At 41.6% G+C, this 285,875-nt stretch overlaps 1 protein-coding gene across 1 annotated transcript; it reads left to right on the top strand.

The window, feature by feature from the left end:
• Window positions 1–89,138: 89,138 nt before the first annotated feature.
• On the top strand, window positions 89,139–282,423 carry DNAJC1 (DnaJ heat shock protein family (Hsp40) member C1). The gene is made up of 12 exons (XM_074943406.1): window positions 89,139–89,307; window positions 174,547–174,648; window positions 175,478–175,524; window positions 182,766–182,931; window positions 183,930–184,027; window positions 185,201–185,294; window positions 196,127–196,217; window positions 199,602–199,768; window positions 259,388–259,507; window positions 276,992–277,040; window positions 280,040–280,512; window positions 282,252–282,423. The coding sequence occupies exons 1-12, from the start codon at window positions 89,149–89,151 to the stop codon at window positions 282,318–282,320; spliced, it is 1,635 nt and encodes a 544-aa protein (XP_074799507.1). The 5' UTR covers window positions 89,139–89,148; the 3' UTR covers window positions 282,321–282,423.
• Window positions 282,424–285,875: the final 3,452 nt, after the last annotated feature.

The raw sequence follows: 285,875 nt of genomic DNA, 5'->3' as shown, positions 1-285,875 counted from the left end.
GTGATCGAAACTCTTTGTGGCTCCTACTATCTCTATGGTAACTATCGGGGGGGTCTCCATAGTGGTGTTAAATCCAGCGCACTGGCCCACATACTGTTGTTCTCGCTAACGTTACATACTGACCACATGGGCCCGATTGCTCATTTAAAAACCGCCTTTTAAAAATAAAATATTGACATCGATTTACTTCAAAGAATTTAACCCTTCGGAAAGCTAAAACCATCAGCCTGGGTGCAAATAGTTTTTTGGGTTCTAAAGTGTCGGAAAGATGTCGTTGTCTTCAGAGCTGCTTTTCTGGGCAGCCCTTTTTTATCACTGTATTTATTATTATTGTTGATCTGCTGACTGTTGCCGTCACACTAGGGATACAGCTAGACTAGAAAAATTAGTATCCACATTGCAGCAGCAGCTGGTAACAGTGAAACTGATGTTCTAAGCCACTAATGCAGACTGGTTTCAGAGCAGGTTTTTGTTACATACGTTCAGACATCTTAAATGATATGTACGCTTGCTCTTACACCATTGCTACCAGTGGGCAGCTTTACCTTTCCTGACAGTTGCTGCAATACATGTCCTAAATTTTAGACAAAGCCTATGTTACTATACATCCACTTACTGCCATCAGGTTCGGAGCTGTGCAAAGATGGAGCAATTGCAGAATCTGGCTGCAGCACAGAGCTGAGGGAAGCATCCAAATCATTGTGATATAGCCATAAGGGACTTAAAGAGCCACTTTTGGGCCAAGTGTGCATTCCTCGTGCACGCAAAGCTCCCAATGAAGCCATGAAAACTTGGGAGACACACAGAATCCAAGACCATGTCCATTACACTGAATAGATTTTTTAAAAAGGGAATAAAAGTAACCAGCTTTCGAAAATTTAAAGAAGCTAGATTAGCAGTAGAAAAAGAACTGGATCCAAAGATTTTGAGAATATTATTATTTGCATAATATTTGTAAATAGTAAGGCACGGTTCCTGTTCAGGAATGTAGGTCCAAATACTGATCCATATGAAGTTCATGAGATTCTTTATAAACAGCTGTGTTTTTGTGCCCAAAACAAATGCCTTGGGGCTATTTATTTCTACAGAAAATAACGACATTAGTAGCACCTGTTCAATATTTATGAATATGAATAATTAAAATCTGTTGGGAATTTTGGCAAAAATTACCTGAAATTTTAACGTAAAAGCTATTGGGTTTTCCCTCATGCCTCTGTAGATTTTCTGGGATTTTTAAAAAAATGTTACTCAGCCTTACTTATACTTTAATATCAAATATCATCAAAAGACACACTATTTATTAGGTAGTTAAACTTTCCTGGCTTTGCCGCTACTGGAAAAAAATATTAGAAAGCCCGCAAGACCCCGCATTGCTCTGTAAGGTCTTGCAAACCACATCACTGTTGTTCAGAACTTTGTTGCTGACATTGGAAACACTACTTTTACCCTAATCTTTAAGGACAGTAATAAACATCTGAATTCTTCAAATAACAAAGAAATTATTCGGTTTTCCAACTAGCTGTATGTACATGCTATACTCACAGATGTATTAATGGAAATGTCCATTGAAATGAACTGATCATTCATTTGACTGTGAATGTTACATCTAGCTACATTTGGATAAGTCAGGTACATTAATCAAATGTTTCCTTGTTTTTGCTGATACAGACTAACACGGCTACCACTATGAAATCTGTGACTACAGTCAGCAATGAAATGGTTAACACTGTGGGCATTTAAGTGGTCATAATTAACAGTCCATTAAGATGAATGGAGAAAGTTCTCACTTAGCACTGCTATTGTTTCAGTCTGTCTGTTTACAGACCCCGCACAACAACAGTGTGTGGCTTGACGTTGTCCTGGTTTTTGCAACCAGCGGAAATAGAAAACTCATTTAAACAAGCTTGGATTCTAGAAAATGCAGCAAAATCTGGAAGAAATCCATCAGTTTTGAACATTTCTTGCTCCTGGGGATTTCTGTTTTCCCAGTTTACAGGGATATGAGAAGTAGCAAATCCACATTTTTTTAATGCATCCGATGAAGTGAGCTGTAGCTCACGAAAGCTTATGCTCAAATAAATTTGTTAGTCTCTAAGGTGCCACAAGTACTCCTTTTCCTTTTTTTAAATAACACTCATTATCCTTCAAATATTAGATACAAATCCATCTAAAATAAAGACCTAACTATCCTGATCACCTCACACTTCATAATGACTCATCTACACAATAAAATTTGCTTCCAGCAAATAAATAAGGGTGTAGGTGGAAAGCAACTCCACAGACCTGTAAGCAAGCTTCCTTCTTTCTTGATGGAATTGCTTTTTTCCTTATTTGGCTTATATTTTTCTGCAAGTGTATAAATGTTTCATTCTTCCTGTGTTTCATATTTTTGTATAATATGACACGAGTCCCAGTCCTGCCAACTTCAAGTATGCAACGATCATGTGTTGGGCCACAAAACAACACATGATATATTTATACAGTGATATAGTTTGGGTTCTTTTTATTTGTCTTCTGGCTTCTGAATGTTTAGGGTTCACTTGCTTCACAAGCTTGCTTTTCAAGCTTTCTCTGCAACCATGAGAGCTGAAAACTTACTTTTTAAAAAATGGAAGCAGAGATTCTCATGCAATCTTTTAATTCCAGGAGCTGGGGCTTTAAGAAAAACACCAAATATCATGAGACTCACGATAAAATTCTCAGAGTTGGCCAGGCTGCATTCGTGCTGGTGGCTGTTCTCTGAACAGGTCCAGAGTGGTCGAGGCCCCAAGCATGAGGACCTGCATCCCAGTCACCTGCTGCCAAAGCTAGTAGCACAAATCACTGAGCAAGATACTTTTAGGTGTCCCATCTCACCTCAGCAAGGTGTCATTCAGCTCTTTAGTACACAAGACACATTTTATTTTCAGGTTTCAGAGTAGAAGCCATGTTAGTCTGTATTCGCAAAAAGAAAAGGAGGACTTGTGGCACCTTAGAGACTAACCAATTTATTTGAGCATAAGCTTTCGTGCCACAAGTACTCCTTTTATTTTATTTTATTTTATTTTATTTTATTTTCAGTTAAGCCCTTTAACTTATAGGCTCTGATTTTTAACAGGTTTCCATTTTACAGGTTCATTTTTTTCCCTTAGAGATAATTCATTTGCATTTAATTGTGAGTGCAATTCATAGTTCTTGTATATCTAACTACCTGACTCCACTCAGAAATCAGGTAATTAGAAAGCTTGACATCAGCAGCACTTGGATGTGTATCTCTTTATCTACACTGCAGTCAGCATTTTGGTATCTGAGTTCCTGAAAATGTGAATGAAATACAAAATGTGAGTGAAAATAATAGATCTCAGCATGTTTTAATTCATTCATTTGAATATAAATAAATGAAAATATTAGCAAACAATTTTTTGTCTTGGACTCAGGCATGATTGTCAAAAGAACATTTTAAATAATACGTTTATACAATTTACCTTTATCCTTTCTGAAATAAAGGATAGTTAAATATGGATTTGCATACTTTCATGTGTTAGGGTTTTTCCTATAATTTTAACCTTATTTTTTAAATTCCTGATTTTTATAATGATAGGTTTTTTTTTGTTAATTATAATGTTCTTATCAGGACTTTTGCCCTTAAGCTACTGATACAAATTATCTTATTTAATTTCACTTTAGACACATTTTTGTCTGGGTTCAATTTAAAACTTGCCATAGTGCCTTGTGCTTGGCTGAGGCACTCTCTAACCATTTGAAACAACATTAAAAGCACAGTGACATGCCAGAGTGATCCCCTGAAGCCGTTTTAGAGGAATCCCTGTTTATTTCATTTTGATGGCAAGTCAGGTTTCATGAAGAGGGAAGGTAAAAATGGTGTTAATTTCATAGATGACTTTTTAAAATCAAATTAATTTAAATCCTTCCAGTAACTCAGTTCCCAGTTTTGTCTTCCTAATGCAAACATTTAATATCTACAAATCTGAGCCCTTTCAGTTCATAGGCACCACCCTTAACTAAGGGAGAGAGAACTTTATACTAACTGCATCTGATGTAACTGTTACTCAAATTTATAATGCATTTATTTATGTAACTGTTAAAAAAATTGCAACCTCTACTTCTCTCCACAAAGAGAAATTCCCACATGTCCTTTTTTCTTGAGCAGTTTCAGATATCACCCAGCAATAAAAATCTGAAAAGGTCCCAATGATACCTGAGTGGGCTTCAGAAGCTTCATAATGACCCCTCAGTGAAGAACTGGGTTGGCTGAGAAATAATAACCAGAATGTTTTTTGTTGTTGTTCTTTTTTTAAATTGGAAGACAAGACTAGACACAATGTTCTAAAATATACTATTAATTTTATTGTACGGCCTCTGTCTAAAAACACTTAATACTGAACAAAATGCTTACTAATAAGTGGCTCCATTGAAATCACTGTACTAAGCAATTTGATTACTAGTAAGTGGAGCTGGCTGAGAAATTAAAACCATTTTTGTGAAATTTTCAAACTGTTTGCGGATTATTTCAACATGTTCAGTTTCAAAATAGACCCACTTTTTGTGTTTCAAATTTTTCTCCATTTTTAAAATCTCACCTTTTTATTTTCAAAACACAGCTTTTTCTGTGTTGAAATTGACAATTTTTAAACTTTTAAATATCCCACCATATGAGTAAGCTGATCAGTTACAATTGGCAATAGAAAAGGAAACCCAAAAATTGAAAGAGAGAATAGGAAATGAAAACTGATAAACAAGAATGAAAAGGATAAAAACATTGTATTGAAAAGTGGCAAATTTCAAGAAAATTGTAAATGTAAATGGTTTTATGAAAATTTCTGTATTAAAAAAGGACTGGACTTTTTTTTGGGGAGGTGAGAATCTAATTTTAAAAAATCTACTATCTCTTGTAGTAATTGCTTGCAAAATTGGTCCCTGTGGCTGAAATGCTACAAATACTCTGCAACAGTATGTATGCTCTACATGTCATATTAATATGGACCTGAGAGGCCAATTGACCAGTGTGCTTGCACCTGGAGGATGGGCCAGGCCTGATTAGAAATAAAGCCCAGTTAGGAGGTTAGCTGGATTGCCCCTTTCCTCCCACCTTCACCAGTACAAGAAAAATGCTAACTGAGGGCAACTGGAGGAAGAAAACTTAGGGGAGAGGAGGTAGAGTGTTTCTTCTCTCTGGAAGAAGGCCGAGAAGGAGGTAGAAAAGATGAGGTAAGAGGGGAAGCCTGAACCCTGAGTGAGGGGAGGAGTGTGCCAGCCTCTGGGCTTTGATTGAGGCACAGAAACCTCTGGCTAGACAGGACATTCTAGTGCAGTAGAGGTATGCCTGCAATAAGGTGGCTGCCACCTGGGCTGAAGGTTTGGTTTTGTCTAAATTTCTGTTAGACTTTAGTAAAGGAATTTGTTACCTTGGTAGAGGCAGGGCTCTGTTAAGAGGTTTGGCTGGAAGGCCAGGACACTCTTATGGCCGGAGGACAGTGGGGGAAACTGAGGCAAGGGTGCAATACCACAGTGAGCAAGGAGGAGGCATGCTGGGTTGGCAACTTTGATATATACTGACATGCTTAACTTACTCATGTGTGTAGTCCCATTGATTTGAGTGGGACTACTCACCTGTGTAAAGTTAAGCACACTGGAAGTATCAGCAAGATCAGGGCTTATGTTTGTAAAACTGAAGTTGTGGCAGCATTAACAGGAATGTGGATGATACTCCTTATATACTTATTTCAATAAACAAATGTTTATGGGGACACATGGTAAGTGGCCTAGCTGTCTGATTCACAAACTAAAGGAATAAGTAAGGGCCTAATCCTGTTTCTATAGAGATGGCCACTGACTTCAGGGGAAGCATAATCAGATACCAAAGCTATAAATGTTAACGTTAAATGACTTTGTTTTAATAACAACATGTATCTGCTATTTATATAATAACTTCTATCCAGGGAGCTCAGTGGGTCTTGTAACTGTTAATTAATTTAGCTTCAGAGATCTCTTGTCAGGCATTTTGCAGATGGGGAAACTGAGGCCCAGAACTTGCCCAAACCTGGGTCAAGCCATGACTGAAGTGATCCATGATGGTTGTCAACCATGGTCCATGAAACTCTTGCTGGTGGTCTCTGGAAAATTGGCTGGTCATGGTGCTGGGTCTCAGCTGGTCAACATTGGGAGCTTTTGGGTGAGGAGCATTTTTGTCAATCTGGCCAAAGATACTGAAGGGCTTTTGAATATCTAGCCCTGAAAATGTAGAGTTCAGGTGAACTGTTGCAGGACCACAAAATATTTCAATTTCGTTCTTTAGATCTGATAGCTCAAGTGAAACACCAGTCTCTTATGGGAGGCGGGTGTGGGGGGGGAGAGAGAGAACATGTGAGGAAGCTTGCTTGTCACTGCCAGTGCTGTATTTGATCTGAGCATTTCAGTTTCCAGGGCTGTCAGTTTCAGTGATGTACAATCTTTGAGCTTTGGCCTCTTGCCAGGAATCTGAGGGCTGAATGTGATTTGCATACAAATTTAATTTTGTACTAAAAAGAAACGTGCGCAACAATCATGTTTCATGCCTACTTTCATCTCCTATTCCCCATGAATCCCAGGCACAGGAATGGAAGAGCCTTGCTGAGTGACCAATGTTTTTTACTAACTACTCACCTCTGGCTTTAGTGCCACCCTGTAAATGTTTCTTTCCTTTCTCTTTCTGTATTTAACAACCATAAATACTTTTTTTCCCCTCCACAAGACCTGATGAATGCATAGCAACAGATGAAGAGTTATCTGGTGTCAGAGTGTCTTATTCAACTTATTACTTTTTCTGCTTAAAAATAAAAACACTAAATTCCCTTGTTACAGGGGGCTGTGGGGCTTGCAAAGGCCTGCCATGACCACAGCAAGCTTTTAAGTGATGATATCTCAGAAGTGAGGTGAGTTTGAGTGACTTCATTCAATGATTTGACAGAATCAGGGAAAGAAGAGATGTCTACAGATGAGAGTAGAGCAACAGCCAAAGACAAGAGAGCACCACCCTAGAAGGACATTTGAGGAACAGCTCTCTTTCGGGAGATCCAGTTCATTGGACTGGTAGGAATGTTGTGGGTTACGTTGGTGGAAAAGCCTGATATTTTAAATACCCATTAATTACTTTTAATCTTCTAATGTGTGGGTTAAAAGGGTTATTTGGAGACAGACTCCAGTACTTTGCATAGACATTTACAATCAGACAATGAGGATTTCCCCAATTTCCTTGGGCAACTATTCCACAGATTTGTAGGGGCTTGATCCAAAGTTCTGGAAAAGCTACTATTGACTACAGCGGGCCTTGGATCAGGTTTGTAGAATGAAATATTATGGGCTGGGATTATTTTAGGGCTGTCGATTAATCGCAGTTAATTTACGCGATTAACTCAAAAAAATTAATCGCAATTAAAAAAATTTATTGCGGTTAATCACATTGTTAAACAATAGACCCAACTGAAATTTATTAAATATTTTTGTATGTTTTTCTACATTTTCAAATATATTGATTTCAATTTCAACACAGAATACAAAGGATACAGTGCTCACTTTATATTATTTTTATTACAAATATTTGCACTGTAAAAATGATAAAAGAAATAGTATTTTTCAATTAATCTCATACACGTACTGTAGTGAAATCTCTTTATCATGAAAGTGCAACTTAAAAATGTAGGTTTTTTGTCACATAACTGCACTCAAAACCCAAACAATGTAAAACTTTAGATCCTACAAGTCCACTCAGTCCTACTTCTTGTTCAGCCAATCGCTAAGAGAAACAAGTTTGTTTACATTTACGGGAGATAATGCTGCCCACTTCTTAATTATAATGTCACCTGAGAGTGAGAAAAGGCATTCACATGACACTGTTGTAGCCGGCATTGCAAGGTATTTATGTGCCAGATATGCTAAACAAGGGGTTGGCAACCTTTGGCACGTGACCCATCAGGGTAATCTGCTGGCGGGCCATGAGACATTTTCTTTACATTGACCGTCTGCAGGCACGGGCCCCTGCAGCTCCCAGTGGCAGTGATTCATCGTTCCCGACTAATGAGAGCCGTGGGAAGCGGCGGCCAAAACGTCCATGCAGCCTGCGCGGAGGCCTGGGGCCCCACACACACACCCCGCAGGAGGGGGCTGTGTAGGGCCCCAGAATAGTTAGGGACAGCCCTGGGTATCAATGTGAGATTTCTAAAGATAGCTACAGCACTCGACCCAAGGTTTAAGAATCTGAAGTGTCTTCCAAAATTTGAGAGGGACGAGATGTGGAGCATGCTTTCAGAAGTCTTAAAAGAGCAACACTCCGATGCAGAAACTAAAGAACCCAAACCACCAAAAAAGAAAATCAACCTTCTGCTGGTGGCATCTGACTCAGAGGATGAAAATGAACATGTGTTGGTCCACCCTGCTTTGGATTGTTATCGAGCAGAACCTGTCATCAGCATGGACGCATGTCCTCTGGAATGGCAGTTGAAGCATGAAGGGACACATGGATCTTTAGCACATCTGGCATGTAAATATTTTGCGACGCCGGCTACAACAGTGCAATGCGAATGCCTGTTCTTACTTTCAGGTGACATTGTGAACAAGAAGTGGGCAGCATTATCTCCTGTAAATGTAAACCAACTTGTTTGTCTGAGCAATTGACTGAACAAGAAATAGGACTAAGTGGACTTGTAGGCTCAAAAGTTTTACATTGTCTTATTTTTGCATGCAGTTATTTTTTGTACATAATTCTACATTTGTACTTTCAACTTTCATGATAAAGAGATTGCACTACAGTACTTGTATTAGGTGAATTGAAAAATACTATTTCTTTTGTTTTTTACAGTGCAAATATTTGTAATCAAAAATGAATATAAAGTGAGCACTGTACATTTTGTATTCTGTGTTGGAATTGAAATCAATATATTTGAAAATGTAGAAAACATCCAAAAATATTTAAATAAATTGTATTCTATTATTGTTTAATAGTGCAATTAATCATGATTAAATTTTTTAATCACTTGACAGCCCTAGTTTTTTTATGTTTAGTCTATATTTTTCTTTCCTGAACTTTCCCATTGTTTATATTTGCACCCCCTTGTAGCATTCTAGGACTAACAATTCCTCTTCCTCCTTAGGACTCAGTTGTGTCCAGCCATACACAGATATTCAAGGGCAGGGGGAAGTGTATAAACCCTCACCACCACAGTGCCTGTGTAGGGCTCAGCCTCTTGAAGCTAGAGGGTTTTTTATATATAATATGACACAGAGTTTTAGATCTGATTCATATAAGGATTGTGTTGCTGTTTTCTGTATGCTATTGGATACTGTATGTACTATGAACATCAAGGGGCCAAGTATAATTATTGACTTTATGGATTTGGTCCGTCCATTACTTAAAAAGCTTTGAAAGACTGGTGGCTTATTTTAAAAACTTTACATGTATATTTCGTGTTTAAAAATTATTATTGATTTATTTTTAGCTAGCCTTAGGACCGTATGTGACTACATCTGTATGAGCAGCCCAAGGGCAGTACATGGTTCTGAGTGTAGATGTGGGAGGCATCAAATATGTACTCCAGTAGGAAGTGTAAAGGTAATAATGAACCAGAAGGTGTTTCACCAAGTTTCCTCATCTGGGGTGTTTGTTTAAGTAGAATTTCTGTAAAGAATCTGCCCTTGATATAAAGATTGTTTGAAATTGTTTTTCTGGCATGTGAGAGGTGAATTGAAGGGGTTTTGGAGGATGTACTGCCTATGTTCCCCATATATTTGAAGCAAGGAATCTGTCTGTAGGGGCTATGGTCTAAGTGGGATTTCAGTATGTCCTTTGAAGGACTGGAGACTGCTATTTGGAAGCTGAGGACAATGTGGGATTGAGAAAAGTGCATTGTCTGTCTGGGGAAAAGCAGGGAGGTAAGGGGTGGGGATGGAATTGGGAAAGGAACTAAGAATAAGACCAGTTGACATTGTGTTGTGGATTTTCTTTTTTCCTTTCCCTCTTGTGATTTATAAAATACCAGCTTCAAATTGTAAACCCCAAAAGAAACACAGGACTTGCCATGTGAGATTTGACCAATGGTCCTTTTAGCATGGTATCTTCTCTCCAGCAGCAGCTTCAAAGGGAGCTGTAACTGCCCTTCCCCCACCCTCCCCATGGCAATTATACAATGATGTGCTTAAAGGAGAGGCTTTGTACTGTTCTCTACAAGTCATTGGCTTAGGTCCTGAACCATGATACCACATAGGTTTTTATCTGAGCTAGTGTAACTGTGGCCAAAATTTTATTATCCATACATATCAATCCTTTCTTGAGTACTTTCAATCTCCCGTAATATCTTTCAGAGTAACAGCCGTGTTAGTCTGTATTTGCAAAAAGAAAAGGAGTACTTGTGGCACCTTAGAGACTAACCAATTTATTTGAGCATAAGCTTTCCTGAGCTACAGCTGACTTCATCGGATGTAGTAATATCTTGTGGCAGTGAGATCCTAGAATTGAGCACACAATTAGCTCACAACGCAGGGCTGTGCAGTCAGCTACATGCATATAATTTCTAATGATCAGGCTTGTGAGAGCTGGCTGATGCAAAAACATACACAATGGCTGTACAAACTCTGGTGTCCTTTCTTAAAAACCACTAGGAGGCTGCCAGGTACTTTAGTGAATAATGGATATTGCTGAGTATGTTTGTCATCTCATTTCGAGAGGATACTTTTCTCCTCCAGTTTTATCTAGTGACTGACAAGTTCTCGGACACTCAGAGCAAGGGCCTTATGTTTGGATCTGGTACTGGAAATCTTGCTCCGGTATTTATTGCTAGAGGCAGGACTGCATGGATGATGCTTTTGTCTCTAGGCCAACCTGAAACTCCATAAGTGCTGCTTTTCCTGGAGTTAGACAAGTGAAGACCCGAGTGAAACGGGTACCTCCATATCACAAAGGTGGTGTTTATGATGTTGGATTTCTGAAGCTATTATTGGGCCTGCACATTTTGTTGTATGCCAGACGTGAACTTCTTGAAGTTCACTTTGTTATTGGCTCCAGATCTGTGATTTCTTTGAATATTCTACTTTTAGAAAAAGTCCATTTAAAGGGCTATATTGTTCTTAGTGGCTGTGAAAAATATATCCTGGTGCATGACAGAGAGTTACTATGTTGGGTTGCCTATATCTGTCACAGTAGTGAATGAATCACTACCTGCTTTCAAAACCCTATGTTCATATGATGCTTTTGCATTTTATTGGGCCTACGTGGGTGTTTTATAGACTGATAGAGTGCTTGTGAACTCTTTGTTTAGATGAAATGATGGCATGGACCAATAATGCCTGCAAAGGACAGTCCATCATATGGGATTTATTAGGGCTGCTATAGCATCTGTAGCACGACTATGGGACACACCAAATATGTTCTGTGCTTGATTATCCCTATTCTTGTAGTTTAGGTGGATTCTTTCCAGGCTGGCATACTGCATAGGCATCTGCAGCTGTAAGGGAACTGTTCTGTACTTATGGCTGTCTTCAAAAGCACAACAAAGTTTCTGACCACAGCTCACCAGCTTCTTAACAAAACTTCAGTTGCAGACAGAAATGGAGATGAAACCTGCGTATTTCCCTGCTGTTGATAAACTATTTACTAGGGCTGTCGATTAATTGCAGTTAACTCACACAATTAACTCAAAAAATTTCATTGCAATTAAAAAAATTAATCGCAATTAATCATCCAGTTAAACAGTAGAATCCCAATTGAAATTTTAAAAATATTTTTGTATGTTTTTCTACATTTTCAAATATATCGATTTCAATTACAACACAAAATACAAAGTGTACAGTGCTTACTTTATATTATTTTTATTACAGATATTTGCACTGTAAAAATGAAAAACAAAAGAAACAGTATTTTTCAATTCACCTCATACAAGTACTGTAGTGAAATCTCTTTATCATGAAAGCACAACTTACAAATGTAGGTTTTTTTGTCACGTAACTGCACTTAAAACCAAAACAATGTAAAACTTTAGCACCTACAAGTCCACTCAGTCCTACTTCTTGTTCAGCCAATCACTAAGAGAAACAAGTTTGTTTACATTTATGGGAAATAATGCTGCCCACTTCTTAATTATAATGTCATCTGAGAGTGAGAAGAGGCATTCGCATGACACTGTTGTAGCTGGTGTCACAAGATATTTATGTGCCAGATGTGCTAAAGATTCATATGCCTCTTCACGCTTCGGCCATCGCTCCAGAGGACATGCTTTCATGCTGATGAAACTCGTTAAAAAAAAAGTGTTAATTAAATTTGTGACTGTACTCCTTGGGGGAGAATTGTATGTCTTGTGCTCTGTTTTACCTGCATTCTGCCATATATTTTATGTTATAGCAGTCTTGGATGATGACCCAGCACATGTTGTTTGTTTTAAGAATACTTTCACGGCAAATTTGACAAAATGCAAAGAAGATACCAATATGAAATTTCTAAAGACAGCTACAGCACTCGACCCAAGATTTAAGAATCTGAAGTGCCTTCCAAAAGTTGAGAGGGATGAGGTGTGGAGCATGTTTCAGAAGTCTTAAAAGAGCAACACTCTGATGCGGAAACTACATAATCCAAACCACCAAAAAAGAAAATCAATCTTCTGCTGGTGGCATCTGACTCAGATGATGAAAATGAACATGCGTCAGTCTGTACTGCTTTGGATCGTTATCGAGCAGAACCCATCATCAGCATGGACGCATGTCCTCTGGAATGGTGGTTGAAGCATGAAGGGACACATGAATCTTTAGCGCATGTGTCATGTAAAGATCTTGTGACGCTGGCTATAGCAGTGTCATGCGAATGCCTGTTCTCATTTTCAGGTGATGTAAACAAGAAGCAGGCAGCATTATCTTCTGCAAATGTAAACAAACTTGTTTGTCTGAGAGATTGGCTGAACAAGAAGTAGAACTGATTGGACTTGTAGGCTCTAAAGTTTTACATTGTTTTGTTTTTGACTGCAGGTTTTTTTTGTACATAATTCTACATTTGTAAGTTCAACTTTTATGATAAAGAAATTGCACTACAGTACTTGTATTAGGTGAATTGAAAAATACTATTTCTTTTGTTTTTTTATAGTACAAATATTTGTAATAAAAAATAAATATAAACTGAGCACTGTACACTTTGTATTCTGTGTTGGAATTGAAATCAATATATTTGAAAATGTAGAAAACATCCAAAATATTTAAATAAATGGTATTGTTATTGTTTAACAGCACGATTAATTGTGCAATTAATCACGATTAATTTTTTTAATCGCTTGACAGCCCTACTATTTACTGTACCTGTAGTTTAATCAGGCAAATTTTTTAAAAATCCCACTATTCTGTTTCTGGAAGCTCATCATTTCTCTTCTCTGTGAATAGCATAGCATATCTGATTGTGGAAGGGTCAAAGGAGAACTAAATGGCACTTGGTCAATGAGAGGTAACTTCACCCCAACTTTCCCCTCTTCTTGGACACAGGGGAAGGGCTTTAAGAGCAGCTGTTTAAGAGTGACAGGGGAAGGACAGGCCTTTGGGTAAAGTTGGACTCTACACCTAGGAGGCATAAGATAGGACTAAGTTGAATGAACCCCAATGTGGGGATTTAGTAAGTATAAGAAAGTAAAATAACTTTATTTAAACACTAACCCTGGAGGAGAAAGCCTTGCTGACTGTTTTCTTCCAGCTGATCTATTCTGCTGGCTAACAGCAATAACTTGTATTGTAAAATCTGTTTCTGCATTTTTCCTGGAAAGGTGGGGCGGGATGCGGAGGGGAAGGTTTGAGCTTTGTGAAGTAGCTGGCTTATGTAACTTTCAGGCTTGCAGAGTAGAACTGCACGTGAAAGAAAGGCAATTGGAAGAGATGGCAATTGTGAACATAGCACCCGCTATGAGACAACAAGGAGTCCGGTGGCATTTTAAAGACTAACTGATTTATTTGAGCATAAGCTTTCGTGGGTAAAAACCCCACTTCTTTATCCACGAAAGCTTATGCTCAGATAAATCTGTTAGTCTTTAAGGTGCCACCGGACTCCTTGTTGTTTTTGTGGATGCAGACTAACACGGCTACCCCCTGATACTTGTCGCTATGAGTCAGTTAATGATGGGATTATTTGGATCTGTTCCTGAAACTCTAGTTTTGGAACTTTTTGAGCAATTGGCGCCACGCCATTTACTAGCTGTGTGATTGGAATGGTGTCCTGTAATGGCAGTGCTCAATGACTGGCTTTACCTTGAAATGTTGTGACCCAGTTTAAGCCTACTAATAGATTCTGGAGGAAGCTTCGAGCTATGATTTAACCATTCTCTACACCTATGGCGGATGCATGCCCCACTTTGGCAACAGCTAAGTTTTTAAAAGATTAAAAGAAATGGTGTCCATTGGCCAGGTGGTTGCATAGAAGAAATACTAGTGAATGTTTTAAAAACTTATGCTGTGGAAAGCTCCTGTTTTGGAACCTCACAATAAATGGCCTGAGTCTCTAGGGGTATGTCTACACTGTAATTAAACACCTGTGGCTGGCCCGTGTCAGCTGACTCGGGCTTGCAGGGCTCGGGCCTGTTTAATAGGACTGTTTAATTTTGGTGCCCAAGCTTGAACATCTACAATTAAACAGTAGCCCAAGCCCCAGGAGCCTGAGTCAGCTGACACAGACCAGCCACGAGTGTTTAATTGCAGTGTAGACATACCCTAGGGGGCTACATGACTGATGGAAGTTGTATGCTGCTTGTGTGATGAATGCCAATTAAATCACAGGCAAGATGCCCCAGGGAAGTGGCTCTGACTGGTGGCTGCCTGCATACAAGAGTCCAGTGTGACTTCAGTTAATGTGATTTCAATGGATGTGTCTTTTAAATGTTCCCTGCTGCCTTGCTGATCTCTGAGTGAATCCAAACTGTGCAGTTTCCTCACTCATGGATGCTTCCACCAGCAGGCAATCTGAGCCCAGAACTGAATTGCTAGTATCACTGATCTCCCCTCCCCTGCATTTTGTTTAATGAGTACATTAAAAATACATTTTAAACAGTCTCCTAGTTAAGATAAAACTAATAGATTAATTAGATCCGTTTCTGTAGCTGTCCATTATGGCCTGTGTGCAACATATATATACCAAAAGAAAATATAAAGCAGACTCTCTCAACTGCTGCCGTTGCAACAAATTTTAGAACAAGAAGTGAACAGAACCTGTTTTAGTGTGCTGGAATGTTTGGATAGTTCTTAAAAACTTAATTTCTGTTTTCCGGCTGTGACTGGAAATGATGAAATACTTCAAGAAAGGCTCTTGCTGGGAGATTTCCAGCCAGATCTAGGAGCACTGGAGAGCTCATGAAAAAGCACTCTTGTGAGATTTCCAGCCCTGTTCTGCAATATCAGGAGGTTCAGATTGTTTGGATAAGCGTCCGAGATTCTGAACCAAACATGAACTCTCAATTTCCTGGGGTCTGCTCATAACTAATGGAAATACTTGTTCTTTCTCTCTCTTTCTCTCATTCTCTCAATCTGTGTGTCTTTGTGTTTGTTCCATCTAGCAGTAAAATCCTATTTATGATAAGTAATTCTCCAACACATCAGTGGATAGATTCAGGAAAATTCGTATGTTCCAGGACCTGCTCAAACTGAGATTTTACGTTGCGAGTAATACTGAAAGTTCAAAGGTTAAAAATACATCTTGCTTGTTTAATTCTTGTTACGGAAGACTTTTTTATCGTAAAAAGCTTCAGCAGTTACTAAGCCAAATTTTGAAGAATGCCTGAGTAATGGATCTGAGTGAATAATGTATTTAGTGAATTTAGCCATGGAATTAATCAATTTAATTAATGGAGAACCCATAATCAGATCACAAGATTCACAAATTGCTTAAGTATTCAGATTCATTTAATTTTTTAAAAATTGCTGTATGCATTGACTGCAAATATTTGGCATTTGTGTTGTGTGGTTTAGTTGTGGTTGGTCAGAGGAGGAGAAGTTGTAATAAATATAAATGGAAGAACGCACAAGCTCTTCACAAATATTCACAAATTCTTACACGTATGAACTTAGGATCTGGTATCTGCAAACAAATGTTTTGGCGTTACTTGCTCAGGCTCTGCTCAGTGAGACTAACTGAGTTTTGCTTGGTATTTAAATCAATGAGCTTTTCTCTGAAGATTTGATGACTAGTTTTTTCTTGTTCATTTTCACTGGTGATAAATTGATGTCACAATTGGTCTCACTTGTACTGGGAGCTGCAGAAGCAATTTTACCTGTTGTTAGTGCATAACAGGGAATTCAGTTCTCATAGCCTTGATGATTTTCAAGCAGATACTATTTTTGATTGCTGAGATGATCATGTAACCTTTTAAAATTGGCAATTTACAGTGAAACCTTAAGCCTACCTTATTTTGCAAACACTTCTAGTTGCTGAGGGTGAAATTCATTTCACCCGCATAAAACAGAGTAACGGGGCTTTATGTGGGTGAAGTGCAAGGAGATGAAATCTTCTTCCACTTTAGGCCAAGGTGGAGGGCTACAAGACAGGCTCTTCTACCTTATAGGCCTTACATACATTATATGTCCCCATTAACATAGTACTCAAGCACTTCACAATCTTTACATATTTATCCTCACAACCCACCTGTGAGGTAGGCAAATACTATTATCCTTGTTTTATGGATGGAGACCCAAGGCACAGAAAGGTTAAATGAATAGCCCAAGGTCACACAGGAAAACTGGGTCACACAAGGGACTTGAGCCTAGGTCTCCAAAGTAACAGGCTGGCTCGCTAATCACTTAAACCATCCTTATTCTTGGGGGGACCTACTGTTATTTGCCAGGTGTAAAAGTTTCCCTGTTCCCCTCAGCCATCAGTCTCCCTAAACCTCCACCCTCTTTATTGCCTAATGCGGTGCCCGCATATGGATTCCCTTTGTGGCGTGCAAGGGTGCCAAAGTTCCCCTGCGCAGCTGCTCTTCTGGCAACCCCCCAAACTGGAAATTAAGTGGTGTGGGGCTTTGTGGCTGGTGCTCTACACCAGCATGAGCTTCTTCTGCATTTTACAACCAGGGTGAGTGTTTGTCCCAACCTCACAATATGTCTCAAAGCCAATACAAAAATTGCCTCAGTAGCATATCTCAAACAATGGCAAATACCAGATGCTTCAGAGGAAGTTGTTAAAACCTAATAATGGACAATTCTGGAATAACCTTCTCAGGAGGGAAGTTTCTTCTTAAGCCAGTCACCAGCTGCCTGGGCTTATGTCCTGAGCATGAGGGTTTATATCCCTTACTTATTTTTATCCTAGCTATTCAAGTCAATGGGAGGTTTGCCTGAGTAAGGAGTGGAAAACTGTCTTCCTATTTTACCAACACTTTTCTGGCCAGGTCATGTTGTGCTTTCCCTATCAGTCCATAAAACTTCCATTGGCCTAACAAAGTAGAAACGTTTACAGGTCTCATCATGAGTAACTAATATCTTAATGTAGGTGAAAGGAGCAGTTAATTAGCTCTGCTCTTTTCAGCAAGGAACATTAGAATTTAATGAGAATTAATAATTTCATAAGTTATGGAAATATTGCCGCAAGCTAAACATGATCTAATACAGTATTACAAATAGGTATTTAAAATGAATGCAGTGACATTTTCACATTGTTGGATGATCTATAATATTATGTTGTACCTACAGGTACGGTATATACTTAGGTCATATTACATAGTAAATTACTATTTTAAGATATTCTGTTTCCAAGGTCCTCACTGTTTAAGAATAAAAATGCTGATACAAACTTAAGTACAGGTTTGTAAATGTGACTATAACACTGCCATATTCACCTTAAAAAAAAAAAAAAAAGCTTGACAGAACTACAGATCATCTGGAAGCACCATTTAGGGACAACAATGTCTTTACCATGTGCTAAAGTGTCTTCTTGAGTCAGATCTATGGGACTGCTCATGTGAGCAAAGCAAACAGGGTAACTATTCTGATTATAAGATACCTTCTAATGACCATAGAAAATATTTATGGAGTAAATATATCTGGGGCTATTTTAGACTGACCTCAGGCAACATAGCTGGCGTGTACAAATGTTTCATTTAAATTGTGTTTTTGGTCCAGCACTTTCATGTACATGCTTAGCTATTGCTGCTTTGTCTGAGCTATTCAATGTGTACAGGGGCATTGTATATAACTTCTAAAAGAAAAAAGACTAGATCCTGGCCTGGTATAAGTTGGCCTATATCCACTGATTTAAATGCAGCTATACTGATTTTCACCATCTGAGCATCTGGCCCAAGAACTTTACTGGAGGTATTAGAGAGAGCAGTGCGTGGGGGGACAGGAGTGATGGATGGTCTTACTACGATATATTTGGTGATTATTATTTATCTCAAAGACTTTGTTTTTTTTAAATATGGCAAATATTTTTTAATTAAATTGACTGAATCAGATGACTTTTAGTAAAAATGTCCTGCTGGAGAGGAGATCAGTATTAGGGATTGTTTTCTTGAATGTGGTCTGGATTTACCCAATATTAAATGGAAGAAACCAAAAATGTTGGGTTGGATTCTCCACCTCTTTACTCGGTGTAACTCTCTTTACTTCAAAAGAGTTAAAATAGCATAAAACCAGCATAACAGAGTGGAGAAACAGGCTAATTTAGTATCTAATCTTACGCTTGAAAGAATTATAGCCTAGATTATATATGTCAGACTGAGTAAGGGCCTGAGTAGCACTTTCCTGCCACTGGGTCTAGTCTGCAGTACCCTATCATTAGAGCAATGTGTGTGGTGAAATCTGAATTCCTCTTGCTGCTGCAATATCTAGCCAAAGGACAGAGACTAAACTATTATGTTTTTCTCAGTAGACCAATCATTTGCATTTTAAAATGCAAAATGATAAAATGAACTCTTATTTTCTACATCATGCAAGCAAACAATAATAAGAAAAACCCCTCATCCTAAAATTCTAACCCACCACTCATATCACGGATATGCTGGTATGAGAGAGTGAACGACCCAGAAAAATACCTTTCTGGAGTATATATTAGATCATGTTTCCTTTCAAATCCTAAAGATTACTGTTGCCCACCCAGTATGCCAGGTTTTATGATAATACATCCAGAAATTTTCATCAAAGAGTGGGAAGGGAGAAAGAAGAATACACAGAAAATAAAATTCTAAATGAAGATGTTTGTTGTAAATTCAAAATTCTGAAAACTTCAACCAGCTTTATAGCTTGATGAAAAATTGCCAGGAAGAAGGTAGTTTTCTGTTGTTGTTGAAAATCCATTAGGTGATTCCGTTAATTGAAAACTAGGATTTTGGAAAATTTCAACCATCTATAAAATACAACTAAACCAGATTCTGCTGCCGCCATTTTTATTATACAGTTTCACAGTGTAAAAAAGCCAAGATTGGAATTGATGTTTCATTATTTTCCAGCATCTTACCCAATTTGTAAACATTTTGGGAAGTAACTTAAATGGTGTCTGAGTCAATAATTATGGAATTGATTTTCATCACAAATTATTGATTCTCAGCACTTTTTGAAACGGCATTGGCATTACATTACATAAATGCATTTCCTATTGATTGGAATGATGCTGTTAAATTTAACTAGAGTTAATCTTCTACTAGAGTTTTCAAGTTTTTGTCAATTGGCTGGAAAAATTAATTCAGGTCTGAAACCTAGTTCACAAGATATCAACCAAGCAACTAGATTTATTTTCCCCTCAATCAATTTTTTTATTGATTATATCAGCACCAGTAATATGATCCTCACCTTGAAGGCCAAATCTAACCCTACTGCTGCTTCTTCCTGCATAAAATCTCTAAGATCTGACTTCTTCTTACCATCCACAGCTAAATCTCTTGCCACATCTTGCAGTTTAGCTACTGCAACTTCTCTCCTGCCTTGACAAATGTAATCTCGCCCTACTTTTGCCCATGGAAAATGCTGCTGCAAAGATCACCTCCCTGGCTTAAAGCTCTATTACCCCTCTCACTGTATCCCCCACTGGCTCCCTGTTCTCCACTGCAACAAATGAAAACAACTCATCTTTGCCTCAAAGGACCTTAAAAGCATGTCTCTGCCCTATCTGTCATCTTTCACAGGCTGTTTAGATGTCTACCTCTGCCTTGCCAATGATGCCAGCCTTCATTGCCCATTTTTGTTAAGCTTTCAGACAAGCACCTTAACACCCTCTTAGATGCTATCCCCTCTGCATATGTGAGAGGAGCTCCCTACCCATAAACATCTGCAAAGCCACCTCATTGTCCTCCTTCAAATCACTCCTTAAACTCTCCTCTGTCATGATACCTACAAAAATCTTGCTAATGATTGGACGTCCGGTAGGCTGGGGCTGCTGCTTAGGCTATACGGTATTGTCTCATTGTTAACTTGGTCTTCCCAGTTTCTGTATCTATCCATCTTTTGTCTTACAATCTATTAAGCTCTTCATGGCTACACATAGCACAGTGAGACCTTGGTCTTTGACTGGGGCCTCAAGAGCTACCAAAATACAAATAATAATTAAAAACTATCTGTTTCTCACAGGGGTGCTGGAACAAATTGTATAGTGGGGGTGCTGAGAGCCATTGAACCAAACTGTAAATCCTGCATATAATGGAAACCACTTCAAGCCGGAGGTGCAGCAGCACCCCCAGCACCCCTAGTTCCAGCACCTATGGTTTCTCCTGTAGTATCATGGATCTGGACACCACTTTTTTGGGAAGGCTACAGAGTATAGGTAACTGAACATGTACAACCCAGTAACAAGTGTAGTAAAAACTTAATATCAGGTAGCAAGATATATTAGAAAATGGTATTCGTTGTTTTCTCTCCTCCTTCCACTTCTAAACCCTCCCTTTCTCTAATTACAAAATTCAGGGAAAGAAAACTACCAAGATCCCTAGGATGCTGTAAGATATTGTTTTATAAACATAAGTTTATAGCGCACAGTAAGATGTAACAATCTTCTTGTCAGCTCCCAGACAAGCTAGTCATAGTCTGACTCTGCTGTTCTTTTTGCCATGTTTGGCAGGGTCCTAAAAGCCAAATCGTGCCCTGTGCACTGAGCAATCGACAGGGAACTCTATTGAGAGCTAAGAAGCAAGACTCCTCCTGCCCAGGCCACAGAACTACTCTGTAGCCACTCGTGCAGACTCAAGGCTGCAGTGGCCTTTGTGTTTCTCCTCTGGGCAAGTATGGCAAATGGATTCACATAGTCATGGATCAACCTGCCCACAAATTCCTCCTCCAAAGCGGCATGTAGGCAGTGCCGGGTTCACAATGGCACTAGGCCTCCACTGGGAAGAGGCCATTATGGACCCATCTAACCTATCCACACAGACGGATCTGGCGCTTCACCCAGGGCAGTCCAGCGGCCAGGCCTTGCTGTGTGAGCAGCTCTCAGCCAGAAGGTCCCGTTCACCTGTAGGGGGCTCGCCGCCCAGCAGCTGGTCTTTGCCATGCGGGCTGGGTAGGGCTTCTGACGGGGCCAGTGGGCGCAGCCTGGCAGGTTCGCAGGTGTCGTGTCCCGTGGTCTGCCCCACTTCCCAGCGCAGCTTAAGCTCCAAGTAGTCTCTGCTGCCTGCTACCTGCAGGGGGACTCCCACCTCCCCAGGGCCAAGCTGCCTCGGACTGGTGCAGAGGCCAGGCTGGACTCAACCAGTGGGGAGGAGAAGGCAGCGTGGGGGGCTTGGCCAGGCCCCACCAGGCAAGTGGGTCCTGAGGGAGCCTGGTCCGGGCAGGCCTCACTCCCACTCCGAGCTGGCTGACTGCACCGCTCCTGAGGGGCCGGAGCAATCCCCACTCCAGGACAAGCCCTGGCCATGCTGCCAACTCAGCCCGGCAGACATGGTCACCTCCTGGCGGGGCCGATGGGTGCAGCCAGCAGGGTTCATGGGAGTGGGTCTCTGGAGCGTATTGGGGTGGGGTGGCGGGGAGCTGAGCAGTGAAGGAACAGGGGACACCAGGAAGTGAGGAGGTGGGGGAGGTCTGAGTCGGGGGTGCTGGGCGGGGGTTATGTGCAGGACGCTGTGCAGTTGTGGTAGGGGGTGTCTGGGCATAGGGGTCTCTGGGTGGGGGTGCTTTGGCCATAGGGTATCAGGGGGAGGGGTTCTGGGTGGTGGTGGGGGGCCCAGGCCCTCCCCTGAGGAGAAGGGGCACGCTGGCAGCGCAGGGCCAAGTGGGCCAATGTTCATCTGGCAGCTGCCGGTTTGTAAACAATGCCCTTGTACTGGGCTTGGCGGAGCAGGGCCGCCCCCTCTGTACCGTGCCCCCCAGTTAGCCCTTTGCTCCAGGGACCCTCCTCCCCCATGCCATGATGCCCCATTGCCCCTACAGGGACCCACAAATATGTTTGGCATCAGGTCCACCAGGCCTGTGGAGCTTGAGCAGGATGCAGATTCCCTCAGGCGGCTCATTTGTCCCTAAGGAAGAGCTTCAAAGTTTCATAATATTTTGTTGGTTCATTTTATTAGCTGACATGTTTTTATTTCCAAAGAGCATCAGTTTGATCATATTTATAAGCCACAAAGAACACAGAAAGATGTGTTTTCATCCAAAAAATCTATACATCTAGCTTGGTAGAATCTGTTGGGTTTTTTTTTTTAATGATTTTGATGGATAATGATGATTTTAAGCAATTTGTTTTAGATTTTTATCTATTTAAAATTTCAGTTGTGAAATTATGTGGGGTGGGTCAGACAATTGTTTAATGACAGATGTTGGGATTCAAAAATCTAAAGCTTTATAAACCATTAAAACACAAATTGTTGATATCACATGTCACGATATACAAAGTAAATATAACATCAACAAGTCATACCTGTTTTTATTACTTGTTCGCTAGGCCACTTGTAACAAGCCTAATTCAAAAGTCTAAATCACTGAATTTTGACTCTAAATTCTCAAGCACTATCTTTCTTTCTTTGCCTATCTGTACATTTTGATATGATCGATGGAAATATTTTTTCATTGGTTTGTATGTTTGGTGAAATTGATATTTACCAATAAACATCTAATCCTTCCAAGCCAACATATATCCTTCCTCATATTCTGCCTATTGGGCAAGATGCTCACTGAAATGTAGGCTTATTACCTACAAGGTGTATGTTTGGACAGAGTGCATTGATATTACTCATATCCTTCTAAGCAGATCTTTCCATACATTTCTCCAGCTGTTTGTAGCAATAGAGGAAACTCTCCAGTGATGTGATCAGTCTGCATTCTGGTGTAAGCACTTCTGGTCTTTAGAACAAATTTGCTTGTTCCGCTTGGACTGATCTACTTCTGTATAATGTAGCTTCTCCTAAGCATAATCCAGTTAGAAAACAATGATTTTATGTTAAAATAAAAATATATTTTGTATTGCTGGGGCCTCTAGGTTTCAGGATGCAGAGTCCCGTATGCCATTTATAAATGAAAAGACTGTCCCTGCCCCCAAAGAACTGACAAGCTAAGTATAAGGTGAGAGGCAAAAGATGGATAAAACAACCAGAAGCAGGGAGCACAATTTAATTGTGGTGATTATTTCTATATAAGCATGAAGAGCAGAATTTGACCATTACTCAACACCATAATGCAATACAATTGCTTTGAATGGTATTTTGAACAGACGAAATAATAAAGATAATGAGCTTTAAAATGCATGGGAAGTCTGGAGGGGGGAGGCAGGGCAGAGGAGGCTTTATGCTGCCTTTGCACTTTGGTTTGTGGACTACACCAGGGCCAAAACAGTCCTGATGTAAGTTAGGGCAGCCCAGTATTCCCATAGTGCCATGTGCTGTAGATCCCCCTTCCAGTCCAAGCCCCACCTTTGCCTTCTATAACGGAGCTTTTACTGACGGGCAGTATGGAGTTGCTTACAGGGCCCTAGTCTGCATTGAGGGAATTCTCCCTCAACCCATTGCAGTTCCTATGTGCAACCAGAGTGGCATATAGATTCCATTCCCCACTCTGGTTCCTATCTCTTGGTACCTAAATTGCCTCACTTTCCTACCTTGGGAGTGTTTAGTGCCACTGTGCTTAACATCTCTATCCCCATCCTGCTGACAGAACATAAGGGGAGATTCTGGCATAGCACTCCAGAGGCACAATTGCAGGCTGGCTCCCAGTCCCTCCCACAGTGCGCACAGGCAAAACATAGCCCTGCACGTTTCTGGCTGATTGTTACATTGGACCCTTCTGCGCATTAAATTGCTGGAGTTTTCCTTTAAAAATCTGCCTTTAAACTGGGCTATGACTTGATGTGGGGTAAGATTTATGGTGAAAGATTGCCCTTCACTCATGTGTTGGGCCTGTTCTCACAGTAACATAAATAAGGAAGGTATCCGCATATTTGTTGGGTTTTTTTCTTTTGGGTTTAAATCAGGCCCTTGACATTATTTTAATGTTGGTTTAGGGTTTAATTAGAGAACAATCGGCATCAGCATTTGTCCACCCAATCATCATATCATAATCTAAAACCTAGCTACTTAATCTCATAAAATGATGAGCATCTTATTACAGTACTTTATTAAATTTTGATGCCAAAGTTTTATATTGAGCATTTGCAAATGCTTCTTAGTTAATTAACAGTAAAACAAAAACCTTTCCATTAGGTGACAGCTACTATAATTTATATTTTGATTTATTAAAATTGTATTATTGTGTGTGTTGTACCCCAAAAACTACATTGTAAGGACATTATTAAGGCTGCAAAGTCAACTACTTAAAAAGTTGGGAAATATCAGAACTCATTTTGTTTGTGTATCCTTATTTGGTCTTCCTTGTGCACATGTATTATGATATAGTCTTTAATTACATGATCACATCCGATTTTTTTTTTTGTAAAGGACACCTGCCTCCATCAGTGCATAGGATAGAAGAAGCTATTCAGTATTTTGTTTTCTTGTTGTTCAAAGTATGGCTCCAGGCCTTATTGCACACTATTCAAATCCTGCTCTGGAGACAGAATTGATAATTTCCTCAGGGGGTTTTGTCCGGAGCTCATCACTGTAATATGAGTGCTTCACAAACCTTAACTAATATTCACAATATTGTTGTGAGGTGTGGGAGTAGTATCGTCCTCATTTTTATAGATGGGGATCTCAGGCACAGAGATTAAGGTCAAAAGTAACCACTAATTTTGGTTCTCAATTTGAGACACACAGGACCTGATTAGGGAGAGGTGAAAATACAGAGTACTTAGCATTATACGGCACAGTATATGTTCAAAACATGGGTTCCAGAGACCTCAGTTGCAGCTGTGAGTATGTGGTTGTTCTGCAAATCTGACCCAGGGTCTAAAGTTGGGCACCCAGACAATGAAGCACAGAATTAGTGACCACCAATGAAAAGTTTAGTGTAAGTAACTTGACTAGCCTCACATAGGAATTTTGTGGCAGAGGTAACCATAGAATCTAATTCTCCAGGGCAACATGCAACTGCCTTAACCATGAGGCCATGATTTCTGTTTTTGCAATTGCCTGCTTGATTCACTACAGACAGACCTTCAACTTCCTCAACAAATGAGGCTGGGTTCCTACAGACAATACATGGGCATAGTTTGGGGAAACAAGGGCGTCATTGCCTCCCCAAACAGAGGTAAGGCAGTGGGACACACGGGGGCACCTGCCCCCCCTTTCTGCGAGCACCGAGCTGCCCTGCCCAGTGAGGAAAGATGACCACTCTGGCTTGCTGACTCTGCAGCTGGATGCCACCTCCTGGGTCCTACTGCTGGTTGGCTTCCCCTTCTTTGTGTTCTGGGCGCACTGCATGGCCACCATCCTGTTTTCTGTACAATAGTCAGTGGCTGCGGTGGGGCAGGGCAAGGGGGGTTGGGTGGGGCAGGGGAAATGGGGGTGGGGTGGGGGAAGAGGCAGGAGGGATGGAAGGGGGATGGAATAGGGCAGGGGGAAGAGAACGGAATGGTCAAACTCTTTTGACTTGCCTACAGCCAAGTTGCTGGTCCAGTACAAGGGCTGGTCAGGAACGTGGACTTTTGCAGTCTATGATGATTATCCTATCCCCATGCTGTTGGGGGAAGACTTGGACAATCATGTGAAGCTAGCCAAGAGGGTGGGAATGGTCACCCGCAGCCAGGATAAGCAAGCTGTCACACCTAGCTCTATTCTGGAAACTTCTACCAGGACCCGGTCAGAGGTGATGGAACCAGACCCCATGCCAGCGTCAGCAACAGCAGTAGTGGATCCAGTCCCAGAGACTCAAACAGAGCCAGTCCCAGAACCAGAACTGGCAGAACAACAAGCACCAGAACCTGTGCCCGCACTGAATCCAGTGCTTTCAACCCCAACACCAGAGGGCCCCACTGAACCTGCACCAGCAGCAGCAGATTACCCTACACAAGAGGCTCAGCCGGAGCCTGAACCCCAATGTAGTGCACCAGCAGAAAGCGGTTCACAGTCAACGGAAACAGCCCCATCCCCTACATCACTTCCAGAGGGACCAAGCCCAGATCCACAATCCAATGAGGAACTGATGTCTCCAGCCTCAAGGGAACAGTTGCAGACTGAACAGGAAGCAGATGAAAGCCTCCAAAGAGCTTGGACGGTGGCACGGAGCAACCCACCGCCTCTCAGCTCTTCTAATCGATCCAGGTTTGTTGTAGAAAGAGGACTTTTATACAAGGAAACTCTTTCTGGTGGACACTAGGAAGACTGGCATCCTCAGAGACAGTTGGTAGTTCCAACTAAGTACCGGGTAAAGCTCTTGAGCTTAGCCCACGATCATCCTAGTGGCCATGCTGGGGTGAATAGGACCAAAGACCATTTGGGGAGGTCATTCCACTGGGAGGGAATGGGCAAGGATGTTTCGACCTATGTCCAGTCTTCTGAGGTATGCCAAAGAGTGGGAAAACCCCAGGACCAGGTCAAAGCCCCTCTCCAGCCACTCCCCATCATTGAGGTTCCATTTCAGCGAGTAGCTGTGCATATTCTGGGTCCTTTTCCGAAAAAGACACCCAGAGGAAAGCTGTACATACTAACTTTCATGGATTTTGACACCTGTGAAAGTAGAATGAATTATATTGAAATTATAATTCATTAAAGAAATGCTACTTGAAGGGTTTGTTGAAATATAGTTGTCAGGAAGAGAAACATTAAGGAGTGTGAGACAATGGGTCCTCAAACTAATTAACTTAGAGCTCCTACTGAGCTAGGAGATTGGTAAACATTAGTATACAAATAAGATATGTATGTATATTTGTCAGTTTCTGCTTTCCTTTGTCTCTTATGTTAAATTGGCTTTGGCTTAGCTGTATAAATAAGTTATCTTGAGCCTCAGAGAGGGGCTCACATCTGGGTGCATTGGCAAAGCGCTTTGCTAATAAACAGAGTGGTCTGACAAATTATGTGAGTCCTGAATCTGACTTTGACACACCCGATGGCTGGAAGCAGTAGCTCTAAGCAACGCCAGGGCTAAAGGTGTGTGCCAGGCACTAACAGACATTTTTGCCAGGGTAAGTTGGCCCTCCAACATCCTCACAGATGCAGGAGCTAATTTCCTGGCAGGAACTATGGAAAGCCTTTGGGAAGCTCATGGGGTGAATCACTTGGTTGCCACTCCTTACCACCATCAAACAAGTGATGAGAAGTTTAATGGAACTTTGGGGGCCATGATACAAAAATTCATAAATGAACACTCCAGTGATTGGGACCTAGTGTTGCAGCAGTTGCTCTTTGCCTACAGAGCTGTACCCCATCCCAGTTTAGGGTTTTCACCATTTGAACTTGTATATGGCCGTGAGGTTAAGGGGCCATTACAGTTGGTGAAGCAGCAATGGGAGGGGTTTACACCTTCTCCAGGAACTAACATTCTGGACTTTGTAACCAACCTATAAAACACCCTCCGAACCTCTTTAGTGTTTCACCCTATCTGTGATTTGGGGAGCGTGTCATAAATATAAAGGGAAGGGTAACCACCTTTCTGTATACAGAACTATAAAATCCCTCCTGGCCAGAGGCAAAACCCTTTCACCTGTAAAGGGTTAAGAAGCTAGGATAACCTCGCTGGCACCTGACCAAAATGACCAATGAGGAGACAAGTTACTTTCAAAGCTGGAGTGGGAGGGAAATAAAGGGTCTGTCTGTCTGTGTGATGCTTTTGCCGGGACCAGGTAAGGAATGCTGTTCAGAACTTCTGTTAAGTTAGTAAGTAATCTAGCTAGAAATGCATTAGATTTCCTTTTGTTTAAATGGCTGGTAAATAAGCTGTGCTGAATGGAATGTATATTCCTGTTTTTGTGTCTTTTTGTAACTTAGAGAATCCCTCTAGGCAAAGCCTTATGTTTTGAATCTGATTACCCTGTAAGGTATTTACCATTCTGATTTTACAGAGGTGATTCTTTTACTTTTTCTTTAATTAAAATTCTTCTTTTAAGATCCTGATTGCTTTTTCATTGTTCTTAAGATCCAAGGGTTTGGGTCTGTGTTCACCTGTGCAAATTGGTGAGGATTTTTATCAAGCCTTCCCCAGGAAAGGGGGTGTAGGGCTTGGGGGGATATTTTGGGGGGAAGACGTCTCCAAGTGGGCTTTTTCCCTGTTCTTTAACACGCTTGGTGGTGGCAGCATAGGGTTCAAGGACAAGGCAAAGTTTGTACCTTGAGGAAGTTTTTAACCTAAGCTGGTAAGAATAAGCTTAGGGGGTCTTTCATGCAGGTCCCCACATCTGTACCCTAGAGTTCAGAGTCAGGAAGGAACCTTGACACCATCCATCCTGAATTGGGTGGGACAATCCTGAAATGCAGAGTTCAAGTCCCGGTCACGGGCTGAATGATTCCTGGACAGCGTCTGTCCTGGATTCCCTATGGTGCCAAGGCTGCCCAGGCTCAGGGCCGACACCAGCCTCTTCCCCTACCAAGGCTCAGGGCCGACACCAGCCTTTTCCCAGTTTGGGGGGGGGCTGAGTTGCGCCTTAGCCCACACCCGCCATGAGGCCCTGCCCCCTGGCCAGGCTGGAAACTGGAGCTAGGCCATAGTAAGAGCTGCCCAGGCATAGGCTGCAACTTCCCCTCTGCCTGGTGGGTGCTCGATCCCTCCCCCCAGCCCCTGCACCGCCTCTGGCCCTGCCCCTGCACTGCCCTCGCCCCACCCCCTTCCCCAAAGTCCCCAGCCCCTTCCCACCCCCATTCTACCCCTTTCCCCCAAGTCCCCGCCCCTGCCCTGCCTCTTCTCCGCCTCCTCCCCTGGGCGCTCTGCACCCCACTCCTCCCCCTCCCTCCCGGAAAGTCCTAAGTGCTGCCAAACAGCTGTTAGGTGGGTGGGAAGTGCTGGGAGGGAGGGGGAGGAGCAGGGACGTGCCACACTGTCTGGGGAGAAGGTGGCGAGGAGGGGAGAACTTGGCTGCCGGTGGGTGCAGAGCACCCGCTAATTTTTCCCCGTGGGTGCTCCAGCCCCGGAACACCCACGGAGTTGGTGCCTATGTGCCCAGGGATCCAGGGCCACTGTGAGGAGCCTAAGACCCTGCACCTGTCCTGCCAGGGGATTTCACAGATAATTGCTGACAGCAGAGGAATGGTGACACTAAGGAATCTTGGGTTCCATTCCAATTTCTTCCCTCTGCCTAATATGGCAGTATCTCTTTAAGAAATCTAAGAGAGGCAAAGGGGAGAAGAATGAGTTGTGTCTGGGTCACTGTTGCTAGGCATAAACACAATTAGCATGCCACTCCCAGAAGTTTTTGGAATTGGGTGTGGTGGTCTTGGCATGCTCAATAGGTTCCCTGTAGCTGGACTCATAGACTCCACTGAGGGCAAATAGTCAGGGCAGCAGCTTTACAAAAGGGCATGTGACCTATATGGGTGGGCTGGGAGAAGCTTAGCCACAAGACAGGAGCAGGAAACAGGCTCCTAACTCTGAAGCATTTTGTAGTAGGTTTCAGAGTAGCAGCCGTGTTAGTCTGTATCCGCAAAAAGAAAAGGAGTACTTGTGGCACCTTAGAGACTAACAAATTTATTTGAGCATAAGCTTTCGTGAGCTACAGCTCACTTCATCGGATGTTCACAAAAACTTATGCTTAAATAAATTTGTTAGTCTCTAAGGTGCCACAAGTCCTCCTTTTCTTTTTGTAGTAGATTAGTGCTATTGTTTACTTATGAACACAGGGGAGGGTTAGTTATGGAAAGAGGAAAGTAGGAGGGAAACATATTTTTTTTGTTTTAAGTGTATACCTTGAACGTTTGGTTTTAGCCAACCAATCTCTTATTTAAATTCTCTTAACCAGTATGGGTCACCAACTCTTTTCTTATCTAAATGTGGTGATGATGAGGAAGAGTCCTCTATATTGTGCTATTCTCAGATTTGTATTTTTCTTGTAACAGGGTTTTTCATGTATATACTTAATACTGATTGGTAGGTTAATGAGTTGGCTGACTAGCTCACTGAGTGATTCCACAGTCCAGCAGAGATGGTCAGAGAGTCTGCCTGGAGATCTCTGCAAGCAGAGGGGGGAAGATACTGTTGTAGTGCATTGTACTCAATAGACTGCACAGAGTTGATGAACTAAAGATTTTCACTGAGACTCAGGTGAACTCAGCTTGAGCTTTTGGAACTCTGACTTATTTCTCACTATTTCTGTGGGGACTGATCAGTTCTAGATTTAATATGTTTTGTTTATAATCGATGTGCATTACCAAGTATCCTTTGTTATTTAGTAGAAATTAAGATATATATTTTTATTATAAAACTTAATAAAATTGGTAATGAAGTAATTAAGTTAATTCCTTTTGTGCTTTTTGGATTTGATTGTGGGCAGGTTGACCCTGTACAATCATTGCTGAAAATCTTCAATGACTGAATTTTGGGTCTCCCTGTGCTTTTCTGTAGGAGTTGGATTTAAGCACCAGGTGAGTGGTGGTGAAGTAAACTCCAGCCTACCAAAAGGTTAAAAATTGGCACCCAAATAGCGAGGGATTTGAAAATTGCTTGTGATTTTTTTTTTCTGAGGAGTATTGCACCAGTCAATTATAAAATAAGTCAGTGTCACTGAACATAGTTGTTGAATTTGTACATTATGTTAATATTAAGATAATGGAACTTGTACACAATTTGGGTTAGATCCCTATAAGACCATTTTGATCAGGACTTGCCTTTGCTGATAGTAGAGAAGAAGTTAAGAGGGTTGTTAAAACCTTTGGTTATGTGACTGATGTGAGGAAGGTGAAGGGAGTACAAGATATGATTCTTTGTGAATTCGAAGACCCTGTTTCTGTGATACACATAGGGAGAAACTGTATGGTGCAGTAGCTAGAGCAGAGATGGGATGCGACTTCTCTTCATTATGCAGTTTTACCATTTATATCCACTGGTGCTGTGCCCACAGTACCTCAGTGTGGGGATCAGGGACATTCTGTGTAGTCTGATAGAGGACTTGAGACTGAGAAACAGCCTTTAGTTACACTTCTGTGACAGACAGACTAGATGGTTAACAGATGCTATACCTGTTATGGACCAAGATCCAATAGGAATCTCTACTTCTGCTGTGAGTCTCCCTCTCAAGATGCAACATCGTTCATAAGAACACAGTACTGATATCTGTCAATGAAACTGTGACTGATTGGAAATTTAAACTGAAATGTTTTTCAGGTAATTCACTCAGACCCAGTGGAGAAGTTGATTTATCTCACCTGGCAAGCACAAGCCAAAGAGCTGATGGAAGAGAGTGAGACTTCTGACAAAGTTAAAAGAAGGAAGGTGATTGAAAATGTATTACCCCCAGCACTGAAGGTGGCCTTAGGAGCTGGTAGCAAGGCAACCACTGGAGAATGCTTTGAGATTTTAGAGACGGTATATAGAAGTGTCATAAATGCATCTGAGCTTACGGCTCAATTTTCTGAGTTGTACCAAACATACTAGAGAACTACTGGCTGTGTACCTGAATAGATTACACACTAGCCCAAGAAGTTTTGGAGCCTGGTGAGGTGAGGCTTGTGAGGTAAAAGATACAGAATTGGACTCTTATATACAAGATCAATTTTTCTGTGGTCCTTATTAAATACACTCTTTTCAAAAGGATTAATGCTAGTGGCGACAAAGATCTCTTATGCCACACTCCTTTTTGAGGTGAGATCTTTTGAAAGGGAGCACTCTGATCAACAAAAGAGAGAACTTCAATAAGAAATAGAAGAAGGAAGGCCATTGAGTAAGAGTACTTTTCAATTGCTAAGGGTATCTGAAAATACTTGCAGAGCCAGTGACGAAGCCACTGAAATAGGTTGGAAGGAGAAATACCTGCAAATGGAGCAGTGATTGGTGGGACTGCAGATGATCAAGCCAAGTTCTGAAACTTCTGCTCCATATAGTCTGTTCACTGCCCAATCAAGTCCAAAGAATTTTAATAAACAAGCAATATCAAAATGTACCAAAAGAAAGCCTTTGTGTTTTAAACAGCGGGCAAATTTTCAAAATGATTGTGAGAATTCTCCTAACCAACCAATTATATCAGCAGCCAGAAAGAAAAGAAATTAACAACTCTCAGAGCGAAGTTGTTATTAATTGGGTTCAGGAGACAGATGCTACCCAAATGGATGTCAGTGAGGTCATTCAGCCGTTAGTAGGACCTGTTTGTCATGGTTATGTTTACCTAGATGGAGCAAAGAGTACCTGCTGTAATAGATACTGGTTCTCAAGTAACGTGTGTATGTAAAACTTTCTATTATGAGCATTTATCTTATCAAAAGTTAGTCTATTGCCAATATACTTCAGAAAGAATGAACTTGAGGACACATGATTCCTGGGATATATATCCTTGAAGATATGATTCCCAAAAGTAATCTGTGGGACTAACAGACAATATGAGATACTAGTCTTGGTTTGTCCAGACCATCATATGAATCAGCAAGTGTCAGTGCTCATAGGCACAAATGAGCTGAAATATTTTGTGGAAGACTGTAAGAAGAAATGGGGCCCTGATTTCTTAAGTAGGATTTCACTACCAAGTGAGTGGGCTGAAGCTTAGACAATTTTTCTTCAGTCATTGCAGTAAGAAGCTGAAGAAGGGGCTGATGTGATCCTGAGAAGAAGAAATTCAGTGACAACTCCACCTGGCCAGAATTCTGAAATTTGCAGTGAACAAATTGGAGACTGCCATAATGCTAGAAGATCCAGGTGTTGCAGTTGGACCTGGTGGGCTAGCAATTCTGTCTCAATTTGTTAAAGTCACTGGCTCCAGTATGGGAACAGGGGTACAAGTCAAAAACTTATTGAGGAAGGATGACTCACATTCTCATTGTGAAGGGGCAAGCAGTTGAATGGATAAAGCTGGTGCCAACTCAAGTTTCAGAAGTTGTGACTAAGAAAGAGACGGTTATATTGCCGCTTGACTTTGAAGGATTTCTTCAGTGCAGTTAAGAGGAAAAAGACTGCTAAGACTACCAGTAAGGAAGCTTGTAAAGCAAATGCTATTCATAATCTAGACTTTGTAAGAGTTTCAGGAGTGACACATCAGACTGAGCTCACTAATGTCCCTTTTTAAAGGAAGAACTAGAAGGGTTTTGCTCTCAGATTTTGAAAATATGCGTCAGCATGTGTGTGAATTGGTGGCACTTGGAGTGATTGAGGAAATGTAGTCCATATGCATCACATGTGGTGCTGGTGTGTAAGAAGATGAGCCCTTAGAATGATGGTGGATTATAGAAAACTGAACAGTGTTATCTGAAAGGATGCTTATTGGTTACTCAGGATAGAAGAAACCTTTGCCTTGCTGGTAGGATCTAAATGGTTGTCTGTATTGGATCTAAAGAGTGGATACTATCAAGTTCCAGTAGAGTCCAGTGATTGTCTGAAGACAGTCTTCACTACACTGTTTGGTAATTGGCTTTTCAAAATGGTGCTGCAAGGCTTGACTCTAATGCTCCAGCTATCTTCCAGCAAATGATGGAATGTGTTATGGCTGGTATGAATATCACAGAAACTGTAGAATTCTTGGATGATTCAATCATCTTTTCAGCCACCCTAGAAACACATGAGGAGTGTCTCCTAGAAATTTTGAAAAGACTTCAGGAATACAGCTTAAAATTTGCACTTTCAAAGTGAATATTTCACTTCAGCCTTCAGTGAAATACCTGGGTCACAGCACATCTCAAGATGGGCCCCACACTACAAGAAGGATGTGGATAAATTGGAGAGAGTCCAGCGAAGGGCAACAAAAATGATTAGGGGTCTAGAGCACATGACTTATGAGGAGAGGCTGAGGGAGCTGGGATTGTTTAGTCTGCAGAAGAGAAGAATGAGGGGGGATTTGATAGCTGCTTTCAACTACCTGAAAGGGGGTTCCAAAGAGGATGGCTCTAGACTGTTCTCAATGGTAGCAGATGACAGAACGAGGAGTAATGGTCTCAAGTTGCAATGGGGGAGGTTTAGATTGGATATTAGGAAAAACTTTTTCACTAAGAGGGTGGTGAAACACTGGAATGCGTTACCTAGGGAGGTGGTAGAATCTCCTTCCTTAGAGGTTTTTAAGGTCAGGCTTGACAAAGCCCTGGCTGGGATGATTTAACTGGGAATTGGTCCTGCTTCGAGCAGGGGGTTGGACTAGATGACCTTCTGGGGTCCCTTCCAACCCTGATATTCTATGATTCTATGATTCTATGATTTGTCCAGACAGAGGAAACTGATACTATCATCATTTGGCCTGTTCCAACTACCTTCAGAACTTTGTAGATTCTTGGGATTTGCTGATTACTACCTAAGATTTGTAGAGAGATACTCTGTTATTGCAAAACCTTTGAATTCTCTTCTTGCTGGTGGTCCTAAAGAGAGTACATGGAATGGAAAACAACCACTTGAGAGCAGATGGGATGCAGTTTGCCAACAGGCCTTTGAAACCTTGAAACAAAATTTCACTACTGCATCAATCCTTGCTGAAAATCCTCAATGACTGAATTCTGGGTCTGCATGTCCTTTTCTATAGAAGTTGTATTTTAAGCACTAGGAGAAGGGTGCTGAAATAGACTCTAGCCCACCCAAAGATTACATGTGCTCTAGTGGGCATGGACTCTTCTACCCCATCCCCTACTGCCTGTACTAGTTGTAGCTCTTCCCTACTCCTGGCTCCTTGTTCCAGTTCATTCTCCCCACCTAGCAAGTCAGGCTCCACTCCTCAAGCTTCTCTTGCCAGTCTTCTTGTTCAGCAAGTCCTTGACCTCCAGTCCCAGTTCCACCCCTGTGTAGCTCCTCATCCAGTCTGTCTCCCTGGCTTTCCTGCCCAGGTTCACCATCCTCAGTGCCTTCCATTCCTCCCCCAGCAGTCTGAGTCCTCTTCCCCAACCTGCTGGCTCACTGTTACCCTCACCAGCTCCCAGTCCCAGTCTCTCCTTCAACCCTAAATCACAGTTTCTTTTCCCACCCCTGCCAGCCTCCAATCCCAGTCTCCCTTGCTACTCCCCTTAGATTCTCTGCAACTCTGGCTCTTGTCCCCTCAGCATTTTAATTAGGCACCTTTCTCCTCCACTCTGCCTGGATCCAGCAAGGGATCACTGAGAGCACAGGAGAGAGAGTCTCCCTATTTGCACTTCAGGTGCCCAGAGCTGGACCCAACATTGCTTGCAGCAGCCATTGCAGGGAAAGTCCTGCTCAGCCCTGAGCTGAAGCTTGCCCAATGCAGCCAGAATCTTGGGAGGTATTTAGCTGCTAAAATCTTAGTCTCCACTGACTGTGTGCAAATTGCTTTGAATCTCAAGACAGAGAGAGGAGCAGTGGGGTGATGTGTCTATGGTGACCTATGTGGCTAAACAGATGAGATGGCCTGTTGCATTTTGTACCACTTGAAACTTTTTAAAGATGTGTAGCTTTGAGTTTATTTCTGTGTAATGTATGGCTTTTGTGTCAGGTGGAATCTGCTGTTTTTTCTACTGATTTCTAGTTTAGTGCTATGGTTGATGTTTGATGACTTGTCAAGTTGCTTAGAGCCAGGGATGGGAGAATTTGGATTTTTACATATATATATTTTAAGTTCAAAACAAATAATTGAGACAAAGAATAATAATGAGTAGAGATGGGTCCAAACCAAAACTAACACCCCTGAAATTAGGGAAAGATCAGTTTTGGATCTGAATCAAGATCTATAACTGGCCTTAGCATTTTTGGGAAGCATGTGAAACTATTATTTTGCAACCTCCCACTGGCCTTCATGATTTCCCTGGATCCACTACTCTGCACAGGGCTTGCCTGGAGACTTTGGGGAGGGCTAGTGAAATGGCACAAAGGGATACACCCCAATGTAACTAACTCATTTTATATCGTTTTATTTTTCTTATTTTTTCAGTCCATTACTAAGAAGAACCTTAAATGCTTCCCTGTAAACAAATAAGTGGAATTTTTTTATTGCATCTTTGGCATCCCACCTAATAAGATAAGTTGTTTTTATGTCTCTCTTTGGGGCAATATACCATCACTGCCAAAAGCTATCCACAAGCACTACAAACGGGGATGGAAACCATATATAAACATTTAAGTTTAACCTTTTTATTTTACAGCGGTTTATAATAGCAACAATGAACTTGACTCACTGCATTTCCTGTGGGGATAAAGTGACCTGCAGGGGTTAATACCCCGAGGCAAAACCATGGGCCATCATCTCACCCAACCAGTAATTAACCTGAAGAAATGCCTTGAGCTCCCATCATTAGCCCTTAAAAAGAGCCTTTAGAATTCAAAATTAGTTTGGAGTGGGACTTACCACCACCTGAGCTTCATTCATTGTAACTAACTTGTCTTTGCTCTTCAGGCTGGATGCATTTAAGTACTGTAACTGTATGTAACAATTGAATGAATTACTTTGAGATTAAAGGGCTGAACCGGAGAAACTGCATACGACTGGTTTTAAGGTTTTGAGGCATCTTCCAATATTAATCTAACAGTAGTGTGATGCAACTGCTGCAGCAAATGGGGAATCAAACTAGTGCATTATTTGTCATCATATGTAAAATGTTTCCATGTGCAGTGAATGTTCTTAAACTTTTCAGTTGCCTCATATAAAATCGTTGGGTTTTTGTTCATTTAATTTGTTACCAGTAGTGCCCAAAATGGGGTAGGTGTTGTGCAAACGTAAAGGAAGCCATGGTCCCTGCCCTCAAGAGCTCACATATTACCTATGTATTTGTGGAATTTTCCCATACAAAATATAGGTGAGTACAGGGAACACTGCTAATAACATATTCTGGTTTTCTAAAACAAAATTGGGAAGTTTAAGCACAACTGCTGCACATCCCCCAAAACCATTATATTTGCATTCTGCATCAATACCTTTTTAAGATCAATAACTCACAATTTAAGTTCTGAAGGGGAAAAGTTTTAACTTCTATGTGTAAGCTACTTCTATAGCTCATTACAATCTATTCTATGTGTTAGTTTCCCACCAGCAAAAACATGCCTACAATGTACTGATGTGGCTGAGATTTTGTAAACACAAATATCAGGAAATTAAAAAATATGGTTCTTACTGCAACCTTAACTTGGCTCCTTTGTTAACAATATTTTGTAGTAATCTACACTGTAGTATTCTTAATGACTTGGGGCCAAATTCTGACTAATTAGGGGAGAGTAATGTAACTCACCACCTACCTAAACAGGTGTTTTGTGTACATGGAAAAAGCAGCACTTGTCTTTGTTCTCTATGATACCAGTCCTATATACAGCCTCATGTGATCTGTTCCTTCCCTGGAGAGGATTCTGACACAATGTGGGGCACAGTGTGGAAGTGGGAAGCTGTGTGAAAGAGCTCATTGATAGATATCATGGGTGCTTAGAGCAGGTACTGTCTTTTACTACATGCTTCTGCCCATAGGATCCTGGCACAGTAGGATCCCAATTTCTGATTGGGGCCGCTAAGTTAAGTAAGAATAACTTCTCTATGCTTTATTTCCACATCTGTGAACGTCTCTGCCTTAAAGGATATTAACACATTTATTTTCTGTACAATACATTAGACAAACATGCTGTATCACCAAGCATTAGTAGCAGTGGGCCAGTTGGTATAAGTAGACAAAGTTCCATTGTCTTCAGTGGAGCTATACTGGCTTACAATATAATGGATGGCCTCTTGGCCAAGCCATCAGGGATTGAACTGGGGTTCCAGAGCTAAAAGAATGAGTTGTCACAGTTTGAGCCAAGAGTCAAGGTGCTATAGTTGGGGCAGGGGGGCTGTAACAACTCATATCTTCTGTGGATCAGGCACAGAGGGGGACCTCTAACATATTCACCAGTGGGTTAAAAAAGCTGCTGAGGTCATGGCCAAAGCAGTCAAGTTATGATGGTCTGCTCCAGAGGGCTCTGTGGACCCCAGAGATAATATATGGATGATTGACCAAATGGAAATTCACAAGAAGGGCTAATAAGTGTCCTGTATCCTTTCCAAGGCATGTTGTTGAGGGGAGAGTGAAAATCTGACACCTTTTCTGCTGGGCGTAATCACTGGTGGCTTTAAATTTTGGACCAAATCCTGCTCCCATTGAATTCAACAGCAAAACTCCAGTTACTTTCAGTGAGAGCAGAGTTGGAACTCGTACATCTTCCCGCCCACCAGTGTGCAATATTTGAACTGAATCAAGAAAACAAGATAAAGGGAGGTGGAGAGAGAGAGTGGCTAGTGAGGCTGCTTGGAGGGTGTAGGAAGACAAGGGGGTATCAGTCACTGGTATTTCTGTGTGTGGGTGCATGCACAGAGCATCCCATTTGTGTTAGTGCATTTTATAAGTGTGTATACAAAAAATTAAATAAAAATGTACAAACTGTTGGCACACCCCCAACAACAAGGGGTAGGAGATAACATGTAAATGAGCAGGAAACAATTTGGAAATGAATATCAGTTTCTAGATGAATTTTCTTCATATACATCAAAGGTACTTGTAGTGACTGAGGAGTGGGGGACCAGATCCTCAATCACATGATACACAGGAATGGGCATACTGAAATCAGTGGAATTGCTCACAAGTAAGGCAAGCAGGATTTCATCCTAAATCCATAGACTAAGCCATCTGGGTTATCTGAGCTCTCTGAAGTGCTTAAAATGTTCTAACTGCTGAAAATCACCTCACCATTTCCTCCCACAACTTAGTCATTTTGAAAGAGGTCAAATAGTTTTATCCTCACTTACTAAAGAGTCTCTCTAGACTGAGAACAAACATGTACAATCGTAGTTCAAAGAATGATATTTGTGAAAAGTTGTAACCATCTGAAAACAGAGGCTGATAATGCTAGTACCAGTTTTATCCATTATAGGATTATTAGTCTAGCACTATGCTTTTCCCAGTTGATACATATTTATGTTGTATAATACAAAGGAATCAGAAAGCATCTTCTTTTCTTTACTTGTGTTTTAATACCATACGTGTTTTATCATGCACTTTATTTCAATCTGCTGCTGTTTCTAATGGGAAGTAATTCAAGGCTAACATGAAAAAAGCACTCAAATAACACAGGTAATTGTGTTTTTATTGCTGGTAAACAGTAAGAAATGTGCATTTACTGTATCTGTAGTTAAGTTGCTCTGTTGTAAGTGTTCAGAACAATCTGCTCCAGCAAACATTTTACTTTACTGTCACCTGTCTTCTCTCATTGGCCTATCCCCTCACATCATGAGCCTGTTTCCACTGTAATTTAAAACTGAGGCATGGAAACAATTACAATGCAGTTGACCCCCATGCCATTACAACACAGTTCCCATTTCTACTGTAGATGGCATATAACAAGATCTTACCCAATTCAGCCAAAGACTTGGCTGCTGCAACCTTGTTTTCCCCTTTTGGTCTTCTCAAGAACTGCGCCTAGGCAAGGCAAATAAACCGGACTCCAGGAAGGCCTGTTACTAAAACAGAGTAGTTCCACAGAGTAGTGGACGAGAAGCTGGATATGAGTCAACAGTGTGCCCTTATTGCCAAAAAGGCGAACGGCATTTTGGCCTGTATAAGCAGGAGCACTGTCAGCCGATCAAGGGACGTGATCATTCCCCTCTCTTCGACATTGGTGAGGCCTCATCTGGAGTACTGTGTCCAGTTTTGGGCCCCACACTACAAGAAGGATGTGGAAAAATTAGAAAGCGTCCAGCGGCGGGCAACAAAAATGATTAGGGGGCTGGAACACATGATTTATGAGGAGAGGCTGAGGGAACGGGGATTATTTAGTCTGCAGAAGAGAAGAATGAGGGGGGATTTGATAGCTGTTTTCAACTACCTGAAAGGGGGTTCCAAAGAGGATGGATCTAGACTATTCTCAGTGGTAGCAGATGACAGTACAAGGAGTAATGGTCTTAAGTTGTAGTGGGGGAGATTTAGGTTGGATATTAGGAAAAACGTTTTCACTAAGAGGGTGGTGAAGCACTGGGATGCATTACCTAGGGAGGTGGTAGAATCTCCTTCCTTTGAGGTTTTTAAGGTCAGGCTTGACAAAGCCCTGGCTGGGATAATTTAGTTGGGGATTCGTCCTGCTTTGAGCAGGGGGTTGGACTAGATGACCTCCTGAGGTCCCTTCCAACCCTGATATTCTATGATTCTAAATGTCAGAGTAAACCAAAACAAGTCTGTCCCCCGCTCCACAGTTTCTTCAGCCCCTTGCTGAGCTAAATTGTTCTTTCCAAAACAGAGTCCTGCTGTCTGGCATCTCCTCAAATCTCTTCCCTCTTAAGGTTTCCTCTCCTGCTCCTCACGGCAGGTTACGCCAGCCGTACCTTTCCCTCTGGCTGCTATGGAGAGTCTTTTCCTGGCTACTTGCTGACCCTTGGGTCCCTTCTGGATTTCTGGCAGAAGCCTCCCCACAGCTCTCAACTCTTCAGATTCATCTGAGCAGGGGAGCACTGCCATGTCCACTCTGGTCTTCTCTGGAGAGAACTCTTCCTGACCTTCTCTCCAATGCAGCAGCGAACAACTGCCCAGGGCTGGCCTTTGGAATCTGTGAATGGATGCCTACGAGTTCTTTGATTTTTGGTGCGGGTCCCAGGTCCGTTCAAAGCTCCTGGAGTAAGTACTGCTACCAAGGTTTACACTGATGATGACAGGGCCACTACATGCTCATTCCCAGCTAGCTGACTGCAAATGCCCCATTGTGACCTCTTGCCACAAGAGGTGGCAGCTTGAAAGTACAATTGGCTATATAGTCTAGGCCTAAGCATGAGTCTGAGAGCAAAGGTTTCTTATGTTCTACTTTCGTGGTGTAATATTGAATTAGTTAATATTTCTAAAGAACTAAGCTTCACCAGAAGGCTCCCAAAGCCCTTCAGTGGCCGGGGGACTAGTGGCTCCAGAATCATAGCTGATTTGGACAACTGTCCTTGAAAAACGTTTTTTTAATATTTAGTATCTAAGAACCCAGAAAAAGCCACTGGCTTCATGCTAGGCTCTCTACAGACACAAAGGAAGACACTACCCCTCTCTCAGAGTTTACAATCTGAGACAGGTGCAGCAAGCAAATATGAGAAATAGGATAGAAGTGGAGACGGAGGTCAAGACAACAGTAATAAGCACACATGGTTGCATAGACTAACTATGTGAATAACTTTTTTCTGATCTTACCACACTTTCTAATAATAACTAGGACCTTCCCCACTACAGCTCTTGCCCTAGGTGCTGCTGGGGGTGGGTTGGGAAGCAGTGTTTCTTGCCTGTAACTGACCAAGTAGCTCTGTTTCTAACTCAATAGACTTTCTATCTCCACCTCCCTTCTAGTTTTCTTCCTGTTGCTCTGTCCCTCTTTCAGTCTCTGCCTGTTTCTCTCTTAACCTTGTCTCTTTCCTCTGCCTTCCCTTCTTACCTCCTTCCCCCTTTCAGTCTCTCTCTGAGTCTAAACACAAGTTAGTGACTGCTTTTTGATCCTTTGTTTTGAGTCATATTTTGCCATGTAAACTCTTTTTAGCTGATCATCATAACCTTTCCTTCAGCTGTTTGGCACAACTATGCTTAATAGATGGTAGAAGTGCTTAGTTGGGGTAAATTTATGCCCTCCCCGCTAGTGTGGAGGTCCCTAAGGACATTTGAACTTCTACACTGCCATTGCACAGTGGGGAGGGAAGAATGCAGAGAGCTCATGCAGGAAGACACTTTCCCCACTGCATGCAATCAGCAGCAGAGGCATAACCAGTGATTTGTGAAGACCCACTATCTTCAATAGAAGGGGAGCACAGGGTCTATGGCCACTACTGTAGCCCTGAATTTCCAGTAGGGGCCACAGTACTTTACCTGTGAGTCTCTCCTCCACCCCCCCCCCCCGCCCCGACTGAAGAATTCCTGAGCCATGCCTGTTCACAAGGGGTTTGTGCAGGAGTCAAGTAAGAGTGGTGCAGCTAGCATAGTTTCACAGCCATGATCCATCCATTCATCATCAGCCTATGTTGCTCCCATACTGGGGCCTCTCACATGATATCACAGAGCTTTGCTGCTGCTTCACTGACTTGGTTCCAAGTTAATCGGTTCGTTCAGGTTTTGAACACTATTTGATCCTTTTTTTTTTAACAATGAAAGCTCTGTATATTAAAAGAAAAGTCCTACATATGTGTCATATTCTTTTCTTGCTTACAACTTCAGTTTTCATGTTATTTGATTTATACTAGCTGTGGTTGACAAGAAATATCTGTTGTTGCAGTAGATAAGGCATGCAAAATTGTATGTGAAATTTAATCATGGACATGGGGATTTCCTGTCCCCTTTCTTTCAAAATACTGTTGCATAAACTTGATAAAGAGAAGGCTTAGCAAATAGCGAAAGAGAGCCATGAAAGCAGAGCCAGAGATGCCTGTGAATAGGCAGAGAGTCCAGAGATGTCTGGGTATTAATAATAATAATAATTAATTAATTAATAATAAAAATCAGGTTCCCTTAAGAGCAGTGAATGAAAGACCTTAGAATTATTGGAACAGAGACAAAAGAAGGCACCCTAAAGGGAAAAATGGATACAGGATGGAGCCTGATGACAAAACCATGAGGGATTGGTCCCTGAAGAGGACAGAGAGGAAAATGCCCTGGGAGTAGAGAGAGAAGGCTGTAATCTGGGTGGATTCTTCCAACTGACGACAATTCCGATTATAGATTTTAACAAAATAAGTGCATGCATAGGTAGCACCTGCTGAAATTATATTGTAGATGTACTCTGAAAAGTGACTGTAAAATTGGCAGTCTTATTTAACAGATACGTTCTATATTTAGACTCAGATATGCTTATGTTAGTGACAACAAATACGTTTTTTACTACGATTCTGTTGGCACTGCAGACCTAACAGAGCTGTGGGGGTGAGGACTGGATTCCATTCCGACTCTCCCATCCTCAAGGGAAAGATTTAACTAAGGGCTAGTCTACACTAAAAGTGCTACGTCGGCGCAGCTGCACCCCTGTAATGTGTCTGGTGAAGACACTCTATGCTGATGGGAGAGAGCTCTCCTGTCAGCACAATTAATCTACCTCCACAAGAGGTGGTAGCTATGTCGGCAGGAGAGAAACTCTTCCACCAACATTGCATGGTCCACACTGGCACTTAGGTTGGTGTAACTTGTATCACTCAGGAGATGGCTTATTTACACCCCTAAGCAACATAAGTGAAGCCGCAGTAAGTGGTAGTGTAGACCTGGCCTAAGTTACAATTGCAAGGCCAAGTGCTGCACGTAGTTACATCTGTGCAACCCAACTGCCTGGCAGTTGGGTTGAAATAAGTGTAAATAAAGGCGGTATTTGAAGACAATGTCAGTTTCTCTCCATTTGCACAAGGAGATGGAATATACATCTTGATGCGAGTGAGGGCTACCGCATCTTGTGGGAGAGTCTGCCACTGTGGGGAAGGGCAGGGGATATTTTCATTGCCACTTCAGGGACTAGGACTGGAACTATGTTAAGCATTCTCCATGTATTCAGGGTCTGGTAGTGTGTTAAATTATGTGGCTAGTATGTCATCTATGATTCTTTTAGTCCTCAGGGGTGGGAATTGCATGTATATATTTGCACTGTGCCCTGTGGGGTTTTTATTAACAAAGTGTGCCCCTTATTTGGAATGGCAGGTGGTGAGGTTTGTGGGGGGTTCTTAGTTTATATGGGGGTTTCTCCCACAGTCCAACTCCCCAGAAAGCTCTCTGCTGCACAACTGAGCTTTACTCTTGGGATAGACAATTGTGCCAGAGGACTGGAGTTACGGGCTGCAGTCCTTGACCCAACATTTTTGATATTTTCAGGTAGTCCGCACCCAAATCATTGTACTCCTTGAAGATAAGGGCTGAGACTTTTAATTTTGACATGACTTTCCACAGGAACTAAGATGCCTTTGTAGTGAAGGGAGGACAAGGTTTGGCGTACTTGCAGTAACCCATGTTGCTGAGGAGAGTAGCTGCTGTGTTTTGTACTGGTTGCTGGTTCCTGGAGACTGATGATTCCGTGCCCAGGTAGATAGACTACAGCAGTACAATCAGAAGTTCCAGAGGTGAGTATTATAGAAGCCAGGTCACTATCCATCAGGATAGGACCGTCTTCTAGCCAGCCATGGATGGTATCATTGGATGCTGCTCTTTGAGAGCTTAACATCAGTCGGAATCTAAGAGCATTCCTAAATTCCAGTCTTATTTGGTCAATTGTGGGTAAGCATCTTCAGCCAGAGGAGATTGCTCTATAGCTGCAAACCTCTCAGGGGTTTTCCTCTGCCAACCAGCCTGACATCAATCTTACTAGCTGCTTTTCATGTATTAACTGACTTCAGCCAGTCACAGCTATCTTAGTGACAGTGGCATTGTCCTATGTTGTGAAGGATAAAGAGAGGTGTGTGTCCTCAGTTTATTGTTCAGAAAACCATCAAAATATGAGCAGGGTGTAAAATGATGCAGTGTTATCTTCCTGAGTCAGCAGACTATGTGAGAATAGCTTTGAGATGTGTAAACTGTCCCTTTCATTATAGGAGAATGTTAACTCTGAAACCCATATATGACAGCTGAAATGCCAAAATCATTAACTATTTCACTACCGAGCATTTTAGCAGAAACAGCCTCCTAATGTGCGGCTTCTGCAGTCCCAAATTGCCTCTCACTCCTCTGTGCAGTCCTCTACCCTGCCGCCAGAACCTGCAGCTTCATCCCTGACAACTTCTGTGACCCAGTTATAAATTGCCAATACAAAAATCCTGTGGTGTGTTGGAAACTGAAAGTGTGGTTTGGTGAAAGTAAATTGAATGTAATATAAACAAAATACAGAGGCTTATGGTCCAGATTGTATTTATTTCATGGCTGAGTCAGTAGAGGCTCCTGCTCCCCTGATTCAGGGTATGGAGGGCAGTAGCTGACTCAGCAAGAATTCCTCCTCTAGCTTCCCCTGAAGTGGGATGCTCTTCACAACCCCTTTCTGAGCCATGACGATATATATATATATATATATATATATATATATATATATTAGATGAAAAATATAAAATATGGTGCGTGTGTCTCTTTACCTTAATTTAATTGCAGGCACAAAATTGTGTTCACAGCACTGGAAAGTCAGTTGAACCCCAAGCTAATAATCAGGGCCTTAGAGATATAGGCCCAGATTTTTAAAGGTATTGAGTCACTGCTGTGCTCGGTGTTGCAATGCATAATTGATTGAGGAGCCTAAATTCCTTTTGACAGTGAGACTTAGGCTCCTAAATCAGTTAAGCATTGTAATGCTGAATGCAGCAATGCTTAAATATCTTTTAAAAACCTGGATTTATTGTTTAGAATCAGAGAGGATTCCCTCCACTATTAAAAATATGCTTCATGCCTGCACTGCTTTCTCACTTCACACTCTCATCTAATTTTAGCAACAGTACTTTAAGAATATTCTTCAGCTCTGTATGGAGAAAACAGCATTTGAAGAGTTTGCTGAAATAGGTGTTGTTGCATCAAACTGTGAAGGTGAGATACCACTTAGTTTTTTAGAATTGCAAATGGAAGTTCTCTCTCTCGTTCCCTGCTACAAACCACAATAATATTAAAAATATAAAACACACACATTCAAAAAGCCAACAGTCTTATTTTCAACCCATTTTGGCTTAATGCTATCGCCATGGTCTCCATTGTTTGGTGTTGGAGTCACGTAGTCTGCTGATGTACAGATAATGTCCCAGTTCCAAACTAATAGCTTTCTGTTTATAGCATATTTAAAGCACAACCGTTAGACAATGCAAACTTCAGAAAAGCATGAGCTCTGCAACAAAATAAAGCTAATGCCTCATTTTCCCTGTCTCCTTAAAATCCAGTAGCAAAAAGCAAAGGATATATTTCATATTAGTATCAAATTATGAAAGGATCTGTAACAACTTAGTTACAGTCTAAGAATGCTCAGACTTGTAAGGAAAATTAGCCTGGCATCTGCCCCACAATAGTTGAGAAAGAGGACTTGACCCATGATGAAACTATATCCCAAGAGAAGAGCATGTCAGGATTTAGAGTACAAGAAGGAGAAGAGGGAGCAGCACATTAGAGATAGAACAACAGATTAACAAGGCAGGGTTAAAATGTGTAACGATATTGAGACTGACAAAATTGCAGGCAGATCAGACTGACACTTTGTCAGCTGGGCTGTATACAACATACTGGTTCTATTAAACCATTAAAAGAAAAAAATGTCTTGCACACAGAGCTAAAGTTTGTGCTGATTTGCCATACGTACCATGCCACCTTAGTGAACTAAATGGGTATGAAGATAAGAACATAAGACTGGCCAAACTGCGTCAGACCAGTGTTCCATCTAGTCCTGTGTCCTGTCTTCCAACAGTGGCCAGTGCCAATACTTCAGAGGAAATGAACAGAACAGGGCAATTATTGAGTGATCCACCCCTGTTGTCCAGGCCCAGCTTCTGGCAGTCAGAGGTTCAGAGACACCCAGAGCATGAGGTTGCCTCTCTGGCCATCTTGGCTAACAGCCCGAGATGGACATATCCTCCAGGAACTTATCTAATTCTTTTTTGAATCCATTTATACTTTTGACCTTCACAACATTCTCTGGCAATGAGTTACACAGGTTGACTGTGTATTTTGTGAAGAAATTCTTCCTTAGTTTGTTTTAAACTTGCTGCCTACAAATTTCATTGGGTGACTCCTGATTCTTGTGTTACGTGATGGGGTAAATAACATTTCCCTATGCACCTTCTCCACACCATTAATGTTTTTATTATATCCTCTCTTAGTTGTCTCTTTTCTAAAATGAACAGTCCCAGTCTTTTTATCTCATATGGAAGCTGTTCCATACACCTACTCATTTTGTTGCCCTTCTCTGTATTTTCTCCAATTCTAATAAATCTTCTTCAAGGTGGGCAGGCAGAACTGCATGCAGTATTCCAGGTGTGGGCATGCCATGGATTTATATACTGGGATTATATTTTCTGTTTTGTCTATCCATTTCCTAATGGTTCTTAACATTCTGTTAGCTTTTGTGCCTACTGCTTCACATTGAGCAGATGGACTCATCACAGATAGTTCTCAGAAAACAATATGTCTTTCTTGAGTGATAACAACTAATTTTGACCCCATCATTTTGTATTTATTGTTGGGATTATATTTTCCAATGTGCACTATTTCCCATTTATCAGCATTGAATTTCATCTGCCATTTTGTTGCCCAAGCACCCAGTTTTGTGAGATCCTTTTGTACTCTGCAGTCGGTTTTGGACTTCATTATCTTGAGTAATTTTGTATCATCTGCAAACTTTGTCACCTCACTGTTTACCCCTTTTTCCAGATCACTTTTGAATATGTTGAACAAAATAAGTCCCAGGCCAGATCCTTGGGGGACCGACCCCTCTATTTACCTCTTACTACTGTGAAAACTGTCCAGGTATTCCTACCGTTTGTTTTCTGTTCTTTTGCCTAGCTCTTGAGAGGACTTTCCCTCTTATCTGACGACTGATTACTTTGCTTAAGAGCCTGCGGTGAGGAACCTTGTCAAAGGCTTTCTGAAAGTCCAAATATATTATATTCAGTGGATCACCCCCCTCCATGTTTGTTGCTCCCTGCCCCCTCAAAGAATTGTAACAGATTGGTGAGGCATGGTTTCCCATTTCAAAAGCAACATTGACTCATCCCCAGGTACTGTGTTCATCTATGTGTCTGATAATTCTATTCTTTACTATAGTTTCAGCCAGTTTGCCTGCTAATTTCAAGTGTAAGACAGTGTAAGCAAGCATAAAACTTGGCCCAGTTTCTGCATTTTTAAAAAATACATTCTGTATCCAAGTGTAAGCAGGGTATGAACAAGCCCCTCCTCACCCTTGACATCTAGTGATACACTGGGGGAAAAAAGACTTCAGGAACTGACTGTGTTTACGTAAACATGCCTACTCTGCCTAGGTGTGCAGCATGATGGAACTGCTTTGCCACAATGATCAATTTTGGCTAGTTTTGGATTACAAATCACTCTAACATTTGAATACAGAGATAATGAAATGTTGTTATCCTTATTCTATGAGTAAATGGCAGCAGAACTGTTCATAGCCTATCCTGACTGAGGGGGTCACCCTAAACTGAACCTCACTTGCTAAGCAAGGGGTAGGAATGCTAAATCCCTGTGAAGATGTGTGGGTGGGGACATGCGTTCCTACCTGCTGGTGTGGACTCTACCTAATAGGTCCTAGACACCATTTGACCTGCTCCTCTCTAGCATTTAATGATAGAACTGATTAGAGTCAGTTAAGAGTCCTTGTTTCCAGTAGGTGATTCCTAGAGCTGTCCTCAATAAGTCTAAAGGCTAAGCCTCAGACCTTGTGTGGGAACAGTGAAAAGCAATGCTGGCTGTGAGGTTCTCTGCTACTTCCAGCAGAGAGCAGTGGGCAGCAGTAGCAGGGAACAGTAACTGTGAGCCAGTTGCAGAGGCAGCAGCTGAGACATTGCTCGATGCCCGCCAACCAGGGGTGAGAGGTGAACCCCATGAACACACCTCTGAACTCTGGGTCTGCCCTAACCAAGGAAAGTCAACTGGGTGGGGTGCGGTGGAAGGAAAAGAGAGTGGTGTATTAAAGGGACATTCATTTGTTGAACTTTCCCACTGCTGGGTGGGAAACTGAGGCAAAGGACATTTCCCAACACACTGTGAGATTGGGTTTGCTTATGGTCACATGCTTTTGAATGTGGTTGTGGTGTTTTCCCAAATTAATACTTGGTTGCCTTTCCCTTTTAATAAAAGTTCTTTTGTTATACCCAGACACGGTGTTTGTGTGTGGGGAAATATTGTGTCTCAGAGGCGCCCAAGGGTCGTGGTACATCTTCCCAGATTACAGGGTAGGGGCTCGAGCCGGTTCTGTTTTGTATTGTTAACAGGAACTCGTAGCTGCTGAACCCAGCCCTTGTTGCTGCCGCCTCCACCTAGCAGGAGGGTCACTACAACATTCTTGCAGCTGGTCAGATTCTACTGTTAATTACACTGGTATAAATACAAATTCCATTGATTTACATTAGTATAACTGAGAGCAGTATCTGGTCCATTACATTTTCTGTGCTGTTCTTTAGCAGTATATAATTGACAATGAGAAAGGCAAGCGTGTCTCACGGACCTATATTCTGTGAGGCCTGTGCTTTGAGATTCTTGGATGGGAGGTGATACAGAAGTAAGCAAAGGAGTCACCCTGATCCAACCAATACATTTAGCCTCTTTCTGCTCATGTGAACTGATTCCACTTTCCAAAATACATTGGTGACCTTTATCATGAATTTTCATAGCTCTGTGGATTGGATCTGATCAGCTCCCTGCAAGTGTTCTGTGATCAATACTTGCAAGCTGAGTTGTGTGGTCAGGTGTGATCGCACAGGCGAGGGTATTGTTTCTGTTCTCTGGATGGATAGGTGCACAACATTTCAGGCACAAAAAGTCATGCCAGGACCCTTGCTCTCCTCCCTTATTCTCAAGGGCAAAAGCCACCCCTTCAGAAAGAATCAGCTGGGAGAATCTCTGAGGGAGCTTTTGCAAGATGGGATTTTGCCTCTTCGATCTCTTTGTGGTAGTGTAGTTCTGCACTTTCCATAACTGTGGGCTCTGCTTAATAGGTGCAGCCTAGCTCACTGTATGTACAATAAAAAGAAAAGGAGTACTTGTGGCACCTTAGAGACTAACCAATTTATTTGAGCATAAGCTTATGCTCAAATAAATTGGTTAGTCTCTAAGGTGCCACAAGTACTCCTTTTCTTTTTGCGAATACGTTCTCTGTGTATATATGTTCTCTGTGAATATGTTCTCTGTGTATATAAATCTCCCCACTGTATTTTCCTCTGAATGCATCCGATGAAGTGAGCTGTAGCTTACAAAAGCTTATGATCAAATAAATTTGTTAGTCTCTAAGGTGCCACAAGTACTCCTTTTCTTTTTGCGGATACAGACTGACACGGCTGCTACTCTGAAACAAGCTTTTGTGTTTACACAGATCTGTTCTTCAAGTCTGGGAAACTGAGAGTGTTAGTGCTAAATTTTGATTTAGTTGGGGATTGGTCCTGCTTTGAGCAGGGGGTTGGACAAGATGACCTCCTGAGGTCCCTTCCAACCCTGATATTCTATGATTCTAAATACACGGTGGAACAGATTGTTTAGCATAAGTAGTGAACACATATTTCAAGGGACCATTCAGGTGAAGAGGCCCGTTTATACCACTCCAGTCATAGGGAGGAAAGGAAGGAAGGGAGAGTCATACCACAAGAATGACACTTACACATACCTTTCAAAATAATATATATGAGTGTCACATCTAGTGGATATTCATGGGCTATGAATTTGCAGGTAAAGCCCCCTGTATTGCGTGAAATTCCATGTAGTTTGGAAACATAAAGTAACACATCATGGGTTAAACATGGGCCCCTTTCATGGTGGTTCTTTGCATACTCAGGGAGCAGTGAAAGGTTTAAGGGTTCATACTGTGAAGTGAAGAGAAGTAACCCTTACAAAAAAGCAAGGGAAATAACTTCAGTTTGCCCTTCCTGCCCTGAGTTGTGTGTAGAAATCTAGACATTAAATTGGGTAGACAGGTAAAACAGGATTGTAGGCTCAGGAGAGGGACACAGGTCTTCCTCCACTTGGCACCAACTGCCTTATGATTAATTGAAACAACAACTAGGGTTGCCAACTTTCTAATTTCTGAAAACCAGACCCTCCCCCCACCTCACCTCTCCCCTGAGGCCCCTGCTCACTCCTCTTCCCCTCCCCGTCACTCCCTGCTATTCCCCCCTCCCACTTGCTCATTTCTCAATCCTCTCCACCTCCCTTCCCTCTTCTCTCCCACCCACCCCTCCCCCAGCTGGGCTCCCTCTGCTCTGGGGCTGCGACCACCGGGAGCTGCACGGAGCCTGCTGCCAGCCTGCCCACGAGATGAGGGTAGGAGGCAGCCCCAACTGAGGAGGGGCTGGTGCCGGTTGATGACCCAACACCTCCTCCCCCAGCCGCAGTAACCAGACTTTTGGTGTCTAGTCAATACCTCTGACCGGACACTGTCAGGTCCCCTTTCAACAGGACGTCCTGGTTGAAAACTGGACACCTGGCAACCCTATCAACGACCCATACCCATGTATCTTGTTAGCCATGCAGGGCACCAAGAAGACATCGCTCTAATTTGCCATTCTCTGCACTGGCTTTCCATTGTACCCGAAGTTACTCTCCTGATTTTCAAAGCCCTGCACGGAATCGATACTGGCCTCTTGAGAGTGAGTGTGTCTCTGCTACAATGGCAGCTTTATTCCAGGAGCATTGGGATAGGGAGAGAATCATAGAAATGTAGGGCTGGAAGGGACCTCAAGAGGCCATTAAGTCCAGTCCTCTGCACCGAAGGAGGACCAAGTAAAACTAGCCCATCCCTGACAGATATTTGTCCATCTTGTTCTGAAAAACTTCCAGTGATGAGGATTCCACAACCTTCCTGGGAAGCCTCTTCCAGAGTTTAACTACCTTTATAGTTAGAAAGCTTTTTCTAATATCTAACTTAAATCTCCCATGCTTCAGATTAAGCTAATTACTACTTCTCCTGCCTTCAGTAGACATGATGGACAATTGATCTCAGTCCTCTTTATAACAGCCACTAACATAGCTGAAGACTTATTAGGTTTCCCTGTCAGTCTGCTTTTTTCAAGACTAGACATACTCAGCTTTTCTAAACCTTTCATCATTTTTGTTTGTCTTCTCTGGACTCTCCAGTGTATCCACATCTTTCCTAAAGTGTGTTGCCCAGAATAGGACACTGTTATTCATCTCAGGCCTGACTAGTGCTGCGTAAAGTAGGATAATTGCCTCTCGTGTCTCACATACAACACTCCTGTTAATACACCCCAGCATGATATGAGCCTTTTTTTTTTTTGCAAGTACATCACATTGTTGACTCTCATTCAATCTGTAATCCAAAATAGGCCCCAGATCATTTTCAGTGGTATTACCACCTAGTCAGGTTTTCCCCATTTTGTAGTTGTGCATTTGATTTTTCCTTTCTAAATGTAGTACTTTGAACTTGTCTTTCCTGAGTTTCATCTTATTGATTTCAGACCAATTCTTCAGTTTGTCAAGATTGTTTTGAATTCTAATCCTGTCCTCCAAAGTGCTTGCAACCCCTCACAGCTTGGTGTCATCTGGAATTTTTATAAGCATACTCTTCACTCCATTATCCAAATCATTAATGAAAACACTGACTAGTGCTGAATCCAGGCCTGACCCCCTGGACTGCCCCACTTGGTACATCCTCCAGTTTGACAGCAAACCATTGATAACTATTCTTTTCAATACAGTCTTTCAACCACTTGTGTACACTCCTTATAGTAAATTCATCTAGACCACATTACCTATTTTGTCTATGAAAATGTCACATGAGAGGCTGGTGACTGTGTGTGACAGAACCTTCACAGACGCCAAACCTTGGCTGTGGAACCCATGGCTTGATTAAATAAGAATGACCTCTAACCTCAGTGTGGTCAGTGTCAACACTTCACTCCAGCTCTCCCGCAACACCGGACTTTCATCCCTATGGCTATGTAAAAAAACTAACGAAATGAAACCAAGCCTGCCTCTCGCTACCAGGAAAGGAAAAGAGATTCATTTTGTGGGAAGCACTTTGATACTATGGTGGAGGGGGTCAATTTAAGAAACTAGACTGAGAGTTGCTAACATCATATTCATGGGGATATATGGCTTTCAGTGTTGCACTGCTTAAATGCCAATTTGGGCAATTTAACAGGAGGAAAAAACCAGGAGGCAGGAGGGAGGGAATCCAGTGTATGGAAGTTCCCATCTCCTATGTCTGTTTTTGCCAACTCACAGAATAAATGTAAATTCGTATGTCGCACTCTACAGTCATTATGATTATCATAAGAAAAGAAATGTCAGGTCTTTCACACAATCCCTAAATCCCTTCCATAGTTCCTTATGCTACTGCATATGTCTGACATCTGTAAGAAATATTGTTGTAAAGTGTATGAATACACAACACACCTATCAAGCCATGCAGAAAATCTACAGGGCATGCCGTAAGCTCAAGACATCTTAACAGAGCTTTTACGGTTAGAAAGATAGATGGAGATTTAACCCGGGAAGAGGAGAAAAAGGATTTTTGTGTTTAACATTTAATTGTGGGCTTATTTCAAATGTTGTGGGGCGAAGGTAGGGTGCGTGAACAGCAAAGGTTTTCAACAACAGGTTCCCAGTCTCCTAGAACTTTTGAGGCTAACGCTGAGAGGAATTCCTGGGTTCATTCCTCTCCATGCTGTGACACCTTTTAGAACAATAAGAAATCAGAATGGCAGATTTGAACTTGCCAATAATTTTTCTAGTTTACTGTAAGACCAATGAGTAGTCTTCATTTTTCCAATAGGTATAATAAATTTGAGATAGTAATCTGTATTGATTTCTTAATTTAGGCAAATATGTCTATGTAATCTTGACTCAACAAAAACTTCTTCTCCACTCCCTTTTTTCTTATTAATAGGAGGGCTGAAAATAAGAAAATATAAAGTTAGATAAGACTACCATAGAGCTGAATGCCTGAAACATAAGATCCATGAGTAAGATTCACTGCCCCAGACCCAGTATATATTAAGCAACCTAAGGGATGCTCTAATGACAGCTACCTGCCTATGACCCCAAAGGGGCTGTCCGTCAGCAGGAGGGTAACTGGAGCACAGAGGATAAGGAGGGGTGTTAGGAGTCAACTATGTGGGGAGATCTGGCCAGTTTCCATTTCTTTTGCGCAGAAAGGGGATGGAACAAGCCAAATTATTGCCCCCATGATTCCAGTTTCAGGGTCAGTCCTGCAAGGTGCTGAGCATGATCAATTCTGTTTACTTTGATGGGAGTTGAAAGAACTCACCTCCTTGGAAGATCAGGCCCTACAGGACACAAAAAGACTAATGCAGAAGTGGTTGGGATGGCACGTTCACACCAGCCTTGACAACTAGTTTTTTGCCGCCTTGCTTCCTGGAGACATGACACTGCTTACCAGAGTTCTCTCTTATGTGGGGGGGGGAGTGGGAAAGAGGAGTGTCGGGGGCAGGTATACCCCGTCACCCCTTGGTGGGGTTGGGGGGGCGGGTTATAGCCCTATTGCTAAGTCTGAATAACGCCCTTTTCCTCAGGATGGAATGACCTAATGGTCAGAGTCAACAGAACCACCCTTCAGTACAGGACAGTAGGGCCCAGTGGCCAATGTCCATGGACCTGCCCCTAGATTCAAGGCAGTATGGCCTAACAGCCAGAGCCTATAGGACTGTCCTTCAGTGCAGAGTGCTATGGTCCAATGGCCAGAGTCAGTAGGACCTCCCTTTCATGGGGGGGCAGTATGGCCCAGTGGCCACAGTCAGTAGCATGCCCTTAGCCTCAGAGCAATGCTTGATTCACAACCGAATCAAGTCTGGTTCCCCTGGACTACTTCCTACACTGCCTGCCCGCTCTGTAGTCTGCAGATCCTCTGTGTCTCCAGGGTAGTCAGCAGACAAAGCTCCTGACAACTCTTTCTCTTCACAGGTTTCCACGCCAGCCAGGTATTTGCCCAGGTCTTGGTGTGGCTGGCCTCCATGATCTGGATCTCCATGATCCAAAAGCTCCTGTCTAGGAAACTGCAACACATGTCCTCTCTCCTCCACGGTCAGAGCAGACTGAGCAGGGCTGCTCCCTTTTATACTGAGGTTCCAGTTGGAGCATCCACAGCATGGGCGAGGGGGCGTGGCTTCCTCATCCCTTCCTGTCCAGTGAGGGTCAGGTGTATACTGTCATAAGGAGACATAGTAAATATTAGCAAAATGATATCAGGTGCTTGTGATGGGGTTTACAGACCTCTCACAAAGGCTAAGGGAGTGATGGGCTAAAGAGCCCCACTCCTCAGCAGCTGCAGAGCACACTCCAAATGGAGGACCTGCTTAAAAGGGGACGCTGACAGTCAAGCAGGGGAAAAGTGAAGGAGAGACTGTCTGAAGGGAGGATGCCAGTTTGTGGCTTCTGAGACAGAGCAATCTACAGGAGAAGGGTATGGATTGTGGGGAAGAACTGACTGGGAGGCATGGGGCCGACCCTTTCCCTTCCTCTGCTCACTGACAAAGAAGAATAACTGGACACTGAGAAGTGAGCTTGGAAGTACCCATTTGACTACTGAACTGCTGAGACTGATTGGGAACTGTCCACTGGGTGGGGCAGAGTGCTGTGACCGTGCCCCGAACTGAAGGCAAAGCAGGAAGTGGCCCTGGGGAGGCTGGTCTGGAGTATCAGCAAGAGGCTCTGAGACACTTCTTGTCTTTTACTCCTTGGGCCCTGGCTGGGACCTGGTGGAGAGAGCGGGCCAGGTCCCCCTACTGTCTTCCCCTCCACCCCAGAGAACCTGGAGAGCACCGAGGAACGACAGACTGTAATTTGCTAGGCCTGTTGACTGTCCAGCAAGGCCATCCCAGGACATTGGGGACTGTTGAGCTTGGCCTGCCCACAAAGTCTTCAAGAGAAGCCTGCTACAGCTCTCCATATTTTTAAACTACTACACCTTTGTGGCGTTCTGTACGGAACATCCAGAACTGTAAGCCATGGTGTTACCCCTCTGCCTGAGCAAGAATGGGCTTTACTGGAGATTACACTGTGTGTCAGCTCCCTGCCACACCAGCCTGTCAGCGTCACCAGGAAATTCCTTGAGACTCTACCAGTCTTTACGACCCCGTGCAGGTAACTATGAGTGAACTCCAGTCCCTGAGTTCCCCAGAGACGTCTCTCTGTACTGTCCAGTCCCTCTCACTGGACGCTCATGGAAATTAAGTTCACTGCCTCCAAAGAGACCAAGCATACACCAGCCTGTTAGTTTTGCTGAAGACTCACAAGTTACTTCAATACAACAATACTGAATTGTTTATAGTAAAACTAAGAATAATTTTATTAAAAAATAACAGAGATTTAAGTGATACTAGCAAGAGAAAAAGACAGGCATGGTTACAAACAAAACATACTTTTGAGTGCCTAAAACTTAATTCTAGCAAGTTATATTTTTGCCTAAAACAGTTCCTCACTGACAGCAAGTTATCATCAGCTTCTGCCCTTTAAGCCAGGAGGATCCACCATTCACAGGCTGAGGGGGCTGCTCTCCATGCCCCTAAATGATGGATAACTAGACTATCTTTTTGTTGTTTTTTTGTTTCTATTTTCCAAAGTCCAGGCCGGGTGACACTCATATTATGCAAGGCACTGAATTTAGCCGCATGGAGTGGAAATCTATCAACTTCATGAAAAAACTCGTCCAGAAAAAAAAAATGCTCAAATAAATTTGCTAGTCTCTAAGGTGCCACAAGTACTCCTTTTCTTTTTAGGAAGACTTCAGACTCAGACCCCTGGTGAGCTCACTAAGGTGTTTCCTTTATTGATTGTTAGCTTGATTGCTTTGTTTACATTATATGCAAATGTACTTTCAGTATCTTCTGCCTATAATCAAGCCAGCCAGCCAAATGAATGCACATTCCTTTGTCTAGGACAGGCTTGGTTTATGCACTGCCTCCCACACATATGTTAAGAACATATTTCTAGCACGCACAGACCAGCATGATACCAGTTTACATGTGATATCTTACATGATGCCTTTTAGATACAAATTATGACAATAGTGTGTTGGGCGCAGTGAGTGTGTCAGGCCTGATATGAGTTACAGTATGGCAGGCCCTCTGCCAGTTGGCAGTGAGGGGCTTTTAGGTTCACAACCATACTTCATTTTTCAGACATCACTATTGTTAGAGCTACACATGTAATGTCTTGATTTGAGAAAAGTCTGTTGTAACTCTAAGCAATTGGCAAAGGAGACTGTTAATTATAAAGCAGGAAAGTTGTCTGGTTAAATGAAAACTGAAATAATTTTTAAGAGACATTTGAAATAAGAAATATAAACTGGGATATGTCACATCAAAGTAATAATTCAGATATTTATTTATTCTAAAAACATACTAAAAATATCATAATGCTGTTTGAAAAGAATAGGTGGGATAATTCTAGTGTCCTGCCCAATATATTCCCTCTCTCTCAGTAAAATGTGTATTTATATCCAAAGCTGTCTGAGACTTATTGATGAGTACAATGTCATTGCACTCACTACTTTGTAAAGTGCTTTGGGATCAATATAAAACCAATAGAAAATACATCAGAATCAGATGCGAAACAATTATAGCTGTTTTTGTAATCACAGAATCATAGAGATGTAGGGCTAGATGGGACCGTGAGAAGTCATCAAATGCAGCCCCCTGCACTGTGACAGGACCAAGTAAACATAGACCATTCCTGACAGGTGTTTGTCTAACCTGTTCTTAAAAACCTCCAATGACAGGGCTTCCACAACCTCTCTTGGAAAGCCTAAACCCTGTGCACACGGCGAAACACTGCACGCACAAAAATTTGTGTAGAAGCACAACAATTTGCACAGAAGAATTTTTTTGCGCACACGGCCTGTCAAAAATTTGCACAGAAGGAATTTTTTGTGCATATGGCCTGTCAAAAATTAGAGGGAACATTGTTCCAGAGCTTACCTACCCTTATAGTTAGAAAGTTTTTTCTAATATAGAACCTAAAATCTCCTTTGCGTCACTATTTCTTATTATATCTTCAGTGGACACGGAGAACATTTGATCATCTCTTTGTAACAGCCCTTAACATATTTGAAGGCTGTTATCCATGCCCAGGTTTTTTTAACCTTTTCTCATAGGTCAGATTTTCTAGACCTTTTCTCTCTTTTTTCCTGCTGTACTCTGGATTCTCTCCAGTGTGTCCACACTTTTCCTAAAAGGCACAGTACTCCAGCTGAGGGCTTACCAGTGCTGAGTTACCTCCTGTGTCTTAACTCCTGTTAATACACCCCATAATGATATTAGCCTTTTTTGCAACTGCATCCCATTGTTGACTTATTCAGTTTGTGATCCACTGTAACCCCCAGACCCTCCTTAGAAGTACTACTACCTAGCTGGTTATCCCCCACTTTGAAGCTGTTCATCTGATATTTTCTTCCTAAATGAAGTACTCTGCTGTTGTCTTTAAGATCCATTCTCCAATTTGTCAAGGTCGTTTAGAATTCTAATCCTGTCCTCCAAAGTGCTTGCAACCCGTCCCAGCTTGGTATTATCCACAAATTTTATAAGCATATTCCCCACTGCATTATTCAAGTCATTAATGAAAATATTGAATAATACAAGACACAAAACAACTTACAATATGGCTCTATATATTCGAGGGTATTCTGCTGTATTCGTGTTGCCTTGGGCTGTGGAATTGTCAGATCTCATAAGACAATTGATGATAAGGCAGTAAACGTATTTGAAGTGGAGACCTCCAAATAAAACACAGGTGCAGCAGGAAGTGGTGTTGGTGATCCATTAGATGGCAAACTTACCCTTGGCTAGTCCTGGACATATGCTTCGGTAAGGTGTTGAGTGCAGTCTTTTGAAACAGGTGTAAACTGAGGTCTGATCACTGGGGTCATTGTGGATACCACTGGACACTTTTCAAGAGTGTATATGATAACTGCAGTGTCCTGATCAATTTCCATCTTGGGTTACATTCTATTAACCTAAAAATCCCGTGCAGTTTCAGTTGGATGTGGTATTCTTCCCCTACTGGGAGGAGTTGCTATGCACTATTATAGCAGTGGCCATGTCTCACTCCAGACATGACTATATTTGCAATGGTGGATGAAATTTACTTTGCAAACTACTTTGGGATACTTCTGGCTATAAAAATATGCCACTGTATAAGTCATCACTGAATGTTCATATGGCATCTGTGCTGTCATGGTGAGCTAAAATATATATGAAAGTCCTCATCTAACACCGTCCTTGACATGGCAGGGAAGGGACTGCTGATTTAGGGCCTATCCTAAGGGCTGGTAAGGGCTTTCAGTGTCTGTTACTTCAGTAGGAGTTGAATGAGCTCATCATACTGGGCCCTTAGTTTTTTGCACAGAAGCCAAAGTAAAGAAAAAGGAAGATGGGGGTGGGGAGAAGGAAGAAGGGAAGGGAATGGTAGGGAGAAATAAATAGTGCTCTTGCTGTATAGGCACTGATCAAATCAAAATCTTGTTTATGTTTATAGTACACATTGTGCTTCAGAGAGCATCTACAGAATCATGGGTTTTTAAAATAGAGTTCAAATTATTTATCAGTATTTTTGATAGAAACAGAAAGGAGCTGGTGGTGTTATAAAAACTGTGGAACTAGAAAGTAATTAAAATGAGACAGCTGTTTGTTCAGGCTTTTCCAGTTTCCCAGGAACACCGCTCATATTCCAGCATGAGTGCATACTGCTTTTCATTGGCTTGTGGCCACTATTTACGGCATAGCCAGACAGTCCTGTATCAGAGTTTGGCCCTAGTGAGACTAAGTCTTCTTACTTGAATTTAATTTAGAAATGTTGAGTCACAACTGTGATTTTTAAGGCATTTTGATTAAAGGTCAAGACAGAAATTTTGGTGTCACTACTTCATTATTCAATCAGCTCTGGGTTTGAACATTTGATTTTTAGAGAGTTAGGGGTCTACCCACTCCAATATACTGTCCTGACCTTGTGAGGAGAGAGGTGCTTTCAGCTACCTCTGACTTCAATGAAAGTTGAGAGCACTCACAAACTGACAGGAGAAGCTCAGCCATTGTACCATCAGGCCCAGTGTGTTAAACTTATAACTTCCATTAACAGTAAGATGAGAATAGACTTCTACCCATGATCTATGACTATATTATAGTTGTTGGCAGCACATCACATTCAGATAGTTAGTGGGCCTAAGCTCTGATCTGAGTTATCCTGATATAAATCTGGAATAATCCCACTGATATCAATGGAGTTACACCAGTGTAAGAAACATCAGAATAGGCCTAATGTGTGAAGTTCTCGTAAAAAGTCTAAATAGTTCACAAGTCTCATTGGATTAAATTTAAGATCCAGGGACTAGATCCTGGACCCTTGGTCTGGCTTTCTTTACACTGTCCTACAGGCACAGCTCAAGATTCCCTCAAACTGACTATGTCATCGCTACACTTGCCATTTCTTCACCCCTTAATATGGGGGCAAGCTGGGTTTGAAGCAGAGTACACAGCTCATTGTCTGATTCTCCTCTGGTCCCATAGGGACCATTGCAGTTAGAATAACTTAGAGCACCCTGTAGACTTTTAGGTCCTGAGGCTATTCTAAATTATCTCAAACTGTTTTGGCCTTTGGCTGGGGAGCAGAAAGGTGGCTTAAAGTTACCTTTCCCCATTGCTATCCTCAACTGCACCAAACATAAGCTCATTTTGAGGATTTACCCTTAGGTGTGAAAAGACTCTTTCAGAAGTACTGTATATTCAAATTCTTGATTTGAAATTATGATGAACATTTATCTTACAAAGGAAAGCAAATTAAATCTATGAAGATTGATTTTTCACAGAATTTGACCTTGTCTAATAAGTCTTCATAACCAGATTGATAATAGTGAACATGAACTGACTTGGTTTTGCTTATTTATAAAGTAATATGCTAATCTATTATGCTTAGTAGATCAATATCAGGAGGCTTATTTTGTGAAAATTAAATTTCATACTTTTATATAAAACTACAGAAGTTAAGCACAAATAAGGAAAATTTGTCCTCTATTTCACAGTATAATTTTCTATTCTCCACTCCCCCAATATTGGGAAGAGGAGGGGAAATCCACAGTGGGAGAGTAAGATGGTGCCACCTCAACTGCTAGAAGAGGGCTTCATCCTCCCTGATTGAACTAACCTCGTTATCCCTAGCCTGATTCTTGCTTGCATATTTATACCTGCCTCTGGAAATTTCCACTACATGCATCCGACGAAGTGGGTATTCACCCACGAAAGCTTATGCTCCAATACGTCTGTTAGTCTATAAGGTGCCACAGGACTCTTTGCCGCTTTTATAATAATATGGTTATTGGATGGTGTCACTACAGGGCAGAGTTAAGGTTATCTGGGTGTTCATTTCTTACCTTAACATGGCTGGATTTCTTTTAAGCATAATCTTCACTGTGAATTTCCTGTTTGGTTTTGGGATAATTACAACATTCCTATAATGTTTTTTATCCTTATTACTGAAAAGTACTCTCAGACTGAACTTCCTGTTAATGTAGTTTCTTGTCTAGGAATTCATGTAGGGCCTGATCCAGAGCCCACTGAAGTTAAAGGAAGGACTCCCTTTTATTTCAATAAGCTTTTAATCAGGCCCACAATGACAAAAGCATACTAGGACTTATTTACAACTTTAGGCTTAACTCTTTCTTAACAAAGTTGTTTTTGGGAGAGTATGGTATTATGGAATTGTGTGTCCTTCGTATTATTGGTGGTATTCTCTCTCAAATTGTTGGCCTGCATTTTGCTTAAAGTAATTTAGGGTTGCTAATTTCTCTCCACACTGTCTTTCTCTGGATCGTCTTTTATTTGTTCACTCTTTGCTTGTGTGTATAAAATCTCTGAGATAAGGATCATATACTCCACCTAATCCATGGGCATTTTACTGGCTCTTCCAGACCATTTATGAAGATATTGAAATCTCTCAGCCTTGACCTCTTCATGACCCCACTAGATAGGTCTCTGCAATTGTCTCAACAAAATGCAGCCCATTTATAACTGTTAACTGTTTACATTCCATCAGATAGGGTATGATACATCGCACATTAGATAATATATTATATAGCCCAATCGATTCAATAATATTTTTTAATATGGAGCCAAATTGTGTCACTTAGCCATTGGCCTGAGTAAGGGTGGAGACGTTGCGGAACGATGGTGCTGTGGGAAATACATGATGAGGCAGTGTGAATCAAGCTAAGACAGTAATGCAGGTCAGCCAAAACAAGTAATGATAAAACCTTTCTACCACATTATGATACATCATGTTTTGTATTTGTCACATATGGGCCAGAAAAATATTTTACAAATACTTTAGAGAGTTAAAAAAAAAATATTGGGTCTGTAAAGCCAGGTGCTTAGGGACCTGATCCAGCAAAGCAGTTAAGCTCATTGCTTAACCTTAAGCATGAGAGTAATCTCATTAATGTCCCTTGAACTCACATGCTTGAAAACCACAACATGTGCTTAAGTGCTTGTTTAACTGGGGCCACAGTTTGTGAGTTCAACTGCACAGGGCTTGAAGGGAACAATAAACACCTCTAAAAATAACATAACTTTTATGTTCCTACAAATGTCACAATCTGAAGTTTGATATCCAGCATCTCCTTTCCATAGACAGAAATGAGTGCAAGGTCCCACTGGGAAATTGAATCTCCACTTCCCAACAGGATAAAGGTCCTGTTTCTAGCCTGGTTAAGTGGAAGTTATTGAACTTTAAACTGTTGTGTTCCAAGACTGAATAGTGCCCTTCCTGGGCCTCAGGAAGTGTAATTTTGTTGTGGAATTTCCATATTTGAGGAAAAGAAGGTAACATCACTCTGGCAGGTTGGTTAATTAAATGGCAGCTGTCTGAAATGCCTCCAGGGATTGAAATGTTAGCATATATTCTTGGGAGATGAATTAGCAGTAAAAGAGCAGATGACACATTCAAAAGTGAATGAAAAATAAATAAAATACACTGTGAAACCAGGTGATCACATGGCTCCGCAATTTATAGTTTTGCTAATTCTCATGATTTTGTCATGAGTCTCACTGTATTTTGGTGTTTTTCTTAAAGCCCCAGCTCTTGGGTTAACGAGATTGTGAAACTTAACTTACTTTTTTTAATGAAAGTTTCTAGCCCATGTGGTTGCAGAGAAAAATCTTTAAAACATGACTATGTGTACTTTAAAGGCTCAGAAACCAGAAGACAAATAAAAGGAACCCATCATTTATTTTATAGGCCTTTATCAGTGTTAGACTATGAATAAATATTATCTGTTTTCCGCTGCTTTATTCAAAATAAGTAACAATCTACAACACTGTATTAAAGAGGGGACTAAAGTGAAATAAGATCACCTATAATACATACTATTTAATATTACAGAGGATGCTAGCTCCATACACATGTAAACAACTTTACCCATGTAAACTGAAGCACTAGCAATAAAGGTTAATTAGGTGGCAGCAAAAACCTAATCTAGTTTAGCTGCTATTGAAAAGATCCACCAAACTGCATTATGTATCCAGCTAATCAGAGTGGGCTGGAGGTCATCACCAACTGTGTACAAGGAACCCAATAAATGATGAATCAGCAAACGAACTACTTGGGGTTTTTTCTTCATATTTTGGGGTAAGAATCTCAACGCTTTTACCAAAGAATATGTTTGGTCACAAGAATTACCCCAATACTACTTTTGTAAGACTTAGATCTTTTCTCCTCACCTAGTGTGGGCACAGTTCCTGATGACCTTAATGGAAATTATAAATGTATATTACATACACATACAAAAGTTAAAAAATTAAGGTTGCAAAATCAAGCTCTCAAAAGTTAGGAAATGTCAGAATTAAGGTTGCATTGTGCAACCTTCATTCAGCCCTCTTGTGCATATGTATTGTGATTCAGTCTTTAATCACATGACTACATACTATTTTTTCCACGGGACCCTGCACACCTAGTATCAGCTCCCTTGCGCAGCCAGTCCCAGTTCCTCACTCTTCGCTCCTCACCAGCTCTATCTCACCCTCCCCACTCCCAGCCCCCACTGGTTCCTAGTCCCGGGCTCTGTCCCTAGACTCCTTATTCAATCTCAGTCACCCTCAATCTCGGTCACCCCCACTCCCCTCCCTGGCTCCTGGTCCCAGTGTCTTTGCCCAGCCAGTCCCAGTTCTGTCCCTGCACTCCAGCTCTCTGCCAGGTCTGTCTCCCTTCCCCACTGGTTCCCAGTCTCATTTTCTTCTTGCCCCCTTACCAGTTTTAGTCTCATCTCTCTCCTTGTCCCAATAGACTCCTTTCTCTCCTCTCAATACAGCTTTTGTCCCCTCCACATTAAATAGAGAGCTTCTTTCTCCACCCTTTCTGAGTGCCAGCAGGGAGATGTCACTGAGAGCACAGAAAAGACAGCCTCCCTGCTCTCCATTCTGGTGCGCAGCCTAAGGCAGACAAGAGAAGCCATTTGAGGGAAAGTCTAACTTTGTCTGTGCAGACCTGGGCTGGAAAGGACATGCTCAGTCACTCTGTGGGGATGGTGCATGCGCAGTCTGGTCAACGCTAAGAGCTGGGAGAGGTTTGAGGATGCTCAGTGTAGACAGAATCCTAAGCGGTTTAAGATGCTAAAATTGAAGACTTCACTGAGCTTTTGTGCACTGAGATTTTTCAAAGGGTTATGATTTGGCCAAATTTGGATTTTCGCAAGGAGGACAAAAGGCACATCCTGGACACAAAGTCCACCCACCAATTTCAAGTCCCTGTGCCAAAGCATGGAGGAGCTAGAGCTGTTCAAAGAAAAGGTCACAAGAATTTTTTAACATGGGCAAAACAATGTATTTTTTCACTAGCTTTGTTCTTGCAAAAAGCAAAACTGGTTTGATTGAAATAAAAAAAAAACAAAAATCAGTCTGAGCACACACTTGGTATGGAAAATTTCAGCTCAAACAAGTAAAATTTAGTAAAGGTACAAGCTACTGAAAATAGGCTCTTTATAAAGGGAAGTGTCATGCAGCCTTAATAAGCAGCCCTATCAGCCCTGCCTATAATCAAGGAGACAATAGACCCCCCAAATAGTAATAGGGTGACCAGATGTCACGATTTTATAGGGACAGTACCGATTTTTGGGTCTTTTTTTTATATAGGCTCTTATTACCCCCCACCCTGTGTCCCAATTTTTCACACTTGCTGTCTGGTCACCCTAAATGGTAAGGACTGTACTGATGAGTGGTTAAAGACGTATATGAATTTTAGTTGTTATGTAAGATCATATGCCGTTTGGAGACCTCTTCAGTACCTAATATCAACATTGGGTATATCTTCACTGCAGAGTTAACTTGAGTTATCTACCCTTGATTTACTCATCTCAAGTTAGCCTAGTTCAGGTGAGAGTGGCCACACTGCGAAATAAGTTGCTGTGTCCACACTGACACTCTGCTCACTCATGTGTGGCAATGACCCTTCAGGAGATATATCCCATGGTTCTTAATGTCACAGTAAGTTGAGCCTGTACATGAATTCTTTCCCAGTAAGCTGTGAGAGAACTTGTCTGTCCTTTCTGGGCACACAGTGGGGACCTGAGAGAAGGCACTGGAGGACTAGCAGCACTTGAGTTTCCACTAGCCTGCATCCACACTACAGAGTAGTTGTGCTAGCAACTGGTGAGTTTGCTCAGTTAATTTTTTAACCTTTATCCTTTCTCAAACCAGTCAACTCAAATGAAAAGCACCACCACAATCAATGTAAAGGTATTTGTGTGTGAATCAGACTCTGATAAGTGGCAACACTTGAGTTATAGCTCAAGTTAACTTTGTAGGAAAGGCAAGCCCTCTGAGACAGAGGTCCAAATTTATCTGTGGTGAAGGTGAGGCCCAATTTCAATTGAATCAGTAGAGTGGTGCCTGCTTACACAAAGGATGAATTTGGACCAGAGTGAACCTTAATTCTGAATTTCCCTGCTTTTATTAATATTGACCTCATTGCAATCATACAGGGTTATTTTCAGTAGGACCGTTGTGCTTCTTCCAGCAAGATTGTAATATCCCATTAGATTTCATATGCTTTCAATAGAAGTCTTATCATGTTTCCATTCAGACCATAATAGATTATCTACATAATACAGTAATTGTTACGGTGTATTGCATCATGTATATTTATTTATTTATTTATTTAGCGTGTGCATAGTTGTCTAGCCAAGCGATGGCATCTTCAGTGGTGTGATGCAGTTCTTCTAGGCCACCGCTGAACCTAGTCAGCAGGCATTCATCAACAATGTGCGTCATTGTCTGTGTTGCCTTGCAGCTGCACAAAGGGCTGTCATGAAGGCCCCAGTGATACTGGTTGGCTGCACAGAGACCTTGCCTGGTCCAGAGCCTGTTCAACAGGGACTATTGGTGACTGGGCAGGTCAAAACCAGGTGGGCAAATAGTGGGGTCAGCGACGAGGGACTGGTTGGGGATTATAACAGATATCCATTTCTCTTGCTAGTGTGTTTCTGCCCTAACATCCTGGCGTGGCAGATGAGACCATAATGGGCGACATGACGGCAAACGTGCAGATGGTGGTTTATAAAGGTCATTGTGCAGCGGCAGGCTTGAGTTGGCACATACTTTCTCCAGTAACTTGCCAATGGCAACCTCTTGTCTGATATGAGGAGGAGCAATATTGCTCAGAACTGGAAGTCATGGGAGCAGAGTCGGACACAGAGTGCCGGAGATGATGCGCATGGCGGCATGTAACTGCATATCCACCAGTTTGGTGTGTGACAATTGACTCCAAACTGGTGCGCAGTACTCCGCCACTGAATACGAAGTGGCAAGAGCAGACGTCCACAAAGTTGGAGCACAAGCAGCCCATGACAAACCTGCCAGTTTGCTAAGAAGGTTGTGGCATGTCTTAACTTTAGCTGCTGTCTTCTTCAGGTGGGCATGGTAACTCAGAGTGCAGTCTAAGGTCACACCTAGATAGACCGGTTCTACTTCATGCTTCACCTTCACATTCAGATAAACATTCAGTTCTTGGATTACCCTGGTGTGATGAAGATGGAACAAACTGGAGACTGTTTTTATGATGCTTGGCTGGAGGCACCAAGTCTTACAGTAGTCAGCTAACTTTTTATCATGTCCTGGTTTAGGGTGGCATCAAGCTCATGAAAAGTCCGGGCCTGGGTACTGCTACAGATGTTGTCTGTGTAAATGAACTTTTGTGACTCTGTTGTTGGCAGGTCATTGATATAAAGGTTGAACAGGGTTGGAGAAAGCACAGAGCCCTAAGGTAACCCATTGCTCTGTCATCTCCAAGCACTCCTCTTCTCCCCCATATGGACTTTGAACTGCCTCTCATGGAGGAACAGTTCAATGATGCCTGTGACCCAAGGTAGCAGGACCTGTAATATCTTCATGAGCAGGCCAGTGCGCCATACCGTATTGTATGGGAGAATAACATGAGGGGGAAAGGAGTCCAGGAGAGCTGGCTGTATTTTAAAGAATCCTTATTGAGGTTACAGGGATAAACCATCCCGATGTGTAGAAAGAATAGTAAATATGGCAGGCGACCAGCTTGGCTTAACAGTGAAATCCTGGCTGATCTTAAATACAAAAAAGAAGCTTACAAGAAGTGGAAGATTGGACAAATGACCAGGGATGAGTATAAAAATATTGCTTGGGCATGCAGGAGTGAAATCAGGAAGGCCAAATCACACCTGGAGTTGCAGCTCGCAAGAGATGTTAAGAGTAACAAGAAGGGTTTCTTCAGGTATGTTAGCAACAAGAAGAAAGTCAAGGAAAGTGTGGGCCCCTTACTGAATGAGGGAGGCAACCTAGTGTCAGAGGATGTGGAAAAAGCTAATGTACTCAATGCTTTTTTTGCCTCTGTCTTCACGAACAAGGTCAGCTCCCAGACTGCTGCACTGGGCAGCACAGCATGGGGAGGAGGTGACCAGTCCTCTGTGGAGAAAGAAGTTGTTCGGGACTATTTAGAAAAGCTGGACGTGCACAAGTCTATGGGGCCGGATGCGTTGCATCCGAGAGTGCTAAAGGAGTTGGCGGATGTGATTGCAGAGCCATTGGCCATTATCTTTGAAAACTCATGGCGATTGGGGGAAGTCCCGGACGACTGGAAAAAGGCTAATGTAGTGCCCATCTTTAAAAAAGGGAAGAAGAAGGATCCTGGGAACTACAGGCCAGTCAGCCTCACCTCAGTCCCTGGAAAAGTCATGGAGCAGGTCCTCAAGGAATCAATTCTGAAGCACTTAGAGGAGAGGAAAGTGATCAGGAACAGTCAGCATGGATTCACCAAGGGCAAGTCATGCTTGACTAATCTAATTGCTTTCTATGACGAGATAACTGGTTCTGTGGATGAAGGGAAAGCAGTGGATGTGTTGTTCCTTGACTTTAGCAAAGCTTTTGACACTGTCTCCCACAGTATTCTTGCCAGCAAGTTAAAGAAGTATGGGCTGGATGAATGGACTATAAGGTGGATAGAAAGCCAGCTAGATTGTCGGGCCCAACGGGTAGTGATCAATGGCTCCATGTCTAGTTGGCAGCCGGTATCAAGTGGAGTGCCCCAAGGGTCGGTCCTGGGGCCGGTTTTGTTCAATATCTTCATAAATGATCTGGAGGATGGTGTGCATTGCACCCTCAGCAAGTTTGCAGATGACACTAAACTAGGAGGAGAGGTAGATACGCTGGAGGGAAGGGACAGGATACAGAGGGACCTAGACAAATTGGAGGACTGGGCCAAAAGAAATCTGATGAGGTTCAACAAGGACAAGTGCAGAGTCCTGCACTTAGGATGGAAGAATCCAATGCACCGCTACAGACTAGGGACCGAATGGCTCGGCAGCAGTTCTGCAGAAAAGGACCTACGGGTTACAGTGGATGAGAAGCTGGATATGAGTCAACAGTGTGCCCTTGTTGCCAAGAAGGCCAATGGCATTTTGGGATGTATAAGTAGGGGCATTGCCAGCAGATCAAGGGACGTGATCATTCCCCTCTATTCGACACTGGTGAGGCCTCATCTGGAGTACTGTGTCCAGTTTTGGGCCCCACACTACAAGAAGGATGTGGAAAAATTGGAAAACGTCCAGCGGAGGGCAACAAAAATGATTAGGGGACTGGAACACATGACTTATGAGGAGAGGCTGAGGGAACTGGGGATGTTTAGTCTACGGAAGAGAAGAATGAGGGGGGATTTGATAGCTGCTTTCAAATACCTGAAAGGGGGTTCCAAAGAGGATGGCTCTAGACTGTTCTCAGTGGTAGCAGATGACAGAACGAGGAGTAATGGTCTCAAGTTGCAGTCGGGGAGATTTAGGTTGGATATTAGGAAAAACTTTTTCACTAGGAGGGTGGTGAAACACTGGAATGCGTTACCTAGGGAGGTGGTGGAATCTCCTTCCTTAGAAGTTTTTAAGGTCACGCTTGACAAAGCCCTGGCTGGGATGATTTAATTGGGGATCGGTCCTGCTTTGAGCAGGGGGTTGGACTAGATGACCTCCTGAGGTCCCTTCCAACCCTGATATTCTATGATTCTCTGATTCTATGTACGTCACTGCTAGATCGATGAAAACAGTGCCTATTTTCAAGTTTCTTTGGAAACTATTTTCAACAGATGTGGTCAGCGCGAGTACTTGCTCCCATGTGCTAAGGTCTCAGAGAAGGCCGGCTTGGTCAGGGCTCAAAATTCTCTCCACGTCAGGTAATATGCGGTGTAAAACCAAGCACTCCAGTGCCTTGAAGCACACTGACAATAATGATATGGGATGATAGCTTGATACTTGACTTGGGTCCTTTCCAGGGTTTAGGAGGCCAATGACTTTTGTGGTGCGCCATATCTTCAGTAGCCTACCTTCACTGATGACCCTGGTGAAGAATTTCACAAGCCAAAGCAGAGCTGGAGGCCAAGGTTTTTCAGGAATTCTGCAGATATGTTGTCATAGCCCGCAGCTGTTCCACACTTGATGCTACCCGGTGTCTGTTCCAGCTCTGTCACTGTGAATGGGGGCAATGGATCAGCATCCTCGTCACACCACCTGCCAGTACCTGACAGCAGTCAGGGAAGCTATTGATCCAACCAGCGAGCCGAATTCCACGAGCACCAGTTCAACGAATCTCAGCACTGTCATCACCGACAACTCCAATGTAGAGCCCAGTGACTTCTGTGTCGTTGGTCCAGCTCTACACACGTTACAACTCAACGTGGAGAGTTTGTCAGCTGCCAAACATGATTTACTCGGCATTCTTGCTCATCGACAACATCATCTGCTTGCAAAAGACACGCGTGGCAACTGCCGAAGCCAGGCATTACAGTATGTGTAATTAGGGAGTATTTAATCTGCATAATAAAATTCCTGATGAAAAGTTGTTACCACCTATTTCCAAAAGCTGCTTTTCTAAATTAAATGTTTTAGCTAGTCTGCCCTATAGATTTAGGGATGGAAAACAGCATTTTTAGAAAGGCTCCTGTAAAGTTCAGGATTGCCAAAAAGAGGATAGTCCTAAAATCTTTTTTTTTTCATTCTGTAATTCAAATATGAACAAACTGATTTAAAACAATTAGCACACAGATTTGCATATTGTATTCCAATTTTCATCCTGGATCAGATTTTTTACAACCATATTATAAGTAGAGCTGCTGAAATGTGGGGTTTCCAGTTCACAGGAATTTTTGCTTTTTTGAAATTTGGTTTCATTCTCAATCAGAACAAGGCCAAATGATTTCAGAAATTTCCCATGAACCAGAAATCCTGAAAAAATGTTTCAGAAATACCGACACATAGTGTTTCTGAAATGAAATCTGCTCCCCAGTACCCCAACAGCTGCTGAATGAAACTGACATTCTTGTCCTGACAGCCCTGAGAGCCAGCTGGCCCAGAAGTCTGGAAGCCATGGAGTCCACAGCCCGGGCCAATCCAGAGGATGGGGTTGGCCTCGAGGCACAGACCCTGGGAGCCTCGCCAAGGGCTTTTGGGACCCCCACTTCATGGCTGGGAGCCTGGAAGCCCTGGCATGGCTGGCTGGATGCTGGAGATTCAGACTTCTCAGCAACCCCATGACCTGGCAGATTTCCCTTACAAACCTGCCTTTTGATTCACTAAAAGTTCACTGAAGCAAGATGTTGAATTGCAGAACCCAAAATCTTTAGTGGAAACATTTTCTGGTCAAACTTTATTTCATAAACTTTTTTCCAACCAGCTCTGATTAAAAGGCCTTATCTTCCCATTTCTCCTTCCTCCTCCCTTTGGGAGGATGCCAAGCTGGGATACAGACAGCCTGTTCACTGACTCCAGACCCCTTCCATAGGAGTTTCGTGCACTATAGCATGTGAGGGGGTGTTTGGGAATGGACCATGACATGGCTGGTGCCTCTCTGCGACTACCTTACTCTACTGGCCCAATCCTCTCATGCCCTACATAGTGGGAGAAACTCACCTCTTAGCAGATGGCAAAGCCAAAGCCCATATGCCATTGAAGAACCATTTCAGCCCTCAAAGTAAGGTTTAATTGGGAAGTGTAAATAGTTGATAGATTTTTGAACTGGCCCTCTGTACAGGAGTGAATTTCACCTATGGCGCAAGAAGAGAGGGAACAGAATCTATGGGAATTAGTGCAGTCCAGTGGCTCTACTGCCAAATTGGGACCTGGTGGATGGGAGAAATGTTTGTCCTGAAGACCTGGCCCAACTCCCATAATAATAACTCTTCTCGATATTTGTGAAGATTTCTGTGTGGTTGTTCATAATTCTCTATATTTTTACCATAATTGTTTTGATTATTTTTTGTGACTTCCCTTGCCAATGGAACCTTCTTGAGTTCAAGATCAGTCAACAGTGTAGAGAGTTAACTATTAGCGTAAAAAAAAATTATATTCCATCATTGTCATTGCTTACTGAATTTAGGTTAAAATCTGTCTATTAACAGCTTGTTTTTTCAAACAAACAAACAGACTCAAGCTAAAAACCCAGCTACAATTTTCAGTCTCTTACAGTTAGAGCACAATACAGCCATTTTGTGATATTATATTGCACTGAGAGTTGTTCCTCTAATGACTTAGAATGCCAAAATTGTCAGTGTAATCTGGCATATTATTGTACACTAAAGGAAACTACATTACGTAAATTCTATGGTACCTTTTTCATTTTGGTTTAAATTATATTTTCAAATAAAAAAAACTCAGTAAATTAAGAAAAGCTGCATGTAGGCAGCAGAGTGGATGTTTCATGTCATCTGTGAATCAATGTGTGTATTGTTTAATGTGTGATTCATGACAGTTGGAGAATGATGACAAATACAGGTGAAGTATGTGAGTAATAAGGTGAGCAATGTAGGCCCTACAGCAAGTACAATAATACAAAATTTAAACAGTGTCTTGATGAAACTCCCATTTTTTTGTCCATAGAAATTATAAAAATATCAAAGCTAGAATTCATATGTAGGGATTTATTTAATAAGACATTGCACAGATGACTTTAATTCTGCCATTTCCTAACTTTTGCATACTTGTGTTTGTAGCCTTAATCATGTTCTTTTAATTTAATTTTGTGTATAAATATATATATTGTGGTTTATTTGTTGTACTCTGAAGTTTATATATACATTAAATTCACCATTTCCTTGCTGTCCCTGCGAGCTCCATTGGAAAGGAACTGAAATGGAAAGGAACTGAAATGGAAAGAAATCTTGCTCTGAGTGCTTAGAGAGCAGGACTCACAAATCTCTGGCCTCCATAAGCTCACAAGAATAGATGCATGTGTTTGTAGTTTCCAGCCTAGGAGCTAGGATTTTAACAGTTGCTGCCCTTGTTTTGGAGAATTATAATTTAAACTAAAAAATAATTTTTTAGGCTATGTATGAAACACTATGGGACATCTTATATCATCTTATATCATAAAATGTATTATTAGCTCAGGTCTATCAAATGGCCGCAATTTGGATGTCTGAGATTTCAAAAATGGTGAGTGTTATATGAAATACTATATTGAAACACATTGCAAATTCCATCATCATCATCAATCATCATCATCAGGAGATAATACATAATAATAAAAATAGCATCTACATAGCACATTATAGTAGCAAAGATCTAAAGAAATCTTAATTAATTCTCACAAGAGTCCTTTGAGGTACGTTGTTAATCATATTTTCTTCATTTTACATTGGGGAAGTTAAGCCCAAATTTAGACTTGGATGTCTAAAATTTGGCTTTTGAATCCACAATTAGACCTAAATCTCTGGTTTAAATTTCAAAGCTCCACCAAAGCCAATGTGAGTTATGGTTGCTCCACAGCTGTGAAAATCAGGTGAGTTATTTAAGTGCCAATTCAGCAAGTCACTGGCAAATGCAGGAATACAATGTGGGAGTTCTTGTCTCCAGTAGTATACCCAACGCTGCCTTCCATGGAGATACTCTTGAAAACTGTTTTCAAATCCCAAATGAGTAAGTCTCCCAAACTCCCTTTAACTGAGTGAAACTTGGCAGGTCTATGACAGAATCAAAAGGAGGTACATATTGCACAGGGACAGTACTTTGATCAATGAAGGAGTGGAATTTGAAATACTATTACTTCTAAAAACAGTGTAGCTAAGATTTCCACCATTTTGTTTCACTTACTGTACAAAAGAGAAACAAAATGGAGACAGAAGAGAAAACAGCTGGATGTCATTCACTCATTCTCCAGCTGCAAATTCCTCTTTTTCCAAAATATTTTTTATGCTTCCTCTCTTTCCTTTAAACAAACATTTTGGCAACTTGTTAGAAAAAATGAAAACAGGAAGTAGGAAAAAAGTAGTTTGTGAAGAGTTCTTTTACTTGGAAAATATTAGTTTATAGTAATTCAAATACAAACTGTAATAACTCCAAATAAAACATTGTAAAATGTGCCTCCCAGTGCATTTCATGCTGATTAAAAGTCTTCTGGCAAAGGCAACTTAGGCATTTCTGGAGAATTTACACCTGACCAGACTGATTTATTCATTCAGGGCTAATCATTCCTTTAAGGCACAGTCCATAGTGAGTAGGCTTGCCACTTGTCCTAAATTTTATGGGACAATCCCTAATTTCAGAAGACTGTCACACTTTCCTCAGCTCTCACTCTGTCAAAATACTGATACATGTAAAAGGGAGAGTGAGACAGAGATCTACAAAAATGCCCTGTTCCTAGGGAAAGGTGTACATAGCTGGAATCCAGGAGACCAGGATTTCAAGTCTCACCTCTTCCACTGACTGCTGTTAAGAGTTATGAAATGTAAAGAAATATTATCAAGGAGAAAGACTTCTTAACCTGGTTGGCATCTAGGTGATACTGCAATATAAATGTTGAATTTTTTTTCTATTAGGTAAGTGTTGCCTTATCTAGAAAATGGAGAGAGTAACACAAGATCACTTCTGGCAAGGTTGGGAATAAAACCCAAGTCTCTTAACATAGCAGATTCAAGTATAAGTCATGTAGCCTTTCAGAAAGGATCTACCATATCTATGTGCTTGGCTATCCTGTCAGTAACTAGTAGACCATAAAAAGAAAAAGGAAAAGGAGTACTTGTGGCACCTTAGAGACTAACCAGTTTATTTGAGCATGAGCTTTCGTGAGCTACAGCTCACTTCATCGGATGCATAGCATATCGTGGAAACTGCAGTTTCCACGATATGCTATGCATCCGATGAAGTGAGCTGTAGCTCACGAAAGCTCATGCTCAAATAAACTGGTTAGTCTCTAAGGTGCCACAAGTACTCCTTTTCCTTTTTCTTTTTACGAATACAGACTAACACGGCTGTTACTCTGAAACTAGTAGACCATACTCACTGCCCAAAACCAGCAATCCTAATTCCCAAAATTCTACTTCAAACAGCTGGCAAAGATTGTGTCACATCACTGCTAATAGCTGCTTAACATAGAGTACAGCAGCTTATTTCTGCTACTCTATTACAGCTATCCATGCTGTAGATCTAAAGGTTCTAGATATAAACCCTGCTGATGAGGATCTCTATTGGTGAAAATCATATGTGATCATGTAATTACAAATTGTACTATAATGCACATGTTCAAGGAGTTTACATTTTAATTTTAATTCTGGCATTTTCCCAACTCATGAGTGCTTGACTTTGCAACCTTAACATTCATTTAATGTAGGATTTTTGTATTCATATATTTATCAATCTATGGGACCCCCTCTTAAGTCAGCACTTACTGGGAGACTGGATGCCCCACAGCATTGCTATTGGGTTACAGATGTTCCAGGTACAGGTTACCTCTTTGAATCCAGCCAGCATCAGTAGGGACTGAAAAGTGTTCCAATTTTGATGAGTCTCAGTTCTAGCTCCCCCATCACAAACTTACTATCATGTTTTGCACTAATTAGCAGACTCACAGAGGCAAATGCCATGGAGACTGATCTACCCATTATATCCCTTCAGGGAAGACCCCAGATCAGGGCTGAGGGATGCTGGTGGAACAGCAAGAGGAGAAGCTTGCCTTGTTTGCTGTTTTGTAGAAAAAGGATACCATTCACCTGGTTTGTCAAGTCAATGTCTTCACCAGCACGAAATCCACACACCAGTTTTTCAAAACAAAAGTTTATGATTATAAGCAATAATTTATGATTATGCAAATTAGCTTACTAAATAATTTGAATAAAATCTTTGTGCAACAAACTTTCATGCGAAAGTATTCCTGACTCCCCACTTCCCTCCCCAAAAAGGTGGCAACCCTAATAGCAAGGGGCAAAGCTGACCGGAAGACATTTTGCTTTAAGGAGGAATACAGTCATGGAACGATGAGTCCACATTTTTGAAATAGTTATTTATTGATGTAATGTGGGGTGAGATTCATACGCTATAAGCATGTTTAAAATAATATTGAGTGTATAGTTCTAAAGTAGACTATTGAGGGGAGCTGGTCATTCTGGCTGCATTCTAGAAGACCATCAAAGCCTTTCCACCACCTTCCATGGCCCAAATAAAGGCCAGGCAGAATTGCAGTCCTTGCACTCTAGGAAGCACAGAAACTGTGCCCCTCCTATATCCTCAGGGTGCATGGCATGCCAGTCAGGGTGGAGAAAAGTGAAGGGCATATCCTCCTTTACACACTGGCAAGCTTTGCAAGCTGGTCATCAGTTGGCAAATAAACTGCATCCCACAGAGGGTTTATAGTTGTGGGCCTGTATCCTGTGCATGCCTGAGAGCTACTGGAGGCAGAATTCATCCCTTTGTGGATAGTGCAACAATACATCACCACCTATTCAGGGTGTGCCTAAATGGTATAGTGTAGCCCTTTATTGGTGTAGAGATGTAAATATTATAATTTTATTTGGTGCTTTCTCTTTGTATATTTGTTATATGTAGTGGGTCAGCTGTTCAACTGTTTCTTATCACCAGTAGATGATTATCATCTAACCTAGTTTTCATGGGACACTTTTGATTTTGTTAGGACTGACCTAAGCTATTGAAATGTTGTTACAATATAGTGATGTTTGCATCATAACCTCTTGATGGCTGCATTGTGACATGACTCACTAGTATGACATAGAGACACAAACATTGTAAAATAGACATTTCTAACCAGATAACAGTGGTGAAAAGTGTTAATCTTGTGCCCTTTAAGATGGCTCCATAGTTTAGTGGTGAGTCAAAGATTATTTATCAAGGCTTTCCATGAGCTAGTTGATTTCTTACTGAAGTTGCCAGATTAATGAGGTGCCAATATTTGTACCATCTACTTCATGAAATTAACTAAAAACATTTTGTTCATTCAAGTCCTTGGTGAGATAAATATGACAAATACATCTCCATATTACACTTTTCTTGTCTAACATTTGTTTACTGAGCAGGGTATTAATTATAGCTGTGAACTGAATATCTACTTGAGAAGAAGTAAATGAACACATTTAATATTTATGTGATAACACAATACAAAGCGTAGGGGAGAGAGAAGAGAATACATAACAGGGAAAGAGAGCAGGTGGGGGGAGGGGACCATTACAGGGCAGGGACAGAATACAAAACACCCCAGTCTGATTGCAGTGGTACTGAGAAAAACAAACAGTAATAGAACCACAGATATTTGGATTTCAAGCTCAAAAGTAAAATATTGTAAAAACTAAATTATTGTTTAAATAATGAGAAGTGATTATCCATTTATAACAATATAAATATGTTGATTGGTCTAGAAACATATATACCTTCAGGAAAACACCAAAAGACTTATAAAAGAGGTCTGCTTCTTTGGGCTCGATCCTGCAGCTGCTTCATGTTTAGCAACTCATTGTCTTCAATGGCATGCCGGAAAGCAGACATATCAGAATCTCATTTCATATTTCCTCATTTGGCTTTTTAGTTTGTGACATGTTTTGAATAACAGAAATTTATAACAACAAAAGAGAGAATAAAATTCAGTGCTGAGAGCTCTTGAAATATGGCAGTTAAGAGAAAAGGAGTACTTGTGGCACCTTAGAGACTAACAAATTTATTTGAGCATAAGCTTTCGTGAGCTACAGCTCACTTCATCCGATGACTCACGAAAAGCTTATGCTCAAATAAATTTGTTAGTCTCTAAGGTGCCACAAGTACTCCTTTTCTTTTTGCGAATACAGACTAACACGGCTGCTACTCTGAAACATGGCTGTTAAGGTTACTCTGAAAGTTTACTTTTTGAAAAATTATACTATGCAAAGTGGAGTTTGTGAGGAAATTATACCACAGTTTTTGAAAGTGAAAAACTGCTTCACAGAGTAGTTTCTTCTGAAGATATGACAAGCAATCTCTTCCTATATATTTGGCAGACTCTTAAAAATGGTTGTGTACTTGTAAATAAAACTGTATCAAATCATAGGGACACTGGAAGCCACAGATACACAGCTAAGAGCACGAATTTGATCCTTTGTGTTATGATTTAAAAAAAAATAAAATGCACTCCACTAACAGCAAGACATTGCAGTAGGTTTGATTTTGAACTTAAAAATTTTAAATTAACTGCAAGAAGTAAATATATCTGTGCTTTTCATCATGTAAATTCAAGAAAAGTTACACCAGATACTGCTTAGTTTATTTTGGCAGATGTGTATTTGCACATGTGTCTCTAGGTGGCATTTCAATGTGTGCTTCTGGAATATATGAGCGGTGAATAACAACCTATGCCTATTTCCATATACTGGTTTCTCGTTAAGTACTTTTGTCTACTGTGTGTGTTGTTCCGCTTAACCAATCCAGAATTGACTTCCTATTAGTTTCTTAATCAGGCATACATGGACCAGAATAGAAAATGATAGAACCAGTATAGGCTTGGCTGTTCCCTAACTGTGTGCATAACATGCGCACACTCCTGTATTGGGGGAAGTGTGAAGCCAGCCTAAGTCAAAGTGAATTCCTGGAGGGCTTGTGCATCTGCTGGCCAGGAAAGGGAGTGACTATCTCTCCTCCCAGCTTCTCTTCATCCATCATAATAAACCAAAAAAAGGGTATTTACCTCCTTAAATGATTAAAAATTTCTAGACATAAATCACCTTCTTTATCTGCTACCCTGTATCCCAACCAGGATGAAGTCTGCAGGAGGGGAATTCAACTTGGAAATGCCTCATAAGATCTATCACAGCTGGGCTTCCCCCCGAGGTCTTGATGCACCACTCTGATTTAAACTTTTTGATGCTCATTCCAAAAAAAGAAGGTAAGTTTCCAAGCAAAGAACTTTGTTTGGGAAAAGTTAAGTTTAAAGTATGTTTCAGCTAAGACCCGAAAACAATATCACTTTACAAAAACATCAAACCCTTGTTTAGATTTAACCTTGTTAAAAGAAATATTAGAACATGGACAGTGAAGAAGGGATCCACCCAATTGTCTGCAGTGTCATCTCCTCCTTTGTCTCTCACTATCACCCATTTTTTGTAAAATGTGTAGATTCTGGAAAGAAAATATATTGGACTTGGGTTCAAAACATGAAAAGAACAAAGACTGCCGCACTCAGTTGTTTCATTAATCCTCATTATTACTCATCATTTCTAACTCCTTTTGGCAGTAATGGATAAATTTTTCTTCACCCAGGACTCATGTTATAGGGCTCCACGTTGAGTTTTTTGAATAGTCTTTACATGACCATCCTTAAGAAGACCACTGTGTCCAAATACATCATATGTGTGGCTTTACATGTTTGATTAGTCCCATTGTCTTTGTTGCACTACAGATCAGCAGGCTATCAAACTTGTCAATACAAACCTCAAATGTGGAAACTATATGGGGTTTGCAATTCTGATTTTGCAACAAACTGTCCTTTCCTCTTCAGTATACCCCTTGCAAATTTCAAAATAGCAAAAGTTGCTTGCAGCTGTGTATGTGACAACATTCTACCGACTGTATATGAGTAAATCTTATTTGTTCGTCACACCTTTGAATTTACCGTTCAAGTGGGTTCTGAATCCTTTTCACAAGCCAGGTATCCCAAAAAATTGTTACTTTCTGCATTGATTTGGTCTAACAAACTTTCTCTTTACATTTTTGGCGTGTTGCCTTTTTGGCCGGACAACAATTCTGTGCATGGTCACGGTTGCATGTGCTACATCTCTTTATTGGTTACTGTATTTTTGCCGTCATGGGTTATGGTTCCTCTTGTTCTGCCTTCTGCCATTTGTTGGCACTGCCTGATATCTTCCTGTCCTGTGAGTGATCTTCAACAGTCTTAGCAGGTTCAGCCAACACACACAGCTCCCAGTTTAATAAATGGGAGTCTTGTGTACATGTAGCTAAGAACAGAATTTTGCCCTTCAAGAATTTATCTGTTCATAGCAATAAGCAATTTTTATGGTGCTATTTAAAGTAAGTTACTTTTTAAAATTTGTAATCACTCATTCTTACATCTTATTCCCAGCAAAAGCGTCTCTGATGTGAAAGAAAGAAAGAAAGAAAATTGGGAAAAATTGTTCTGGAAAGCAAAAACACTTGAAATATGGTAGGTGATAGGGAATCGGTTAAGTATTGACTCAAAAGGAAGTGTGCCACCAACTGAATCACCGTTGGTACTTCCTGTAGAATACAGATGTTCCTGAGAGCTCTCTTATGCAAGTTCTGACCTACCCTAACCTTGCTTAGTTTGTGATAGGCTGATAGCAGAACCAAAAACAACAAAGGAATTGTGGCTACTACCATACAGTAGCCATCTTGTTCTTCCTCTTTATAGTCCTCCACTTCTCCTTTCCAACCATTGCCTTAAAACTATAGTGGCTTAGATTAGAACCAACAGTAAAGTTTTTCTTTTGAGTCTTTTGGAGATCTGCACACTTTTAATGCTGACTGCAAGTACTGAAAAGCAGAAAAGGACCTTATTAAGATAATGCTTCTATGAAGCTGAGATACCGAACCTTTCTTTCCGCAGAAATGGTTCCGTGCCCCCTGGTGGTAAAATAGTTTTGAAAAATATTATAAAGCATGTGAAGGAAATCTCCATTGAAATTTAAAATTAATGCTAATTGCTTCACCTAGCTACAAAGAAGAGTAAACCACTAAAATGTTTAAGGTGTCAAATACATAAATAATACTTTAATTAACAATCCAACAGGTACCACCAGTCTTTGACAATCTGATAATGTGGAGTAGGACTCAACAAAACACCTTCATCATTTGAAAGCAATAACAATCTGAGATTTTCAAAGTTGTTGCATAAGAAGTTCTGTTATTATTTTGTTTAACTTTTGGTTCACCTCAAATGTGTTTTTAAAATAAATTTTAAGTTACAACAACTTTGAAAGTCTCTGATTTCTAGTAATTTTAAGTGGTGGACTGAGGGAATCATTCATCTTCATGAATGCTGAAACTTTAGATTCTATCTCCTCCAGTGAACAACAATGCTTCACGACAGTGGCAGCCCATATTGAGAAAGACACCAGCACCATTCACTGAACAGAAATACTGAAACAATGACAGATATTTCTAAAAGCTGTCTTGATTGTAGCAACTTGAGTTGCGCCAAGTGTTTCCATATGTGAGCAAAGTACCAGGATATCATTCTTGGAACAAAAATAATAGGATTGACAGGGACAGTTATCCCCTCTGTTTTAGCCAGTAGCTAATCAGTTTAATTCAGAATTCAAGAACAAATTATTTTAAAAATGTCACATTACTCTAACTCAGTATTTCTCAACCTTTTTGATAACCAGGGACTGGCTTGCTGCCTTCCTAAACTATCATGGACTCCTTCAGAGGGGAAAAAAAGAACAGTTTTTCACTGGTATTTCTTGGTGTTTTTTCTATATTGCCAGGCATGTCTTTTTTTGTACTATCTGCATATAAGGCATTTCTTACCGGCTTACCAGCTCCAATTCTGTTTATTTGTTAAGATAAAGTCCAGTTCAACCAGTTATGTGATACAAAAATGTTAACCTGATTTTTAAACATTGTTTCAAATGAAGGGTACCAATAATTTTGTCTAAAACTGTATACCTCATTTTATACATTAGAGATAATTCAATTGATTTAGTTTTAAAAAATAATTTAAAAAGATGGATTCACTCAGCATACTGTTAATGAGATGTTTGCACCTGTCTTGTAGACACAAATCTTTCAATCCGGGCATATATGTCTGACAAGGACACTAGGAGTGTTTTTCCAATGCTCAGCCGATTGTGGTATTTTATTTTCATTGTAGTCATAGCTGAAAATCCAATTTCGCAGAGGTATGTGGAATGGAATGGGAGCAAAGTTTTGACAGTGAGTTCACTAAGTTATAGGTATTCACTTCTGACTTTGATCCAGAAAACAGGTAGAGTCACTTCATGAAACTGTAACTACAGATTCTCATCACTTGGCAGTTCCAGCAACTTGTCCTCCAATGATGGTGAAAGAGAGGTCTTGGTTTCTAGAGAGGAGAATGGATCATGAACCCATTGCTTTCCTTTCCATGGATCAGAGTTTGATGGGAAATAGTCCTCGAACTTTTGGAGAGCTGATTTTAGATGGGATGCAATTATTTCACCTAGGAGAGAGAGATCCATTTACTGTCATCAATATTAAGAACTGCAAAAGATGGGAACATGTCATAACAGTTGCGCCTGATTCTCTCTTTCCAGATTTGGAGCTTTTTTTAAAGGGTGAGATCTTGTCAGCCAATACAAGACACCCGACGTACTTCCCTGCATAAAGAGATTGAGCTGATTGAAGTGATGAAATATATCTGCTAAATATGCAAATTTGGTGAGCCATTGTAAATCCTGAAAGTATGCTGCAAAAAGAGACTTCTTTTGAGACAAAAAGCCTTCAAGTTCATGTCACAGTTCATACACTCAGTTTAATACTTTGCCATGGGATAACCACCACACTTCTACGTGTAAGCGTAAGTGATGGAGTTCAGACCCCATTTCTTCACACATTGTAGCAAAGGTGCAAGAATTGAGTCCATTTGCTTTCACAAATTCACAATTTTAACAACTATAATAAGGACAGCATTAAACTGTGGAAACAATTTCTTGGCTGCCCAGACCTCTTGATGAATAAAGCAGTGTGTTGCCTGAGTAGTCAGTGCAACTTCCATCACTCTCGTCACTAGACATGAATGTCTGCCTGTCATTGCGGCTGCTCCATCAGTGCAAATTCCAATGCAGCAATCCCACTGAAGTCCATGTCCTGTCACATACTCATTTAGGACCCGGAAGATTTCAGCAGCTGTTGTCTTTTGTGGCAGTTCTTCACAGCAGAGTAGATCTTTGTGAAATGCACCTTCGTAGGCATAGCGCACATAAACAATAAGAACCGCTGTATTAGAAATGTCCATTGACTCATTTAACTGAATTGCAAACAGCTTGATGTTCTCACCCTTTCTATCAACTGAGCTTTGATATCTTCTGCAATATCAGTGAGACAGTATCACTTGACAGGGGAATGCAACTCACTTTTTTCGCAGTTGCCTCACACAAGACTTTGTGACAGGCATCTATTACTGAAGGCATTATTAGTTCTTCACCAACTGTAAAGGATGATTTGCATTAAGCTATGCATAAGGACAGCAGATATGATACTTTTAACATACCTTCATTTGATGTTATGGCGGTGTGAAGTAGTTTCTTTTGCCTCTTCATTTAGTTCTGTTGGAAGAATTCCACTGGATTTTCTTTTAAATGTGGATGTTTGGTTTCAAGGTGTTGAACCATTTCTGAAGGTTTTATAGCATCATTTCTCAGAGTCGTGCCGCACGCAACACAGAGAGGTTTCGGGCATTCTACATCCTCACTTGCAACAAACCCGTACTTAATGTCAAACTAATTGTATTTTTGATTGAAGGCCGAACATTTCCTTTTCTTTTCTAACCCTTCTTCACGTTAACAGTCACTCGCATCTCTATTATGTTTTTCTGAACTTTTGTTAGTTCTGAAAAATTGATCCAGAGGTAACTGCTTTGACAATGACACTGTCTGGTTTAGCTAAGTAAAAGTTTTACAGGAACTTAAATTTCTCTCGCAGCTATTTCCTTCCAAAAAAATGTGCGTGAACGTGCTATGCATATCAGCACCATGGCAATCGATGTCAACCCAGTTTGTTTGTTTGTTTATTTGTTTTTAAATGTTCGGAAATAACTGAATACAGTGATGTAACATGCAAGTACAAAAAAGCTCTTTACATTTTAAATATTAATGTGCTGTGTCTTGGAAATCTCAGGCACCAGCAAGGAGGCTGCCACGGGCAGTTGAGAAACACTGCTCTAATTGGTTACTTTCTTCTTGTGCTATTTTGACAATACCCTGATTTAGAGGTGCCACAAATTGAAATTTGTCTGAAAAATAGCATGACAATGCATTGGGCATACCATGCAATGCAACATTACACATTAGTGATGGAAATTGTGGGTAAGCTAAGTATCAAACCTTTAGTGTAGCATGTGGCTAATATTCCCAGGATCATCCCCTGGACTCTATTTGTTTCCTTTTGCCCTTTAGCTCTACAGGTCACCCTGGAAAAAGATAGTGTCTACCAAACGCTACCATTTGCGGTACCATAATAAGACACCACTGAGAGTAGGCTGTGTAGAGCTGTGCTCATCTCTCTACTTTCTTACATGCTTTGATATCAGTATAATCACTAATAATGTTGAAATTTTAAATAACTGGATATTGAGTTGACCTTCATTAGGTATTGAGATGAATCAGGAAGTTCATACCTCTCTGGTCTATTGTTTCAAGCTCATTGCAGACCCAGCAAACATAGCTGCATCAGTTTACATTTGTTTCATGTTTTCAATGTTTTCTCTGTGACCGTAAGGGCTAGATAATTGCTTTTATTTTAAATGAAAGCAGAGATTTAGGAGAATAAGGTGGCAGACTGGTGTGGCCCAATTCAAGCCAAGGAGGAAAAGAACTCAAAGTCTCAAGGAGAAAAAATTCAGGAAATTGAGACAGAAGAATAGAGAGGCAGGGAGAATGAATTATTGTTATGGACGTGCAAACAGCAACTCCACAGTCAAGGTTGAGTTGAGTTTCGAATGTAAAGCAAGGGTTTGCATATATATAGTAAATACAGCCTATCCTTCCCAACATTCATCAATAACTCTGAGTACAAAATGAATTTTATGAGAATTTACAAGTAAATCTGTTAATTAGTTTAGAAATAAAAAATAGGTCTAAGAAATTTAGCCACCAGTATTGGACTTTTTTGGCTTAAGTAATCTCAGTAACAGAATAACACAGTCCCTTCAAATTTTCCATGTTGTTACAACTTACCGGTACTGAAATTTTGTTCATAGGCTACTTTTGAATATATAGATTTTAGGATTAATGGTAATTTTTTCCCATTATCCTTCATAACTAAACACTCTTTCTTCAGCTGAAGGATACCATGGTTTACTGCAGAGAATTCCCCAAAGAACTGTCCTCTTTCAAAATGGCTACCATTTCCTATCATTCTCAGTAGGACTGAAGCCACAGCTGCCCTCGGTTGGTGGCCATTTTGAGAAAGGTATCTTTCTTTCATTGTTTTCAATGGATGTAGGTGTCTCATCTCCTTCTCTCTTTTCTGAATGCAGCTGTGGTTTCAGTCCTAGTGGGAGATGGTTGCAATTTTGAAAGCAAGCAATTCTTCATGACAGAAGATTTTTCTTATGAAAAATCATGGCAAAATGACCATTAATATCTTTCCAATATTTCAATTCTGGCTTACTTGTTAGGAGGGATAAACTTGTGTGCGTGTATGCATGTGTGCATAAGCACAGAATACTGAAGCAGGGTGCAGGAGGGAAGGAGAATGTGGGGTATGCTCATGTGGAGGAATGAAATATTGCCAACCAGAAGCATTCTAAAGTGAGATTGGGTTAAAAATAAACATTGGAGTTCTTTTTATTTGCCTTCTGGTTTTGGAGCCTTTAGGATTCACTTGCTTCACATTTTCAAGATTTTGTAAACAACCCTGAGAGCTAGAAATGTTTGGTATTGTTTTGGGGTTTTTTTAAATGAAAGCTGAGATGGCATGAGAATCTCTTGCTTCCAGCAGCTGGACCTTTATGAAAAACCACCACCAAGTGAGAGACTCATGATAAAATCACAAGTTGACAACTAGGAATGTAGGGGGTTGCAAGAAGAAGGGGGAATGTAGGAGATGCAAGAGGCAGGGGATTTGAAGAACTGGAAGGAAGGGGGAACTGGTGCATTCTCCAACTGTTTTGAACTGCTTTGGCAAAACAAAACATCTGTAAAAATCATTTAACTGGCATGTATGCGCCGATTGTTTTGTGGTACTCCTGAGCTAAAGTACCCACAATGTACAGAGGAACCTGGCCATAAAAGTTAAAATTAAGAAAATGGCTAATTGCTTAATATCTTCAAGTAATTAGAAATATCATATAACATTTTATTTGAGGTTCTTCTTTATTGTTCATAAAAAGAAAAAAGAAAAGGAGTACTTGTGGCACCTTAGAGACTAACCAGTTTATTTGAGTATGAGCTTTCGTGAGCTACAGCTCACTTCATCGGATGCATAGCATATTGTGGAAACTGCAGAAGACATTATATACACACAGAGACCATGAAACAAAACTTCCTCCCACCCCACTGTCCTGCTCGTAACAGCTTATCTAAAGTGATCATCAAGGAGGGCCATTTCCAGCACAAATCCAGGTTTTCTCACCCTCCCCCCCCCCCCCCACAGACACACATACAAACTCACTCTCCTGCTGGTAATAGCCCATCCCTCTTTGAAACCTCTCTTTATAATGCGCATGATAATCAAGGTGGGTCATTTCCAGCACTAATCCAGGTTTTCTCACCCCCCCCCTCCAAAAACCACACACACAAACTCACTCTCCTGCTGGCAATAGCTCATCTTACAATGTGCACAGCAATAATCCAAGTTTAACCAGAACGTCTTGGGGGGGGGGGGTTTGTAGGAAAAAAACAAGGGGAGATAGGCTACCTTGCATAATGACTTAGCCACTCCCAGTCTCTATTCAAGCCCAAATTAATAGTATCCAATTTGCAAATGAATTCCAATTCAGCAGTTTCTCGCTGGAGTCTGGATTTGAAGTTTTTTTGCTTTAAGATAGCGACCCTCATGTCTGTGATTGCGTGACCAGAGAGATTGAAGTGTTCTCCGACTGGTTTATGAATGTTATAATTCTTAACATCTGATTTGTGTCCATTTATTCTTTTACGTAGAGACTGTCCAGTTTGACCAATGTACATGGCAGAGGGGCATTGCTGGCACATGATGGCATATATCACATTGGTGGATGTGCAGGTGAACGAGCCTCTGATAGTGTGGCTGATGTTGTTAGGCCCTGTGATGGTGTTCCCTGAATAGATATGTGGGCACAGTTGGCAACGGGCTTTGTTGCAAGGATAGGTTCCTGGGTTAGTGGTTCTGTTGTGTGGTATGTGGTTGTTGGTGAGTATTCGCTTCAGGTTGGGGGGCTGTCTGTAGGCAAGGACTGGCCTTTCTCCCAAGATTTGTGAGAGTGTTGGGTCATCCTTCAGGATAGGTTGTAGATCCTTAATAATGCGTTGGAGGGGTTTTAGTTGGGGCTGAAGGTGACGGCTAGTGGCGTTCTGTTATTTTCTTTGTTAGGCCTGTCCTGTAGTAGGTGACTTCTGGGAACTCTTCTGGCTCTATCAATCTGTTTCTTCACTTCCGCAGGTGGGTATTGTAGTTGTAAGAATGCTTGATAGAGATTTTGTAGGTGTTTGTCTCTGTCTGAGGGGTTGGAGCAAATGCGGTTGTATCGCAGAGTAACAGACTAACACGACTGTTACTCTGAAACCTTTATTGTTCATGTATGACATATATTATATATGACATGTATGACACATATGTAAACAAAGAAATTCCCAGGTAAAAATTGTTAAAATGGAGTTAAGATTGAGGGTACATATCAGTAATGTAGAGTAAAATGCTTTACACGGATGTTGTAATACCAAAACAAAAACTATACACCCAAGGAATTAATAGCTAAATCCAAACATTTAAAGGTAAAAATACTCCAGAACTTCACTCACACAAACTTAACTCCTAGTTGTAACTTGCTGAAATCTTGTGCATAGGCAACATTAAGAAAAAATTGGGGGGGGAAGCAGGAGGCAGAAGTTAACGGTAATTTTGCCGCATAATTATTCATAACAAGTCTTTCAGAAAAATTTAACTTTGCCCTGTAGTGACACCATGCACTAGTCATATGACTGATATTTTAGTAGTTGTGGTCCCAAATTACATTTACCTGATTTTTTAAAATATGCTTTTAAAATATGTCTTTCTCCTCTATCTTGGTGTCACGGCAGGGCAGAGTTAAGGGTCTTTGGGTGCATTTCCATATGGAGAAAAGCATTCAATTTGACCAGTTCAAAGCTGGGAGCAAAGAAAGAGGTGGGTGTAACCGGGGGTGGGCAAACTTTTTGGCCCAAGGGCCACATCTGGGTATGGAAATTGTATGGCGGGCCACGAATGCTCATGAAATTGGGGGTTGGGAGGCGGGAGGGGATGAGGGCTCCACCTGGGGTGCAGGCTCTGTGGTGGGGCCAGAAATGAGGAGTTCAGGGTGCGGGAGGGGGCTCCAGGCTAGGGCAGGGGGTTGGGGTGTGGGGAAGAGTGAGGGCTCCGGTTTCAGGTGTGGGCTCTGGGATCGGGCTGGGGATGAGGGGTTGGGGGTGCAGGAGGGTGCTCTGGGCTGGGACCGAGGGGTTCAGAGGGCAGGAGTAGAATCAGGGCTGGGACAGGGGGTTGGGGCACGGGAGGGAGTCCGGAGTGCAGGCTCCAGGTGGCGCTTACCTCAGGTAGCTCCTAGAAGCAGCAGCATGTCCCCTTCTCCGGCTCTCAAGCGGAGGTACGGCCAGCTGGGTCTGCACGCTGTCCTGTCCGCAGACACCAACCCCGCGGCTCCCATTGACTGCAGCTCCCGGCCAATGGGAGCTGTGGGGGTGGCACTTGAGGCGGGGGCAGTGTGCGGAGCCCTCTCACTGCTCCTACACGCAGGAGCTGGAGGGAGAACGTGCTGCTGCTTCTGAGAGCCGCACAGAGAAGGGGCAAGCCCTGGACCGCGCTCCCCAGTGGGAACTTGAGGGCTGCATTAAGACATCTGGAGGGCCGGAGGCGGGCCCCAGGCCTGCAGTTTGCCCACCCCTGGTGCAGCCTCAGGAGGGAGGAAGTCTCAGGATGTGAGGGGGCGGAGGGGGGTGATGAGGTATACTAGCTGGGCCTGGCTCAGTTTTAAAAATGAGATCGCCCTCGCTGTGCCAGAAGAGGCAGGGCCCGGCTCCCCGGCTGGCGGTGGGCGAGAGAGCGGGAAGGAGGAGGAGGCAGGAACTGAACCGAGGGCTGTGCTGGAGGAGGCGGAGATGCGCCGCCGCCAGTCGGGCCCCCGCTCACTGAGGCAGCGTCAACCGCCGCTGTCGTGCAGGGCTCGGGGGACCCCGGACTGCTCAGAGGGGTCCTGCTGGGGGACCCCCCGCCCCAGCCAAGCTCCGAGTAGGAGGCAGCCCCCCCCCCCCGCCGGCGGGGGAGGTGGCAACCACCCTGGAGCCCCTTCCCCGCTCTGGAAGCTTAGTCCACCCCAGGCTTCCAGTCACTGTCCCCCGCGGTTGCTGGGAGAGGTGAGGTCACAGCCGCCAGCGGCGGTGATTGGCCGGGCTGCAAGCCACGCCCCTTCCCCGTGGGAGTCGCAGCGGGAGGAGCCGAGCCTGCCTCCTCCTCGCTTCACTCAGTGCGGAGCCGCTGCTGGGGTGTGTGTCGCCTGGGCAGGGGCCACGTCCGCGTCTTGCCGCCGGCTGCCAGGCAGGGGCCATGGGCCGCCCGAGCCCTGCGCCGCGGCTCCGCGCGCTGTGGCTGCTCCTCGCGCTGCTGCCGCCGCTCGCCCGCGCCTGGGACAGCGGCGACCTGGAGCTTTTCGACCTGGTGGAGGAGGTGCCGCAAAACTTCTACGGCTTCCTGGGGCTGCCGCAGGTGAGCGACTGGCCAGGCAGCCGGCTGCCCCCTGCGCCCGTGGGGCTGTCCCTGCCCCCCCCTCCCCCGGGGTCCTCGCCCCCCAGCTGTGCTGTCCCTGCGCGCCCCCCCCTCCCCCGGGGTCCTCGCCCCCCAGCTGTGCTGTCCCTGCGCGCCCCCCCCTCCCCCGGGGTCCTCGCCCCCCAGCTGTGCTGTCCCTGCGCGCCCCCCCCTCCCCCGGGGTCCTCGCCCCCCAGCTGTGCTGTCCCTGCGCGCCCCCCCCCCCCGGGGTCCTCGCCCCCCAGCTGTGCTGTCCCTGCGTGCCCCCCCCCTCCCCAGGGTCCTCGCCCCCCAGCTGTGCTGTGCTGACCCCGCTCGCCCCCCCAGCTGTGCTGTCCCTGCCTTACGTGTATCCTGGCTATGTTCTCTCCCTCCCCCCCCCCCCCACTGTGCTCTTCCTGCCCCATACACAGCCTAGCCATGCTCCCCCACAAGCTCCTTCACACTCTCCTCCCCAGCCTGGCCCTGGCTCTCCTTCCCCTAGCTTCTTCACTCTTTCCACCCAACCCACCACCCCCTATCAACACCTTCATTTCCTCCTTTCACATCCTGGGCATAGCTACTGCACCTCCCAGCTCCTTCACCTCCTCCCTGCACACATGTGCCCCCTGGCCTGGTTCCTGCACCCCCAGCTTTTTCATCCCCCCTCCAGACATGTAGTCCCCGGTCATGGCTCTTGCTCCCCATCCTCCTCACGTACCTTGAGCATATTTCCTGTCCCCCGTCTCCACTGGCTCTTTCCTCCTCTTCCCCAGATACATCCGGGACATAACTCTTCTCTCCCAGCCCCTTCACCCCATCTCTCTCTCAAACACAACCATGGACATGGCTCCTCACCCCCAACCAGCTCCTGCACACCTCTCTCCCCACACATGTGTATGTCCTGGGCATGCTCTCAGGTTCTTACTGACCAGCTTCTTCACGGCCCAACCTCCCATGTACTGGACATGGCTGCAGCCCCCCAGCTCTTTAAGCCTCCTGCCACAAACACCCTGGGTCCCCTGTTCTTTCAGCTCCTCTACACCCACACTGGCTCTCCCGGTTGTTCCCTGTTCCCACATACAGTCAAAGCATGACTCCTTCACCCTTCTGACCTCTGCACTGTGGGTGGCATGGCTACTACTCTCTCCCACTTTTACTCCTTGCCACCCTCTTGCACATCATGGCCATGCTCCTGGTCTCCTTGTTTCCTTCTCTCCATCTCCTCGCTCTGCTCTCCGTGCACACATCCTGGCTATGACTTCTGGTCACTCCAAGCGCCTTCATCACATCCTCCTTGTGCGCACACCCAGAATGTAATTGCTGCTCCCCCTCCTTTTTCTCCATACACCCTGCAAATGGCTTCTGCCTTCCACCCCTTAACCCTATGTCCACTCCTGCGTATCTTTGCATAAAGGCTGGCCACCCAGTGTCTTCACCCTTTGCTTCCCCCCCCCCCCACCTGCATTTTGCAGCTCATGGAGTAGGGCTGCTGGTCTTTCTGTTCCTTAAGGTCTTTTGCATCATATACTAGACCTTCCCCCAGCCATAGCTTCTGGACCCCTTCGCTCTTCACCTCATGCACCTCCATCCTCCTCGCTGTGCACCCTGGGCATTTTTCCTGGTCTCCCCTGAGCGCCTTCATCCCTGTCTCCCAGCCATGGATTCTGATGTCTGCCCAGTGCCTCCACTTCATGTTAATATTGCACTGCAGCTTGGGCATGGCTCTTGATCTCCTACCCCAACCACTTTCACCCCATACTTCCCAGTCACTCTAGGTCTAGCTTCTGGTCTCCCCCCAACTCAGCACCTTCACCTCATGTTCACTCCCTTACCATCTGCATCCCTGGACATTTGCCAAGTCTTCTAAATCTCATGTCTTCTCCTGCCCCCTCCGCCCCGGGGGCCCCTATGTCCTGGTTGTCCCTTCTCCCCTGTTCCCAAATCTTATGCCCCTTACTCCCTGGGTACCACTTTCTGCCCCCTAGCATCAGACCATGTCCCTCCCCCTACCCAATCCAGAAGCTCCATCTGTTTTGTTCTGCGTCACCCTGTGCTACTTCCCACTGGGCACCTTGTCCTTTGTTCCCTATTTCCCTTTCTTTCACCTATTTGCTGTTGGTACAGATCTTCTGGTGATTTCACAGACGTTCTTAGCAGGAGGCATGATCTTCCAGTTAAGGCACTGGCTTAGATGTCCAGAGATCTGCCATGTGATCTTGGGTAAATCATTTTTTCACACAGGCTCTTCTGGTATCTCTCTTATGTGTGTAGGGAGAATAATTCCCAAATGCACCTTACATTTGACACTTTGGTCAGGCAAGTGGAAATACTGTGCAGCCTATATGAGGTGGAGAAGAACTACATGCCATGTGTAGAGATGCTCTTTTGGGAGGGAGGGGTAATGGTGGTATGGGGAGAATAGCAGCTGCAATTGTAACTGGTAGCTTGCTGGACCCTAAGGCTGTCACTCATTTTGTCTCGCTTTCTGGGCTAATTAAACACACAATCCAAGGGTCTAGTACCGGGAAATGAAAGTATTATCCAACACCATACTACATAGCAGATCTACTGTTCAATTTTCACAGTCACTGTTAGGGAGGGAGGTGCTGTCTTTGAGGAATGAATTTTAAGCCAGAGCTTAAAGTTGATCCCTATGGGGATGGGAAACTTTGTTTTCATTTCAATTAAACATTTAAAGTCTTGCAGTTTAGCGTAATATCCTCCCATTCTTACTGTGTCAGCTGAAGACGCAGATCTGCAAGGAGTTCAATGAGATGCAACTTTAACCAGTAAAAATTAAACTAGTTCTCATTACTGTTTCAAGTATTACAGGATGTTAAAATGTCTGCCTAGAGAATCTTGAGTTACTTATGAAAGTACTTATTGCAGTGAAGGTTGCTGTGTAGGCATCTAAAAGTAACTAAAACATACATGTAATGTATTCTTCTCAGCCAATTCATACCCACAGGTAAAGATGACCATAGTGCATCTCAAAACTGGGCAAGCAAACCTTACATTGAGGAGCCTGTGCTGAAACACTGTTAACTGCTGTAGCTAATAACCTCAAAATGTCTATTTCTGCAGCCCACTGACTCCCTCAATTTTTGATGTCTGGGCTGCTCTTTACATTTTGCAGCTCATGGAGTCAGATCAACTGTTCAGAGCTGCTGCTCTGGCCATTTCCCCTCTACTTCCGCTCATGGGCCTCTGAGATTTTAGTGCTTCTGCCTGAGGGGTTTTTTGGGTCAAAATCTGAGGCAGTGGTGAGCAGTGATTTCCCCCTCAGCTTCCTGGGCCAGTTTTTCAACTGGGTGTTTGAATCCTTTGGAGCCTCTGCTGCAGGGCCTCCCTGCTTGTTCCTCTGCACCTTCCAAGTATGGCAGAGCAGCCTAAAACACATTGAATGAAAGCCAAATGGTGCTCGATTTGTGAGATTATCCTACCAGACTGGGCAGACAGTGAGTTGTGCCCAGCCTGCACCCAACCTTCTGTCCCTGACTCTTGTTAAGCCCCAGGGCTATGAGTCAGACAGGCATGTGGGATCCCTGGCCCCCCAGAGCAACTGACTCCAACATGGGGGAAAATGTGCAGAGTAGGAAGGGGGCTCCAGGGATGAAGAGGACCCCAGTCAACTGACTCATAGTAAGTCTCAAGGGGCCTCTAGAGAATAGAAAAGGCCATACTTGTGGGGTCACAAATTCCCCCCCCCCCATCCTAAAATTGGTCCTGAGCATCCTGGGAAAAGAAGCAAGGACTCATAAGCACCCTCCCCTCCTTCCTAGTTTGGCCAGGAAGGCTCTGGAAGCATTTCTCCTTCCCCCTCCTCAAGGAAATGGAACCCAGAAGAGGGGGACTCAAAGACGTCATGCGAGAGGACATCAGGTACTCAGCAAGGCTAGTCACAAAAAAACCTCACCAAAGCCACAACTGAGCTCATACACTCTCTAAATGAACTAAAAAAGCACAAAAAACCCTAGAAAAACAAAGCCGAAAAAGGTGAAAAAAAAGCTTAAAAGGTCTAGGAGATCTGTGTCCTCTGATTCTCCTTCCTTCACAGAGGATGATGAATTGTTTGGCTCTAACTCTGATCAGAACCAGGGAAATACTAAAAATCCCTTCCCCGGAAATTCAAGGCCATTTGCAACAACATTGTATCCGCAATTCAGATTCAGTCTGAACAGAATCCCGAGAGTAAGCCTCTGAGGAAATTTCTGCCCTTGAAATCCTACCCTGAGACTGAGATTCACCTATGCTCCTCCTTTGAGGAAATAATCGGGGATGAATGGGAGAAGCCCGACAAGGGCAAGCACATTAACAGAAATGCTCTACAGCATCCAGGAACCAAAGGTCCCAGTTACTGAAATACTGAAGGTTGATGCTGCTTAGTGTCCTGGCAAAAGGTATGGTTATCCCCCTCAGAAGGGAAGTTCTATCCTAAGGATGCCATAGCTCAGAAAAATGGAGGCCACAGTCTCCCATAGGTGAACCTAGTAACTACTTGCTTTGTGAGGGCATGTTTCTCCTGGCTGGAAGATCTCAGAGCTCTCAAGGATAGAGATCACTCTGACTTCGGCTCTATTTTAAAGAAAGTTTCCCTGGCAACAGTGTAAAATAAGATTCTCAGCCAAAGCCATGGTCTCCAGCTCAGTCACCAGATACCACCTATGGCTCCATGCCCAGAAAGTGGATAGCCACTTGAAGCGGGTGCTGTGCTTCGCCAGATTTACAAGAACGCTGCTTTTTGGAGAGAAGCTAGACAAGGTAATGATGGACAATGCAGCACAATGTAAACATTCTCAAAAGCATGGTGTGGTGTCAGGAGGGAGAGTACAGACTGGCCTTCATCCTCACAGAAATACCCAACCAAGAGACAGCAGGTGCTTGGGAGGAAAGCCTTGAGGGAACCCTATAGTTCCCAAATCTCTTTTTGACAAAAACCGCATAGCTCTCCACACAGAACTGAAGCTGGGGGCAGGATTTTCTATTTTCTGGTTGCATCTAATAGACTAGCTATTGAAAAGGAAGTGCTAATATCAGTGGGCCTTTCCTCCAGAGTCATCAGGACACTTCTTTCTTCTAGAAAAGTATCAAGTTTGAAAGCATACTCCTCTCTCTGGACCAGGTTCTGCAGCTAGTGCCAAATCCTAGAAATCCAGGAATTCCAGTTGTCTTGGATTTTCTCCAAGAAGGGTTTTGACACAGGTTTCTAATCCAGCAGCATTGCCAATCAAGTGTCTGCCCTTAATAGCAAGATGTTCCCAAGCTCCACAGGTTCGCTGGCAGAGAACCCCCAGGTAGCCAGATTCCTTAGGGCAGTCTAGTTAGCAAAGTCAGTAATCAGACTTCTTTCCCAAATGGGACCTGACAAACCATCTCTTTGAATCATTGATGTCAGCATCTGCATTTGTCCATCAAGGCTTGCTTCCTGCTAGACATCGCATCCACCAGGCAAGTGTTGGTGCTGGTGCTGGTGGTCCTTTCTATGCAGGAGACTTACTGCATGAATCACTTATTCCTAAGGTGAATTTTTTCCTCCCATACATCCTGAGAGGTGATTCTCCCTTCATTTTGTACAAGGCCACAGGATTGAGGAAAGATGGCACAACTTGGACGTTCAAGGCTCCTAAAATTCAACCTCAAACATACATTGTCTTTGAGGAGATTGGGTGCCCTATCTTGAATTTTTACACCTACAATGCCAAGGAGTCAGAGCATCCAAGTCCTCTATTGCTAGGTGGATTAGACTATGGATTGTGGAAGTGTATAAGGCATTGGAGGTTCTGGCTCCAGATGGAGTCAGGGCACACTCCACACAATTCCTGGAGAGTTCATGGGCAGAAAGAGCTAATACATCCACAGCAGAAATTTGTAAGATGGTCACCTGGTCAACTGCTACCACCTTGGTCTAGCACTATAGGGTGGATTTCCTGTCCTCGGCAGAGACATCTTTTGGCAGGGAGGTAATGTAGGCGGTGGTCCAGAAATGACTTTGCCTTTTGAGCAAATGTTATAAATGGGAAAGGATGCTGTTTTCCCCCCTCTTTATGACCTTATTCTTTACCCTCCTACATCTGTTAACTGCTTGCTGCTTCTCGGATGTCAAGAATTGTGGGAGACGATAGGCTGCAGAATGGAAAATTTCTTACCAATAACTTCCTTTCTGCCAGCATAGTCTCCCAGAATTCTGCCCACCCTAAATGGCTCAAGAACCAGAAGGTCAGATACTGAGTAGGATCTTTATCATGAGACTTTTTTTCCCCCTGTTGTCCATCGTACATAGTTGGTCAGTTACCTTTTAAGAATTTTACTATTACTGTTATAGAAACTTTTAAGCTTTGAAGTAACTCATTTGGCTGTGAGCGGGAGTAGAGGGGTGCATGTCCAGAGTGGTGGCACCAAATATTCATCCGCCTTCATGAGCTGCAAACAGAGCAAAGAAGCCCAGACTTCAAGAATTGTGGGAGATGCTGCTAGCAGAAAGGAAATTATTGGTAAGAAATTTTCCATTCTTGTGTCAGCTGAGTCCTGTATTGTAAGTTCCATAATCTAAATACAAATTTAAAATATAAGTTAGAAAAGTGAAGCTTTTCAACTAACAGACACTATCCTCAAAGAATCTCACTCTTCGGCATGAGACTTAATATTCCCATAGCTCTTAAAAGATTTTGATCTCAGAGGGCAATGGTATGCGTGAACCAGGCCCCATTCTGGCCACTGCACACCACCTATTGTCAGATATATATGAAAACCTCCAAATCTTCTGGTCAGTTCCTCCTTGAATTTGATTGGTGAAGGAGCGCTTTATTCACTGTGCTTCTACATTGATCCAGGTTTTCTGCCAACTGTGTCCTATAAATCTAGTAGTTTCTACCATCCAGTCAGTTGCCTAAATTGGAATGCTTTTAGCTCAAGAGCTATGACGTGCTTTTGTAATACATTGGTGTCTGTACTGGCACTAACTTTTTTCTTGGTGCGTGGTGCATGCCCTGCATTTGGCACTTGCCTTGAATGCACCAAAGGAGGGTCACAGCAGCATGTGGCAATCTCTGCTTTTGATGCCCAGGAATACTTTTTTCCCTTTTTCCCTTTTTCCCGGTATGCTGGTATCTAAATGCATCATTTTTAACAGATCTTGGGCCATCAAACTCTTTTCCATTTTCTTGGCCCCTGGGGGTCCTTTGTTGTTTGGTGCTTTTTCAAGTGCCTCACCACCTAGTTTCTCTTCTTCCAGGTACATCTTTGAGGGAGGAAGACTGCTACACAGATACAGTTTGAAGTTACCAAGCAGTACTTATGTGAGTCAGACAACCATGTATGTTGACCATAATGTACAGGGGGTGCCAGACTTTCCTGTATGTGTCATCTTCTGCACTGAAGATTCATGGGGAGCATCTCCAAGACCACCTTCAGGCACCCTAGACTAGGGAGACTGCTATAAACCAGGCATGAGGACAGCCCAGAATGCTTTGATGGGTGAACTCTGGGACCTGGAGTTGGCGCAGACAACTGAATGCAGGGACTATGTGCTAGCATTGCCTGTGTATTTAGAGCCCATATCTATTCTCTTCCCCCTCCCCTTTGCTGAGCTCAGCTAAGCAGTTTCCCTATCAAAGTCTCTAGGCATTGGCTCCTCGCTACAGTTGAGGTTCCACACCTGAAGTCAGTGCTGAGCTCCACTGAAGACAGATGCAAAAGGTGTCAGCAGCTTACTCGCTGTGTCCCTGACGCAGCCTCTGACTCATAGTGCTGCATTGAAGCCTCTGGATTTTCTGTTGTAAGTGGAGAGGGAAATAGTAATTCCAGTTACCAGTATATATTCAGTGACCTCATAGGTTCACTTCTGGTCCTCTGCATGACTGTCAGAAGTGCCATAGTATTGGCTTTTAGGCTCTCTTTTTGTCCGGCATTGGTAGAGTACGATCTCAGAGTAAAACCTTTGTCACTGTTTTCTGAAGCTGACACTCCAGGTGACTGCATTGCCTAAATAATTGCAGCTGATTGGGGTGGAGGTCACAGTGGAAAGGGCTGTTTTTTTAACTTGGATGCGTAAGAGCACTCTTATGATGGCAAATACGTCTCCACTACAGAGGAGTACCAAGATGATGACTCAGTGGGGTTACTTTCCTCAATTCTAGCAGTAGCTGTAAAACTGGTTCAGGAATCTGCAAGGACCATAGCTGAGATACCTGAACTAGAAACCTCAACACCCTCCTTCCCCCAACAAATAAAAGTGCTGCGTCCTCACACTTGATTTTGGAGCAGCTGGTGCAGGGGTCTGTCTTGAAATCAGTCAAGGAAAAGCATTAAGGAAGGATATATCTTCTTGAGAGCTTGGCGGTGAAGGAGGACATAGTCAAAAGGCAAGGAGCCTATATGTTTCCACAAGGAAAGGAAGGAAAAGGCTCCTTTCTTGTAGGTCAGAATTCATATTTACTACTGGCTTAATGGGAGCTCAAACCCCTTGCGTGAAGTGTTTGCCTCCAGAATACCAAAAACTGATGGATCCCAAGGGTTCAAGTGTCTAACCAGTTTACAATTACCAGTAATCTAGTAGGGCCTCCATGTTGGAGTCAGACTTTGGGGTCTTTTACTTATGGTCGCATTGGTCCTTTGCACTAATCAGTGAGGCTACAAAATCAGTGCTTTCTGAAATATTTCCAGATGATGCTCTGTCTCTTCAAAGTTGGGAGCTATTTCAGGAAATCCAATCCCTCTTGGCAAAGAGACCCCTGATGTTGGGTCACTGGATGGAAGGAGGAGGTTTTTCCCCCCCAGATATTTCCTGATAGTTAAAACAGAGGGTGACTCTGGACTGTAATGAATCTCTAGGGAAACAGAATTGATGTTTGGTGAATGAAAAGTCAAGGCTGTAACCCAGGGAGCCTTCATGCTCCTCCTAGAAGAAGGGTACTGATTATGTGCTCTGCACCTACAGTGCCTTCCAAATATCAGAAGTATCTCAGAGGAGAACAGTGCTGCCAATTTTGGGTCTTGTTTTGGGGGCTGTCATCCTGTTTTTATGAAGTGCTCGGTGCTCATTGTAGCCCACCTGCACAAATATGTGTTGCCCTACTTGGACAACTGGCTGATTAATTGTTATTTTGGAGGGGTGTCAAAGGATCGATCCACTTCACCTTTGAGTAAACTATTCATTCCCAGCTTGTCCTTTGTGGACAATTGCAGTACATAGGGCAGGAAGTCTTTGAATTGACTGCTAAGACATGATCTAAGATATCGCCCATCTGATAGAAGGGATAAGAATGAGCCAGCAAATGACTGTTCTGATTATTCTATGGATGTTGAGTCCCATGGCCCCAACTACAGTCATAGTACCCTGGTACATATCTACTTGAGATAACTGCAGTGCATGTGCACTGCATCCAGGAAACAAATGACCTCCTGACTCCTTTATTTCGTGGCAGTACATGGAAAAATTATAATTAGGAATGGATTGATCCAGATATGTTCAAGCTGGGGAGGGAAGCTTATACAGAATGATGTCCTTTCCAGAGTTCTTGGACACTCCATGAACAGGTTGTACAAATGTTTCCAAAGTAAGGGTGATCCTGTATGCACTAAGGACCTTCAGAGACCCTGGTATATTCCAAATACTAATCACAGTACAGATAGACAATTGGACTAACATTTTACATAAATAAACAGGGCAGCGTTGGGTTGAACTTCTATCGTTGTAGGGCTTTCCAAAACATGGAGTGGGATCTCTTCCATAAGACATTCCTAGTTGCAGTTGTGTTTCCCTTCCCATCCAGGTATGTGGCACAGCCTGTGTTTATCCATCATACGTTCTTATGTGAGGTCTCTGCATCAGGGAGTTGGCAGACTAGAGTCTCTTATATTGGGTGCCATGGGGAGGGAAAATCTTCAACTTCCTTGAATTTAGAAGCTGTCAGTCTTCTGCTTACTGTACCCAGAAACATCCACATTAGCAAAGGTTGCCTTTTGCAGCCACTGAGAAAGATGGCTCTTGTATGTCTCTCCCTACCAGAGGGACTGATGGAGTCACGGTACAACTCAGATTGGGTTCAGTGATCCTAATAGCCCTTTGCTGGATACGGTTCTCAGTTGCAGGTGGTCATAGTAAGTCTTATGAAGTCACTGATAATTATTCAGAACCCTGGGCACCTTGAACATATCTGAATATGCTTTGAATCAGCCTTGTCTGATTCAAAAGGACATCCTTTGAGCTGCTTGCACTCCAGCAGTGAGAATCTTAGCAGCTGATAATTTTAGAGAAGGGAAAGATACTTAATCTATAGTTCAGACAGGATTCTCTTACCATCTCCTTTGGAAGGGGGGGGTGGGAGGAATATCAACTTTTAAGGTGTCTCAGTGCTCTCAGCTTGTTTACTCTTTCTTTGGCACATATTTGTAGTCATAATCATTTTGAAATGTCTGTCATAACGAAGCTTCACCTCTCGTGCAACTGAGGAAAATTGCTGGGATATTTGGAGGGGAAGAGGGGATGGCATGCAGTGGTTTGGGGGGTGTGTGTCTTCCTCTTGCACTATCCCTTTACTGTTGCCCTCAGGTGTCAAAATTTGTTAATAGAACTCCCTCCGCTCTTAGTCTTGCACTATGAAGGAAAGGCCTAGGACTCAGAAACCTGTTGTAATCTTCAGCGAAGCAGAACTATAGTCATTTATACTTCTCTAATACTTTAACTGAAATGATTATTTAGTTAAAATTGTAACATGCAAATATATCTATCTTGACATATTATTCTGTTAAGTGGAAGGTAAACATCATATTTGAATTGATTTGCTCCTTAAACCACTTGCTCTTGTTAAGAGCACACCTTGCCTCTAAAGCAGGGTAGTCAATAGGTGGACCACCGACCAAATCCGGAACACAAGATGCTTTTGAATGGACCCCAAAGTAACAGCCGTGTTAGTCTGTATTCGCAAAAAGAAAAGGAGGACTTGTGGCACCTTAGAGACTAACCAATTTATTTGAGCATGAGCTTTCGTGAGCTACAGCTCACTTCATCGGATGCATACTGTGGAAATTGCAGAAGACATTATATACACAGAGACCATGAAACAATACCTCCTCCCACCCCACTCTCCTGCTGGTAATAGCTTATCTAAAGTGATCATCAAGTTGGGCCATTTCCAGCACAAATCCAGGTTTTCTCACCCTCCGCCCCCCCACAGACAAACTCACTCTCTTGCTGGTAATAGCCCATCCAAAGTGACCACTCTCTTCACAATGTGTATGATAATCAAGGTGGGCCACTTCCTGCAGAAATCCAGGTTCTCTCACCCCCCTCCAAAAACCACACACACAAACTCACTCTCCTTACACAAAAGGCACAAAACGAGATCAAACTAGCTAGGGACATAAAAGGAAACAAGAAAACATTCTACAAATACATTAGAAGCAAGAGGAAGACCAAGGACAGAGTAGGCCCATTACTCAATGAGGGGGGAAAGATAATAATAGAAAATGTGGAAATAGCAGAGGTGCTTGATGACTTCTTTGTTTGGGTTTTCACCAAGAAGATTGGTGGTGACTGGACGTCTAGCATAGTGGATGCCAATGAAAATGAGGTAGGATCAGAGTCTAAAATAGAGAAAGAACAAGTAAAAAATTACTCAGACAAGTCAGATATCTTCAGATCACCATGGCCTGATGAAATGCATCCTAGAATACTCAAGGAGCTGACTGAGGAGATATGAGCCGTTAACAATTATCTTTGAAAAGTCATGGAAGATGGGAGATGTTCCAGAAGACTGGAAAAGGGTAAATATAGTGCCCATCTATAAAAAGGGAAATAAGGACAACCTGGGAAATTACAGACCAGTCAGCTTAACTTCTGTACCCAGAAAGATAATGGAGCAAATAATTAAGCAATCAATTTGGAAACACCTAGAAGATAATAAGGTGATAAAGTCAGCATGGATTTGTCAAGAACAAATCTTGTCAAACCAACCTGATAGTGTTCTTTGACAGGGTAACAAGCCTTGTGGATGGGGGGGAAGTGGTAGATGTGGTATATCTTGACTTTGGTAAGGCTTTTGATACTGTCTCGCATGACCTTTTCATAAGCAAACTGGGGAAATGCAACCAAAATGGAGCTACTATAAGGTGGATGCATAACTGGTTGGAAAATCATTTCCAGAGAGTAATCATCAGTGGTTCACAGTCATGCTGGAAGGGCATAATGAGTGGGGTCCCAAAGGGTTTGGTTCTGGGTCCGGTTCTGTTCAATATCTTCATCAATTGATTTAGATAATGGCATAGAGAGTACACTGATAAAGTTTGCAGATGATACCAGCCTGGGAGGGGTTGCAAGTGCTTTGGAGGATAGGATTAAAATTCAAAATGATCTGGACAAACTGGAGAAATGGTCTGAAGTAAGTATGATGAAATTCAATATGGAGAAATGCAAAGTACTACACTTAAGAAGAAACAATCAGTCGCACACATACAAAATGGGAAATGACTGCCTAGGAAGGAATACTGCGGAAAGGGATCTGGGGGTCATAGTGGATCACAAGCTAAATATGAGTCAGAAGTGTAATGCTGTTGCAAAAAAAAAAAAAGCAAACATCATTCTGGGATGTATTAGGGTGGTTTAGGTTGGACATTAGGAAAAGCTTCCTAACTGTCAGAGTGGTTAAGCACTGGAATAAATTGCCTAGGGAGGTTGTGGAATCTCCATCATTGGGGATTTTTAAGAGCAGGTTGGACAAACACCTGTCAGGGATGGTCTAGTTAATACTTAGTCCTGCCTTGAGTGCAGGGGACTGGACTAGATGACCTCTTGAGGTTCCTTCCAGTTCTATGATTCTATGAAAATGGCTGTCTTCCCTTTACTGCTTTAATGATTCCATTCCTCCAGTGGCTGGTAGGGGAACCAGGGCCTGCCCTGTACTCTGGGTTCCAGTCCAGGGACCCTATCTCTCGAAACAGTGACCTACTTACTCCCAGACAATGTTGCTCTTCACTTGGATTCCTTCCTACCTTGTAAGCCCCCTGGTTTGCCAGCCCAAGTACCCTCCTGTCAGGGAGTGACTGCAGACTACTACCTGCCTCCTTCTGTTGCTAGCTTCCTGGCTTATATAGGCCCCACCTGTTCCTGCTCAGCTGAGCCTGCTTCCAGTCAATCCTGGCTCCCTGACTCTTCCTCCAGGTGCGGACTGTGTAGTTAATTGGCCTCATTTACGCTCTTGGCCAGTGTGGCATACACCCCTTCACAGAGGGCTTTCCTTAATATCAGTTCTGGCTAGCAGATGTTCTATAAATTTAAAACTCCTCTCCAGTGGTTACTGGAAGGGTCAAGGAGTTTTCTTATCCATGTGGCTGTTTGAATAGTAAAAATTATCTGTACTTTAATTCCAATTTCTGCCTTCTGCTATTCAGAAACCAAGTATTCAAAGGATGAGTGCCAATATCTGATTCTGTCCTTAATACATATGGAATGTCACTAAACATGAACTGATAAATATGTCCAGTCTTTCTGTTGGTACTAGTTGGCTTTTGAGACAAAGGCCTGTTGTGCAAAAACTGTGGAATCAAAATCTTGGAATGGGTTGTGGGATGGCTATATGAATGACCAACTTGGAATTGACCCCTGAGGCTCTGTTACATGTTCTAGTTATTATTCTAGCTGCAGTAAAAATAAATGTTGGTTTAGATACCTACTGCTGTAGGTAAGAGGCAAAATAGAACTAGGAACCTTCACACAGCAATTGCAATAAAATTCCAGACTCTGCCATTATAAGTCTAACTTGGCTAGCTGTGAGGACAGGCCCCACAGCCACAAATGTAGCCTTATACATGTTATGGAGGCATGTAGTCAATGTGCATCATCAGCATATTCACACGGGCATTCTGTAGTGGAAGCGTTCACTTATGAAAGCGTGTCCTAAACAAAGCTTCAGGTCACTGAAATGACTAACCTCCTAGATGGTTTGGAGGAAATTTCATTTCAAATATTTCCTGACCTTTAGGAAGTTGCTGCTTTCTAGGAATTTTGATCTAGTAGACAGAGGGGAGACAAACCTCTTGCTTGAGAGAAGAAACGATTTCGTTGCTGGGTCCCCCATATAGTGGCTGGTCAGCAGTTGGAAGTGAACCCCAGAATGCAAGAAATGCATATCTACTCAAGGGGGAAAAAAAGGAGAGCAGTCATTTCAATTTACGCTATACTAGTAAAGAAATTGTGTGCTTATCAAGTGAACCTGAGGATTGTGCTTTTTACCAATGGAGCCATTTCTTGTATTAGAAACAGGTGAAACAAAAGCATATGGGGCACATGGAAATGGGAGCCTTGGCAGACATACTGCGGAGATGTTACAGTCTTAGAGGTGTGAGCTACCCTGTTCACTTCAGTGTTATTGAAGCAAGTAATAAAGGAGAGGAAATATTATAAAGATCAACACAGTTTAATGACTTCTCATTTTTGAGTAGACGTTTAACAAAACATAGAGGGCTTTAAGGGTTATGTTACTTAGACTTTAAGGCCAGAAGGAATCATCCAATTATCTAGTCTGATCTCTAGTATATCACGGGCTATTAAATTTTACCCAGATACCCCCATATTAAGCCCAAAGATTTTAATAGAGCAAACCATTTCAGCCTTCAGGAAACTAAATGGTGTGCGCCACAGGCAGAGAACAGGAGAGAACCAGATGCCGGCAATGTCTGAGTCCCCGGCAATGGTAGGACATTGATTAGGGGTGAGATGCCTAAATGATCCCAGTAGGTGAACCATGCTCCATTCTACAGAGGAAGGCAACATGCTTCCCCGCCCCCCAAGGTGCCTAACCTGGGGAAAAATTCCTTGCTGACCTTAAATCTGGTAATTCGAGTATGAGTATGGAGCAAGATACACTGGCTGGGCATCTAGAAAGGATTCTCTGTTTCACTTCAGAGCACTGGTCTACCCAGTCTGGTGTCCTCTGGCCACCCTGATTCAGAGGAAGATTAACCCCCTCGTCCCCCTAAATAATACCTGAAGCCAATTCTGTGTTCGGGCGGGGAGGGCGGAATTCTTCCTGACCCCTGCAGGTGACTGGCTGAAACCTTGAAGCATGAGATTTGATTATGGTGACATCTTAATGGAGGTAATACAGGCAATCCTTGTCTCCCCTTAGTCTGTGAAGGAAAGGAGTGAACAGGGGACCCACGGATTCAGGCTTTAAGGTCAGAAGATACTACCACAATCACTCAGCCTGACACACCCCTTCCTTCCATGTGCACGCAGGCTGCAGAATTTCTTCTTGAAGCTGGATTAAAATGTATCCTTTAAGAAGAGATTTGATATCTTTTGAAGACTCCAAGTGATGGTGAGTTCACCTCCTGCACTGTTCCATAAGCTGTTCTAGTGTTTATTTAGCCTCAGTGCCAAGAAACTGCATCGTTTCAAGTCTGAATTTGTCTGTCTTCATTTTCCAACTCTTAGATTTTATGCCTTTGTCAACAAGGTTGAAAAGCCCGCTCCACCCCCCATATCTTTTCCATGTGTAAGTACCAATACACTGTGATGAGTCATCTCAACCTTCTCTTTGATAAACTGAATAAGTTGAGTTCCTGAAGTCTTGTACGGCTTGTTTTCCAGCCCTTGGATCACTTTCGTGGCCTTCCTTTGAACTCTCTCTCCAGTATTTCCACATCCTTCTGGACATGTGGACAACAGAACTGGGTGCAGCATTCTTGTAGTGGTCTTACCAATGCTGTGTACGGAGGTAAAATCACTTAGTTGTTATTTCTACTTGATATTCACTTTTTTTTTAAATACATGCCAGGATCACATTATGCCCTTTTTGCTGTAGCATTGCACTGACAGCTCGCGTTGAGGTAATTATCCATGATGACCCCTAAATCTTTCTCAGTTATTCCTTTCCAAGATATTCCCGTATCCTGTAGGTATCATTTGTGTTCTTGGTTTCCAGGTGTATTACCTTGCATTTGGCTATTTTAAAACCCATTTACTTAAGCGATTCGGGTTACTCTAGCAGTAACCTGTCCTTCTCATTATTTACTACTCCATTAGTCTTTGTCATCTGCAAACTTTACCAGCAAAGATTCCCTATCATTGTCTAGATTGTTCATAAAAATATTAGGTAGTTGGACCAAGAATCAAACCCTTGGGGTCCCCCCTGAAATAGCCCTGCTCAGTGGTGTTTCCCCATTAACAGCTACATTTTGAGATTTGTCAGTGAGCCAGTTTTTAATCCATCTAATGTGTGCCCTCTTAATTCCATATAATGCAATTTTTAAATAAAAAATGTCTTGTGGACATCAATCAAATACCTTGGGGAAACCCAATATCCTCTGTCAACACAGTTGCCTTTATCACGTGCACGGCTGCTGGAGCTTCTTCCCTTAATGGTATCCATAGGGCCAGCTCTGGCATCCCCTGGAGCTCAGTGCTCATGTGCTGGTCTATGGCTGCCGGGCCTGCACCCTCTCAGTTCCTTCTTATTGCTTGTGTTGGTCACTGGAACGCCGTTTTCTGTCTTGCGATTTGAAGTGCTCCTGTTGGTTTCTTACTCGTCAGTTCTTTTGTGTAGTTATTCTTAGTATTTGATAAAGAAGTTAGAATAGTTAGTGGTCCCCTCAGGGACTGTGTCCCAGGCACGGGGCATGGTCCAGGCTTCAACCGTGTGCAGTCTGTCAGAAGCCCATGCTGGTGAGCAATCCTCACATAGGTCTAAAGTGTCAGGAGGAAACAGACGTCAAGGATAACATTTGTAAAGGCTTCAGACAGTGTACTCAAAAAGATAGACATTCGCCTTAAAGCCCTATTGATGGAGGCAGCATTTAGGCCAGCCTCAAAACTATCCTGTTCTGACTCAGTGCTGAGCACTTCAACCTCAGTATGGAGCGCTCCACTGGCATTGGGCTCACCTCGGCACCATTCACCATCACTGGTGCCGAGAAAGCTTCATAGGAAGCAGCACACTGAATGTGGGTGCTCCCCTGCATCGAAGAAGGATGGGAAAGGAGTGGCAGTCAAAGGACCAGTGTTGGGCTGTTTGCCTTCTTTGTGACTGTGGGAAGCAGCTTTTCTGCCTGGGGCTCCGAGCCCATTACGGGAACCACCGCTGACTCCAGGGATTGGTAGGGGTCCCCTATGCCTGATGGTGCCCTCAATGCTGGAAGTGTTTCAGGCACCCAGAGACTTGATGGTCCTACTGGTGCTGCCCACACGGCGGCACCTTCCTTCAACTGTGGAGCCAGTGAAGGCACCCCCCTCCAAAGGGCAGCCCTCTATGGGCCTGCCTCCGTGGTCGCTCGGCTAGTGCCGTTCTCTAGTGTCCCGGCACTGGTCTTAATGCCTAATTTCCAGTCTCTGGCCTCGCGTCATCGATCACCAGCCTCGCAGCGTTGGTCCCTACCTCTTCGGTACTGACCACCCTCCTCTCTGCACCAGTCGCTGATGACTCAGCGGCGGTCACTGTCTCCCTGACACCGGTCTCCAGCACCTCGATTCCCGACTCCATGTCAGTCCACAGTCTTGGCACCAATCCCCACGTATGTAGCATCCATTCCTGGAACTGTGTCACTGATCACTTTCCCCCCTGGCACCACTCCCCATCATAGCTAGCAGAAGGAGGCACTGACAGCTCTGCCGTGGTCCCCAAGGGAGGAGTCGTCCTTGTAGTCAGAGGGGAAGTTTGGTACTCACCCACAGAAGCACCAGTCGTCGTATGTGCCAGTCTTCGGTGCGGGTGTCTGGTGCCCGGGACAATGGCCAGTACATTGGCCATATCGGAACCTATGGGGAGGTTCCCATGATGCTGGGGCCTTACTCCCATCAGTCTTCGGCAACCATATCGGAAAAACAGGCCATGGCACGCCTGCTCCCATACAGAAACCAGACTCTGACTCCGATCCTGGTAATGAAGTCCAGGTTTCCCTGGTAGAAGAAAGGACCCCTGGCCTTCCCCCGGTGCTGCTATCATCATCTTCATCTCCGAACAAGGTGGTCACTGGTCCCTCCGACCCACTCCTGCAAAATGACTTTCAGGCTCATCAGGAGCTCCTCAGAAGGGGGCTGCAAACCTAGGATTAGAGGCAGAGGAGCTCTCTGAGCCCACTGCTAGCCTCTTCAATATACTGGTGGCCTCAGCATCCTCTAAGGTTGCGCTGCCAGCTCAAGAAGAGGATTGAAAGTGGTCAAGATGCTTTGGCAGACTCCATCCCCAACATCGAAGAGGATGGAAAAGAAGTATTATGTTCCATCCAAAAGTTACAAGTACTCACCGACTCCCTGGATTGCTGGTGGTATCCACTGCTAATGACCAGGACAGGCAGGGTCAGGCAAGCACTACTCTTAAGAACAAGGATGCAAGGAAGCTGGACATGTTCAGGAGAAAAATTTATTCTATGGCCAGTCTCCAACTCAGAATCTACAAAAAGCAGGCGATGCTGGGGAGATACAACTATAATATTTAGGACTCTGTAGCGAAATTTAAGGATTCCTTGCCACAGGATTCCAGGCAAGGGTTCCTGCCCATCTTAGAGCAGGTGTTCTCAAACTTTTGTACTGGTGACCCTTCCACATAGCAAGCCCGTGAGTGTGACCCTCCCTTATAAATTACAAACACTTTAAAATATATTTAACACCATTATAGATGCTGAAAGCAAAGCGGAATTTGGGGTGGAGGCTGACAGCTTGCGACCCCCCCCCCCCATGTAATAAACTCATGACCCTCTGAGGGGTCCCCTTCACCCCCAGTTTGACAACCACTGTCTTAGAGGAAGGTAAGACAGGCCAGAGCCTTCTTCCAGACAGCATTGGATGTGGCAGATTCAGTGGCCAGGTCAATGGCCTTGGCGGTGCCCATGCAACGCAGCTCATGGCTGCCATCCTCGGGGCTTCTCCAGGAGGTTGCAGCAGCCTATTCAGGACCTTCCCTTTGAGGGCACAGCTCTATTTTCAGAGCAGACAGATACCAGGCTGCACAACCTGAAAGACTCCAGCGCCACTGGGTGCTCAACACTATAGCAGCTGGCTACACTCTGCAGTTTTCTTGCATCCCTCCCTCCCACCCCCCTTCCTCTTCAGGGACCCTTCTCACAAGCAACTCCTCGTCCAGGAGGTGGAATGCCTCCTATGTCTAGAGGCCATGGAGGAAGTTCCTGAAGATATGAGGGAGAAAGGGTTTTACCCCTAATATTTTCTAATCCTGGATGCCAAAAGGAGCCTCAGACCCATTCTAGACGTGAGTTGCCTCAACAGATATCACAAGAAGTTGAAGTTCCACATGGACTCCCTGGCCTCCATCACCTCTCTGGATCTGGTACGCCACCCTTAACTTATAGGATGCCTATTTCCACTACCAATTCATGGCACTGTCCTTCGGCCTATCTTCTGCTCCAAGGGTCTTCACTAAGTGCGTGGCGGTGGTGGCCACTTACCTGAGATGTTGAGGTACACAGATCTACCCATACCTCGACGACTGGCTTGTCAGAGGCAGATCACAAGCGCAAGTCCAGCACGGCCTTAGGTGGCTTGCACCAAAGTGTCGGGAACTGAGCCTGCTTATAAACTAACAAAAATCAACTGACTCCTGCTCAAAGGATAGAGTTTATAGGAGTGCTACATGACTCTACCCAGGCCAGAGCCTACCTGCTGGAGTCCTGATTCTGAGCTATGTCAGACCTCATCATGCACATCAAAGCCCACCTGCTCACGATTGCCCGGGTATGCCTCAAGCTGCTTGACAACATGACGGTGTATACTTACGTCGTTCAACACGCATGTATATGGCTCAGACTTCTGCAGACATGGCTGGCATTGGTCTACGCTCCCGGCAGGCACAATTTGGACTTGGTGGTCACAGTCCCATTGAACGTCCTGTCATCCCTAACTTGGTGGGCATAACCGCAATCAGTTCTGGAATGGGTTGTCTTTGTAGCCACACTCCCATAGGAGACCTTGGCCTCTGACACTTCAGACTTATGGTGGGGAGCCCACCTCAGCAACAGCAGTACCCAGGCCCTCTGGTCCCAGGAGGATCGCTCCCTCCACATAAATGTCAGGGAGGTCAAGGTGATACGCTTGGCCTGCCAGGCATTTCTCCCCTACCTAAAGGGCAGAGTGGTGCAGATCTTGATGGACAATACAACTGCAATGTTTTACATCAACAAGCAAGGTGAAACCTGCTCGTCGGCCTTGTGTCAAGAGATCCTCCAGCTGTGGGACTGCTGAGTGCAGCATGCCATTCATCGTGAGGCGTCGCACCTCTCGGGCACTTGAAACACACTGGCGGATCTCAGCAGGTCCTTCTCGCCACAAGTGGTCACTCCACCCAGAGGTTGTCAGTATGATCTTCCAGACATGGGGAACTCCTCAGATGGACCTATTTGCGACCAGGCAGAACAGGAAATGTCAGCAGTTTTGCGGGGCTGCGAAAGGCTCTCTGTCCGATGCCTTTCTGCTCCTATGGACAGAAACCTTGTTATACTCCTTCCCACTGATAACCCTGATTCACAAAGTCCTACTTGAAGGTTAAGAGGAACAAAGCGAAGACAATCCTGGTAGCTCCAGCATGGCCACGTCAGCACTGGTTCGGTACGCTCTTGGACCTCTCAATAGCAAACCCATTAGAGCTCCTGCTCCAACCGGACTTGCTCTTGCAGAACCAGGACTGTTTGATCCATCTGAACCTAGCGTCCCTACATGTGACAGCATGGCTAAACCATGGAGGAGCAGGCCTGCTTAGCAGAAGTCCAATGCGTTCTGCCTGGTAGCAGGAAGCCCTTCACTAGGGTGACTTAGCTAGCTAAGTGGAAATGTTTCACCTGTTGGGCTGTGGGATGGGGTCTCCCTCTCTTCTGGTCATCGCTGCAATCCATCTTAGACTGCCTGCTTCATCTCAAGCACCAAGGCCTGGCCCTTTCATCAATCAAGGTCCACTTAGTGGCCCTCTCGGCCTTCCACCCGCCAGTCCAAGGTAGATCAGTCTTCTCTCACAACCTGACGATCAGATTCCTGAAAGGTCTGAGAGACTATACCCACAGGTTCGTGATCCTGTTGCTTCTTGAGACCTAAATCTGGTGCTGTCAAGGCTCACGGGTTCCCCCTTTGAGCAGCTGGCTTCTTGTTCTCTGATGCTCCTCTCATGGAAGGTCTCCTTCTTGGTGGCAATCACTTCAGCCTGCAGGGTATCTGAGATTAGGGCTTTGACGTCTGAACCCCCTTATACGGTGTTCTACAAGGACAAGGTTCAGCTATGCCCCCACCCAGCTTTGTGGCCCAAGGTGGTGTCACAGTTCCATAATCAAGACATTTTCTTACCGGGTTTCTTTCCAAAGCCTCACAAGAGGAATGAGGAGTGCCTGTTACAATCTTTGGTTTGGTCCTCTTGATGTAAAATACTAAGGCCTGCCTAACATTCATTCTGTAAGTTGATGCAGCTCTTCGTTGCAGTGGCAGACAGGTTGAAAGATCTGCCGGTGACCTCTCAGAGAATCTCCTCGTGGATAACAGTCTGGATCAAATTCTGCTATGAACAAGCAGGGGTGTCGCCAATGTTATGACTGCTCATTCTGTCAGAGGCTTTCCCAGTACAGGTACTGATCCAGGACATCTGTAGAGCCTGGTACTCTGTTCATACTGTCACATCCTGCTATGCCATCACCCAGCAGGCCTGGGACAATACCAACTTCAGCAAAGTGGTGTTGCAAGCAGCACTTCTGTGAATTCCAAGCCCACCTCCAGGGATACTGATTGTGAGTCACCTAACATAAAATTGACATGAGCAAGCACTCAAAGAAAAAATGGTTACTTAAATTTCGTAACTGTTCTTTGAGATGTGTTGCTCATGTCCACTCCCTGACCCGCCCTCCTTCCCCTTTGTTGGAGTTGATGGCAAGAAGGAACTGAGAGTGTGCAGGGCTGGTGGTGCCCCATATACCAGCGTGTGCGTGCAAGGCTCCAGGGAATGACAGAGCTGTCCCTAAAGTAGAAATCTCCGGCAGCCGTGCACGTGGGCGCTCACACACCTAACATGGAAAGGACATGAGCAACACATCTCAAAGAACAACAGTTACGAAAGTTAAGTAACCATTTTTTACAAGGCAGAGGGAGAAAAATTAACATCTGAGGATTGCAGCAAGGACGGTTTAGGTTTGACGGAAAAACTTCCTAACTGTCAGGGTGGTTAAACACCGGAATAAATTTCCGAGGGAGGTTATGGAGTCTCCATCATTGGATCTTTTTAAGATCAGGTTAGACAAACACCTGTCAGTGATGGTCTCTAGATGATAGTTCTGCCATGAGTGCAGGGGACTGGACTAGATGACCCCTTGAGGTCCCTTCCAGTCCCACGATTCTATGATTCTGTCTTTGTATCAAAACTAACATACTGGTTCATTGCCCCCTGGAGTGTGCAGACTCCAGATCAATACCATACACTTCAAAGACTTCTGTGCATTTATGCTTCTGCCCTCATCTGATGAGAAGACAAGTTGACAGTGCCTAGGCCGTGAGCATTGATTTTTGGTTGAAACACACTGGGACAATTCAGGGTTGACACTACTTGGTTCAAAGTCTTCCAAATATTCATACCCCTTGTTCTTGTAGTGGAACTGTGCCATGACCACATGGGACTAAAGCTCTGCCTTTTGAAGTGACTGTATCAAAACTACTTGCTTCAGGCTGTAAATTTTTGGCAAGGCTCTGAGATGATGTTGGAAGACGTGATTTTGAGGGATTTAAGAAGTCTAAATCCTCCCATACTGACTCTTGGCACAATGGCTACATCATTACAATTTCAATGTGCTGGTGCTCCTCCATGAGATGACTGTCTGTCCATATACAATAGATAGGGTGTGCATTGTGACCCTATCTATTTGATGATGGGCTGATCCAGACCATAGAACATCCAGCTTTGTAAAGAGATTGGGCTGAAATCAAGTAACAGTTGAGTGCCTGAACTATCAATCTTCAGGCAACCAGGACTGATGGTATTAGTAATGAAGCATTACAGAAAGTGCGCCAGAACCTCTGTTCAAGCTAAGTCCCCTGCGTGCTGTTCAAAATAAGATTTAAGTAGGACTTGAGCTGTTCATAGGCCTTGTGCTTAACCCTCTGCACAAGCACGTGATTCGAACAATATTTGTGCAAAGGTTAAAATGGAAGCAGGAATGGGATATTGAGCACCAAGCTCACTGTTTTGTATTCAGATATCAGTACAATAGAATTATTCTCTTATTTCATCCTCCTCTTTTTTTGTTCTGAATGTAATATTGGGTATTGAAAATTCCAGATTACTCAGAGTAAATAATACAACCCCTCAGTTCCTAGCATTAATGTAAAAATAAAGGTGAATAACATTTTCCACAAATTGAAGCAAAACTGACAATGAACACTTTCAAGTAGCTGGTTCAATATGGATACTGTGTTGGAAGACTGTTCACATAGATTACATAATCTCTTCTGAATATACTAGAAATGGTGAAGTAAAAATACCTAAAAACAAAGACTTTTAAACATGCTGCAATGCTGTGTGTTAATGCCCTCTGTCAATCCTGGTCCAAATGACTGGAGTCTATTACTATCTCACAACCAAAGGACTAACTTCCTTTATCTAAAATAGAGGCCTGTTACTTTTGGTGCTGAAGGTCTTGGGTGTGATCCCTGGTGGTGACCATGGTATCTGGATAGGCCACACAATCTTTTTTGATGTACATTGTTTAATAGGTCTAAAAAAATTTATTACTGAAAATCTGTGGTAGTTCCCAGAGACCCTATTCAGGATCAGAGCTCCATTGTGTTAGATGTTGTACAAACAAATGGAGAAACTGTCCTTGTATAGCACTTTAATTCCAAAGTGCATGTCTGGAGCCCATGTGCAACTGGAATGCTAATGGCTAAGGCACTGATCTTTCAAACTTGTGCAGAAAGGAGTGCGAGGTGGTTGCTTTCTGGCTCAAGCGTGAGTGGAGACTGTGTGGATAGAAATGACGTTTAAATATTGGTAGCGTGCTGAGTGGAAGTTGGTGTCATGCGCCTTGCACAATCGCTTTTTTGAGTGCAAGTTGAAGAAAAGATGTGGCCAGGTAATGGGTGTCAAGATGTGTGTGTTGAAAAGTGATTTTCCTTATGCAAATGAGGTGTCTAGCTACATGCTTCTGTCCTTGATCTTATTCAGGGTACTGAAATAAGGGTAACTTGCTGGCCAGGCAGCAGCGTTTTTATTAATGCATCATTGGCTTTCATGTGGCCTTCAGCTGCTTATCACTTTAGATCTTGTACTTATACACACAACGCTGCACACTCCTTTTTGGAAAGGAACAAGTCCTATGTAAAGCAAATCTCTAAGGCCAGGTCTACACTACAAAATTGTCGACCTAACTTACTTCAGCATAAAGCCACCTCAGTAATTACATTGCTTGGGTGTATCTGCACTTCGCTGCTTGTGTCAGTAGTGCTCGTCCTCACCAGGAGCGCTTGCATCAGTTGTACTATCAATGTGGGGCATTGTGGGATGGCTATTGAAAGCCAGTAATGGTTGACGTAAGCAACTCAGTGTCTACATGACTTGACTTCATCTACCTTAACTTCACCTCCACCAATGGCGCAGAGTCATTAAGTCAGCGTAGTGGGGCAGTTACATTGGTGGGAGTGGATTTAAGCATAGACACTTCCATAGATAAGTCGACATAAGCTGCCTTGCATCGACCTAACTCTGTAGTGTAGACCAGTTTAAAGTTGCGCTAGACACAAAGTCCAATAATTAAACTACTTCACCTGGTGCTCTGATCTCAATCCTCACAAGTATTTTTCAGTTATGTGCCCACCCTATATTTGTCCTAAACCAAATATTTTGTCTACTGTATGCTTTTTGACCAGGATGTAGTAACAGCCTGTATGTTGGCATTGAAAAAATCTTAAGAAAAGCAATTAAATTTGCCTTTTTTTTTGGTCAGTAAATTCAGCTAGTGGCACTGACATTCAATTTTTGCCCCTAAAACGTTCATATTTGATTCTCATTAATTCCATATCAAGCTCTATTTTTTAATGATGGTTTTTCTCACCGCCAGTCCTGCAAGCTCAGCCTATGATCAGAAAACTAACTTCATTGTTGTGTGAAGTCACTAGTTGTAGATTATACATTTGTAACATTTGATAACTAAGAACTTCGCTGTATGAACCAGAATGGAGTCCAGTTCATTTACACATACAACCTCTCCCCTTCCCCACTCCAAGTCTCTTGCCACTCTTTTTAATCAATGGGAAGAAATGATCTTAAATTTTCAGTTCTGGAGAGCTCCTCTGCTTTCAAAGGTGTGTGTGTGTGTGTGTGTGTTTTTGTCTTTTGTTTTTGTCTTTTGTTTTTTTTTAAATAGTTGAAATTTGAGGTCGGGTGTCTGATGTCAGAAATAGTGTATGCATTATGGGGAACTTGTAGAATACACAGTGAACATTCTCAGTGCTTTTGCTCCATATAGATAGTTTACAGCGACTTTAACAAATGTAAACACGCTAATTTTTATAATCAAAAACATTTAGGACTTCAGTGGTGGATTTTATAAGATCTATTAAATTGGGTTTATATAAAAAAAAACCTTGTTGCTTGTAAGAAATTCTTCAAATGAAGAAACTCGTGTGTCTTTTTTCATATTAGCAAGTGCTAGGGCTTGTTGAGGCCTTCATTCTTAAAGGAACAACAGTCATTTGAAATCTGATCAATTTAAGGGTTGAAAGTTCCATATGCACCTCTGATTCTCCCTGCCAATTGGTTTGTTCATAATATTATCCTATTTTTATAAATGTTTTTCCGCTCCCTTCTTGCTGTGAGAGAGACCCACAGAAACAGGAAACTGACTATGCCTAAGAATCCAGTGAAACTAACTAACTAAATGCAATTAAATAACAAAGTAAACACAATTTTAAGAATAGACTATTTTTGTCCAATCATAATATAGTGCTACTCTTCAACCGTATGTGGCAATTTTTTCTTATCAGTGAGACTTAACAGCTAAAAGCGACTCCATCAGTTCAACACTGCCTCCAGAACATTTTTGAAACACTTTGTTTTAGAACACTTCAGCTATCTCCCTCCCCTTCCCCCTCCCCCTTTTCCCTGGGTTATTTTCTTGTCAGGAGACTTACATGAAAACCTGATCTTCATTACTTAAGCAGCAAGAGCAATTGAACCTCTTATTCTCTTGGAAGTAATCTTTGACCTTGTAATTAGTTGCAGGAAAAAACAGCTTCTGAATGAGGAATGGTGATTTACGCTACTGGATTGTGCTAATACTTCCTTTTATTTGTGCTCCCATGATCCCCCTTAATATGCTTCTGCTTGTACCACTGGAACCTTCATGTACATGCCTATACTCAGACCTAAAAACTCCAATACAATCCTGCACCCACTGTTTTATAGATGCCCGGAGGAGCTTCTGTCCCTTGGCCCCTCTGGACAGTCCTCAGCATACCCATATCCCTAATAGGTTCCAGTTGCCCCATGGTTAAAATTCTCAGATCCATCATTTGTTCCCTTTGATGAATGATGAACCTTTTAGGCACCATCTAGGAAGCTGATTCTAGTACCCAAGTAAATTTAATTTTTTTGAAAATTCACATTTGTTTCTATACTTTGTTTATATTTTTTGGAGTTTAGATGTTAGGAAGTACTTGTTATTTCATTTTAGCTTTAAGGTCAATTACTTTTTGTCAAAGACAGGAAAAACATCTAGAGTAGAAGCATTCCTTAGATGAATTGGTGTATAAATGGCTCTGCTGAGAGAATAACAAAGAGTCTGTTGTACTGTTATACACATGAGCCAATAAGGAACAAGGGTAGAAGTAATTCTAAACAACAAAGATTTTGCTATTATGCAAAATAGGTCTGGTATTAAAAACGGTAAGACAAGCAGAAAATTAGGGTAGAATTTTTTTAAATTGAATATTTTTCAGTGTTCCACAAGGAACCAGTAGAACTTCAAAGCAATTTTTGTGGCTGTTGAAGGCTTCCAATTTTGCTATCAATTTGGTGATTGTTCACTTTCTCCTCCCATTCTCTTCGCAGCACCACCTATTCCTTAAAAGTCTGTGACTGCTTCTATTAATAGTTGACTACCAAACGGGGTCCATGCTTTTCTAATGCACTGCGTGACTTTACCTCTTGAGCTTTCAGTTCATAGTTCAAATTCTGAAGCGTTCAGTGCTTTTTTTCCTCCCTCCATAGAAGCTACGGTTTCTGGGTGTGCATTACATAAATGTAATGAATATAGTTTGAATGTATGACGACTTATGCATTTTTTTCTGCCAGGAAAATAGTATGTAACAGGATGTTAGGCCCTGATCCAAAATTAGGCCCTGATCCGGCAAAATGCTTAAGAAGCATGTGCTTAAGTGTTTTACTGGATCAGGGCTTTAGTTACTTTACTTTGATCACTGCCTGAAATCAATGTGTGACGGATATTCTGTCAGTGTTCCAATACCATTTTAATTCAGCTGCACAACTCCAAAATTCCTCATTCTGAACAGTGGCTTTAGAAAACGGTTTACGGTTGAAGAAATATAGGATCCATTGAAAATGAGATGCTTGGTTGCACTCTTTGGTTTTATGGCAGGTTATGACAGTGGTGACTAGTATCTAGTGAAGAAAGGGGAAAGCCAGCAGAGGCTGGGTTTTTTTTCTACATAACTTATAATTCTGAAGCACCCTGTTTCCAAGTAAATAATACAGTGTTAAATGAGTTGAGGCAATATTGATGAGAAAAACAAAGTTTTGAACTGTCCATTGAGCTGACATAGGACAGTTGGGCCCAGTTTGTTGCAGTTATTGGCAGGGAAGGGGAAGACATGTCCCACAGACTAAAAATCAGAACTGGACCCATTTGTACTTGGTTAAATTTCAGTGTCTCAAACTGCGTATTTGTGTGTTGGTTAATAGTTACCACTTAATTTTTTTTTTTGCCATTTGTGTCTATTTTCTAAGAGGGGTTTCAGACAGTCTTCCTGTCTTGGAGAGTGGACACTGGAAAAAATACAATTATTTATACAATATTCCGCATTCTTCAGAATATGAAACTTTATTACTATTGTACAGGACTAGGAATTTAGGAATTACTGTACTGAATCAGACCGTAGCAAGAGCCTGTTTCTCATTCTGTCACCAGATCTCTAAGTTTGAAAGGCTATGCAAGAAAGAAATTGTTTTAAACTTTGGCAAGTGATGTTCCAACAGCAGGATTTTCAGGAGTATACAAAAGCCAAAATGACAGTGGAGAGAGAGGTCGCAGCCACAAAACCCATGGAAGACTTATATGCCTGTTTTGAAATGGAGGATAAGAGGGAAATATATTGACTGGCAAAGACCCACGATAAGAGAACTAAAGACATTGGTGAGATCAAAGTAATTAAGGAATTTTCACTTTCATCTTTAATTAGAACCAGATTAAGGAATGATGGTCAGATTCATTGTTAAACCTTTCAAATACAAAGAATACAAGAGAACCATGCCATATGAGAAAAACAAACCAGGGTCTAGAGGCATCAGTCTTAGAAGAAGTTGCAGAAATATTGAGCAACATGGAAAAATAAGAAAGCTCTTGGTCCCCTTAGCATACCAGCAGAAGTATGGAAGTGTCTGGGACAAGTAGGCATGAATTTATACATACAACTGTTTAATTGCATCATGAGGACTGAGGAGATGCTTGATGTCTGGAGAAAGAGTATTTGAGTATCCATATTTAAGAGAAAAAGAGCATACAATGATGTGGTAACTAATGTGGCATTAAACTAATGAGCCACATAATTAAGAGCGGAGAGAAAATTGTTCATAAGAGATTACAGAGAGATGTAAAGGTCAGTGATGATCAGTTTGGATTTGTGCCAGGCAAATCAACAATGGATATGTTATCTTTGCATTAAGATTGTTTGTGGAAAAGTATAGATAAAAGAGGAAAACCTTGCACCATAGTATCCATCGATCTTGAGAAGGCTTATACCACATTTTGAGAGAAGTCATCAGGTGGTGTATGACTAGGGCCCTACCAATTTCACAGCCATGAAAAGCGTGTCCCAGACCATGAAATCTTCTCTTCCCTGTGAAATCTGACCTCCCTGTGCTGCTGGAGCCTGGGGCTCCTAGCTTCTAGTCTGGCTGGGCTGGGGAAGGATAGGAGTTGTCCTTCCCCTGCACGGCCACTCTTGGCGGGAAGACCAGACCTACCCCGAGAGGCAGTGCAGAAATGAGGGTGATACACCCTCACTTCTGTGCTGGAGCAGCCTGGGAGCTGGGCTCCCAGCTTCCACTCCTTCACCTCCCTGGCCGCAGTTCCTGCTGCATCTTCAGGTGTAGAGCTTGGGGCTTCCTCCCCCGGTGGCTCTGCTGGGGCTGGGGACTTCTGCTCTGGTGGCTGCAGCTGGGGCAGCCCAGGCTTTGGGCTTCTCTCCCTCCCCTCCTCCTTCTCCCTCCCTCTACCCGGTCACTCCATCACCCCTGGGGCTTCTTTTGGGGTTGGGGCACCCAGTTTTCTTGGGGGCCTACCAACTGGCCGGGGAGCCCTGCCTTAATCTGCCCCTGGCCGGGACTAGCAGCTATCCACCCCTGGGAACTTCGTCTAGTCTAGCCCTGAAGGCAGCACAGAAATGAGGATGGCAATCTTGGGACCTCCCCCCCACAACAACTTTGCAACCCCCCACCCCATGATCCCATTTTGGGTCAGGACCCCCATGGTTAGAACACCATGAAATTTCAGATGTAAACATCTGAAGTCCTGAAATTGACCAATTTAAAAAACCCTCTGGCTGTGAAATTGACCAGAATGGACTGTGAATTTGGTAGGGTCCTATGTATGAGAATGAAACAGATAACTATATCAGACTTGTCCAGGACACAGACGAGGGTGCTTTTACCACAGTTCGAAGACCATGGGGAGAAACTGAATAGTTACTAGTAAGAGTCAGAGTACATCAGGGCATGACACCTAGCCCTTTCTTTCATAAAATATTTAGAGCGTGGCACTTTTATGTATGCTTTTTGCAGATGATGTAGTGCTTGTGGGGGAGAGCAAAGAGGAAGTGGAAGAAGATTTAGAGAGATGGAGGTGCATATTTGACAGAAATGGCATGAAAATCAGCAGAAGTACAACAGTATATGTTCTGTAGATTTGATTATACCTTGCAGGACAGTGAGACTGCAAGTCTGGCAGGGGCCAGCCACTTACTAAGGGCACAGAAGTTCATGGACTTAGAGTTGATAGTACAGGGTAATGGTGAACTCAACAACAAGCTTGAACAGGAAAGTCATGGACTAAATGGAGAGATCTGAGAGAGTATTTTTCAATTTAATAGGCATTTGTCTATCTACAAGATAGTAGTCAGGCCTGCACTTGTGTGGCTGTGAATGCCTTGCACTGAAGAAGAGACAGTAGCAGATCTTGCATACAGTGGAAATGAAAATGTTAAGATGGATGTTTAGAGTTACAAGGATGGACCATGTTTGGAACGAATGAATTAAGAGAACTGTGAAGGTGGTACCAATTATAGAAAAGCTGAGGGACTCCAGGCTTAGATCGTTTGGGCAAGTGAAAAGATTAAAAGAATATATAGGAAACAGATGTTACCATCCACTTCTAAGTTTAAGAGAAGGATTGGAAGACCCAAAACTAGATGGATGGATGTCCTATAAAAGGATTATCTGTGGCGTTTCCGAGGAACTGCTTCAAGATAGACTGGAATGGAGAACAAGGACATGAGCTAACCCCATTTAGGCTATGGCTACACTCCAGAGCTTACAGTGGCACAGCTGCACCACTGTAAGCTCTCTAGTGTAGCTGCTCTAAATCGACAGAAGAGAGTTCTCCCATCAACTTAGTCCACCCCCTACAGGCTGTGGTAGCTATGTCGGCAGGAGAAGCTCGCCTGCCAAAATTGCACTGTCGACACTAGTGCTTACGTGGTGTAATTTGTCGCTAAGGGGGTGGCTTATTCACACCCTGAGCAACATAAGTTATACTGACATAAGTGGTAGTGTAGACATAGCCTTAGTTGGGACTATGTCTAGAAGATGATGATCAGACACAGTCTTTGACAGTGCGAGCACCAGATGCTTCAGAGGAAGGGGCAAGAAATCCTGCAGTAGGCAAATAAGGGATAATTACACCCCCCCCCAGCCTCCACATCTGTTAAGACCTCTCCTAATCCCTAATAGAGATTTGTTTTAAAACATGAAGCAGGAGGTTTTATATTCCTTCCAAAGCCCCTTTGAATTAAATATGAACTCTGGATATTCTAGTTTTCCAAATAAATGTCCAGTCCCTCTTTGAATCTTACTAAATTCTTGGCCTCAGTGCAATGTCTAATTGTGAGTTCAACAGTCTCTGTGTAGAGTGAAAAAAGTATTTCTATCAGTTTTCGAATTTCCTACCTTTCAATTTCATTGGATCTCTCCTTGTTCGTGTATTCCAGTACCTCTTTGACACGTCAGTTTTTGACAACATAAGATAATCCAACAGCAGTCAAACAAAATCTTCAGTGAATCATATCTACTGAAAATACTGTCCCAGTAGCATGCCTCTTCATTGAAGATAGCAATCAGGGAGCCTGTTCCCATTAGAACAGCAATGAGAGAGAAAAAGAATTTGATGTGGAGGGATAGGAGCAAATAAATGAGACAATATTTTTCTCTTTATTAAAAAAAACCAAAAACCACCTACTATATATTTTAAAATTGGTTACTGCAGTATGCCCTACTACAGACCCTCATTTCATTTCAATAAGACCATAAGAATTGCAACACTGGAGCATACCAGCCGTCCATTTTGTTAATTATCCTGGCTCTGGTGATGGTGGTGAACACTGGATGCTACAGTATAATAATGCAAAAAACCCTGGAGTGGACAATTATGAAGTAATCTGCCAGTGAGTTAGTGGCTGGCTCATGACCTGAATCATGAGGATTCACATCCTTCTCTAGCACTTGTGTTGTAATGTAACTATTGATGTTTTCATTGTCTTTGTAAGTACCCAGTTATTTTTGACTCCTAGTAAGATCTTTGCCTCAGTGGTATCTTGTGGTAACAAGTTCCACAGGTTAGTTATTGTATAAATGTATTTATTTCTAATGTGCTTTCTCGTCCCCAATTTCTAATCTATGACTGTAGCTAATTTCTAAGTCATAACTTTCTCACCCCATTTCCTTAATCTTTTTAAGGGACTTACTGCTTTTGAAAGACCTTATAAACTGTCAGTTGACTGTCCTATAACACACAATTCTAGTATATTTGTCAGACATGGATGTGGGTGGACATGCCCAGTGGTTGGAGCAGGAGTCAAAGTGGAGTCAGATGCCAGAGGAGAAGTCAGGAATTGGAGTCAAGGATACCTGAAGCAAGGCAAGACAGGAGTAGGGCTGAGGCTAAGGGTGGAACAAGGTGTGGGCAAGACTGGGAACAAGCAGGCACAGGAGCTATCACAGCTGTGGGCAATTGCTGTGGGCAGTTGCTTTGAGCAGCTGCCAAACTGCTGGTCTTAAGAGTTGGCCTGCTGACTGTTCCCAGTGTCTGTAGCCAGTTAGGCAGCCTACTACAGGCCAACTGTGCTCATTAGGTTGCCCACAGACTGGCTGTGTTGCAGGACCTGACTCGACAATCAATATTGGTAAGACATGATTGTCCTTTACAGAAGCTGTGCTGGTTTGTCCTGTCATAGGTGTTGTAGAATTCTATTTTTTAACTATCATTTCCATCAGTTGTTCTGGAACTGATATAGGGTTGACTGTCTCAAATTGCTAAGATATTCCTTAGTACCTTTTAAAAGATAAGTACAATATTTGCTGCCCTCCCATCCATTGGTATTGTGGCTGATCTTAATCTGTGATTGCATATTTTTGCAAGCAGCTTAGGCATTTTATCCAAGACTTCTGAACAAATTTAAGAATTAATATTGTCCAATTCTGGTTACTTATTTTTTATCAATCTCTTCTAATCCTCTTTGACACCTCAATCGCTGACAATACTTCATCTTTATTAATCTGAAAAGAATAGGTTTTGTGTTTAGATATCTTCTCCCCTCCCTCAAAAAACCAAACCCCAAATCCTGGTGAAGACTAGGACAAATCCTTACTTTAAACTTCAGTGTCTGTATCTTCATTAATTACTTCCTTTATGTGCTAATAGTCTGGTGGACCTACTGATTCTCTTACAGACCTCCAACTTCAGATGTATTTAATATCTTATTATCTAATTCTGTTTTAATCCTCCTATTTTTCTACCTGGCATTTCACCAGCCATATCTGTGCTCTTTTCTATTGGTTTAAGTGGGATTGGTTTTCAGTCATTGGGCTGACTATGGAGCTTTTAATCTCTCCAGGAGTCAACTATGGGTTCCCTTTAAACTCTGGTATTTGGATTTTAAGCTTTAACTATGAAAAATTAAAATAGGAATAAACTGTGAGAAAAACACTGTTAAAAGTTTTGCCATGCCAGCTACAGCCACTTTTGAAAAATGAAACTCGGAGCAGGGTTTGCTTTTTGCAAGAGCACTTTACTTGAAATGTGAGAGCTTTTTAATGTTTTTTCAACTTTAAAATATTTGTTGAAAACCCCCTATTGTAGAAACAGATGTCAAGGTTTTAGCATGAATATTTAAAACGCAGTTAGGTCACATCTACTTTGCTAGATGGAATTGCTCTATAGAAAGTGTTTGGGATACAGCTCTAGGATAACAACTTCCCTGGACAGTTGTTTGTAGTACAGATAATCTTTATTTTTGTTTCACACCTCCAATAACTAAACATCCTGGGTCAAATTCTGTCAGTGGCTTGCAGGCTAAAGCCAAGCAGATGTAAGTTGGGGTAGAATTTGGTCCTCTGACCTTAAATTCCAGTGTTTGCAATACAGTTAGAGAATTATTGCTGTCTTTCTATGCAGTTTGCCTCTCATGCCACACTTTTCTCTAGTTATCTGTTAGTTGCATAGGGTGATGTAGTAAGAGGGAGTAAGACTTTAGAACCTGGAACAGTGGAATAACTAGAAGCGAGTCTGAGTCACTCCTAGAATAAAAGGGAACAAATTTAGTAATTTCTTCTTTGAATGCTGGTCCCTATGTGTATTGCACAAGCAGCACGCATCGCGCTTTATGCACCTGCCACTGGAGATTTGCAAGTAGTGTCTGCTGATCTGCGCTTACGCCCTGGCGTTCCTTGTGCTCAGTACTGAGGGGTAAAGGGAGGTGTGGACCAAGAACCTCTCCAGTTCTTTCTTACCACTGCATGGTCTGAGTTGGAATCCTCTGTGTCCAAAGCTGCTTCGTTGTCGTCATATCTGTAAATGCATAATAAATAGCTTTTAGTATTTTTTACTGTTTTTAGTGCTTTTCTAGAAGCTAGTTATAGTTGGTATAAAGTAGTGTTTTCCCCTCCTTGGGGACCTTTCCCCATACGCGCTCCCCGCCCCTTTCAAGAGAGAGACTATGCCCAGAGTCCGGGGATCAAGAACTGTCTCCCCTTCCCCTACTACTTTTCGATCAGTGACAACCAATAACAGTGCCTTTACTGCTTTGGGGAGGTTCACATCTCTGCCAAGGGCAGCATCTGCTACTGCTTCACTCCCTGAACTCAGAGGGACAGGAGCTTCTACTGAGAAAGTACCTTTGTGGAGAAAGTCTGAGATCTCAGTCAGATCCAGGCCAGGAGTGCCCCTAGCCACGAGATACATCGGCCTCAGCTGCACTCCTCCAAACATGAGCTCTGGAGCAGATCTCTTAAGCCCAAGGACTCCTTGTCTCTGGCCTCTCACAAGAGTAAGGGGTACTTTCATGGACACAAGACCAGATCGCCTTTCAGATCTGTTCGCAGATGAAGGGATCATGCCCTGACTCCTTCCAAACTGGGTGAGTCTTTGCACTCACGTCCTAAAGAATTAGGTCTGGCTAAGCCTCCTGACCACAAGGATAAGGTGCAGAGGAGCAAGCATTTGGTACCAGCTAACAAGTTGAAACTGGCATCTGCTGGCACTGACTAGCAGTTCCAGGCAAAAATCTTCTTCCACTATACTGGCCTGGCCCTGTAAGGATCTGCTGACCACTAAGCACGTGGACATACTTTATTCCTCCATACCAACTACCAGGACACCTCACACTCTCAGGTGGACTGACACTTATACCTCCACAGAGGATATCTTTGCTCTAATTTACTCTCAGCCTCGTCTTTGTCGGGCCCAGTTGTTTTAAGGGACATTTTGACGCCAGCGGGGGAACCCATCTTGAGGAGAAGGAGCTGCTTCCCTACTCTGTCCACGAACTGCAGTCTCCATCTACTGGTACTGATGACCACCAGTGGAGACACATCGAACCTTTTCATTGACCAAATCTGATATCCAAGACAAGCCACCATTTCCACATAGAGAGGTTACCTTGGACACAGAGCCTTTAGACTATCTTGGACCTGTTCTCTGCCCAGATGCGATTACCTAAGGGATTGCTGGTATCCAATGCCTTGGGGTCCCCCCTGCAACCAGCCTTTGAATCATCATACAGGCTGGGGCCCGTGGGATCCTTAAACACAGCACCCTGGTTCCGTGTGACCATCTCACTGACCCTCTTCCCCTAGACAACAGCAGCCTGCTCTTCCAGAATACATGGAAGAGGAAGACATCAAGCCAGATCCACTGCTACCAGCAGGTATAGCATCCTCCTCACCTGTTGTTGAGGCTATTGCCCAATCTCCACCATCTCTGCCTGGTGACCACAGGCAATACTAAGAACTTTTGCAGATGGTGGCAACTGAGCTCCAGATCCCGCTTGAGGAGGTTCATGATACGCAACATAAGCTCCTGGACATCCTACAGCCCACTGGACCTGATAGGTGATAGTGTGGCCCTCCCAATAATTTTGAGGCATGGCACGCACATGTATCTTGCACCTCTAGGCTTAAAGTAACTGAGAGACTATATTTGGTACTTGTGAAGGGGTCAGAATTTTTGTTCACCCACCACGCCTCCAATTCCCTAGTAGTACAAACAGCCTCGGAAAGGTACAGGCAGCAAAACTCCGAGACCACCCTTGCAGACAAGGTGCTAAACACAGTGATCTTCTAAGGAGGAAGATATTCTCATCTACCAGCCTCCATTTTAGAATTGCTATTTACTACCAGGCCCTGTTAGCAAAGTACAACTTTACAAACTATTCCAAATTCCTGGAGTTTAAAGACAAACTCTCCCATAAGGACAGAGCCCAGTTCCAAGCCCTCATTGATGATGGTAAACTGGAAGCAAAGACTTCAAGCTACAGTGGATGTGGATGATATAGCATCTAGAACTGTAGCAACCCAATTGTTATGCAGTGTGAATTGCGGCTTCACTCTTTTTGGGACTCCCCAGGGAAGTTCAGAATACCATAGAGGATCTGTCCTTCCAGTCTAACCTGTTTTATAAGAAGATGGATGAGTCTGTGTCGTTAGACTCTGTGGGCATTTATGCCCTGGTCCTGAAGAGGAAACATTCTAAACAGGGATACAAACCAAGGCCTCTCACAATCTTTCTACCACTAGCAGTTATACAAACCGCCACAGAGGTTCCAGAAGGTACAAAGATCGAGGTATCCAACCTCATCCACCTTGATGTTAGCCACTAAACCCCATCCACTAACCAAAGATTAATTTTGATGGGATTCTTGAGAACCAATTCACTGATGCCATCTCCAAGTACTTCCCAATCCTTCGGTTGTTGCCTGGCATACATTGCCCACAACTGAAGGGCTAGAACAGTGGACAGATGGGTTCTAGATGTCATCTACTTCAGCTACACCATCTTTCTTTTCCCACCTCCCCACAAACCCCCTTTCTGGCCCCTCTTGAGGGACCACTCTTATTAGGAGATCCTCTGACAAGAAGTTTATTCTCTCCTTGAATGAGGGGCTATAGAGCAAAGGCCATCTCAGCATCAAGGTGAAGGGTTCTATTCCCAATATTTAATCGTTTCCAAGAAAAAGGGATAATGGAAACCCATTGTCTCCACTTGAGTCAACTAAATATTTTGATTTGCAAATTAAAATTCTGCCTAGCTACGTTAGCATCAATAATTCCCTCTCTGAAAAAGGACATATAGTTCACAGCTCTCAACATGAAAGATGCTTGCTTTCATCTGAACATTCGCATGTCCCTCAGATTTCTCGTATTTCTGGTAGGACAAGAACACTATCAGTTTAGAGTACTTCTGTTTGGGCTGGCAACCATATCCAGGGCCTTCACAAAGGTATTCTTGGTGTGGTGATACATGTAAGACAAAATGGCTACATAGTCTTTCTATACCTGGAAGACTGGCTCCTACCAGGCAGGTCTAGCTGGGAAATTCAGCTGACAATCTTATCCTTGCTCTGCCTTCTATCATCTTTGGGAATCTATGTAAATATGGAGGAATCCATCCTGACATCCATGCAGACCATAGACTTTATAGGAGTGACTCTAGACTCAACCTCAACAATGGCCTATCTCGCTGTGGACAGATTCCAGGCTATGACCAGCCTGATAAAACAAGTCACCCACAGATCTTGAACTACTGTCAAGGTCTGTCTTTCCTGGCTAGGCCACATGGCCTCTTCTACTTGCATAACACCATTTGCTTGGCTTCACTTCATTACCCAGAGGCCTGTTTTTTTTTGGTCTGTTAATTCCCCAGACAGAGACATCATGAATATGAAGATGACAATTCCTGCCAATGTCACAGCTTCCCTTGACTGGTGGATGAACCTGGAGCAAGCGCATTCCAGCGTCCCTTTCCTCCTTCCCACACCCAATGCCACCATAATCATGGAAATCTCTCATAGGGTTGGGGAGCCCAGGCAGGCGACCGCATGACACAAGGTATGTGGACACCGCAGGAGGACAAGGTGCATATCAATATTCTGGAGCTAAAAGTAATCAGACAGGCTTGCAATACATTCCTCCACTTACATGGTCCTGCCATGTCTGGATAATGTCAGACAGCATTATGACCATGTTCTACATAATTAAGGTTAAGATTCTGTCATAGGTATTTTTAGTAAAAGTCAGGCACAATAAATAAAAATTTACAGAAGCCCATGACCTGTCTCTGACCCAGCCCTACTGGTGCTCCAGCCCCAAAGGGGCTGACCCAGTCAGAATCAGCTGGTCCGGCAGGCCCAGGGCTGACTCAATCCTCGCTGCTACTTCTGCCCTAGGGCCGCTGCTCCAGTGGCCCTGGGGCTGACAGCTGTTCCAGCCCTGCCCCAGAAAAAGTCCCGTAGGTCTCTGAAAATCATGAAATCCATGACCTCCATGACAGAATCGTATTCTTATACATGAACAAGGAGGAGCAAAATCACTTCCTGTCTGCAGAGAAGCAGTGCACTTATGAATCTGGTGTATCTGGAACCACATCACACTCTGTGATGTACCTCCCAGGGACTCAAAACTCTCTAGTGGACAATCTCTGCAGACACTTCTCCACAGACCACAAGTGGGAAATTTGCAACTCAGATATATAAATGAAATCTTCACTCAGTGGAGAACACCATCATGGGACCTGTTTGCCTCCCAGATGAACAAGAAGTTGAAGCTGTACTGCTCCATAGCAGCACTAGGTCAAGACTTCGGGTATGCCATTCCACTGCTACCCCAGGTTCTGTGGAAAAATTCACCATGACAAAGTGCAAGTCATTCTCATTGCACTCAGCTGGCCTAGACAGTTTTGGTTTCTGGACATACTGTGAATGTCAGCCTGTCCTCCTATCAGCATCTGACCTTTCGCAGATCTGCTAACTCAGGAGAACAACCTGGTATATGGGTTGGCATCAGACCTAGAGTGTTCATGTTCAGAGACAGTTCGAACTATTCTCAACCATGGCAGAAAAGACTTCACCAGAAAATTCAGTGTAGCTGCATTTCTCTACCCGAACTCAACAAAACCAGTTAACTCCAGAGACAGCAGGTATTCCTTTTATTCTAGACTATCTCCTCACTCTCAAGAAGTTGGGCCTTTCACTTAGCTTGCTCTGGGTTCACCTAGCAGCAATCAGTGCCTTCCACCCTTGAGTAGAGGGCTGTTCTGTTCTTATTCATTTGATCACAGCCAGATTCTTAAAAGGTCTCATTAGGATTTCCCATCAGTAATGAAGCCAATGCCACCATGGAACCTCAATCTCATACTCTTGATATTTACCAGACCACCTTTTTGAAGCATTGGCTACATGCTTGATGTCCCACCTGTCTATGAAGATCACTTTCGTCGTTGCTGTTGTATCAGTGAGGAGGCTGAGTGACCTGGGAGCACTTAAGGCTGATATACACCATGTTCCATAAGGAAAAGACTTTGCTTTGCCTCCATCCAAAATTCATCCCAAAGGTAATATCCAACTTCCACATAAATCTATCAATTCACTTACCGGTATTCTTTCCAAAACCTTATGCTTCTAGTGAGGAGAAGAGGATGCTTCTTTTCCTTGAGATCAGATGAGCTCTAGCATTTTACCTGAAAAGATTGAAGCCAATTAGAAAAATGCCGAGACTATTCGTTGCCTTAGCAGAGCAATCACTGGGACAACCATTATCTTCTAAAAGGTTCTCTAAGTGGATTTCTTGCTATGTAACCCTTTGCTATGAATTAGTGCATCTCCCACCCCCAGTGGGGTGAGGGCCTATTCCACTAGAGTAGTGATTTTTCAACCTTTTTTCATATGCGGGCCAATAAAAAATTTCAAATGGAGGTGTGGACCCCTTTGGAAATCTTAAACGTAGTGTGTGGACCACAGGTTGAAAACCACTGCTCTAGAGCACAGGCAACCTCAATTCCTTTGAGAATTTGCTATATTGGATGTTTGTAGGTTGTCAACCCGGAGTTCCATTCACACCTTGATGCATTATGCTTTCATCCAAGCCTCTTCTGCAGATGTAGCTATCTAGATTGCCTGCATCCTTCCACACCCCTCCTGTCTGAATACTGCTTACCAGTCACCCACATAGGGACCAAGAAGAAATGGAGGTTAGTCACCTGTAACTGGAAGTTCTTCGAGATTTGTGGTGTTTCACTATGTGTATTTCACTACCTGCCCTCCTCCTCCTCTGCTTTGGATCATGTCTGGGTTTCCAGTAGAGAAGGAACTGGAGAGGTACTGAGCACAAGGAATGCTAGGGCACAGGCACAGACTAAAGGACACTACTTGCAAATTCTTTGGTCTCAGGAGCATGGAGTGCATTCGTACCACGTGTGAAATACAGATAGAGACCACGCATCTTGAAGAAACTTCAGTTATAAGAAAATAACCTCCATTTCACTCATTGCTCTGTCAGTCGAGTCACACAGAAGCTTTGACTCAAATGGAGTACAGAAGGCCCTAGGGTCGGACCATTCCTTGGACAGCAATCTTCTGTGCTGAGTACTTCCTAATTTGAACTATGCCTAGGATTTTCCTCTTTGGGTAGGTCTATACTGAATTAAAAACCCACGGTTGGCCCGTGCCAGCTGACTTGGGCTGTGGGGCTGTTTAATTGTGGTATAGACATTTGTGCTTGGGCTGCAGTCTGAGCTCTGGGACACTGAGGTGGAAGGGTCCCAGAGCTCAGACTGCAGCTTGAGCCTGAACATCTGCACCACAATTAAACAGCCTGTTAGCGAAGCCCCTTAGCCTGAGTCAGTTAGCACAGGCCAGCCACGGGTGTCTAATTGCAGTGTAGAGCATTCAGGACCTTCTTCCCCTGTGCTCCAGTTGTATAAAGATGGAAGGAGAGAGAGAGAGAAGTAGATTACAATGAAATGGACCAGAATTGGCACTTCCTAATATTGCAGCTATCTTGTTACTCTCTTTTCTTAGAGTCCTATTAAACATCGAACATTTAATTCTGTTAGTCCCTCTAGAATTTTTAATGATGCAAGAGGTGTAAATTCTAAGTACATACAAAATATTAACCTAACACCCTCAGAGCAAAAACTAGACTTGAAGAGCTATTGTTTGTTTCAAGAACTAAAAGAATTGAGCCATAATTATTTTAAACTTAATGATTGACGGTCCAGTCCTCCTGATGTTGAGGCTACTCCGATATCCAGAGAGCAGAGTTGGTGGGGTCAAGTTATCTACTTTATTACCCAGGAAAGCAGAGGTGCTGTGAATGGTGTTGACGTAAGCTCACTTCTCAGGTGTTCTGAATTAAGTCCTTAGAATTGATCATCCAAGCCATCAATGTACAGGAGTTCTTTTGCTCCCTGTATCTGTAGGGTGAATTCCTACATCTTACACTTTTTTTTTTCAATAGGACAGCTTTCCAAGTACTGCCCCCCGCAGCTCCCATTGGCTGGGAACGGGGAACCGCGGCCAATGGGAGCTTTGGGGGAGGTTCCTGAAGGCGTGGCCAGGGCAACACACAGACCCCTGTGCCTGCCCGGCCGCTTCCCGGAGCGGCGCAGGGGCAGGACAGGCAGGCGGGGAGCCTGCCCTGCCCCCGGTGCACACCGGGCCAGGCCGGAGCTCCTCTAGGTAAACGCGGGGGGGCTGCGGGGAGCACGGCCCACTGGCCGCATGTTTGAGACCCCTGGACTAGAGAAACTATTGCCAGGATAGACTCATTCCTGGAATTCCCGATCAAGGTGAAAATAATTCTTTGAGATTAATATTTCAAAGTCCAGTTGGCATAAGTGGGCAAAATATTTCCAGCTCCAGCTACAAATATGGAACCTGCTGTGCCATTAACTAATGTCTGGGTAGGAGTGCTTGCAGGCTCTGGGATCTATCTGTAAACTGGAAAGTAATACACTGGGCCTGCTTACACATGAGCACTGCAGTCCTTTTTGCTTTTCTAAAGACCAGACTTCTCAAATGTGTAGTGTTATTACCTTTATCAAACTATCCCTTGGATGATAGTGGAACAATCTAAGGGAATGCCTTGTGGGCCACCCACCAATAGAAAATGAACCATGGATTCATTCCAGCCTTGAGGACTGGGGAGCATATAAAGGTGGCATTTAACACATTGTGGCATAGCTTGAAAAATCAAGATGGTGGCTTATATCACATGGTTTTGATTCAGAGTGCGGGGGCAGGGGAAGGTCCTTCAGCCAGCATGAAATGTAGGCTTTCCTACACTTTCAGTGCAGACATAGCAATAATCGATGTCCAGTTAAACAGCGAAACCAGTCTGCTATATAAACATGAGGTGGCAGGATAAGTAAGGCAGTGATCAAAGAGTGATGATATGAGAAGAGAAACAAATGGGAAGCCATCTGCAATTCACACATCCAAAGAATTAAACAAACTGGCAGATTGGTTCAGTAGAAAGCAAATATGCCCAGGAATGTGGGAACTCAACACTAGAGTGTTTGAATTTTGCTTGTGGGGGACTAAATCAACAAACAAGGTGTTCGTGGTATATAGATTAACACCAAGGCGCATGATAGTGTTCCAGAAAACAATCCAGTCCTCAAGAAATATTATCCTATTTGCCTCAGCCTAACCAAGGAGCTACTGAATGTCAGTGGAAACACAGATTCACCTTTTGGAAACAGACACCCTGAAATCAGGGGCTCATCTTTTGCAAAGATCTGTTGTGGTTAGTGCTTGCAAAGTGGCTGTTGAAAAGATATGCCTCAGGAATGGGAGAGCCTTTCAGATGAGGTTGTTTAAGCTGGGATTTCTCACTTTGGTGAGGTATGAAAGGACATTTACTGAGTTACTCCCCCCGTCAGCAGAAGAGCAGAAAAATCCTATCCATGGTCCAGCAGGAGCCAGCGTAGGTGTGGTCTGAGGTCTTTAGGTCATTTTTTGGTTTAGCTAGAAGACTTGAGCTTTTCTGTGTCTAGAATTTTTTGACAAAATCTCTCACTTATGAACTAGCTGTTTGAGAGCCACAATGTGAGTGCTGGTGTAGACAGACCACTGGTGGTCTAAAAGCTATTTAGACCTGGAACTGCACCAGCATAAGCACTGGTGAGGAAACTTGCCAAAATTGCTAGTGTAGATCCAGCTTGAGAGAGTCAGACCTTCTCCTGCAAAAAGTCATTGGCACATCTCTTAATCCCATTGTGATGTGACCATTCCCTCAGTTTTCTCTTCTGGCTATTCCCTAATTTCCCTCTTAGTTGGTAGGGTAGTCTTCTAATTTAGCCAGAGGAAAAAATTTAACTTCATCCCTTGTGTGTTAAACCAAAGTCTAAACAATGGCTTCAGTAAACTGTTCTTCACCTTTTCTGGGCCAAAGCCCTCTCTCCAGAGTTTGAGAAATCTTCTCCCACAGTGCAGGAGGGTAAAGGGGGGGCTTCCTCCCACCCACTGCTGGCAGGGACTGGCGAGACCATAGATTTTTAAAAAGGAAGCAGATGTTTGTCCTAGGCTTCCTGTGAACTCTGCTTCAGTTGCTTATGGTCAGGTCCTTCACCCAGAAGAAAAACTATCCAAACAAATCCCCCAAACAAACTTCTCAGTCTCTCTCTGAACCTTGTCTAGACACCTGTAGTAGCTCCCCAGGTCTGTCCTGCAAAGACCCATTCTGGTTTCTCCAGGTCTCTGTCTAGAGAGTCCCACAACAGGTGTCATCCTCCCAGGCCTTTAGCTTACTGGGGGATGGAGCTTTTGCACCCTTTCCCGTTAAGCACTGCTGGCTAGCCTACAAAATTCCTTTTGTCCCTCCAGCCTATCAGTCTCAGAATCCTTTGGTTCTTGAGCAGGGTTTTGGAAAGCCATAAGCCTACCTTAAAGACCCAGCCTACATTATTACCCCCATATCTTATTTTTCACCAAGCTGGAGGTAATTCCAAGGATGTCACTGCACTTCAGATCAAAAGTTGCCTCCCTTCATTTAAACAAGAAATAGCTTTCCTAACCTTTTTGCCCTAACCCTAGTAACTGCAGAGAAGCTAGACTGCAGTGTTGGAACAATGGAGGGTGCTCTAAATATACTTGAATATAATCTTTTGTATTTAGATCCTTGGATAGTTTGTACAGCCTTTGATGCTATTGATCACTCCATTCTCCTTGGCATCCTATCCTCCCTTGGCTTTTGTGCCACTGTTCTCCTAATTCCGCCTGCTCTATCAGTGTCTATTTTGGCAATTCGTACTGTGCCTTCCCTTTAAGTCCCAAAGGGTAGTGTTCTTTTGGTTCCACTTTCTCCAACTATATCTTACCTATGGGTGACATTAACTCATACAGATTTAATTATCTTTATGCTACTGACTCCCAAAGCTTCTTCTCCACATCTTGCCGGTCTGCCTTTCACCAGTTCTGCATATCTGTTTATTAGACGCTTCATCTGGAGTGGTCTGCATCTGGCTCAAACTAAACATGGGTAAAACTGAGCTCTGTTTTTCTTCCCAAAGTATCTCCGTATCTCTACTTCCTGCTTTCCTGTAACTAGCAGTCACTGACTCACCCTTGTAGTCATCTGACTTTTTTTTTTTTGTTCACATCCACGCTCTCACCAATCTAGCTGCTTCATTTACTGCACATGAAAAATCCAGTCCTTCCCTTTCTGCTTAGTAGCTAGAATACTCATCCACAGCCTGGTCACCTGCCATCTTGATTACTGCAGGAGCAGCCTCTTCTCTGGGTCTCCCTGATTCCCATATCACTTTTTTCTACTGTGTCCAAAATGCAGTTGCTAAAATTATCGTCCTCTCTTGTGAATCAGGCCACATCATTTCCCCCTCTTTGAATCCCTCCATGACTTCCTGTTGCCCTCTATCAAATTTAAATGCCACATCCTTGCTTCCAGGTCTTGCACAGTTCAACTCCAGTGTGCATGCTTCCCCCAACCCAACCGCCCCGCCACAGTTTGCTGTGCCATCCCCGCCACTTCCTTAACTTTCTTTTCTTCTCTTTCATGGAGCCCCTTGTGAATGGAATGACTTCCCAAGCCCAGTATGCCAAGCCCATGCCCCCTTCTTGAAGACTTGGTACTTCTACAACACCCACGTCAGTCAAATTCTTTTTCCACCCCAACACCACTGAAAGAAGAAATTTAAAAAAAAACAAACTTATCTTCATCCTGAGTCTCCCAATATATTTTATTTTTATCTGTGGCTATCTTCTTCTAGACTGTAAGTTCCTCAGGAAAGGGACTCTGATTTGCTCAGTACCAAGCAAGCAAGTTCTGTTATAGTACAGAAAAAAAATGAACATACCAGAAAATGATTTCCAGCTCTTAGGTTGACCTTTCCTGGTTGGAGAAACCTAATCAGAAGTTTGCTTTAGTAATGGCAAAGTAGTACTGGATTCTTTTGAAGCCTGTTTCATTACATCAGTAACTTTCTGCTGAGCAGAGAAAGCGCACACATCTCCATTGGCAATACGTGGGGTAGCCACCTGAACTTTGCTGACGTCTGTCTTGAGTGTTATAGAATTAATGTCAAGGCATTGGCAGATGAGGCATTTGGTAGAAGTGTCCTGAACTAATCCCTTCCTATTGCTTGGCAGGTCCTATGTGTCTGAACTAGCAGAGAAGATTGTTCTTTTTCCAGTATAATTTTTATTGTTCCTTTCCTTGACTTTCACTTTGTTATGCCATGTTGGTCCCAGGATATTAAAGAGACAGGTTGGGTGAAGTAATATCTTTATTGGACCAGCTTCTGTTGGCCAAAGAGACAAGCTTTCAAGCTACACAGAAGGTCTTTTTCGGAAGAGCTCTGTGTAGCTCAAAAGCTAGTCACTTTCACTGACCAATTACCTTACTCACCTTGACTTTAAGTTCCAGAGTTTCATAGTTTTGGGAGCTGGCAAGCCTCATACAGGGAATGGCATCTCCGAAACAGTCCTTGTACTGTCTCCAAATATTGCTAAGGATGAAATAAATCCAAGTATTTGAACTGGCATAGCTACTGGAAAAAAAATTATGAAATAGGAATGTTTCAATTTCCAGTAATGCCATTTCAGTGGTGGATGTATAAAGTTGGCGAATGACGTTTCATTGGACATAAAATGTGAGGTATTTTTTTTAGAGGTGCATTCATTTCTAACTGTGTAGTCTGTATGGATTCAGTGGGACTTCTGTTATTTAAAATACTGAAATTAAATGCAGAGGGGTTTATATCTGAGATGGATAAAAGGATGTATCCAAGGGATGGATAAAGGAAGTAAATAAATAAAGTCTGGCTCAGGCTATAGCAACAGCAGAATATTCTTCAGTTCCTTGTGTGTTTTGTCTGGGTCGAATGCTTTTTCAGTTTGGACTTCATTTGTTCTCCCACAGCCTAGGTTCGATTGCACAGCCTTCATTAATGAAGTGGAGGATGGACTTTTCTTGACATAACCAATTTGTTCAGCAGAATACAGTTGCAGAACACACATGGAGAAACTGGCCCAGTTGCATACTTGCTACTTATGACTAAACAATATGCCTAAGTTGCTTGCTATTTTGCTCTTCCTTGGAGATATTGCCAATAGACAAGGCCAAATTCAATAAGATGTTTTTGGTGGGATAATTATTATTCCATATAGTACTGAATTAACATCCGTCAATATGAGAAACAAAACATGTGCCAGCACAGGTCCTTTTTATCTCCGTATCTTATGTTCAGAGTAACAATGTCTTCTGGGCAGAAAGTGTATTCAGTTTTATGTCCTCAGGAATTTTGCAATTTGAAATAAAAGTGAGAATTTAAGGCCACCACAGAAAACATTACTGCATCTAGGGGTAAAGGTAAGCTATCAGTGTTTTGAAATTGACACTAGGATTTTAAATATGGGAAGAACAGTTAGGATTTACAGTATTTTGTATTTTTTAAAATATTTTCTGAAAAATCCATGCATGCTTACACTGATTATGTGGACATTTAAAATATTTAAACTTCAATTTTGGTCTCTTACCACTTGATGGCAGTGAAGGAGCTAGTGTTGCCAGGAAAGGTTCAGGGCAAGAACCTATTATGAATAACAAAAGGGGAGGTACAATGGAAGTCTTTGACATTTTAATATTCTCATTTCTAGGTGATATTACATATATTATGAATGACAGTAGGGAAAGAAAAACCTCTAGATGGAGCTTCAGCACTTTGTAAGGAGGAGAGAGTTCTATACCTTTCTAAGTGGAATGTTTCTAATTTGTTTTAAATAATTCTATCAAACCAGAACACTTGTATTTATGAATGGAATTTTACCTACTATAATCAATAAAACTGTAAATTCTGCTTATAGTGGATTATAAATATCCTCTCAGATCTCACCATTCTGCATGTCATTTCTACAGATCTGAATCTAATATGTTAATCGTATAGCTGGCAGTTTTAACAGTAATCAAAGCAATATTAGAAATCTGAATGATTAAGTGGATACTTGTTAGAAACTTGTATCCATTTTTGAAGGCAAGGTAAAGAAAAAACAATCTGAAGTTTCAAACTTGATTGCTGTGGTGGTACAAGTCAAGTATGGAAGATGCTGTTAGAATTCTAAACCATTTACCGTCTTGGAAAAAATCTGTTTTAGGCCCATTATGAGGGCTTCGCCACTTCCCATACCCTTACACTCCTCTTGCCAAGGTGCTGTGGAGAAATGAACAACATAATGGCCCTGATCTTATCATTTGCTCCCTGTGAGTGGACCCTCATATGCAGGTGGAGCCCCATTTGAAGTAATTGGGGCTTTATGTAGATGCAATGGTCTGCACACACAGATCGAGTGGTGAATTCAGGACCAGCATTAGCATTTGTCAGTGTTTTGATTCGTGTAGCATACAGTGTCTTTGACCTGCAGGTGATCTGTGAGTTCTAGTACAGTGCATGTCTATATTTCTTCCACATAATTAAGTTGCTTGTTCCATTGTGTCTGTTCTTGTATATTTAGAGGAAGTTAGTGTTTAACTGTAGTTATGTACTGCAAATGCTAAAGACATAGTTATCAAATAACACTTCATTGTGCCTAGGGTTTCCAGTTTAATACAGCAGAGTTAAGATTAATTCAACTGGGGGAACTTTTTTAATGCCACATTGGTTATATTATTCTTATTAAATGTACAAATAAAGACCTATAGGTATACATTAGGAAATTTAGGAAAAATATATATTTTTAATACAAAATATAGTAACTTGTATTACCCACCGAGAGACCAGATATAAATACTCTAAATTACTTGAGGTATTGTTGTGTCAGTATACTGTAGGGCCTGTACTTCACTTATATTTTAAAAAATCCCAGTGTAGACACCAAGTTATTGAAATGTAGCTATTCCTTAACCTTGGTATAATTCAAGGACAACTCAGAGTCCATACACTGTTGAAAAAAAATCTAAATCTAAGGGTTTTTTTAAGGTTGCTCATCAGAAATATACATTCTATCTATTGAATAAAATTGAGAAGTTCAGTAGTTGACTTGAGTTTCTTCTTTTCATCTCTGAAAAATGAGTAAATCAGTGCTATTTCTGGAAATGCACGTGGATTATTTAAAGAAAGAAAAAATAAAATTTTACTTTGCTCCATAGTGGACAGTTCTGGCTATATTAATTTTGGTGCCTCACAGAGCATTTTAATTGATTGTATAGCAACACCTTGAAAAAAGAGCATAATGCAATTTTTCCTAATACTTGCTACATAAATAAGTCACTTTAAATTTAGTACAGAGGATGTTTTGTGTCTGAAAGTAACTAATTTTATTTAAGACACAAATTTGTTGTGACTTGATTCTGCATGCTAAAACAAATCACAATTACTAAATATCAAGGTATATGAAAAATTGAGGTATATTACTTTGCAAAATGTTAGTATTTCTGTTTTATAAATAAAAGTAATTGGCAGGTAATATATTTGAATAAATGTAATGGTACACTAACTTCTGCAGTTGACTATAGAAAAACATACATACACAGTATGAAATGTAAAATGACCACCTGAATGAATCAGGCATTTACATTTGATAAATCTTGAGTTTGGTAAATCATCCTTCTTTAAAAGTATGGGTGGTGGTGTTGGTGGGCGGGGACACGGAGGGAATGTAACACTCTCTCTCTCTCTCACTTCCTGGATGATTATTAGTTTTTACTGAGTAGTTTTTGCGTTAACCAGCTCACTAGTAGCAGTTCTTCAGAATCCATGTGTTCTATTTGCTCCTTATCTGATTAAGTAGTGCAGACTATGATAGAGAGAGGACACTTTCAGAAATGTCTCTAAATTCCTAGAGTTCATCTTTAATGTTAGTCCTGTATACATTTTAAAGTGACTTCTGCTATGCTCTTCTGAGATGTGTAAAGGCAAAGCAAGTATCCAAAAATCATTACTGACCGCACGTTACTATCTCTGCTTATAAATGACTCTTCTTCATGGGCCAAATTCTCTGCAGGTATAAATAAGCATAGTGCCATTCACTTCAGTGAAGCTATGATGACTTAACATCCTCTGAGAATCTGGGACCATGTGTATACAGAAGTAAATGATAAGCATAAAAAATGGTTGATGATAATTGTGCTTGAGTGTGTGAGAAGTATATGGTTTGTTTTATTTTACAAAGGACATTATTGTTAAACTAACAATTTTTCACTATACTGGTCTTTTCACGTTTCTCTTTAAAAATGAAAATAGATTGGCCTCACTTGTGTTCAATTCCACTTCCAGGCTTTTCTCTGTTCCCACAATGCTGAAGTTCTAAACAGTTTCCATCAGTTAAAAATTTAAATTTTAAGTCAGCTACAATTTCTGGGTTTTTTGTTCTAATTATGATGATTACGGTACCAAAATTTTGTTTTGACTTGAAAGTCAAAATCCTTAGTATAAAAGTAATTAACTTTATCATGAAAGGCATTAAGGAGAGGATTGTAGGTTATAATGCCAAAACACTTATATCATGTACGGCTGTGTAAATCCCAGACTGTTCCTGTTTGTATTCATAAAGCTAGCTGAACTGTTGCGAAAGGTTTTCAGTTTTCAGTGTTAAGTGTGAATTCTAGCAACTGTGGTAAAAAATACTTTTTTCCTGAAATATCATTAGATTCAGTATTTGCAGTAAACATAGTCTTAATTTCATATCTTCTTCGGAAATTTTGAAATTTTTAACCTCTGTCTTAAAGAAAAGAATATCTTGTACCATAATTGGAAACGTAAGTGTAGTTGGGCCCTTTTTTACATTACTACCACCAGTATACTTTACTTTTATTTTATTCATTAATTGAAAAAATTCAGTTTGTGTTGCCAACTTCACTGAAATTAGACTTCCTCTGAACAATTTTGTTTTATATTTGACTTAAACAGTTCACTTGCAAATTTAGGAATGTGTAGTAGTTACTTTGTCTTTAAAAAATTGTTTAGTGAGGGTTATGAATAACACCTAGGAAATATTACAATTCATAGGATTAGCCCTTTTGACAAATACAAACAGTCCTATTTCACCATAGAACTAGCACGTTGGAAGTTAAATAGCCAAATGGTCACAGAACAATGCAAACTCAGTGGGCTAGGATTTTTTTCTTATGTTTATATTAATTCAAAATTGGAATTTGAAACAGGAATTTTTCTTTCAAATGACTGACCTTTTGGGGCAGCTTTCTCCCTAAGGAAAGAGCAAAAAACTTCATTCTTAGTTATCTCCATTTCTTTTCTCCTCCCCAAACCCTAATTATTATTTGTATTATTCTGAAGCTTATGTATCCAGTAATATTAAAAACTTATAAAGAAAACATGAATAAAAGCAATAGTCGTTTTTATGTTTTATAATATCCCCTTTAGTTACCTCATTCCAATATATCTCTGCTTCCCACCTTACCACTCTACGTTTGCTTCAGATATTAGTATTGAAATGTGCAAATCAATGATTGTTTTTAATCCATTATCTGGATTAATGACATCCCCAATTTTTTATAGGAATGACTGAAAGAAACTAAAAGAAAAGGAGTACTTGTGGCACCTTAGAGACTAACCAATTTATTTGAGCATAAGCTTTCGTGAGCTACAGCTCACTTCATCGGATGCATCCTTTTCTTTTTGCGAATACAGACTAACACGGCTGTTACTCTGAAACCTGTCATTATGAAAGAAACTAAAGCCACTCTTTTGGTGGTAGGAGGTTATTAGCTGCCTAGTGAGGTATTAGACTAAGGTTTTATTTATCTTGTTAGAAACTCAAAGGCTTTTAACATGTGCCAATATGTAAATTAAATGTATAAACGTACATTTCAGTTAAATCTTTCTAAAATGGAATAATTTTAACATGGAATGTTTGATTTATTGGGAAACTTAACTCTATATAAACATTTGATATGTTCAGACTGCTTTACAAAAGTGACTGTCATGTGACTCAAACAACACAAGTAGAAATATATTTAAATATATATGCATTTCTCTTCAGAACCTTCAGTGCATAGCTTCATAATCTTTAATTTTATAGATCTCTAATCATATACATATAATGTAATTAACATAAAATAGAAAACTCAAAAGGCTGGACAAGATTGGTATCTGTCTTGTAGAACAAAACATAAGAACATAAGAATGGCCATACTGGGTCAGACCAAAGGTCCATCCAGCCCAGTATCCTGTCTACCGACAGCGGCCAATGCCAGGTACCCCAGAGGGAGTGAACCTAATAGGTAGTGATCAAGTGATCTCTCTCCTGCCATCCATCTCCACCCTCTGACAAACAGAGGCTAGGGACACCATTCCTTACTGTGACAAAGTTCCTCTTCTACCGTGGTGGGTCTTGCGCTTATTGGTGGATTTGCTCACCTCAGAGCTTCATGGCAGCCCTCAGTTTGGCCGTTTTTGTGAACCCACAGTCCAGGTCAACTCGTCCTGTGTCTGATCAGGAGTTGGGAGGTTTGGGGGGAACCTGGGCCCACCCTCTATTCTGAGTTCCAGCCCAGGGCCCTGTGGAATGCAGCTGTCTAGAGTGCCTCCTGGAACAGCTGGTGCGACAGCTACAACTCCCTGGGCTACTTCCCCATGGCCTCCTCCCAACACCTTCTTTATCCTCACCATAGGACCTTCCTCCTGGTGTCTGATAATGCTTGTACTCCTCAGTTCTCCAGCAGTACACCGTCTCACTCTCAGCTCCTAGTGCCTCTTGCTCCCAGCTCCTCACATGCACACCACAAACTGAAGTGAGCTCCTTTTTAAACCCAGGTGCCCTGATTAGCCTGCCTTAATTGATTCTAGCAGCTTCTTGATTGGCTGCAGGTGTTCTAATCAGCCTGTCTGCCTTGATTGTTTCCAGAATGTTCGTGATTGTTCTGGAACCTTCCCTGTTACCTTACCCAGGGAAAAGGGACCTACTTAACCTGGGGCTAATATATCTGCCTTCTATCACTCTCCTCTAGCCATCTGGCCCGACCCTGTCACATTACCCATCCTGGCTAATAGCCATTAATGGACTTAACCTCCATGAATTTATCCAGTTCTCTTTTAAACCCTGTTATAGTCCTAGCCTTCACACATTAGTGGTCTAATAAGATTGTTTTGGGATCAGATTCTGCAAATATTTATGCAAGCTAGTCCCATTTGACTTCCATGGAAATACTTAGGTGACCTCTGTAAGCCTTACTCAGTGGTTTTTGTAGGACTAGAACTTTAATGTTATAACATTAGGATTGTAATTACTTTCTGTCTGTGACTAATTCACACAGCAATACTGTCTTTTCTTGTAACTTACTAGTGTCACTTTCTTCACAGGTTAGAAAATACAGGAAAACTCCAGTATAGAATATATGAAATCTATGATTCGGGGTATGGAACGGCTGCTGTATGAGGAGAGATTAATAAGGGACTTTTCAGCTTGGAAAAGAGGAGATTAAGGGGGGATATGATAGAGGTCTATACACTCAGGACTGTGAGGAGAAAGTAAGTAAGGAAGTGTTGTTTATTCCATCTTATAACACACGAACTAGGGGCCACCAAATGAAATTAATAGGCAGCAGGTTTAAAACAAAAGGAAGTATTTTTTTCACACAACACACAGTCAACCTGTGGAACTCCTTGCCAGAGGATGTTGTGAAGGCCAAGACTATAACAGGGTTCAAAAAAGAACTAGATAAGTTCATGGAGGATAGGTCCACCAATGGCTATTAGCCAGGATGGGCAGGGATGGTGTCCCTAGGCTCTGTTTGCCACAAGCTGGGAATGGGCAACAGGGATGGATCACTTGATGATTACCTGTTCTGTTCATTCCCTCTGGGGCACCTGGCATTGGTCACTGTCAGAAGACAAGATGTTGGGCTAGATGGACCTTTGGTCTGACCCAGTATGGCCATTCTTATATTCTATTATATTTAAGGAAAGATGGCTTAGACATTTTCCTCAATCATGATTTTTTTTTTTTAAATAAAGAATGTTTAGGTTTTTCATGCTTGTTCTTATTGGCAGGGTTTCTAGGTCGAGGTTGTTGGGTTTACTTTGACTATTTACTTTTGGACAAACTTGACTCCAGAATTCCTAACTCTGATGGCAAACTTTTACCCCCCCAAAAAAAGTTAGCACATAGACAAGACTATAGATTTCACACTGCTGGAGGTTATTTTTTTATCATTATACTAGAATCTGCAGATCCATCGAAAACACTACAGAAATTACATTAAAAATGTTAGGGTTGCAAAGTTAAGCACTCTACTTAGGAAAAAAACAGAAATGAAGTTGCCCATTTTACCATAATTAGTCCCACTTGTGCATATGTATTATGATCTTTAATTATGCGATCCGTATTATTCATTCAACCTTTAAACATACATAGATATTAAAGGTCTGCTTCTCGGAGTGGGGATTCTACTTTCCCTCTCCTAATCAACTCTGGTTGGGGAGCTGTCATTCTGTCTGTCTTCATTTCCCTCCCTACCCAGGCTCCTGCTCCCCTGCAGCTTCTGATCCCCCACTTGCTCTCTCCTTTTATCACTCTTTCCTCTTAAAGCATCATCCGCCTCACACTTCCATCCCCTATTCCTACACTCCCTTCCGTCTTCTCCTGCATTTTTTAGTCCTCCTCCTGGTTCGAACGTTCCCCTGTCTACAAGAGTTCTTCCCTGTCCATTTTCCTAACTATAGACCAGTGACGTGCAGCCTCTTCATCCTGAGGGCCAAATCTACTATTTTAAAAAAGGTTGGGTGGCCACACTCAGTATTTTGGGGAAGAATATCTGTTCTTCTCCCTTCTTTCTGTAAAGGAGGCAGAAACCTACAGGTGGGCGCTGGGTGGGTGGGCGAGGAAGCACAGCAAGATGAGGGAGGGGAAGAGCCAGGGAGTGTTGTGTGGTCAGGTTATTCTCCGTTGGCAGACTGCAGCCGGCTAGGACAAGAGGAGCCCTGGATCTGGGGAAGAGAATTGGCATACCGTAAATGGTGGCTATTTCTCCTTATTTTTGTTTTGGGGAAACTATTTTATTTACTGATATTTCAGGTCACTTTCAATAAAACATTTAACTAGTGTCATGAGGCATAAGTACATACTTTATTATAAAATTAATATTTAACAGTGTAGTGTATAATGACCACACATTATCTTGACCTTTTTTCAGATTACTGACATATGTCCATAACTTTCGATGTGTACTATTTAATGGATCATATTCACTTTTTAAAAGCCTTTATTAGGAAGCTGACTGTTTTCTGTGTGGGGGAGAGAGTCTCAGAAGATATGAAGTATGGAAAGTTAGAGGAAGATGTAATACAGTGATTGTCCTCTGTGTATGCCCCTGATGACTATTTATTGTTCCTATAAGTACAAGTTTTATCACGTCCATATCAAAGCAGCTCAATGTTTTCAGTGTTTGTTGTATTTTCCTATGCAAGGTGTTTTGTTTTCATCCTTGTTAGTTTCTCTGGCATTGTTCTCACAAAATCTTCCATTTTTGGATATTATACTAATAGTTTTTTCCAGTGTATTACAGTTGGAGCCATTGTCTGGGCCCACAGATTTAGAGTAGCTTTCTTATTTCCATTTTAGATCTTTTAAAGAGGCCAACTCCCAATACATGCCTTTAAATCCTGTTTTGTTTTGTTTTTTTAATTTACTACTTTCAGGATGAATTTCCAAAATATTTTTACCATCCAGCATTCCTATATCACATATGAAAGAGGCCTGGCTATTTTGCATTTTATACGGACATCTGGGGCAATATTATGTATTTTTTTATGTAGAGATGGAGAAACATACATTCATAGATTCCAAGGCCAGAAGGGTCCACCTTGACTATACAGCCTGCCCTTCCTCCACCCAGTGCACATAGATCACATACTTTCTTCCAGAAGTTGGATTAGGGCATACTTTTTAGAAAGATATCTAATCTTGCTTTAGAGATTCGGAGTGATGTTGAGTCTACCACCTCCCCTGCTAAGCTGTTTAAGTACTCTTACTGCTAGAAAATAATATTTTAGACAGATTCAACCTTGAAATAACTTCAGATTCCAGCCATTAGATCTTGTTGTGCCTTTGTCAGCACGGTTGAAAAGCTCGCGCGCATACACACCTGTGTGCACACCCTCCCCTCCCACTATCATGTCTCTTCCATGGTTAAGCATCTATACGCAGTGACCAAGTCACCACTCAGTCTTCTCTGATAAACTGAATAGGTTAAATGCCTTAAGCCTCACATTATAAGACTTGTTTTCATTTTTGTGGCTCTCCTTTGAACTGTCTCCAGTATTTCCACATCCTTCTTGAAGTCTGGACACCGGATCTGGACACAGTATTGTAATAGTGGTCTTACCAGTGCTGTGTACAGAGGCAAGATCACTATCCTACTTCTAATGCTATTTGCACGTTCTTAATATGTTAGAGTGAGTCTGCATTATTAGTCTTATATTGCTTATGCAAACCATAATTTTTTTCCTCTGTAAGTCTATCTGCTATTGCGTGTCTTTTTTTCTTATAATTCTCATGAGATGTGTCCTTTTATTACTGCTTTAAAGGCCTCTCTGTAGTTCTCAGTGATATATCCTGTAACAGATTGTTCTTAATATAGTTGTCAATATGTTCTTCCATTTAATTCACAAAGTCAGTCTTTAGCAATATTACTAAAGCTCCAGCTTCTCTTGTTTCTGAATTAGACTTTGCTTTCATGAAGAGAGGTGTATGGTCAGGTGTATTATTCCAGTTCTAACACTAGGGATTTTATGTAGGGGACATTTCAATATCAGATCTATTCTAGTATATGTACATCCCTTTAGGATGTAGGAACTTTCAACTATCCATCATTTCCTGTTCTATATATGCTAATTCCAGTATTTGAGTGGCTTTTTTATAGAGCTTCTTGACTACTTGTAGTCGATTGCAGATGTGGTTAAGACAACAGTTAAACTCACCTGCCGCTATTACCTGTGAATTCTGGACCATTGCAGTCATTCAAAAGTTATTGAAGGAGAGATCTTCCCCATTTGAGGCATAAATGTTACGTATTGTAATACGTTTACACTCTACACACAGCTGGGCTTCCCCTAGCATGTGGAAAGTGTGGGTTTGACCCACCTAATTTTTTTAAATTTTTTTTTTTAAAGGATTGCCAAGAATATTTGTAGACATTAAGGCCAGAAGGGATCCTCTAGTTTGACCTCTTGCACATTGCAGGCCACAGAACCTTACCCACCCATTCTTGTAATAGGCCCATAACCTTTGGTTTAGTTACTGAAGTCCTCAAATCTTGATTTAAAGACTACCAGTTAAGGAGAATCCACCATTTACTCTAGTTCAAAGCAGCAAGTTACCTGTGCCCTATGCTGCAGAAGAAGGTGAAAACCCCCCAGGATCTACGCCAATCTGACCTGGGGGGGGGGGGGAATTCCTTCCTGATCCCAAATAAAATGATCAGTTAGATCCTGAACATGTGAGCAAGGCCCACCAGCAAGACACCTGGGAAATAATTCTCTGTAGTAATCGAGTCCTCCCCATCTAGTGTCCCATCTCTGGCCATTGGAGATATTGGCTATTAGCAGTCACGGATGGGCCGTGTGCCATTGCTGGCAACTTCATCATACCATCCCCTCCGTAAACTTAGGAAGCTCAGTCTTTAAACCAGTTAGCTTTTTGCTGCCACTACTCCTCTTGGAAGTCTGCTTCATAACTTCACTCCTCTAAGGGCTTTAAACTAGGTTTACCGGGGGAAGGAGACCAAAGCCCTGAGGTAAGTGGGAAAACGGGATACCAGGAGGAAGGACAGGCAGGAACGTCTGTGAGGGGAGGGCTCCTGCCTCATACTGAGACTGAGGGGCGATCAGCAGGTTCTCTCAAGTGCTTATATACGAATGCACAAAGCCTTGGAAACAAGCAGGGAGAACTGGAGGTCCTGGTGATGTCAGGGAATTATGACGTGATTGGAATAACAGAGACTTGGTGGGATAACTCACATGACTGGAGTACTGTCATGGATGGTTATAAACTGTTCAGGAAGGACAGGCAGGGCAGAAAAGGTGGGGGAGTAGCACTGTATGTAAGGGAGCAGTATGACTGCTCAGAGCTCCGGTACGAAACTGCAGAAAAACCTGAGTGTCTCTGGATTAAGTTTAGAAGTGTGAGCAACAAGAGTGATGTAGTGGTGGGAGTCTGCTATAGACCACCGGATCAGGGGGATGAGGTGGATGAGGCTTTCTTCCGACAACTCGCAGAAGCTACTAGATCGCACGCCCTGGTTCTTATGGGTGAGTTTAATTTTCCTGATATTTGCTGGGAGAGCAATACAGCGGTGCATAGACAATCCAGGAAGTTTTTGGAAAGCGTAGGGGACAATTTCCTGGTGCAAGTGCTAGACGAGCCAACTAGGGGGGGAGCTTTTCTTGACCTCCTGCTCACAAACAGGGAAGAATTAGTGGGGGAAGCAAAAGTGGATGGGAATCTGGGAGGCAGTGACCATGAGATGGTCGAGTTCAGGATCCTGACACAGGGAAGAAAGGTAAACAGCAGGATACAGACCCTGGACTTCAGAAAAGCAGACTTCGACTCCCTCAGGGAGCGGATGGGTAGGATCCCCTGGGGGACTAACATGAAGGGGAAAGGAGTCCAGGAGAGCTGGCTGTATTTCAAGGAATCCCTGTTGAGGTTACAGGGACAAACCATCCCGATGAGTCGAAAGAATAGTAAATATGGCAGGCGACCAGCTTGGCTTAATGGTGAAATCCTAGCGGATCTTAAACATAAAAAAGAAGCTTACAAGAAGTGTAAGGTTGGACATATGACCAGGGAAGAGTATAAAGATATTGCTCGGGCATGTAGGAATGAAATCAGGAGGGCCAAATCGCACCTGGAGCTGCAGCTAGCAAGAGATGTCAAGAGTAACAAGAAGGGTTTCTTCAGGTATGTTGGCAACAAGAAAAAAGCCAAGGAAAGTGTGGGCCCCTTACTGAATGAGGGAGGCAGCCTAGTGACAGAGGATGTGGAAAAAGCTAAGGTACTCAATGCTTTTTTTTGCCTCTGTCTTCACTAACAAGGACAGCTCCCAGACTGCTGCGCTGGGCATCGCAACATGGGGAGTAGATGGCCAGCCCTCTGTGGAGAAAGAGGTGGTTAGGGACTATTTAGAAAAGCTGGACGTGCACAAGTCCATGGGGCCGGACGAGTTGCATCCGAGAGTGCTAAAGGAATTGGCGGATGTGATTGCAGAGCCATTGGCCATTATCTTTGAAAACTCGTGGCGAACGGGGGAAGTCCCAGATGACTGGAAAAAGGCTAAATTAGTGCCAATCTTTAAAAAAGGGAAGGAGGAGGATCCTGGGAACTACAGGCCAGTCAGCCTCACCTCAGTCCCTGGAAAAATCATGGAGCAGGTCCTCAAGGAATCAATCCTGAAGCACTTAGATGAGAGGAAAGTGATCAGGAACAGTCAGCATGGATTCACCAAGGGAAGGTCATGCCTGACTAATCTAATTGCCTTCTATGATGAGATTACTGGTTCTGTGGATGAAGGGAAAGCAGTGGATGTATTGTTTCTTGACTTTAGCAAAGCTTTTGACACTGTCTCCCACAGTATTCTTGTCAGCAAGTTAAAGAAGTATGGGCTGGATGAGCGGACGATAAGGTGGGTAGAAAGTTGGCTAGATTGTCGGGCTCAACGGGTAGTGATCAATGGCTCCATGTCTAGTTGGCAGCCGGTGTCAAGTGGAGTGCCCCAGGGGTCGGCCTGGGGCCGGTTTTGTTCAATATCTTCATAAATGATCTGGAGGATGGTGTGGATTGCACTCTTAGCAAATTTGCAGATGATACTAAACTGGGAGGAGTGGTAGATATGTTGGAGGGCAGAGATAGGATACAGAGGGACCTGGACAAATTGGAGGATTGGGCCAAAAGAAACCTGATGAGGTTCAATAAGGATAAATGCAGGGTCCTGCACTTAGGACGGAAGAACCCAATGCACAGGTACAGACCAGGGACCGAATGGCTAGGCAGCAGTTCTGCGGAAAAGGACCTAGGGGTTACAGTGGACGAGAAGCTGGATATGAGTCAGCAGTGTGCCCTTGTTGCCAAGAAGGCCAATGGCATTTTGGGATGTATAAGTAGGGGCATAGTGAGCAGATCGAGGGACGTGATCGTTCCCCTCTATTCGACATTGGTGAGGCCTCATCTGGAGTACTGTGTCCAGTTTTGGGCCCCACACTACAAGAAGGATGTGGATAAATTGGAGAGAGTCCAGCGAAGGGCAACAAAAATGATTAGGGGTCTGGAACACATGACTTATGAGGAGAGGCTGAGGGAACTGGGATTGTTTAGTCTGCAGAAGAGAAGAATGAGGGGGGATTTGATAGCTGCTTTCAGCTACCTGAGAGGTGGTTCCAGAGAGGATGGTTCTAGACTATTCTCAGTGGTAGAAGATGACAGGACAAGGAGTAATGGTCTCAAGTTGCAGTGGGGGAGGTTTAGGTTGGATATTAGTTAAAAAGTTTTTCCTAGGAGGGTGGTGAAACACTGGAATGCGTTACCTAGGGAGGTGGTAGAATCTCCTTCCTTAGAAGTTTTTAAGGTCAGGCTTGACAAAGCCCTGGCTGGGATGATTTAATTGGGGATTGGTCCTGCTTTGAGCAGGGGGTTGGACTAGATGACCTCCTGAGGTCCCTTCCAACCCTGATATTCTATGATTCTATGATGGTTAGAAACTTTTGTCTAATTTCAAGCCTAAACTATATCCATTTGTTTTTGTGCTGACATTGGCCTTTAATTTAAATAACTCCTCTCCCTTCCTGCTGTTTTTATACAGAGAAATCATATGTCCCTTTAGCCTTCATTTTGTTAGGCTAAACAAGCCAAACTCCTTAATTCTTCTGTCGTAAGGTAGGTTCTCCATTCCTCTGATTATCTTTGTAGCCCATCTCTGCACCTGTTCCAATTTGAATTCATCTTTCTTAAACATTGGGAGATCTGAATTCCACACAGTATTCCAGATGAGGTCTCTCTTGTGCTTTGTATAATGGTATAATATTTCCCTATCTCTACTGGAAATACCTTGCCTGATGCATCCTAGGATTGCATTAGCCTTTTTCACAGCTGCATCACATTGGTGGCTCATAGTTATCCTGTGATCGACCAGTGTGCTCAGGCCTTTCTTCTCCTCTTTTGTTTCTAACTGTTAAGTCCCCAGTTTATTGCAAAAATTCTTATCTGGCACTATCTACCTTTTTATAAAACCATGTTGTATTTTATTCCAATTACCATTTACCTCTGTCTGTAAATAGTCTCTTTCTTTCAAAATTTGTTCTAAGACCTTGCATACAGTTGAGGTCAGACTAGCAGACCTGTAGTTTCCCATATCACCTTTTTCCCTCCCTTTTCTTAAATATAGGTACTATATTTACAATTCTCCAATCATAGAGTATGACCCCCAAGTTTACAGATGAATTAAAAGTCCTTGCTATTGGGCTTGTAATTTCATGTGCAAGTTCCTTTAATATTCTTGGGTGGAGATTATCCAGGCTCCCTGATTTGGCCCCATTAAACTGTTCGAGTTTGGCTTTCACCTTAGATGTGGTAATTTCATAGAATCGTAGAATATCAGGGTTGGAAGGGACCTCAGGAGGTCATCTAGTCCAACCCCCTGCTCAAAGCAGGACCGATCCCCAATTAAATCATCCCAGCCAGGGCTTTGTCAAGCCTGACCTTAAAAACTTCTTAAGGAAGGAGATTCCACCACCTCCCTAGGTAACGCATTCCAGTGTTTCACCACCCTTCTAGTGAAAAAGTTTTTCCTAATGTCCAACCTAAACCTCCCCCACTGCAACTTGAGACCATTACTCCTTGTTCTGTCATCTGCTACCACTGAGAACAGTGTAGATCCATCCGCTTTGGAACCCCCTTTCAGGTAGTTGAAAGCAGCTATCAACCCCCCCCTCATTCTTCTCTTCTGCAGACTAAACAATCCCAGTTCCCTCAGCCTCTCCTCATAAGTCATGTGTTCCAGTCCCCTAATCATTTTTGTTGCCCTCCACTGGACGTTTTCCAATTTTTCTACATCCTTCTTGTAGTGTGGGGCCCAAAACTGGACACGCTACTCCAGATGAGGCCTCACCAATGTCGAATAGAGGGGAATGATCACGTCCCTCAATCTGCTGGCAGTGCCCCTACTTATGCATCCCAAAATGCCTCTGGCCTTCTTGACAACAAGGGCACACTGTTGACTCATATGCAGCTTCTTGTCCACTGTAACCCCTAGGTCCTTTTCTGCAGAACTGCTGCTGAGCCATTTGGTCCCTAGTCTGTAGCGGTGCATGGGATTCTTCCATCCTAAGTGCAGGACTCTGCACTTGTCCTTGTTGAACCTCATGAGATTTCTTTTGGCCCAATCCTCTAATTTGTCTAGGTCCCTCTGTATCCTATCCCTACCTCCAGCGTATCTACCTCTCCTCCCAGTTTAGTGTTATCTGCAAACTTGCTGAGGGTGCAATGCACACCATCCTCCACATCATTTATGAAGATATTGAACAAAACCGGCCCCAGGACCGACCCTTGGGGCACTCCACTTGATACCGGCTGCCAACTAGACATGGAGCCATTGATCACTACCCGTTGAGCCTGACGATCTAGCCAACTTTCTATCCACCTTATCGTCCATTCATCCAGCCCATACTTCTTTAACTTGCTGGCAAGAATACAGTGGGAGACCATGTCAAAAGCTATGCTAAAGTCAAGGAACAACACGTCCACTGCTTTCCCCTCATCCACAGAGCCAGTTATCTCGTCATAGAAGGCAATTAGATTAGTCAGGCATAACTTTCCCTTGGTGAATCCATGTTGACTGTTCCTGATCACTTTCCTCTCCTCTAAGTGCTTCAGAATTGATTCCTTGAGGACCTGCTCCATGATTTTTCCAGGGACTGAGGTGAGGCTGACTGGCCTGTAGTTCCCAGGGTCGTCCTTCTTCCTTTTTTTAAAGATGGGCACTACATTAGCCTTTTTCCAGTCGTCCGGGACTTCCCCTGATCGCCATGAGTTTTCAAAGATAATGGCCAATGGCTCTGCAATCACATCCGCCAACTCCTTTAGCACTCTCGGATGCAGCGCATCCGGCCCCATGGACTTGTGCTCGTCTAGCTTTTCTAAATAGTCCCGAACCACTTCTTTCTCCACAGAGTGCTGGTCACCTCCTCTCCATGCTGTGCTGCCCAGTGCAGTAGTCTGGGAGCTGACCTTGTTCGTGAAGACAGAGGCAAAAAAAGCATTGAGTACATTAGCTTTTTCCACATTCTCTGTCACTAGGTTGCCTCCCTCATTCAGTAAGGGGCCCACACTTCTCTTGACTTTCTTCTTATTGCTAACATACCTGAAGAAACCCATCTTGTTACTCTTAACATCTCTTGCAAGCTGCAACTCCAGGTGTGATTTGGCCTTCCTGATTTCACTCCTGTATGCCTGAGCAATATTTTTATACTCTTCCCTGGTCATTTGTCCAATCTTCCACTTCTTGTAAGCCTCTTTTTTGTGCTTAAGATCAGCAAGGATTTCACTGTTAAGCCAAGCTGGTCGCCTGCCATATTTACTGTTCTTTCTTCACATCGGGATGGTTTATCCCTGTAACCTCAATAAGGATTATTTAAAATACAGCCAACTCTCCTGGACTCCTTTCCCCCTCATGTTGTTCTCCCAGAGGATCCTGCCCATCAGTTCTCTGAGGGAGTCAGAGTCTGCTTTTCTGAAGTCCAGGGTCCGTATTCTGCTGCTCTCCTTTCTTCCCTGTGTCAGGATCCTGAACTCGACCATCTCATGGTCACTGTCTCCCAGGTTCCCATCCACTTTAGCTTCCCCTACTAATTCTTCCCAGTTTGTGAGCAGCAGGTCAAGAAGAGCTCTGCCCCTAGTTGGTTCCTCCAGCACTTGCACCAGGAAATTGTCCCCTACACTTTCCAAAAACTTCCTGGATTGTCTGTGCACCGCTGTATTGCTCTCCCAGCAGATATCAGGGTGATTGAAGTCTTCCATGAGAACCAGGGCCTGCGATCAAGTAAATTCCGTGAGTTGCCGGAAGAAAGCCTCGTCCACCTCCTCCCCCTGGTCCAGTGGTCTATAGCAGACTCCCACTACGACATCACCCTTGTTGCTCACACTTCTAAACTTAATCCAGAGACACTCAGGTTTTTCTGCAGTTTCATACTTGAGCTCTGAGCAGTCATACTGCTTCCTTACATACAATGCAACTCCGCCACCTTTTCTTCCCTGCCTGTCCTTCCTGAACATTTTATATCCATCCATGACAGTATTCCAGTCATGTGAGTTATCCCACCAAGTCTGTTATTCCAATCACATCATAATTCCTTGACTGTGCCAGGACTTCCAGTTCTCCCTGCTCGTTTCCCAGGCTTCTTGCATTTGTACTTCCATATCCTTGTTCCCAGTAACTACCATGGCACTGGCTCCAAGCTCCTTATAACTTTTATTAAAAACTGAAGCAAAGTATTTGTTTAGGTGTTGGACCATACATAGATGGGGCTGGGGATGAGGGGTTTGGGATGCCAGAGGGGTTCAGAGTTCAGGAGGGAGCTCAGGAGGATGGAGTGCGGGAGGAGGGGAGGGCTTCAGCTGGGGGTGCAGGCTCTGGGGTGGGGCTGGGGATGAGGGTTTTGGGATGCAGGAGGGGACTCTGGGCTGGGGCCGAGGGATTCGTGGTGCAGGTGTTTGAGGTGTTGGGAGGGGGTATGGGCTCTGGGGTGGGGCCAGAAATTAGGGGTTCATTGTGAAGGGGGGCTTTGGGCTGGGGTGCAGGAGGGGGCTGGGATGTGGGGTGCTGGCTATGGGAGGGAGTTTGGGTGTGGGAGGAGTTTTGGGGTGCAGGCTCTGGCCAGGCAGTGCTTACCTTAAGCAGCTCCCGGAAGTGTCCAGCTCCTAGGCGGAGGGCCGACCAGGGGGCTTTGCATGCTGTCCCATCCACCGGCACCTCCTTCACAGCTCCCATTGGCCATTTTTCCAGCCAAAGGGAGTTGCAGAGTCGGCACTCGGGGGAAGCGCACAGAGCCAGACATGCCGGCCGCTTCTGGGAGTTGGGCGGAGCCGGGCAGGCAACATGCCTGCCCCGCTGTGCCACCGACCAGACTTTTAATGGCCCAGTAAGTGGTGCTGATTGGAGCCGCCAGGGTCCCTTTTCGACTGGGTGTTCCAGTAAAAAAAGGACACCTGGCAACCCTAACATGCAGTGACCTAAATAAATTCGTAAATTGGCAACTCTTGAAAGGTATGTCTGAGTTTTTCTCCTCCTAGGTTCCTCTTTATATCCACAGAGAAGTTTAGCCTAAGCTGTCCACATATTGTCTCTCTGTACAGAACAATGCTTTGAAAATACTTAAGCAGCTTATACCACTAACCTGCTAGTGTACAGTCCAAATGGCTGTAGACCTGCAGTAGAAATTCACTTTCCAGGGAAGAAATCTTCCAAATATGGAATAACTGTAAAACCACTTGTGCTGGGCCTTCTGCATGCAGTGCGTTTTAGAGTGAGTGAAGACTCTGCCTTTGACAAGCTCTTCCAGTCTTCCACAATCTCAACTTCCACTTGGGTGGAGGACAGTCCTTTGTCCCTTCAAGGAAGTCATGGACTGGTTTAGCAGGGAACATCTGAGGTAGTAATACCTGATTAAAATGCTGGAGTCAGACCGATATAGAGGACTGTTATGGCTTCTTTCTTGCATGACAAGTAGGACTGAATTCTAAATAATGTGCTAGAGAGGCGATTCTAAATTAAGAGAGCCTCCCGCTAAAGAGAGGGCATGCATCTGTTAAATGTTTCTTGGGGTGTTTTTTAATGCTGTCTGTTTTCAGCATGTTTCAAAAGTCCAAATACAAATAAATGTATTTGGCATGTATTAGAACAAACTGTGGATTTTTTTTCCGTTTTCCAAAGGGGAAATATCCTGCATTAGCCAATCAATGTTATTTTATCGTGGGCTACGGTAATATAGCTTTGGTTGAGATTATGCAGGATATTGCTACTTTTGGCCAGTTTGGTCTTGAAATCAAAGCGTCATTAAAAAATGAAAAAGCTCTGTAGTATTAAAAATATTTTTTCTTCAAATATTAACAACACATGTTCTATATCCTGGAACTAAAATCTTTTGGTCCTGGTGTTGGCATTTCCTTAAATAGGGAAGTTTCCTTTAGAAAACAAAAGAAAGCTTCCATAATCTGAGCTAATTCATGCCAAATATTTTTTGTTGTAAGATCCCTTGACATCTTCGTTATTGTGGCATTCATGCCCTTTTCAATGGTACTAAATTTCTTGGGTGATCCCTTGAGAAAGTTGTCAGTGATTCATCCAAATTGAAAAACTTGCTTTCTCCATCTAGCTGTGTTATGAGGGATGAAAAAAATCTTTATACCAAAAGTACAGATGAATGGTCAGTCGCAGTGAATCTTTCTGGTTGGCTTGTTCTTTTGGAGCCAGGAAGTATTTTTCCAAACTTGCAAAGCTGAGGTAAACAGATCCTTCGAAATGCAGCAGATTCTATAAATTTACCATTTTATTATTCCTTGAATTTAAGGAGAAAATTAGTGTTTTCATTCTTGATCAGTGCCACCTCAAAAGCATTCCAAATATTATATTAAAAAGTGAGTTGGTTTGCAGGGTGCCAATTATACAATTAAGAAATTTTTTCCTTCTCTATTTTTTTTATACCAGATAATTTGTATTTTGCAGTAAGTAAATAAATATATCTAGGCATACAAAGGAGCTATAACCCCAGTACCTCCATCAGATCATCATCCATGTATCTTCTTCTGGCTTTATAATATCCATGAAGATCATGACCCTGCTCCTGCAAGCTGATCCTTTCATAGCTATTAACTTAAGGCTTTCTGCAGAAGTAAGGGTCTGTCCACACATACAGATCAGCTTTCAGGAATAGGATAATTGTCTGTAACAAACCAGATTCAGAACGGAAAATATGATGTGACTCAGTTTAGAAGTGGCTTCACTCTACCTTTTTGTGCTCCTATTCTCAAAAATCCTACTTTCCTTTTCCCATCAGATGTAGTTCTCATTGTTCTCATTTTACACATAAGGGGAAACCTTACCTATTCATACCTGTCATTTGACATTCCCTGTTCATCCAAGACTGTGATCTGAATAGCTCAGATGAAGAGAAAGGGTGTTTTCATTGTCTGGGTGACATATCTCTGAAAATATGCTTACAGAATAGTTCTCACCACCTAATCCGGTAATTGTATCACTGTTGGTGTGTATTATTAGTTGTTACAGTAGTGCTTAAGGTTCCAAATCATGGATCGGGGCCCCACTGTGTTACAAATTCATAACAAAGAGATGGTTCCTGATCTGAGGAGCATAATTAGCTAAACCAAAAACACTTGATATCCTCTCCAGGCCTGTCCATCTCAGTGCTCTTTTTTAAAAGATGCCTCAACTGGTATTTCATTTGGGTTTTTTGGGGTTTTTTTTTAATTCAGTGTTTAACCCTTCTCTTCCAAAATGAGGATCTGCTCTCTCTAGCATGGCTGGAAATTATCTCATCTATTGCTTTCAGTTGAGACTGTTGTTCTGTTTATGTAAGCAAATGTGATCATTACTAGATGCTCAGCAGGGCGTTCCCTGAGAGTGTGCTGTACAATCTGAAAGTGGGAGTGGAAGATGATAGATTTACCTAACTTTTTCATTTGGACATCTACCATCTTTGGATTTTAATGTAGCATACATATAAGGCTGTAGTGCTAAATATAATCCATCTGTATTTTTTGTAGCATCTTTAATAAATACCCGTGTCATGACGTGCTTTGCAGTGTTAAATAATTTGAAAATTTAAAAAGTTAAATGGCAGAAGGAACCAATGGGAGATGGCATGATTGCATATGTCTTTTTATATTGATAACCGTCACTGTGCTGTGAGTATATGTAGCCTGTTTTTTATTCAGAGTTCTGAGCACCTGTAACTCCCAATCATTTCAGCCAGAGATGTTGGTGCTCAGCACTCTTGGAAAATCAGACCCATGTGACTCTGCTCTTCTTCCTGATTAGTGAATGTTGTAAAGATTGATTGATTATGGGTCTGCAGGGTTTGGGAGAGGTTATGTTGGGTTTGATATCCCTATCCTGGCCAAATAAAAAGGAAAAGCTTTAAAAAAACAAACTAACCCGTAACTTTCCACCTACAGGATGCTGAAGTGGTCAGCAGACTGGGTTGTAGCCAGTCAGGCCTAGTGATCAGAGTCTGAATGCCAGAGCCAAGGATTGAGACAGAGTCTGAGTCAGAAGTCAGAGCTGAGTGTCAGAACCAGATTATCAGGAGTCAGGGAAGGCAGGAGCAAGGCTGGGACAGGACGGGAACAAGGCTGGGTGCAGGGTAGGATCTGGGCTGGAGCCTGGAGAAGTGAGCAGGGCTTGCAGAGCCAAGCACTGGGAGGCAGTGTGTGCATGGGCATGCATATAGAGCAGCCAGCATCAGGCAGGTTCGTCCATCGGACAGCCTGGCTGACGTGTTGGGGTGTCAGGAGTACTGAGCAGGCGCAGCTGCAGGGCTTTGCTCCTGACAAGCATAGGAAAATCTGATGGTATCTGACTTCACTTGCAACTGTGTGAGACATGTGGAGAGAGGAGCCCTGTTTTCAGAAATAGTGTTGAGCAGTCTTGTTACAACAGGGTGAACTAGAACACACATTCTCCATACATTTCTTTGAAAGAAAAAACATAAAGCCATGCCTGTAAGAATGAATAAAAGATTGGTATGGATCAATGACTGTAGAAATGTCTGGTTTTGTTTTTAAAAGGAATAGCCTGTAATACTAACCCTGGCAAATGTTGTAATCCAAGTTTTTGGTGAATGGTAATATACTGGAGCAAAACTCAGAGCTTCTTGAGAAATAGATTAGCCCAAAGTACAGGAAAGAGTTCTCCAGGAAAGAGCCAAATAGTGGCGGTGCATGTGGAATTTCCCCCTGCCTCCAATTTACAAGATACACAGAATTTTTTTGGGGGGGAGGGCGGGAGCCAGGGAGATGACGTACTCTACATGGAGAAAAGTTACTGGAGTAAAGAAACTGGTCTAGAGGAGACTTAGTTGGGTTCCTTTAATCTCTGAGTTTACAGGATCATCAGCAGTTATTTTACTAACAGCAATAAAAAAAGTTCAGGAAAAATATTTTTTTCTAATCATGACTATGCAAAATAGGCATAAAGAGGATTTTAAAGTAATAAAGCAAACCCTTATAAATTAGCATGGAGGCAGCACTGATTTCCCCCTCCCCCCCCTTCCCAAAATAAAGATGGTTAACATAGCAACTAAACTTGTTGGCAAATACTAGAAGCCCACAATAGGAAACTTAACACGTTCCATCTGAGATGTTTGTGGAGAAAACTTGGTCTCTGTTGGTGGGATAAAGTAAGTAATGCTGATGTGTTACAAAGAACAGGTCAACAGACTGTAGAGACAATGATTTAAGAAAGAAAGCTCGAGTGGTTTGGACGCATTGTATGGATGTCAAAAAAAACATATTCCTAGATAAGCCTTTGAATGAATACCACTTGGTGGAGGATGGAAAAGAGGACAATAGATGACATAAGAAAACCATTGAGAGAGATGACACTATCATGGAAACATACTACAGTAAGGCAAGAAACGTGGCATTAGACAAAGGTGGAAATACTGGGAAACCTCATGTGTCACAAGGCACAAAAGCATCTGATCTTAAAAAAAAAAAAAATAAAAAAAAAATCCTTTGTGGGATTTTAAATCTGCAATCTACTGAAGTGTACTAGTATTATTGGTATTACTGTATCACTTAAGAGCCATAGTTATGAACCAGGATGATGATGTGCTGGCTGCTGTACAAAGAACAAAAAGAGTCTGTGCTCCAAAGAGCTTACAGTCTAAGTATAAAGCGAGAGACAGCGCATGGAGACTGATAGATAAATGGGGAAGAACAAGGAAACAATGAGTCAGTGTGATAGACAGTGGTCTCACCATATAGCAGTGTATCCATTGTCAAGTTTTTTGTAGGCATCACAGCAAAAGAAAAGTTTTAAGGAGGGTTCTGAAGAAGGATAATGAAATAGTTTTGTGGGTTTTATAGGGAGCATCTCCCGAATGTGGGGGGCAGCATAAGAGAGTGTGGAGCAAGAGGAGATTAATTCAGAATCCAATATATGAGAATTTTTCAAGACTTGTGACCTACTATTTGTGTATATAACTAATCCAAGTGAATGAAGCACTCTGGGTAAAATTTCAAAATGTCTCTGTTACAGTCCTATTTTCAAAAGTGTCTTAGGGTCTTATATCTCAAACTGGCTAATTCATTTTTGAAAATGGGATTTCGATTCCTAAATCACTTGGGCACTTTTGGAAATTTTATCCTGTCTTTGTTTTAAGGACTGGTGGAATTTTAATAATTATTAGAACAAGTCAAATGTTATCTTATTGATCTGGCTTTTGAATAAGTTAAATCAGGTTCATTCACAGAACAAAGTGTAGTTTGTAAAGGTGAGAACATAATTACTTTTTTTCTCTTGTAAAATGGAGAAATGAAAAGATTCTCTTTTGGGAGGGAGGAATTGGTCAGTCTCCTTGAATTAAATGTTTAACTTTCCATCCTTCTGCCCATCCTCCGCTGCCCCCATAAAAGGAAGATTGGCAAGAAGTGTGTGAAACACTTTGTTTCATTCTAATAAGTTTTAAGACTTTCATGTTTTTGCAAAGCTTTGTTTCCTTCATCATTTAACACCAAGAGCAAATATATGCACCCAGAGAATTCTGAGGTGAGGAAAATGGGCAGAATACAACTGATCTTCCATCTCTTTTCCCTTTTCTCAAGTAAGAGCTCTCCAACTCCCTGTTTTGTTCTTTGCCCCCCATTCCATACAACCCTCAGGAGGAAAAGCATTCAGCAGACTGTGAGCCTCCCTGTATCCCAAACCTCCTCACTCATTACTCTGGGTGTACTTCTCAAGTGTACCTTATTTTGGGAGATGGCACTTACTTCAGTCCCAGAGTTACATACATGCAACACAAATTTGGTGTCCTCACCTTTATTGTTGAAAATGGTTTATATCAGCAATAATTGTGCAACTGAATTTAATAGATAACTTCATTAAATGAATGAATCCCACAGCATTTTAAGTTTCCTCATGATTAATTTTTGTGTTCTCGTAATTTTTGGTTTTTCACATGTTGCTTTCCACATTTGGGCCTTCGCAGATTCAGTGGTCTGACTTTGGGATCCATGCCAGGAAGTACTTGCTGCTCTGAGCTGCTTCCCCCTGTCAGTCAGGATTGGAAACAAACATTAGGGGAAAACAGGAAAATTCCCAGTGTGGAGAGATGGGTTCATGTGGGCTGGTTCTGTGCAAGTGTCCTAACCGGCCCATGTGTCCCAGTGTTCCCACTCTCTTCTTAATTCAGGAAATTAGACTGTCATGACCATTTAAAAAACCTTGGAATGGTTCTCATGGTTAAATGTGAGTTGAGAGTACAAGAGGGACATCTAGAGGAAAACCTACCATGTCTGCATTCAAATTATGAAATTAACAGCATTGAGAGAGATCAAATTCTCTCTAGACCAGGGAGAAGAAATTTTCAGATTGGGTTTGAAAATGAACTGCTGGGGAGGGGGATGTTGTTTCAGACAGGAGGGGTGGCAGAAGAGAAAATTCTTTTGCACTAGCAGTGATGAAATAGTGTAAAGGGATAATTATAAGAATTACCTAAGGCTATGTGAATATTACCTATGTGAATATTACCTAAGGCTATATTCTATGTGAATAACATAGCTGAAGTCGATGTACTTACCGCGGTGTCTTCACTGCAGTAAGTCGACAGCTGACGCTCTCCTGTCGACTCTGCCTGCGCCTCTCACCCTGGTGGAGTACTGGAGTTGTCTGGAGAGCGCTCGGCGATCAATTTATCGTGTCTAGACTAGATGCAATAAATCAACCCCCACTGGATCAATTGCTGCCCGTCAGTCCAGCGGGTAATGTAGACAAGCCCTGAGAGTCAAACTTTGCTGCTGCCTTCAACAGCTAATGTTGTATCTCTGCCTTCTTTGGTCTTAGGTGGGTTTTGGAGCATGCAACGGCTGGTGGAAAAGGTCCCTAAATGCTAAGCTTCTAGGGTACTGGAAGGCAACCATGCAAAGGACAGGGTGTATGAATCAATATCCTTATGCTTAAAGGATAAAGGAAACCAGAAACTGTGATTCGCTTGTTTTTGATGCTAATTGGCTTTAAGGTAAAAACAAGTAAAGAGGGATGAAATGTGTTTGCCTGATGAAAGGCTTGGTATTTTAATACACTGGAGAGATTATTAATGAATTGTTAATTCTTATGCAAAAATGACCCTTGGAAAGATCAATATCTGTGGATTAGCTACCATGTAAATACTAACTGGCTACTAGGTAACTAGTAGACTAGGTAACTGCTAGACTTAACGAAAAACAAGTTGCAAGTTTTCTGTTTATGAATTGATATTCTTTATTTATCATGGGATCTATTGTGTATTCTTGTTAACTCTTCTCTAAGAATGTGTGTATCCTGTTAATATTTGTGAACACCCAAAAGTGTGCTAAACACCTCACAAGCAAATAAAACACCTTTTGTGCCCATAGGAGTTTACAGTTTAATTACAGAACTGGAAACACAAAAATGGGAGCATCAAATAGGGTGGTCTGAAGAAAGGAAAAATAAGCACTAGTATTACAAATATCTAGTTATGCAGATGCATATGTTTTTATGTCTTAAAATTACCAAGGTACAAACTTTTAAAAACTTTTTTAAAAGTATGTTTTTGGAGGGGGGAGTGGAGCTGGGGTTACAGGACAGAATGGGTATGGATAGGCATGGAGAAGGTAGAAGGAGAAGTTAAGAATCAGGCACAGTACAGTCGGAGACATGGTGGGGACAAAGGCCCTCTTCCTGTAGTGAGCACTGTAAGCGTGGACCCCAGCACCTATGCTGAGCCCCACTGACTTCATTTAAACTTTGAAATCATTTAAACATTCCTTTATTCTCAACTTCATGTTTGCTTAAGAGGTTAACAGGCAATCCTGAATTTGTAACTTGGTATTTTAACAATACCCCATTAGAAAAGAAGAATTATAGTTTAAGTAATTGGCATAACATTGAAGTGTACTGGTAACATGAAGAATGTTAGATTAAGACCTTAAGTTATTTTAGACCAGTCTAAAGCACAGTTGTGCCTGAAGGCACACTTTATGAAGTAATATGCCCCTTCTAATCAGCACTAGGATGTATGACATTCGCACTTCAGAGGAATACAAGGGAAAAGATCAGTATAAACCATATCAATTACCACATCTGATAAACTGTGAGTAGATAACAAACGTACTTGTGAAAATTGTATTGAAATTTGAGTTTATTTGTATTGTGGTAGGGTGTTCGAGCTCTGGTCCTGGGACAGGATCCCATTGTGTTAGCTTTTTATGATATATCACAATGCATTTGGGTGTGTCATAGTAAATAAATAAAGGGGGAAAACCCACAAACAAAAAATCAAGTCACCTATATCAGACTTGATTTAAAATACTGCTCCTTTGTTTCCTTTATTGCAGACACCCACTGCAACCCAATGCTAGTTAAAGGCCTGGTGAACAGATAAGCTTTGCACGATGCCCTAGAGTTTGTCAAATGTACAGTTTGACAAACTGCTGAGGAAAGTTGGTTTTGGGGCTAGGTTCCTCAGGTGAGAAGTCCCTGTTAGCATTCTTGGTTCCTCCAGGAACCAATAGTGATGGTCCACCCACCAGCAGAAGCATTGTCTGGGAACATTTATAGAGAACAGCTGTCAACAGAAGTCTGCTGGCTTAAATTTTTTTACCATGTGGCTCTTTGTCCAATTTTAATTGCTTTATTTTTATTGCACTTGATTCTAAAGGACCCATCATTTTTCCCGTATGGCTGTAAAATAAGTTAAACTTAAATTCACTGCTTGTCTATGCCTGAATATTACAGGTATGTCCAGAAAGCAGAACATGTCTGCTGTGCTGCTTGAATGATCCATACACCTCCTAACATTACTGATTTAAATGGAATAACAGCGCAGCAGGGAAACCTGGAGAAACTAAAAATAATTTTCAAAAATGTTTTCCTGCTTTTGTATGCTGCTAAGTTTTAAAGCAACTCATAAAAGGGTAATACAAACCAGCTCAGTGTATTCCTGTGACAATCTGATAACAGGCAATCTCTTAACTGGCATGTTTATTTCTAGTGGGGTGTGCCAAATGAAAGAAGATTCACTGCCTTGTGTTTAAGAAAGCAAAAAATCTCCCTTTCGCGCGTGCGCGTGTGTGTGTGTAATACAGTGGACCTACATTTTGTTGGCTGATCTCAGGTAGAATAATATCTGGTTCTTATACTTTTTTTAGCTGAGATTATTTCAGTCCCTTTAGTATTTATCTATGATTTCAAGAGGGGGTTCGTTGGATATGAAAATTACTTTTCCCAGTAGAATAATCTCCTGTTATACCTATTTGTATAACAGGAAACTGTTCTTTTGGGAAAATAATATCTTGACTATTCTCTTGGGTAAAGTCACTCCATAAGGAATCCATATGTAACCATACATGGTATTGTTGTTATAGATACACAATTGGATTTGCTTATGTACCACAGAAGGACATTTTTTGTCACTAAGAAGTGGTTTGTTTCTTATATGTAACAATGAGCCTAATTCATAAAAGTGAAATGGATAACTGCCATCATGCCATAAACCTATGGGTCCAGATTCTCAGCTGCAGCTGATGTAAATCGACATAGCTCTATAGGTTTTACATCAGCTGAGGGTCTGACCTATGATGCAGAGAATGCTTGTGTAAAACTTTGCCAAGGTGCTGGTCATAATTTTAAAATATTTAATCATGTTCACAGTTACCCGTTGAAATGGGGAAAAAACCTGATGTGGAAATATTTGGTGGTGTTAGTGTGCTCTTTCCATTGTGTCCCTAGCCCTTGTTGGCACATGAAGTCAAAATGTATGTGCTCCCACTAAATTGCTGTTATCTTCTCTCCTCTCACCCTACACGATTTTATCTGTCTCTTTCCAGTCATCTCTGTGTATCTTGTCTCACTCCCTTTTCTGAATTCATCTCAATATCTCCAGTTTTCCTCCTCCTCCCAGCATTGTGCTGCTGGTCCAGGACATTGTTATTGCTCTTAGGAAAGTGCTTGGTTATGTCTGCTTCATGCTGCTACTGCTTTTCCTTCTCCTATCATTGGGCAATTATTGTGGGCAAGAACATCAGTACAGGTGTGATTGTCCTTCAAGAAAATTACTCAAATGCTGAGTGGTTGGGGGAAATGCCAGATCTATGTGAGCGTGCACAGAAGGTAAATATCTTGAAATGCAAGGATGCTGGTATGATATTTAATTTAAAAAAAAGAAAAATGTTTCTTAGAGAATATGGTGTGAAATTCGTTGAGCCCAATGCAAGGCCCTCAAGTTGGTTCCTATGGTAAGATTGTGGGGAGAGGGAAAAGTGGGCAGAGAAACAATGAAGGCAGGTCGATTTGAACACTCATGTGTTGCAGAGAGGGGCTTTGTGAAAGCATATTATGCCAGTACCAAAAGGAGTTGAGGAAAAAGGGACACCGGTTCCACAATTCCATGGATTCAGTACCCAGGACCTATGTTGAAAGGGGTGCAGAATTTCTGCAGTTGCTGTTTCAGCCTATTTGCTGGAATAGTAGCTGTAAGAGGGGTCACGCTGCATTCTGTCAGCCTGCACAGGTGATGAGGGTAATAGATTTTTGTCTCTGCAACCTGCTAACCTAGAGCACATCTGCCTGTTACCAAAGTTGTTTGGTTATTGTGACACTTATTAATATTACCACTAAAGAATAAGGCCTTTGCATAAAAAGGTCAGATTTTAGGCTTCAACACTGACAGTGTAAAATTAAAATTAGTAGACAGCTAAGATATCTGTCTGGTTATATACACGTAAGTATGTTCTGTAAATTTGAATGGTCCCGTATATCCCCGATAACATTAAAATGTCTGTGTGGGTAAGGGAGGAGAGCTACAGTCATGATTTATCCACAACTTTTGACACAACATTTTTAGTAACATACTGATGTAACTTAAATACCTGTTTTTTGGTGAATAGGAAGATAATACATTGTTTTATAGCATATAGCCATTTCACAGTAAGAAACTCATATGCAATGAGGAAATTGCATTTCATAGATTCAAAGGCCAGAAGGGACCACTGTGGTCATCTATTGTGAACTTCTGTATAACACAGACCATAAACTTCCCTAACAATTTCTAGAGCAGATCTTTTTTTAGAAAAACATCCAGTTTTGATTTAAAAATGGTCAGTGATGACCCTTGGTAAATTGCTCCAGTGGTTAATTATTCTCACTGTCAAAAATGTGCGCCTTATTTCCAATCTGAATTTGTCTAGTTTCAAATTCCAGCCGTTGGATTGTGTTATATCGTTCTCTGCTAGGTTGAAGAGCCCATTATTAAATATTTGTTCCCCATGTAGATACTTACAGACTTGTAATCAAGTCATCCTTTAACCTTGTCTTTGTTAAGCTAAATAGATTGACTTCTTTAAGTCTATCACTATAAGGCATGTTTTCTAATCCTTTATCATTCTTGTGGCTTTTCTCTAAATCATCTCCAATTTATCAACATTCTTCTCGAATTGTGGGCACCAGAACTGGACACAGTATTCCAGCAGCAGTCACACCAGTGCCAAATACAGAGGTAAAATAACCTCTCTACTTCTACTTTGGATTCCCTTGTTTATGCATCCAAGGATCCTATTTGCTCTGTTGCCAATAGCATCATATTGGAAGCTCATGTTGAGCTGATTATCCACCAGCATGATCTCCAAATCTTTTTCAGAGTCACTGTTTGCCAGGGTAGAATCCCCCATCCTGTAAATATGGCCTACATTCTTTTGTCATAGATGTGTACATTTACATTTAGCCGTATTAAAACACATACTGTTTGCTTGCACCCATTTTACCAAGCAAACCAGACTGGTCTGAATTAGTGACCTGTCCTTTTCCTTATTTACACCCCCCACCCTCAGTTTTTGTTTCATCTGCAAACTTTAGCAGTGATTGTTTTCTTCAAGGTCATTGATAAAAATCTTAAATAGTCTGGGCTAAGAACTGATTGCTCTGGGACCTCACTGGAAATACTCCTGCTTGGTGGTGATTCCCCATTTAGAGTTACATTTTGAGACTTATCAATTAGCCAGTTTTTAATCTATTTAATGTGTGCCATGTTAATTTTATATTGTTTTTAATGTTGTGCAGGCATGGGTTACACAATACCAAGTCAAACGCCTTGCAGAAGTCGAAGTATATTATGTCAACTCTACTATCTTTATCAACCAAACTTATAATCTCATTTAAAAAAAAAAACCCCACAGGTTTGTTTGACAGGTTCTATTTTCCATAAACCCATGTTGATTGGCATTAATTACATTAAAAAAAAATCAAATGAGGATAATTAATTGAGTCCCATATCAGTCACTCCATTATCTTGTCCAGGATTGAGGTCAGGCTGACAGGTCTAAAATTACCCAGATCATTCCATTTATTCTTTTTAAAAATTGGCACATTTCTTCCAGTCTTCTGGTACTTCCCCAGTGCTCCAACACTTATTGAAAATTAATATTAATGGTTCAGCAAGCTCTTTAGCCAGCTCTTTTAAAACTCTTGGATGCAAGTACTCTAGACCTGCTGATTTCAAAATGTGTGACTTTAGTAGCTTCTGTTTAATGTCCTCCAGAGACGCTATTGGAATTAAGAGTGCTGTTATCATATGATGAGACCATGTGATCTCTTTTCCCCAAATACAGAACAGAAACATTTTTGAATGCTTCTGCCTTTTCTTCAGTATTAATGATAGTTCTACCATTTCCATATAGTAGTGGACCAATACTATTGTCAGGATTCTTTTTGTTCCTGATAAATTTAAAAAACTCATTATTATTGTACTTAACTCTGCTGGCCACAGATTTCTCCTTGTCTCTGTTTCCCTTATCAGTTTTCTACAGTGCCTAACTTCTGATTTATATTTATTACTATCAACTTCCCCTTTCTTCCATTTGTTATATACTATTTTTTTACTTTTATAGCTGCCTTCACTTCTGCTCTAAACCAGGTCACCTTTTTAACCAACATGATTTTCTTCCTAAATTGTTGGATTGTGGTTTTTTTGAACATCTAGAAGGGTGTTCTTAAATGATTCCTAATGATCATTTCACTATTATTGTTTACATTTTCTTGGCACAAACCACCACCACCTTGTTTGTGACAAATTCAAGAGAAAGCAATGGTAGCAAAAAGATTCTTTCTCAAAGTATTTTAATAACTCTGGCCAGAGCCCACCTACAATGATCAGATAATCTGTTGTATAAAATATAACTACTAACAATATTTGTACAAAACTGATTGGTAGTTTGTTACTAGGTTTAAAAAAACTCTAATAATCTTAACAATAATGTTTAATCTTTTATTTATTGCAAGTATTATACAAGCAGTAACAAGTTTATTCTCTTAGTAGTGCAGTGAAATAGGCATGCCAATATTATACCCTTTTTACAGAGCAGTAAGTAATGCAGACAAACAGCAAGTCAGTAGCAGCCTCGATTGGAACTCAAGACTGTCTAACATCAAACAATGCATTTGTTTCTCTAGACTATGCTGCATTCCGGTTGCTAATGGTTGTAATGCCATCTGTTTGTGGATTTTAGCAGTCATATTTAAAACCTGAGATTAATTGAACAATTTTGTCTTTTAGAAGCAGTTGCTAAATTGTAGTAGGCAACCGAGCCTTATTGTATAACTGCAATACTGCCAAGGGAACAATTTAGGATTTGAATTTTATATACTGGTAACTGCAAACTGTGTAGATATTGATTTTTTTTTTTTTCTTGTGACCTAATCGGAGTGCCTGTGGCAATATCTGATCTGTATTGCTTTCACCAAGAATAGTTTTGGGACTATAGTAAGCTTTTTTTTTTAATCTTAATTAGTAATCATAGCTATGTTAAGTAGACTTACTGGAAATGAGGTGATGTTGTACAGTATAGTTTTAGCAATTCTTGTTAGAGTAAACTTATTAGTAAAATCTCTAAAGATGAGATCCCAAAGTGTGTGCTCAATGTACAGTAACTTGAAGAAATGGTGTGGGGCTTGAATAATTAGATAAGGCTAGATCTGCAAAAGGAATTAGATGCCTAAATACCACTTCAAGCTCCATTATTCCAACATTTGAGATCCTCAAAACCTTTCTTAGCTTCCACTTAACCCTGTAGGTGTCTAAATGTATACTGTTAAAGTCCCCTAATTTTCTGCCACTGAGCTGGCGTACAGCTGCCTCAGTCTTGGCACCCACATGTCTATCTCACACCTAAGCCTACCCCTCTCCTCAGCATTTCCTAATGGCTAGTTTAGGCAGCTCCCTGCTTAGAATGCTGACTTTTGTGGATCCCACTCTTTTATGCGCCTCTCTCTCCCCATCCATTGTATAGTGAGCCTAGGCACCTAACTCAGGTCTGTGGATTCCACTGGGTGGCAAGAGACCAGATTCTTACAGGTATTCAAGTGTTCTTCTCATATGTCATGTAATATACACTTGGAAACCCCATCAGTTAGATGCACAAATGTTCATGGTTGAAAAGGTCCCAAGTGAATGTTTGCAAGTGCATTGTCCAGACACATAAGAGTCTGTGCTGAAGCCTTTGAATTTTAGACCCATGATTGTTTTATCTGAAGGCTAAATGTATAACAAAATAGTTCTTAAACCAATTAGTTATCCTCAACTTCTGCCCACTTTTTCCAGCAATATGGCTGATAACTGAGCATTGTGCTAAATGTTTTTAATTATAGCTTTGATCACTTTCTGTTTTAGTAAATACTTTTTAGCATAAGAATTTTTCCTTTATGCTTTGCTCCCCCAAATTATAAACTGGCAGAGAATGCTAGTTTTTCCAGAGCATGGGTTTATAAGGGCCAGATGGAAAGTGTCTGTGGTGTAATTCAAGAACACAACAAAAAGGAAACATAATATCAGTGTAATCTTCGTTAGAATTTAAGTGAATCAGAACCTGTCAATTTATACATATGGTGAGTGGGCATTGCCACTAGCTTACAATATATTTAATGTTAACCTGTATAAGTAGCAATGTCCATAATATTAAGAACTGAAATAACAGGTTTTACTTCTGGTGTACGAGAAGGCTCAGATCTTGCTTAAATATCTCATACATTTTAAGATTAGAATAAATCTTATGAGGCTGGTTTTCAAATATAGAACAAATTAAAGGCAGTTCTGGCTTTCTTGTGTTCTTTATTACTTTTGTTTAAACTCTTGATCAGTCATCCATTAGGGGGTATGAAACCTGCTATGGAATCAATCTCCTAGTACCCCACATTTGTTTCCTATCTCGAAGTATGGATGCAGACATTTTGAGTATGTCTACTTTGCAATTAAAAACCCGCAGCTGGCCTGTGCCAGCTGACTCAGTTGGCTGGGGCTCAGGCTCTGGGGCTGATTAATTGCTGTGTAGACAGCCAGGCTTGGGTTGGAGCCCAGGCTTTAAGATCCTGTGAGGTGGGAGGGTCCCAGAGCTCGAGTGGCAGCCTGAGATGGAATGTCTACACTGCAACAGCCACGCAGCCGGAGCTCCACAAGCCTAAGTCAGCTGGCATGGGCCAGCTGCGGGTGGCTAATTGCAGTGTAGACATACCATATGACCTATATTTTGAGTTCTAACCCCCAGAGGATTCTTGTCACTTACAGTTTTCAGGCCCTTTCAAAATAAGGAAAAATTTCCCATATGTTTTCTAGTCTATTGCAGATAGGAACACTGAGATATTAGAAACATTTACAAATAGATGTCTGTTACTCTTGAAATTTTAGGTAGGGTGACTGTTGCTAGAAAGTTTCAGTGTACTCTTGCATCAGGTGAACAGGTCAATATGTCATAAATTGAAGAGAGAGATGGGCAAAGAAGGGTTTTTTTTTTTTTTAATTATTTATTTTTAAAGCATTAGGTACTTTGCTTTCTGGCTTATTAGTAGAATTAATTGAAACATTAGTTTTCACTTTGCAAAACTGAAAACTCTTGAACTTTAAAAAGAAAATATTTCTGTTACAAACCACCCTCATTGCCACTTTCACATCTTCCCATTATAAAATGTTCATTTTTTGAACTGAGATTTTCAGTGGTTGGTCTTTTCCCAAATCAATACTTTAAAAAAAAAAAGTGTAAGAAGAATTTCTGCAGCAATTTAAATAATCTAGTGGTAGGGTATACTTTTATTTGAGACGGGAGTACAACACGAACAACTCAGATATGAAACTTGGACATAGAGCTCTTCAAGGTCTTTGTCTTTCTGTTCCAATTGGTGAAATTTTAAAGTGATTGAAAAATCATGTGCGAGCATGCTTCACTGGTATCCAAGATTATAGCGGAGCCCAGAAATGATTTGTCAACCCAGAACTTGATGAGGCCCACCATATCAGCCTAGCTCCCAGTGTGCTGGATTTCATTAGCGCAAAGACTAAGAAAACTAGCATGAGATTTTAACTGTCTCACAGAAGTGGATGCTGGCAGTAAGGTGTATGTTTTAGCTAATTGAGATAAGGATTTGGACTTTTATACTTGAAATTTTATACTAGTAAGGCTTTCTCTTGCTGCAACCAGTTATGCTCCATGGGATGCCTGATGCTGAAAGTATCCTAGTACAGTGTTTGCTCTGAAGCATGAGGTGATTCATTACAGGATTACTAGTCACTTGAATTTAGGAGGACTGGCTGAGCTGGTGCTATGCTGGTGACTTCATACCCACATGAGGACGGCAACATGGCAGACTACACTGGTTCAGTCAGCGACAAAGCATAGTTTCCAACATGAAACAGAGTGCCAGGGACAACTCTAATAAATTGAGTGTCTGGGGCAGGGGTTCTCAACCTTTCCAGACTACTGTACCCCTTTCAGGGGGTCTGATTTGTTTTGCGTACACCAAGTTTAATCTCACTTAAAAACTACTTGCTTACAAAACCAGACATAAAAATACAAAAGTGTCACAGCACACTATTACTGAAAAAGTGCTTGCTTTCTCATTTTAACCATATAATTATAAAATAAGTCTATTAGAATATAAATATTTTACTTATATTTCAATGTAATACTTGAGCCTGTTTTTCACTTGAGACTTGTTGGAAGCCGGAGCCCCACCGCCTGGACTTGAAGCATGTAACTGAGCTTCCCAAGGTGCCCCGTGAAATGGGGCCCCAGGCAGTTGCCCTGCTTGCTCCCTCTAAAGTTGGCTCTGCACTTGTGAGCCCCATAAACCCATCCGCAAACCTCCTGGGGATCACAAACCCCAGGTTGAGAAACACTGATCTAGATGAATTGAGTACCCCCTAGAAGAACTCTGCGTGCCCCTGGTTGAGAACCACTGGCCTGGAGTACTAACAGGCCCCTCTGCTATTGGACATGTGCATTTTAGGTAATTGTAATTGTTTTCTTAAAAGCAAGAGAGAGAATCCAGTTTTCACTAAAATGTGAATGATGCCCTCCTTGAAGTCCCCAGAGCCACCAAAAAAAAAAAAAAAAAAAAAAATCTTGAAAATGTGGTTGCCCAGTCTTCCTTCTGTCTTCAAATGGCTGTCCTGGGACCCACCTCTACTTGTTTCTTTTGTCCGCATAGAGCACACTCTTAGTGCTGACTGTTCCTCAGCTTCTACTGGAGCCTCATTGCAGGAGGCTACAGGAGATGAGACTGAGAGGCAGCTAGCAGTAAGTGGAGCTGTTAAATAAAAGGTTATTAAAGCAGCTGGTAAAGATGCTGCTGGGGTCTGATTACAGAAGTATAATAGTTTGCTCCTTCTCCCACAGTTCAGTACATTGCCTAGAATTGCATTTACGTGGGATGCTTAACCAAAACCAAACAGGACTTTTGGGTACTGTGGCAAGGCAGATGGCTGTCTGTAATTGTTTCAGAACAGTTTGTTGAGTCATTACGTGGATGAAGACTGAGGATGAAGACCCAACATGTGCTATAGCAGAGAAGGCTCATGCCTTAGTAATCAATAAAAAGAAAAGGAGTACTTGTGGCACCTTAGAGACTAACAAATTTATTTGAGCATAATCTTTCATGAGCTACAGCAGACCACTGAAGACAGACCCTAAAAAGATCTGGAGACTTTTCTCAAGGTGCCCAACATTACCTAAAGGCTGTCTTTTTAGCGAACAAAGTCTCAAGGAGCTACATAATTTCATTGTATTTAAAAACCTTGTTTGTACGAATTGAGTTACCTGACGTACTGATGGTTACTTTCAGATTAGTATAGACCAGGACAAATTGTGTTCATTCTTGTCAGCTAAACATGGCATGATGTTGACTGTGGTTTATCACTGATCTACTCCCCGCCCCCCATTGCCTTCCCCCCCCCTCAATTTGAGGGTTTAATCATGATTAGCTGACATGCTGAACACAATTTGTCCTAGTTTTACTGAGTGCAAAGCCATGATCAGCGTTGTATCTGCTAACTTGATTCTCTTCAACAATATTCAAATACAGTAGCATTTTGTAGTGAGAACAAGCCCAGTCTGTTGATGAGGTTCTAACTGGAGCAATGGGTGGTGGTAAATAAAATAGTCTGTAAATTATTTCCTGTACCTAGCATAGTATGTGTTGTGTGTAAATAAGTTAACTTCGATTTGATACTTAATTTTGTATTTATATTACTCCACAGTTTTATTTAGATTTAAGAATAAATTTGCTTTACTGTTTCTAATCACTCTTTCCTTTCTCTGCTGTTTAATTCTAAGAAACCGAAATTATGGGAATAGAAGAGATCTAACTTGAACTCTCAAAACATACTACTGTAACAAGAGCGAGAACAACCCTTACACTTAAAATCTTACACAAATAAAAGAGGCTTTATTTTGGGAGCAGGGTAATTCATTGTAAATTTTCCTTCCAACCCACCAAAAAAAAAAAAATCCTACAAATTCCTTTGTTAGTCTGCTTCTAGATCTGAAGGAGTTGACTCTGACAGTATTCTTCCAACAACTCCTTAAAATGTTCTTGTCAGACCCTTAGAGAAGCAACTCTCAGTTAAGGGTCACCAATAAAATTAAATGCAAATCTTGATAGAGATGAAGTACAACAGTAGATTAAGATGGGAGGAAAAGGGGATCAGGGTAAACTGCAGGCTTTACAATCTGGAGGTACTATTCCTTTGATCTTGTCACTGTCCAAGTCCCTGATTTTTCAAAAGTATCTTTTTGTTGCACATTTTCTTTTTGCAGTTTCTTATATACCTCTATTAAATTTCCAGGTGGAAAACTTACATTACATTGCACACAGAAAAATTATTTGGAATGCTAACATTTAGTCACAGTTCCTCTTCCCTCCATTCTTCACTTTCAAAAAGAAAACTTTTTAAAACATGACTGTATGGAAAAACTTCCACTGTCTTCGGTGGGGGTTGAAGCAAGCCATCAGTCATCAAATAGAATTCTGCTTTTGGCTGTGCACCTTCAGAAGTATTAGCTGAAAATAAAATAAAATGTTGTGCGTATACAAGGAGGTGTTTTCTTTAAAAAACAAACAAACAAACAAAATTTTAAATTTCCTCTAAATGGTCCTGACTCTAAACAATTACTATTGACAGGAGAATAGCCTGCAGAGATCTGTGTTTGAGTTATAGAATAACAAAATTGTATCTTAAAATAAAATTACCATTCCATAATTAAACTACCTCTCAAACCCCTTACCTCCTACACACACAAGACTCTCTCTATATATTACAAATCTATTCACTCTTGAGCTAAAACTTTTAAACAGAGTTATAGTTTGGTGCTATAAACCTGAAAAATTTGTAATGAAAACAATGGTTTGTAATGGAAATTTGACAGACTAATTACAGTGTTGTTTTAATTGTCTTATTTCAGTTTTGTTCCTCTAACAGCTGTTCGGTTATAGGGATCTGTTTGTTTTTTACTCAGTCTCTGTTGATAGTCGTGTTAAAATATATCTTAGAGAATAAATCCTAAAACAAGAAATTTTAAATTTCATGAGACTTTTATTTTACCTCAGCATGTTTTGACAATAGAGACGTCTTGGTCTGTTTAGGTTGTAGTCTTTAGATTTGAGCATTCATACTCCATCCTGATAGATTGCCTTGGTGGTGATTTCCATTAAATACAAATTCCTGGTTTATAGCATGCATGATAACTTTGATGTGCATTTTTTAGTAAGCAATAGATACAACCTCATAAAATCCCTCTGCTCTGGGTGATCTGTATCAGCCTAGTAACTTAGTTATATTTAAGTAGATACACAGTAAATGATTGTATATGTGCAATTAATTTGATATTTTGTTTTATAGTCCATCATTCACAAACGTGAGAAGTAAAAACCAAAAGATTTCTTATCTTATATTACAACTATATACCAGTATAGTCATGGTAGTTTCAAATTAAAAACAAGCTGAACCTACTTCAGAAAATACATTTCTTTAGACATATTGAAATTGAATTTGCATGAAAATCCTGTATGTAGAGAATTAGGGTAAATAATATTAAGGTAGAAACATATGTCAAGGCTTCAGATTTAGAAATGTAGCTTGTGAAAGAATGACGACTTTCTTGAAGATACACAGATGTATTAATTTTTAATTTCTTTTTGAGCTCTAAATTAGTGCAGAAGTTTTACTGGTTAATTTTAAGAAAGCAAGTGTTTGAAAGTTTTGGCAAATACTAACTTGTTGTAATGAATGTATGGTAATGAAAGAAGTTAAGACGAGAGATGAATTAGAGTGAATGATTGTTCAGTCATGTCGGTCAGTGTAGCTGCATAGCTTGGTTGTTAGACTGATTGCTCAAATTACATTGCCTCAGGTCCTGCATTTGGTTGGCTGTCTTCTCAGATCTTAACAAGGTTCTGGGAATTTGTTTCTGACAAAGTTTGCTTTGTGTTTTTGCAGGATGCTTCATCTGCAGAGATTAGGAAAGCATATCGCAAGCTTTCACTAACTTTACACCCAGACAAGAACAAAGATGAAAATGCAGAAACCCAGTTTAGACAAGTAAGTGACACATGCTATAATATACTTTTTGGGGGGTTGAGGTTGGGGGAATAAGATCAGAATTTTTATAACATAACTTTACTTACTAACATCAAGAATAAATACAGTTTTGATAGCAAAGTAAAATTTTGTAATTATTTGTCATTTTCAAACGGCAAAATTATTCCTGTATTAGTTGGATTTAGTGTTGGACAAATGTCATATAAAATGTTCTGTAGCTAGTTCAGTAACTCAGATTAGTATTCGAGTATTTGAATACATTTGATTTACAAGTATTTTAAAATATTTAGCTGTATTCCTGTTAACTGGAAAACAAATGTTTTATTCTTTTCCCTCTGCATAAAAGCATACATACAAACTTCTATTAAAAGGGAAAGTCTGTCTGTAAGTGTACACTTTGCCTTTTAATAGAAGTTGGGAAAAAGATCTTCTCATCCATCTTCATTATATGTCATTTAATGTAGATATCAGTAAAATTATCTTAAGTCTTGATCATTTTCCCTTCTGAATCTTGACATTTAACAGAGCAATAGGGTATGCCTGTCATAGTTCAGCTTTACCAGTTCAATGTACTTCACAAAACGAAGGCTACTTGCTGTGTGGTGTTATAATTGGAGTACCTTTGGACCTATTGAAGGGACACTATTAACTTAAAAATCACATTCCTGATGGAAATTTTTTACCTATATTTGAGACAAATATCACCTCAGATTGAAATATTAGAGAGGAAAAAAAATCTGTTTTTAAGATTTGATTGCTTTGTGCATGGTGTTTTCACTGTTTCCTTTTCATAGTCATTTTCTTAATAAAAGCAATGCTTTTATTTTAGTTGGTGGCTATCTATGAGGTTTTAAAGGATGAAGAGAGAAGGAAGAGGTGAGTACACTTTGCATATTTTTAAATAAACCTCTCATGGGTGCTAATCCTACAAAATTTATGCACATGCTTAACTTTATGCATTCTGAGTAATCCTTTTGACTTCACTGACTCTCACTGAATATAGTTAAGCACATATATAAGTCTTTGCACAATGTGGGGGCATAATTTTTATTTAGCTACTATTTAAAGTAAATAGAATGCATATAGGTATATGGCACATGTTTTAGTGAGATAAGCTGATTTCTTCCTTTGATTCTTAACATTTTTTAAAACAGTTTGTATTTGGAGTGAAATTTTCTCTGTTAGAACAATCTCTAAAAGATTAGTATTTGTAGTTCTGTATTTCTGGATCATGTCCACATGAGGAGAGAGCCATAAATTGGTGAGTTACAATTTTAGGCATGTGAGTTGAGAATTATAACCCACTTTGCCCACCTGTTAGTTCTTGTGTAGTGAGAAGGAACCATAACATGATGCTTAGGTACTCTGTTCCTGAATGTTTCTAGCTTCATGTATTTTGATATTTTTCTTTTAAAAAGCATATAATTTAGGATACTGCAAACATACAATTATATTAGTGTCTGGATAAGCCTAGGGGTTTTTTTAAGTGGTACATAGTTGCCCTGGTGTATAATTTAAATATTTGACTAGTGCCCCAGAGGCTTAAGTGGTGTTCCACGAGTACCTGAAAGATAGCCTTAATGGACATTAGCTTGTGTTTGGACTGCTTTCCAGAGGACTGTAACGTGCCTGTACATATAATCTGGTTTGGGATATCCACTTGAACTAATGATTTTCAGGTTTACTTGGCAAAAGAAAGAGTCATGCTCCCAGCACAGGAGTTCTAGTAAAGTATCTTTAGGTTTACAGCTCTCTAAACAGGGATTCTCAGGACCTTCTCTTGAAGGCTTTTGGCTTTGTAGAAATCTTGGCAGGAATCCATGTCTCATAGCAGAGATTATCTTCTGTCTGGTAATCCTCTATTTTGAACAAGTCATGAAAATGTGTTTAAGGGAGTTTTTTAGATTGTGTATGTTTTCTACTCTGCCTCCCTCTGTGGAATTTCAACTTGGAGTCATAGATCAAGGAAAGTTAGGAAGTTTAACAATGGGTGGGCTGGGGAGGGGGGGCGTGGGTGGAAGGGGGGAGAGAAGGGGTGGGTCAGTAGCTATTTTAAAATGGTTCCAAAAGTATGAATTAGCCTGAAATTTTATGTCTTCTTGCTTTATAGGTAACATCGTTTAAATGTATTTTTCTATTTCATCATAGTTTAATGTTGAGGGAGTTTATCATGAGATTTGCCTTTGGAGTTCCTTAGGAATTTCTCCACATCTTCTATACCATGATCTTGCTTTACTTGTAATTGTGATTCAGTAGCTTGTAACTATTATGTACTTAGGCCTGTCTACCTGAGAAAATTGTACCTATTTATCTAAACCGTTTTAGAAATTGATATAATGAAATTGGTGCAGCCCCTTCATGTGAAACTTTTATTTCATTTTAAGGGAGCTTTGTGTCAGTTTAGCTTAAGTTGATGCATTACTAACAATTTTCTCATATAGACATGGCCTTCCTGATATTTTTGTCTCCTAGACTAGAGCATGTGTGTATGTATGAATGACTAGCCATTCTGTAGGAGAAAGGGTGATATTCACCTGAAAAGAGATTTCTAGAAATGGTATGCAATCTGCAGTGTAAGATCCAGTTGTCCAATCTGTTCCTCAAGAATTCTTTAGCATTTGGATTGGGGACTGAGTTGAAAAACTGAACTGACAGATACATATGTAAGTAAAGGCAGTATTCATACCCCTGAAGACACAACCAACTCATAGGTAACTAGCTTTTCCTTGATGCAAGTCTCAACTAATCATGCTGTGAATCAGTCCTCTAAAGGGACATGCCTGAGGCCAGATAACACATGTTCCCCCTGCAACCTTAAAGGTCTGGAACAGTGTGGGGAAAAAGGGATAATGGCCCCTCTAAGAGTCTTCCTAGTCCTTTGATGGTTTGGGGGAGGCATTTCATGAGCTTGTGGGCTGACCAGTGGTGCTCAGGTAAGCCATTGTCCCTTGTGTACCTGGGAGAGAGTATATAAGTAGTGTCACTCTAGCTGATCCCTCTCTCTTAGCAACTCCCCCGACCTAGCCCTACGATTAGCATAGGAGGTGGTGGTGGTGGTTTTTTTGGTCTTCTGTGGGCATTACACTAGTTGCCTTTTGGGGGGCTGGAAAGGAATTTTTCCCTCAATGTCATCAGATTGGCTGGCAATCTGTGGATTTTTTTGCTTCCCCACAGCAACTCAGGACCTGGTCAGATAGCTTGAACTGTACCTCTTGGCCTGTCAGAATTTAGCAGGTGACAGGTGTCCGGTGCTGGTACTTGTTCCATAGGAAGTCTGGTTCACTGATAAACCGAAAGCAGTAGTGCATGTTAGGGGATGGTATCCCCTAAAGTAGCTGGGGAATGGGTTTGGGGTTTCTAATGTCTGGTACAGTGGGACCAACCCCCTTTCCTCAGCCCTTTAAGCCACATGGAAGGGGAAGGTGGTCAGGTCCCAGCAATGGGCTAAGACCAGGTATCGGTGAGGGCTGATGGCAGCCCTCAATCAGGTGGAAAAAATTGAAGAAGCAATGATGACCTGCACTGTATGAGTTACTGCCAGGTAGTTCCCAGATGAGTTAAGTTAATGAAGTTGTGGCCTAATTAAACCTCACCCCTTGCATCTTGTCTTTCTTCCTGCATGTCTGGGACAATGATTGTGTGTATACAGAAACAATAATTACACTTCACAGACCAAATCAGTGGAGTAACTCCTTTTAGCAGATTAAAAATAAATTATTTTACTTTAACACATGGAGTTAGGCATAATTTATATTTTTATTCTTTTTCATTTTGGAGAATAAACGTGCCTTCCAGTATTAAGATTTAGTAGTGAAAACAAGGAGTCCTTGTGGCACCTTTGAGACTAACAGATTTATTTGGGCATAAGCTTTTGTGGGCTAGAACCCACTTCATCCGGTGTATGGAGTGAAAATACAGGAGCAGGTATAAATACATGAAAGGATGGGGATTGCTTTACCAAGTGTGAGGTCAGTCTAATGAGATAAATCAATTAACAGCAGGATAGCAAGGGTGGAAAAATAACTTTTGAAGTGGTAAGAGAGTGGTCCATTACAGACAGTTGACAAGAAGGTGTGAGTAACAGTAGGAAGAAATTAGTATTGGGGAAATTAAGTTTGGGTTTTGTAATGATGGTAATTTTTTATAAGAACAATAAATAAAAACCCTGTTTCTTTTTCAGAAAGGTTCACTCTTGCCAGTAGAATGTACTACTTTAGCATATTAACACTTCATATTTTCCTTTTTTGATTTTAATAGTAATTTAAATGTGCGTGTTATGCAATAAAATATTATTTACTTTAGATACGTGCTGTATATACAGTAGTACAGTGCACAGAGCCCTTGATGTAAATTAATCCACATAAGTGTTATGTGCTAGATAGGATCTTGCATAGGCTTTCTGTGCTGGAGTGAATTTCACCCAGTAAGATTTTTATTGGGTAAAATTACAAGCTAAACTTGCTAATAGTCATTACTTTGGTTTTAATTTGTAAAGAGAATGTGTAATTTTGAACAGACTTTTTTCCATTCACTACATCTAAGCAAATGTCTTAACAATACATTTAAACCTTAATGTTTTTAACTAGCTTTTGGTTTGTACACCCCACTTTCTGTAACATTGTGATTTTCATTACAGCAAGCATTAGTGTCTGAATCAAAATAAGCATCCTTCTAACACTAAATGAGTATACCTTAGCACTTTTTTGTGTAATTGACTGACTTTACACATAGCATATGGAAAATATAAAGTGTTCTTGACCATATTTGCATTACATGTTGCATTTGATAGTTTATGGGGGGAAAAAACTTCAGTGGTGCTTTTTCTAAGATTTAGATTTTAAATTATAAGATCTCATTACTTCAGACTTGTTTTATTGTCCTTTTTGTAAGCTACACCAGATCTCTGAAGTAATGTGTGAAACGTGAAGTTTCCTGGGCTTTAAAAAAATGGTAAACATTTTATATGATTGTAAAATAATTATACTGTAATGTTGAAATTAGCTACCAAAATTAATTGATTTTCTTGCACTACAGTAAATTCTAGAGAGTTCTAAAAACAACATGAATCATTATAGGTAGGTGAAATTATTACACTTTCACACCTGGTTCTTAATGGTGGTACTAAATTTTAAATTAATATTTTTAATAAAAGTTTTATTTTCATTATGAGGTTTACTTTCTTGTCCTGTGATTCAGTTACTTCCTGGTATTATTTATTTCCCACTATTAATTGCTGATTATTTCAAAGCACACAAAACAACTGGGCACTCTCATATGCCATATATAAGTTGCATTATGTGTACTTGCATACATCTGCGGAGAGGAAAAAAATAGTACAGATAGATCAAATGAAATTTTGTGGGAAGGAGAGGTAAGGAGTAGTAATTTAAAATAGGTTGATAAAGGAAGAATGCTTTGTAATACAATTTTGAATATGCTGCACATGCTTTGAATGACTATCCTTCATAACTACTATTTTTTTTTTTTTTTTTTTTTTTGCAAATAAGTACTTTACTGAGTAATGTGTGTGCTTCTTAATTAAACGATGTCTTAAATGTGGAAAACAAAATTACAAATTATGGGAGGCTTTTGAGTAACTCTGGGATCATTGTTCACTTGTAACCCTAAAAATCATCATGATAGCTTTATTTTTCAAATGCAATGCTTAATTACTATAGAAAGCAGTGATTTATCTTTCAACAGTATATATTCTAAAAAGTGTTTTATAATAGAAGCTATCTTCCTTTAAAATGGCCAGTCGTGTGAGCCATAATGTTCATTGATAGTAAAATCAATAGAGCATTGATTCTAAGACATAATCCTCGGAGACTGTTGTTCAGAACACTAGACATAGCCAAGTAAATACTGTGTATTGTTTAGAGTGTTTAATGCATGAAATTCTGCTGTCTTAAATTTGGTTTGTGTTAAATAGGATTTATATATTGTGAAGATAAGACTGCATTGTTGATATTCAGAACAATACTGAAAAACAAATATTTAACAGCATTATTTTATCATAACTTATTTGTTTTTCCCCTCTAGCACATAACTTAAGTTTAGTAATTAACTTGTCCCACTGTATCGGAAAGAAAAATATTTAGTAAATTAATAGTAATGTACAAAAAGACTTATCCTTTTCCCTTCACCCCCATGTGTCTTTGAGAGCTTTAAATTAATGGCGCACGCAAACATAACATTTTATTAGCAACCTTTTTTTCTGAAGTCAAATTATCCACTGTCTTAATTGAATAGAATCATTTTGCTTGCAAACTATTTTTCTTGTATTTCAACTCTAAACTATTCAGTAGGACTAGAATGCATTATGATTTTTAGATTAAACAAGTGGTAAAGTGGCTGTGTTTATTTGGTTTGCTCTTGAAATATGTAGTTTTCCATCCTTTAGTAGTTTAAGTTTAAAATGTCATTTCCTAAACTAAGTGCTGAGTAGGTTTTTGTTTTTGTTTTGTTTTTTTTTGTTTTTTTTATATATATACACACACACAGATAGGTTATTGCCTCAAGTCTTATATTGATTTATTGTGAAGGAAGAAAAAAGTTATCGTAAAATCAGAATTTACATTTCTAGATATTAATCTTATAAAATTATGAAAATGTATATGAAGACAGTTTCATGGTATACATCTTTTTTAGTATGTAACCATAGAAGTCAGCAGAATATTGTGCTTTAAATCTTTTTCTGACTAAATTACTAATAATGTCTCCTGCCTTGAACAAATAAATGGTCATTTATCAGAAGTCAAATTTTCTAGATTTTTTGAGTTAAATATATTTTGCACTTAAGACCAGTGTTTTTCCACTTAAAAAAAAAAAGTTGCCAGCAATAAATCTTTGGTTTTTTTTAAATTTCTTAGTACATCTCCAAGGTATCAATTTAATAACTATCAAAGTAGCTACTGCAGTTGTTGCATTTAAATTGATTTACATGTCAAGACTGGCAGTTTAGCAGCTGCGCTATTATTCGTGGATCGGTCAATTTACTTGAGAAAAACCTACTACTGAGTTCTACTGACCTGCATGACAATATAGGCCCTATTTCTATTCCTGTAATTAGGCCTGCGACTAACTCAGAATATTTTTAATTAAAATATTTTGGTCAATGTGTTGCACCAAATTAGGCCTTTCAGTGCAGATTTAATTCTAGAAATGGTGTGATTAGAATATGTAATGAATTGTGTTCAGTTTAAGATTAACAGGTTGTGTTTCTTGAATGTACTATTTCAAGTTTTATATTATAGCTTTTTTCCTCTGTTTTTCCTCTTAACATTTTTGGTTAGGTATCTTAAATTTAATTTTTGCATGGTTATGTAAGCCAGTATTGAAGTACATTAAATAAATTAACAGGCAAAGACTATTTATGTTAAAGTACTTCAAGGAGTAAATGTGGAAAAATAAACTGACTTTTATTCAAATGACTTTTGTAAGGACATGGTTACATTAATAAAAGTGAATAGCCTTAAAATAAATTGAACAGTTTTTAATGTGAGCAGGTTAACTTTTCAATAGCATTCTTTAGAAATAAACAAAGTTGCTTGGATCCGGTGAACCTTGATTTCTAGCTTCATAAGCAAGAGTTTAATTAGGAGGTGCACCTAGCTAGAAGGTTTATTAAATTACACATGCATTTTACTCTGTAGTGGAAGTTGATATAACACCAGAAAGAAAATCAAGAGGCAGATATTTTACCTCATTATTCAGGTTTTTAATTAGTAAAACACTTAAGTAATTGAAACTTTGTTCCTTGGGTTCTCACATTTCCATTATTTCTCTTGTTGTTCACTTGCATCCTGGGGACCTGACCATTGATTGATAGGCATGTAGAACATATGTCCCATTTTACAGCAAGTCCTGTTTCATAAGAGAATCAGATGGGGGTGCTGCAGGAATAGTAGAGTTTACCACCTTTTCTGCAAGAGATGGAAAACATTTCCACATCATACCGCTCTGAATTCTGTCTGTCCCCTGGTATTCCAAAAAAGTTACATTATTATTTTTATTTTATTTTGTGGTGTTGTGGTAATTTCTGTCTTCAACATGAAGTGAGTTGGTTTATTTCATTTTAAACTCTCCATGAAAGCCTGTTATATTTGCTACTGTAGGTATGATGATATTCTGATCAATGGACTACCAGATTGGCGACAGCCTGTATTCTACTACAGGCGGGTGAGAAAAATGAGCAATGCTGAGCTGGCATTACTCTTGTTCATTATTCTCACAGTGGGTCATTATGCTGTGGTTTGGTCAATCTACCTGGAAAAACAGCTGGTAAGTATTGGTAATAAATCAAATGCACTACAATCATTAGTTTATCTGAAATTCTTGCAGAAGTTTCCAAATAATAAGGATTTTACTATGTCTTTTACCATTAAAATTAGTTTTCTGGTATTTAAAATCGTTAGTTGTATTAGTAGCAAAGATTTTATTAACTAGTTATATGTTCTAGATTCAAAAGTCAAAATGAAATAATTTTTATATGAATGTGACATGTAAAATTTTAATATCTTATACAGTCACTGATGATAATTAGTGAACAAGATGGTTTTTTTTCTAGTTATCAGAGGAAAGAAAGACAGCAGACACTTTCTCTACCATCTGTTGAAGCAGAAACATGTCCTTCCATGGTCGTGCTTTTGGTCTTCACAAGTGTTGGGTGTGTCTGGTCTTGATTTTTAGAATTCATACTCACTTTGGCTTTTCCTGTTCTTAGTGGAGGTTTTTTCCCAAGTAAAACCTGATAAATGTTCTCTGGTCCATTAGATAAGCAGTCAAAGCTAAATCATTTTTTTAGTATTTATTCTCTTCCCCCCCCCCCCCACTCCGCACCCCTATATATCTTTGGAAGCTTTAAGTTGATGGTATAAGCGAACGTAACATAGAAAGCAATAAATTTTTGTTTATACTCTTAAAAAAAATAAATTGAACAGTATTCACACATTAGCATCTATTTACTTTTTATTTTCCAAGCTACATTATTAAAGTTGATGAATGAAAAAGGAGGCAAGTTGAATGCTTTCTCCTCTTAGAAAACTTTGATTGCTATGGAGATACACATGACTGACAGAGCTGGACTTCATGTGTGTTTAAGGACTGGATGCCATGGCAACAGTTATTGTTAAAGATAGATGATTTTACTTAATCATGTAGGACCCTAGATATATTTGCATAAATGCTACTCTAATGTTTATCCTTCACAGAAGAGTTCCAGTAACATTCATAGAGTACATGTTAATGATAATTGTAACCATAATTCTTTCTACATTAAGGATGAACTGCTTAGCAAAAAAAAGAGAGACAAGAAGAAAAAGACAGGAGGTAGGAGTACAGATGAAGTAAAACTTGGTGCTGCTGACAAAAACGAAAGGTGGGAACAGTTACTAGTGTATTTTCATAATTAAATAATTTTGTCAAATCTCTACTTCAGATATTAAAGAAATTGATCAAATATTTTACACACTCAGCCTGTATGCTTGTATGTGGTGTGACCACACCGAAAAATAATCTTTTAAATTTATGAGAATGTAGCAAGGCTGGCAATGTGCACTATGATTGCTGTTTATAAATATTCAGGGAGGCATTGGTTTGGGTTTGTAATATGAAGTGTCGTTATGTGGAAAATCAAAAGTAATTGTAAAGCAAAGAATGTATAAAGTATAGTTTATTTGCAGAAGGGTGCTTCTGGTTTATAAAACAATTTTTGCAAGAAGTTTATTACAAGCTTTTCCACTGAAGATTTAAATTAGGTTAAAAATGTAAACTAACAAATTCACCGTTACTGAGTCTTTTAACATATTGCTCTGGTAACTGCTGAAATTTTGGAGGTTCTTTAATGTTTGGTTATTGTTCGGTTCACGTCGAAACAAAAGCATTAGTAAAGGATTCTGACACTGCTCTTTAGTTAAGAAACAACATAGGGAAGTGACATCCAGTATACTCCAAAAGATACCACCATTTCTTCTATTGATTTATAGAAAGAAATAAAGGGTTTAAATAGTTCACACAGCAGGGGCATGAACTGGATCAATGCAGGATGGAGATCAGAGACTATTCTGCCTATCTTCTATTCTGATGACATCAGTGAGTAATGCTTCAGTGAACTGCAAATGACATTAATTTTTATGTATTGGTTTATTTATGCTACTGTCTTCATATCTAGTTGTCAGCACTTGTGAACACTTTGGTTATGGTTAGTCTTTTTTAGCTGAAATGATCACTTAAGGCTTAAGAATTTATTTTGTGTAAATGAAGAAAAGTCCTGTTAAAAGAAGATTAAAAATATAACAATTAATAGAAGCACATCGTCTAAATCTAGTCTTGATTCTTTGGTTTGTTATATGCTTTTTAATGGCTTCAATATTCATAATGAATATTTTGTATTAATGTTTATGCACTTTCAAAATGGATTAATAAGCATTTTGAATTTTACATTTCTAGTTTGAGGCTGTAGGAGAGTTTGCTGACTTTTGTAAAGAGGTATATTGTGTAATAAGAATGAAAATGTACTTTTAATATTTAAAATACATTTTCTTTGCTGTAGAACATTGGAAAAACCACAGTGGCGTGATTTGCTTCCATGCAAGCTGGGAATTTGGTTCTGTCTTACTGTAAAAGCGTTACCTCAGCTGTTGCAGGTAAAAATACAATTTGCACCCCACTTTTTTTTATAGGATTATTTTGCTGATTTCATTATGCTGTGATCACACACAGTGTTGCTTGTTCACATGATTTTTCTGTCTTCAGAAGCACTTTTCTTATACAGATAAATTATTATTTTAAGGCTATTGTTTAAAAGTTCATCTAAATATGAATATATATTGGTAAAATGAATATTTTGTGTAATATACCCTACAATTCTAATTGTAGTTCTCTCATTAATCTGCACTCTGATTTATAAACAGGCAAGATGTTAAGAACTGTTCAAGATAAATAGAAAAGGAGGGTGAAAATTACATGTATTTTAGGAGAAGTAGTAGTGTGTGGAAATAAGCTGTAAATGGTAACATTTAATTATAGCTTAAATGTATATAAAATAAACAGTATTTGTGTAATATATTGTATATTAATACCTAGTTCACATTTAATAAGAAACAGGGAAATAAATTGAGGGTGTTTTTTTACGTGGAGTAATTTTAATTTTACCCTTTTCACTGGCAAGTGATATCCACCTTTTTCCTCAAATTAATCCACTAATTTTTTTTCTAATGACTCAGAAGGTTTTTTAAAATTTCATTCATATGCAAAAACCTGTCAATGGAAGGTTAAGGTTGTACAGTTAGTACTTTGGAGGAGGGGAAAAATCAGGAAAGGCAAAAATTAACATTGGCATAGGAACTTAAATTTGTTCAGCCTGTCTGATTATAGTATTTTCTTCTACTTTAAGTATATAACAATAGATTTATTTGTTAAAAGCATATTGTAAGGTACACAAATTATCTAACATCACCAACTTAGTGTCGTCATAGTCAGAAAAGTGTCTATGGAGAAGAAAAAATATCTTGCATAACAGATTTTTACGCCCTGTGTTTTTGGTCATATCTGCTTTAGTGATTAAAATTTAAGATGGTTGCATTTTTATTTATTATTATTATTTATTATTTATTTGTTTCTCTAATACTGTAGAGTTGCTATGAATCAGGGGAAGAAAGCTGAGTTAGATTTTGGCTTACACATCACTAACATAATTATTAACTAAGGCACCACTGCTGGAACTGTTTCCATGCAGATAAAACCTAGGTTTCACTTCCATGCAGTTGATTTTACAGGAGTAGCATATTAAACAAGCAAGAAGGCAAAACAACTAATTGTTTTATCTGTTAGCAGAATAAACTTACTAAGGAAGTCAGAGACAATAAACATGGATCTCAGGATTACCATTTTTAATGACTTGTTCAAGGATAACTTCTCTTGAATGTTAGTTGTAGACATCTTAACTGCTTGTATTTCCTTATTTTTTTAAAAAATTAATGGTGTGTCTTGATATTGTACTAAAGTAGTTTTTAGTTAATTTTCTTGTTTTAAAGAAAACAATGATCACTTCCCAGTCACAGTTGGACTTTTAAGTTCATTCCTCATTTTGGTGAACGAGTTGGGGGAGGAGTGAATTCACAGATTGTTGCTGCTATTTGTTGACAATTTCCTGTATTGGTTAACAGGACAGTAGCACATCTTATCATTTTGATTATTTTCTTCATTTACAATTTCTCTAATCCTTTTTCTAGGAGCAATCATGGTGTATTGTCATTAGACTATGTTAAAAAAAAATCTTGGATGTCTATTAAGCATGCCCAAATTACTTTTCTTCAATCATGTAACTTTATTATCCAACAAGCTATTCTCAAACGTGGCCAGTGATACTCCATAATTAATCATATTTATAGGCTAAGTTTAAAAGCTCCATCCCTATTTGAATGAAGTGTGCATAGGAGAGAAAGCTGTAGCAATATCTTAGTGGCAAAAGTTTGCCCATCCCACTCACTTTCTTCACCTTTAAGCCTTACATATTACAACTAGCTGAACAGATTTTCATCAAACTTAAAAAATACATCATTTTTTGCTTGATACCAGAAAGCTTTATCCCCAAAAGAGGCTTTAAAAAAAAAAGTGAAAGCAAAATTATAGTTAAGGTTACAAAATAGTTTGTCTAGTATTTGCTCTCAAAAATATTTACTTATGAGATGATAGGGCATGTTAATGTCCTACTTGCCATAGTTCTGGCCACTTAGATGATTCAGATTGCAAAGATGCTACACATGTCTAATTCTCATTTATCCAACTGAATGTCTTCCTCCCCTCCCCCTCCCTCAAAAATATCAAATCAGAGAAGGAAGCACTTAAAATAATTAAGGTGGGCCTTTACTTGAGAAAAATGCTTTGTTTGCATGTCCTCGGAATGGCCTGTGTCATTTTATCTTGCTCTGCTTTTTTGCACCATGGAGTAAAAAGAAAAATGGGAGAGGGATGTGTGGAAAAAAATGTAGAACTTTCAAAACTGAATTATACAAGGAATCTTTTATTTTTAATTATTTGGGAGCATGATTCAAGAGGAGGAAGAGGAACAAGATGGATTTTCATAGTTGTGCCTCTGAGGTTAGTTAAATTTAGGGGAGGGGAAAGTGAAGAAAACAAAGTACATTTTAAAAAATTCTTGTAGAAAGGGAGCTTGTTGAAAGAAGTGATGTAACAACGTTGATATTCTAGGACAAATATTTTTTGTGAATGTAGTGTGAAACAGTTAAGCATTAACTTGTATAGTTCAGTGTAATTTGTACTGTATTAAAATGTATGATTTGTACTGTAGGCACAGAGTACAATAAATGGTTTAGGTAGGAGACACATAAATAGGATACATGTTGTTGTTAGGCCCATTTTTATTTACTCTTTCAGGTGAATAAAGAGGAATGAAGGAAGGCTGTAGGTGGCTTATTTTTTCCCTCTTAAAAATAAACAGAAACAAAACAATCCCACTCTCCTGCTCCCTCTCTTCTCTCCCCCCCATCCCCCCAGCCACAACCTGGGGATTGAAAAGTCAAGCTTGTAAACAAAAGAATGAAACTGCTTAATAGTGTGTGAGTATCGCAGTCCAAATCAAGGGTGTAATTCAGAGCACAGACTTTTGTTAATTGCAGATTTTAATTATCTTTGTGTGGTACAAAAGCAGACTTATCTGTGAATAGACTAGCTTTTAACAAAAAGGTGACTGAGGGTTTCTCTCCGTAGATGAAGACATACAACTTAAGGAAACTGTTTTGCTATTTCTTAAAGGTCCTCGCTAACTACGCTTTTATACTCATAGTTGCTTTTAGATAACTGAAAATAAAGGTGTTCTCTATTAAGCTACTTTTTTTAAAAAACAAACAAACAAGTATTCTTTGCCCATCTTCCATATTACTTGTAGTGGAAGCTTAAAAATTAGTGTTGGTCTTCATTTTGCATTAACTTTATTTATGCCAGCACAGCCCTAGGAAACATTTTTGTTAGTTAAATTGTCATATCGCTGCTGGCCTTGCTGTAATGAAGCAGGAAGCATTTTTGTCTGATTTCTCCAGAAATGGACTCTTGTTAAGAAAATTAAATTCTCCTATTATCTGCAGAATAATGATACAAGCTTCATGCATATTTCCATCAATAGGTTGTTGGAAAACCTTCTAGTGATTTTCCAATGGTGAGGAGTCCTTCAGTCTCCATTCATATTTGCGCTGAGTGTAACCTATTGAGATTGTCAACAAGATTTCCAATAATGATGGAGACTTTTGGGATACAAACCTTTAGTCCATTTCAGAGTAGACAGAATAAAAATGGCCACTAATTTATTTTATGTAGACCATGTATGATAGTTAATTACACTTAGTTACTAGCCTGGACTAGATTCAAAGCAGTGAGCAAGAGATGTTTAATTTCTAGTCAATGCAGTGTTGAATTAAAAGAAAAATCCAGGAGAAATTTTTCACTGCATTTGAACAGCTTTTTAAAGATGGTCCAGTTCTTCCCAGAACAGGTTGGCAGTATCTCATTGATCTCAAAAATCTCTACCAAAAGCATTTCATCTTTGGCAAGGCCATTTTTAATGTTTCCTTTGTTTTGTGGTCTAATCAAACTTTTCTTTGTTTATTACATTTTACTTCATATGTTCGTGTGTTATATTTGATATTATATCTGTAATATTTAAATAACACACACAAAAAGAGGAACTTTTGTAGAGGAAACTTTCAAGCACAAGATTTAACCCACAGAAAACTATTTAATTCATAGGGGGATGACAACCAGGAGCTTCCTAGTTTTCCAGGGGTTTAGGATGACAGTACTGAAGCACTGCACTTAGTAAGAAGAGTTCCTAGGTTCTGCAAGATAGGATAGGGCAGGGCAGGATGTGTGGTGGAATGGGTTCCCATTTATCCTGCCCGAAACCAGGCCCACACTAAAGAATTTTGGGGCCCTGTGCCCTATGGAAATTGTGGGATCTCCACTTTATTTAAAGTGCCGCTGCCACATAAATAACCCACCTCACACAGACCCCCAAATGCCCCTTCTATCCCATATATACCCCATACACATCCCAGGAGCCTTGACATGTATTTTGCTCACTACAACCCCCAACAATTTACCTCCACCAGCAGCCCCCAACATCGCAGCTCCCAAGCTCACTGACCCCCAACATTGCCAACTCTCCTTCAGCCCCTCACTCTGCAGCTCCCCAACACTTCCCATTCAGTACATAGGCTATCAACAACTTGCCCCAGCTCCTCACTCCCATGACCTTCCTGGCCACTCACTGGTGCCCTGCAGCTCTGCACTCTGCTCTTTTCCTAGGATAGCGTGGTTCCTCCAAAACCCGGCTCCACAGCTCTGCTCACTTCCAGTGCCTGCTGTGCACTTACATGGCCCCACGCTTCTCAGCTGCCCCTCTGTCAGGACAAATTTGAGTGAGTGGTGGTGTAACCTGACGGACAGGTTCTCAGTGCTGCCCTGGTTTTTGTTTTTTGGGGGGCCTTCTGCAAGTGTATTGAGTGCACACTAGTGAATCTGGCCTACCTGGAACCAATTTCAACCTTTTAGGGCAGTGGTTCCCAAACTTGTTCCGCTGTTTGTGCAGGGAAAGTGGTGGGCCGGGCTGGTTTGTTTACCTGCCGCTTCTGCAGGTTCAGCCGATTACGGCTCCCAGTGGTGGCAGTTCGCTGCTCCAGGCCAATGGGAGCTGCTGGAAGCGGCGCAGGCCAAGGGACCTACTGGTCGCCGCTTCCAGCAGCTCCCATTGGCCTGGAGCAGCGAACCGCGACCACAGGGAGCCGTGATCGGCTGAACCTGCGGATGCGGCAGGTAAACAAACCGGCCCGGCCCGCCAGAGGCTTTCCCTGCACAAGCAGCGGAACGAGTTTGGGAACCACTGTTTTAGGGGAACCAGCAGTGGAGGGTTTGGGTTGCAGCTGGAGTTCAAAGCTGAGATTAAGTGGCTCAGAAGGTGGCAGGCAAAAGGAGCATTGGAGGTAAACTAGGGACTGTGGAAGGTGAGCAAGAATCATTTGGCCTGTTCTAAGTGGATAGCCTGTGATATCCACTTGAGGAAATAAGTGGCTTATACTTTGGGGAAGGAGCAGAAGGTAATTGGGGTGGAACAAAAGTTATCGGAAGAAAGAGACTCATTAAAAAGAAGATACTTATCTGCAGTTTACTGTAGTCTGAAGGTTAAAACATCCATTTTGTCCTCTCTCATTTTTATGCAACGATTGTTTAAAGGCAAACTGGTACATAAGAGTTTTTTCTCTTAAGGCTTGTGTAACGTAGTGCTGAAGCGGCGCAACTGCACTGCTGTAGCGCTGCAATGAAGATGCTACTTCACTAATGGGAGAGCTTCTCCCATTGGCATAGATAATCCACCTCCATGCGAGGCAGTAGCAATGTTGATAGGTGAAGCACTTCCCCCCGTCGACATAGCACTGTCTACTGGGGGTTAGGTCAGTATAATTATAATGCTCGGGGGTGTGGATTTTTTTACACCCCGGGCGACGTAGTTATACCGATGTAAGTTTGGCCTGAGTTAGCTCGTTTTCTCGTTTTTGATCATGTAGATCTAAATTTTTGACATCCCATTTGTTACCCTGACAACACACTGATGTCAGGATTATTTAATGCAATGAAAGAGTGTTTTTGCCACATGATGGTTGCTGGTGGTAGTTATACAAAAATGGGCAAATCCAAGGTTGTTTTTTTCAAGTAGCTCTAACTTGACCCTTTCTTCATAGCCTCTCACACAAAAAATTAAGTATTATACTTAGGATTGTTTCTGGGATTGTTTATAACTCTCATACAAACTACATAAGAATATTACAATTAAAAAACCAAATAACTCTAACCATCCAAAAATATGGAGATGACCATTTAAGGTACTATACATAAATATTACACTTCCTTTACAATTTGCATATTTGGTTAACAGCAATACTGATGTACAGAAAACACAGTTTAATGGTTTAATTACATATGTCCAGTTGGGTTGCTAGTCTGTGAGAGTGGGGGGAGTGCTGGACTGACAGTATTTTCAGACCTATCATCCTTAAATTTTAAAAAAAGGGCCGTGTCCACTTATACGGGACCAGAGCAAATGAGAATCTGATTTTATCATGGAATGTGCCTGGAATCACACCTGGTTCCATGAGGCAAGTCTCCCCTTTTCCAGCCCTTGTGGTGTTTTCTTTGGTCTGTCCTCCTTGTGAGGGAAATGAGGGGAGATCAACGAGGGCTAGATGAAGAGAACCAGAACAGCAAAGATTGGTCAAAACAACTGATTGAAATCCCCAATTCCGTATATTAATCCCAGCATCAAAAAAACTCCACTGTAAACAAAATGGTAGTTTTCCTTTATTAACCGCCCCCCCCCCCAAAAAAAACAAACAAACAAAAAACCTTAAGTGAGGATTAATTTTGTTGCCCTTCTCTATCAAGAGCTTTTATAGTACCTGGCACCATAGCACTGAGCACATTTTGTAAAGGATGGTTCCATTCATCCGATCTGTAAATTTATTGATAGCTGGCAACACTGTATATAGTGTGGCAGAGCTGTGAAAACCCTAACTTCATATATCCATGCTTCTGTGTGATAAAACATGGACCATTATATTACATTAAACTATTTTTGCCTTGAAGTTTCTTGGATTTTTAAAACGTAAAACTGACAGATTAATGGTCTAATAACTTTTTTCTTTAATACAGTTGTTTGAAAAATCAGCCAATCAAATTAAAGTTGTTATGTATATATCTGTAAAACTGTACCTGTGTTTATACAGGAGTATAAACACACACAGCATAGCTGGGAGTCTACATGTCACGACTTTGATACATAGTTAAGGAAAGTGTAATATATAACTATCTTGGTATTCTTTTCAAATGCTTCTATTTCTCAAGCAAATTCCTTCAAACAGGAGGAAAACACTTGTTCCTATTAAGGTGTACCCAAACTGTTCCCATTAGGCAGAACATTTCCAAACTACTTGTTTTTCTTTGGAAATCTGGACTTTGATCCAGATCCAAATTTTGTTGCTTAGGCTTCTCTTTAATTCTTTGTGAGGACTGAGCACATACCAAGAATGAAATGTAGATGTAGATATATTTTGAACTACTTGAATGCAAAAGAAAGTGTCTTTTCAAAAATGTGCTTAGAAGTCTGACTTGTCCAAATTGGAGGGTAGGCAAATGGTATTTTTTTATATTTACATTTTCAGAATTTTGTAGAATAATCCCCATCAGTTTGGCCTGAAAATGATCATAGTATGATAAAATTGAACCCCAAAACATCTTGGAAAACTAAGAGCCTAAACATGAGGATTGATGATGGAAATGACATTTCAACCATAACTAAAGGAATATGGCAATAAGTTAACTGCAGGATTGGACAGTAGCAAAAATATGTTGGTGAGGGAGAGAGCTTATATTCAAACATAAGTGTCTGATATGATTACAAAGTTGTAGGAACAGTTACTGGTTTAAGTAAATTACTTGGTATAATTTGTTCTCCCTTTTAATTTTTTTCCTAGTGAGTCTCCCTATTTCTAAACCTTTTTGTAAGTCTACATATTTTCCTGTTTCATTTTCAATTTCACTAACTTTTTTGGGCCATCTATATATATCTATATACAGATATAGCTGTATAGACATATATAGGCAAATTTTGCCCTCAGAAGCATCTTTTTAGCTCTTATTGAACCTGGAGAGCCAAATGCTCACGTTTGAGGGCAGAAGTAGCCCTATAAATATTTTAAATGAGTTACTTTTCTGATTTCTGTCTTTTTGCACAGATCTATGCATGTTCTTTTTTTTACAAGATGTGCGGCCATAGTGTTCGTTCTTCACATTAAGGCTGATATTCTGATCATACAAAAATAAATGGTGTTTAATGAAATAATATACATACAGTCCAGTACTTGTTTGATATCTTTTAACCTGAGCAATGCTTTAACTTTAACTTACCCACTTTATATAGATACTTCAAATTTAGTATTGCTGTTGCTTTATCTGCTTCTGACTAGTTTTCTTTGTTTTTCTGCTCTTGTCTCTCATTTTCATCTGAGCCGCTGTTCCAATTGTTCCATGATTGACACACTAGAGAGATTGACAGTTACCCCCTAGTGCCTGCTGTCTGGGGGTCCCACAAGCAATAATGGATTTTGCACTAGAATTTAGCATCAAATATTGGTTTTCAGTGCTAAATCAGAAATGTGGGATGACTGTATCCTCTTTAAAATCATAGCTTTAAACAAAAGCATCTTGATATCTGTAAGCCAAAAATCTATGTATTCAATGTAATCTGAATTTCTCCAAAATTCATAGCAGAGGAAGATTAAGAGTTTTATTTTTGGTGATTATTCTGGTTAAAGGTATAAATAACCACATAAAAACAAGGAAAACTTCTTGTGTGTAAGTGGGGATTCCAAATTTCAGTTTTAACTGAAGAGATGAAAACAGTATAGATCCTAATTTTTCAGTGATTTGGTGTAGAAAATAGGAAGTCCCTTTACTCTTTTAAAGGAGTTGCTGTCTTGTTCAAGATGCCTGCTGTAAATGATAGCCAGCCTGTATCACATGCATACACACATGTACAGGCCCTTATCCTATGAAGATTGAAGCATGTGCTTAAATTGTGCAGACCACATTCTCTGGTACACTGTGTCCACGTAATGAAAAATGGAAATACCCAGTGGAGTATATCCGCTGCACAGGGGAATATCTTTTCTGGCATAAAACTGGCAGGGGTGACATAGTCATCTTGTTCCTGATTTCCCCCTCACTCTGCAGCAGCTCTCACACGTATCAGGGCTGGATAGCCCCAAAACGTAAGTGTCTAAAGTGCAATGCAGATGAGAAGCCAGCCCTCTGAGTAGTCCCATTTCCTATAATGGGGATTCCTCATAGTGAATAAAAGACAAGCATAAGGGTTTTTAAAAAAAATATTTTGGGTGGGTCGTTTTTTTAATCATGACCAAGATTGTAAACTCTTTGGCGCACGGATCATCTTTCCAGTATGTGTGTGTACAGTGTGTAGGTTTGATTGATGGGTTGGGGCCTCTAGGTGCTAACACAATGCATATAATAATAATTTATTGCATGTAGCATCTGTGTGGTGGACAACATTTTTTTTGTATAGCTGCCTACAGTGGGAATGTAGGGTGCAAACAGAAAATGACTGCTTAACACAGTTTTTAATAGTTATTTTATTAAAATTGTTTTTATTGCTAATAAAACAATTGTTTTCTGATGAAGTCTATGCCATCACAATGCAAATAAACTTTAAAAAATATTTTAAAAATATTTCCTGGTACAGAAATAGCCAAAATCAAATAGTGAGAATGTTTACAAAAAGAAACTGAAAAACTGATTGCTAATGTATAAAGGAATAAGTAATTAGTTCATTTTGGTATTAATAGGTTAATAAAGGTATAATTGTTATTTAAGGCAATAACCCAAATAAAATTAAGTTTACTTAATGTAACTAATTTTGATGTGATAGAAGGAATGTTGTGCACGTCTAAGGTTAATAAATGCAGTTGCAACAACTTCCATTCCAACACTTACGTATTTTAGTCCTTGTTACTGGTTGAGTGCATAAATAGGAGTGCAACTTTAATTCCATTAACGGGACATCATTTTAGGAAAACTCTCCCTTGCTTATCTCAACCCAGAAATCTTAAAAGCTAAAATAGACAGCCTTTCTCATCATGAATTAATTTAAATCTATTAGAAGATTATTATTCCTGAGGATATTTCTGCCCATAGCTGTCTTGTCACAAATTTTATTCTTAAAAGTGCTATGACTTTCTAATGTAAATCTGATAAACTGGTTTCTAGGAGTAAGGCTAGTGAAAACCATTAAAAAATGTTTAATGTTTGATATTTATGCTTAACTGTTGATGCCTTTTTCACAATTTTTAAAGCATTATTAAAAAGGATTTTTTGGTAAGGTCTTGTATATTGGATCTCACCTTTGCTGACATCATAAATGATTTTATAGCAAGATGTCCACTGCTCTGCAGTAGAAAAAGAAATGGCAGCTTTAATTAAAAAATTATTTTCAGATATCTGTGTAGTGATGAACTTCTTGCTACTTGAACTTCCAGATTGTTGGGGTGAGCAAAATGGGTGCATGGCCCCGTAAAGAGCTAATTAGGGATGCACTGACTTCTCAAGTATAGGACCATTTAAAATACCCTTCTGAAGGTGTTTTTTCTTCGTTGTTTCTTTTTAAGTTGCGTATAGTAAACTTTAACCTCAGCATTATCAAATATGGAATTAACACAGAAATTCTAAGTTCAAGGCAAGTCATTCCTGTCACTTGAAAATTGCTGTCTCAAGTGGAATGAGTGAATATATTTCATTTGCTTTTTTAAAAGAATTTAAAGTGAAATAATTTAAAACAGTGCCATTGCAACAAACTTGTTTATATAAAGGATGCTAATGTCATTGCAACATTTTCTTAAAGGATGCCAGACGATTATATGTAGAATATAAAGAAACAAAAATGAAGGCGAGAGAAGATGCCCTGGCTAGAGCTGAACTTGAAACACTTCAGAGTGAGTTTTTAATACTGTCTTAATACACAATCAATGTAATTTATTATAAGATACCTACTGTAGAAGATGAATGGGAAAATATGCTTTCATTGTTCTGAAATTTATTTTGCAAGTTATTTTTGCTGTCTGTCTAGTGAAAGTCTTCTGTGATATGACTTTTGAATTTCACTTAACCTGTGCTCTCATTTAAATTGGATACAGTTATGTCCATGTATGAACATAACTATGTGATTAGTCAGAATCAAATATTTGTGCGCTGAATTACATTAATTTGGCAAATAGTTTTGCTGTTGTATCAAAAGTACTTCTGAGTTTGATAATTTTGTTATAGGTTTATTAAAAAGATTGTATCTAATAAAATGTAAATTGAAAGAAATGTTGTTTAACAGTATAGGCAAAGAAACTCAAAAGTAAAGACTTTGTTTATGTTAAGGTATGTTTTCAGAAGTGGCCTCAGGTTGTGAGCCTGTGTGTATTATTGTGTCTGCATATAATTGCAGGTATAGTTTATAGTGCTTATGTGGTTGATTTCTGTGTACTATAAAATGCACCCACAGTTACTTGCACCTATGAAAATGTAGATGCAAACTTTGGGTGCAGAGTTGTGACACTGTTGAAATTGGAACCTTAGGGTACCAGATCCCTCTGCTCTTTTAAATACAAAATGAAAGCAATAAATAACTAGCATGCATATTTTAATATTGAGACTGGATGATATTCCCTTTTTTAATTCCTTTTTTGATCATAACCAAACTTTTAAAACTTGTTTTCAAAAGAAGCTAAAATGTGTGTGTTTGAATTGAGTATAACGCTTCTCTATACAGTTTTGTATTTTGGCATGTGTACTAAAAGCCAGCAACCATTGTGGGGCATAGAGTACACATAGGGAAAACCCTTAGAAATTTGTACTACAGTCCCATTTGCCCATGGTCTGAGTTTTCTAAAATCAGCAGAGATGATTCAGCATAATTTGTTACCATCTCCCCAAAGCCTGGAGTGCAAAGATCATTCTGCTGTTCAGTAGGTATAGGGTGCCAGTCACAAAGTGGACCAGCTTTATACTTCATGTAGCAAATTGTAGTATGAAAATGTGAACACTGCAATCAGTGTTTATCAGTAACTTTATGATATTAGAATGTATTATCATTTTGTTTCATTTGAATGATGACCTAGAGCATATCAATTAACAACTTTTACTGTTTTGTTTAAAAGGACTAGTTTATGGTGCTAGAAGGGCAAATTCAAGTAAGAAAACATTAAAATTATAGTGGTTAGCGATCCTGTGTTTATATTATTTTAAAAATGGTGAATAAACTTTTTTCAGCATTTTTCTCCTGAGTACTGAGTGCAGAGAGAGGCAAGGGGGTATTAGTTATGAAACTGTGATTAGTAGAGTTTGTGGTGGAATTTGACACAACCTTAATTGGGCCAATGATACTGAACAGAGCTGTTACTGGCTAACCATGTGTTGTCCATCTTATATTTTAAAAATAAATGAATGTGTTTGAAGGTTTACAACATTCAAGAGTATAGACACACAACATTACAGAGCATAGACATATCCAGCGTGTTACTAAAGTCAGAATGTTTCGTAATACGAATTCTCCAATGGTTACATGCAAAACAAAAAATCTTTTAAAGTTAAGTTCACTGTATACTTCAGAATTAGTATATAAAGGTAGTAAAATCCCCAAATGTACATTTCAATTGTCCCTTTCCTTCTTAATTTTAAAGACCGTCAGTGGACTACTGAGTTCATAATAACATTTCCATCAACCTAATTGAGTAAATGCATCTCATGCAGATTAGCAATAGCTGTTTTATGCTGCCTGTTTTTCATGATCTAATTGCTAATTTACCCTCATGTCTATCTGCTTTACTGCTGAAATTGTGTAATATTCTCTGGGGGCTCAAACTAGAACCAGTGCAAGGGGGAATTCCATATAACTTGCAAATAGGAGAGAATGCAGCGTGGAGGTCTCATTAACATGCGGCATTGCTAGAGAAGATACAAAGTGTGAAAAGGTAATTTCTTGATAAGTAAATATTATCCTACCAGGGAAATCTCTGTGCAGAATTTTAACTTATTCTATTGACACCTGTGCATGGTTCCTGTTAGCACTTCTCACTATATTTTAAACCTTTTTTCACCTCACTTCATGTTTTTAAGTGTCAAATATAATTATTAAATCCTCCATGAAGTAGATGTTTGTAAAAATGTGGTTTAAAGAAAGTTTGTTTCTATTATTTATGTAATTATATGTAGCTGTTTTTTTACTTACAGAGCTGTAAATATTGTAACATTTGAATTTTCTGATTTCTCCATTTAAATTCATGTGGTTTTCCTAGCAACCTAACTTGTTACAAGGATACCAGAAGAAAGATACAACACAATTCCAAAGTGCAGCTTTATTTGTAGACTTAAAGGTGATTTTTCATTGAACCAATAGTATACATGTAGATCGTCCTCATGGTAAGGGATGTCTTTGTGACCATGGATAGTTCCTTGGTCTAAATCCTGATATTAAAGAGGTGATTTATAACTCCAGTTCAGTGGTCACCAGACTGAGTAGCCTTAGGCTTCCCAGGACTAGCCAGCTGTCAGTTTTCTCAGTTGGGAACTCAATTTACTTAGAGTTTGAGTAACTACCAAGTCACACTCTGGCGGTATATGGTAGTTGGTTTCTCTCCTGTTTTGGGGAGTTTACACCACAGGGTTTCTGAAATTCAGAATTGTAAGGGTCTGCTTTTGAGATGTTGTTTTGTGGGTCTGTTTTTCAGAGAGGCTGAGCACGTAATCCCATTTGAAGGCCAACTGAGTCTGAAGGTGCTCAGCACCTCTGAAAATAAGGCCTGAGATCTAGATCTGCCTAAACTTCCAAATGTTAAAACAAAGATATTTGTAAATAAGAAGAATCTAGGGGGTGGGAGGAACTAGACATGAGCTCAAAAACATATACTTTGTTCAGCACATTTGAGGAAAGGGGGAAGGCAAAAGTGACTTTTGAGATCTTTCTGCCTCATCCATTCCTGAGATCATCTGGTCCTGTGTTGACATGTCCTCTACACAAGGCAAGGATATTGGATGGTGTAGTGCTGACTTTACACTGCCGGGGGAAACGCCAGCTATCCATTTAGGGCAACTTTCCAGCTGCTGCTCGAAGTGAGTCCAAGGATCTAGCCCAATGTGTATTTACTTGTTTCTTTGTAGAAGAATAAAACATTATGCTGTGCAGTTTTGGTTATGACAAACATTTGTCTTCCTTCTCCCTAATAAAAAAAAAAAATTGAATCCCCTTTTGAACTGAAAAGCTCAACTCAACATTAACCATGGAGCGACTAGGAACACCTCTAAATCATGATCATTTCTCTTTATTTTTGTAGAGGAGAAGAAACCTAAAGTCAAGAAACCAAAGTCTGAATTCCCTATGTATACTGCTTCAGAATCCAATGCATATATACCATCATATGATCATGGAGCTTCTATTGAAGAGATTGAGGAACAGATGGATGATTGGTTGGAGAATAAGAACAGAACATACAAAAAAAAGGCAAGTTAAAATTTCCCTTTACATTTGTCAAGTACATTTAAAAGCTCTTCTTTGAGTGATTGCACATGTGCATTCCACTCTTGGTGTGCATGCACCCTGCATGCTGTCAGCGGAAATGTTCCCCTCGATGGTACCTGACGGGGCTGCTTGAGCACACTCTTCTTACCATGCGGCACTGGTACCAGTATAAAGGGCCAGCCAACCCTGAGTCCCCCTCAGTTCCTTCTTGCTGCCTGTGACGGTCCCTGGAACTGCTACTCTTGCTTCTGCAAATACTATGACTGTGTTCTCTTGTATTTTATTGTAAATAATTTAGTGTTATTAAGTTCACTCAAAGGGTGCCATACCAGTTCCGAGAATGCCAGACTCTGCTTTTTCTTTGTTTACAAACACCTTTCCCATTTCCTCAGTGCTTGGTCCCATATCACCACAGGCCGTTGGGTGTTGAGTACTAAGAAGAGGGATACACCCGCCAGTTTATTTCTACCCCTCTCACGAAGAACTTGTGGTCCAACAGGTTCAGTCTCTCCCCTCACGTGGGAACCATAGAGGAGGTTCCACAGAATTTAAGAGGAAGGGTTTCTGCTCCCATTATTTCCTAATCCCAAAAGCAAAGGGGAGTCTCAGACCTATCTTAGACCTGTGTCAGCTCCACAACTATCTCAAAAAAATTTCACATGGTCACTCGCGTGTCTGTTTTTCCCTTTTTGGAACCTGGAGACAGTTACACCACCCTCGATTTCAGACACGCCTACTTCCATGTGTTGCTCTACCAAGGGAATGAACCCTTTTATGCCAGCACATTCAACCCACCATTTTCAGAATAGAATATCTAGCAAAACAGTATCTTGTATGGTATCCTATAAAACTGTTGTCACACGGATCATTAATATCATCATGGGTGTATGTACAGGTTATGTATAAAGAATTCTGTATGTGTGCTAGAAATGTTTGTAAAGTATGTTTTGGAGCTAGTGGACACAAGTCTGCCCTAGACAAAGGAATGTTGTTTTACCCATTGCCTGTCTCTCCAATGCAGATTGAGCAAGGGGAGGCAACAGATAGTGGAAGCACATTTACATCTAAGGTAAACAAAGGCCTTGTCTATGCTAGAGGGGAAATTTGATCTAAGCTACGCAATTTGAGTTATGTGACTAGCGTAACTCAAATCAACGTAGCTTAGATCTGCTTACCGCGGGGTCCACATTATGCAATGTCAACAGGAGATGTTCTCCCGTTGACTCCCGCACTCTTCTCGATCCGGTGGAGTACAGGAGTTGATGAGAGAGTGATCTGTGGTCACTAAATCAACCACCGATGCATCGATCGCTGCACGTCGATCCCCTGGTAAGTTTAGAGAAGCCCAAAGTAATTAAACCAACTGGAGAAACAAATGGACCAGAGGAGTATGGAGACAGTGTGGTGTCTTCAAAAGCAGCAGGGGAGAAAAACTTTATCTGGGGACATACTTCACAGGAATATATTTCCCTTCTTTTTATAGTCCAGTGAACCTTTGAGGGAACCCCTGAGTTATCGATCACTTAGGGGACATAGGGAACAGAGCACCCTTTGAGCCTGTGAATGGTGGATCCTCTTGGCCTGTAGGGCAGGAGCTGCTACTGGCTTGCTGTAAGTGTGAAACTCTTTTAGGGAAAGATATAGCTTGCTAGAATTAAGTTTTAGGCACTAAAAAACATGTTGTTTTTGTTTGTAACCCTTTTCTATCTCTTGTATTCTTGCCTGATATCACTTAAATCTGTTTCTTTATTACTACGCTTATTCTTGTTTTATTACAAAACCTTCTTGATGTTCTGTTGAAGTAAAGTGGGAGTCCTCAGCTAAACTAACAGGCTGGTGTGTGCTCTGTCTCTTTGGAGGCAGAAAACTTAATATCTGTGGGTATCCAGTGAGAAGGACTGGACACTGCAGGGAGATGTCTCTGGGGAACTCGGTAACTGGGTTTGCTGGTTGTTATGCGCAAGGCAAGGTTTTGACTGACTCAAGGAGTTTGCTAGCAAGGCGTACAGTCTGGAGTGACATACAGTTTAGTAGCAGCAAAGCTCTTGCTGAGGCGGACGGGTGACCCAGTGACTTACGGTTCTGGGTTCCCTGAGGAGAGTGTCACAGTCATATATGTGGTATATACCATGTGGTTATGCCAGCATAATATCCATACGCTAAAGTCCAGAGAACAATCTTTTTCCAGCAGTGTCTCTTGGGGCTACACATGCACCCTGTATCCCCTCACGCCCTCCACAGCGAGGGTATAAAAGGCAGAGCACCCCCAACTGACACTCAGTTCTTCTCACTGCCCATGGTAGCAAGTTGGAGCCTCAGTGTCCTCCTGGTTACCCTGTAGTATAGCTAGTTATGGGGTTTTTTTAGCATTATTTAGTCTAGTAGGTTAGCTTCAGATAAGTTATATTTGGTCATTGGTTTATATAAAAAACAAAAATATTTTCTTATTGTTTACACCTCGGTACTACGGACTAGGTCTGATGGTGATGAGCAGGTCTCCTGGCTTTAAAATCTTCCTTGCCTGCAAGACTGTTGAGCCTGCTAACGATGCAAAGTCAAAGTGTGCGTTTTGTTTAGGGGAGGTTCACATCTCTTTCCCTATGCCATCTGTAATTTTTTTTTCCAAGTGTTCACAGAGGATTCCTGATGCTCATTCGAAATTGTTCCTGATGGAAAAAAATCTATGTGGAGTGTGTCTGACTCTGGGGTACACCCTCAGCAGTGGTCTCTTGCTTTGAAAACATTTTCAACAAGTGCCCTGGCTAAAAGAGATGCCACCTTGGGATATAAGAAGTCTTCTGGCTCTAAGTGCCCTCATGCTGTTAGCAAACACTGAGTTTCATCAGCCCTCTTCAGGTCAGTCAGTGTCTCCTGTTACCCAAGGGAGGAAGGAACAAAGATCTCCAGGCACATCCCAGCATCAATGACCGTCCTCAGTATTGGCCAAGAAGACAGTCTTCATAAGCCTTATATAACCAGGCTTCTATGAAACCACATCAGTACTGTGAGTCTAAGTCTAGGGAATCATGTTCCTTAGCCTCAGTGACGCATCCTGTACTTTTGGGGACCATCACTTCCTCGGTACCATATACAGACATAACCACTTCTGGGACGCTGGCATCGGTACTGGTTGTCATGTGATACCACCTCCCTTGCCTGCTGAGACTGTATTTTCATAACTTGTGTACCTTAGTTATTTTGGAATCGAAGTCCGTTGCTGGATGGTTCTCCTTTGTCTGCAGTATGCAGAGCTCTGCCAGTATCAGAGCCTAAGGTATTGAAGATAAAAATATCTGTGCCCAACTTTGCTGGTACTGATGGCTATCTTTCATGTGAAATCTAAGGGTCTTCCAGTTTCTACGCTTCAAGAATCTTCTGCATTAGAAGAATTTTATTCATTTGCATTCTCATCTTTGCATAGTAGTCAGAGTCATTCTCCTAGGAGGTTTTCACCTTTGACTAAGTGACCTGAGAGTGCCCTTGAAGGAAATCCTTCTTGTCATAGATCTCATGCTCCAAAAAAGTCTCATATTCCCTGGTTCCCACCTGTATGGCACTTACAAGCCCTTACCTTATGGGACACAAACCTGGCCTGTTTGGTCTTCATGGAATCATGATTCTCTTTCATTGGCTCCTCATTCAGCTGCATGAGGTCCAGGGTAAAGTCTACTCTTCCAGTGATCATGCTAGGGACCCTCAGTCATCCCATTAATTTCTCATTGGGCAAATACATTGACTATATCAACTTCAGGGCTATCCAGGACCTCCTTGAAAGGATGGTGGACACCAGCACCTTTCCAGGATCGCCTTAAAAGGATAAAGATCCACCTGGAAGGTGTCAAGGAAAGAGCTCATAAATTCTTTGATGTTTTATACCTGATATCCCAAGGTCAGTTAGCTATGCTGATTAATAAAGGCATTCTTGAACCCCCTAAGGATTTATGCCAGGCTCCAGCATCCATCTTGGGCACGACCAGGAAGGCAGATTGCAGATACCAGGTACCACCTGAGGCATTTGAATAACCTTTTTATGCACCTGATACCTGGTTTGTTGGTTGTAACAGCAGTTCACAAAAAATCTAAGTTGCCTGATCTGCCTAGGTGAAACCTCAAGGACAAAGAACCTAAGACGATGGATCTGCTGGGGGCGGGGAGGGGGCAGGTGGGGTGCGGGAGTTTATTCATCTGCTTCTTTGCAATTTCAGATAGTCAATTGTCCTGCTTTATTGACTAAATATAACTTACTGTAATGGGGCAAGGTTTTACTACTGTGGGAGAGACTTCACTGTTAGGGCAAAGACAGCTCTGCAGGCCTCTCTGGATGCTTCTGACGCTGCAGCCTGGTCAATGGCCACTGTGGTGAGGTGACTGAGAACAACGTTTTTGTGGTTGTCAGGAATTCCTACAGAAGTTCACAGCACTGTTGAAGATTTGCCTTTTGAGGGCCTTTTTTTTTTTTTTTTTTTTTTAACTTCAGAATGGATGAGGCATTGCACTTACTGAAGGATTCCAGGCACCACTTTGGTGTCTCGGTCAATATTCCTCTTCTGAGAAGGAGTATAAAGGAACATTTTTCTAGACAGTGATTTAGATTCCAGTTCAGCAAGGGTGTATCTTCCTCAAGAGATTTGCCACAATGAATCATATTATCTTGTCTTCAGTCTCACCCAGTGAGTCTGCCTCCACTTTATGGGTTATATATTGTCTACTGTTTGTGTCTAGTACTTATTCATGGTTCTCCCTTCGACCTCCCTGAGTTTTGCTAAGGTTTTTAGAGGTGTACTAATTGAGCAGCCCAGCATGGATTTCCCTGTAGAAATTTCTCAGGAGGTACTTTCATTTCTTCCTTGATGTACAGACTTTCTAAATGTCTGCCAAGGTATTTCATTTCACTAACTACCCACATCAAACACCCTAATGACAGAGGCATCCAAGTTGGGGTGGGTGCACCCCTGGACTCTCTCCAGATCCAGGGCACGTGGTCCCAAGCAGAGACTGCGTTGCATAAAAATATGCTAGAGCTCAGAGTATCTAGCCTGCACTGCTTTTCTTCCACTCCTTCAGAGTATCGCTACTGAAATTCTGATGGACAGCGTAACAGTGATGCACTATATGAACAGGCAAGGGAGAAGGCAGGATCCAGCACTCCAGTTTTCCCGAGTCCTATGCCGTTTTTTCCCAGCTCTCTGTCTCTGGTGCCCCAGCTGCCCATCTCTGCTTCCTGGAGTCATCGGTCTTGAGTTTATATGGTAGAGTTCATCCTTTCCAGAGCGTTTGTAGGGCGTCTGCCTCCGTGTTTCCATGCATGGGCCCCTGCCATCCCAGTGGCCCTGGACTGGGAAGCCATATGCTTATATCCTATGTTTGATCAACTTCCTGTAGCTTTCCATCTTCCAGGTTCCCAGAAAGATCATCTCACCTAAACAGAAAGCACTCCATCAATCGTGAGTGGAAATTGAGATGTAGGATTAGATCAGGTATTTCTAAAATAGGGTGTTCCATTGGTAGATCTGTTTGCTTCCAAAGTGAACATGAAGTGTCCAGCATTCTGCTCCGGGAATCAGACACTGATAAGTCACTCAATCTCTTGTAAACCCTGCAATGCCCGTTAGGCATTGGGTGAAAGTACAGTGGCCACCCATGTGGGAGTAACCCATTGGGGCAGCCTCAGAACAGAACATATGGTCCTCAACTTTCTTTTCACAGCTTTCTGGCCAGTTAAAGCACAGATATCACAGACTGCAGTCCATAAGTTGAAGTCTGGGAAAGCATCTAGAGTTTGTGATATCGCTACTGAATTGCTGAAGAAAAGTGCGAGTATTTTTATCATAGCTACGTAGGCTTTTCCAGACCATCTGGTGCACTGTTGTCATCTCCAGTGATTGGAAGAACAGTGTTATTCTCCTCTGTTCAAAAAGGGTGGTAAGGCAGAATGTAGCAACTATTGAGATGATATGCTGCTGTTAGCTTCTGGGAAAATCTTTTCTCCCATGTTAGCGTCTTGAATCAATGATACACTGTGTGGCAAAGGCCAGAATACTCAGTGCAGCTTTAGAGCTGGTTGTTCCGTTGTTGACCAGATCTTTACCGTGAGACAGCTTTTTAAGAAGATGGCTGAATTTAATAAGCCAGGTGTGGCACTTTTTACATAAAGACTTCCATCAGGCCTTTGATCACTATGTCATGCAAGTTTGTGGGATCTGATGAGGTGACTTGGTGTCCCTGGGAAGATAGCATTATTGATAGAAGAGGTCTATAATGAATAGAAAGCTCTGTTAGAGTTAATGTTAGATACACAGCATAGTTCCCTGCGTCCATAGGAGTTCAGCAAGGCTGCGCGCTGTTATCATCGTTCAATAGTGGCATTGATTAGTTAATGGATAAGCTTGAGGAAGCAGCCGTTGGTGGCGTTGGGCTGAACACAGTTCTGTTCTGAGATCTCAAATATGCCAATGACATTGTCTTGTTGGATCAGTTTGGTGAATTGGTGCAGCTGCTGGCCAATCTGGTTGAGCTAAAAGCAGTGTGTGTTGATCTGGTTATTTATCTGGATAAAACTAAGATCCTGACCTTTGCCATCAAGCAACCTCCAGGTCCAGATTACGACCAGCTCAGTATTAAATCTGTCTGGACTGGTCATCAAGTACGTGGCAACTGTCAAATATCTGAGCAGCATCAGAGTGTTGGAAGATGCTAAAGAGGTGGACACTTATAGAGCAGCAACTTCAGCCATTTTTGGGGCTCCTCAGCTGCCTCTGTGGGGAAGTCATGACATCAGACTATCTACAAAGTTGAGGGTCTATAGACTCATGGTCATACCAACTCTGTTGTACTTAAGTGAAATATGGGCAATGAGGAAGGCTGTAGAACACCAGATGAGTATTTTTTGATTCTCGTTGTCTTCATCATATGCTCCGTATTAAGCGGCACAACAAGATCACAAATATAATTGCTGCTAATCAATATGAGTTTATGGAAAATAGCCCTTGTCAAACTAATTTGATATCTTTTTTTGATGAGATTACAAGTTTGGTTAATAAGACAGGAGTATTAGTGTAATATACTTAGACTTCTGTAAGGCATTTGACTTGGTACCACACAACATTTTGATTAAAAAACTAGAACTGTATAAAATTAGCATGGCATACATGAAATTGATTAAAAGCTGACCAAGTGATCGGTCTCAAAATGTAATTGTAAACAGGGAATCATCATGGAACAGGTTTGGTTAGGGATACAGCTGGGATCAATTCTTGGTCTAATGCTATTTAACATCGTTGCACAATGACCTGGAAGAAAACATAAAATCATCACTGATAAAGTTTGCAAATGACCCCAAAATTGGGGGAGTGGTAAATAAGGAAGAGGACCTGTCACTGATACAGAGTGATCTGAATCTCTTTGTAAACTGGCTGCAAGCAAATATGCATTTTAATATGGCTAAATGTAAATGTATACGCGTAAGAACATAGGCCACATTTACAGGGTGAGGGACTGTATCCTTGGAAACAGTGACTCTGAAAAAGATTTCAGAGTTTTGGTGGATAATCAGCTGAAAATGACCCACCGGTGCAATGTTGTGACCAAAAGGGCTATTGTGGTCCATGGATGCATAAACAGAGAACATGGCCATACTGGGTCAGACCAAAGGTCCATCTACCCCAGTATCCTGTCTTCCGACAGTAGCCAATGCTAGGTGCCCCAGAGAGAATAAACAGAACAGGTAATCATCAAGTGATCCATTCCCTGTCTCCCATTCCCAGCTTCTGGCAAACAGAGGCTAGGGACACCATACCTGCCCATCCTGGCTAATAGCCATTGATGGACCTGTCCTCCATGAATGTATCTAGTTCTCTTTTGATGTAGCAGTGGTGAGCATTGAAGAGGGATTTGAAGGAGGACAAGGCAGTTGCCTTATGGATCAGTTCTGGAATGGTGTTCAGTTCTTCAAGAGCAGTGCAGAAACATGCTTGGGGACTTTTGTGTGAGAAGCTGACAAATGGGTGGATGAGATGGGAGCTGAGGAGAGGGGTACCTTTTTCACTATACTGGATAGAGGTGAAGGAGTCCAGGACCTGACTTCCATCTAGGGTCCTGATGCACCTTTGAGTCTATATCGAAATACCAAAAGGATGGATTTCTCTGTTTTATAATGATGATAAAGATCAGGAATTATTCTTTGATACCCATCTCCCTTCCAACTGTCTCACTAGCCTCCACTGTCTTTTCCACACAGGTAATACAAAATATATATGCTTTGTATTGTACTCTGCATTTCCATATAACTCTTGCGCACTTTATCATTCTGTGTATTGGACGATATGAACTGAAGTCTGAAGGAAAAATTCATCCCCCAACATGCAGTAGCATAGGCTGCTCTCTATCCTGATTCAAGCCAGAGAATAGGGTTATGAGGGTGCAAAGTGATGGCTTCTGGAACCATTACTGAGAATTGTCTAATTTTTTAGATGTTTACATTTTCTGCTTGCTTCATTACTGAAAATTTAAATTTTGTAGGGATTCTCAAGTTTAGCTATGCACAGAAACATTTTTAATACAAGAGATATTATTTTGAAGATACTGTTTAGTGCTACCAAGTAAATATAAATCATTCATATTCTACTAGCTAAACACTTTCAAAGCACCTAGTGAATTCTTTTCATAGAAATTGGTGCCAGGTAAAATTTTGTATAGTTGGTTATCTAACTCTGGAATGGGAATTCATACAATAGCAGTGTCATCATCTGTTTTTAAATCTGGTTCCCTAAATGGCATGAGTCAGTTCCCAAGGGAACAGCATAAGTAATACTGAAATCACTGAGTTAACATAACTAGGCATCTTACAGTGTCTGAATTTTTGGAGAGCATCATTGTAAAGGACTTTTTGGTGATGTTGACTTTATTTTCCAAGCAACGTGACATTCAGAGGAATTATTGAATTTGAAAGTTCCGTAAATCTCAGTTACGTGTTAAATAATGAATGTCTTCAGATGATGCACTGAAACATTTGTTTTTAATATTTTGTTTCTTTGGTTTTCATTCTGATGTACAATTAAGTATCTGGATTTTCTTCAAATCAGCTCATCAGAAGGAAAGTACAAGCAGCTTCCCTTGTTTAGATTGAACTTCTACTTTAGTCTTTACGTGAATTCTGGTGATGGATAAACAGTGCTGTGTACATACTTTTGTTGGGATTTAGAGGATATTTAAAGGCTATAAATGTCAGTTTGTATCCTGCTTCATCACATCAGTTTGTTGCTCTGTGTATACTATTAAGCCACCTATCATATTACTTTGTAGCCATTTAATCCTTTACCTTCCTGTTACCTAAAGTCTTCAGATCACTTTTAATTAGACCTGAGAGAATGAAGGGAAAATTATTAGTGGACATGTTTTGTTACATCTGAATTATTATTTGATCTGATTTTTGTTGTTTTGTTATCTTTTCTGCAAACATTAATGCAAATAGATTTTTTTTTTATACGAATATCAGGAAAGGAACTTTTATTCATGCCCAAAGTGCACATCCAGATACTCCAACATGGCTTTGTGTATTTGGGAACGAACATAGTATTAGAAGGGAGGAAGAGACTAGGAGAGTGCGAGATCCAGTGATTTTGAAAAATAAATAAATGCAATGAAGTGATCCTTGAGACCTTTCTTAATTTGTCCAGTAAAGCAGAAATGCCACACACACCCCCCTCCCCCAGAATCAGTGGATGCAGGAACTTGATGGGGCCAGTGGTGAAAGGAGGACAGTCCCAGTAGCAGGGGGGGGGGGGGACACTCTCATCAAGGGACAATAGATAGCTCCTTCCCCTGGGAGTTTCTGGTACTCATTGGCCATATGGGGGAGAGGGGTTCTGATTGGTCAGCATTTCCCAGCTCCCAGGATTTAGCCCAGTGCAGGGACATGTGAAGCCTCTTTTGGCTCCTTTCCAGCAAAGAAAAGGTTACTCACCAGCTTCCAGCAGCAGCAACAGGAGTCCTCCAGATGCAGAGGGAGGCTGATAAGAATCCTGGGGCCGCTTTCCCCAGGGGCAGAAGGTCTGCTCTGGTCGGGGGCGGGATGCTACTATGGGGGTGATACCTCTGCCCACCCATCCCAGCATGGTGGCTCTGACTTCAGTCAGAGCAGGAGCCCCCTAAGGGAGGGATTCCAAACTGGTTCCTAACCCTAACCCTCCCCCACTTTGCCTGATTGAAGGATGGGGGCTGGGAGTCACGTAGTATTTGATATAGTGGTGGTGAAGGCCCTGGCTCTGTATTCCTGGGCTTGCCCTGCTGTAGATAGCTCTAGGGCAGTGGTTCTCAAACGTATTTTATTGCGCCCTCCTTCTTTGTGTCTGCAGTATTTTACCTCTCCCCCGCCACACAAGTACATATACCAATCTATGCAGCAGTGGTGCGCCTCTTGAATCATTTTCAGCTTTTGTTTTTCACTTGAGTTGTTTTTTCCTGTTGCACAAATGAGCCAACAATCCACTGTAATAAGAGCAAAAGCAAAACTGCGATTGTGGTGCTTGCTTACAATTTAATGTGGACACTGCATCGTAGCAAACGGATTAACATACAGATGGCAACAACTTTGTATAATGCTATGCAAGCTTAACAGAGATCTGTCAAAATGCACAGCGCCATCTGACGACGTGATACATCTGGAGGAATCATCTTTGCTAGTTATTCATTGCTGTGGGTAAAATGTGCACAGTACGTTTCTTCCCCCCCTCCCCAGCTTCCCATGCCCCCACAGAATATATTTCACACCCATCCGGGGGGCCCTCCCTCCCAGTTTGCGAACCTCTGCTCTAGAGAAACTGCTCTCCCCAGTCCCTCACCCGTGGAGGGGAGAGTCTAGGGATCACACAGTGCCTCTCTGGTGGCTGGGAAGGGCCCTGTGTCCTTGGGCGGCCCTGCCAGGGCTGGGTCTGTTGCATTGGTCCCTCCCGCTGTGTGCAGGAGGATAGGCCGCGGGTGTACTCCTCCCCCACCCCAACTCTGGCTTCTGGTGCGGGGAGGGGAAAAGTCTTGTGCGGCCTTAGCCAAGGGTACAGCAACCCAGCAGGTGTCTGCTCCAGAAGCCATCTCTTCTGCCCCATCACTTCCCCCTCCACCATCCACAGTGAGGCAGCAGGAGTCAGGGCATAGATAGTAGGGGTGCCCTCCTGTGGTCATGGGAGGGGACACACGATGCCTTAATGGAGGCACTAAGAGTTGTGGCCTTAGAGGCGGGTGAGGGTTCATTTAGGCAGCTTTTCCAGGGATTTGTGGGCTTGGGAGCGCAGCCTCCATGGAGGAGGATGTGCTCAGTCTTCACAGGAAGGGAGATCAGACAAGGATCAATGGCCTGCAACAGACCCAGAAGGAGAGTGAGAGGAGGAGGAGAGCAGCTGGGCAGAAACCAGGACCTCAGCAGAGAGAGTTCGCTTTGCAGATGGTGGTGAGTCAGAGGAGTGCATTCCCATTAATGCTGTCCTGAACCCTCATACAGGCCATCCACGGAATGGATTCAGGCTCTGAGTTTAAGGATATTTGAGGGTCCAAGCCCCAATGAGGTGGATGAGAATGACAAGGAGTGGGTGAGTGGCCCTGGGCCTGGGCCTCACTCCCATAACTTGCCAACAAGTTCAGCAGGCATCTTCAGGATGTGGTGGTGGGTTCTTCAGCAGCCCGCAGATACTGACAGAGGGATTGCAAACCTTGGCCCTCAGGGGCAAGGCCCAGGTCACTCCTTCCTTGGACACTCTCCGCCAAGGGATATATGGTGACCTGGTAAAATCACTGTCATTGGTGGCCTGTAGGTTGGGCAGCCTGCCTGATAAGAATGGGGCCCTTTCAGAGGAGGGGTGACACTCACAAGTTTGGTGTGGGACTGGTATCCTGCAAAGGTGTTCCCGTCCTTCACCAGGTGACACCATTCCTAATGAAACCCAGGCAGGAGACATAGCAGCTAACGTCTCTAGAGTTTGTGGGGGGATAGCCCATCGGTCTAAAGGGTTTAAGGAAAAGGTTGGAAAGGGAAACTTGTGAATTTATTTACCATGCTGTTTACAGAAGAGCAGACAGAACTGGAATGGAAGGGGGTGGGTGCAAATAGCACTGGAGGAAAAAAAGGTGAGGACAAACCTAACATGACTCAAACTCTTGAAGTGGTCAGCAGCCTTTCGCATTTACAGTAGAACCTCAGAGTTCCGAACACCTTGGGAGTGGAGGTTATTTGTAACTCTGAAATGTTCCTAACGCTGAACAAAACATTATGGTTGTCCTTTTCAAAAATTTATAACTGAACATTGACTTTTAATACAGCCTTGAAACTTTACTGTGCAGAAGAAAAATGCTTCTTTTAACCATCTTAATTTAAATGAAACAAGCACAGAAACCGTTTCCTTACCTTGTCAATTTTTTAAACTTTCCCTTCATTTTCTTAGTAGTTTACGTTTAACACAGTACCTTATTTCAATTGCTGCTTTTTTAGTATTTGTTCTCCATGAAAAAAAATGCCAATGCAAAAGTCCACCAATTTAAATGTCCATTCAAATAGCACTAAAAAAAAAAACCACTGCTGAAAAATATACTCACGCTCGTCTTTATAATGACAATTTTTTAAAAAAAAAGTGTTCAAACTTAACTTTCCTGCTTAAGTACTACAGGATAAACTATGTAGACTTGAAAAAAATCTTTAATGTTACTCTGCTTGAGGTTGCTAACATGCTTTTTTGCTGCCAATATGCATAGCTCTTGAACCATCATTAGGTTAATCAGTGTGGCTTCAGGCTGTTCAAGCCACTCTTCTGCATGCATGTGTGGGATCTTCTTGGTGTTTTTGCCCTCCTTCTTGTCACTTTCACTGTCAGTGTCACTGTTCCTCATACCAATTCAGTTATGGTAGCTAAAAATAGGGTGTCTGTCCTCATGTTTATCCACATTTAGCCATTCCACCTCTTCTTCCATGGTGATAGCCAAAAGTTGTTGCTTTTCAGAATAATTTAGTTGATTTCCATCTGATCATTGTTTTTCCAAAATACCTGGTTCAGTGTTATCAATTTAGGATATTTATTCCAAAAGCATCTCAAAGATGTAGAGCCAGTCTCACTCCAGGGCTCGGCACACATGTAGACAGCCTCTTTGATTGTCAGCTGTTTACAAAAATCTGTGTAAGATTCCACTTGCATTGATCCCAGTAATAATCACTATAAGAGGTTTTGCTTGTATCAGTGATTCATGTTTTCCGGAATGCCTTGCCATTGGCTGAATGAGGTTTATAATGTTTGGTGGCAAAAATAAATACCAAATGCTTCCATCTTCTATCAATAGATTTTCAATGGCAGGGTGAGATGGAGCATTATCCATCAGTAGCACAGGTCGGATAGGTAATGATTTTGACGTAAAGTAGTCTTTCAGTAGTGCAACAAAGTGTTTTAAAAAAAAACAGTTGGAGAAAATGCCTTTATCGATCCAAGCACTGTGCTGGCTGTAGTAATGGACAGGTAGAGCTGACATAGTGACGTTTGCAAAGCAGTGAGGTTTCACACTTTTGTGAATGAATGCTATTGGGAGATGGAAATCCCCGCTTGTGTTAGAAGTAGCCATCAGCGTGACCTGATCTTTACTGGGTTTGAAATTCTTCACCTGTTTTTCTAAACTGTCTGCCAGTGTCTTGTTTGGAAGCAGGCGCCAATACAGGCCCATCTTGTTGCAGTTAAACTCTTGGTCCCAGGTAAGTTCATGCTGTTCAATAAATGATTTGAAGGTGTTTTTAAATTAACCTGTGACATTAGAGTCAGCTGTCAGTGACTCTTCTTGCATCCCCACCTGCTGTATTCCATGCCAATTTTTGAACCAACAGAGCCACCCTGGGCTTGCTTTAAAATGGTCCTCACCTTTGTCTGGATATATTTCTCGGTCAAGTAACTGTCTTTTCTGTAACTATCATACTGCTTATAGGGGTGCCTTTTGATCTTGTGCAAACCACAAATGGATTGCCTTATCAAAATCAGCAGCATCAGCTTTGCATCCAATACACCAGCTTTTTACTGCTCCGCTGTCTTTGACTTCTTTTGCAAGTTGCTTTATTTTTTTGCCTGGCTTTTCTGAATATCTGAGATGGTTGATTTCCTGATACCATATTTTACTGCTGTGTCGTTGAGGCTAACACCATTGTTGAGATTTTTTAATATTTCTAGTTTTGTGTCAACTGAAAGTGTGACACGTTTGCACTTCCCCATTGCTTGTCGTTTTGCTTAATCATACAGTATTTGCTTTTTTTTGTGATCTCTGCTGCTGCCTGATTGCGTACTTCCAGTTTCAAATTAGGTGTGCAGTTGACCAGTCAGTTTGTAACTCTGGTGTTCATATCTCTGAGGTTCTACTACATGTGAGCATAATTTGTGAGGAGCCCTGAGAGGTGTATTCCCTTCCTCAAGTATGAGGACTTAATAGCAAGGACTTATGCTACATATGGTGGGGTAGCATGTTTAAGGTATGACAGAAACTTGGAGAGCAGCAGAGAAGCATGATTTACCCTGAGGGGTAAAATAGACCAGGAATTTGGGCTTGGAGGTGTGACTTCTCATCACCTTGCCCAGCTGGCATTCACAGGCAGCGGGTTGCCAGTACCAAAACTTCGTTTTCAAAATATGACTGTAAAAGCCAATGTGTACTTTGCATTAATGATGGGAAACTTTTTCGTACCTAAGAGAGAAGCAAAGGTGAGCAGATATTCTCTCCAGAATGTCTTATTTCCCTTCTCCCTCTCCCTCCACCAAACCCCCCATACTTAGGTGGAAAGGACTGTATCTTCCATCCCTCCCCATTGCTTGTATATGTACTGTAGTGTACCAGTCTAAATGTAGTTTGTAGCTCTGCTGAGCACACAGGTAGTTTTAGAATTCGGCAATCTTTGGCTTTTTAAACACAAACCAGACACAGAAATTTTATCTCTGCTAGCAACAGACAGTGTCATACTTAATTATCACATGTACATGATGACACACATGTAGCATCACACATACATGATATTTAGATGCTGAAGAGACTATTTTGGAATGATTTATAGTTAATTTAAGGTCCATATAATTGAAACTAAATAAATCTGACAGCACTATCATTCTTCATCGTGCCATGATCCACAGATTCATTCTAATGGGTACTTAAGCCTAGCTGCAACTCCGGGGGCAAAAACAGACTGTCAGTTTTTGGCATCAGGGGAATGCCCCGCCCCCCTGAAGTTTTTACCGGTTTTGTCCTGCCTCCACAATGACAGGCTGACTCAGCCAGGCCGTCCACTGAAGAGCTTTTGTGAGGAAAATTCCTCCGATTTACTTCAAATTTCCGATTAACAGTTCAGCTCAGTAACATGTGATTGCTAGGCATGTCTTGGGGCCGCATTTACATTTTGGGGAGATTTTCTCCACAGCATTGCTTTCCCTTTTGAAGGCAGAAAAGGAAGATAGGAGACATTTTAAAGAATATCCTAAAATTCCATATCTCATGCTTTTGTATGTTTCTCTTCCTTATGTGCTCCCAGCCTTCTCCCTGGAGGTCAATGCTCAAATGACATTTTGAAGTGCCTTCTCCTGTTTATGTAGACTTACTACCTTAACCAATAAAGGAACAGAACTCATACCACATAACTGCTCACACCACTCACATAGTAAATCCCAGATATAGACTACTCAAAGGAGTACTTGCTACAAACCATTTAAAATAGGCCCAAATGCATTTGTAAGTCCTGTTAGACAGATATGAATAATGGACTATTCTTCAAGTGATGGTCCATATTGCATTCCACTGAGGGTTATGCACATGCGCCGGGAGCCAGAACTTTCAAAAAGGTAGTGTCTTTCAGTCCACACATGCACCGTTGTACTGCCTGATGATTTCACCTGAGGGGATGAGGGTCGGGAAGACCGACACCTTCAGTTCCTTCTCGCCACCTCACGGTCCAAGTTAGAGCTTCTGCTGTTCTCTCATCCTTGGTGATGCACATTCCGAACTTTACAGAAAAGCTGTGTATATTCTTGTACATGGTCAGAGTTTTGTTGTTTTTATAGTAGTTTCTTAGGATTAAGGACTTTGGGGTGCTGCTTTAGCGGTTTCCAGCCAACCCCAGCACTCAAGCCTGGGTACTGGATTATGCCAAAAATGCCAGGATTCAAAATATGCACTTCCAGACTGTCACGGAGTCACCGGGCAATGCTCTGGAACTACTCAATACAAAGCCAGTCCGGACTCTGGGGGAGCGTCCTCTTTGAGAGCAGACTGTCTCCAGGGCAAGAAGCTTACACAGCTTTGACCTTCCTGGGTCTGACCTCGGAGCATTCAGCATCCCCTTCTCACACCGTGCACTTCCCACAGCGAGTCCACACAGGCAGGGTTCCTGGGGAAGCCAGTGGGTCTTGCACCCTAATTCCACAGTCAGACGTGACTCTCAGCCAGTAAAACAGAAGGTTTATTAGATGACAGGAACATGATCTAAAACAGCTTGTAGGTACAGAAAACAGGACTCCTTAGTCAGGTCCATCTTGCGAGGCAGGGAGGCCAGAGCCCCATCTGGGCCTCCCTCCATTTCCCCAGCTAGCTCCAAACTGAAACTCTCCCGCCCCTCCTCTGGCCTTTGTGTCTCTCCTGGGCCAGGAGGCCACCTAATCTTTGTTCTCCAACAGCTTCAGTTGGCACCTTTGCAGAGGAGGGGCCCAGGCCATCAGTTGCCAGGAGACAGGGTGTCGGCCATTCTCTGTGCAGACAGCATCACACTGGCCCTCTAGGGCTCTGCAACAATCACACCCCGTTATCCCACCACCTAGATACTTAAGAAATGCCTAGGAGAAACTGAGGCATCCACACAGTATTCAGAGAAAACATTAAGAACATTCCCGCTTCATCATACTGACACTGCTTTTCTGTCAGCGACGAGCCCTAATGCTGTCTCTACTGCTTGGGGAAAGCCCACGTCCCATTCAGGTGCAGTATCTGCCTTTCCTTTCCTGCCTGTACCTGGGAAGAGTGGGCCCTCTGCCTTAAGAAGTACCTCATGGAGGTTGCCAAGGGGCTACAGTTGGATCCTGGCCCGGGGACACCCCCTTTCCCCCTCCCCCCGTACATCTGAGCAGTCCTGGAGTATGCCTCCTACGGCGCAGTCCCAGTCCAGTTCCACCGGTACCGGTGCTCTGGGCCCCATACCAGGGCCTAGCCACAGGTCACGGAAGAATGCGCATAAGCATGGTAGTAAGCCTTCCTCCAGATCCAAGAAAGATACTGCTTTGTCCACAAGTTCCTGCCATGGAGAAGCGGTGTGTTCCAAGGCCCACAAGAGCAACAAGAAGTTGCATCGCTTGCCAGATCTGCAAGTTCCGGTTCCTGAGCAACGTACTCCTCCTGCATCAGTTCTGCTGATGGCCTATGAATCATCAGTCCCAAGACAGGTTCCTTTACCAGCTCCAGTTCAGTCAATGACTCCGGGGAGATTGGAATGTGCTCCTGGATCTCATGAATTGTTTGCCTTGGAGGAATGAGGTTTCCATGTGCTCTGGTCCACTTTCCTGCTAAAAGGGCCCCCCTTCTACATCGGATCTGACACCCTCTGGTGGTTTTCCTACAACACATACCTTTTGTCAGCTCCATTGGCACCTCCATTTCTACAGGACTCTCCTTCCTCCAAGTTGAAGGACTCTGATGATAAGCATGGTCCATCACTTCTGTTCCAAAGGCATGCCTACCTGAAGGTTCTGACGGCACCGTGGCAATACCCTCCAATGTCTCTGCTTCAGAACCACTGGTACCCAGCTCCATGGGCGCCGCCGCAGCAGCATCAGGATCAACAAGGTTGGCCATATTGGAGATCATGGCCCAATATCAGGCTTCAGACCATCCTGATCTGCCCAAGAGAAGTTCCCCATTTTACTGCCCTACCATTCATCATGTAGACATTTAGAACGGGGGTTGGATGATGCATCAGTTAGCCCAGCTCCAGTGGTACTGCCGGATGCGGCGAGGCTTCCCTCATCGTCCCCGGACACAGCTCTGTCATTGACGCCTTCCTGTCCTCTGATGACTATTGTCAATTTCAGGAGCTGCTAAGAAGAATAATTAATGCTCTTCAGATTCCCGTTGAAAGAGGTGCAGGACAGACAGCACCAAGTGCTAGACATTTTGTATCTATTAGAACCGGCCACAGTGGTTCTACCAATCAGCGATGCCATTCACCAACTGGCATGTACTGTGTGACATACCCCGGCCACGTGTGCCCCCACCATGAAGTGGGCAAAAAAGAGACTGTCCCCTCTCCAATAGGTCTGAGGTTTTGTTCTCCCATTCTCTGTCTAATTCCTTGGTGATTCACAGAGTGGGCCAAACAGCAGCATCCACACTCCCCTCCCTCTGACAAGGAGGGGAAGAGGTTAGACCTTGTGGGTAGGAAAGTCTTTTCCTTGGCCAGCCTCCAGTTCCATATTTTGAACTACCTTGACTTTTGAACTATGTCCAGATGGGAGACTTTGTGGACAAGCTACCCCAGCAGGATTGTGCCTGCTTCCAAGCTATTTTGGAGGAGGGCAAGTTGGTCACTACAGTCATATTTGAGACTGCAGTTGATTCCACAGACACGTCCTCGCATACAATGGCGATTGGAATCGTCAGTAAAAAAAAAAAAAAATCCTGGGGAGGTACAGAGCACAATTGAGGACCTCCCTTTTTGATGAATTACACCTCTTCAATCAGAAGACGGATGGTTCCTTACACGCACTGAAGGACTCTAGAGCCACCTGTGATCGCTGGGCATTTATACGCCAGCGCCCAAACAAAATTTTTTTTGCCTATTCTCTACACAGTGCTACAGAGCTCCCTTATTCTACCATTTGCGAGCCTTGACAGAAGCACCCAAAGGTAGAAAGATCCTGTCTGTCTGGTACATCAGGGCAGTCCTCCACGCAGCACAGTCAGTCTTCTCGTAAGCGATATTTCTTTGTGCATCTAGAGAGCCATCAACCAGTTTGCACCTCAACACTCTTGCCAGCCATCCCTTTAGAGGGCCATCTCAATCTCTTTCTGCTAGCATGGAGTGCAATAACAATGGACAAGTGGGTCCTGGATGTCATTTGACTTGGCTATATGATCAAGTTTATGACGCTACCTCCTCCACATTCCCCACCCTGGTCTCGTCTCAGGGACCACTCTCACAACAGTATCCTTGCCCTAGAAGTGGACTCCCTACAGCAGAGAGGAGCAGTAGAGCCAGTCCCCACAAACTTTCAGGGCAGAGGGTTCTATTCCAACGATTTCTTGGTGCCCAAGAAGAAGGAGGGATGAAGACCAATCCTGGATCGCTGGTGCCTCAACCTTTCCATCTGCAAGCCAAAGTTCTGTATGGTCAAGCGTGCGGCCATCATTCCCTCACTAGAAAAAGGCATGTGGTTTATGGCTCTTGATATGCAAGATGCCTATTTCCACATGACCCACAGTGGATCCTCGGCACTTCCAATACAGGGTTCTCCCATTTGAACTTACCACAGCTTCATGAGTCTTTACAAAGGTTTTCCTTGTGGTAGCAGCTCACCTCTGATGGGAAGGAGTCCTTGTCTTGCCCTACCTGGACGACTGACTGCTGGCAGTGCGGACTAGAAGGGAAGCTCAAGAATTGACATCCCAGCTCCTTCTACTCCTCTCCTACCTAGGGGTGCGTGTGAATGTCCGTGGAGTGGAACATGATCCCTGGAATTCATGCATATCTTTCAAAGGACAGGTTCCAAACGCAACTGGACCTGATCACGTCAGTGACCTCAAACCTCTTGGTCTCAGCTAGGACTTGTCTGTCTCTCTCCTCGATCACATGACAGCATGCATGTTTGTCCTGGCCTTCGCTCGCCTGCGCTCCCACTGTCTACAGCTATGGCTTCAAGGAGTCTACTCCCTTATGCACCACCCTGTGTACACTGTTCTCCCCGTTCCACTAGAAGTAATCTCTTCCCTTTAATGCGGAACAGACCCGCTCCGAGTTTGCTCCGGAATGCTCTTCCTTCCATCCTCTCCAAGCATGACGGATCATAACAGATGCATCAGTCAATGGCTGGGGCACCCACATGGGAGATTACATGACACGAGGAACTTGGAATGCTCAGGAAGCCAGGATGCACATCAACTTCCTGAAACTTCGGGCAGTATGCTGGGCATGTCATGTTTTTTTTACCATCCATCCACTCTTGTTCTCATCATGTCAGACACCACCACAACAGTTTACTATGTAAACAAGCAAGGAGGCACAAGGTCACTAGTGCTGTGTGCGGAAGTGGTGCATTGCCCTCTGTATCCTTATGACAGGGTGCTGGGCAAAGGGTTGCTTATTCAGCCCTCTGTCACCAGCTCCCATTTAGGGGGATAGATTAGAGCTGGCTGGAGATAACCTGACCCTAACTGGGGAGGCAGCAACTGCTGCCTAATTAGCCTGGGGGTGAATAAAAGCCTCAGGGTAAGAAAGCAAAGGGAGGAGCGGAAAAGACAGGGAATGGAAGCAGGGAGGTAGCTCCCCACTCCCTCTGCTGTAGAGGATGTAGGGCCACTGCCTGTAGAGGATGTAGGGCCAACTGTACATGGTGAAACAGTTGTGGGAACAAGCCTGTAAATAAACTGCACCAGTGGATACTAATCCTACGGTCTCAGAGTAACTTTGTGGACTTAGCAGAGACAGGAGCAAGGGGGCCCTGCCCCAAACTGCTACAATCCTATTGTCAAAGGCCTGTCTTTCAAATGTGATTGCTGATGCTCTGAGCAGGAACTTCGTGACTGACCCATGAATAGAGTTGTACAACACGGTAATCGCAGATGTTTTTGGTCACTGCGGGACCTGGTCAGGAATCTCTTTGCCTCTCATGCCAACATGCAGTGCATCCAGTACTGTTCCAGGGGAGGGCTCTGTGCCCTTTCACAAGGCGACACCTTGGTTGTTGACTGATCAGACCAAATCAATTATACCTTCTCTCCTTTACCGCGCCTGCCTATATCCTTCATAAACTCTGACAAGAGAAGGTGACCACCATCCTGATCGCCCCGTTCTAGCCTCTCCAGGTCTGGTTGCTGCCTCTTCTTTTCATGTCGAATCATCCTCCACTTCTGCTTCTGACGTTCCCAGAACTGCTCACAAAACTTGACCAGGTCCATGGACACTTCACCCGAGAACTTGGTTTTTGGATGAATATCTCCATTAGCATGGGAATGTTTGTCAGCAGTGCGAGATGTCCTCTTGAGTAGCAGGAAGGACTCCATAAGGAAGTCCTACCAAGCCAAATGGACATGTTTCATTTACTGGGTCCAGCAGAAAGGTCTTGCCCCTGAGGCTGTTGGCATCCTGATATTCTTCGACTGTTTCCTGCCTTGGAAGCCCTTGGGGGTCACTCTCGGCTCCATGAAGGGGCATGTAGGGGCAATCAGTGCTTTCCACCCTCCTGTTGCGGGGCATTTGGTTTTCACTCACCCTTTGCCCAATTCTGGAAGGATCTTGTGAGCAAATATCCTCCTGTTTAGCCTATCGCTCCTCAGTGGGACCTCAAACTAGTCCTTACATCATTGATGAGCTTGTCCTTTGAGTCTCTGGACTCCTGCTCCCTTTCTCTTCTTCCATAAAGGTCACTGTCCTTATCGTTATTATCTCTGCAAGAAAGGTTGACAAACTGGGGACCATGATAGCAAATACCCCTTTCACCACATTCCATAAAGACAGTCTCACTGCGCTTGCATCCCAGATTTCTACTGACAGTGGTTTCCCACTTCCACCTCAACCAACCCATACATCTACCCACCTTCTTTCCAAAACCGCACACCTCAAAGGAGGAATGGCGGCTTCACTCCTTTGATGTACATTGGGCCCTGGCCTTTTACCTACAAAGGACAAGGCCATTCCGGAAGTCTCCTAGACTATTTGTTGCCGTAGCAGAGAATATTAAGGGGCAGGCCAGGCCATCTCCACCCAGAGAATCTCAGAATGGGTCTCAGGATGCATTACACTTTGGTATCAATTGTTGGGGCGGGATAGGTGGGAGGGATACAGGCCTATTCCATGAGAGTGCAAGCATGAACTATGGCTGTGCTCCACAATGTGCCACTTACAGACATATGTAAGGTGGCCACGTGGAGTTAGGTACACACCTTTTCTTTCCTTTGTGCCCTGGTGCAAGACTCTGCAACAGATGCCTCATTTGGGGCAGCAGTCCTCCGTTCCATGGTTCCGGCATCTTCCTCGCACCCTCCTCCTCTCTAGGTTCTGCTTGTTAATCACCCTTAGTGGAATACAATAGGAACCATCACTCAAAGAAGAGGAGATTACTTATCTGTATTCCAATGTGTGGTCCCTATCTGTATTCCAGTCTTGTCATACTTCCTCTCTGCTGCGGATCTGGTAGATTTGTAGTGGAGAAAGAACTGAAGGTGTGATCCAACATTTATCACCTCAGGTGAAACCATGCAGTGGTACAGGGGTGCACGCATGGACTGATGACACTACTACTTAGAAAAGCTCTGGGTGCATGGCACGTGCACATAATCCTCAGTGGAATACAGATAGGGACCACACATCTCAAAGAACCTCCAATTACAGGTAAGTAACCTCCTCTTTCTGAACAGAAGAGGAGGCCAAAAGTGATTTAGTACAATGTTACAAACCATTTATTTCATATTTCAGCTTATAACTATTACAGTACCTTTCTTTACATAGCTTTAAAAATAGGGTAAAATTAAAACAGATCCTGAATATTACATGAAATCAAGGCCATAGCAAGTAGACCTTTTAGCTAATGGTTCTTAAACTGTCTATTATGGAAAGATCTATTTCACATGCTAATTTAGGTGCTTAATTGTTTTCCTTGACTACTTTAATGTAACTAGTTTGGATAACATCTGAAATTTAAACTAATTATTCCAAGATGTTCCTTAGCAATCAACTGTTTATTCCCCGTATTGATGGTATTCATTTTTATGAATTTAAGACAAGCAACGGCTAGCTTTTAGAAAAATTAAAATAATGCATCCTTTTTTAAAACGTGGTTTTGTTACACATTTATAGTGCCTTAAATCATTAAAAATATAACTGGCAGAATGCTGCCAAAGCACCCAGATTATTTTACAGCAGGGGTCGGCAACCTTTTAGAAGTGGTGTGCCGAGTCTTCATTTATTCACTTTAATTTAAGGTTTCACATGCCAGTAATATATTTTAATGTTTTTAGAAGATCTCTATAAGTCTATATATTATATAACTAAATTATTGTCTTATGTAAACAAGATTTTCAAAATGTTTAAGAAGCTTCATTTAAAATTTAAATTAAAATGCTGATTTTTACGCCCCCGGCCCGCTCAGTCCGTTGCTGGCCTGGGGTTCTGTTCACCTAGACCAGCAGCAGTCTGAGAGGGGCCTGTGGCCGGGACCCCAGCTGGCAAGGGGCAGGCAGCCAGAACCCCAGACCAGCAGTGCGCTGAGTGGGGCCGGTGGCCAGGATCCCAGACTGGCAGTGGGGCTGAGCTCAGCCCACTGCCGCTCAGCCCACTGCTGGTCTGGAGTCCCGGCCCTGTCCACATAGAGTAGGTACCTACCTAGTTCCCTGGTTCTAGCCATTCTCTTACCCTCTCTGCACTGAGATGAGGTGGTAGTGTGCTGAGAACAGGGCTGGGGGTGAAGAAGCAGGCTGGGGGGTTGGGGTGCAGGGTCTGGCCAGGAGCTAGAATGAGGGAGGGGGCTCAGGGTTGGGGCAGGAGGTTTGGGTGTGGAGTGCTTACCTGGGCAGCTCCCATTTCCCAAGGGGTGCAGGTGGGAATGTGGGGGGTGTGTGTGTGTGTGCGGGAGCTCCCGTTTGGTGCTCAGGGTGGGAGTGGGGATGTGGGGGGTGCAAGAGTCAAGGCATGGGGTGTGGGGGGGCTGAGTATGTGTGGGGGGTGCAGGAGTCAGGGCAGGGGGCTGGGGTATGGGGGAGGTTCAGGGGTCAGGGTGGAGGGCTGGGGGTGTGTGAGGGGGGTTCAGGGGTGAGGGCAGAGAGCTGGGGTCATGGGGGTGCTCCCAGCCCCCTGCCCTGAGCGGCTCACGGCAGGGGGCGGGAGGGGATATGCCCTGATTCCACCCCCTTCCCCAAGGTCCCCGGAGCAGAGTGTGTGCTGCGGCTCCACTTCTCCCTCTCCTGCTCCATAGCAAGGGCCGTCAGCTGATCGGCGGCAGGGAGGGAGAGAAGGAGGGGCAGGAACCCTGCATGCTGGGGGAAGAGGCGGGGGAGGGGGAAGCTTGCCTGCCCTGCAAGGAGAGAGCGGTGGGTGGAAAAGAGCAGGCTAGGCAGGATTTTTAGTGGCACGCTGCTGTCTGCCTGGGTCCAGCAGACAGCAGCGTGCCATTCTCTTCTCTGCGTTAGGTTACTAGATTTAAATCTTACATTAGGATTTTGTAAATTCCTACTGCTAACATGCTCTCAGATGCCTGTCTTATTCTGAAATATCTGTTGTTATGATACATCTGTAAAGTTTGCATTTTCCAGGTGGGCATCTGGGAACAGTAATTGTTATAAATTTATGTTACAGTATTATCCAGAGGCTCCAGTAGGAATTGGGGTTTCTTTTTGCTGAGTATGGATTGGGTCCTGTGCTGGATTAGATGCTGGAATCATTTTAGTCATGAATCCTCAGTGGGTGCCTTCTCTCCCAGTGGGTTTTCCTAATACTCTTCTGATGTTCTTTGCTCTGACTTCCTTTTTAGTGGTTTATAATGTACTTTCTGTCTTCATGAATGTGCATAGCACAATCTATAAACAGTTTGTTCTCTTTGGATGGAATCTTGACCCCACAGAAGTCAATGTGAGATTTGCCGTTGTCTTCAGTGGAGCCAGGATTTGCACCCCTTGTATTATCTCACAGACCTCAAACTTTCTCCTACCAGAACCTGGTGTTCCTTTCATGTCATTTATTATTTTAAGTCCATTGGCCTCAGAAAATAGTATTCCAGGTTCCACCTCTATAAAGAATGAATTCTCTGGATTTTATTCATTTCAGCATTGAGATGTCAGCAGTTCTTTGATATTTGATTGCACTGTAAGGCAGAGATAAATGTGGGGAAAGATGGCGCCTCATCCTTTGCAGCTGGACCAAATGTGTGTGGGCAGAAAGTCATGTTTCTCATTTTTTATTTTCATTTTATCCTGCAGCATTGTTGGCATTTGGGTGTTTGAAGTGGTAGGAGCATCTAGCTCAGTTTTGCTAAAGCAGGGGTACTAAAAATTATTTAAATTATCCCATGTTGCTGAGGAGCTTATATAACATGCAGTTTCTTTAGCTCACTTCACTTCAGACTCCACCCACATCATAAGAAATATTTTAAGTTTTATTTAGTTTATATTTTGGTGTATTTAGAGTTCACTGTTGGGTGCAGGGATTGAGACGCTGGTCACCTTTTCCAGTTATTGGACTGTGGTGGTAGTTTCATTTGGGTAGTGTAGTCTTCTTGATTAAAGTGGTGTGTTTGGTTTTTCTCAGCCTTGGTTACCAGAGTGCTGTATTTCATGGATGCGTTATTGATAACCGAGAAACATAGCTTTTTAGTAATGAAGCCATTATTTGATAGCTCATAGTGGAACATTTATGTGGTAGAAAGTTCTCCTTCACAGAGTTGAGGTTTAATTAGTTATTCTTTGTACATCATGGTGATGTAAGCACAGTTTAAATACTAAATTATTATTTTTAGTTTTAATTGTCAGTATCCATTTTTAATCTTAGTCTTTTTATAATCTTGCACATTTTATAATTGTCAGCTACCTCACCACCTGCTCTCTTCTGTCTTGAATCTTACCACATCTCTGCTGCTTTGAAATCTGAGAATGCTTTTTCTTTAGTAGCAAATAATATGCTGCTTGTTTGAGTCAGAATCTTATTATGGATTACCTGAATACAGTTTCCAGGCTGTTAGAAAAAATGTAAATTCTTTGAATGAGCTACTTCTACTTTAGTTGGATTAAGATGTTGTACAAATCAGATGTTTTAATAAATTAGCCTTTTTCTGGTTTGTTCTGCATTAATATGCTACCTAAGGCCAATTAGCCTTGTAACACTTTTAAAGGAAAACGTACTATGTAGAGACACAATAAAGACAGTATTTGAAACAAGTCTACCCTTTTTATTATATATGTTCCAGTTATGTTGAATTAACAGCACTAGAATGAAGTCCTCTTTATTCATGGGACGGGTACCTCATGGGCAACAGCAGTACAAGTTTCCCAATGTTGCCCTGCCAGTGTGCCTCAACGGTGATTCAAAGGGATTGCCGTGGGTTGAGAAGGTAATTCAGTCTACATGCCCATTCAATCTAAGGCCTCTTTCTTGAGACTGCCAAGAAAGATACCCGTTAGCATCAGTTATGGTGTGGTCCACTAAGAGCTAGTCTACGACAACAAGCACATTTCACCTAAGCTCCAAACTCCCATCAAATGGTAATGATTTCAAGTCACTACTGATCTAGGCCATATTGAATCCAGTGACCTGGAGGTGAAAAGCTCAGTATCCTATTACCAATCTCCTAAGCAATCTGGTCCCCTGGAAAAGATATTAAAAAAAAAAAAAAGACTGTTCTGCATTAAAGTGGTATTAGCCCCCATTACATCAGAAGTCTCCTTACTATTTCCTATCTCTTTATTCCTATTTCATAACAGAATAGCATGATGAGGCAGAGGTCCTAGCCTAGAAAGTCTTAATATTTAAAAATCATTGCATAATTCACAATGCATAAGTGACTCCTTGAGTAAGAAATATCTGACATACCACCTTTTGAAAATGTAACTTTAATAAAATAGTAGTTTTTGTCCTAACTTGATACTTATTATAACAGGAGTCTTAAACATATTGACCAAGGATACTGGATTGCTCATGCAAGGGGTTAGTTAACTTGTGCAAGCCAGAGTAACTTTCAGCGCTTCTTCCTAGTTCCTCTGCTGCTGAGCTCCATGTCCTCTGTGCAGCAGAATGAAATTAACAAAATATCGAGGTCTAGGCAATAGTTTGGAGCAGTGTGAGGAAGCTGCTCCTCTGCAACACGTTGCCTATGCTGTTTTGTGTGGTAAGTGAACAGGGTTTTTACTCTCCACGGCTGTCAATTTGGCATCATTCAACACTACTTAATTTACTGAAAATAAAAGTACGCTAACAACACTTTCATTAATCTTGTGTGCATTGTGAATTCTTGTTCTTTCATCCTCCTTTGTCCCAGCATCTGACTCAGCAACTTTATGAACAAAGCAGACTTGAAAAAAATCTAAGGTTTTTTCAGATATTATACCAACAATTATAAGTGAATATTTTTTCTTGGCTTTTTGGCTAATCTCCTGTTTTCCTCTCTGGCTGTTGAAATAGCTATGGAGCCACCATGTTTTAGCAAACTAATAGTTCTTGGATTTGATGTTAAATTCAATAGAATTATGTGTTCTTCCTAGACCTCTCCCTTTTGAGATTGAGCTAATATTCTTTAAAGTGTGTGACATTAAGCAGAAACCTAAGTAAAGGTTTTAAATAAAATTAAATCTTGGATAGCTTCCCTCTGGTCTTAGGTAGTAGTTGTAAGGAGATGGTATGTTTGATTGCACAATTTAATTCTCAGTTCTCAAGTTTTCCTTGTGGAAAACAGCTTATACCCACAAATCCAGACGATTTGGGAGCTGTGGGTACTCATCATCACCTCTAAAAATCAGAGCACTTAATATCAACCCATTCTACAATGTTAAGCATACAATACTGTTAATTCACAGAGCAGCTCTTTAAGTTTATACAACTGTGCAGCCTATATGACAATACTATTACATTTTCTTTTAATGTTACACCTGCAGTTAGGTTTCTTCATTGTTATGACAGATGTACATCAAAGGATAAACCGCATTTGTTAATACAGAGTTAAGAAAAAATTATAACCCTAATTATGGATTCAGAGGAAATGCACTTGTCATAACCAGCAACGATGTTAATAGTATTAATCACTAAGCCAAGAATTATGGGGTTTGACAAGGAACAGGTCAAATATATTTAGAGACACTGCATAAACATTAATTGAATCATTTGCCATGTAAGAGTTAAGATTCCATATCCAATCCTTCCTTTTTCACCTCTTCTTCTGTTTCAGTTTCCTTGACCTGTCTCTTAAGTGATTGGAAAAGTTAGTCTGTTTATCTTGTCTAACACAGATCAACTTTTGCTATATAGTGCATAATCATGGTATGTTGGGAATCGAGCATGCTTAGTTCAGCTGGTGTGTAGGAGTTGTGTGGTGATGGAGCACACTCAAGTGCAGATGGACTCTTCAGAGTATAGTGCTGCCAGCCGCTGGAAAACCTCCAGGAATGGGGGATTGAGGAGGAGCCTCAAGTGTATGCATGGAAGGAAACTACGTAGGGTTGGCAGTCAGTGACAGGGGAAGAAGGGTTTATAACTACTTGTGCATGCTCCCCTCCTGAACCTATATTTGACTCTAGGACACCTAAGTCTCAGTATTACTCAGCTGTCTAACATTGCCTGCTGGTTTCACAGCTCTATGTGAATGTTTCACCCCTCTCTAGTGACTTGTTCACAAAGTGGAGAATAGTCTACTACCGCTTAAAAAAAAACAACTGTGATTATGTATTAAAGATCTATAATGCATACACAGAAGGGGGGCAAATCAAGGTTGCACAGGCAACTTACTTCTGGCATTTCCTAACTTTTGGAGTGATAGACTTTGCAAACTATATAATTCTTTCAAAGTGTTTTTTCTGAAATTGTATTTAGTCTTGTCAATTCTTGTTTTGTACAGTGAGGAAGAGTGGCAGGTCTTATTATTCATTTTCTACAGCATACTATACGTGTTCTATGTTGTCAAATTTCACCTTTTGCACTATAGTGTCTCAGCTAAGTCAGTATCCCAGAAAATGTGATTGATTGATTGATTGTTTTACTTGACTTTGATGTTGAGGGAGCAAGTGCTGTGATACAGTTTCTCATCAAACTTAAATGCATGTTGTGTTGGTGTGCACTCTTCCAGAGCGACCTAGCAGGACTTGGGCCAGGGATAAACAAACTTGGATCCTTGATATATATTTTTTGTTCTGTGCAGCCTTCATCCCTTCTTTAGCCCAAGTATCCATTAACGTTGGTCCACTTGCCTGATCTCTGCCTCTTAGGAGACTCCTGTACCTTTACATATAGAGACCAGATTGTTAGTCAGAATTTAACAAAGATGCTGTAAAATTTTCTGCATATGTGGCAGTATCTGTTACATCTTTGTCTTCTGTCATCCTGAGAATTCTCACATTGTGTTGTGAATTTTCATTTACAAATTTTTGGTTCTCAAGAGGCAGCCCTGTTGATCTTCTGTGAATGGGTCATGTCCTCTCTGACCAGTTAGCTGGAGCCATCTACCCACTAACATTTTCCAGAAGTTTTTGCCTCCACTAAAGAGATAGGCAGGTAGTTCAGGAGCTCCTTATAATCTCTCCAGTATGCCTTCATTTTCAGTAGAGAAACCTTTTTTCCTCTCCAACTGCTGTCTCACCTAATCCTCACTTCCCCACTGTTCCTTCTTTTGTTTTCCTCACCCAGAGGAGAGAATCAGCAGACATGCCATTCTTAGGGAAGAAAAATTGATAGCTGAAACAACTTCACTTTCTACTCATTCTCAAATTATTTGTATTGGGCTCTTATGTACTGGTGATATTTTGCAAATGCACTAATTTGTCTTCATAGCCTAAGTGTCCATGTTACCCTCTGTGTTTTTCATCTTCTTGTTCAGATCTCCTTTTTTGGGATGAAATGTGTGCTACCTTCTGATCTAAAAGTGTTAAGGGGTTTTGTATTTTAGAGAGACAAGGTGGGTGAGATGATGTCTTTTATTGGACCAACTTCTGTGGGTGAAAGAGACAAGAGATCTTCTTAGGTCTTGTATTGTGACATTCTTTGCAATTATAGTCTAGCATTTCTCAAGCATTTCTCCCCGGAATTGAATCTTGTCACAGAGGTAGCAAGATGACAAGCAGATGTGTGCAGGACTGATATGCAAGCCTGGAAGTTTCCCTTTCTGGTGTTACATTTCCTGTAAGGCACAACTAAGTACAAATGTATGTTTTGAGGCAGTCTATGTGTGAATAGCAACTAAAACTAAATTGTTCCTATTATAAAGTTTAGGATTGAAAGTCTTGAAAAGAAAGCTAAAGTAAAAATCTCTTTATCACAACAGTTTTGCCTTAATCTGGTATTTCTCCCTGAAAATTTAAGACTAATCTTTGTCTTCAGAATTTTTTCTGAAGGTAATTTAGCCGGTGGTGGTGGTTCTTTAAATTGTAAAACTCCCAAAAGCTCAAATTAGTTGTCCATAACAAAAGTAATATTGTTCAGGACAGGCAGGTGAATTAAAGACATTGGAATAGATTTTAAGTGGCAGGCTGCAATTTTATTAATACTTCTTAACACTGGGTAAGGGCAGTTTACACCCACCCATCTCGCATGCCAGGCACTTAACTGGGTCCAATGCAGGGTTACAGTATTGCATCTAATCAGTAACGTAGGATAGACACCCGAGCCTACGCTCAGAGAAGCAGAATAAAGATTACGAAAGACGGGACCTTAGCCTGCAAGACTTCAGGCCTTCCCTTACAGGCACAAGGTCCGTCAGCAAAAATCCTAGGCCTCATTTGCCTCAGGGAGCTGCCCTTTTAAGCCTTACGTCGCATTGGACGCCAGCTGCAAGTCGTGATGAGCTACATAATCCTATATTATCCTTTAATATTAAACTTCTAAATCTTAATTTTCTTAACCCTAACTATGACTTCACAGTTTTGCAAGAGAGATGGAAAAACCCACTGGACCTCCTCTCTGATTCCCCACCTCCACCCCCAAAAGCGATCAGTTAGACCTTGGGTGTCCCGGAAACATAGCTCACCATCTGTACTACAGGAAGGGAGGGCAGGACAGAGCCAAGAGGCTCCGGTAGCACAGGGATGCCGCACTGGGGAGAGGAGAGTATGAGAGCCGTTCAGCTACTAGCTGGCCAATGGGATGTAGTGAAACCAAGGAAGGGCCTAGCTCCACCCTATGCTCTTCTCATTCCATATCCTTTCTGGAAGTGGTGCATCCCCTTTTTTTTCTGATTAGCAACGTCCCACCCCCCACCCAGTGAGATGGGAGAAGCATTTTTTGGGCACGGGCTCTTCTTCCATTTTCCTTTTGGGGACAGTGCATTCTCCCTGCTGTCTGACCAAATGTCTGTCCCCTTCCCTGCTAAAATTGGGACAGGGGAATTATAAACACTTGTGACTGGATTTTCAAAGGGCCTCCAGTTTGTGGACAAGCAGGTATTTGCAATTTTTGGTAATGTTCTGTGAGGCACTGTTCATGGGTTCTATTTCTGGCTCTGTTGTGTGAGCTTGGACAAATCCTTTACTTCTCTAAGCCTCGGTTTAACCATCTGTAAGCTGGGGAATGATTTCCTATCTTCACAAGTGTTTCGTGAGAATTTAAGGTTATTAAATTACTTTCAGATGCTGTGATTGAAAAGTGGTAGTAGACACAAACTATCGTTCGTATTCATGCATGGAGACTAAAGCAGTTTTGAAAATCTGACCTTTAGTCATCAAAGCCCTAATTCAGCACACATTTAAATGTGTAAAAGTCCCACTGAAATCTCATTGTGCTTAAAGTTAAGCACATTTGAAGTGCTTTGTTGAATTGGGACCCACGTGATTAACCTAAACCATCCTACATGAAAATTTCTTGTGAATTATAATCACGGTCCAAGCCTAGAGATGAGGAGAAAACCTCTAATAATGGCACAGCATGTGAAAGAACATGATGAATTTGGTCCCCCTTCACCGAAATTGTTATATTTCAGCACTTCAAAATAAACTAAGAGTTTTTTTTAAAAAGAAACATACAATGGTCATGCATAGAGATCAGGGAAAAAAGCCAAACTAGGTCACCTTTACCTGGAGTTGAGCTTCTGACATCAGAAGCATCTCAGCATCAGCCTGTGTGTTGATGAAGAACTGTTGACTTTTTTACAGCGTTTATGCTTTCACAAAGCAAAGCTGCATTTTTTTTTTAAATTAAGTGCCTAATCTAACATACAGCATACAATACTAGACCTAGCTCTCTCTAGTTCATGTATATCAGTGAAATCAAAGTCTGAGCACAGGCCTGAAAGCTAGCTTTTTTGCATTCTTAACCTGGTTGTAGCGCTGACTTCCTCTGGTTTTGAGTTAGTGTTGAGTTAATCTTTCTGCCTCAGTTCGCCCATGTTCTTCTTTTTTTTAGAAAGAAAGAATGAAAGAAGGTAGCACTTCAGTGTTGAGGAGAGTTAATAGGTAATGTTAATAGTGCATGTTGAAAATAGTTCTGTACTGTAACAGAACTATTAAAACAATACCATCAACCAGAATTCTAAGCAGTTTAAAATATATTTGAGAAGGAGTTTCAGTTGCTACACTTGACCCTGAGATCCCCTGCCAATTTTGGTGCTTTACAACAGTTTTTTCCTTAAGTTTTTCTGTTCCCTGTGAAGGCTCCCACAATCATGGGAAAGTGACTATGTAGGGGAGAGTGAAAATGATTATACATAAAATGCTGTCAAGTGCATTCCCCCTGAAAAGAGATTTTTTTTTCTTCTAATTTCTTTGTTTTATTTTGGTAGGCAAAATGCTTTCAGAGAGGTGGTAGTGGTATATTTGAGATATGTCAACCATATTTCATGTATTTTATATACTAAAAAGTTGTTGCCCTTATTGCCATTTTCATTAAACATTGGAGCAATCAATTGGATACACTGCTTTCTCAAGAAAGAGTAACTGAACTGATATTCAAAAAATTGGTATTTGTATATTTTGTGCATTTATGAAAACTTGTAAAATCACATTTTTATGTTATATGAGATGTTAACAGATATCATGATTGCCATTTATTCTTAGTCATGAAACATAACACATGATAGAATCTGGGGTAGTCCATCTGGGATACTGAATGCCAGTAAGAACTTTAGACCACAAGTTACAGAATGCCCAGAATGTGTGGAACTTGCTAAAATCCAATCTTCTAAACTTCTTAAAATAGAAAACAATCAACATAAAAATACTCTAGAATTTTTTATGGGCAATAGATAGATTTCTGGATATGAAATCAAATATCACTTAATCACAGATCCCAGTTTACTCCTTCCACTCCAGATCTCCCTGTGAGGAAGTGTGCTAGGAACCACTGCAGAGTTGATTTCTGTAGCAAATAGGGGCCAGCACCTCCAACAAGAATTTCTAACTTCTGTCATTCTGTGCCACATAACAGAACTGATTCCACTGCATCCAGAGCTCTTACACCTTTAGAAAGTGGTGAAGGAGTTAACCTTTAGTTCACTGTCAACCTTCTTTGTAACCTTTCTGACAGCAATAGAATTAACTTGATCAGCCAGCTCTAATGTGGAAAAATCAGTTAAAATTAGCGCATGAAATATTATTCTGTATAATATGTTAACATTTCCAAAGGATCAATAACATGCAGTATTAAATGGAAGTGAATCTATGGGCACTATGAAATATAAAAAAATAATAGTATGGGAAATTATAGCCGCATGAAAATGGCTACTTAATATGCCATGGTGCAAATTCAATAGCCTTGCAAGGAAAAAACATGCCTTAGTTGAAATGATTTAACAAATGTATCTCTGTCTTTGTGCTTCTCTTCTCTTTGTGCAAATCTGAGCAACAGTTTGGCCAAAAATTTAAAAATAATAGTTATTTCTGAGCCTTTTAAAAAAAAAACACAAACCACTGTCCACAGTCTGTTGCTGAAAAGTGTATTACATAGTTGTGTATTTGTGAAAATTAAGCCCTTTTATCATTTTTCTCTAAAGCATTAAGATGTGTTAAATTGCAAATCTCTTACCACATATGTTGGCTAAATACTGTGTGTGTGTCCATTTGGTAGGTATAATTTTGTGTTTTTAAAAGATCTTACTGATATAGCATTTTGAGATACAATTAGACTATTCAAAAACAGTGTTTGAAAATTCCTTTCTTTGGGAATTGTCTCCAGGCTAATGTGTGTATCACAGGCCAAACCTAATTACCTATTCAACCTATAGTTTATTTGGTCTACATGCTTTAGTGTCCAACAATGAAATTTAGTGAAGTGCTTTTCATATTTTTCTGCCTTAAAACAATTGCCTTGAACCACCTAACAATTAAAAAAATAAATGAGTTAACACTTTGGCTAAGTGCTACCAGTTAGGTTGCAATACTAAATTAAAAACTATACTTTAATTTCTGTTCAATTAAATGGACAAATAATAATTTGTGTTATATTTATGAACCACTTAATTGTGACATTTCTCTTCCAGCTTGCTTAATAGAAACCAAGAATTATGAGCTCCAGAACAAGAGGAGAAATTAGTGCTTACCTACTTTTTCTTGGCTTGCTACAGTGGTAAACCGAAATGCACAAAAGAAATGGCTGTATATATGCCACAGAACTTCTCAAATTTGTAGTTAACCATGGTTCAAAAGCCAAGAAAAATGTAGTCAGCTTAACTACCTTCATATATGTTAGGAAAATGTCTATTGCCTAATGGTGAAATACAAGTAATAGTGATCATAGCTATTTGAAACACACTTTACATATTCTGGCCTCTTAACTACTATTCTCCATAGCAAATTTCACACTGAAACCAGAGTCAGTACTAAATGGAATCAAAATATTTTTCATCTTCTATGAAAACAAAGAGAAGGTTGAGGAACAGTACTGGATAAGCTGCCCTTTCCAGGGCAAAGGCATCAATTCTCAGCATTTGTCTACATTAGTTTTTAACTTGAGTTAACTGATTGCCAATTAATTAGGCTTATTAACACATACTACATAGTAGTCTGAACAGTACATACTAGTTTGTACATACAGTAACTCCTCGCTTAACATTGTAGTTATGTTCCTGAAAAATGTGACTTTAAGCAAAACGATGTTAAGCGAATCCAATTTCCCCATAAGAATGAATGTAAATAGGGTGGGTTAGGTAGATATATTTGTGTGTGTGTGTGTGTGTGTGTGTGTACACACACACACAGAGTATGTTTTAAACAAATTTAATACTGGTACGCAGCAATGATGATTGTGAAGCTTAGTTGAAGTGGTGAAATCAGAGGGTGGGATATTTCCCAGGGAATGCCTTACTACTAAATGATGAACTAGCAATTGGCTGAGCCCTCAGGGGTTAACTCGTTGTTAATGTAGCCTCACACTCTACAAGGCAGCACAAATGGAGGGAGGGGAGACAGTGACAGAGACACAGAGGGAGAGAGAGAGAGAGATGCATTCCCCTTTAAGTATGCTGACCCCACTCTTAAGTACACTGCCTTGTTAAGTAGATCAGCAAGCTGAGACCGCAGCTGCTGCAGGAAGCTCCCTCCCTCCTGAGCCCTGTTGTGTGTCACCCCGCTCTATGGAAGATTGGGTAAGCGGGGTCCAGGAGCAGGGGGGAGGGGGACATCCTGACATTAGCCCCTCTCTTCCCTCCGTTCCCCCCACACAGCAAGCAGGAGGCTCGGGGAGCAGCTCCAAGGCAGAGGTCAGGAACAGCACATGGCAGTTGGGGGAAGAACAACTGAACTGCCGGCAATTGACGGCCTGCTGGGCCGCTGCCTCACAGGGAACTTAAGGGAACGGGGAGCTGGTAGGCGGGCTGCTGGTCAACCCTGGTTCCAAGCCCCCACCAGCTGGCTGCAACAGGCTGCTCTTCCTGCAAGCCGTGGACAAAGCAGGCAGCTGCCAAACAACTTTAGAAGGGAGCATTGCACAACTTTAAATGAGCATGTTCCCTAATTAATCAGCAACATAACAACATTAACCGGGGCGACTTTAAGTTAGGAGTTATTGTATAATAAGGAATTAACATGAGGGAGGGAAGTGGTTATAACACTAGAAGCCTTTTTATTTTTAGTGCCATTAAATGTGAGGAATTTTGTTACTGTCAGAATCCTCTAGAATGTTCTGTAGGAAAATGAAAAAAAAACAATAGGTTTTGTTAAAACATAAGGATACAATTAAATCTGTTATCTTCAGCGCTGGTAGTTTGAGATATTCAGATATTGAACCTAAAAACTGTTACACGAGTAGTATGTTTCAGCATTAGTCCAAGATATAATAGATTGTCCAAGATCAGGGATCTGGTGCTATGAAAACTTAAATAATCATATTCTGGAGGTGCTGTTCGCGATTTCATAATGTTGAATTATATTTTGCACATAAGCAGGGATTCAGCCTCTCTTGTTTTGTAGGAAAAATACAGCATATTATCCTCAAACTTATAGCACTTACTCCTTGAGCATAGCATGAATTTTCTGAGAATTTACAAGTAAATGAATTGATTAGTTTGAGTTAAAGTTAAAAACTAAATCCTTTAGGAAATTTAGTGTCTGTCACTCTTTTTTTGTCCTGAATGATCTTAACAACCCAAACAACCTTAACTATGCCTTATAGTGATGTCACAAGATGGGAAATATAATGTGGCTTTAAAAATCAGTTTAATCTTACCACAAACACTAAAATAATTTTAGTTTGTAGTAAAAATCTCAAAGCATAATACAAGTAAAAGATCTCAAAGCACATTACAAGGGAGATATTACAGATGGGGAAGAAGAGACAGAGAGAAGGGACTTGGCCAGGGTCATCCAGCAAAACCGTGGCAGAGTGAGGAATTAGAACTTAGGTCACTACATGATGCCACTACAGAGCAGATTTAAGGTTGTTTGGGTTCCATAACTGCATTTCTTACCTTATCGTGTTTGGGTTTCTTATAAGTGTAACCTTGACTGTGAATTTCTTAGGTTTATAATCCATGGTTTTGGGATTACTACTGCATCCCTGTAATACTTTTTAACCCTTGAATTACTGATACTTACTCTCAAACTTAACTATTTTAATGTAGTGCTTTGTCTGGGGAGAAAGTACAATAATTCTACAAGTGTGTGTTTTTGTTTTTGTTTTTTTTAATGAACCAAGACTTTAAAACATTGCCAATGCATTGCTAACCCTAATGGACCACATGAAGGGTAATACGATCCTGTTTCAGAGCTAGGACAATGCTAAGGCCTTAAAGAGGCTTGGTTTCAAGGATGCTATCACTTTCACCGTTTCTTCTTTTTACGAAGTTTTCCTGGTGAACTGCATTTTATAAGTGAAGATTTCTATAATTGCCTTCTCAGTGAGTTAAGTAAACTAAATTAAGAGTTACTAGTACAGCAGCCACTCTGGTCAACCTTGCTTTAGGGTCCAGGCAAAGCTTTTTAGTTGATTCTGTATTTTAAGAATCTTCCTGATGACATTGTGTCACCATTGAGTGCTTTGAAATGTCGACATTTCTGTGTTGATGTCACCCAGCAGAGAGAGGGGGTATCCAGTTCACAGAATCTTCAACACAGTGCCTTTGCCCAGGCTAAAAGAGGAAGCTATTGTATTGGATACAATAGAGAGTGAATGGGCAGCTAACAGTCCAGGGACAGTGTTTTGGTGTTGCTCTGCAGTAGCACTGATGTCTATTACAGTTCTCTTTTAGACTGAGGGCTCCATAATCACTAAAGATGTTAGGCCCTGTTCAAGGTATAATGGTGCAAGAGAGAGACATACATCAGTGTCATTTGATAATACTTATTTGCAGTGTTGTGGCCATGTTGGTCCCAGGTATTAGAGAGACAAGGTGGGTGAGATAATAGTTTTTTATTGGACCAACTTCTGCTGGTGAAGCTCCAAAGCTTGTGTGTTTCACCAATAGAAAGAGGTCCAATAAAAGATATTACTTCACCCACCGTCTCTCTCTGATAATACTGATATTTCCACTGGTTTCTCTTCTACAACTATCACCATTTGTTGTACAAGGACGTTGTTGGCTTCCCCAGGCCAGGTGGCCATATCTTTTCTTTTGATCACCTCACTTCCATGGTTTATTTCCACTGGGGTGTTGTCTCTGCCTGTGCTGACTAGTTTGTGCTTTACTGAGTGGTGTTGATGAAACTTGTCATCTTGAATGAGTTCTGTACAAATTATGTCAATCAACTGTTTCTTATTTTCAGTTGCCATTTCTGTGAAGGTAGCTGTGTACTTGTACTCATCTGATGCACTCTCCTTGCTTCTGTAGCAATGCTAGATGATGTGACACTCTGTGCCAAAGTCTTTGTACCTGTCAAAGCTGTTAGCTTGTGTTCAGTGTAGACTCTGAAATTGGTCAGAGTCCTTGATTATACCACTTGCTGGCCAGTGTACGCAAAGAACTGCAGAACTGTCAACAGGGCCGTCCCTAGGGGGGTGCGGGGCCCGGGGTGGAAGTAACGAATCCGTCACTTCCAGGACCAACCCATCACTTCTGGGACTGACCACGCTGGCCAGTTGTGCTGGCCTGCAGGGCCCCACAAAGCGTGGGGCCTGTAGTGGTCACCCCGATTCACCGTATCCAAGGGATGGCTCTGATTGTCAATGACTCTGCAGGTGACTTCTTGTGAAATATTGACATTCTGTCAAAACTGTAAGTTAGACTGTGTGTCAGCTCCCGGCCACACAAGTCTGTCTGCTTTACTAGCAAACTCCTTGAAACTCTGCAAGTCTAAACCTGGCTCTGAAGGTAACATACAGTGAACCCCAGTTCCCGAATTCCCCCAAAGATGTGTGTCTGCAGTGTCCAGTCCCTCTCACTGGATACTCTCCGAAATTTTGTTGCCTCCAAAGAACTGTACACACCAGCCTGTTAAGCTGGTTCAAGACTCACTTCACTTTAATTCACAGCAGGGAGGTGGTTTTGTAATAAAACAAGAATAAGTTTATTAACAAACAGATTTAAGTGATACTAAGCAAGAAAAACGGTTTATTTTACTAAGCAGTTTTTTTATTACTTACATGAAGTTAAGCATCTCTAGCTCTCCAGGCTACGTGATTCAACTTTCACAGGCTCAGAGGGTACTGTACCCTATGTCCCCTAAGTGATGGATAACTCAAATGTCTTTTTGCTCCCCTTATGTTCCCCAGAGTCCATTGTCTCCGCTTCAAGAGCCAGGAAGGCTTCCTAGTGTACAGGAGCCAACTCAGATGACAACAATATTCTTAATGTCAGCCTCTCATGAACGTGTTTGCAGGCCTGTCGCTCTTGAATAGATAAGGGTAGTATCAACTACCTTTATTGGACCAACCTGTGCTTGCTTTTTTGTTACTGTCATTGTCTCTGCTATTGTTGGTATTGTGTCATAGAACGCTGTGGGCCAGCTACACTCAAATACTTGCATTTGGTGAATTCCAATTGTAAGTGTGTCATCAGCATTTACTGGTGGTGTCACTTTATAGCTGAGAATGTTTACTCCTGTCTCTGGGTACTTAGTGGGGTCTGAGGGATTGATACACAGCTCTATCTTCTCACTAATGGCTTCTGTGTCACTTGCATCTGCAGCAATCCTTGGCTTGATTTCTTCTTTGTGAATCTCTTGTATTTGTGCCTCATTGGTGTCACTTACATTTGCAGTGTTTTCCACCAGCCAGTTGCACATGTAGAGGCTAAGAGCCCAAGTCCTGAGAGTTTCTGGTTTAAGGATGGTCCCAATGATGTCACTAGGGCCGTGGCCATAACTCATGAAGGTGGTTTCAATATACATGTCACTGCGTAGACCAGTCTATGTTCCTAGAACATAATGCATGAAGAAAACAACTAGCTGTGTGTTTGGGTGATCATCTGTTAATGTTTATAATTGTCCGGTATTTGAAAATTGAATTATCGTGAGTGAATGTGTAAGAATTTAAGTGAGCATGCTCTGGGAGTACAAGAAGAATATGCCTTGTGTGTCAGTTCAGGGGAAAGGAGCATAAACTTGACACTGCTGAGTATTGAGTCCCAAAACTCTTCAGGAAGAGCCTCTACCTAGATTACTAAAATCAATGAGATCTCTGCATGGGGGGTGCTATATTCTGTTCGTATGTGCTGTTTTGCAAACCCTCTTTAGGCAAATTCTTATCTGTAACAGACTGTTTAGTCTAATGGTCACTAATAACAGGGTCAACAATTGCAGCACTGCACTGATGGCAGAATGTGCACTGAACTCTTTTTCATGATCTGATATCTGTGCCCATTTAGTGACCTTGTGGAGGTGATGTCTTAGGTGAGTTGTGTGAGCTGTATAGTTAGATATGAATTTGCTGACATAATTCAACTTGCCTAGCATCTTTTGAATTCCCTTTTTATCTTCAGGTTTTGGCATGTTCAGTATTGCTTGAATCTTTGATGCATCGGGCCAGATTCCCTTGAAGGTTAGTCTCTCTCCCAAGTGTGGTGTTTCCATTGTTTGAAATTGACATTTGGCATATTCGGTTTAAGGTTATTAGCTCTCTCAATTTCTAGTTATCTCCTCAGTCAATCCTGATGTTCAATGGCAGTGCTGCCCAAAATTATGATGTCACAGTGTACATTTTCATGCCTGCTAGACCCCCTAGCTTGTAGCACATTATACGGTAAAATACTTCTGGGGCCAAACATATTCCAAAAAGCACTCTTAGGAAGCAGTATTTGTTAAATGGTTTGTTGAAAGTGCAGATCTCGGAGCTCTCTGTGTCCAAAAGGATCTGCCAAAATTGAGCTCAAGCGTCTAATTCGCTGAATAATTTGTTTCCAGTTTTCTTCTTGTGGTCAAGCGGAAGTGTTCTCTTTTTATGTTTCTGTTCAGCTCCTGGGGTCCATACAAATTGCCTACAATGAATAAGGAGTGAACCCAATCTCTGGTTCTGCTGTTCTCCAAAAAGTACCCTTTACTTCCTTGTTCTGCAGTTCTTCTAGCCTCTTTCTTAAGCCTTGTGGAACTTTTCGTGTAGCATGTATCACAGGTTCTGCATCGTCTCTTAACTGTATCTTGTATGTTACTGGGAAACACCCATTTCCTGTGAATACATCTTCATATGGTGCTATTAATACTTTTATATCTGGTTTTATGTTTTCTTTCTGTCTCTGTGGCATACATTCTCTTAATGAGACCAAGCACTTCACATGTGTAGGCCGAAGAGTGTTTGCTTGCTTCTGTGTGTACCACAACAAATTCTTGTTTTATTGTGTTTAAGTGTGTCTTTGCACTCTCCCAACACTGGAATTGTTCCTCCATTACAGTCATTCCCAGAGACTTTTGACTTTTCCACTTTTTTAGGTGCCCCCTACATCTGTCTTTTCAGTTTGTTATTATAGTTGTGCAGTTCTGCCACTATAGTTGACCTTTCTAAGTCCTCTAAAATTGACATGCTTAGTCAGGTTCCTTTGAAATCTGGTGTGCCTCAGGAGGATTCAGGGAGGGTCAGTGATCTGAATTTGGGGTCATTTGAGCTAAGGGTTGCAGAAATATAAGCCCCTCCCCCCAAAATAGCAGTTTTTCGAAAAGTTTCTACGTGGGTGTTTTGCTGTTGTGGTTTGGTTTGGTTTTGGGGTTTGTGTTTTGTTTTGTTTTGTGTGTGTGTGTGTGTGCAGAACTAAAGATCAAACTGTTGATGTGGTATGGGTCAAAATGGTCTCAATCTGTCTAGTTTTATTGAAGGTAGTGCATGGCACCTGCTAAATCTTCGGGAAACCCAAAATGAGACCGGTATTTTAGAACATAGTTTTTTACAGTGTGAATGCCCCAATACAGAAAAACTTGAATCCATTTTTGCATTTATTACATCCACTTTCCTGCATTCTCTGCATGTTTTAGCATAATGCAAGAGCTTATTACAATTTCTACGTATTTGCCTGAATGCTTGACATTTTCTATACTCCTGCTGATTGCCACATCGTTGGCATTGTTTCCTGCTTTTCATTTTTCTGTCCCTGTCCAATTTAATTTCTGTGAACTTCTCCCTTGCTGGTTTAGCTATAATACTCTGTGATGTGCCCTATGCCTTTCCCTAGGTTTTTTATTTGTGTTTCTGCTTGTTCTGCTGCTTGGCATATACATATTACCCTTTCTACTGTTAGATACATCTTCTTAGTAACCGTTCATGTACTTTTTTTATTGTTACATCCCAGGACAATCAGGTTTTTATTTAGTCTTTTAATCCATAATCACAGGACTGACTTGTTTATTATTTTCCTTTTATTCTGTGTTCTCATCTTGAACATTTATCTCTTATAACTAACATATTTTCTAAGGACATATTTTCTGTGATCCTCACACATTTTCGTTGTTTCTGCAAAGCTTTCCTCGCTCCCTATCGCCATCTATATGGAATGTGTTGTGAACAGTCGGGGATCCTGTGTCTGTTACAAGAAAAGGAGTACTTGTGGCACCTTAGAGACTAACCAATTTATTTGAGCATAAGCTTTCGTGAGCTACAGCTCACTTCATTGGATGCAGTGAGCTGTAGCTCACGAAAGCTCATGCTCAAATAAATTGGTTAGTCTCTAAGGTGCCACAAGTACTCCTTTTCTTTTTGCGAATACAGACTAACACGGCTGTTACTCTGAAAGCATATAACCTTTCTCAAATAGTGAGATGTGTTGGTTTTTTGCATGGAAAGGTTTTTTCTATAAAACTGAGCATCACTACTCAATGTTTGATTTATATTTGTACATACTTGTTCTAAGCGTTGCAATCATCAAAAGCAGATTATTCTTTAGAAAGCTAACAAAGCTATACATGCATTATTCTAGCCACCATTATTTTTGTCTTAAAATGGGGGAGCAGTTTTCTGGATTGATTCAACTTTATGGTAGCAGAGTCAAGAGCTTCTGGTTTCAAACTGTCACTCAGTGCTAATTCAAGAGTCAGAAAGGAGTGTATTGTACGTCCAGGATCAGCTGATGATGATTAGAATGGCTTTGGAGTTATCTTTTCTCTACCCACCCCTCTTTATCTGAAAGTACAGCGCTGAAAATGAATACCTATGTTGGACATAATTTTTTTCAATGTGAAGGATGCCCTAGAGCAGTGGTTTTCAACCTTCTTTTTTCATTTGTGGACCCCTAAAATATTTCAAATGGAGTGCGGACCCCTTTGGAAATCTTAGACATAGTTTGCAGACCCCCAGAGGTCCATGGACCACAGGTTGAAAAGGTCCTGCCTTAGAGTAACAGAACTTCTTAACTTCTGATTGTGTTGTGGGCATCCTCTTCGGCAGTGTTTTCTTCATTTCTTTCCAAAAATGCACTTTACGTTGATCACTAATATAATGATTGTGATTTTGTGACCCTTCATAGAGTTGTTCTCAGTTAGTCTAAAAATAGACTTCTATTATATAAAGCAGCAGAGTACAGTTCCTATCCTTCACCGCCCCTTCTCTCCTCCCCCCCCCCCCCCCAAAAAAAAAAAATCTGGGCTGGCTTTTCTAGACTATCCAAATGTCTTGGCCTAATTGATAAAATTTAAAAACTTTACATAGGACAGCAGTGCAGAATTTTTAGTACAGGGGATTGCTTTGGAATGCCAAACATATTACCCTGAAAGTATTTAAATATTTCTCTTTTTTATCTCCTGTTTTTCAAATAAATAATGACAAACTGAAATCATTATTTGTAAACTTTATGGAGTCATCCATCATTATTTATAGTCAAGCACAGATCATTTCAAAAATTTGTGCCTGAGCTTCATAGCTTAGCCATGCAGGAAAGAAAATACTAGTAATATTCTATGTAAATAAACAAGTAGGCACAAAGATGAATGCACTGTAGTTGGAAGTTGTACCATTTTTTGCTGAACACAGTAAAAATTTCACCAACTATTCACATCTTGGGGCCAGAGACCATTCAAAATCAGGACCCATTGTGCTAGGTGCTGTACAAAAACATAAACAACACAAACACCCACAAGCTCCTGCCATGAAGACCATCATGGGTTTAGGCAAAGTGAGTTAGTGGTTTTAGGCAGGTTCCCAGTAAACAGGAGTCTACATCACAAAACCCACCGCAATTAACATCCTTATTGGCATTATCAGTAGAGAGACCAAGCAGTAAATGGGCATGGACACTGACTTACCACCTCATCCTTAAGGAATGGTCCCTCCAGAACAGAGTTAAGGCATGCAGGTGGGAGAATATTGGAGAGCCTGTAGTACTGTGTATTGAGACACTGTGTGTTCTCAATCTAGTACAGGGGTGGGCAAACTTTTTGGGCCAAGGGCCACATCTAGGTGGGGAAATTGTATGCAGGGCCGGGGCAGGGGGTTGGGGTGCGGGAGGGAGTGCGGGGTGTGGGAGGGGGTGTGGTGTGCAGGAACGGGCTCAGGGCAAGGGATTGGGGCAAGGAGGGGTGCAGGGTATAGGAGGGGGCTCAAGGAAGGGGGTTCGGGTGCAGGAGGGGGTTGGGGTGCGATGGGGGGCTCAGGGCAGGAGGTTGGGGTGTAGGAGGGGGTCTGACGGGGGCTCAGGGCAGGGAGTTGGCGTGCAGGAGGGGATGCGGGTGCGATGGGGCGCAGGGCAGGGAGTTGGGGTGCAGGAAGGGTGCGGGGTGCAGCAGGGGGCTCAGGGCAGGAGGTTGGGGGGTGCAGCAGGGGGCTCAGAGAAGGGAGTTGTGGGGTGGGGTGCAGGAGGAGTTCGGGCTCCGGCCCAATGTCACTTCCCTAAAACATACCTGTGCAGCCCCTGCCGGGGGCGGGGGGGCGGCAGCACAGGGCTCTGCATGCTGCCCTTGCTGTGCCTCCAGGTACCTCCCCCGAAGCTCCCATTGGCCGCGGTTCCCCATTCCTGGCCAGTGGGAGCTGTGGGGGGTGGTGCCTGGAGGCAAGGGCAATGCACGGAGCTGTAGTCTGCCCACCCCTGATCTAGTGTCTTCCGTGAGCAATAAAAAATAGCTCTCAAGATTTAGATTTTAAAAGAAACAATCCCAATATAAACAAATTAATTTAGATTCCACAGCACATGTAAATAAGTTATTTGGAGTAACACTAGATTTGGAACATCTTGCAGAATCTTTCATTATAATTCATTTGTTTTCTGAAAGTCAGACATTCTTCAACAGCCTAACTAGAGTAACCAGCTTTAGAAAAAAGCATGTCAGCATCACAGAGCTGTGTGATCCTTGGATGCTACTCCCTTGTTTATACAAGTAGGGGTAGGGAGATGATTTTACCTCTGCATATGGTATTAGTAAGATCAATACAGGAATATTGTGTACAGTTCCGGTGTTCACATGCTTAAAAGTATATTGAAAAATTGGAGAAGGTACAGCGAAGAGCCACAAAAATGATTCAAAGAGTGGAGAAAATGCCTTATGGTGAGATTTAGCACTCAGTCTGTTTAATTTATCAAAAAGAAGGTCAAGAGGTGACTTGATTACAGTAAATTAGTAACTTCATTGGGAGGAAATACCAGATACTAAAGGGCTCTTTAATTTAGTTGCATAACAAGAACCAGTAGCTGGACATTAAAACCACACAAATTCAAATTAGAAATGAGGTACAAATTTTTAACAGTGAGGCTGATTAACCATTGGAACAAACTACCAAGGGAAGTGATTAATTCTGTCTTGTGATTTTTTCAAATCAAGACTTGGATGTTTTTCTGTAGGATATGTTTTAGTCAAACAAGGTATTGGGCTCAGTGTTCGGGTAACCGAGTGAAATTCTGTGACCTGTGTTATGCAGGAGGTCAGACTAGATGATTTAATGGTTCCTTAAAAACTATGACTGCATATATCACTACCTTTCTGTGAATCATCCAACTGTCACAGAGTACTGTATCAGTCTTTTTGCAATACATCTCTGTGTTGTTGTTTTAGGAGTTGCTTAATCAGTCTACATATCCTTATATTTTTGTTTGCATTCAATTTCCACAGTGGATTTTGTTTCCCAGGGGTACCCAGTGTTGTGAGGCACCTTGCTATTGCCTGCCATGGGTCAGCTCTCCAACTACACTGGCTATGTGCAACACAAGCACTCCCCTCTAGGCCTCAGAGGCCCTGCTGTCATTCTACAGGTTAGCAATTGGCATGCTCAAGCCCTCCAAGTTTCTCCACGGAATGTCCAGCCCCTGGTCCACTGGACACTCGCAGTATTCCCAGATTCACTGCTTGCAAAGAAACAGTACATCCCAGCTTACCAGCTCTACCTCAGATGACCATTGCACTTAATACCCAGCGCTTAGATACGTTTATAGTGAAATCAAGTTTTAATTTAAGAAAGCTTAGAGATTCAAATAATAGCAAGTAGAAGTATTGGAAACAAATGGTTACATATAAAATAAAATCATAACATGTATTCTACAGCCTAGACTTAATGAACAAAAGACTCTTATCTTGCAGAACATTGCTCACCCAAAATCCTTGCTGTGCTTTACAGTCTGGCTGGTTGTGCTCCCCCCAACCCCCTTCAAATGACAAGTATGCTTTCAGATTGCCTCCTTGGTGAAGGATCTAGTATGTTCCTTTGAACTCCAAAATATCCCAGAACAATCCTTTGTCTTTTCTAGACTATCCAAAAATGGTACCCCTGCTGTTTGCTACATTCTGTAGATTTCCCCTCTGGTAGATTTTTGTAATCTCTTTCTTAGCCTCTGGCTAAGTATGCAAATAGATGTACATTGTGAGGCATACAATACACAAATAGTCAGGCAGGGAGATAGGTGTCTGTTACCTCCTGCCTGAAAGGAACCTTTCTGACATATATCAACTCCTGGTGACTGCCTTATCTCCAAGACCTTAAGAACCTAGTTTCCAGTATAGATATATAACTCCTTAAATATTATCCATACATACATTTTTGCAGTGATTTATGTCAACCAGTGGACTACTGGCTCTCTGTAGAGACTTCACACGCATCCTTTAGTTCACTGTTATGCATATGTCTGACCCAGGGGATCCCTGTACAGTCATATGCACCCCATGGATCCTCTGCCAGTTAGTACCAAGTAATCCCTGGGTATCAGGATGTACCTGTAATACTGCAAGATTTCAAATCATTTTAAAAAATTCCTTTGTCTGTTATATCTACTGTGACACCCACAAACAACTGACTGGCTGATCATTACTATTTGTGGGTACTTGGAGATTAAAATGTTATCAGTGTTATTGCCTTACATGGCTATTTACTATTTTGATCTCTACTACTTACACATTTTTACCCTTTCTCCCATCTTTTTGTTGGGTTATGATCGAACAGACAACTAAGCTCTTAAAGGCTGGGACTGTGGCTACTCTTACGTATGGTACTCACCTAGCACATTGTTGGCACTATTGGAAACAAATAACTAACCTCCTCTTGGTGATCAGGATTTTCCTTTCTGAAATAAGTAAATGTTTGTTTTTGCCCTGTAGGCTCTCAAGATAGTTGTACCCATGTTACTCAACCCAAGAGTGTGAATGTTAAAGTAAGAATCACTCCTTGCCATGCATAGATTGTGGAATGTATTTGAAAATAAATATTTTAATTACTTTGGTATTTCTGAACCTAATGATTGCAGACATCTTTGCTTTTCAAAAAATAAAACAGCTGCGATACTAACCTTATAGAGTACACAGAGGGGTTTGAATGCCAGTTTCCAATCTGATTTAACTATCAAAGTGAATGTTAATATTTGTAAATTAGACTCTTCATTTAAACGCTGAAAGATTTAAACAACCTTCTGACTGTTAAAACTGGTATTAAAGCTGGCTTACAGTTTCACCAAACGCCTGCCAAAAAGCCAGTGTCAAACATGTCATTTTATCAAAATGGCAGCCACTGTAAATCTCAGAAAAACCCACTGTAATTAAAATCAACTATTCACATCTCAGTTTATTCATGAGAAGTGCTTCTTAGCCTTTTATTTGGCTTTGAACAAAATGAAAGCAATTTTAAGGTCACCTACTGACTTAAATTTCTTCAACATAATATCTTTATGTATTATGCTAGTGTCCAGAGACTATACTCCAGGCTCATATCTGAATCAGGATATCATTGTGCTAAGTGCTGTAGAAACAGAGGTAGATATGGCTCCTGTCCTGAAGAGCTTACAAGATGCTCTAAGATGATGAAGACAGTCAGTTTGTATTATATATACATTTGCTATTTTAAAAAAGTTCTGTAAATACAACAATAAATACATATTGTCATGCCCCAGCTTCCTTTCAGACTAGCAAGTTAAACATTGGCTGATTAGTAGTAGGGCATTGTAGCGGAAGTGAATTTTGAGAAGGAATTTGAGGACACAAGTAGGAATAACATATATCTGAACCAAAATGTAAGAGTTGTGAGTATGAATTCAGCCAAATGTGAGCTGTTGGGACCTGTGTATGTCTTTAATCTGCACCAAGCAGTTGGAGCACAATGCCAGGTGTTTAGTAGCCTAGCTAAGGCAGGGCAGATTTCAGCAGACCTTTCCATTATCGGCATGCAAGAAATTAATTTAAAGGTACTATACATTCTGTAATGTGTTAAGTACTATTCATAATATAGCATTGTATGGGAAAATATATAGGTACAAATAAAATATGCCTTGAATTACAAAAATTGATTTGGTTGTATGAGTTCTGACTAGGGACCTGATCCTGCAAACGTTAATGCACATGATAAAGAATGAAAAGACTGCTTGCATGCTTAGTTATTCATATGCATGAGTGTCTGTAGGCTCAGAGCCTAGAAACGTATTTCATTCAGTAAACTAATCAAAGTGATTCTTATGGTGAAATCCTGCTCCCATTGAAATAAATGGCCAAACTGCCATTGACTTCAATTGGGCCAGGCTTTCCCCCTCCTGTACTCTGAATCCCTTATTTCTGGCATCCCCTTTTCCTCCCCCCAGAGCCTACCTCCAACCCCCCAGTTAGAGCCCTCACCCACTCCTGAACCCCAACCCTCTGCCCCAGCCCAGTGAAAGTGAGTGAGGGTGGGGGAGAGTAAGACACCAAGGGAGGGGGAATGTAGTGAGCAGGTGCGGGGCCTCAGGGAAGCGGCAGGGCTAGGGTGTTTGGTTTTGTGCGATTAGAAAGTTGGCAACCCTACCTCTAGTGCTGCATTGAAACATGTTTGGCACTAGGATACCTGGGAGTGTATCCTAAGGTTCTTAATGCCTCACTGGTTATATCTAGGGCTAGGTTTGTAGTGTATTGTGGGAGAACTTGTCTGTCTGTCCCAAGCCTCTGTGCAAAAGTGTTCTTAGTCCACCAACGCATCTAGCTGAGGCTCTTGCAGAATTGCCAACTCCCTGCTTTTATCTGTTCCAGCCAAAGACAAGCCATGGGTCCAGCACTGGTGGAAAAGCTTTTCCTGCTCGCAGCTCACTGTTGCAGGATACAGATAGAGGGTCTGTGAGATGGTGGTGGACATTTCAGCAGCAGTTTCTGTTAGGAAGACAGCAGCAGTGGGTCTCAGAAGGGGTACAGACAGTCATGGCACAATTAAGGCACCTGATGCTTGCTGCCATAGCTGCAGATTCACTAAATGGAGATCAGTGCTTCTGGTGCAGGACCACAAGGACAGAGTAGTGGGATTACACTGTCTTGCATTTACCTTTTTGGACACACACAGACCTTATTCCCTTCAAATGACATGGTTATTAACAGAGTCTCCATGCCTCCTGTTGTTTTAGGAAACCTTGCTGTCTCTCTGCTGACATGGCTCGTGCAACTGTACCCTGACCTTCAAGGTCCTGGCAAAAGAAGGTTTAATTACATGCTTAGCAGTTGCAGGATGGTGCTGGAGTGTGAATTTGACATCCTGAAGGCAGGATGGTGCTACCTTTAAATCATTTGGATGCCAGTGTGGCAAATGCCATCTGTATTACTGTGGTCTGCTGCTCCCTGAACAATGTCTGTGAGGTGAAAGGCATATATTTCACATAAAGTGAAGACTGAAGACACTGATGATTTGCAGGTCTGGTACAGGCAATCAGGAAGTGCATCTGTCATTGCTGGGGCTAGGTGCAAATATCAGAGGACGGGCTTACTACAGCAATGAAAGACTACGTTATTTTTTATCCAGGGAAATTGTGGGACAAATTTACCAGGCTCTAGCTCCAGGTCTTGTTACGGTGCTGCTTCCTCTCCAGGCCCATCCCTAACAGATCTTTGGATTCTTCTTTGAGTAATGTCCCTATGAATGCTCCACAGTAGGTTTATCTGCACCCCTGCACTGAGATTTTAGGTAGCAGTATCCGTTCAACCCCTACATGTGCTCTCCCTCCCTCATGGTCTGTCTCGAGGCTATCTAGCACTGCATATCCCCCTCAGTTCCTTCTCCACCACTTTTGTCCTCAAATGGAGCGGGTAGTTGTCCCTTCCTTGTCTGTGTCATTAGCATCAGTAGTAGTTTTTGTTTCTTTTGTTATCCTTAATAGTTAATATTTCCTTTTTTACTCCATTGGGATTAAAAAAAAGAAGAAAAAACTTGAGTTTATTTTTCCCACCCAGTCTGGGGGGATTTCCTCCACTCCAGGGGCATTTAGAAGATTCTGAGTTCTTCCAGTTGAAAAAAAGAAGAGAGTTAGTGCACAAGGCAAGCAGCGTCATGGCAAGTCAACCTCATACAATTCAATCATAGAATATTAGGGTTGGAAGGGACCTCAGGAGGTCATCTAGTCCAACCCCATGTTCAAAGCAGGACCAATCCCCAATTAAATCATCCCAGCCAGGGCTTTGTCAAGCCTGACCTTAAAAACTTCTAAGGAAGGAGATTCTACCACCTCCCTAGGTAACGCATTCCAGTGTTTCACCACCCTCCTAGTGAAAAAGTTTTTCCTAATATCCAACCTAAACCTCCCCCACTGCAACTTGAGACCACTACTCCTTGTCCTGTCATCTTCTACCACTGAGAATAGTCTAGAACCATCCTCTTTGGAACCACCTCTCAGGTAGCTGAAAGCAGCTATCAAATCCCCCCTCATTCTTCTCTTCTGCAGACTAAACAATCCCAGTTCCCTCAGCCTCTCCTCATAAGTCATGTGTTCCAGACCCCTAATCATTTTTGTTGCCCTTCGCTGGACTCTCTCCAATTTATCCACATCCTTCTTGTAGTGTGGGGCCCAAAACTGGACACAGTACTCCAGATGAGGCCTCACCAATGTCGAATAGAGGGGAACGATCACGTCCCTCGATCTGCCGGCTATGCCCCTACTTATACATCCCAAAATGCCATTGGCCTTCTTGGCAACAAGGGCACACTGGTGACTCATATCCAGCTTCTCGTCCACTGTCACCTCTAGGTCCTTTTCCGCAGAATTGGGTTGGAAAAGGCTAGATCTCTTTGGGAGGAAGGCGTATTCATCGGCAACATTGCAGATAACAGTCATGAACTGCCACACTGTCATGGCCAAATATGATTTTATTAATTATGGGAAACTCAGTATGTTTCTGGAACACTTACCAGAGACACGAAAGGAGGTTACCCAAAGAGCTGCAGACAATGATGGAAGATCTCCCGTTTGAAGGGCCCAAGCTCTTCACAGACAAAACAGACTCTTCTCTCCATACCTTGAAAAATTCCCAGGCCACATTACACTTGCTGGGAATCTACTCTGCGAGACAGAAATACAGTTCTCAGCCACAGCACAGGTCACAACCTCCTCAATACCCGCCATCTCAGCACCATTATGAGCCGCAACATAAGAGGCCCAGGGTTTAGAAGCAGTAGTAGTCAGCACCCCAATCTGCAACCTCTCAGACCATCTCTTCAAAGCAGTCTTGACGAGCCCAAATAACTATACCTTGCAACATCAGTTGCCACCTACACATCTGTCGTGCCCCTTTGGAACTCCTCTTTCACAGCAGTTGGGAGAAGATCATCTCCAACATATGGGTCTTGGAGATTATTTTGAAGAGTTACTCCATTCAATTCACATCCCTCTCCCATTGCTACTCTTCTTCCCTGCCCTCTTTGGAGACCCTTCTCCCAAGAACCTACATCACTAGGAAATAGATCATCTGTTATGCATCGGGGCCCTAGAACCAGTACTGGTGCAACTCAGGGGCAAGGGGTTTTACTCCTGTTATTTCCTGATATGCAAGGCGAAGGGAGGTTGGAGGTCCGTTCTAGATCTAAGGGCATTAAACAAATACGTGAAGGTGTAGAAGTTCAAGATGGTCACGCTAGCAGCTATTATTCCAGCTCTAGAGCAAGGAGATTGATTTTCAGCCCCCTACTTACAAGATGTCTATTTCCACATCTTGATACGACCGTCACACAGGAGATTCCTATGGTTTACCTTTGGGCAGGACCATTAACAGTAGGGTGCTCCCATTTGGTTTCTCCTCCACACCCAGGGCATTTTCCAAGGTTCTCTCTGTCGTAGCAGCGCACCTGCGAACATTGGGCATTGTGATCTACCCATATCTAGACGACTGCCTCCTCAGGACTTCCTCATTTCAGGACACCATACGAGCCACCTAGACGACCATGTGCACATTTGAATAGCTGGGTCTATAGCTCAACTTAGAGAAATCAGTATTGACACCGGTACAGTGACTGGAGTTTATCGGCATCTACCTTGATGCAGTACAAGTGAGAGCGTTCCTCCCGTTACACACTCACCCTCTTACAAGTCTCATAAAGACAGTCCAGGCCAGCCCTCAAACATCGGCCGGGAACTGCCTGCAGCTGCTAGATCATATGGCAGCATGCAGCTTCATCACCCCAAACGTCCAGATGTTCATGGGGTGTCTTCAGATGTGGCTCACTTCTGTCTATCCCCTGAACAGGGACAAACTAACCAAACTGCTATCACTGCCCTCTGCAGTAAAGCACTCCCTGGACTGGTGAAAAAGGCCCATCCAATGTCCGAGCAGGCGTTCCATTCTTGCAACTGATTCTGACGGATGCCTCCCTAATAGGCTCACTTACAAGAAGTGGAAGGTTGGACATATGACCAGGGATGAGTATAAAAATATTGCTCGGGCATGTAGGAATGAAATCAGGAGGGCCAAATCGCACCTGGAGCTGCAGCTAGCAAGAGATGTCAAGAGTAACAAGAAGGGTTTCTTCAGGTATGTTGGCAACAAGAAGAAAGCCAAGGAAAGTGTGGGCCCCTTACTGAATGAGGGAGGCAACCTAGTGACAGAGGATGTGGAAAAAGCTAATGTACTCAATGCTTTTTTTGCCTCTGTTTTCATGAACAAGGTCAGCTCCCAGACTGCTGCGCTGGGCATCACAGCATGGGGAGTAGATGGCCAGCCCTCAGTGGAGAAAGAGGTGGTTAGGGACTATTTAGAAAAGCTGGACGTGCACAAGTCCATGGGGCCGGACGAGTTGCATCCGAGAGTGCTAAAGGAATTGGCGGCTGTGATTGCAGAGCCCTTGGCCATTATCTTTGAAAACTCGTGGCGAACGGGGGAAGTCCCGGACGACTGGAAAAAGGCTAATGTAGTGCCAATCTTTAAAAAAAGGGAAGAAGGAGGATCCTGGGAACTACAGGCCAGTCAGCCTCACCTCAGTCCCCGGAAAAATCATGGAGCAGGTCCTCAAAGAATCAATCCTGAAGCACTTAGATGAGAGGAAAGTGATCAGGAACAGTCAGCATGGATTCACCAAGGGAAGGTCATGCCTGACTAATCTAATCGCCTTCTATGATGAGATTACTGGTTCTGTGGATGAAGGGAAGGCAGTGGATGTATTGTTTCTTGACTTTAGCAAAGCTTTTGACACGGTCTCCCACAGTATTCTTGTCAGCAAGTTAAAGTAGTATGGGCTGGATGAATGCACTATAAGGTGGGTAGAAAGTTGGCTAGATTGTCAGGCTCAACAGGTAGTGATAAATGGCTCCATGTCTAGTTGGCAGCCGGTGTCAAGTGGAGTGCCCCAAGGGTCGCTCCTGGGGCCGGTTTTGTTCAGTATCTTCATAAATGATCTGGAGGATGGTGTGGATTGCACCCTCAGCAAATTTGCAGATGATACTAAACTAGGAGGAGAGGTAGATACGCTGGAGGGCAGGGATAGGTTACAGAGGGACCTAGACAAATTGGAGGATTGGGCCAAAAGAAATCTGATGAGGTTCAATAAGGATAAGTGCAGGGTCCTTCACTTAGGACGGAAGAACCCAATGCACCACTACAGACTAGGGACCGAATGGCTAGGCAGCAGTTCTGCGGAAAAGGACCTAGGGGTGACAGTGGACGAGAAGCTGGATATGAGTCAGCAGTGTGCCCTTGTTGCCAAGAAGGCCAATGGCATTTTGGGATGTATAAGTAGGGGCATAGCGAGCAGATCGAGGGACGTGATCGTTCCCCTCTATTCGACATTGGTGAGGCCTCATCTGGAGTACTGTGTCCAGTTTTGGGCCCCACACTACAAGAAGGATGTGGATAAATTGGAGAGAGTCCAGCGAAGGGCAACAAAAATGATTAGGGGTCTGGAACACATGACTTATGAGGAGAGGCTGAGGGAACTGGGATTGTTTAGTCTGCAGAAGAGAAGAATGAGGGGGGGATTTGATAGCTACTTTCAACTACCTGAGAGGTGGTTCCAGAGAGGATGGTTCTAGACTATTCTCAGTGGTAGAAGAGGACAGGACAAGGAGTAATGGTCTCAAGTTGCAGTGGGGGAGGTTTAGGTTGAATATTAGGAAAAACTTTTCCACCAAGAGGGTGGTGAAACACTGGAATGTGTTACCTAGGGAGGAGGTAGAATCTCCTTCCTTAGAAGTTTTTAAGGTCAGGCTTGACAAAGCCCTGGCTGGGATGATTTAATTGGGGATTGGTCCTGCTTTGAGCAGGGGGTTGGACTAGATGACCTCCTGAGGTCCCTTCCAACCCTGATATTCTATGATTCTATACATGACTGCAAGGTTCGAGGCAAGTGGTCTTCCACAGAAGTGATTCTCCATATCAGTCTTTTGGAGCTAAGTGCCATCAGGAACACCTGTGCACATTTTCTGCCTTTCATCAAGAACACCCACAGAAAGGTCCTGGTGGACAATATGACTGTATGTTTTATATAAATTACCAGAGGGGTGCCAGATCTCTCTCCCTCTGCACAGAAGCTCTCAAACTTTGTAATTGGTGCACCCATCACAATGTGCTCATCTCAGCTGTCTAACTACCAGGGATACAGAACGTGACAGCCAACAGCCTCAGTCGGTACTTTTCTCACAACCATGAATGGGAGCTGAACTCAGAGATGCTTTGAGACCTATTCGCTCTTTGGGGAACCTCGACTAGAGATCTCTTTGCTACTTACCAGAACAAGAAATGTCCTTGTTACTGCTCCAGGGCCAGCCTGGGGAATCATTCACTCAGAGATGCCCTCATCCTCCTGTGGGACAGAGATCTATTGTCTCTGTCCCATAGGAGGATGCCTTTCCCCCGTTTCCTCTTCTATCCAAGGTCCTGTTGAAAATTTGATGAGACAAAGTAAGAGTTATTCTCATCCTTCACCCCAACCTGCAGGTCCTCCACCTCCCAGATTTGGCTCCTTCTTGGTTCCAAGACTGAGTTAGAATGCTTTGAGAGGTGAAAGACGTGTTGCTGTACAGCCGAAAGTCTACCACTTGATGTACTTACCTACAAAAATAGAAATGATTCCAAGTTCGATGTCATTCTAAGCACACAGGCCCAACTTTGTCTTCCCTCCCTCTGATTTTTAGATTACATTTTAGACCACAAGAAGTCAGAACCCTCACTCAGCTCCCTTAAGGTACATCTTGCTGCTGTAACTTTCCAGTTACTAACCATCAGATAGACGGATACTTGGTGTTTGCTCAGTCACTGACGCATAGATTTCTTAAGGGCATTGGGAATCTCTTCCCGCATGTGAGACCATCTGCTCCAACCTGGGATCTTAACCTAGTTCTCAGTGCTTTGATTGGACCTCCTTTTGAACCCATGGCAACTTGCTCTCTCATAACACCTGTCTATGAAGACAGCATTTCTAATTGCCATCACCTCAGCTAGGCACATAGGAGAAGTAGCAGCCCTAATGGCACACCCAACATACACTGTCTTTTTTTAAAGACAAAGCAACTCTGAGGCCACATCCCAAGTTTCTCCCTAAAGTTGTTTCCACTTTCCATGGGAATCAACAGATCCATCTTCCCACTTTTTAAACAAAATCACATCGTGACAACAGGGAGGCGATTTTGCATATGCTAGATGTTAGAAAAGTACTAGCATTCTACTTGGACAGGACTAAGGACTTCAGGAAGTCCCCTAAACTTTTCCTTTCATTTGCAGAAAGTTCCAAAGGCTCCGCGATATCGGCTCAAAGATATCCAAATGGGTCTTGGGTTGTGTTAATTGCCGGCTACAAAAGTGCCATGTGAACGTCTGTTCTCACTTTCAAGAGACATAAACAAGAAGCAGGCAGCATTATCTCCTGCAAATGTAAACAAACTTGTTCGTCTTAGCGATTGGCTGAACAAGAAGTAGGACTGAGTGGACTTGTAGGCTCTAAAGTTTTACATTGTTTAGTTTTTGAGTGCAGTTATGAAACAACAAAAAAATCTACATTTGTAAGTTACACTTTCACGATAAAGAGCTTGCACTACAGTATGGAGGTGAATTGAAAAATACTAGTTCTTTTATCATTTTTACAGTGCAGATATTTGTAATAAAAATAATATAAAGTGAGCACTGTACACTTTTTATTCTGTGTTGTAATAGAAATTGATATATTTGAAATGTAGAAAAACATCCAAAAATATTTAATAAATTTAAATTGGTATTTGATTGTTTAACAGTGCCATTAATCGCAATAATTTTTTACTCGCGATTAATTTTTTTGAGTTAATCATGTGAGTTAACTGTGATTAATTGACAGCCCTAGTTCAAAGCTGAGGCCTATAGCTCTCCTTACTTTCATTTTGTATTCAGTATGGAGAGTTAATCCCAGAGCAGGGCTTTTCTGATGCAAAATCTGAATGCTTGTGTAGTCACAACAGCTGTCCCCTCACTATGTGGTATCTTCCATTACCTAACTGCAGAGATGAATTTTGGCCCAGTGTTTCAGTAATATTGGACACACATGGTTTTAAGTGACAAAGCAGTATGCTTATGCATTCATTTGAGACTCTCAGTTACAGCTGGCTCCAGATCAGAACAGGGAGAATACATTCACACTATGGCCACCCTCCTGGCTGCTTGTAGTAGTTGGATCATAGTAGGCGCTGTTGCATCTAAAGACACAATTATCTATTGCTGAGGAATTGCAAATTCACTAAAGCTCTTTACAGCGCTTGTGGTTAATAATGGATTCCTAAAAAGCTCGATCAAAGAATTTCAGACCTACCAATTTTATGTCCTTATTTTTATTTTATTTTTTTAAAATTGTATTGTATGTTACCATCTTATTGAAATATTTTTTTCATTCAGTACATTCAATATATTGGTATCATAGATGCACATAGAATTAGTAAGTTTGTTGTTTGTTTTTTAAAGATCCATATTGTTTTTTAAAGATCAGTAGACAGTAGGTTTTTATTAGAATTCCTATATGATGATGATAGCTAAGGAAAATATTTGTTTACTTTTGTAACATTTACACACAGGAATTAAAATATGCAGCACATCCAAGAATCAAATCTGACAAAAAATTGTTTTAAAGAATTTAAAACGTATCAGACAATTTGTTACCTCCTAAAATGTTTCTAGTAGTGCAGAAATATGAATTCGATTTTTGTGTGAAATTGTTTGGATATGCTTTGAGCATTGTGTTAAGATACATCTGTGCAGCTACTTTTGTGCTACAATTATTTACATTTGAAATCAATGTAAAACATAACTTTCATTTGTTACTGAAACAAATTGCATTTACTAATGCTTACATTCAGTGTGTGCAGTTCTATACTACTTATGAAAAACTTATTCATAAAAATTCTCTACTTAGCCTCTTTTATTTTAAAAATAAATAAATATTGCTGGAATTATATTTTCAAAACTAGAATATTTATAGGTACCCAATAACTTCACTTCTCTGAACCTCAAAGTTATGGAAATATGTAAATAAAGAGGTTTTAATTCAGAACATGTGGGCTTTTATTTTGTACAATAAATAAAATGTAAGGTTACTGTGTGATGATGAGACCTGGTTTGTATTTAGCATGTTCTCCACAAATCACGAGTATACACTACATATATAATAAAGTGGGTATGCATGTGCTATATCTCACACACATTACTCTGTGTGTGTGTTACATTTAAACTATGATAGATAATGAATTTATGCTTGTATTAAAAACTATATAAATATGAATATTTGAGGCTTTTAGCATTTGATGAACAAAGAATTACGTGGCTACAAAATAGAACAATTGATAAAATCCTCCCCACTATTGGCTATTATTTACTCTCTCTTAAGTGGCAGGTTGTATTTATGCCAATTTATCTGCTTCAGGGAACAGTCTTGATAGCAGAACAAAGTGAATAAAAGTAGTTTGCTTTGCAAATGAATGCAAATGGTAGAGCCTTTCGGGAAGCCCTTTAACAGGGGCAACGCACTTTGATTATGAGTGAAGCTGCCATTTGGACATGGTGAAAAGAGCACGCTTGAACCATTGATTGGGGGAGACAGTAAAAAGTCAGGAAGGGCCCGTTAAGCTTGCAGTGCGGCAGGCGGATGTCAGTGTGGTTAGAGCACAGTGGGAGAATGACAGGCAGGATTAGTGTCAGGGAGAAGCTTTGCTGTAGCTGTGGAGATGGTCCCTGGGGTCACTCACCTCTGACTGTTGTTCTGTGCTGATGGCTCTGTAATGCAAACTGCTTGATATATGTCTGTTCGTTATCAGAAATGGTGATTAGAAAAGGTATTTATCATAAAGGATTCTTTTTAAAAAAAACAGAAATGGTTAACTTCTTTTTACAAATGCTTAGTTCAATTGTCGCTACTTTTACTAGTGTGGAAGGCTGGTACAGAGCCTTATGTTCTTGGAGAGGCAATTTAACATACAAAGATTTAATAGTTAATGTTTTACCATATCTGAGGAACCAATGTTTTTCACTTTTTACTCAGTTTTATATGGTTGTCATAAAGGAGGAAATTGTGTACAATTTGCAGCATGCTGTTACAGTAGAACATGGTTTTATATTTTGGTTATTGGGCCTTGTTGCTCTTTGAAAACGTCCAGTTTCTTTCTGTTTTCTTCATGTGTGCAGGGCACAGAAGCCACAGGATTTGGGTGCTTTAAAAAAAAAAAAAAAAATTCTCAGTGGAACGTAAAATTGTCAGATTTCACTCCTGTATTGTGCCAAAATGTTAAAATATAATACATTATGGGTGATTTAACAACTGACTGAATTGGGCATGCTATTTTAAGATACAGATTTTTAAATAACATTTAGGATTATTTTCAGTATTTTTTTTAATTGAGGACTTTTTAAAGATTTCTCTTCCTTTATATATCATTCAGTTATATGTAAGAGGATTTTATATATTATCTAAAATGTCGATATCTTAGACTGTGGTTTAATCTTTAAGTAGTAAAATTGTTTTGCTTTTTGCTTTTTTTCATAGTGACCTAAGTTAACTGTGTGTACTGCACTAATGTACATTTTGTATATTAAATATTTTAATGGTTCAAGTTCCTTCACTGATGGTTGTTTTTATGTACTGTTCTCTATAACAGAGTGGAAGAAACAGAGCATTCAACTAACAAGCTTTGGAAACCATATTAAATTACACTGTTATAACATCCATTATTTGATTAATTTATGTGATGTTTTTGTTCAGTATTTTATCCAACTCCATTTTTTTCATTTTCCCAGCATAATACATGTTTTACAAATGTTTTGCAGGCACCTGAATGGACAGAAGAGGACCTTAGCCAGCTGACAAGAAGTATGGTTAAGTTCCCAGGGGGGACCCCAGGTCGATGGGAAAAGATTGCTCACGAATTGGGTCGATCAGTGGCAGATGTGAGTTCACTCAGATTTGCTTTGTGTGGAGAGTGACAAACCAGAACAAGACAGGCAGTGTAGAAGGCAGACGTAGATGGGGACCAACATTGTCTTTTGAGCGAGGCTGCAATCCTTTTAGGACCTGGAAGTGAACCATTAACTAACTAACTAACTAAGAAGCAGATGTCAGCAGTCCCTTGCTCCACAATTAACAGCTGTAACTGATCAGCTGTATGGGGGATTCTGGTGCTTAGAGACCTGAGCTACTGTAACCTGATAACAGAAAAACAATGCCAGTTTTAGTGTTCATAGTAACCCCTTTTAACTGCTAAAGGACATTTGTGAGACTTGGTTAAAGTTTACAGTTCTGTTTAAGCCAGGTTTAAAAACAAAAGTATGAATCAGCTAATAGCATTTAGACAAGGGGTTTCCATTAATTAAACTGGAATATTTCTACAAAATGATAAAACAGTTGGTCTGAGATTGATACTATTGCAGTTCCTATTTCCAAGACTATAATATGGTTAACGATGGTATTGTGTAAAATAATATCTTTATTCAAATACATATTTTATAGTGGTCTGCCATATATATACTAAAAAACTGTACTTAAGGATTTAAAGTGTTATCCTGAACACTCTTGAGTGGTCTATAAAAAGATTTTTTCATTTTCAGCAACATAGAATCATAGAATATCAGGGTTGGAAGGGACCCCAGAAGGTCATCTAGTCCAACCCCCTGCTCGAAGCAGGACCAATTCCCAGTTAAATCATCCCAGCCAGGGCTTTGTCAAGCCTGACCTTAAAAACCTCTAAGGAAGGAGATTCTACCACCTCCCTAGGTAACGCATTCCAGTGTTTCACCACCCTCTTAGTGAAAAAGTTTTTCCTAATATCCAATCTAAACCTCCCCCATTGCAACTTGAGACCATTACTCCTCGTTCTGTCATCTGCTACCATTGAGAACAGTCTAGAGCCATCCTCTTTGGAACCCCCTTTCAGGTAGTTGAAAGCAGCTATCAAATCCCCCCTCATTCTTCTCTTCTGCAGACTAAACAATCCCAGCTCCCTCAGCCTCTCTTCATAAGTCATGTGCTCTAGACCCCTAATCATTTTTGTTGCCCTTCGCTGGACTCTCTCCAATTTCTCCACATCCTTCTTGTAGTGTGGGGCCCAAAACTGGACACAGTACTCCAGATGAGGCCTCACCAGTGTCGAATAGAGGGGAACGATCACATCCCTCGATCTGCTCGCTATGCCCCTACTTATACATCCCAAAATGCCATTGGCCTTCTTGGCAACAAGGGCACACTGTTGACTCATATCCAGCTTCTCGTCCACTGTCACCCCTAGGTCCTTTTCCGCAGAACTGCTGCCTAGCCATTCGGTCCCTAGTCTGTAGCGGTGCATTGGATTCTTCCATCCTAAGTGCAGGACCCTGCACTTATCCTTATTGAACCTCATCAGATTTCTTTTGGCGCAATCCTCCAATTTGTCTAGGTCCTTCTGTATCCTGTCCCTCCCCTCCAGCGTATCTACCACTCCTCCCAGTTTAGTATCATCTGCAAATTTGCTGAGAGTGCAATCCACACCATCCTCCAGATCATTTATGAAGATATTGAACAAAACCGGCCCCAGGACCGACCCCTGGGGCACTCCACTTGACACCGGCTGCCAACTAGACATGGAGCCATTTATCACTACCCGTTGAGCCCGACAATCTAGCCAGCTTTCTACCCACCTTATAGTGCATTCATCTAGCCCATACTTCCTTAACTTACTGACAAGAATACTGTGGGAGACCGTGTCAAAAGCTTTGCTAAAGTCAAGAAACAATACATCCACTGCTTTCCCTTCATCCACAGAACCAGTAATCTCATCATAAAAGGCGATTAGATTAGTCAGGCATGACCTTCCCTTGGTGAATCCATGCTGACTGTTCCTGATCACTTTCCTCTCATGTAAGTGCTTCAGGATTGATTCTTTGAGGACCTGCTCCATGATTTTTCCAGGGACTGAGGTGAGGCTGACTGGCCTGTAGTTCCCAGGATCCTCCTTCTTCCCTTTTTTAAAGATTGGCACTACATTAGCCTTTTTCCAGTCGTCCGGGACTTCCCCCGTTCGCCACGAGTTTTCAAAGATAATGGCCAAGGGCTCTGCAATCACAGCCACCAATTCCTTCAGCACTCTCGGATGTAACTCGTCCGGCCCCATGGACTTGTGCACGTCCAGCTTTTCTAAATAGTCCCTAACCACCTCTATCTCCACAGAGGGCTGGCCATCTCTTCCCCATTCTGTGATGCCCAGCGCAGCAGTCTGGGAGCTGACCTTGTTAGTGAAAACAGAGGCAAAAAAAGCATTGAGTACATTAGCTTTTTCCACATCCTCTGTCACTAGGTTGCCTCCCTCATTCAGTAAGGGGCCCACACTTTCCTTGGCTTTCTTCTTGTTGCCAACATACCTGAAGAAACCCTTCTTGTTACTCTTGACATCTCTTGCTAGCTGCAGCTCCAGGTGCGATTTGGCCCTCCTTATATCTTTCCTACATGCCCGATCACTTGTACATTCTTTACAGTGTCTGCAGAGGACCATTCAAAAGTCCTTTAAGTTGATCTTATTCCAAAGAGTCCGGCAGGGGTTAAAGAGAATAAGATTTAAATGTTTAATTCTGTTGATGCACATTTTGGAGCTTGATGTTCTGTATTTAGTAATAAAAACCTAGCAAAGATACTTTTTTTTGAAAACCAAACCTTCATTTACTCAAATAGTTATAAATTTTCCTATAGGTTACAATGGGTTGTCTGCAAGCCAGTTTATAAATTGTTTTTACTTTTTCTCTGGAAACAAACACAGAAAGGTGTGTTTATCCCTATTGTGATGTCATTAAGAAATTAAATTAACCTATATTGTATCCAGGCAAGCTGTAGGGATCTTGATGTGCATATGACTACGCAATTCATAACACAGTATACTGAAGATAGTGAAATATGTTGTGTCCTATTTAGAGATAGGAATGTCTCTCACTTAATAGTACTGGCCAGGGAGGGCCTCATTAGAAGACACTTTATTTTACTCAGCAGTTGTAAGCAATATATTTTATTGTAAGTAGCTTGACAGTGTACTTCGTGTGAAAAATAAATCTTTAAACACAGACTTGCAAAAAAATGGTTAACAAAATCTGCCTGAGACAGACCATTGTCATTATTATTATTATTATTTATATTACTGTAGTGCCTGGGAGCACTAGTCATGGACCCCATTCTGGTAGGCACTGTACAGACAGAGAATAAAAAGACCAAGACATTTAGAATCTGTCTTTGAATATCTAGTGGGTCCATCACTAAAGTCTCTGGGCACTAACAAATTACATGATGCAAAAACCTGTCCTAAAAGATTACATTCTACACCCTTCATCTGTTGTCGTGTCTCTCTCTCTCTCTCTCTCTCTCTCTCTCTCTCTCTCTCTCTCTCTCTCTCTCTCTCTCTCTCTGGTATGTATGTATGTATGTAAAAATGTTTTTATAGAGAGCCTTTCACACATGAGATCCCAAAATGTTGCCTCTACATGCCTAGTATTGGGGGAGAGAGAGAAGACTGCTGCTCAGACTCCTCAGGGAGAGAGAGAGAAACTGAACCACTGTGTCCTCTGTCCCCTGAGCTATCTGGTGAGAGATGCAAAAGATATATCCCGTAAGCACTGAGCTGGCAAGGAAAAAGGAATCATAAGAGATTTTTTACAAGAGGAGTCAGGATCTGGAAATATACCTGCTATAGCATTGATTTCTTGTGGTCTGTATGTAATGGTGGCTTCTGCTGGAGCTAGCCACCCATGATTACAGAATGAGTCACACCTGGAAGAGATCAGGATGATTGCCCTATAAAGAGCAGCAGGAGGCTGCAGAGAAGGGGGGAAGCTCAGGAAATTGTAGTGTGCGTGAAGGGCTCCTGCAGGGAAGACCACAAGACCAAGGGAGATGTGACAGAGCCGGAGCCTAGGGAGGCTCCTGTTGGGAAACCCAGATGGAGTTTGGGCCTACAAATTGGGGGCCTAGAGGCCTGTGCCAGAAAGCGAAGTTCCAGCTAGGATGAGCTGAGAGGATGAGCTGAGAGGATGGGCTGTGAAAACAGACTGGGACAGAAGAGTTCCAGCTGTGAGAGAAGACACCAGAACTAAGTATGGACTGTTGTGCGGTGATGGACTTTATTTTGGAACTTTGAGGATTAAGAGGAGTTCGTTATTAAACCAGCCCCAGACAGAAGGAGATGTTATGCACATGAAAGCCTGTATGCAGTTCTAAAGGGGCCTGCAAATAGGGACTAAAAGGGCAGGGTTCCTGCAAAGTGAGCCTGGCCAGAACTTGGGGGGGAAGGGGGTGTCAGTAAACAGGCACCCCAATATGTAGCCCCAGCAATAAAGTAATTTATATAGGCCTTGTCTATACTAGGCTTTAATCTGAACACTTCCCGCTAATGCTGGTGCAGCTCCACTTTTGTACACCAGGCACCAGCAATCACGATTATATCTACCACTGTATTGCATAGACCTGCACTGAGCAGGTTTCAATGAAATGGTGCTTAAAAGGACAGCAATTGCCTGGAGCCCTGTGTACATTAGCTCCCCCACCGTTGATGCTTTGGTGTTAGAAACTGGAGTTAGGAACTACCATAAACATAGATATTAGGTTATCCCTTGTCAAAAGTGACATGGAATCTTTATTTACAGCCTAGTCTAGCATTATCCAGGCCAGAGGGTCACTGGCTTTCTCTCATCTAAGGAATGAACCAGAACTCTTACATGTGGTCTTCAAAGCAAAAAATAATAGTGTGCAATGTTCCCTCTAATTGTTTACATCCATGTGCGGAATTAATTTTATGTGCATCAATATGGAAGTGATGTATGGCGGGGGTGAGGCCAAAGGATTCGGGATGGGGACTCAGGGCTGGGGCAGAGGGTTGCGGGGGGTGGGGGTTCAGGCCGGGGATGAGGAGCTCTGAGCTGGGGCAGGGGATGGGGGTGAGGGGTCTGGAGTGTGGAATGGGGGAGGGGTTCAAGGTGTGAGATGGGGCTCAGGGCTGGGGCAGAGGATTGGGATGCGCAGGGGGTGAGGGCTCTGGGGTGGGGCCAGGCATGCGGGGTTTGGGGTGCCCCAGGGCTGCAGTGAGGAGAGCGGACTCCCCCCAGCCCTCTCTCTCTGCAGCAGCCCAGGGCTGGAACCATGGTGCCTTTCCCCTGCCGCAGCTGGGGCCGGGGGAAAGGCGCCTCTTCTCGGTCGCGTAGCTTAGAGGGAACGTTTTGTGGGCTTTTTCTTCTTTATAATATATCCAGAGAGCCTGAGATTTTTACAATAATTCTTGCTTACTTTTTGCCTAGAAGTATCAGGAGTCTTGTTTTCTCTCTTTCTGCAGAGAATTCTTTGTAGGACTTGTAAACTACTGTATTTGCATCTTTGAGGATTGCTTCCAAGTGTTTGTCAGGAGCTTGGCTAAATAGGTATTAACAAAAATAGTGTTGTTTTTTTTAAATAATCCAACTAGAAATCTTCCCTCTTTTCAACTGCTCAAGTTTCAGTGTTTTATGATGTCATCATCCTGCTGGCTCTTTTTAATCAACAAAAGGTTCTTTAGCAAAAACAGTAGAAAAAACATAGTATTTGCAATGTTAAAGAAGAAAACCCAAAACTGCTGAGCCTTGTGCATAAAATAGAAGCAAAAAAAGAGCACCAGCAGATTTTTTTTCTTCCCACTCTGTAGGTCATCTTATATTCCTTTGTGGTGGTGAGATTTGCAATACCAAACTGTTCTGAGATCCTCATTTCCACTGCAATTCTTAAGCAGAATGAAGTGATTTAAGGAGAGTGTTTCTGGCTTTTCTCAACATGTCAGATCCTTAATGTTGTTTTAACCGTAGTCTCTTTGTGGTTTCAAGTGTTTGTTTTTTGTATGTTGGCTTTTGTTTGTGTGTGCATGGGGGAGGGAGTTAATAATTCTCATCCTGACACAATATATCATATAATATGCTTTTGACCAGTCTTAAATATTTTTTTAATTTTTTAAAAAATAATTGGGCTTTTGGCCTTTATTTCTTAGAATAAAACTGCCTGAAAAGTTTGCTTTTATTAAAAAAACAAAAACAAAAAACAAAAACCTGCTTAGAAGTATCAGAAATGCAGTGTACTCTTCCTTGGTTCTGCTACACAACATCTTTGATACCTGAGCATTGTGAGCATAATATGTCTTGTGAGCTCTCTTAGTTTGCAGTGAGATGAAGGCATCACTGTTCAGTGTCTTGGCCAAACAGTGGCTAGAGGGAGTTCAGGGGAAGGGAGCTCATACCTTGCTGCTTATCAGGGTAAGGGAGGATAATCCTAAATGGTTCAGCCACTTGAAATCTGTGCTGTCAAAGAGGTGGTGTAATAGCAGTTGAGTTAAGTTCCTTCTTAGCAGCCCGTGGTGCTATGCCTCAGTTTTCTCATCTTAGGATAGCTGTTTGAGTCTCAGCAACGCCTCCCCTCCTGGTTCTGGGGTCTGGTTCCACAAAACCTCAGAAAAATATCTCCAGTAGTCCTAGCTGAGACTCTCCCATCCTGAGCCTTTCCCTCAGGCTTGGTTTCCCTTTGGGCTCATGGGAATGTCTTGTATTGGCTACTGTCTTTAAGCTTTCCCCTAAAGTTTGGTGCAACCATTTTTCATTCTTCCATGGGGCATTTCTACAGCCTTTTTTCCAGCTCCAACCGCCACAGCTGCTGCACCTTCCATAGCTTCCTCTCTGAAAAGACTTGCAAGCAGCCTCTGCTCCATTCAAGTTCTCTCATTCCGGGCCTTCGACCTGGCCATTGAGAAGAACCCCTTTCTCTGACCCTGTTCTTTCACTGTATGGAACTGCTGCTTCTTTCACAGTCTGCACAGATTTCACCTGATCTGCTGATCACATGACCCTTCCTGGTCATGTGCTCTGGTCAGGTACTTCATCTAGGGATTCCCAGTCCTACCTGGGAGCTACATTACCCAGAATTCTATCTTTTAAAGGGCCTGGGGTTTCATAAAAAGCATGCTGAGCTCAACCAGCAAGCGCCCTATTACAGAGGGTGTCTTCAGCCCTAGTTTCAAACCTGAGCTTTCTCCTTCAGCACTCTAAGGGACAGGAATGTAAGCAGGTGGGTTTTCCATCCTGCTGTAAACAGAATATACACACACTTCAAACATCCCCTTTCCTGTGGTTTGGCTTTACTGATGACTCAGATAACAATAACAGACTGAGTTTTATATCCTATGTGCAGGTCTGTGTTGCAAAGTTAGGTTGGCTTAACTACATTGCTTAGGGCTGTGAAATATTTTGTGCCCTGTGCGGTGTAATTAAGCTGACCTAAGCCATGCTGTAGATACCACTTAGTCAACAGAAGAATTCTTCCATTGACCTCGCTACTGGCTCTTGGAGAGGTGGATTTACTACAGCAGCAGAAGAACCCCTTCCTTTGCTATAGTAAATGTCTACACTGCAGCTGTGCTGCTATTGTGTTTCTAGTGGAGACATACCCTAAACTTTCTTACCAAACGTGGCTTTTCTTAGGGTCTCCTGGCCAGGTATCATTTGCTTCTTCCTCTACTTCCTTCTGCCTCTCAGATGCATATCCTGGTGGGAGTGAAGATCCAGCTGCCACTATGACTTAATAGGGTTTATATTTTTATGCAGGGTTTAAGCACACAACATCATATGACTCATCAGAGGAGTCCTGTGTCCCCATGCAGACTCTACAATCCTGCTACAGACTATTACCCTGTTATGAGGGGGAAAGACTGCTTTCTGAAAGGGGCAAACACTTCAAACCCTGCAGCATAGTCGAGAGCAAAGAATACGTGACAATGAGGGGAAGCCAGTGAGAGGTTGGGGACAACTCTATTCTCCCCCCAAAAAAGGCTTGGGGTGGATGGAGGAAGGTTTATAGATACTGACAAATATAGAAACAAATTCCTTATTTGTTGGGAGCATACTGAATTTCTTATCTTGATTCAGTTAACAATCTGTTAATTAAATTGATGCAAAAAACTGAAAAGAATCTCCCTGAATTGACAGACACAAGTGTGAAATTAGAAGTCGTGTAGTCACTGATGATGATTAGTAGTTATTTTGTAAGCCTTAGTAGTTTTGTTGTTCTTAAATTCAAGAAGTCTACACACAATAATATCTTCACAGTTGCTTTTTCTCCTGCTATTAAAAATTACCCGAATCAGCTATGACCAATTTGGATAAGCATCTGGTCTAACTTAATATAATTTATCCACAACTCCTTGCAAATAGGGATTTATAATATAATAGACAGACCCATAACTATGTGGCCTTACTGGTTGCTGCTATAACTTTGGTCTTTTGATGTACATGAAGTTTTTGTACTACTATAGTAATTCTAAGATCACTCTAGAAAATTGTCCTTAATCAAGCAGTGTTTCAGAAACTCCAAAACAAGCCAGGTAAGGCCAGGCTCAATGTATCCATGTGTCTAATTATCTAAAACTGTATTATTTAAATTATCGAAAAATGCATCCGATGACGTTAGCTGTAGCTCACGAAAGCTTATGCTCAAATTTGTTAGTCTCTAAGGTGCCACAAAGTACTCCTTTTCTTTTTGCGGATACAGACTAACATGGCTGCTACTCTGAAATCTAGTAGTTTCATGTGGGACTTGTAAATCATCTTAATTCCATCCAAAATGGAGCTCTCAAACTGATCAGTATCATGAACTAAGACTGTATTTGTAACTGAAAAGATAATACAACTTTAAAAATCATTTTCTCTGCAATTGGCTTATGGTATTAATTAGATTTGTTTTCATCAAGTGTTTTGATTATGAAAGGGAAACTGGGTTCAGTTTATTCTAATTGCAGTTCCTGCCTGCTGACCTGCTTACCTGTACCAGTGCTCTCTGTCGGCCTCAACACATCTGGTCTTTGACCCATTTTCCTTGCTGAATTTGTAGCTTCAGGCTTAGGTCTCATTTCTGTCTTTTAGTTCTTAAGGAAACAATTGCCCTTAAACAAAAGGCAAAACTGTACATCTGAAGTGTTTAAACAGTGTGGAAAACTAATAATAGATCCTAAATTAGGAAAGGAGATTTCAAGTGTGATATTCTTATCAAATTAACATTGTTTGTCAAATGAAGATTTATTACAAATGATATGACTAGCATTGTTAAATTTAAAGGCACAGAAAAGGGACTGGTATATGACATTATAAAAATATAAAGTTCATGGCCACACAAGATCTACCTTGGTACACATAAAAAGTTTAAAATGTTAATTTATGCCTTTCAGCAAATTATTTTGGTAACCACAAAGGGCATTCAAATTGTAAAAATAACAGAGGAAATAAAAACTGTCTGGCATGCAAAACATACTTTAATGTGATTATTAACTGCAGGTTTTCTAAATTAAAGGCAAAGAGATCTCAGATTTCATACTTGTGAAGTAATATCATTCTCTTGCCTGAGAGGATGTAAACTGATTCTTGCTTGACTCTGTGGTCACTAATCTCTTGCATTCAGGTTGCGATAGCAGACAGATAGGGGATTTGTTGCCAGCATGGAAAAAGGCCGTGGCAGGCAGCAAAACAACGGACAGGTGGATAGATTTAAGCAGACTTTACTAATTAGCATGTTGCCTGACACTATGAGGTAAGTTCTGTAAGCTTCCCCATATGTCAAAGGAAAGATGATGAAATAATTAACGAGCTTTGAGCTATTCGGGCTGAGCTCCTGGGTGCATACTAATTTTATACTTGTATGCTTTATTGTAAAAGGAGTTGCTTATTTTTCAAAATATACAAACTAGGTTTGTACTAAATTCATTAGTTTATTATTGGGAAGAACATCTAGACATGGAATGGTCCATAAATAAAAGTGTATTTATCGGTTTTGTTTGGGTTTTTTGCCACTAGAAAACCTATTTTTGAAAGTGCTGATTTTTCTTAATATGTGTTTTATATTTCACTGCATATAATATGTACATTTTAAAAGCACAATCACTGTAATCACTGGTATTTTAATACTGTGATGCTCTAAATCATGGGTTCTGACTGCCTCACATGTGTTAATGGATTTATCCTTGCAAAAGCCCTATAAGTTAAAGAATTATGATTTTATTGATGGGGAATTGAAGGAGAGAGATTAAATTACTTGCCCCAAATCACACAGGTAGTCTTTAGCAGAGTCATTAATGGAACACAGTTCTCCAGAGTCCCGCTGCACTGCCTAAACCACAAAACCACTATTAGAAGAGTTTGTCTGGTCTGTAATGGCTAATCAAAATTAGGTTTAGACAACAATTGTAATATATACTTACTGGCCCTTGCAAGACTGAGGGTATGTTGTCCTTAAAACACTAAATTGACCAAGTTTAGTAGTAAATTCAATATAGCAGCATCTGCATGAATTATATTTGAAAATGTTGTATGTTACACACTGTAGGGAAAAGCAAAAGTCAGAAATCTATTAAATTGTCAGTTAAGAACAGTATTGTGTAACATAAGATATAACAATCCCCCAAGATTACCATAAAACATACTTTCTCTCTTCCTTTGCCCTGTACTGAACAGGAGGTACCTACACCTGCCCTACATTCATACACGTAGCCTACTCCACAGAAGGAATACCACATATACTACATTTTACAACCCCTTCAACCCCTCTTACAAATTCCTTTACCCTTATGCTCGTGATACCATCATAGACAGTCCCGACAACTTGCAATCTTGCACCAGCTGAGAATAAGACTGCACTGGTGGGATCATGACCGACATGCAGAAGAAGCTAAGCTTTTATAGAAGGTTTATAGAGCTGAGGTTGAAGGAAGCAGAGCATGAGTCTAGCCACTAATGAAGTTGAAAGATGCAATTCTGAGTGATTTTAAAAATCCTAAATCCTTGCATACTGAGTCTTAAAGAAGGAAGAAAACTTTCAAGCAGAAGCAAATTGGGGGTTTTTGGGGCCCTGGGCCAGAGCAAGTGGAGGCCCCTTCCCACTCCTTCTGCCTGCAGTTCTCCTTGCCCTCCTGCTGGGGAAATGGGGTCAGGGTGTGGGGGCTTCCCCCACACCGCGGCAGGAGCACCAGACGGAGCAGGGCAAGACCCTGCTTCCCGACCCCATTTCCTCAGCAGGAGTGCTGCAAGCCCTGGTGCCCTGACCATGCTCCCTGGCAGGAGCGCTGGGCCGGCGGGTTGGGGTGTGGGGGCACCCATTTTTCTGGGAACCCTCAAATTGGCCAGTGCCCCTGGGCACAGGCCCTGTTGGCCCAGTGGCTAATCCGCCACTGCTTGCCAGGGACTGTTCAAGATGAAAGTCCATTCTGTGCACCATCATGGCTACATTATGGCCATGCAAATCTGCTGCTGTTGCTGAATTCCACCTCCAGGGGGGTAGAATTATGGTTGTATGGGTATGTACCTTAACCCTTTATTCTTCTTTGAGTGCTGGTCCCTATGGGTATTCGCTGTGGAGTGCTCATGCACTTGAGATTGGAAGATTTTTCAACTGCAGCATCCATTGGTTTGCATCTGCATCCTACACCACCTCATGCTCATAAGAAGCAGCACAGACCTGCCACCTCTCCAGTTCCTTTCTCCAACTCGTGGTCTGAGATGGAACCCTTCATCAGCTTCTGTTGGCATTCCCACTTGAACTCCTTTTTGATTTTCCTTGTAAATAGGAGCTTGGGGTTTTTTTTAAGTTCGTTGTTAATTAGTGTAAGTCAGTTTTGGGGTTTGGGGATTTCCCCCTTGATGCCTCACTGTTTGGGGCACCTAGTGTGCCCAAGATCCCAAGCTTTAAGCCCTGCAACCCCTTCCCCCACGTCTTGCCAGTTGGTGACCCTCATGAATGCTGCCTGCACATTCCTTCTGAGTGCAAAATCTGCTGTTCCTTTCCCCCTCATGTTAGACAGTCTCAGGAGTTCTGGAATCACATGCACTTAATGGACCTCTCCCTTAGGCCCCAATCTGATCCTCAGCTTTCCTGCTCACTGGCACACTCATTGGAGCCTCAGAGTAGTGCCCCTCTGGCACCAACACTCTCCATCTCCATATCCTCGAGCAAGACAAGGACTTGTCTAAACAGAGTCATGAGGAGGGTAAAGGTAAACACCTCCTTAAGAAGGACAAATTGCCTCTGAAGTCCTCTAAGGGGACTGCTTCTTCCTTATCCTCAGTATCGAGTGACACTCCATGTCCCAGTGTGGGTGTGTCTGGAGCTCACTTGGAGCATCTGTTGACACTGATGTCATCTGTTAGGACTCATCAAGGGCTCAACAGCAGATCGCTCTCCGACACTTTTCTCCTGTCTTGGGCAGGCAACCTGATGTACGTCTTTCCGCCAGTTTCACTCATCAGCAGGGCCCTCCTGAAAATCAAGAGGGACAGGATTGAAGTCATCATGATCGCCCCAGCATGGCCTCGCCAGCTTTGGTTCAACATGCTCATGGACTTGGCAACAGCACCCCTATGTATGCTTCCCAACCACCCAGACCTGCTCTCCCAGGATCAGGTGAAGTTGCTGCACCTAAACCTCACCTCTCTCCACCTCTCAGCATGGATGCTGCGTGGCTGAACCCGGAGGAGCAGGCCTGCTCTAGTCAAGTCCAAGTTCTATTGGAGAGTAGAAAACACTCCAATAGAGCGACTTACCTGGCAAAGTGGAAGCGCTTCTCCTGCTGGGCGTCAGAGTGGAGGAGCTCCCCAACCCAGTCTTCTCTGCAGTCCATTCTGGACTACCTGCTTCACTTGAAACGTCAAACTTCTCGATCAAGGTGCACCTGGCAGCCATTTCAGCCTTCCATCTTCGTGTCCAGGGCAGATCGGTATTCTCGCATGAAGTAACTATCAGGTTTCTTAAGGGCCTTGAAAGACGTTTTCTGTCAGTCCAGTGCCCCAGTGGGACCTCAACCTAGTCCTCTCTAGGCTCACTGGCTCTCCCTTTGGGTCTCTAGCCTGCTGTTCTCTTTCACATCTGTCATGGAAGGTTGCTTTCCTTGTGGTTATCACTTCAGTGAGGCAAGTCTCCGAGATTAAAGCCCTTACGTCAGAGGCCCCCTATATGGTGTTCTTCAAGGACAAGGTTCAGTTGTGTCCCCATTCTGCTTTCCTGCCAAATGTGGTGTCACCTTTTCATGTTAATCAGGACATTTTCCTCTGGTGTTCTACCCAAAGCCTCACATCTCCAACGAGGAAAGGCGCTTGCACACCCTAGATGTCAGGCGGGCTCTGGCATTCTACTTAGAGCAGACCAAGCCCTTCCGTAGATTGACTCAACTCTTCGTCATTGTGGCTGACAGGATGAAAGACCTCCTGGTGTCTTCTCAAAGCTTTCGTATTGGATTACTACCTGCATCCGTACTTGCTACAAGTTGGTGCGGGTTGTATGTCCACTAATAGTGACGGCCCATTCAACTAGAGCTCTGGCGTTGCCAGCAGACTTTCTAGCACAAATACCTATCCAGGATATCTGCAGGGCCACAACATGGTTTTCGGTGCACACCTTCACAACCTCAGCAGGCCAGAGATGAAGCTGGCTTTGGCAGAACTGTGTTGCAATCAACATATCCATGAACTCCTACCTGCTTCTGGAGATACTGTTTGGGAGTCATCTAACATGGGATAGACATGAGCAAGCACTCGAAGAAAAAATGGTTACTAGCCTTCCATAACTGTTGTTCTACAAGATGTGTTGTTCATGTCCAGTCCATGACCCACCCTCCTTCCCCTCTGTCAGAGTTCTGGCAAGAAGGAACTGAGGGAGGGGGGAGCTGGTGGCACCCCTTATACCAGCGCATATGCACGCCACTCCAGAGGCCGCCAGAGCTAGTCCCCTATGGATACCACTGAGGAAAAAACTTCTGGCACCGGTGCATGTGGCGAGCACACGCACTTAGGTAACATGACGTGAGCAACACATCTCGAAGAACAGTAGTTATGGAAGTTTAGTAACCATTTTTTTTCTACTCCCTCTTAAAAACTACCTTCCCCATCCCTCTTCAGGGACCCCTCTCAAGAGGCCTCTCAAGCAGGAGGTGGACTCCCTAATTTAGCTTGGGGTGACAGACTGTCTCTCCTCAAGACAGGGATAAAGCTTTTACTCAAGATATTTCCTAGTCTCCAAAAAGGAGGTTGGGCTGGAGACCCACTCTAGATCTCAGACAACTGAGTCTTCATACACCATTTAAGATTCAGGATGACCCACTTGGCCTCAGTAATCTTTTCCCTAAATGAAGGCAACTGGTTTGTGGCCCTCAATTTTGAAGGATGCCTTCTATCATATAGACATTCCTCCAGAGCACAGGTGATTACTGTGCTTTACGATGGGCCGAGGGTACTTTCAATGCAGAATTCTCCCTTTGGCCTCTCAGGGGCACAGAGAGTTTTTACAAAGATGCTCTCCATGATAGCCGCGTATCATCATTGTCAAGGCAACCTGGTATTTCCTTAACTTGACAGTTGACTGCTCACAGAACGATTGTATCAGGAGGTACAGATAGTGGTCTTCTCATTACTAGAATTTTTTCAGTCATTGGGACTTCAGGTAAATCTAAAAGAGTCCAGTTTAAACCCCCCACCACCACCACCCGAAACTTAGAGTTTACCAGAGCAAATCGGAACTTAGTTTTGGATAAAGCATACTTACCAGAGAACAGATTCCTTGGAATGAGTGACCTCATTGTCCAACTCTGTCTCATCCTGAAGATGCTGGTCCTGTCCTGCTTCGTCCTTCTAGGCCTGTGACGACCTACACCTACGTGACATGTTTTGCAAGGGTCTGCCTCCAGGGCCTCCAAACGTGGTTGTGGATGGTCTCTGCTCAAGCAGATACACCCTGGATAAATATTTCACTTTCTCTGTGTCCCCTCAGGTCCCTTGTTTGGTGGAAAACAAAAGGGGTTCCCTTGGTTTCCCCACCATCCACGAAGAAACTCATTACAGAAGCCGCACTACTGGGTTGGGAAGTGCACCTGGATGATCATATAGCTCATGGCTTCTGGACTCCACAAGATTAAGCCCATTACTTCTTGTCCTACCTTCAGTGAACATGGAGAACGATTGATCATCTTCCTCTTTATAATAGCCTTTAACGTATTTGAAGACTGTTATCAGGTCCCCCATCAGTTGTCTTTTCTCAAGACTAAATATGTCCAGTTGTTTTAACCTTTCCTCATAGGTCAGGTTTTCTCAACCTTCCATCATTTTTGTTGCTCTCCTCTGGAAACTTAAATATTTGTCAACATCTTCCCTGAAATGGGATGCCCAAAACTAGACCTAGTACTCCAACTGAGGCATCATCAGTGCCAACTAGAGTGTGATAGTTACCAGGAGTGTCTTTCATATGACACTCCTGTTAATACATCCCAGAATATTAGACTTTTTTGCTGCAACTGCATCTCATTGTTGACTTATGTTCAACTTGGGATCCAGTGTAGCCACCAGATCCTTTTCTGCAGTTATTTCACATTTTGTAGATGTGCATTTGATTTTTTTCCTTCCTAAGCGTAATACTTTGGTGCTTGCCTTTACTGAATTTCATCTTGTTAATTTTGAACCTCTCTCCAGTTTATCAAGGTCCTTTTGAATTTTATCCTGTTCCCCTCCCAGCTAGTCATGTGCAGATTTTATAAGCATACTCTCCACTCCATTATCCAAGCCTTTAATGATCATTTTGAATAATACCAGACCTAGGACAGACCCTAGTTGACGGTGGAACATAGATAACTAGTATGAGTACAGTTTGTCAACCAATTGTACACTCACCTGATGATAATTTCATCTAGACCATATTTCCCTTGTTTGCTTATGAGAAAGTCATGTGGGAGCATGTCACAAGCTTTACTAAAATCAAGATAAATGGTGTCTTCTGCTTCCCGCATCCACTAGGCCCAATACCCATCAAAGGGGGAAATTACGTTGGTTCAGCATGATTTGGTCTTGACAAATCCATATTGGCTATTATTAATGACCCTATTTTTCTCTCTGTCCACAAATTGAGTGGTTAATAATTTGTTCCAGTATCTTTCCAGCTATCAAAGTTAGGCTGACTGGTCTATAATTCCCTGGGTCCAATTTGCCCAAGTAAAGCTGGGTACGATGTTTGTTCTTCTCAAGTCCTCTAGAACCTCATCCATCCTCCATGAGTTCTTGAAGATAATTGCTAATGGTTCTGTGATTGCTTCATCTAATTCCTTAAGAGTTCTAGGATGAACTTTGTCAGGCCCTGCTGATTTGAATAATTCTTATTTATCTAACTATTCTTTAATCTGTTTGTCCCCTATTCTGTCTTGAGTTCCTTTCCCCTTGTTCTTAATGTTAATTGTGTTAAAAAATCTGGTCACAATTACCCATTTTAGTGAAGTCTGAAGCAAAATAAGTATTAAACATCTTGGCCTTTTTGATGTCATCTGTTAGGACTCCTTCCTTACTAAGTAGTGGACATGCACTTCCCTTCAGCATTTTCTTGCTTCTGATGTATTTATAGAGCCTTCTTACTGACTTTTCTGTCCCTTGCTAGATGTAACTCATTTTGTGCTTTAGCCTTTCTGATTTTGTCCCTACATGCTTGTATTATTTTTTTGTACTCCTCCGTAGCAGTTTGTCCATGTTTCCAGTTTTTGTAGGATTCTTTTTTGATTTTCAGGTCATTAAAGAGCTTAAGAGGGAGCCATATTGTCCTCTTACTATTTTTCCTAGTTTTCCTTCTATCAGGATAATTTGCTCTCTTGCCTTGAATATTGTCTCTTTGAGAAACAGCCAATTCTCCTGAACTCCTTCATCCCATAGATTTTCTTCCCATGGGGCCTTACCTACAAGTTCTCTGAGTTCGTTAAAGTCTATGTTTTTGAAGTCCATGGTCCTTATTCTGTTGCTCTCGTTCCTTTCTTTCTGTGGAATTATGAAGCCTATCATATTCATAATCACTTTCACCCTATTTGCCTTCCACTTTCAGATTCCCAACCAATTTCTCCATTAGTCGGAATCAAGTCTAAAATGGCTGCTCCCTAGGTACTTCCTCCACCTTCTGAAACAAAAAGGTTCCCCCAGTACATTCCAAGAGCTTACTGGACATTTTGTGTTTTGCCATATTACTTTTCCAACAGATGTCTTGGTAGTTAAAGTCCCCCATTACTACCAGTTCTTATGTTTTGGATATTTTTGTTGTTTGTTCTAGAAAAGTCTCACCTACCTCCTCTTCCTGAGTTGGCAGTCTATAATAGACCCCTGCCATGACGTTACCGCTGGTTTTTTCCCTGCCTTTCCCCTTCAGACTAAGCCTGAAAAATCAGCTATTAACAATTTAAAACTGGCATAGCCTTCTGAATAAGCCCTAGCAGAAGGGCATTAGTATGATATCATGGTAGCATTTTGTAGATGTTAAAATGTTAGTATTTGGGCGTAAGCTGTTCATGACATCTTTAAAAGCCTGAATGAATAATCTAGTGTTAACAGTGCAATTTTTAATTTGGACTTTTTTTTAAAAAACAGGTTACCATGAAGACCAAGCAACTGAAGGAATCTGTTACACATACTCCAGGTGTGTGACCCCTAAGTCCTAATCAATGCTGTTAATAACAAATTATTTATATGATGGGTTTCTAATGTAGAGGCCATTTTGCAGCTTTCAGGGTGATGTTTATAGCCTTGGCTGTAGAAGCTCCATGCTCCTGCTCTCAGCAGACACCAAGGTGGATGGGCATTTTAAGGTAGTCCTCCCATTTAAAGGTGGCTGTGTAAAGGCTCTTTAGGGTATTATTATTCTATTTATTTATTATAATGGTGCCCACAGTGTGCTAGTCAATTCAGATATGCAAAAAAAACCAACCCAGATAAATACCTGCCTTGAAGAGCTTACAATCAAGTTGAGACGACTGACAAAGGAATATAGGCTTGGGGAATACAGTACAGGACTTTTAACAATGTGTTTAACCCTATGTCATGTTGCTCCTATTTTGTTTGTTAGCTTTTTATTTCTTTTTCTGGGGAAGGGAAGATATTTCAACCTTTGCCAATTTCCAATTTATTTTATTTTAACCGTTATTTCTGTGGGTTATTTTTTAAAGGTTTGAATGAGTGATCAATTTGTAAATGTTCTGGATTTGCAGTTCTTGCCATAATTAAATAATATCTATCTACTAGAGCTCAGCAAATACTAGAAAAACTTTTCATTATTTGCTCAAATTTAAAATGAACTCTGTCTATTTTGTCATCTTTTCTCTGTGTGTGCTTGAATGTTGGGGGAAAACAGTCTAGTTTTAATCCCATACGTGCTCTCAGAAAGCATATTTTAATGCACACTCACATGCCAATACTACCAAAAATTCCATATTTAAATAGGATGGGTAAGGGACAGGGTTTTCTAAACCCCTCACAAGAGCCATGAGAGGGCCACTGAATTAGTCACACAAGGATCTGACGGCACCCTTTGCAGCTAGGATGGAACATACATGCTCAATTTCTTGTGACTTCTAATGAGACAACTAGATCCAAACTGCAATCAGCCAATAAATGTTACAGTAGATTAATCTTTCCAGGAATGATGAAAGTTTACAATTTTCTAAAATTCTCCAATCCTGCTTATTTGTTACCTCTCCCAAAGAAGATTTGAGGAGGAAGGGGGTAGATTGAGACTGACAGATGTGGGAGGGCTGGGGCATCTAGTGGATACAGGATGAACAAAGAACAGAAATGAATCAAGGGAAATGACCATTTACAATAGGAGAAAATGAGGTGGGAGTGTTGGACAACAGAATGGGGTAAATATGAAAGACAAGGAATGAGAGGAGAGAAGATTATGAACTATAAAGGAAAGAATAATAGAGAAAACAGTAAAATGAGAAGAAGAGATGGCTATTATGGACTGATTTGGATATGGAAGGAGAGAAAAGGGGGATAAGCAAATCGAAGGGGAGGGAGAGAAAAGGAAAGTTTATATTAGTGATTTTTTTATTTCAGATGTTCGTGCTCTTCGATTATATTTCCCTTGCATTTGTTCCTTGGTTCTAAGTTTGCTCAAAATAGTCGCCCAGTCCCTTCTTCTCAATCTAGTACATTAGTATAACTGGCCATTCTGAATTATATAGTTCATAGCTTGAGAAAGCAGATAAAATGTATCAGAATTCACAAAAATATTCCATTGGATGGGGACCTCATGCACCATATACAGGAGGAGTAACCATCTTTGAACTCTTAATGTCTATGCTGGCCTTTTGTGTTGCATATCTGATGGGAAACACAAAGGTCTAGATCCACAAAGGGATTTAGGTGCTTACTAGCCACATAAGTCCAAAATTTTGATCCTCAAAACCCCTTTTCAGCTGTCACCTAACCCTGTACACTCCTACATTCCCTGAGCACCTAATTTTCCCCCAGTAAACTCCCCAAGGTGCCTACATTTCTTCCAGTGTCTTTCACAAAGCTGTCTAAGTCCTGCTGCCACTGAGTTACTCAGTGCCTAAACTCTAGACCAGGGAGAGAGTGAGAATGACTCTGTAGCCTAGTGATTAGCACATACTCCCTGGAGACAAAGGTTCCAGTCCCTGCTCCAATGGCTATTTGAGTATTTTGTAAAAAGTGTGGAAGAGTTTCAACAGGAGAGACTGAGAGTGGCCCACTGCAGAATACTTATAGCCCAGTGGTTAAAGCATTCATCAGGTGGTGGCAGAGACCTGGGTTCAAGTCACTGCTCCAAATCAGGCAGGGGATATTTGAACCTGGGACTTCCACATCCTGGGTGAGTAATCTGAGTGCTGGGCTGTAGGGCATGAGGGTGGAGTGTGGCAACACCACCATTTTTTGTGAGAAAGGGCTTACCTAACTCTAGGAGAGGGTTCACAGCCATGAACCCCAAGTGGAGATAGGTGCCTCCCACTGGCCTGGAATTAGGCACCCGACTCCCTTTGAGGGACGGGGCTTTGGCCCCACCCCTCTGCTCAGCATTTCCTGCTGGCTAACTTAGGTGGCTCCCTACTCAGCTTTCTGGCTGTTATGAATCCTGTAGTCAGGCACATAACTTTCCCCATGCATTGTATAGTAAGCCGGGGCACCTAATTTGAGGCTGAGGCTTCTACCGGGTGGCAAGACACCTAACATTAGGCATTGTAACACTGAGTCTAAATCCTCTTTGTGGATCTAGCCCAAAATATATTTGGGCTCTGTGGTTTGTAGGTGATGAATTTGTCCTTGGCGGGTTACTCCAAGTAGAATGAGCTTTTAAAAAAAAAGTTCTAAATCTTCTGAAATGCAGAAAATTGCCCTTCGCAGTTTGAAATGGTTGGGCAGAGGAGAGCCTCAGAACTCCTGTAATATTTTTTTTGTTCCTGCACTCACTTTGACTGGCTACCAGCCGATTGAGAGGGGGTTGTGCCACAACCCCTGCCTCTGCAGTTCTGTTGGTTTCTGGGGGACTCTGAAACCCGGGTTCTCAACCACAATGGCTCTCCCTGCTCTGTGTCTCAGCTGTATATCACTTGTCACCACCCAGTTCCCTTTTCATTTGACTTCAGTGGTTTTTACATATAATGCTATTTCCAACAGGAATTGTTAGACTCTCTGAGCTTAGAAACTTGGCCCAGAATTCCAGAAATGCCAAAACCAACATGGATTTGCCAGACCATATAATTACGCAGCGAGAAATAGATGAGGAGGAGGAGGAGAACTATAATCGTGACCCAGAACAGATAGATATTCCAGCAGATCACAGAGAGACCATGACAAGTGAAACCAGACACCGCAAGAGAAAAACAGCCAAAGCATCTGAAATAACTCCAGCAACGATGAAAGAGATGGCAGAAGATAAATGCAGGGGAAAGCGTCAGAAAGACTTTGATAACACAGAACAGAATGAATATAGCGATGATGAGAACAGAAGAAAAGAGAAAAGCCACAATTCTGAAGAATTGTGGACTCAAAATCAACAGAAGCTTCTTGAACTAGCCTTACAGCAGTATCCAAAGGGAACATCAGACCGCTGGGATAAGATAGCAAAATGCGTCCCAGGAAAAAGTAAGGTAGGGTCATTGTATTGTATGGGATTAGACTACTAATAAACCAATATGACATCTAGGCAGGTCTTTTCCTATCAATTAGCTGCCAGCCTGTGGTCTTTAATCCAGCCTGTCACTATCTGAAAACTCAAAGGGCCCAACTCACAGGGTGTTGTCACCACATATATTGATACTTTATTTATTCAGTGGAATGCATCTGATGAAGTGAGCTGTAGCTCACGAAAGCTTATGCTCAAATAAATTTGTTAGTCTCTAAGGTGCCACAAGTACTCCTTTTCTTTTTACAAGAACTAGGGGTCACCAAATGAAATTAATAGGCAGCAAGTTTAAAACAAACAAAAGGAAGGGTTTTTTTCACACCACGCACAGTCACCTTGTGGAATTCTTTACCAGAGGATATTGTGAAGTTCAAGACTATAACAGGGTTCAAACAAAAGAACTAGATAAGTTCATGGAGGATAGGTCCATCAATGGCTATTAGCCAGGATAGGCAGGGATGGTGTCTGTAGGCTCTGTTTGCCAGAAGCTGGGAATGGGCAACAGGGGATGGATCACTCTATGATTACCTGTTCTGTTCATTCCCTCTGGGGCTCCTGGCATTGGCCACTGTTGTAGACAGGATAATCAGCTAGATGGACCTTTGGTCTGACGCAGTGTGGCTGTTCTTAAATTTCCAGACAGTTAAGCAAAAGCATATGGAGAAACTGAAATTATAAACCTACTAGATTATATGGAAGAAAAGCCCTGGGCAAAGCTAACAGAGGCAATGTGTCCATGATCAGTGACCTCTATTTTGTCATGGGGTAGGTTCAGTAAGAGCCCAGTATTCATGACAATTCAATTTGCAGTGCAGTCCAATGTTGATGCCTGAAGCAGCAGGATATCTTCATCTTACTTGCCCCAAAAGATCAGTGTTAGAGAGGAGGAAATGTGGGTGGGGTTCCAGAAACAGTCTTTTTAGATCTCAAAATTCTCTGGCAGTTCACATTCTAGGATGGGTTTGCTACATTAGAACGATGGTAAGGGCTTGTCTACACTTGGAAATTTATGAAATAGCTGTTCCAGAGTCTACACTTGGATAGCTACTTGGGTAAATTTCCACGGTAGACAAGCCCTAAGAGCGAGGCAATCATTTTTCAGACACACTGTTGACAATATTACAAAACTGTGCTACTTCCCTATTTTAATCATTATTCTGCTAGACACTTTGTCAAGAAAGAGACTGTCGATATAAGGCAAATTTTCTCCTATTTTTCTCTGGTCTCTAACAACATCAGTTATCTGTAATGAACCCCAAACTGAAAATTGTTTTTGTAATCCACTTTTCATTATGCAAAAAGAAAAGGAGGACTTGTGGCACCTTAGAGACTAACCAATTTATTTGAGCATGAGCTTTCGTGAGCTACAGCTTCATCGGATGAAGTGAGCTGTAGCTCACGAAAGCTCATGCTCAAATAAATTGGTTAGTCTCTAAGGTGCCACAAGTCCTCCTTTTCTTTTTGCGAATACAGACTAACACGGCTGTTACTCTGAAACCTGTCATTATGTGTACATTGCCCTTGCCTTCTGAAAGCTCAATACATGGGTGAATATTCTTCTACATTTTTTTAAAATACTAAAACTACTTGTAAAACAACGTAACTATTTGAGAGAGAATGTGTACAGTAGAAGTAATATGAAGATACTAAATCACAGTTCATACTTTTGAAAGATAAAACCTGTTTTTTGTTTTTTTTTTGCAGGAAGAGTGTGTGGCAAGATACAAGTTGCTTGTTGAACTTGTACAAAAGAAGAAAATGGCTAAAAGCTGAATCTTCTGAGCAAAAGAGTTTTATTTCTATTTTTCAGAATGAGATTATATTTTAAATCTCATATGCAGAAGTATGCATTTTTGTACCACAGTATTTCTATGTCATGTGCCTTAGTAAAAGAAAATATCAATAAATTTTAAGCCATCTTGCTTAACCATTTTCTGTGTTGAAGAATTTAAATGTATTTTTGTTTTGGAGAGCTATTTATAAAGACATCCTATTGCATGTCTTGGTAATTGGTAGAGCTTTAAGAAGACCCTCATAGTTTATTGCATGATGACTTCAGTATGAATGAATGTGCAGTATATAAAGGGTAAAAGGTCTAACCTTTAAGGAGGCAAAAGAAATATGTTAGCTGCACTGAAAATTTAAACATGAGATTGTTGAAAAAAAAATTTAAGATTTTTTTTATAGACACACTACACATATGTTATATGTATATCTACATATGTGCATACAATGTGTGTTCATTTATATGCACGTACACATGCTATTTAAAAATTTGTATGTTATATATTTGAGAGTTATGAACTTCACACGTATTCATATGTCTATTATGCCTGCTATATAATTGCTCTTTCAAATATCTTACATTATAATATACAGTAATATTTAGTACTATTTAGCTTTTTTAGGTTTTTCAGAGGATTTTTTAATTGAGAAAGACTAACATATACAAACGTTTCATATCATTCAGATTTTGAATTACAGAATTTGATTTAAATATAACATGCATATCCCCACCATTATTTTAATATTTCATATTTGTGCTCCTACATTTTTTTATTTCTGCTGCTTCATTTTTACAGCTGAACAACTGTACTTAGTTACAGTTCATCACTTGCTGCTCCAGTGTTTTTCACAACTTTGGAAAAGCTACACGAAGATTTAAACAACAAAGTGATAAGTGTCTGAAGGTCATTAAAAATGACACCAATAAATTGGAGAGGTGAAATAGACCCTTGTGCAAGAACACAGAGGACTACAGCATCTTTCAGAATTACTCACACTCAAATTTAATATAAATAATAAACTCTGATATGCTTTACAGGCCTTTTTTTTTCCTACAGGGATGCTAGGCACCTACCATTCAAAGCTGAAATCAATGGAAGCTATTGGAGCTCAGGACTAAAGCTGGTCAGAAGTTTTCTAGTGGAACACTTTTTCATCAGAAAGTGCTGATTCACTGAAAGAAACATATTGCAGAAATGTGTCAGTATTGACAAAATTTCATTTGGGGGAAGAATAAAGGGGGGGAAAACATTTCAATAAGGTCAGCATGTTCTGTTATGACACTTTCAGAATGAAACGTTTCAATTTTTTGTTCCAAAATTTTTCTCTATATATTCTATATTTTTTTAAAATAAATGTCAAAATTGAAACGAAATGTTTCAGTTGACTCACGACACCGTTGTTGCATGGGAAATTTTGACATTTTTTGTCCAATTTCAGAAAGTTTTGAAATTGTGGAAACTTCCAGGAAATGGAAAATCTGGTTCCTGTCCAATTCTGAAAATTGTATCTTCTATATTTATATGATAAAATTGTGTTACTTTTTACAGTTATTTTCCAAATAAAAATTCTAAGCTGCAAATCTTACCTTCATAACCCCAAAAGTTAACTTAGCAATTGGAATGCATTAGATCAACTGTTCAATTATTCAGCACACTTCAGAGCCAGAGTAGTACTACATATCCAGTATGTCCTTTTCAGTCACTTAAAACCTCATTTGTGGGCCAACTTTCTTCATTTCACTAAGGACTAGGGCCCAGATCCTTAGAGGTGCTTATCTCATGATTTCAATGGAAATTAGGCACCTAAATACCTTTGAGAATCTGAATTTAAATTCCAGGAAATATAAAGTTTAAGCATGAACCATTTTTTTTTACTTACTTGACCACAGTATTTAATATTAATATATTTAAAGGGCATGGGGGCGCAGTTTACCATACCCCTGGGTCTGAAAAACTTCATTGATTTTCCTGATGCTTTCCAAACACAAAAGCCACCTTGCTGAATCTAACTATTGTATTTACAGACCGGGGGGAAGGGTCGGAATTTGCAGCAATTGAGTAAAAATTGGGATTTAAAACAATGGACTGTCTCTTTCAACTTTGTTTTATCATCTGTCTGTCTAGCAGGGAAAACAGGAAGTCTACAGATCAGATTCCTCAGGAGTGTCTCAAATTTTGTTTAAATACAACTTTAACTGCCACATCCTGTTAGTGCTTGCACACACTCTTTCTATATATACACACACACACACACACACACACACACACTAGGGCTGTCGATTAGTTGCAGTTAACTCGTGATTAATTGCCGTTTTAATCACACTGTTAAACAATAGAATATCAATTGAAATTTTTAAAATATTTTTGGATGTTTTTCTACATTTTCAAATATATTGATTTCAATTACAACACAGTATATAAAGTAGACAGTGCTCACTTTATTATTTTTATTACAAATATTTGCACTGTAAAAGTGGCAAACAAAAGAAATAGTATTTTTCAGTTCACATCATACAAGTACTGTAGTGCAATCTCTTTGTGGTGAAAGTGCAACTTACAAATGTAGATTTTTTGTTTGTTTGTTACATAACTGCACTCAAAAACAAAACAATGTAAAACTTTAGAGCCTACAAGTCCACTTAATCCTACTTCTTGTTCAGCTAATCGCTAAGACAAACAAGTCTGTTTACATTTACAGGAGATAATGCTGCCAGCTTCTTATTTACAATGTCACCTGAAAGTGGGAACAGACGTTCGCATGGCACTTTTTTAGCCGGCTTTGCAAGGTATTTACGTGCCAGATATGCTAAACATTAGAATGCCCCTTTATGCTTCAGCCACCATTCCAGAAGACATGCTTCCATGCTGATGATGCTTGTTAAAAAAATAATGCATTAATTAAATTTGTGGCTGAACTCCTTGGGGGGAGAATTATGTCTCCTACTCTGTTTTACCTGCATTCTGCCATATATTTCATGTTATAGCAGTCTCAGATGGTGACTCAGCACATGTTGTTCCTTTTAAGAACACTTTCACTGAAGATTTGACAAAATGCAAAGAAGGTACCAATGTGAGATTTCTAAAGATAGCTACATCACTCGACCCAAGGCTTAAGAATCTGAAGGGCCTTCCAACATCTGAGAGGGACGAGGTGTAGAGCATGATTTCAGAAGTCATAAAAGAGCAACATGCAGATGCAAAACCTACAGAATCTGAACCACCAAAAAGAAAAAAATCAACCTTCTGCTGATGGCATCTGACTCAGAGGATGAAAATGAACGTGTCAGTCCACACTGCTTTTGATGTTTATCAAGCAGAACCCATTATCAGCATGGACACAAGTCCTCTGGAATGGTGGTTGAAGCTTGAAGGGACATATGAATCTTTAGTGCATCTGGCACATAAATATCTTGCGATGCCGGCTACAACAGTGCCATGTGAATGCCTGTTCTCACTTTCAGGTGACATTGTAAACAAGAACCAGGCAGCATTATCTCCTGCAAATGTAAACAAACTTGTTGGAGCGATTGGCTGAACAAGA

This window comes from Natator depressus, chromosome 2 (assembly GCF_965152275.1).
Source record: "Natator depressus isolate rNatDep1 chromosome 2, rNatDep2.hap1, whole genome shotgun sequence".
Taxonomy (NCBI): Eukaryota; Metazoa; Chordata; order Testudines; family Cheloniidae; genus Natator; species Natator depressus.
This window is presented reverse-complemented; position numbering and strand designations above follow the sequence as displayed.

Bases quoted from the DNA above. Each gene is read 5' to 3' on its own strand.
- DNAJC1 (XM_074943406.1), top strand. From the start codon at position 89,149: ATGGGCCGCCCGAGCCCTGCGCCGCGGCTCCGCGCGCTGTGGCTGCTC. The intron at 89,308-174,546 runs GTGAGCGACTGG...GTGTTTTTGCAG, and splicing joins GCTTCCTGGGGCTGCCGCAG to GATGCTTCATCTGCAGAGAT. The intron at 259,508-276,991 runs GTGAGTTCACTC...TTTAAAAAACAG, and splicing joins TGGGTCGATCAGTGGCAGAT to GTTACCATGAAGACCAAGCA.